The sequence below is a fragment of the Oncorhynchus gorbuscha genome, linkage group LG09, assembly GCF_021184085.1.
Source record: "Oncorhynchus gorbuscha isolate QuinsamMale2020 ecotype Even-year linkage group LG09, OgorEven_v1.0, whole genome shotgun sequence".
Taxonomy (NCBI): Eukaryota; Metazoa; Chordata; class Actinopteri; order Salmoniformes; family Salmonidae; genus Oncorhynchus; species Oncorhynchus gorbuscha.
In genome coordinates, this window is record NC_060181.1 from 39,014,086 (window position 1) to 39,217,214 (window position 203,129).

The window sequence follows — 203,129 nt, forward strand, 5'->3', positions numbered from 1 at the left end:
CCTAAACAGAGAGTACACCGCAGCAGAATACCTGACCACTGTGACTGACCCCAAATTAAGAAAATCCTTGACTATATACAGACTCAGTGAGCTAAGCCTTGCTGTTGAGAGAGGCAGCCATTGGCAGACCTGGCTGTCAAGAGAAGACAGGCTATGTGCCCACTGCCCACAAAATTAGGTGGAAACAGAGCTGCACCTCCTAACCTTCTGCCAACTGTATGACCATATCAGAGACACACATTTCCCTCAGATTACACAGACCCACAAAGAATTTGAAAACAAATCCAATCTTGATAAACTCCCATATCTATTAGGTGAAATACCACAGTGTGCCACCACATCAGCAAGATTAGAATGGCTTGAACCCTGACTATATCAGTCATTAATAAAACCATAACCCCTTTAATTCATAATACATTTCTGGATGGATTTCTGTAAGGGTCTATCATTTCACCGTGCTAAATGTGGGGTTTCACACAAACACTGCATTTGCCACAGTACAACACAAATGATCCCTAACTGGTAGATACATTGTGCCTTTTTTGCCAGTACTGAAAAATTCTGATTGCATCACTTATGAGATAATTGCGTAAGCCTACATTTAATATCCACATTGTACATTATCAATGCTTTGGCTTAGCTTCATATGCAGTACTTTTGCACTCTAATATCCAGTCAGGATATAGCATATCGGAATCATGTTAGGATTCAAACCATTTTCTCACCATTGAGTGCAATACAGTATTGGCCTATCACAAGGTCTCCTTTGCAGACCCTGGGTCTCAGCTATTGGTTATGCTGTATAAGCTAAATCTGACTAGTCACTAGGATGATACAGAGGCCTAAATGAGACATGGCTTTGAATAAGGCCTCATTAGTCTGTGTCTATGATGCATGGTGACTTTTGAACCTATAACCATGGTCTCCCTGAGTTAATGGTACTTCTGTTTTGTCTTTGTGTCTGCTTTGACTGGAAACAACATTTTTATTTGAGTCATGGTCGTTTGGTTGTGTGTAAGACAAATCATGGAGGGTTGAGCAAATCATTGGACTCAAATCAATGGTTTTCAAACGGGCCTGCCCAAGTTCATAGTAGTGTTTACCTGAGTGTGCCCTGTGATGAACCTCCATGAGGAATGTATGGTTTATAAGTATTCATAAGGCTTCTATATATAATATGCGTGTGCAATGTTTTGTGTCAGTCCATGATGAAATATACTCTTAGGCTGTACAGTACAGTGTCTCAACATACATGTAGATTGTGAGACTGAAGTTAAATGCAGTCATGTGGTGCACAGTTGCCATGTGACGTATTTTTTTCATCCCTCTCTTTTTGGAGTTATGCTTATTGTGGGATGTCAGTGACTGTGCTCATTATTATTATGGGATGTTGGGTAGGATGTGGGGGGGGTGAGTGTTTCCATAGTAACGTTGGTTGCTAGGGGGGAATGGAGGAATGGGGAAGAGACTGCATGTGAGGGAGGAGGGGGGTGGATTATTATGGTCTGTACATTGCAAGGTAACTATGCAGAGTGGGGGAGGGGTGAACGTGTGTGGGGTTATTATGGGATGTCTGCCCCCTGATCTCTTTGTGTGTGTGCGTGCGCGGGTGTTTAGTGCGAGAGAGGGAGACGTCGTGTGCAACATAAGAAAAAATACTGCATTTTAATTATTGGAACTAGCTAGTTATTGTAACCTAAAAAGAAAAACATACCGTTTCGTTGTTTCTGGTTTCAAACAGTGGAATCATTCAACTTGTGAGTAACGTTACTGTACTTTGTTGCATTGTTTCTAAATGTATTTGTGACAGACCTTTTATTATCGAAATTAAACAAATTGAAGTTAGTCATTTATTGATAGTTATATGTTGGGATGATTAGGTGAATCGTGCTTCTGAACCTAGCCGGTGTGCGCTAACTAACCAAGTGTGGGACGGAAAACTAGTAGCAAGCTAGCCGCACGATGATGGCATGTCAAATGGCTAGCTAGCTATATGTAGCTAGCGAGACTACGCATAGATTGAAATGCTGATAATCTTGAGTAGCCTAGTGCTGTTTGAAACAATTGGCACCAGAAATTGTATTTTACCTACTGAGGCATTCCATGTATTTGCATTGCTCAATAAACGGAACCAGTCAAGAATATTCACTTCTGTTTTCTTTTTGTCTCTTATTTCCACCTCCTTGCCGACCTGTCCTCCTTGACTCCATGCTCGACCTGGACGGACTGAAGACTCGGACAGGACTCGGGAGGCAAAACGGATTTAAAAACTTTTTATTTAGCTAGTTAGCTAACTGCATGTAAAGTTAGCTAACAGTATGTCTGGAAGCGAAGAAGATAGGGATGATTTTGGAGCCCCAGAGGATCGGTCTCTAATGCATGGTAGTACCACTTCTACAAATTAACGTTACATATTCATTACAACGAAATTGATTTATCAACGTTTGCTGTACTTTATGTAAATAATACAGGTAAATCGTATAACTAGGCCAAATATACAATTTGTGTACTGTCAAAACTAACATTTTATGAATAGCTATTGTATCTAACTGGTAACGTTAAGCTAGTTGATGCTGGTTATGGTTCGCTAACTTGGCTGGTTATTATGGTTCGCTAACTTGGCTCTAGTTAGCTAGCAGCAGATTTCACACAATTTCTCACAATTTCTTATGTAGCTGGCCAACTAGTTATGGAAAAGTGTTTTAGCCAATTAAAGTAAGTTTCTGAAACTATGGACATCAGTCTAAGCTAAATGTTAGCTGGTTAACTGAGTGACTGTCTGGTTAACTAACTAGTTGGCCTGGCAAGCTATCTGGCCGAAGCTAACTTAGCCTAGCTTGCGTGTGCTAACAATGCTAACGTTTGGTTTCAGTTGTTGGATTGCTTGCCTTTTTAAATTTAATTCAGCAAAACTGCCATACCTGGGCAACTGGCACAACTTAAACTTTGAGGTACTAAAATCATGCCGACCCACCGGCATATTCTTGCGGCCTAGCAAATATTACCGGTATTTTTACGTGCGGATGACAAGATGGAGCCAGCCAGTTAGCTTGAAAGATGGCAGATGACGACGGTGGTTTTCTCCTCCTCTATCGAGTGGTTGGTAGCGCCGCTTTGCGTGGTAGAAATAAATGCTGTCTATACAGTTCTGGAAAAATGTTAACGGAATTTCACATATAGCTAGCTAACTATCATACAATAGTTGGGGGAGTACAATAAAACTTTGTTTACACAACAACAACGGATTCGGATATGAAGGCAATGCATATTCCATTAGAATATGTGAGGGGGAAGTTAAGGCGATGGAATTTTCTGATTCTTAAACACAACATGCGTCGCCAGGCTACCTTTTTGAATAGTAGCTAACTAATATAATTATTAAACCACTCGCATTCATTTACAGAAATAATCACATTCAAATGCATGGATGGTTTATTTTGGTAAATTATATTAGCATAGCTAGTGATTTTTATTTTCTTTGCTTTCAAACCTCTCACATGTGGAAATCATTGACCATTACACGGTCAATAACATAACCCCACTCAAATAAAAAATAATTACTTGGAAGATGCATCTTTTCCTATTTGTTTGTGGGAAATCACATTATGGATTTGGGCTAACTGGAATTGAACTTAATCAAGATAATAATGACATGGCATATAATTGGTCATCCTGCCCCCTTCATTTTGACCTACAGACAGCTTATCACATGTCAGACCGTTGCCACTTTGTCTTGATTTCAATGCCAACGGCCATTTGCTTCAATGTACCCTGAGTAATTACATAATAGGCTTTGAACTCCATTCCATAGGAATTTGCAGCTACCAGGATTGCAAGGAATAGGGGATACCTAGGATATTGAATTGACAAGGGGGGTAGGTAGTAGTACAGTTATGGGAGAGTAGGTAGTAGTTGCAGCCTATTTGAAATCTAGCCAGCCAAGTGACATGGTGGCGGTTCCATGGCGGCTCGGCCTCTGTTCTCCGAAACCATAATAGTACATTTTGTTCAATGGTATAATATCAGTAAGATAACATGACCTTTATGAATTATGAAGCATTTGTGTTTTTGTTTTTTTTTATGACATAAAAGCTCATGAAGAATCTCATAGAACAAAACATATAAGATCTCCTAAGCCTGTGTTTAACACAGACCTTGTTTTTGGTGTTTATCCAAAAACCCGTCAAAAATATAATTCATTCCCCCACAGGCTTTGTCCGACGAACCATGGCGAAGTTGGTGCCTACAAAAAGACACCATTGCGATTTCTTTCTTGCATTAGGGAAAGGGGGATACCTACTCAGTTGTGCAACTGAAATGTGTCTTCCACATTTAACCCAACTCCTCTGAATCAGAGGTGCAGAGGACTGCCTTAATCGACATCCATGTCTTCAGCCCCCAGGGAACAGTGGGTTAACTGTATCCCTCAGGGGCAGAATGACAGATTTTTACCCCGTAAGCTCGGGGATTCGATCCAGCAACCTTTCGGTAACTGGCCCAATGCTCCTACCTGCCGCCCCCATTAATGCACATGTTTATGGGTTAATTTGCAGTTATGTTTTCACTTTGCAAAGATGCAATCCAAAAGAAACTGCTCTTTTGTCATTTGAGTTTTAGGCAGTATAATGGGAAGAAAAAAAACAATCAATGTTTTTGTCTTTGAATTTGAGAGAAAAGAAACAGACATACACACGTCTATATCCAGGGTCATGTGGTTAAGCTGTGTCTCTGACCTCCATTGCAGATGAGGAAGAGATGTCAGAGAATGAGGCCCCGAAGGTGAAGAAAAAGAAGAAGGCCAAAAAGAGCCGGGAGAACAAAAGCAGCAAGAGGCGAACCTCTCGCAGAGAGGTAGGCTACTGTGACATGACCATGTCTCTGTCATATGTGTATGTTGTTAGGATGCACCATGTCCTGTTTGTTGTTGGTCAATTGGCCCAAAATTTCAAACTTTAGCTTATAGACTAAGGTGGCAGGTAAAATACTATACTGTATATTTTTACATCCTTTCCAGAGGAATTGTTCAGGGACCCCCATTGTCTCCGATCAGATAGTGCAGCATTAGTCTTTCAGTGGATGGACACACGACCTGTCAGAAGACAGCTTACTCCTAACCCCCCTGTGTCCCCTCCAGGATGTGCCAATGAGCTCCCCCGAGCCCATGGAGACCCCCGAGGTAGACCGAGACGAAGAGCGAGCGGTTCCCCACTCGGACAGTGAGGGCAGCGACTACAACCCTGGGAAGAAGAAGAAGAAAAACAGGGGGGGCACTTCCAAGGAGAAGAAGAGGAGCAGCACCAGCGCTGACAGAAACGGCGGAGGAAAGGACAAGAGGAAGGACCCTGAACCTGAGGAAGAAGAGGATGAGGACGATGATGACGATAGCTCGGTAAGATTTAGTTTGAGGATGGAGAGCGTTTGAGGGGGTACGGTATTAAAGTTAACCAAACAATATTTCATGGTGTTAATTTAATTGTAATTATGCAACTTAAACCCATTAATAGCTCTATAGAAAGTGATTGAATAAGCTACCTGTAGCTCTAGCTGTAAATAAGAGTTGACAATACTACTATGTTGAGAGTAGACTACCATTAGGGTGCCTGGTAGAGGTAATTGCACTTATGTAATGACATACTATCACTGTGGCAGCATAGAACTACCTGCCATTGATCCTTTGTCAAGACAAACACTTTGCACATGGTATAACTGTATGTGGCATCAAATAACCGTTAGTCGCCAATGCTGGCAGGAAAGTGTTTTGTCCAAAGCGGTGCGAGAGTAAACTTCTATATTTTTATTATACCTCAAATCAAATTTTATTTGTCACATACACATGGTTAGCAGATGTTAATGCGAGTGTAGCGAAATGCTTGTGCTTCTAGTTCCGACAATGCAGTGATAACCAACAAGTAATCTAACAATTCCAAAACTACTGTCTTATACACAGTGTAAGGGGATAAGGAATATGTACATAAGGATATATGAATGAGTGATGGTACAGAGCAGCATACAGTAGATGGTATCGAGTACAGTATATACATATGAGATGAGTGTGTAGACAAAGTAAACAAAGTGGCATAGTTAAAGTGGCTAGTGATACATGTATTACATAAGGATGCAGTCGATGATGTAGAGTACAGTATATACATATGCATATGAGATGAATAATGTAGGGTAAGTAACATTATACAAGGTAGCATTGTTTAAAGTGGCTAGTGATATATTTACATCATTTCCCATCAATTCCCATTATTAAAATGGCTGGAGTTGGGTCAGTGTCAATGACAGTGTGTTGGCAGCAGCCACTCAATGTTAGTGGTGGCTGTTTAACAGTCTGATGGCCTTGAGATAGAAGCTGTTTTTCAGTCTCTCGGTCCCAGCTTTGATGCACCTGTACTGACCTCGCCTTCTGGATGATAGCGGGGTGAACAGGCAGTGGTTCGGGTGGTTGATGTCCTTGATGATCTTTATGGCCTTCCTGTAACATCGGGTGGTGGTACCTAGTAGCTATTGAAAACAATGCCACCACTCAGAGGGCAATAAATATTCCCACCACAGTAGTCCAGGCAGTATGGAAAAAAACTGGAAAATAACCACTTTTACGCAAACGTTCATATTGAATTTTTCCCATCTAGGAGCCTAAGACATCGTCCCAGCTCCTGGATGACTGGGGAATGGAGGACATTGACCACGTCTTCAGCGAAGAGGACTACCGCTCCCTCACCAACTACAAGGCCTTCAGCCAATATGTCCGGTAACAAGATTGTCCTTATCGACGCTTGCGGCTTGAATAGTATATTAAGCTTTCTCTTTCTTACCCCCTTTAAACTTTTGCTCACTCAAACATTTCTCCTTTCTTCCCCTGATCTTGTCTTTTTTTGTCCTCATTACTCACCATCCTCCCCAGACCCCTCATTGCGGCCAAGAACCCCAAGATCGCAGTGTCCAAGATGATGATGGTACTGGGCGCCAAGTGGCGTGAGTTCAGCACCAACAACCCCCTGAGAGGCTCCGCCGCGGCCAACGCCGCCCTGGCTGCCGCCAACGTGTCTGCTGCCGTTGACAGCATGGTGGCGGAGGTCGCACCCCCTCCCACACCCGCCCCGGTCGCCGAGCCTCAGCTACTGCCCGCCCCGCCTCTGAAAAAGGCCAAGACCAAAGAGGGCAAAGGTCCAAATGCTCGTAAGAAGTCCAAGCCGACCCCCAAGCCCGTAGAGAAGAAGAAGGTGGCTACAAAGAAGGTGGCTCCGCTCAAGATCAAGCTAGGAGGCTTCAACAGCAAGAGGAAACGCTCCTCAGTAAGTGCTTTCACTTTCTTTTTCTCTTCCTTCTCCTTTCTCAATCTCCCTCTACATGTCCCCCATTTGCTACCATTTCTTCCTCATTCTCTCTCCTTGGACCTGCTTAGTAGTGATGGAGGGGGAAAAATCGGAAGCCAAGTTCATTATTTTTGACGATGTATCGTTTTGACAATATCGCAATACTATTTTTGAGCTCGTTGGCTTTACCTGCACCAAAACAGCAGTATTTTTCCTTTATAGCCTTTTCTCTGTCTTCTCTTCAAATAGAGACAATTTTTCAGTACTTTTATATCCATGACTGACCATAACTTATCTTTGCATGGCCCTCTTGTCCCTCTGCTGCAGACAATATGCAGCAATATGTTTGGAACATCGAATAACAATAAAATCACAGTATCGAGTCTCAATACATAGAATCATGATAATCACAATACTTCGCTGCCGATGTGATATGTATCGTGATACTATTGTATTGTGAGGTCCCTGGCAATTCCCAGCATTACTGTTTCGTCACCTCTTTCTCGCTCATTTTGAGTCATCTTAGGTTTGCATAGAGGCCTTCAACCTATAGAATAATTTCTCCTGAACAAGATGTTTCTAACCCTTCTCTCTCACTCCCTCTGTGTTCCTATTAGAGTGAGGAAGACGAGCCCGACGTGGAGAGTGACTTTGACGATGCCAGCATGAACAGCGTGTCCGTGTCGGACGGCTCCAACAGCCGCAGCAGCCGCACGAAGAAGCCCAAGAGCAAGCCCAAGAAGAAGAAGGGTCAGTACTCTGCAGGTGTGTGTGTCTCTCTTCCATGGCTGTGATACAGTGTGTCTCAAGCCCAATGAAAAAAGTGGCGTCGAGTTTCTAGACTCCATAGCTGTAGTTTGTGCATGTCCAATTGGCCATGACTCAGTCAGTACCGCTCAGTCTTACTGAGTCACTAGAAGATTGTTTTCGGGAGGGCAGTATCCAGCATCATCTTCCTTTTAAATAGTTTGACACCCGCTGACACATTCAGTAGACAAGATCTTCCATCAGAGCATTGATACACATCGGCTATGAGATTGAGATGCTTCCTAATTTCAATTGCGTATGAAGTACTAATGTTTAATTCTACAGCGCTTAATAAAATTATTCGTTTTTGTCATACATTCTGATTCAAATATGCGTTCCTGCTGTACATTCCTTATAATATGTAACAGCTAAAGCGGTAGTGTTCCTGGTATTTCTGTAAGGGTGATCGTCAAACAACAACAAATGTTGAAGAGGAATTCCTCTTTTGGGATGTAAAAATAGCTTCTCTATCAAATTCTGTGCTCAAATTTGTTTACAGCCCTGTTAGTGAGCATTTCTCCTTTACCAAGACAATCCATTCACCTGACAGGTGTAGCATATCAAGAAACTGATTAAACAGTGTTATCATTACACAGGTGCACCTTGTGCTGGGAACAATTAAAGGCCACTCTAAAATGTGTAGTTTTGTCACACAACACAATGCCACAGATGTCTCAAGTTTTGAGGGGGAGCGTGCAATTGACATGTTTACTACAGGAATGTTCATCAGAGCTGTTGCCAGAGAATTTAATGTTCATTTCTCTACCATAAGCCGCCTCCAACGTCGTTTTTAGATAATTTGGCAGTACATTCAACCGGCCTCACAACCGCAGAGCATGTGTAACCACGTCAGCCCAGAACCTCCACATCCGGCTTCTTCAACTGTCGGATCGTCTGAGACCAGCCACCCGGACAGCTGATGAAACTGGCTTTTCACAACCTAAGAGTTTATGCACAAACAGTCTCAGGGAAGCTCGTCTGCGTGCTCGTTGTATTCACCAGTGTCTTGACCTGACTGCAGTTTGGCGTAGTAACCAACTTCAGTGGGTAAATGCTCGCCTTTAAAGGCTGCTGGCACGCTGGAGAAGTATGCTCATCACGGCTGAATCCTGGTTTCAACTGTACCAGGCAGATGGTATACAGAGTGTATGGCGTTGTGTGGGCGAGCGGGTTGCTGATGTCAACTTTGTGATCAGAGAACCCCACCGGCACCATAGGGTAATGGTATGGGCAGGCATAAGCTACGGGAATGCACAGAGCTACTGTGACGATCCTGAGGCCCATTGTTGTATGATCATGCACGGTCCCATGTCGCAATGGAACTGTACACAATTACAGGAAGCTGAAAATATCCCAATTCTTTCATGGCCTGCATACTCAGACGTGTCCCATTGAGCATGTTTGGGATGCTCTGGATTTACGTGTACGACAGCGTGTTCCAGTTCCCGCCAATATCCAGCAACTTCGCACAGCCATTGACGAGTGGGATAGCATTGCACAGGCCACAATCAACAGCCTGATCAACTCTATGAGAATGAGATGTCGCACTGCATGAGGCAAATGGTGGTTACACCAGATACTAACTGGTTGTCTGTGACCAACAGATGCATATCTGTATTCCCAGTCATGTGAAATCCATAGATTAGGGCCTAATGAATGTATTTCAATTGACTGATTTCTTTATATGAACTGTAAGTCAGTAAAATCTTTGACATGGTTGCGTTTTCATATTTTTGTTTAGTTTGAATTGCTCTCACGCACTTTTCTCCTCTTATTCCCTCTCTCCAGTCGAGGAGGATGGTGACGGCTATGAGACGGACCACCAGGACTACTGTGAGGTGTGCCAGCAGGGAGGGGAGATCATTCTGTGCGACACCTGTCCCAGGGCCTACCACATGGTGTGTCTGGACCCCGACATGGAGAACGCCCCAGAGGGCACCTGGAGCTGCCCACACTGTGTGAGTGACACCTTCCTAAGCTCTGTGGAGTAAGTGACCAGGGAAAGTGGTACTGGTTAGTCAACGAGAATGTCTGGCCAATTGGAGTGCTGAAAAAAATCGGAGGAAATTGCAGAGTGTAGCGATGAACTATTCATATTGACCAGCATTGGTCAATGATCATAAACTACTAGCTAGTAGTAATATGGTATGTGCTGGTAGTATTTGAACTCAAATTTCTCCAGTGAATAATTGTCTTTGCTCCCCTACCATTCAACCAGTTAACCTTTTCCCTTTTCACTACTACCATTCACGTGAACCCCTTTCCTCCCCCATCCACAGGAGAAGGAGGGCAAACAGTGGGAGGCACGGGAGGATGGCTCAGAAGAAGAAGAGGAGGAGGTGGAACCCGAGCCGGAGGAGGACGACCACCACATGGAGTTCTGCAGGGTGTGTAAGGACGGTGGCGAGCTGCTCTGCTGCGACTCCTGTCCCTCCTCCTACCACATCCACTGTCTCAATCCGCCCCTTCCTGAGATCCCCAACGGAGAATGGATCTGCCCCCGCTGCACTGTGAGTGAACCAATAGGGTGGGACCCAGAGGGTGATTGACATGGGGCACAGACAGTTAGAAGGTGAAGTGAATTTGTGACCCACAGTCTCTTTTCAGTCTTGTGTACCAGAATTCGAAATGGAGTACAGACACTGAGCTTCAAAATGGCATTTCATACACTGTAGTTAGAGGAAACATGGGGAAGTAATGCTGCTTATAGTCCCATTTTGGAGAAAAGGGCAGCAAACATTTTGCCATTTTGCTGTGATTTTCACACTTGCTCTACATTAGTCTTTTGTGAACATATTTAGAAAAGGAATACTTCAATCAAGTTGCCAAAATCAACTCTCTGAACATTATCTCACCAAACTGCCCCATTTAGGAAACCATTTACATTATTAAATTGCCTATTGTTGTATAATAAAAAATCATTAAAAAAGGGTATCTTCAAGGTAACCTTTCACATTGAACAGCTACAGTGCTGTTCTTTGTCTACACCCATGTAGCATCGTTCACACCCTCTAAAGCCTCAGGTCGACCTATCCATCTCTTGACATGTTCACATTGGAACACGCGAATGTGGCCATGTGCTAAAGCAGTGACTTAGTGCTACTTTAAGTGGTAAAGGTAGTAGCCTACAATTTAGGTAACACATAAGGCTTAGGTGAAAACTATCTAGACCTAGGCCTATATAATCAGATCCTTTGAGTAACTTTGGTTCGGGTAATGTTATGATGTGAACAAAGGAATCTAGCCTGAGAGCATATTTCTGTCCTGCCTTTTGGAACAGGATATGTAATGTCCATGGCCTTTTCATTGCAAAAGTCCTGATGTTCTCAAAAATATGTTTGCTGGTTTGTGTCCAGTCTGGGGGGATGCTTTCACATTTCTGGGAGGAAGGACGTCAACATTGCACAGCAGCTGAAACCTGGTTCCATCTGAGTGGAACCTCCTTGGCTGCAACACCAGCTTCCAGACAATTCAAACTGTAAAGGAGGAAAGCAGAGAAAAATAGACATTAAAACCTTGCGTACTAACATCCATTGACCCCCAAGTCCAAGCAATAAGCTCAAAGTACAAAGACAAAATACCTGAAGTGTTGCTTTGTCACCCTCAATCATCTCCTCGTACTGGTGGTGGAGAGGGAGCAGGTTTATGCTGCAAGTCAAATTCCAGAAAAACAAGTTAAAATGTGAATGAATGTCCTATAGCTTGTTGTTGACTGCTACAACTGTACTACAATGCCCAGTACAAGCGTAACCTGCTTCCAGCCAACAATAGTAATTAGCTTGATTAGTTAGCACAATTAACCAGTTGGCTAGATATAAATGGTATTCGTTAAGCAAGCCAGTTATTTGAACATGCAAAAAAATTCCTCAATCTATAATCCAATAGCTAGCTAGTTATTTAGCTATCGTTTCATCCAATTTACCATTTGTCCCTATAAAGTAACTTGGGGTTTGATTAGCATTCGCACCACAGTGGCTATTTTTGGTAGCTGGTTAAACATTAAACACGAAAAAGATTATCGTCATACATGCCTTAACACATCAGCAATCAACATTACTGTAAGCGCAGAAAGCAACTGCTGAGCTAACTGTCTTAATGTTGCTTCGTCCCGCAATGAGCCATCTGTAAACAATGGCTCGTTGCAGAACGAAGAAAGCCATAACGGCGCATGTATGCAACTGTTTAGCTAGCTAATACAAAAGCTGGCAATGAGCAACTTTTTGATACAGTTGAGACAGTAACGCATGTAGCTATATTTTGGCATTTTAACTGCAGACTCTTAACTGGTGTATGGAGAATGATTCACGGCAGACTGAATCACAGAATACAGAGCTGTGTGAATACCAGCAGCTCTATTCAGGACAAGACTGGTATTTAATGTTGCAGCTACACTTTGCATGTAGTCCATGAGCAAATCCAATGGATATTTCAAATATCCGCGGTAGCAGAGAGCAGGATGTGCCATTTTGAGTGACAAAAATGTTTTTCTCGTGAATGTCCCAGCCCCTTGTTATATCAACCAATCATGGATAGGCAAAATTCTGCATTTTTTTGTTGTCTCAACAGCTTTGTGATTTCATATTTGTTTTATTTTTACAGATTACCTACTGGTTTGTTATTAAGGCATTATGAAAGTGCACATGTTCAAGAAGGCATTTCTGCAGAAGATCTATGCATTTTGATGAAAATGTTTTTTACATTCAAATGCCACTCCTGTGAAGTGCGACATACGGGTCACATTTGACTTCCCAAATTGAAACCTAGCCCCTACGGTCTTAGATAGTGAATGGGAAAACACAATGACTAAATGGTTGAATGCCATGTAACAATACCGATCTGTAGGCAAGGAGTTTTCACCATGTCGTTATGATCCGTTGGTCATGAAAAGTGAATGTTTTAAATTCTTTTGACCTATTCATTGGATTTCCCCTCTTCTCCTCAGTGTCCACCAATGAAAGGCAAGGTGCAGAAGATTCTGACGTGGCGCTGGGGCGACCCCCCCTCCACCCACGACTATCCCCCGCCCCCCCAGACCTCCCGGCTGACCAGCCAGACCCCGCCCCTCTGGCCGGGCGCCCTGAGAGGGAGTTTTTCGCCAAGTGGAGCAACATGTCCTACTGGCACTGCTCCTGGGTGTCTGAGCTGCAGGTATGTACGCACATACACACAGGCATGAAAAAATACTTTCGCTACGCTGCTACTTTACAGGCAATTGTGCTCATACACAGCTACCCTCAGTTGTCTTGTTGCACATCTTCTTTTTCGTTTCTCAGTCGCATACTGAAACCAAAGCGTTCAAACAAAGACACTCTTCTTTCTCGCTCAAATTGATTAGAGAAGAGCTTTAATGTCACAACCACGTTTGGGAACACACACACACACACACTTCTCCCTTTCACCCACTCTTTCCCATCTCCCCAGTTGGAGCTGCACTGTCAGGTGATGTTCAGGAACTACCAGAGGAAGAACGACATGGACGAGCCTCCTTCAATCGACTTTGGCGAGGGCGATGAGGAAAAGAGCACAAAGAGGAAGGCCAAGGACCCGCTCTACGCCAAGATGGAGGAGAAGTACTACCGCTTCGGCATCAAGATTGCTTGGATGATGATTCACCGCATCCTTAACCACAGGTCAGAACAGACTCAAAGACTGGCTCCTAAATGTGATTGAAATGTGTTTTAGTTTCATTGAGAGTTAACATTTCCAAAATGGCAGCAGATTTTTAGTTGCAAGGCCAGGCCGATATAGTCGTGCACTTTGTAAATACTGTCTAGTCGGGAGTTTCCCTTCAGTGGAATGTGTTTGTCAGGTGAAAGGTTTCTCCTCATGGTGCAAATCTGACATTGGTCAAAGCGATAATTTAAACCAATCCGTTGCGAATACCCACCAGATGTCATTTTCAATGTTGCTAAACAAGTTTTGCCTGTTTGTGCGCTGCAGTCAGGACAAGAAGAACAACATCCACTACCTCATCAAGTGGAAAGACCTCCCCTACGACCAGGCCACCTGGGAGGCCGAGGACATGGACATCCCCGAGTTCGACATCTTCAGACAGCAGTACTGGAACCACAGGTCACTAATGCATTATTGTACACCTTCTCTATATTGCGTAGATGAACTGGAGGAGTTTCTACTTTCACCCTTTGTCTGTTTCCGAGGCTAACAATATTCTCTATCTGTTTGTTTCAGGGAGCTAATGATGGGCGATGAGGGTAAACCAGGGAAGAAGATGAAGGTGAAAGGCAAGACGAAACGGTTGGACCGGCCTCCTGAGAACCCTGTCGTTGACGTAAGTGGAGTTGTAACTGTTATTGGAGTCTTATGTCTTTTTTTAATGAGAGATGGTTTCTCTTGATTTAAAAGATATTCCTGATCATAAATTGTTTCAGTATATTACTGTGAAAATAGCCTTTTAGCCTCTTCTGCAGCTCTAAATTGTGCCGATCACATAAATCCCGTATGGTGCTTATTTACTGTATAGTGTGTCTTGGCTTCAACAGTAATTAACTTTTCACCCCCCCCTTCAGCCAACCATCAAGTTTGAGCGGCAGCCTGATTACCTGGACAGTACGGGGGGCAACCTGCACCCCTACCAGCTGGAGGGTCTCAACTGGCTGCGTTTCTCCTGGGCACAGGGCACAGACACTATCCTGGCTGACGAGATGGGTCTGGGCAAGACTGTGCAGACTGCCGTGTTCCTCTACTCACTCTACAAAGAGGTATGGGGTGAATGTGCATGTATTAGAGATAATAACTTTCAGTTTGAATTTTCAAATGTTAACTATAGCTTCTAACCTTTTATTTATTGATTAATGTCATTGTTTTAAAAAAAAAATGAAAATCAAGGCCAAAATGCGAAGTGGTAGCCATTAGCGTCTGCTAAATGACTTAAATGTAAATGTAAATGTTAAAGAGAAACTGATTAGAAATGCCAACTTTGGCATATAGTTCCCTTGGCAGCCTTATAGACAAATACCAGCCCAGCCATTTTGTATAAATCAGGTGAAATCTGACGACATTAAGCTTGAGCTTTGTGTCAACCCTCTTGGGGGGTGATCACATGGAGACTACTGCCACCTATTGGTCGGAGTGTATAATGCAACCCCTTTGACAACACCATGTATTTACATTAGAATTATAGATGCATGAATGTTACATGAAAAATATTTCTTTATTAAATTACATTACATTTACATTTAAGTCATTTAGCAGACGCTCTTATCCAGAGCGACTTACAAATTAGCTGTGTATCAGTTGGTGATGCATGGCCTTTTTAACACCAAGGGTAGTGTGTTAGATTCCCGCTGGGGCCACACATTAAAAAGATAATTTGTATGGAACTTTTTTTCTTTCCCCCTCACAGGGTCACTCCAAGGGCCCGTTCCTGGTGAGCGCCCCCCTATCCACCATCATTAACTGGGAGCGAGAGTTTGAGATGTGGGCCCCAGACATGTACGTGGTGACCTACGTAGGAGACAAGGACAGCAGAGCCGTCATTAGAGAGAATGAGTTCTCCTTCGAGAACAACGCCATCCGCGGAGGCAAGAGAGCTTCTAAGATGAAGGTGAGAATGATAACTGATCAAATATACTTGTTGAAGTAAGGAAGTACTTGCTTTGTCAATCTGCCACGACAAGCACACTCCTTCAATGATATGCTGGTGTGTGTCACGTTTTTTAACTAACCCCGTGGCCTTGTAGAAAGACTCATCGGTGAAGTTCCATGTGCTGCTGACGTCGTATGAGTTGATCACCATCGACATGGCCATCCTAGGTTCCATAGATTGGGCCTGTCTGGTGGTCGATGAAGCACACAGGCTCAAAAACAACCAGTCCAAGGTGAGAGATTAGAGTTGACGACTCCTATAACATGTCTATGGTGAGGGTTTAAAGAGCTTGTGATAGGGAGGTAGTTTACCTGTTATGTGCAACATATTCCCTTACTCAAGAAAAATATCAATTTGGAAGTATAAGGGTATTGAGGCATCCCAAATAACATTTATCGTCATTTGGATATCCTGATTTTGTATTAAGTACAATGAAACTCCACCTATACTGGTATGGCTGATGGTACCATTGAGAAATTCAAGTGTGCCTTTTTTTGTTGTTAAGTAACAGTTCTCTCTCTCCCGTCCAGTTCTTTAGGGTGCTGAACAACTATCCTCTCCAGCACAAGCTGCTACTGACCGGTACACCTCTACAGAACAACCTGGAAGAGTTGTTCCACCTCCTCAACTTCCTCACGCCAGAGAGATTCAGGTGTGTGTACACATTCTGACCACCCTCCAAACATTACTCCCCATACTTTCCCACTCAATCCCAACGACCACTTCACGTCACCTGTATCACACCCCGCACGGACCAGCTATTATAGAATTAAGCCTTTACTTACTTCCCTGCATCTTCCTCTCTCTGTGTAGTAACCTGGAGGGCTTCCTGGAAGAGTTTGCTGACATCGCCAAAGAGGACCAGATCAAGAAGCTGCACGACATGCTGGGACCCCACATGCTCAGGAGGCTGAAGGCGGACGTCTTCAAACACATGCCCTCCAAGACGGAGCTCATCGTCAGGGTGGAGCTCAGCCCCATGCAGAAGTGAGTGAACGTGGGAAAGGAGGGATAGGATGTAGTGAAGAGGGTAAATTGAATGGTGGTAACCCACATTTATTGGCTAAAAGGTGATGTGATCAAATATATAGTTAGAATGATTAGTTATCTTCCCAAGACTACTTAAACACAATCTTCCCTCTGGATACTCAACTCACGAGAACCTTACAATATAATTGGACCGGGAAGGGGTATTAAGTGTTTCTTATTGTCTCATCTTTTTAGGAAGTACTACAAATTCATCCTCACCCGTAACTTTGAGGCCCTGAACACACGAAGTGGTGGGAACCAAGTATCCCTTCTCAATGTGGTGATGGACCTCAAGAAGTGCTGCAATCACCCCTACCTCTTCCCTGTGGCAGCCATGGTATGACCCACATACCAATGTTATTGACTGAGAATGGACCATGCTATTGTGATGTATAAGTGTGTGTGTGTGTGGGGGTGGGTTGTATTTGCAGTTTTAGATATAATATGCATTATGAAGCTCTTTTTAACTGAGGCTCTGACTCTTGATTGGTTCCCCCAAACAGGAAGCCCCAAAGATGCCCAATGGGATGTACGACGGCAGCGCCCTCACTAAGTCTGCCGGGAAACTGACTCTATTGCAGAAGATGATGAGGAAGCTGAAAGACGGAGGGCACAGAGTACTCATCTTCTCTCAAGTTAGTTACCCAACACTCACATTTTAGATACTTTATTTGAATCCACAAATCGCATTACATCTTGAAGGATTCAACCATTTCAAAGATCTTGGAGACAGACACTTAAAGATACAAAAAGCACACAGACTTACACACGGACACTGCTTACCCTTGTAGATGATTTTAGATTGACATTTATTTTGCCTCTCGTGCATCAACTTCATTTGTTTACTCACCGCCCATTCACTCCCTCTGTATTAGATGACCAAGATGCTTGACCTGCTGGAGGACTTCCTGGAGAACGAGGGCTACAAGTACGAGCGTATCGACGGCAGCATCACCGGGGGCATGAGACAGGAGGCCATCGACAGATTCAACGGTGAGGCTCACCCCACTCGACTATATCACTGTGTATACTGCAGTTTCAGAGTGAATATTATATAGTTGAGTCTGTAGGAGTATATATCCTATCGTTGTTTGATATTGAAAGTGATTGATATAGATAATAGCTGATGTAAAAAAAAGCCGGGTTTTTTCTGCATCAAAAGGGGGTTTAGGTGGTGGTCGGTGCGGCTGAATTTGTTCCGGTCTCTGGGCAAGAAACAACCCCGTCTTGGTGGTGCAGATACATTTTTGTTGTTGTTTCCATTACTGCAATTCTCCATGTTTCTCCATGAAGCTGACCTAATTGATGTAATAAATGTATCACTAGCAACTTTAAACAATGCCACTTTATATAATGTTTGCATACCCTACATTACTCCTCTCATATGTATATACTGTACTCTATACCATCTACTGCATCTTGCTTATGCCGTTCGCCCATCGCTCATTCATATATTTTTATGTACATATTTTTATTAATTCCTTTAAACTTGTGTGTGTATAAGGTGGTAGTTGTGAAATTGTTAGGTTAGATTACTTGTTAGATATTACTGCATGGTTGGAACTTGAAGCACAAGCATTTCGCTACACTCGCATTAACATCTGCTAACCATCTGTATGTGACAAATTCAAATTTTATTAGATTTTTTTTGTTGCAGTTTTAAAGCAAATTTCCTGCAATTCTATGCATCCTGAATTCATTGGGCCTATTGCAACCATGGACAGCCACTAGATTATCGCCATGGCCCGACGAACAGTTCTTGTGCTGACGTTGCTTCCAGAGGCAGTTTGGGACTCGGTAGTGAGTGTTGCAACCTAGAACAGACGACTTTTACGTGCTTTTGTTCTGTGAGCTTGTGTGGGCTACCATTTCACGGCTGAGCCGTTGTTGCTCCTAGATATTTCCACTTCACAGTAACACAGGCCTGTGCAACTCCAGTCCCCGGGAGCCTGATTGTTGTCACACTTTCCACCCATCCCTTGCAAACACACCGGATTTTAAACTAATAGCATTTTTAACTGAAGATCATGATTAGTTCGAGTCGGGTGTGTTAGCTGGGGCAAACGTGTGACACCAATCAAATCAAATTTATTTTATATAGCCCTTCGTACATCAGCTGATATCTCAAAGTGCTGTGCAGAAACCCAGCCTAAAACCCCAAACAGCAAGCAATGCAGGTGTAGAAGCACACCAATCAGGCCCCCGAGGACTGGAGTTGACCAGGCCTGTGAATAAAGCACTTACAGTTGACTGGGGCAGTTCTAGCAGGGCAGAGATTTGACAAACTGACTTGCTGGAAAAGTGACCTCCTATGACTGTGCCACGTTGAAAGTCTCTGAGCTCTTCAGCAAGGACCATTCTACTGCAAATGTTTGTCTATGGAGATTGCATGGCGCGGTGTGCTCGTTTTTGTACACCTGTCAGCAAATAGCCGAATTCCCTAATTTGAAAGGGTGTCCACATACTTTTGTATCCATGTTTGTGTATATGTTTAGTGATTTGGTCTGAGTGGTTGATCTGTTTTGTTCCTTAGCCCCGGGAGCGGTCCAGTTTGCCTTCCTGCTGTCGACGAGAGCTGGAGGTCTGGGTATCAACCTGGCCACCGCCGACACCGTCATCATCTACGATTCCGACTGGAACCCCCACAACGACATCCAGGTATCACACATGGAACCATCACACACAGGCCAATTCAAGTCCTATGGACTTAGAGAATTTGATTTGTTTAAGCAATATGGTGAAACTTCCACCTAGCCGATCAGGGCAAGTGGAGCTATTACATATTGCTTACGCCTATCCAATCAGATCTCCACACGTGTTTAGCGGTCGATTTGGGATTGAGCCATTTACCGTTGTCCTTGTCCTCCTCCATATCAACTTTATTAAGGTGGTTGCAAGGATGGAAGGTTCATACAGTTTCTCTGTCTCTTCTTCATCTCAGGCGTTCAGCAGAGCTCACCGTATCGGACAGAACAAGAAGGTGATGATCTACCGCTTCGTCACGAAGGCCTCTGTGGAGGAGAGGATCACTCAGGTAAACAGGCTGTCCCCTCTCCTGCAACATCACAATGACCTATTCACAACGTAACACAACATCTGTATCATAGAAATGATACTTTCTTGATGGATCCAATGAATGTTGTGTGTGAAACAGAGCCTTGTCTGTCAGCACTACTCATTTAATTTCTATGGGCTGAAAGAAAGTGCAGGCATTGAAACATCCCATGTTCCCTCCCTCACCAGGTTGCCAAGAAGAAGATGATGTTGACCCACCTGGTGGTGCGTCCTGGTCTGGGCTCCAAGACGGGCTCCATGTCCAAACAGGAGCTGGACGACATCCTCAAGTTCGGCACGGAGGAGCTGTTCAAGGACGAGCTTGGAAAGGGGGACAAAGAAGGTAAACATGGAGGGATGATGGTTGGAGTGGATAGTTGTTCATCTGTCAAATCACCAGTCAGTTGGCTTGCAAGTGAGCAAACAAAATGTTGTTTTTTTACCTGCCCACAGCAGGTTACTGGAAGCGTGTTGCAGGTGAACAGAAAACGAGCAAAGGCCAGCAGATACGAACAGTCAAATAAGATGATAGTTTGTTGTTTATTACTTATTAGTGCTTATTAGGTGAAATGTTCAACATTACTATCATGTCCCCCCTCCCCACCCCCCATAGAAATGGATAGAGCATCTAACCAAATTACACATGGTTTTAGTTCTGGGTAAACCGGGATGAAAAACATCATAATGATGTATATAACGGATTTGGTTCAAGATTAAGGTTATGACAATGTTTATAACGTGTTCAGTGTAACTGGGTGGTTTGAACCCTGAATGCTGATTGGCTGACAGCCGTGGTATATCAGACCACGTACCACAGTTATGTATGACAAAACATTTATTTTTACTGCTCTAATTATGTTGGTAACCAGTTTAAAATAACAATAAGGCACCTTGGGGGTTTGTGATATATGGCCAATATACCACGGCTAAGGACTGTGTCCAGGTACTCTGCGTTGCGTCATGCATAAGAACAGCCCTTAGCCGTGGTATATTGACCATATATCACACCTCCTCAGGCTTTTGCTTAATTATACCATGGCATTGTTAAATACTTGTTTCTGATTGGCTTGAAGGGCATTCTTGAGCACGGTAGAATTCAATGGCTATAGTTAACTCTGACATGTTTTGAGCTGCTTTTGAAAGTAAAAGTTGAATTGAAAACATTCGCATTGTTGAATTCGATTTTCATAATGTCAAGCTAGGACTGATGGTTTGGTTAGCTAAACTAGCAAGTCTGTTTGGTAACCACGGCAACTACAGTAGCTATCTAGTAAACTTGCTAGCTACTTCAGTGGATGTTGAACACATTTCTACCTGCAAATGTGTTCAATTATAGCCATGGTATAAAAGGGATCTTCAACCCGGGGCTCTATGCGTCATTCATAATTTTCCCTAGAACGCATAGCCCCTCGTTGATTATCCCTCACATCGGGGTTTTCCCAAACTCTGTCCTGGGGCTCCCCACTGGGGGCACGTTTTGAGTTTTTGTGCCATTACTCCACAGCTGTTTCGAATGATCAAAGCTCAATGAGTTGTTTATTTGAATCAGCTGTGTATTTGCTAGGGCTAAAACCAAAACTTGCACGGGGGGGGGGCAGGATCGAGTTTGGGGAAACCCTGCCTTACATGATAATGTTTAGAATGTGTGCTGATGTTTTTAGATGGAGCTTGTCCATAATGTAATTGTTTTGTCCCCCAGGTGAGAACAAGGAGGAGGACAGCCAGGTGATCCACTACGATGACATGGCGGTGGACAGACTGCTGGACAGGAACCAGGAGTCCGAAACCCCGGAGGAAACGGAGATCGGGAGCATGAATGAGTACCTTGGCTCCTTCAAGGTGGCCCAGTACGTGGTCAAGGACGAGGAGGAGGCGGTAAGCGTGTTTGTTGGACATATATGCCACTTAGCAGGCTATTTAGGTCCAATTTTACATTTTTAGAAGGTTGACTCCTATGTGGCTTTGTTGGAGCCCAGGTGTGTGTGTGTGTGATTTGACACAGTCACCCAAGTCATAGACTAATCTCTGCTACCGCGCGGCAAGCCGGTACCGGAACACCAAGTCAACGTTTAAAATAAAAGGGCTCCTTAACAGCTTCTACCCCCAAGCCATAAGACTGCTGAACAATTCATCAAATGGCCACCCGGACTATTTACATTGACCCCACCCTTTGTTTTAACACTGCTGCTACTCTCTGTTTATTATCTATGCATAGTCGCTTTACCGCGACCAACATGTACAAATTACCTTGACTAACCTGTACTGACCCGGTACCCCCCTGTAATAGCCTCGTTATTGTTACTTTTATGAAATGTTTTACGTTAGTTTATTTGGTAAATATTTTCTGAAATCTTCTTGAACTCCATTGTTATGGGCTTGTAAGTAAGCATTTCACAGTCGGGTCCACACCTATCGTATTCGGTGCGTGTGACAAATATAATTTGATCAATGAATCACCTTTTGTCTCACTCACTCCTATTCCTTCGCTATTGGCCCCCCTCAGGAGGAGGAAGTACAGAGGGAGATCATCAAACAGGAGGAGAGTGTCGACCCAGACTACTGGGAGAAGCTGCTCAGGCACCACTATGAGCAGCAGCAGGAGGACCTGGCCCGCAACCTGGGCAAGGGCAAGCGCATCCGCAAGCAGGTGAACTACAACGACGGCTCCCAGGAGGACCGAGGTAGTAGACGGGGTAACAACAACAAGCGCCGACGCCATTATTTACTTACTTACATGTTTGTGTGTGTGTGTCCTTTTGTGGATGTGTGCAAGGGGAGGCATGCAGTGTGTAGGAGCATGGGAGGTATGTACCTGTGTGAGCGTCTCTGGTGAAGCCTTAGTAACAGAGTGGTGTCCGGGGCTGGTTTGAATATTCTTTACCTCCTGCATGAGACATGCCTCTCTGTCACAGTCGTGTTGGAAATTTTGAATTTTCATCCAATTTGCATTACCTCACCACTCCAGCCAGGCTCCGTGTCAAACCTTAGAAGGCCTGGTAAATCTTCACATACGTTAGTGATCTTCTATCCCCAACAACAATCCAAACTATTCGGGATTACATATGATGAGCAGATATGTTCAAGTCCTTTTATGTGTGTTTGACCGCCTTCCTTAATTAACTTTTGACACCTGAATACAATGCATTGCAATGGTGTGGACTACTCTACCCACCATGCAATGCAAGGGCACCATGATCTCAGGCTCCTCACCAAGAGAAAGAAAATGCCGGCACCCGCCCCACAAACTGTACTCTTTTATTCTAGTCCCCTAAGAGATAGAAGTTGGCGTGTGTGACTGAATTGGGGTTGTGTGTGTGTGTGTGTTGTGCTTACTTGGTTTGTGTTCATTGTACCCCTTCCCACTTTTGAGTTGGGAACCGGTGCCTTTTTCCTTGCCTGCTAACTATAGACATACTAGCTTAACCAAAGTCCCACATGTGGTTTGTCAGCTACTCCTACTTTGGCACTGCGTGTATTGTGTGTAGGCAAGTTGAGACATCACCCCATATCTGTGACAGTGGTGTCCTGCTGGATCTCTGTACTTGGTCTGTTTGTCAACCTTTCACTCGGTCCATTTCCTTGTAGAATCTTCTCCCCCTCTTTAAATGTTCATATATTTTTTAAAGAAGTTCAAAGACGTTTCTGGACTGTGTACTGAAATTGCTCCCCGTGTCTTTCTGTCTCCAAGCAGATTGGCAGGATGACCAATCGGACAACAACTCTGACTACTCTGTGGCCTCCGAGGAGGGTGACGAGGACTTTGATGAGCGGGCAGAAGGTAAGAGAGAGTTGTGTGGACAGAGATGGTGTCCCTGTCAGTGGGGTTTACAAGAGCGCTTGTGTGTGGTTTGTGAAGCTTAAGAGAATAACTTTTCATGTTTTGCTTTTTTCTGGCGGTGCAGCCAACAATCGCAGACCCAACAGGAAAGGCATGCGGGGCGACAGGGACAAGCCACTGCCCCCCTTGCTGGCCAGAGTGGGAGGCAACATTGAGGTCAGCTGTCAATGTCCATCAATCACTGCACTCTGAACCAATGCTCTGCGTGATTCTGAATGTGTTTGCAATTTAGGTTATCTACAGATGGGCCTACCCACCTCGTGCCTCTGACATTCAATTGGCTTGGATAGAAATAGTTAGAGGTTGGGGGTCGATCTGTAAGACTACCTGTTAACTCGACACTAACCCTGCCTCTCTGGTGTTCAGGTGTTGGGCTTCAACGTTCGCCAGAGGAAGGCCTTCCTGAATGCAGTGATGCGTTATGGGATGCCTCCCCAGGATGCATTCACCACCCAGTGGCTGGTCAGAGACCTGCGCGGGAAAGCTGAGAAAGAGTTCAAGTAAGTAACTAACATGTTATAGTGTAAATAAAAATGGTAATGCCCTGATGCCCTTTGTTGAAATTGTCCTCTTATTTTGTATTTTTACATCTGATCCACTCATCTCTCTTCTTTCTTGGTCTCTCTCAGGGCGTATGTCTCGCTCTTCATGAGGCATCTGTGCGAACCCGGCGCAGACGGAGCCGAGACCTTCGCCGACGGCGTCCCACGCGAAGGGTTGTCGCGGCAACACGTCCTCACCCGCATCGGCGTGATGTCACTGATCCGTAAGAAGGTAAAGCCCAGTTCCTGTTTGGGATAACTGTCATACTTTTTAAGTCAAAGTCTTAATGGTATCCTGGTCTCATGATCGTATACGGCTCTGTGTTTCATTATCTGTCCTGGCCGTGTTCTGACCATGTTTTGGACCAGGTCCAGGAGTTTGAGCACGTCAACGGCCAGTGGTCCATGCCCTGGATGATGGAGCTGGAGGAGAGTAAAAAAGGCTGCGGCAGCTGCAGCTGGAGCCCACCCCGACTCACCAGGGAAGACCCCCTCCACGGGCACGCCTGCAGACACACAGCCCAACACACCCGCCACAGGTACAGACCGCTACGCCCTCTTCCACAACCCTCTCCCTGATCCCTGTTCTTCCTGCATTCCTTATGGACAATCCGTCTTTCTCGGCTGTGTTGACCTATGGCCTGCAACCCCCCCCCCACTTCCACAAGTACACCCTCCTGCAATAATGCTTTTAACCCCTGTTCTCCTCTGTGTGCTCGCCCTCCCCAGCCCCCAAAACTCCCTCCACAGGCACACCCGCAGACACGCAACCCAACACGCCCGCCCCAGGTAAACCAACTGCCCCCACCTCCACACTCACTCACTGTTCCAGGACTCTGACCCATGCGCTGCTGCAATGCTGGTTTTTAGTGAAACCACCCTAGAATAAGAGTGCTTGGTGTGTAAAATGTGTAACTGTCAATCAATGTTTAGAGATGTGTATTAAAGAGGATGATCTGTTGGTTTAGCAGACGATCCTTCAAGGACTGAGGACGCCGTGAAGGATGGCGAGAAAGAAGAGAAGAAAGACCGTGAGGGGGAGAAGGAGTCCGGAAAGACGGAAAACCCAGAGGTAAAGAATTTGATCTACATTGGTCAATAGACTGGGTGGCTTTGGTTGTCATCCATTGCCCTATTCTAATGTATCATACTTGTACATGGGGGATTGATACTACAGTATATCATTGTTGTGAAGTTGGAGATGGAACTCCTTTTCCAGAATGGTTGTGGTTATACTTAGTTCTCTGTGCTTCAGGCTCTAATAAATCCAGCTCTTTCCTCTCTTTCAGATAATTGCGATCCCTGATGAGGATGAGAAGGCCCCTTCCCCTGAACAGAAAGAAAAGGAGAAAGAGGAAGAGGAGCCCATGGAAACAGACGAGCCTACCAACGGAGAGGTGGAAAAGAAGGATGGAGAGACTGCGGAGAAGAGTGCTGAGGGAGGAGAGGGGACCAAGTCTCCAGCAGCGGAGGAAACGACGGACGTGTCGGAGGTCAAATCTGAAGATTCTGAGGCCAAAGGTGAACTTTTCTGTCAATGTCATAATATAATATGGCTCAGTACTAGTTTTCCCATAGTACCATTTCTATTACACTTGTTTGCTAATGTCTCCCCCTCTTTCTCTTCATGGATTTGCAGCAGAAGATAAGAAAGAAGAGAAGACCGAAGAGATGGACACCACTCCTGCCTCGGAGGAAAAGAAAGGTAGCTCGTCCATCTGCTCTTGTTTTGTCCCTTGTCGATCAACAAACTGCAGTAAGAACATACTGTGGGTTCGGTTCCTTGGTTGATGTTTGTCAACGTTTCTGCTTCACGCCATTCTCTCTTTGGCCCCATTTTTATTTGTTCTATCTCGTTCTGTCTGCAGAGCAAAAGGAGGAGAAGGATGGAGTGAAGGTGGAGGAGCCGGCCAAGCTGCAGAACGGGGACAGTGTGAAGGAGGGAGCGGCGGCCGGAGTCAGTGAGGAGAAGAAGAAAGCGAAGACGAGATTCATGTTTAACATCGCCGACGGAGGATTCACAGGTAAGAGGACCGGAGAGTGTCGAGGGACACGCACACCCAGATCTCAACTCCATCTCAACTGAGTTTTGGTTTGTTTCAAACATGGTTAAGCGCTACTCGTGGACTAAACTGCATTTTCAATAGTCTCAATTGTTACAGGGAGGCACTAAAGATCTCCTCTCTCCTACAGAGCTACACTCCTTGTGGCAGAACGAGGAGAGGGCCGCCACTGTCACTAAGAAGACCAATGAGATCTGGCACCGTCGCCATGACTACTGGCTGCTTGCTGGCATAATACAGTATCCTTTTATACCAGTGTTGACTTACTAGGCTGCTCACTGTGGCTCTTTGCAAACAAACATTAGGACGGCGCATTCCAACGGACAGAACTCAATGATTTACTGTCAATTCTTTCTCTTAAACATTTGACCGGTACAACCCCATCATTGGATTATTGCCTCCAGGGTGGACTGCCTGTAGCATGATCGGAACATATCTATGAACTATGACCAGCTTCAAGTATTAGTGAAAGGTCACATACATTAGGCCAGTATTGGTCATAACACAAACAGTGGGGCTTGTTTTGTTTTTCCCCTTGACTCTGGCGCCCCCTAGACATGGCTACGCGCGCTGGCAGGACATCCAGAACGATGTGAAGTACGCCATCCTCAACGAGCCCTTCAAGGCTGAGATGAACCGAGGCAACTTCCTGGAGATCAAAAACAAGTTTCTGGCCAGGAGGTTTAAGGTATAAAGTCCCTTATTAGCCATTTATACTTTTTATGAGTGTAATTTCTAAGCCAACTCTTCTAGTACAGTTTTGTCAGCAGTTCTCATTTTGACTCTTATAATATACAGGTTTGTTGTGCTCTGTGTACTTTCCTTCCCCATCTCTCCTCCTTCCCTCCCACTAGCTGCTGGAGCAGGCCTTGGTGATCGAGGAGCAGCTGCGCCGGGCGGCCTACCTCAACATGTCGGAGGACCCTTCCCATCCCTCCATGGCCCTCAACACGCGCTTCAGCGAGGTGGAGTGTCTGGCCGAGTCTCACCAACACCTCAGCAAGGAGTCCATGTCGGGGAACAAGCCCGCCAACGCCGTCCTGCACAAAGGTAGCTAGCCAGCTTGCACTCGCCTTGTACGTCTGGGTCGAGTTCATTAGGATGGTACCTTCCCATTTTTCATTTAGTTTCTGACAGTTTTTTCCCCCCCAGCCGTTTTGTGCCTACTGAACGTGACCCTGTGCAAAGGAATGGGAAGGATGGTCTCTGCTGACAACAGACCATAATACGTTATCAACCTAAAGTACCTTGAGGCTTAGTTGAAGATTTAAGTTGGCAAGCACTTCCAGGTTCTCACTCTTTTCCCTCTCAGTGCTAAAACAGCTGGAGGAGCTTCTCAGTGACATGAAGGCAGATGTCACCCGTCTCCCGGCAACCATCGCCCGGATACCCCCCGTCGCAGTGAGACTCCAGATGTCCGAGAGGAACATCCTGAGCCGCCTGGCCAGCAGAGGCCCCGAACCACAACCTCAACAACAGCAGGTAAGCGCTCAGCCCAAAGAGAGGTATGTGTGTGTGTTCTGTTCACAAGTCTTGTCACGCTTTGTAATGTGGTTGTTCCTTTCTCCTTCTTCAGATGTCGCAGCAGTAGCCTGGCTTAGGCCCCCTGAACCCCATCACCTCTACATTCCTGATTGGCACAGCAGAAGATGACGCGCCCAAGCTTGAAACCACGGCTCTTTACATATATATACATACATACATATATATATATATATGGACTTGCAGCGTTTCTACAGGCTGACTCCTGGACACTGTGGAAATGATAGCTATTTTATTTTTTTTGTTTTTTGACTTAATATTATTATGTTTTTTTGGGACCTAAATAAAAATGTAATAAAGGATTGTTTATTTTTATCATTTTATCAAATTGTATTTGTCACATGTGCCCCTACTACAACAGGTGTGGTAGACCTTACTGTGAAATGCTTACTTAAAAGCACTTAACTAAAAATGACGTTTTATATATGCGCAGGGTTTTTATTTTTTACTATTTTCTACATTGTAGAATAATAGTGAATACATCACAACTATGAAATAACACATGGAATCATGTAGTAACCAAAAAAGGTGTTAACCACTATAGTATTGGGCTCAGGACGGTTGCGCTAACGTATGCTAATGCAATTAGCAAGAGGTTGTAAGTAACAAGGACATAGACATATCTGATATTGTCAGAAAGGTTAAATTCTTGTTAATCTAACTGCACTGTCCAATTTACAGTAGCTGAAATAATACCATGCTATTGTTTGAGGAGAGTGCACAGTTATGAACTTAAGTTATTAATAAACCAATTAGGCACATTTAGGTAGTGTTACAACATTTTGAACAGAAATGCAATGGTTCACTGAATCAGTCTAAACCTTTACACATACTGCTGCCATATAGTGGCCAAAATATGGCCGTTCTCTTGCATTTCATAGATGATGGTACAAAAAAAATTAACATGTTTTTTTTTACCAGATCTGTGTTATAATTCTCCTACATTCATTTCATATTTCCACAAACTTCAAAGTGTTTCCTTTCAAATGGTATCAAGAATATGCATATCCTTGCTTCAGGTCGTGAGCTACAGGCAGTTAGATTTGGGTATGTCATTTTAGGTGAAAATGGACAAAGGGTACAATCCTTAAGAGGTTTAAACAAATAGAAATATATTTTAGATTCTTCAAAGTAGCCACCCTTTGCCTTGATGACAGCTCTGCACACTCTTGGCATTACTTGGAATACTTTTCAAACAGTCTTAAAGGAGTTCCCACATATGCTGAGGACTTGTTGGCTGCTTTTCCTTCACTCTGTGGTCCCAACTCATCCCAAACCATCTCAAATAGGGTGAGGCCATCTGATTCAGCACTCCATCACTCTCCTTGGTCACATAGCCCTAACGACAGCCTGGAGGTGTGTTGGATCATTGTCCTGTTGAAAATAATGGGCCCACTAAGCACAAACCAGATGGCATGGCGTATCGCTGCAGAATGCTGTGGTAGCCATGCTGGTTAAGTGTGTATTAAATTCAAAATAAATCAGTGTCACCAGCAAAGCACCATCACACCTCTGTGCTTCACGGTTGGAACCACACATGCGGAGATCATCCTTTCACCTTCTCTGCGTCTCACAAAGACAGTGGTTAGAACCAAACATCTCAAATTTGGACTCGTCAGACCAAAGGATGAATTTCCACCGGTCTAATGTTTGTTTGTGTTTCTTGGCCCAAGCAAGTCTTCTTTTTTTATACATGTATTTTTTTAATTGAACCTTTAACTTGGCAAGTCAGTTAAGAACAAATTCTTATTGACAATGACTGCATAACCCGGACGACGCTGGGCCAATTGTGTGCCGCCCTATGGGACTCCCAATCATGGCCGAATGTGATACAGCCTGGAATCGAACCGGGGACTGTAATGACACCTCTTGCACTGAGATGCAGTGGTTTAGACCGCTGTGCCACTCAGGAGTCAATTGGTGTCCTTTAGTATTGGTTTCTTTATGGAATTTGACCATGGTGGCCTGATTCACAGTCTCCTCTGAACAGTTGATGTTGAGATGTGTCTGTTACTTGAACTTCAAAGCATTTATTTGGGCTGCAATCTGAGGTGCAGTTAACTAATGAATGTATCCTCTGCAGCAGAGGTAACTCTGGGTCTTCCTCTCCTCGCGAGACCCAGTTTCATCATAGCGATTGATGGTTTTGATGGCTGCATTTAAATAAACTTCTTGAAAATGTACAGATTGACTGTTAATCTGGTAATTGCAATGCATTCCAGGTGACTACCTCATGAAGCTGGTTGAGAGAATGTCAAGAGTGTGCAAAGCTGTTTTCAAGGCAAAGGGAGTTTGAAGAATCTCAAATATAAAATATATTTTGATTTGTTTAACACTTTTTGGGTTACTACATGTGTTATTTCATAGTTTTGATGTTTTCACTATTATTCTACAATGTATAAAAGAGTACAAATAAAGAAAAAATGAGCTTTTGACTGCTACTGTAGGTCCTGGATGGCAGGAAGCTTGGCCCCAGTGATGTACTTGGCCGTATGCACTACTCTTTAGCGCCTTACGGTCGGATGCCGAGCAGTTGCCATACCAGGCCAGGATGCTCTCGATGGTGCAGCTGTAAAACTTTTTGAGGATCTGGGAACCCATGCAAAAGGTTTTCAGTCTCTTGATGGGGAAAAGGCGTTTGTTGTGCTCTCCACGACTTTCTTGGTGTGTTTGGACCATGATAGTGTGTTGGTGATTCCACAATGTAGTACAAAACAGTTTTTTTAACATAAGTGTTCAACATCTCAAGAATCACATTAAAGGCCATGACACACTTTGCGCCAACCTGGTGTCAGGGCCTTTTGTATAATTATTTACGTCAATCCATCCGAGACGCTCCATTTAATATGATATGTTATGTTTCGTATGTTATGTATTAATTTGTGGATGTCCTTCACCCATTTTGTATGTTATGTTACAAATTAAAATGTGTATTATATGTTACCAATTGTAGCTAGCTGGCTAACGTTAGCTAGGCTACGTTTAAGTTTAGGAGTTAGGTTAAAGCGTTAGGGGAAGGGTTAGCTAACGTGCTAAGTAGTTGCAAAGTATCTGAAAAGTAGTGAGTATTTGAAAAGTTGCGAAAAAGCTAAGATTGTCCATGATGAGATTTGAACTAGCAACCTTTCGGTTGCTCGACAGAGTTATACATCCACCGAAACCCATCTTTGCTAGACCTTCTCATTCTCGTTGTATATCACTTTGGATTATTAAATCTCAAATGGCATACATAATTACCAGGTAAAATCCAATTCAAATTCGCATGAACCCGGCGGAGGCACACTGAATATATTCTAAATGTGTAGCACAGACGTACTTCGTACACACTCGATTTATATTCAGGTGCGCGGCACAACTGCAAAGAAGACAACCTGGATTGCGAACATAAGGAAGTACGACCAATTTAACTTTTGAAACTTGTTGCAACTGGCAACAGCAAAGATTTTTATAACTAACCCAACATAGACCACAGGTGCGCTTGTGCAGTAACTCAATGCGCCCTTGCACTCTTTCTAAATAATTATTTATTTCTTGTTTTAATTTGAGAAAGGATAAAGTAAAAATAAAACTTTGTCTACTCTGTTTGTAAACTATTTTCAATACAGAAAACTGATTGCGCAAATGTCACCATTCCAAATTTTTGTGCGGGTGTACCATGCGGCCCCAGCAAGATGTTGCCTTGGCGGCTGCCCATATCGCCTGTACCTAAATCTGCCACTGGGTCTGGGACATGAACCTCTTAATAACCTCAATTTCTTATGGCTGGGGGCAGTATTGAGTAGCTTGGATGAATAAAGTGCCCAGAGTAAACTGCCTGCTACTCAGGTCCAGTTGCTAATATATGCATATTATTAGTATATTGGAAAGAAAACACTCTGAAGTTTCAAAAGCCTCCAGTGATGATCCATGGCACAAAGCCTCCAGCGACGGCTTCCAGTCCGGAGCCCCCATCGACGGTCCCCAGTCCAGGGTCGGCTATGAGGGTCCCCGCACCAGAGGCGCCAGCTAAGTAGGGTGAGAAAGAGGGGGAGCGGGGTCTACATCCCGCACCACAGCCGCCACCGCGGATAGATGCCCACCCGGACCCTCCCCTATAGGTTCAGGTTTTGCGGCCTGAGTCCGCACTTTTGGGGGGTACTGTCACGCCCTGACCTGAGACAGCCTTTTTTGTTTTTTGTTAGCTCTGCGTAGCCTACGCAACGTGACGTTCGTTGTTCTTTTGTTTTGTTTGGTGTTCGGTTTTAATAACGAATCATGAACACGTACCACGCTGCACCTTGGTCCACTTCTTCCGACGAGCGTTACACCCGAAGCAAGGATATGCATTTTCTTGATAACATTTGAAAGGAAACACTTTGACGTTTGTGGAAATATGAAATTAATGTATCTGAATATAACAGATTTGATCTGGTAAAATGTAATACAAACCAAAACACTGTTTTTTGGTTTGTTTTTGTTCCATCATCTTTGAAATGCACGAGAAAGGCACTACTGTTGCTGCAGGCGATTCCCTGATCCATCTCTTCGCAGACGACACCATTCTGTATGCTGTACATCTGGCCGTTCTTTGGACAATGTGTTAACTAACCTCCAAACGAGCTTCAATGCCATATAACACTCCTTCCGTGGCCTCCAACTGCTCTTAAATGCTAGTAAAACCAAATGCATGCTTTTCAACCGTTCGCTGCCCGCATCTGCCCGCCTGACTAGCATCACTACCTGGACGGTTCTGACTTAGAATATGTGGACAACTAAAAAAACCTAGGTGTCTGGCAAGACAGTAAACTCTCCTTCCAGACTCATATTAAACATCTCTGATCCAAAATTAAATCTAGAATCAGCTTCCTATATCGCAACAAAGCCTCCTTCACTCACGCTGCCAAACATACCCTCGTAAAACTATCCTACCGATCCTCGAATTCGTCGATGTCATTTACAAAATAGCTTCCAATACTCTATTCAGCAAACTGGATGCAGTCTATCACAGTGCCATCCGTTTTTCACCAAAGCCCCTTATACCACCCATCACTGTGACCTGTATGCTCTAGTCGGCTGGCCCTCGCTACATATTCATCGCCAGACCCACTGGCTCCAGGTCATCGATAAATATATGCTAGGTAAAGCTCCGCCTTATCTCAGCTTACTGGTCACGATAACAACACCCACCCGTGGCACGCGCTCCAGCAGGTATATCTCACGGGTCATCCCCAAAGCCAACACCTCTTTTGGCCTCTTTTCCTTCCAGTTGTCTGCTGCCAATGACTGGAACAAATTGCAAAAATCGTTGAAGTTGGAGACTTATATTTGCCTCACTAACTTTAAACATCAGCTATCTGAGCAGCTAACCAATCGCTGCAGCTGTACATAGCCCATCTGTAAACAGCCCAACCAATCTACCTACCTCATCCCCATATTGTTTTTATTAACTTTTCTGCTCTATTGCACACCAGTATTTCTACTTGCACATCTTTGTCTGCTCATCTATCACTCCAGTGTTAATTATCTAAATTGTAATTACTCCACGACTATGGCCTATTTACCTCCTCACACCATTTGCACAAACTGTATATAGACTTTCTTTTTTTCTATTGTATTATTGACTGTACGCTTGTTTTTTCCATGTGTAACTCTGTTGTTTGTGTTGCACTGCTTTGCTTTATATTGGCCAGGTCGCAGTTGTAAATGAGAACTTGTTCTCAACTAGCCTACCTGGTTAAATAAAGGTGAAATAAAAAATAAATAAATAAAATGGATTATTTAAGTTTAGGCGCAATTTAGATTTTGGCCACTAGATGGCAGCAGTGTGTGCATAAAGGTCCAGATTGATCCAGTGAAGCATGGCAATACTGGACAATATTTTGTATCAAGTTTGCCCAAATGTGCCGAATTGGTCAATTGATACATGTTCAAGTACATAACTATAGAGATCATACAACAATTGTATGGTAATACAAAATGTAAGTTTACACACTCCCAGGAATGTCATAAATGATGGATCATTAGCTTATACACTAACTTTCACCCATCTGGATGGCTGGACAGGGTGGGTGTGGAACCAAAGACAGTGCAAGACCGGGGTGAGTACGACGAGCACCCAGATGGGCTTCCCTGCTACGGTTTCTTAGTTTGTGCAGAAATTCTTCAGTTGTGCAATCCCACAGTTTCACCAGCTATCCGGGTGTCTGATCTCAGACGATCCCGCAGGTGAAGAAGCCGGATGTGGAGGTCCTGGGCTGTCATGGTTACACATGGTCTGCGGTTGTGAGGCCGGTTGGACGTACTGCCAAATTCTCTAAAACAACATTGGTAGAGAAATTAACAATCAGTTCTCCGGCAACAGCTCTGGTGGACATTCCAGCAGTCAGCATGCCAACTGTATGCTCCATCAAAACTTGAGAAAAAACTGCCATTGTGTTGTGTGACAACATTTTAAGAGTGGCCTGTTATTGTTCCCAGCACAAGGTGCACTTGGGTAATGATCATGCTGTTTAATCAGTTTATTGATATGCCACACCTATCAGGTGGATGGATTATCTTGGCAAAGAAGAAATTCTAACTAACAAGGATTTAAACAAATTATGCACAACATTTGAGAGAAATAAGCTTTCTGTGCATGTGAAACATTTCTAGAATTTTTCGGTTTGAGCTGATGACACATGGGACCAACACTTCATGTTGCGTTTATATATTTTTTCAGTATAATATATTGATTTTGAGTATGAGAATGGTATATGAATAACACACATTACCTCTTTCATAAAGAAGGCTCTTCACATTTGACTGAAACCATACTTCGCTCTTGATTAAACTATTCAAATCTACAGTATTTCAGATAATTACATCACCCTTTGTTATATATTCTATGTATCCAATCAAAAATCTCTTCCCAACTATTTTGCAATCTGTATGGCACAGTTGTCAACATCTTGGTCCTCAAATTAAATTGGTATACCTTCCTATTTATGCTATTTTTATTCCTCAGCCAGTTTGATCCTTTATATTGGGCAGACAGACCGGTTCCCTACCTCCTTCCACTGCCACCTGCCTCCTCCATTTTTGGGGTAATGCTGTAATCAATTGGTTGTACTCTTGGATTGAGCAGACCTTCCCATACAATTCTGATAACTCCACGAAGGACATAACTCTACCATTCCAATTTACAGTATAATTTAAGAACAAAATACCCTTTTCAAACTTTCGCATAAATACAGGTATTTTACCAAACAGCACATTTGAGTTCAGCCATAATATTTGTTCTATTTTTTAAGGGGGATGAAATTGAAATTGTAGCCAGCTCTGCAATGCTTGTTTGAGAAAGAGAGACTTTTTAAAAAGTATCATTTTCAATTCATGGAAAATGAGACCTGGCAATCTGCACAAAGGCAAAAAGGCCATTTTTTGAAACAATGGATGAGCTGTTCTTAGTAATCTACTTGAGAACCATTTAGGGTTCAAATAAAACGTTATAATAAGTGAAGCTTTTAGAGAGGTTTAGTGCTTTTATATTTACATGTTACTTAATTGTTGGCTATTAGACAATTGAAGTTAATTGTATCTGCATTATTTTATTTATATTTCTTGTAAACGAAATACGACAAATGTCTAACTTTTCTTTTCAACTCCTCCTGGATATTTCCTTTTTGAGTCAAAAATCCCCCAATCAGTCAGAGTGACTAAGGAAATTTGAAACAGGACAATGTAGAAAATAGTCACATCATTTGTCAAAGACTGTGGCTTGAGTATTGGCAAACTCGCCAGAATGTTTGGCAAAACAGCGCAACAAAATATATGTCAAAGGACCTCGGACGGAATCAGTTTCAAACTTCACATTTGACTGAAACCATTCTTCCCTCTTGATTAAACTATTCAAATATACAGTATTTCAGATAATTACATCACCCTTTGTCATATATTATACGAATCCAATCAAAGCTGTAAAGTACTGTGACACAAGTACAATGCTAAATTTCTACCCTTTTGATGACTGTTGTCTTGTTGAACCAAGAATTTCTCATTGTCTCTTTTAGATGTACTATGCATGGTTAAATTAAAACACTAAATATATGGACCATAAATGTGTACATTTCTTTAATTATACTTTGAACCAGTACACGTTAGTAGCAATAGTAATTTTTCTATGTACAGAGGAACCAATACATATGAATGTGTCATTGTCAACATATTTCTGGAGGACTGTGTACTGCTATATTTGTAATAAAATAAGTAGAATATATATTGTAGAGGTTGATTTGATGCAGAAGTGAGAGGAAATGCCAGTGAACACAGACCTCCAGAAACTGATTGACACTCCTATCCTAAACAGTGTCACCACTCTTCAGCTACATAGCATTCCAGTATATTGAAAATACATTTGAAAATACTTGTTTTTGTCTGGTATCAGTATAGAAGGAATGGTGTTTAACTTGCATTTGGAAGCAACACATTTTCTGCTAGAATTACAAGGCATACATATTCTCTCACACACAAAACATATTCACTGCTTTCCATCAGAATGGATCAAATAGGCAGAGGAATGATTTCATATATATTGCTACATTTCTTGGAAATGGTCAAATGCAAAATACAACTGTTACAACGTGGACCAGGTGACTATCCACGGTGATTTTGGCACCGTTTCAACCAGGGCCTTTTACAGGCAGAACAAGACTCAGTCTTGGGCAAATAACAAATCCTTTCCACTATGACACCATTCTCAAAGAAAGCAGAAATGATTTGCGCAAGAGTGTATGGGAGGAGGTATAGAAAAGAGTTGTGGGTTAAAGTAAGACTGCGGTACACAAATGAGAAAAAGTTGCAAAAACAGTAACACCCTGATACTTTTAGACGTGTAACAGTCTAGATGTTACTGAATCAGGTATTAATGAAGGAAGCAGCATGGGGAAAAGGGATGTAGGTAGAGTGGGCTCATATAATTAAGATGGGTGCTTCAAAAGAGTCTGAAGTTGAGGGGTGGTTGGACATATAAGATGGGGTGCTGGTGTGCTTCTGCCCCCCTTTTTAGGTCATTGTCACAAATATCCCCCACCCATGTCCAGGGGTCTCAGTATTTTGTCTCTTGACGCCATTAAGTTCCAGTTGCAGCGCTCTAATCATGGTCATCGTGTGTCTGTGAATCACAACATGAAAGGCGATGAGTGACAACATATCCACATATTGAGTCATACAAAATACAACTTTAGCAGAGGGAAAGAGTTCGCTTCTAACATGTAAACTGTGAGTCTGAATGGTGAGAGCATCTTAACCCAGCTGTTGGTCCATTGTGTGTGTTGGTCTTTTAAGCCTCAACATCATCCAGCTCTGGGGGCATTGGGGATTTGGGATGTTTGCTCTCAAAGTGCTGCATGAATGACTAAGGAATGGAGGACATCAACAATTGTTGGCTGAGACTGACTGGTGACACATGATAACAAAGCAATAAGATGCATCGAACTACTCCACACAACAGGCCAGTACAATGGACTAGACACAAAGAGAAATCTAAAAGGTTGGGGTGTCAAACGTTCAGGCTGCTGTACAGACGATGGAGGCTCTAGTCTAGAGCACCTGGGTTAAATTGTGGTTGAGAGCATTAATTTACTCTCTAAATGGTTAAATGAGTGAGAAAAAGATGTCATTGTTGCAATTGTTTGTGAGTGGGCAACATACTGTATACTATCATCTTATAAATTGACATGTTAAATTATTTTGCCATAGTAAATTATATATTACACTTATTTCCCACAAGCCTGCATTTTCACCCCATCAAATGTAGTGGAATTACACATCCATTTTTACCTCAGATTGGTGATATTAGTATAAAAGTGTATAGTTTTCAAGATGACATATGATTGACTGCTTAAAACAGATCAATATCTGTGGTTTTGTACCAATGATTTTGTCACACACACTGGGTTATGCAGGATTTAGAAATGACACATAAATTAATGAAATGCCAAAGAAAATTAAACGCGTTCTCTCTATAAAAGTCTATGGTCACACACCAATACATGGATTTGACAGTCAAACTGTCACTTAAATAGCAGCCAATCGTTGTCACTGTGGATATCCTAAGTGATTCGTTTGAAGTTCACTAACAAAAAAGTGGTCTTTTTCCTACCGAAATCAACACCTGACATTCCAAGATAAAAATGTAATTCCTCTACAAGTTCATCTAACCAACCGTGTATAGGTTATTCCAAGAGTGAATAGTGTTACTTCAAACAGCGCTACACCACCAACATTTAACCCCCATTCTATTGATTTCACCGTGAAGGCGGCTGATGTAAAAGGGCTTAAAAATACATTTGATTGATTGAAGTTTTTAACAAAAAAAGTGTTGCATTACACTTACCGCGTGGCGACCCACTTAAAACAAAAGGCAACAATTCAAAACGTAGGCCTAACTAGCTGTCGTCCACAAATTGTCCTCGAAAAAGTGATGTACACATTATTATACCCTCTGGGGTCCTGCATGAACTTCACCAACCACGCTAGTGGTCAGTATGCACTACTACACCCTCTCTCATATGAACGTCACCAACCACGCTGATCCAACTAGTGGTCAGTATGCACTACTACACCCTCTCTCACATGAACGCCACCAACCGCGCTATGATCCAACTAGTGGTCAGTATGCACTACTACACCCTCTCTCACATGAACTTCACCAACCACGCTATGATCCAACTAGTGGTCAGTATGCACTACTACACCCTCTCTCACATGAACGCCACCAACCACGCTAATGATCCAACTAGTGGTCAGTATGCACTACTACACCCTCTCTCACATGAACGCCACCAACCACGCTATGATCCAACTAGTGGTCAGTATGCACTACTACACCCTCTCTCACATGAACGCCACCAACCACACTTTGATCCAACGAGTGGTTGGATCAATTCAATCATATATAGGGATTCAATCAATCCCTATACCAGTCTGCTGTTCCCACATGCTTCAAGAGGGCCACCATTGTTCCTGTTCCCAAGAAAGCTAAGGTAACTGAGCTTAACGACTACCGCCCCGTAGCACTCACTTCCGTCATCATGGAGTGCTTTGAGAGACTAGTCAAGGACCATATCACCTCCACCCTACCTGACACCCTAGACCCACTCCAATTTGCTTACCGCCCAAATAGGTCCACAGACGATGCAATCTCAACCACACTGCACACTGCCCTAACCCATCTGGACAAGAGGAATACCTATGTGAGAATGCTGATCATCGACTACAGCTCGGCATTTAACACCATAGTGCCCTCCAAGCTAGTCATCAAGCTCGAGACCCTGGGTCTCGACCCCGCCCTGTGCAACTGAGTACTGGACTTCCTGACGGGCCGCCCCCAGGTGGTGAGGGTAGGCAACAACATCTCCACCCCGCTGATCCTCAACACTGGGGCCCCACAAGGGTGCGTTCTGAGCCCTCTCCTGTACTCCTTGTTCACCCACGACTGCGTGGCCACGCACGCCTCCAACTCAATCATCGAGTTTGCAGACGACACAACAGTGGTAGGCTTGATTACCAACAACGACGAGACGGCCTACAGGGAGGAGGTGAGGGCCCTCAGAGTGTGGTGTCAGGAAAATAACCTCACACTCAACGTCAACAAAACTAAGGAGATGATTGTGGAATTCAGGAAACAGCAGAGGGAACACCCCCCTATCCACATCGATGGAACAGTAGTGGAGAGGGTAGTAAGTTTTAAGTTCCTCGGCATACACATCACAGACAAACTGAATTGGTCCACTCACACAGACAGCATCGTGAAGAAGGCGCAGCAGTCTCAGGAGGCTGAAGAAATTTGACTTGTCACCAAAAGCACTCACAAACTTCTACAGATGCACAATCGAGAGCATCCTGGCGGGCTGTATCCCCGCCTGGTACGGCAACTGCTCCGCCCACAACCGTAAGGCTTTCCAGAGGGTAGTGAGGTCTGCACAACGCATCACCGGGGGCAAACTACCTGCCCTCCAGGACACCTACACCACCCGATGTTACAGGAACGCCATAAAGATCATCAAGGACAACAACCACCCGAGCCACTGCCTGTTCACCCCTCTATCATCCAGAAAGCGAGGTCAGTACAGGTGCATCAAAGCTGGGACCGAGAGACTGAAAAACAGCTTATATCTCAAGGCCATCAGACTGTTAAACAGCCAACACTAACATTGAGTGGCTGCTGCCAACACACTGACACTGATTCAACTCCAGCCACTTTAATAATGGGAATTAATGGGAAATGATGTAAAATATATCACTAGCCACTTTAAACAATGCTACCTAATATTATGTTTACATACCCTACATTATTCATCTCATATCCATACGTATATACTGTACTCTATATCATCTACTGCATCCTTATGTAATACATGTATCACTAGCCACTTTAAACTATGCCACTTTGTTTACATAGTCATCTCATATGTATATACTGTACTCTATATCATCTACTGCATCTTTATGTAATACATGTATCACTAGCCACTTTAACTATGCCACTTTGTTTACATACTCATCTCATAAGTATATACTGTCCTCTATATCATCTACTGCATCCTTATGTAATACATGTATCACTAACCACTTTAACTATGCCACTTTGTTTACATACTCATCTCATATGTATATACTGTACTCGATACCATCTACTGTAGAGCCTATGCTGCTCTGTACCATCACTCATTCATATATCTTTATGTACATATTCTTTATCCCCTTACACTGTGTATAAGACAGTAGTTTTGGAATTGTTAGTTAGATTACTTGTTGGTTATTACTGCATTGTCGGAACTGGAAGCACAAGCATTTCGCTACACTCGCATTAACATCTGCTAACCATGTGTATGTGACAAATAAAAATTGATTTGGTTTGATTTGGTTTGATTTGGTCAGTATGCATGACTACACCCTCTCACAGGAATGCCACAAACCACACTTTGATCCAACTAGTGGTCAGTATGCACTACTACACCCTCTCTCACATGAACTTCACCAACCACACTATGATCCAACTAGTGGTCAGTATACACTACTACACCCTCTCACAGGAACGCCACAAACCACACTTTGATCCAACTAGTGGTCAGTATGCATGACTACACCCTCTCTCACATGAACTTCACCAACCACACTATGATCCAACTAGTGGTCAGTATACACTACTACACCCTCTCACAGGAACGCCACAAACCACACTTTGATCCAACTAGTGGTCAGTATGCATGACTACACCCTCTCACATGAACGATAACATTGGTTTCAGTGGGAAAGAAGGTAATTGGCTCAGACATTAATGGCAAACATGGCAAATTGAAAGTAAAATACCTATATTAACTGAGTCTACAATGGCAGACTCTGTGGTTGACTTTATACTATATGCCTGCTCTTTAAATGACAGACTGACCAGGTAAAACTATGATCCCTTATTGATGTCACTTGTTAAACCAACTTCAATTAGTGTAGATGAAGGAGACAGGTTAAAGAATGATGCTTCAGCATTGAGAAAATTGAGACATGGATTGTGTATGTGTGCCATTCAGAGGGTGATTGGGCAAGACTAAATATATAAGTGCCTTGGAACGGGGTATGGTAGTAGGTGTGTCAAGAATGGTCCACCACCCAAAGGACATTATACAAATTTGACACAACTGTGGGAAGGAGTCAACATGGGCCAGCATCCCTGTGAAACTCTTTTGACAGCTTGTAGAGTCAGTACAGTATCACACATCACAATACAATGCCATAAAGTGTGGGCCTGTAAATCAACTAAACGTTGTTTATTTCCAAATGCAAAGAATAAAGCATAATTGTTCATGTAATATTAGCCTCATAACTCCAGGAAGAGGAAGTAGTGATGAAATGATCAAGTCAATGAAAAAACAGAGACAAATGCAATTGAAATACTAGTTATTTTATTTAAAAATGTAAAATTCAGTGCAAAGTAATGTAGTGCATTAGTGTCTAGATCCCTGTCAGGTGGAAAAGTGTCACAAGAATCCTGTGGGGAGATAAAACAAGAGAATACATTAATTGAATGGGGTGTTAAGTAATCAAGGTTCAACGAAGCACTTCAAGTCCTCAAATCCTGAGAGAGAGAGAGAGAGAGAGAGAGAGAGAGAGAGAGAGAGAGAGAGAGAGAGAGAGAGAGAGAGAGAGAGAGATGGACGGACAGAGAGAGATGGACGGAGAGAGAGAGTGTGGCCTTTCAGATCTCTGCAGTAGGACTACATGCTGGCCATGAGGTTCTCCAGGTGGTACTCCAGGAGGCTGGAGAGCTCAGTGACCAAAGATTCTGGGTTAAAGTACCAGGCCAGCTGCTGCCCAAACATGTCATCTAGCAGAGCCATCAGCCCACCCTGAAGAGAACACCACACAACACATAGATAATGGCTCTGAGTTACTAGCTTACCAAGAGGAAAGAGACAAGGAGAGTTACTCCCTGTAAAATGTCATTGAAACCCTGTTATTCAGGTCAACTAGGAATAAGGAAGTAAACTATTGGCTCTTACATTGAGCAGCAGCAGGTATCTCTCAGCCTTTGGCTCAATGCTGGCAGCAGCGGGCAGGAAGGAGTACAGGAGAGTGTACAGACGCTCCATGAACCCACCAGGGTGCTAAAGGAAAAAGGAAGAGAGAAGAAAAATTGAAGTGAATTTACTAATAGAGAGACATCGAAAACATGTACCAGTGAGATGCTACTTACCACCATCAGGGACTTCTGAGCTGTCATCAACCCAAACAGCACCAGTTCAAAGAGGACATCTATCAGGTTAACATGATGGATCTAGGACAAGAAAATAGGAATGATTTCAAACAGATCAGATACTGTGATGTATAAAAGACATGCATGTGGAAGAACTGAAAGTGAGACATGAAAGAGTTAATGAACTCACCTTTGCCTCAGCCAGCTCCCTCTCAATGTCAATCTTCTTGGAGGGGTCACTCATGTAGTCCACAAAGTCATTATAGGCACAGATGAATTCGGCCTCGTCCTATCACAAAGCAAAGAGCATTGATGTTAGTGAACAGAACACATTTCCCACTGAGGACGCCCTCTTTCCCTTGAATGAATAATGAGTTAGTGAGCTACCATGTGGTGGGCCTGAACCAGTGTGCCCATTAGGACCTTTCCTGCCACAAACAGATGGTTCCTACCCAGGGTGGAACCAAGCAGTGTCTAGAGAAGAGGGAAGAGTTAGGGTGAGACACCCATCTTCCTCTAGGAGACAGACAGAACAAGAAGATACAGAGAGAAAAAATAAAAGTGGGTCCACTCACAGTGAAGGCCTGGCGCAGGGAGACGAGCCTCAGGGCGATGTCCTCCACTCTCTTGGTGGTAAGGTAGAGGCTGTGGGTGGGAGGGAATGGAGCATGTCAATCATTAGAGTCAATGGGGATACAGCATGGTGATAACTATCCTTCTGCATCTGACAAGCCCAGACTACACAGACATTTAGAGGAACTCACTTTAGCAGAGGAACCTCCCTCTCCTCAGGCAACAGGTCCTCCTCCCAGCCCTACAACAACAGAACAAACATTCAACATCAGTGACCAATGCAATGACATGACAAACAATGGGTCAATGGAAGAATCTTAATGCTACTAGTCAATAGAATGTGTAGCTGTGTGTCTAACATCTGACCTCATAGCAGTTGTGGCCCTCAGGCTCTGGCTCAGTGAACTGCTGATTGGTGGGCGTAGAGACGGAGGCAGCCTCCGACCCCCCCCGAGGAGGAGAGCAGCCCATCCAGCCCCATGTGGAGAGTGGCGTACACCACCGAGACATCAGTCTGCTGCTCCAAAAACACACACAACACACCTGTTTACCACACACACGTTATTAGAAAACAGAGCAGATCTAATAGAAAAATGGCCAGTAATTGGTATTGTATATACATAGGAAAACGTTTATTTACCTGGTAGCAGCCAAACGTCACGTCCACAGACGTCTCATGGCGGAGGTGAGACGCATACTGGGTCACCCTGCCAGCCACATACTGACAAAGAGAGACGATATGTTAAGGCCAAATGGAATAAGTGAAGAAAAGCCCAATCTAATACTATTTCAGTAGTATTTACATCTTACCTGGATCCAAGTGACGGACTGCACCATGGTGGCACAGTAGGGGATGCCCTCTGGACTAAGCCTGGCTGTCTCCTTGGAGATGGCCCACACCAGTTGAGTCTCCAGGCCTCGAACCCTACTCACATGGTGCATCCTCACCACCACCTGCTGTGGAGAGAAACGACAAGTAACATCAACAAAACAACATCAGCCATCGCTGCAACATATTTCCATCTTGATCACATGACTCTGACAATGTAGATTAGGACTAGATAGTTACAAAGACACATACCTGGGATCCCCCACGCATGTAGGTGATAATGGGGCTGATGAACTGGAAAGTTCTCCAGGCTTTAGCCACCGGACCGGCATTGTTCTGCACAAGAGGGGGGTGACATTACAGTACATTCAGGTTAGAAACAGCAAACATTGTAACGGTGATGTGACTGTGTGTGGTTCTCTTACCCTGATCACAACAGGCCCACAGTACAGGGGGCTGAACCTAATCGGTATCAGCTGCCAATTACCAGTGGCCTCCTAAAGCAGACAACAAAGATTTTCAGAATGAATATGTGGGATACTTTATAAACATAAAACCCAAAACGTTCAGAAAATTATACCTCAAGGATAGTCAGCACATCTGGCACATTCTTGAGGATGATAGCAGCATCCTGGACATGAAGGATAACTGGCAGCAGTGGCACATCCAACTGGACCTCATCCAGTACAGTTGATTCTAAAAGTAGGAACAGGAAAACAAACAATTATTAGGACATAAAATGTCACTCCTAATAAAAGTCCAAATGTGCATCGCTTAGCAACAATTATTAAAGTTAACGTTAGCTTGCAAGTCTTTATTACAGACATACACAACATTTCACAAATTACATTGTCAATGTTGAATGTGGTAAAATAAGAAGTTTGAAACTCCACGTACCCTCTTCGAAGTCGCTGTCCACCTCCCGACGATCGCGAACCCTGCAAAACGGAAAAAGACAACAAAAACAACCCATAAATGAATTTGAACAACCTGTCGACGCAGAAGGCTGCCGACGTCCTCGCACTCTCTCCGTCAATCTTGAAAAGCACCCAGGCATTTTCCAGTCGATGTTTCAATCTCAGGTCTCAAAAATCAGTCAAGTTTGTTGTTGTTGAACAGCAAATTGAAGTTGTTCTTGTTTTCGAACAGAAAACGTTCAATAGAACGCCGATATGTTCTAACGGTTAGATGTCTCATGGCAACACATATATTTGAAAATTGTTGTTTACTAAAGTGACAGCTGTGTTGCCATAGAAATGAGTTTGGAACTCCATGGTTACCATTAGAATCCTATACCATTCCTGGTCATCGTTCTAATTCCATTGATCCTATTTTGTCACCAGAGGCTTTCCTATGTTGTGTGTGTATAATATAAAACAAAAAGACCAAATGTTTTTAAGTCACTAGCTAGGTCAATGGCCCATTGAAATGTTTTGGCTTGTTTCATGGAGGTTGTTATTGTTGAACTTCTGAAAGTCTAGGCCAGTGGTTCTTAACCTGGGTTCGATCGAACACCAGGGGTTCGGTGAGTCAGTCTCAGGGGTTCGATGGAGGTCAAGACACACATCCGACTCATATGATTTGTGATGACACGCCCTGCTTGGCCATCATTGGCTGCAGGTGATCACGCTACAACGCTTGGCCTATCTGTGCTGCAGGGAATTTGGTGTGCCCAGTAGTCTACTTGTGACTGTCGTGATGGTATGTCTTGTGATTTCTTTCTTAATATTTGAATCCCTTCATACTTACTATGTCGAGCAAAAAAAGAAAGTGGTCGGACGAATATGTACAATATGGATTCACATGTATAACGGAACGTGATGGGAGTCAGCGTCCTAACTGCATGATTTGCAATGCCAAGTTGAGTAATTCTAGTCTAGGACCAGCAAAACTAAGAACACTTCCTTAAGCTGCATGGAGATGGAAAATACAAGAACACAACGCTCGCTGAATTCAAGGTGAAGAGAGCCAGATTCGATGTAAAAGCTACTCTGCCTGTTCTCGGCTTTGTACCCATCAACAAACTGACAGCATCGTACGAAGTTGCTTACCTGATCGCAAAGCAGGGCAAACCACACACCATTGGTGAAACACTCATAAAACCAGCTGTGTTGAAAATGGTGAATATATCATGCTGAGCAAAGAGGCTGAAGTTAAGTTATCCCAAATTCCTCTTTCAAATGACACCATCAGCGACAGAATAGAAGACATGAGCAAAGACATCTTGGCTCAAGTAGTTGCAGATCTGATTTCAAGCCCGGCAAAATTCTGCCTTCAACTCGACGAGACCACAGACGTTTCCAATCTAAGCCAGCTTGCTCTATTCGTGCACTATGTGAAAGACGACGTGATAAAGGAAGATTTTGTTTATTTTGCCTCTTACAACAACAACTAAGGCAGCCGATGTGAAGAAACTTGTGGATGACTTCTTCAAAGACAACAATCTTTCGTGGGTTTCTGCAGTTTGTTTGGACGGAGCTCCAATAATGCTGGAAAGAAAGTCTGGTTTTGGTGCGCTAGTGAAAGCCGATGCACCACACATCATTGTTACGCATTGGATTCAGCACAGGCATGCGTTGGCAACAAAAACCTTGCCTCCAAAACTAGCAGAAGTATTAAATATTGTAGTGGAATGTGTGAACTATGTGCCAACTAGTGCTCTGAGGCACCGCATCTTCAGTGAGCTGTGTAAAGAAATGGGCTCTGAATTCGAGGTACTTCTGTACCATTGTAATGTTCGGTGGTGTTCCGGGGACAGGTGCTGAATCGTGTTTTTGCCGTGCGTGTGGAATTAGCCCTGTTTTTGCAAAAGCACCAACATTGTCATGCAGATTGCTACAAAAATGAGTTCATTCTCATTTTAGCGTACATGGCTGATATCTTCGCAGCTCTCAATCATCTCAATCAAAAGATGCAGGGCGGTGGAGTCAACATCATCGAAGTGGAGGAAAACCTGAAGGCTTTTCAAAAAAGCTACCGTTATGGAAACGACGAACAGAGAACGATAACTTCGCAAACTTTCCCCTGCTGGACGACTGTGTAAGTAAGATCGAAGATGTATCTGGAATCGGAGACATTTCTGCACCTGCGGAACTGAAGCAAGCAATGGTCACACACTTAGATGAGCTTCCAAAGTCTCTCGACGGATACTTCCCTACAAGAGAGTCATATCCAGCATGGGTGAGACAGCCGTTCACGTTTAGTGTTGAGACAACAGATGTCAATGATGAATACCTCGATGAAATCATTGAAATTCAGCAGAGCCAGGTTCAACAGCAACTCTTTAGAACAACAACGCTTTCAACATTTTGGTGTCAACAAATGGTAACGTACCCTGTTATTGCTAAGAAAGCTCCTGAGATTTTCATACAACATATCTTTGCGAGCAATCCTTTGAGGATGCTGGACATAAACGAAGAAAAGGAACAGACTTTGTTGCGAAAAGGACATGAGAGTGGCACTTGCCAAGGTGAAGCCGTGCATTTCTGAACTGGTCTCTGAAAGGCAACAGCAGAAGTCACACTGGTTTGCAGTAAATATTCATTATTATGTTTTTGTTTTTGTGTGAAAATCATGTTTTGATGATTTTGTTCTTTGAACACAGTGATGTTGACGCACGGTTCATTTTGTGCACCAGTAAAATATATACCTATGTTTTGAATTTGAAAAAAAATCATAATTTATTTTTCCAATTAAGGGTTCGGTGAATGCGCATATGAAACTGGTGGGGTTCAGTACCTCCAAGGTTAAGAACCACTGGTCTAGGCTTTGGCTCAGTGGGCTATAAAGTCTTGTGGAGCACAGACAACCCGTGATAAAACATATTGACCACATTCAGACAAGGGGGGCGAAGCCACATCCCACTGAGGTAGGAGAGCACTGAAGCATCTGCATAATAATAATCCATACCTCTTTTATGAACAGGATATTATCATTGATAATATCAAAGTGTATGTATGAATAAGTCTGATTGACCTTTTTTCATGGCAGGTTCACCTTTTGAAGCCGGATGAGGTTCCCAAAGCGTGCTGCGCACCCACCAAGCTCAGTCCCATCTCTGTACTCTTCTACGACCACAACAACAATGTGATTAAATAAATAACAATATGATGCTAAAGAAGCATAGCAACATGGTGGTCAAGACCTGTGGATGCCTGTAACATCTGTGGTGGCCCATCTATTCTACATCATTTTAATAAACTTCACTTACCATTGTTCCAAAAGATACAAACAGGGTTGATAGCAATAATCTGGCAATATGCGGAAAAATAGTATGTATCTACACTGAACAAAAACATAAACGCAACATGCAACAATTTCAACGATTTTACTGAGTTATAGTTCCTATAAGGAAATTGGTTCATTAAAATACATTCTTTATGCCATAATCTATGGATTTCACATGACTGGGAATACAGATATGCATCTGTTGATCACAGATACCTTTTTAAATAAAGATAGGGTTTGTGGATCAGAAAACCAGTCAATATCTGGTGTGACCACCATTTGCCTCATACAGAGGGACACATCACCTTAGCATAGAGTTGATCAGGTTGTTGATTGAGGCCTGTGGAATGTTGTCCCGCTCCTCTTCGATGGTTTTGCGAAGTTGTTGGATATTGGCTGGAACTCATACCCAGTGTTGTGCACGTCGATCCCGAGCATCCCAATCATGCTCAATGGGTGAGATGTCTTGTGAGTCTTTGATGTGCACTACTTCTTCTCCAAGCTACAGATCACCACCACTACCATCCTCTACTTGACCATGATCATGGTGTTCATATTCTTCCTCAATGACAGTGGCACACTACGCAACGACAGTGGCATACTACGCAAGGCTAGACGGTAACAGGTTTTTTCAGAGGAACTCAAAACAGATACGGTGTATCCTGATTTTTACTTTACCAAACAGTACTGGAGCTTTTTGCAGACTTTGGCAGATTCATCGGCTGTTTCCGACCACCCCTCCCCATAGGAATTGAATCAGCCTTTTAATAAATGGAATTTGGTGGTGCTATAATACCGAGCCGAGCTTGTTGAAAATATTGATGATGCCAGGGATATTTTTGGTCTGTGTGCTCCTGAAGTGTTCTCTTTCATTTGTTTTGTTTTTAATGTATTTCTGGTACCCTCCTACCTGAGTGGAATGAGGCATGTGTGACATTTCACTGTTAAAATCATCCCAGTGGGGAGATGAAACACCTGTGTGTTGAAAAGTCACATGCTCTAAGTCAGGGGTATTCAATTCTTACTCTACGAGGTCCGGAGCCTGCTGGTTTTCTGTTCTACCTGATAATGAATTGGACACACTTGGTGTCCCAGGTCTAAATCAATCCCTGATTAGAGGGGAGCAATGGAAAAAATGCAGTCGAACTGGCTTCGAGGTCCAGAGTTCATTTTGAAGGATCTAAGTCATCTCTGCTCTACCAATGTGTTTTAATGGGCTGATGTGGGTAATACTAATACAGAGAACCCAACCCACTCAAGTGACGTACCCCTCCTAGGGATGGCATGGAAGAGCACTAGTAAGCCAGTGACTCAACCCCCAGAATCCCAGTGGAGAGGGGGCAGTTTGTCGCTCCAGTGCCTTGCCATTCACCTTCGCACCCCTGGGCCAGACTACACTCAATCATAGGACCTACTGAAGAGATGAGTTTTCAGTCGAGACTGAGTGTGCCTCTCTCACATGGATAGATCATTCCATAAAAAGATCTTTCCATAAAAAAATAGCTCTTTAGGAGAAAGCCCTGCCTCCAGCTGTTTGCTTAGAAATTCTAGGGACAATAAGGAGGCCTGCATCTTGTAACCATTAGTGTACATGTGGGTATGTACGGCAGGATCAAATCGGAGAGATAAGTAGGAGCAAGCCCATGTAATGCTTTGTAGGTTAGCAGTAAAATTATCCCAAGCCTTAACAGGAAGCCAATGTAGAGAGGCATAATTGTTCATGTAATATTAGCCTCATAACTCCAGGAAGAGGAAGTAGTGATGAAATGATCAAGTAAATGAAAAGACAGAGACAAATGCAATTGAAATACTAGTTATTTTATTTAAAAATGTAAAATTCAGTGCAAAGTAATGTAGTGCATTAGTGTCTAGATCCCTGTTAGGTGGCAAAGTGTCACAAGAATCCTGTGGGGAGAGAAAACAAGAGAATACATTAATTGAATGGGGTGTTAACTAATCAAGGTTCAACGAAGCACTTCAAGTCCTCAAATCCTGAGAGAGAGAGAGAGAGAGAGAGATATGGACAGAAAGAGAGAGAGAGAGAGATGGACGGACGGACTGAGAGGGAGAGAGAGAGATGGACGGACTGAGAGAGAGAGAGAGAGAGAGAGAGAGAGAGAGAGAGAGAGAGAGAGAGAGAGAGAGAGAGAGAGAGAGATGGACGGAGAGAGAGAGAGTGTGGCCTTTCAGATCTCTGCAGTAGGACTACATGCTGGCCATGAGGTTCTCCAGGTGGTACTCCAGGAGGCTGGAGAGCTCAGTGACCAGAGATTCTGGGTTAAAGTACCAGGCCAGCTGCTGCCCAAACATGTCATCAAGCAGAGCCATCAGCCCACCCTGAAGAGAACACCACACAACAGGTAGATAATGGCTCTGAGTTACAATCTTACCAAGAGGAAAGAGACAATGAGAGTTAATCCCTGTAAAATGTCATTGAAACCCTGTTATTCAGGAAAAAGTCAACTAGGAATAAGGAAGTCAACTCTTGACTCTTACATTGAGCAGCAGCAGGTATCTCTCAGCCTTTGGCTCAATGCTGGCAGCAGCGGGCAGGAAGGAGTACAGGAGAGTGTACAGACGCTCCATGAACCCACCAGGGTGCTAAAGGAAAAAGGAAGAGAGAAGAAAAATTGAAGTGAATTTGCTAATAGAGAAACATCGAAAACATGTACCAGTGAGATGCTACTTACCACCATCAGGGACTTCTGAGCTGTCATCAACCCAAACAGCACCAGTTCAAAGAGGACATCTATCAGGTTAACATGATGGATCTAGGACAAGAAAATAGGAATGATTTCAAACAGATCAGATACTGTGATGTATAAAAGACATGCATGTGGTAGAACTCAAAGTGAGACATGAAAGAGTTAATGAACTCACCTTTGCCTCAGCCAGCTCCCTCTCAATGTCAATCTTCTTGGAGGGGTCACTCAGGTAGTCCACAAAGTCATTATAGGCACAGATGAATTCGGCCTCGTCCTATCACAAAGCAAAGAGCATTGATGTTAGTGAACAGAACACATTTCCCACTGAGGACGCCCTCTTTCCCTTGAATGAGTAATGAGTTAGTGAGCTACCATGTGGTGGGCCTGAACCAGTGCGCCCATTAGGACCTTTCCTGCCACAAACAGATGGCTCCTGCCCAGGGTGGAACCAAGCAGTGTCTAGAGAAGAGGGAAGAGTTAGGGTGAGACACCCATCTTCCTCTAGGAGACAGACAGAACAAGAAGATACAGAGAGAAAAAATAAAAGTAGTTCCACTCACAGTGAAGGCCTGGCGCAGGGAGACGAGCCTCAGGGCGATGTCCTCCACTCTCTTGGTGGTAAGGTAGAGGCTGTGGGTGGGAGGGAATGGAGCATGTCAACCATTAGAGTCAATGGGGATACAGCATGGTGATGACTATCCTTCAGCATCTGACAAGCCCAGACTACACAGACATTTAGAGGAACTCACTTTAGCAGAGGAACCTCCCTCTCCTCAGGCAGCAGGTCCTCCCAGCCCTACAACAACAGAACAAACATTCAACATCAGTGACCAATGCAATGACATGACAAACAATGGGTCAATGGATGGATCTTAATGCTACTAGTCAATAGAATGTGTAGCTGCGTGTCTAACATCTGACCTCATAGCAGTTGTGGCCCTCAGGCTCTGGCTCAGTGAACTGCTGATTGGTGGGCGTAGAGACGGAGGCAGCCTCCGACCCCCCTGAGGAGGAGAGCAGCCCATCCAGCCCCATGTGGAGAGTGGCGTACACCACCGAGACATCAGTCTGCTGCTCCAAAAACACACACAACACACCTGTTTACCACACACACGTTATTAGAAAACAGAGCAGATCTAATAGAAAAATGCCCAGTAATTGGTATTGTATATACATAGGAAAAAGTTTTATTTACCTGGTAGCAGCCAAACGTCACATCCACAGACGTCTCGTGGCGGAGGTGAGACGCATACTGGTTCACCCTGCCAGCCACATACTGACAGAGAGAGACGACATGTTAAGGCCAAATGGAATAAGTGAAGAAAAGCCCAATCTAATACTATTTCAGTAGTATTTACATCTTACCTGGATCCAAGTGACGGACTGCACCTTGGTGGCACAGTAGGGGATGCCCTCTGGACTAAGCCTGGCTGTCTCCTTGGAGATGGCCCACACCAGTTGAGTCTCCAGGCCTCGAACCCTACTCACATGGTGCATCCTCACCACCACCTGCTGTGGAGAGAAACGACAAGTAACATCAACAAAACAACATCAGCCATCGCTGCAACATATTTCCATCTTGATCACATGACTTTGACAATGTAGATTAGGACTAGATAGTTACAAAGACACATACCTGGGATCCCCCACGCATGTAGGTGATAATGGGGCTGATGAACTGGAAAGTTCTCCAGGCTTTAGCCACCGGACCGGCATTGTTCTGCACAAGAGGGGGGTGACATTACAGTACATTCAGGTTAGAAACAGCAAACATTGTAACGGTGATGTGACTGTGTGTGGTTCTCTTACCCTGATCACAACAGGCCCACAGTACAGGGGGCTGAACCTAATCGGTATCAGCTGCCAATTACCAGTGGCCTCCTAAAGCAGACAACAAATATTTTCAGAATGAATATGTGGGATACTTTATAAACATAAAACCCAAAACGTTCAGAAAATTATACCTCAAGGATAGTCAGCACATCTGGCACATTCTTGAGGATGATAGCAGCATCCTGGACATGAAGGATAACTGGCAGCAGTGGCACATCCAACTGGACCTCATCCAGTACAGTTGATTCTAAAAGTAGGAAAAGGAAAACAAACAATTATTAGGACATAAAATGTCACTCCTAATAAAAGTCCAAATGTGCATCGCTTAGCAACAATTATTAAAGTTAACGTTAGCTTGCAAGTCTTTATTACAGACATACACACCATTTCACAAATTACATTGTCAATGTTGAATGTGGTAAAATAAGAAGTTTAAAACTCCACGTACCCTCTTCGAAGTCGCTGTCCACCTCCCGACGATCGCGAACCCTGCAAAACGGAAAAAGACAACAAAAACAACCCATAAATGAATTTGAACAACCTGTCGACGCAGAAGGCTGCCGACGTCCTCGCACTCTCTCCGTCAATCTTGAAAAGCACCCAGGCATTTTCCAGTCGATGTTTCAATCTCAGGTCTCAAAAATCAGTCAAGTTTGTTGTTGTTGAACAGCAAATTGAAGTTGTTCTTGTTTTCGAACAGAAAACGTTCAATAGAACGCCGATATGTTCTAACGGTTAGATGTCTCATGGCAACACATATATTTGAAAATTGTTGTTTACTAAACTGACAGCTGTGTTGCCATAGAAATGAGTTTGGAACTCCATGGTTACCATTAGAATCCTATACAATTCCTGGTCATCGTTCTAATTCCATTGATCCTATTTTGTCACCAGAGGCTTTCCTATGTTGTGTGTGCATAATATAAAACAAAAAGACCAAATGTTTTTAAGTCACTAGCTAGGTCAATGGCCCATTGAAATGTTTTAGCTTGTTTCATGGAGGTTATTATTGTTATTGTTCTGATGACCAGGTGGCGAATCGCATCTCTGCATGTCTGGCAGACATATCAGTGTGGATGACGGATCACCACCTCAAGCTGAACTTCGGCAAGACGGAGCTGCTCTTCCTCCCGGGGAAGGACTGCCCGTTCCATGATCTCGCCATCACGGTTGACAACTCCATTGTGTCCTCCTCCCAGAGCGCTAAGAACCTTGGCGTGATCCTGGACAACAAACTGTCGTTCTCAACTAACATCAAGGCGGTGGCCCGTTCCTGTAGGTTCATGCTCTACAACATCCGCAGAGTACGACCCTGCCTCACACAGGAAGCGGCGCAGGTCCTAATCCAGGCACTTGTCATCTCCCGTCTGGATTACTGCAACTCGCTGTTGGCTGGGCTCCCTGCCTGTGCCATTAAACCCCTACAACTCATCCAGAACGCCGCAGCCCGTCTAGTGTTCAACCTTCCCAAGTTCTCTCACGTCACCCCGCTCCTCCGCTCTCTCCACTGGCTTCCAGTTGAAGCTCGCATCCGCTACAAGACCATGGTGCTTGCCTACGGAGCTGTGAGGGGAACGGCACCTCAGTACCTCCAGGCTCTGATCAGGCCCTACACCCAAATAAGGGCACTGCGTTCATCCACCTCTGGCCTGCTCGCCTCCCTACCACTGAGGAAGTACAGTTCCCGCTCAGCTCAGTCAAAACTGTTCGCTGCTCTGGCTCCCCAATGGTGGAACAAACTCCCTCACGACGCCAGGACAGCGGAGTCAATCACCACCTTCCGGAGACACCTGAAACCCCACCTCTTTAAGGAATACCTAGGATAGGATAAAGTAATCCTTCTCACCCCCCCCCCCCCCTTAAAATATTTAGATGCACTATTGTAAAGTGGTTGTTCCACTGGATGTCATAAGGTGAATGCACCAATTTGTAAGTCGCTCTGGATAAGAGCGTCTGCTAAATGACTTAAATGTAAATGTAAATGTAAATTGTTGAACTTCTGAAAGTATAGGCTTTGGCTCAGTGGGCTATAAAGTCTTGTGGAGCACAGACAACCCGTGATAAAACATATTGACCACATTCAGACAAGGGGGGGCGAAGCCACATCCCACTGAGGTAGGAGAGCACTGAAGCATCTGCATAATAATAATCCATACCTCTTTTATAAACAGGATATTATCATTGATTATATCAAAGTGTATGTATGAATAAGTCTGATTGACCTTTTTTCATGGCAGGTTCACCTTTTGAAGCCGGATGAGGTTCCCAAAGCGTGCTGCGCACCCACCAAGCTCAGTCCCATCTCTGTACTCTTCTACGACCACAACAACAATGTGATTAAATAAATAACAATATGATGCTAAAGAAGCATAGCAACATGGTGGTCAAGACCTGTGGATGCCTGTAACATCTGTGGTGGCCCATCTATTGTACATCATTTTAATAAACTTCACTACCATTGTTTCAAAAGATAAACACAGGGTTGTTAGCAATAATCTGGCAATATGCGGATAAATAGTATGTATCTACACTGAACAAAAACATAAACGCAACATGCAACAATTTCAACAATTTTACTGAGTTATAGTTCATATAAGGAAATTGGTTCATTAAAATACATTCTTTATGCCATAATCTATGGATTTCACATGACTGGGAATACAGATATGCATCTGTTGATCACAGATACCTTTTCAAATAAAGATAGGGTTGTGGATCAGAAAACCAGTCAGTATCTAGTGTGACCACCATTTGCCTCATACAGAGGGACACATCACCTTAGCATAGAGTTGATCAGGTTGTTGATTGAGGCCTGTGGAATGTTGTCCGGCTCCTCTTTGATGGTTTTGCGAAGTTGTTGGATATTGGCGGGATCTCATACCCACTGTTGTGCACGTCGATCCCGAGTATCCCAATCATGCTCAATGGGTGAGATGTCTTGTGAGTCTTCGATGTGCACTACTTCTTCTCCAAGCTACAGATCACCACCACTACCATCCTCTACTTGACCATGATCATGGTGTTCATATTCTTCCTCAACGACAGTGGCACACTACGCAACGACAGTGGCACACTACGCAAGGCTAGACGGTAACAGGTTTTTTCAGAGGAACTCAAAACAGATTCGGTGTATCCTGATTTTTACTTTACCAAACAGTACTGGAGCTTTTTGCAGACTTTGGCAGATTCATCGGCTGTTTCCGACCACCCCTCCCCATAGGAATTGAATCAGCCTTTTAATAAATGGAATTTGGTGGTGCTATAATACCGAGCCGAGCTCATTGAAAATATTGATGCCAGGGATATTTTTGGTCTGTGTGCTCCTGAAGTGTTCTCTTTCATTTGTTTTGTTTTTAATGTATTTCTGGTACCCTCCTACCTGAGTGGAATGAGGCATGTGTGGCATTTCACTGTTAAAATCATCCCAGTGGGGAGATGAAACACCTGTGTGTTGAAAAGTCACATGCTCTAAGTCAGGGGTATTCAATTCTTACTCTACGAGGTCCGGAGCCTGCTGGTGTTCTGTTCTGCCTGATAATGAATTGCACACACTTGGTGTCCCAGGTCTAAATCAATCCCTGATTAGAGGGGAGCAATGGAAAAAATGCAGTCGAACTGGCTTCGAGGTCCAGAGTTCATTTTGAAGGCTCTAAGTCATCTCTGCTCTACCAATGTGTTTTAATGGGCTGATGTGGGTAATACTAATACAGAGAACCCAACCCACTCAAGTGACGTACCCCTCCTAGGGATGGCATGGAAGAGCACTAGTAAGCCAGTGACTCAACCCCCAGAATCCCAGTGGAGAGGGGGCAGTTTGTCGCTCCAGTGCCTTGCCGTTCACCTTCGCACCCCTGGGCCAGACTACACTCAATCATAGGACCTACTGAAGAGATGAGTTTTCAGTCGAGACTGAGTGTGCTTCCCTCACATGGATAGATCATTCCATAAAAAGATCTTTCCATAAAAAATAGCTCTTTAGGATAAAGCCCTGCCTCCAGCTGTTTGCTTAGAAATTCTAGGGACAATAAGGAGGCCTGCGTCTTGTAACCGTAGTGTACATGTAGGTATGTACGGCAGGATCAAATCGGAGAGATAGGTAGGAGCAAGCCCATGTAATGCTTTGTAGGTTAGCAGTAAAATTATCCCTAGCCTTAACAGGAAGCCAATGTAGAGAGGCTTATACTCGAGTAATATGATCAAATTGTTGAGTTCTAGTCAGGATTTTAGCAGCCGTGTTTAGCATAAACTAAAGTTGATTTAGTTCTTCGCCGGGTTACCGGAGAGCAGAGCATTGTAATATGACTAAAGCATGAATGAGCTTTTTGTAACAGCTGTTGGAATGAGAGGACCAAGGGGCAGCGTGGTATGTGTGTCACGAATCCCACTTCCTGAGTCTGTTTGCCTGTGTTTCTGTCCTGGAGTGTGTTTCCGGTGTCCTGGAACGCACCCTGTCTGGTTGCCGAGCGAATTAGCTTGTTGGGAGATCGATGTTCACCCGTACCTTTATCCCATCAGTAATCTGCACACCTGTCCTGATCATCACCTCTCCCCTTCAAAAGCTCTGACCTGACATCCATTCCCTGCCGGATCGTTAGCCATGAACAGTATGTTGTGCCAGAGTATCAGCCTCAAGTTGGATAGAATTTGTTTTGTTGTTTTTTACGTATTGCTTGCCTTAAACTTAACTCCGTTTGTTCTGTCTTCAGTTACTCACCCGGATCATTTACCCCATTCCCGCCTGGTCGTCGGAGGATTCCGCTACCCCATTGGATCCACCTATTTACTCCCATCAACTCAACACCGCTGCCCGCTACACCACCTGGATATATCTACCCATTCACATTCACTTGTAAATAAATACTCACCTTCTTCCTACTCTCCTTATCCTGGTCTGCTTCTGGGTTCGATTTTGAAAGAACGTGACAATGTGTCCATATTTATTTAATGAACACAGAAATAACATAAATAACACTGTGAACGAACGAAACAGTTCTGTCTGGTGCAAACACACAACAGAAAACAATCACCCACAACTCAAAATAGGAAAACAGGCTACCTAAGTATGGTTCTCAATCAGAGACAACGATTGCCAGCTGCCTCTGATTGACCATTGTATTTCTTAGTGTTCAGTTTATGTTTTATAATAAACGATATGGACACTTACCACGCTGCGTTTTGGTCCGATCCCTGCTGCACCACCTTCAGACGAAGAGGAGAAAATCTCCTGTTACACAAATGATCAATTAGCCTTTTAAAACGATAAACGTGGATTAGCTAACACAACGTGCCATTGGAACACAGGGGTGATGGTTGCTGATAATGGGCCTCTGTACGCCTATGTAGATATTCCATTTAAAAAATCAGCCGTTTCCAGCTACAATAGTAATTTAAAACGTTAACAATGTCTACACTGTTTTTCTGATCAGTTTTATGCAGTGTATGTAAATAAGATATCTGTTTTTATAGATTTGCTAAAATGTAAAAAAATAAAAGTTTTCACATTGTCATTGTGGGGTATTGTGTGTGAATTGCTGATTCATTTTTTAAAATACTTTCCGAAGGCACTGTACCTAGGGGCGTGGCTCAGAAAACCAGTCAGCATCTGGTGTGAACACTATTTGCCTTATGCAGCGCAACATCTCCTTTGCATAGAGTTGATCAGGCTGTTGATTGTGGTTTGTGGAATATTGTTCCACACCTCTTCAATGGCTGTGCAAAGTTGCTGGATATTGGCCGGAACTGGAACACGCTGTCGTACACATCAATCCAGAGCATCCCAAACATGCTCAATTGGTGACATGTCTGGTGAGTATGCAGGACATGGAAGAACTGGGACATTTTCAGCTTCCAGGAATTGTATACAGATCCTTGCGACATCGGGCTGTGCATTATCATGTTGAAACATGAGGTGATGGCGGCAGATGAATGGCACGACAATGGATCTCATCACGGTATCAAATTGCCATTGATAAAATGCAATTGTGTTCATTGTCCGTAGCTTATGCCTGCCCATACCATAACCCCCCACCATTTTGTGACACTCTGTTCACAACGTTGACATCAGCAAACCGCTCGCCTATACGACACCATATACGTGGTCTGCGGTGGTGAGGCCAGTTGGGCGTACTGCCAAATTCTCCAAAACGACGTTGGAGGCGGCTTATGGTAGAAAAAGTAACATTCAATTCTCTGGCAACCTCTCTGGTGGACAATCCTGCAGTCAGCAAGCTAATTACAGACTCGCTCAAAATGGTTGACATCTGTGGCATTGTGTTGTGTGACTAAAACTGCACATTTTAGAGTGACCTTTTATTGTCCCCAGCACAACCACGTCTGTGAGATGGATGGATTGTAATGGCAAATGGGAAATGCTCACTAACAGGGATGTAAACAAATGTGTACACAGAAATAAGCTTTTAAACCGTTGGAACCGTTCTGGGATCTTTCATTTCAGCACATGGGACCAACATCCTACATGTTGTGTTTATATTTTTGTTCAGTTAGATGAATCACTGTACCGAGTGTTGAAAGGGTTTCCTGACTGTGACTGAAATGGACCTGTTCCTTTAAGCATCACTCTAAGATGTGCATACCATCAATCAATAATACGAAGCTAAGAAAAAGCATTTGTATACAACGTGATAGCAAAAACATTAACATCGGGAGCAATAGCCAGAACCAGATTCAGAAATCATAAACCACGGGGCTTTGTTTAAAAAAAAAAGTTAATAAACAAAAACCAGGACGTGTTATGTATGTGACTGTTATTAAATTGTATTTTAAAGGCATGGACATAGCTGGTGTAGCATCTTTTAATGTTAGTTGGGTCATTCCTACTATGCGTAGCCTTTTGGACCTCACAATTGTTTGAAAAAGTTATATCTTCAAAAAAAATAAAGTATTCTAATTTTTATTTATTTTTAAAGGACATGTTTGACTTTCAGAAATACATATGGGTCAAGCTCAGGCACTTAAATGTTTAAATTGGGTCATTACCACCACAACAACAAATTACATGATAATAACATTGTTTCAAAAGTTTGTTTTCTTGGTTACCATGGATGTGAATAGTGACAGTGGAGCACATGGATGTCATAAATCAACCAAGAAGAAGACAATGACATATATTTGTATATATAGTGTATGTGGACACCCCTTCAAATTAGTGGATTTGGCTATTTCAGCCACAGCCATTGCTGAAAGGTGTATGAAATTGAGCACAAAGCCATGCAATCTCCATTGACAAACATTGGCTGTAGAATGGCCGGTACTGAAGAGCTCAGTGACTTTCAACGTGGCACCGTCATAGGATGCCAACTTTCCAACAAGTCAGTTCATCAAATTTCTCCCCTGCTAGAGCTCCCCCGGGTCAACTGTACGTGCTGTTATTGTGAAGAGGAAACATCTTAGAGCAACAACGATTCAGCCGTGAAGTGATAGGCCACACAAGCTCACAGAACGGGACCGCCGAGTGCTGAAGCACGTAGTGTGTAAAAATGGTCTGTCCTCGGTTGCAACAAACTACCTAGTTCCAAACTGCCTCTGGAAGCAATGTCAGCACAAGAACTGTTCATCTGGAGCTTCAGGAAATGGGTTTCCATGCCCGAGCAGCTGCACACAAGCCTAATAAAATCACCATGCGCAATGCCAAGCGTCTACTGAAGTGATGTAAAGCTAGCCGCCATTGGACTCTGGAGCAGTGCAAACGTGTTCTCTGGAGTGTTGAATCACGCTTCACCATTTGTCAGTTCAACTGACAAATCTGGCTTTGGTCGGATGCCAGGTGAACGCTACCTGCCCCAATGCATAATTCCAACTGATAAGTTTGGTGGAGAAGGAATAATGGTCTGGAACTGTTTTTCATGGTTCGGGCTAGGCCCCTTAATTCCAGTAAAAATACATTTTAACACTACAGCATACAATGACATTCTAGACGATTCTGTGCTTCCAACTTTGTGTCTCAGCATGACAATGCCCCCGTGCACAAAGCGAGGTCCATGCAGAAATGGTTTGTCTATATCGGTGTGGAAGAACTTGACTGGCCTGCACAGAGCCCTGACCTCAACCACATCGAACACCTTTGGGATGAATTGGAACAATGACTGCGAGTCAGGCCTAATCGCCCAACATCAGTGCCTGACCTCACTAATGCTCTTGTGGCTGAATGGAAGCAATTCCCAACAGCAATGTTCCAACATCTAGCGGAAAGCCTTCCCAGAAAAGTGGAGGCTGTTATAGCCGCAGGGTGGACCAACTCCATAATAATGCCCATGATTTTGAAATGAGATGTTTGACGAGCAGGTGTCCACATGCTTTTGGTCAGGTAGTGTATATAAAACGAAATCAGACAAGATCCTATAAGATACCAGGAGTATCTTAGGAAACAAAGATACCTCAAAACAAAATAAAGTGGTGAACTGAAACCCTTCTCACAACTTTCCCAGTGAGGGAAAAAAGGGGGGGAAAGGAAGCAACGGAAAATAAACCAATGTAACAGAAGATCAACTATCCAGAAAAGAGTGGTTATGGAGTCATCCCTGTCAAGGAACACACCACCAAAATCACCTGAAGTCTTACAGCTACACAATGATGACCTATCTGCCCCTCAAATGACTCCAAATCGATGTAATTGTTTTGGCCCACAGACTGTGATAATTCAACAGAGGCAGAAAAGCACAACCTTCCACTTCAACCTGCACAGCATCACAGCCATATCCTAGAGCACATCATCCCATTTCAGACATATATGAGGGACTGATTGGAAAGTGGTGTGTTGTGAAATAGGATGAAGATCCTTACCCTGGTATTATACAAGATGTTGATGCAGAGAGCTGTGCTCTAGTCAAAAGAGGAGCCAACCGATTATTTTGGCCAATGAGAGAGGACATTGTACAGTATGATACTAACCAGGGAATGTGCTTGGGCTTGTCCCTGAGCCTCATCCAGTGACAAAATGGCATGTGATGCTTGATGGTGCAGTCTGTGAGGAAATTTGGTCTCGTTAAGCAATAGAGTGCATTAAGGGCAAAACCTAATCTTGCATGAGCACACACCTGTCTCATGAGTCTGAATCAATAGACTGCAGCCAGTGAACAATCACGTGTTTAATGTCAACCAGTGTTTCCAACCTTGTATGTGTATTTATGCCTAATGCATTGAATCCCAAATTGTTCTAAAATATGCTGTTTTTTGAGGTTTTGAATGGTCTGTTCTATATCTTCAATAAAATGAAACATGTACAACTATGACAATGTTTAATGGAATTTTCTATCTGTTGTTTTATATGAAATGTCATTTCCACCACACTAAGTCAGGAAATGGTGTATTAAATTACAATTGATTTTGATGATTTTTCCCATATGTGAACCTTATATGACAGTGGGGCAAAAAAAGTATTTAGTCAGCCACCAATTGTGCAAGTTCTCCCACTTAAAAAGATGAGAGAGGCCTGTAATTTTCATCATAGGGGTACTTCAACTATGACAGACAAAATGAGAAAACAAATCCAGAAACTCACATTGTAGGATTTTTAATTAATCTATTTGCAAATTATGGTGGAAAATAAGTATTTGGTCAATAACAAAAGTTTATCTCAATACTTTGTTTTATATACCCTTTGTTGGCAATGACAGAGGTCAAACGTTTTCTGTAAGTCTTCACAAGGTTTTCACACACTGCTGCTGGTATTTTGGCTCATTCCTCCATGCAGATCTCCTCTAGAGCAGTGATGTTTTGGGGCTGTTGCTGGGCAACACAGACTTTCAACTCCCTTCACAGATTTTCTATGGGGTTAAGATCTGGAGACGGGTTAGGCCACTCCAGGACCTTGAAATAGTTCTTACGAAGCCACTCCTTCGTTGCCCGGGCGGTGTGTTTGGGATCATTGTCATGCTGAAAGACCCAGCCACGTTTCGTCTTCAATGCCCTTGCTGATGGAAGGAGGTTTTCACTCAAAATGTCACGTTACATGGCCCCATTCATTCTTTCCTTAACATGGATCAGTCGTCCTGGTCCCTTTACAGAAAAACAGCCCCAAAGCATGATGTATCCACCACCATGCTTTACAGTATGTATGGTGTTCTTTGGATGCAACTCAGCATTCTTTGTCCTCCAAACACGACGAGTTGAGTTTTTACCAAAAAGTTATATTTTGGTTTCATCTGACCATATGACATTCTCCCAATCTTCTTCTGGATCAGTCAAATGCTCTCTAGCAAACTTCAGACGGGCCTGGACATGTACTGGCTTAAGCAGGGGGACACGTCTGGCACTGCAGGATTTGAGTCCCTGGCGGCGTAGTGTGTTACTGATAGTAGGCTTTTTCCATGTCCTAATAATTGCCCCCATAGTTGATTTCTTCAAACCAAGCTGCTTACTTATTGCAGATTCAGTCTTCCCAGCCTGGTGCAGGTCTACAATTTAGTTTCTGGTGTCATTTGACAGCTATTTGGTCTTGGCCATAGTGGAGTTTGGAGTGTGACTGTTTGAGGTTGTGGACAGGTGTCTTTTATACTGATAACAAGTTCAAACAGGTGCCATTAATACAGGTAACGAGTGGAAGACAGAGGAGCCTCTTAGAGAAGAAGTTACAGGTCTGTGAGAGCCAGAAATCTTGCTTGTTTGTAGGTGACCAAATACTTATTTTCCACCATAATTTGCAAATAAATTCATAAAAAATCATACAATGTGATTTTCTGAATTTCTTTTCTTCTCATTTTGTCTGTCATAGTTGAAGTGTACCTATGATGAAAATTACAGGCCTCTCTCATCTTTTTAAGTGGGAGAACTTGCACAATTGGTGGCTGACTAAATACTTTTTTGCCCCACTGTATATCTTGACAGTAAAATAAGAAAGGAGATAGACCAGATGCTTTTCAACTTTCTCTGGAGAAACCGTACCCATTACATTAGGAAAACTGTTGTAATGAACACTTATGAGAAGGGTGGACTGAATTTTCTGGACTTTAGTACTTTAAATAATACTTTTAAGATCAATTGGATAAAACACTTCCTAAGAAGACCCACTTCTATCCGGAATTCTATTTCTCATCATGTCTTCTCTACTTTTGGTGGCCTTAACTTCATGGTGTTTTGCAATTATAATATTGACAAAAAAACAGTGAAACTTTCTGCTTTTCATCAGCAGGTTTTCTTGTCATGGTCCTTAATTTATAAACACAAATTTTCTCTACGCAGATATTATATATGGAATAATCTGGATATTTTGTATAAAAATACTTCTTTGTTTTTAGAATATTGGTTCCGAAATAATATCCTATTGGTGAGCCAACTGGTAAATGCAGAGGGTCTTTTACTCAGTTATAAGGAATTCTTATCACTTTACAAGGTCCCTATTAACTTAAAGATTTTGCAATTGTTTAAGACGCCATTCCCTCGGGTGTTGCTCTGTTATTCAGGAACGTGTCAAGACCTGACTCTCAGAGCCTACCTTCTATTGACCCTGTTGACTCATCAGTAGGAAATATTTGTTTCTATTTTGGTCCATTCAACAACAGAGCGATATCATGCCTTATTGGAATGGATTTATTGATAATATCTGTTGGAAAAAATGTTGGATGTTGCCACACACATACCTACTTGTTAACAAAATTAATCCAGGACAGCGGAGTCAATCACCACCTTCCGGAGACACCTGAAACCCCACCTCTTTAAGGAATACCTAGGATAGGATAAGTAATCCCTCTCACCCCCCCCTTTAAGATTTAGATGCACTATTGTAAAGTGACTGTTCCACTGGATGTCATAAGGTGAATGCACCAATTTGTAAGTCGCTCTGGATAAGAGCGTCTGCTAAATGACTTAAATGTAAAATGTAAATGTAAGGAAGTTTCCTTTAAAATTATTCATAAATATTATTCTGCCAACCACTATATGAAGTTTAAAGAAAACATCAACTCAAATTGCTCCTCTTGTAATGACCACCCAGAAACAGCGTTGCATCTTTTTTGGCATTGTATTCATGTAAGAAAACTGTGGCAAGACATCAGTAGATTTATAATTGAACACATTTATGAAGATTTTACACTATTGTGGAGAGATGTACTGCTTGGATTCTTTACATACCATAGAAATAAGCTGAAACATTTTTATGTAATTAATTTCATTATTCTTTTGGCCAAATTTCATATACACAAATGTAAATTTACAAAAAAAAACCACATTTTCTTACCCTACAAAAATAAATTGAACTGTATTTTAAGACAGTTAAATACTCAACTAACAAAAAAGCTGTTGAATTGTAAGTGTATGTATGTCCCTTGAGTAATTGTAATGTGATATTGTACCCCTAGCTCGAGTGTCCATTATTTATAATCTATATATACAGTTCCCTCATGTACTTTCTGTATTGATTTGTTGTTAATAAAAAACATTTGGGGAAACCAATACAAATCTTTATATTTTTCAAAGTATGGTCTCAGCCACTATTCTATCTTGTCAACAGACAGAGTGAAGAAAATATTCAGATAGATAAAAAGCAGTTTCAACGTTTCATTTTCTAAAGCATTCAATATCCAAAAAGTGCATAGTTGCAAATCAACTATGTATCTGTCACTATGAGGACAACGTCGTAGATGTACTTATTAATAAAGCTGTTGACTGAAGTGCTTAACTCTTCAACGCCATCATGAATCCCGGAACATATTCCAGTCTGTGTATGCGAAACAGTCATCTAATTTAGCTTTTTTGTTGCATCAGACCACTTCCGTATTGAGGTCGTAACTGGTACTTCCTGTTGAAGTTTTTGCTTGTAAGCGTTAATCAAATTTGCCAGATGGAGGACGAGCTATGTATTCTTCTCTCTATGTGGAGTAAAATTGATTTAGTTTTTTTCCGCTTATGATAACATTTAACTCAGTGTGCAGACATTGATGCCATGTTCTGGACTGTTTTACTGATACATTTTAATCAAACGTACTTCGGCAAGTTAGTTCGTATTACTTTCTATTTATAACATATTTGGCAATATTCAGATTCACAGCACGACTGCAAAGAAGCCCATCTGGGAACGACCATATTTTCTTGTAGATGACGTCATGACGTCACGTCGAAGTAGCCAGCCAAAGAGGGAGTAGTCCACCACTTTGTTTTGTCGACCAAAGCTTTTGGACTTAGCTACTAACACTAATATTAACCTTGTATTATCTAGTTTACTAGTTGCTGTAGACTACTATCAAAAAACTAGATCGACAATGTCATTGGCAGACGATGTCGGATGGACATGGTCCGCGGATGAGACAAAGGCGCTGATCTCGGTATGGTCAGACGAGCAGATTCTTCTGAAGATGGAGCAAACGTACAGAAACAAACATGTTTACAGCGAAATTTCGGAGCGGCTAAAAGACCTTGGTGTCAAACGGACGTGGAAGCAGTGCCAAAACAAGATTAAGGCTTTGAAGTGGAGATACAGAGAAACACTGAGAAACCCAAGCAGTAGCCGACCGTGTCCGTTCTTTTCTGAACTGCACGAATTTCTCGCCGCCATGCCTGACATGCCTGAGTCCAAAGAAACTGACGAGGAGGAAGATAATGGTAAGAAAATCAGGTTACATTAATAGTTTTCAGTGTCAGACTTAACAATAGTTTTTTAAAACTAAATGGATATCCAATTATTTAAAAAGAAATGTGGCGCGATATTAATTTCTAGAATTCGCAGCCCAATTCTGATATTTCTTTCAATGGACCAATCATAACAAGCTCATATATATATATATATATATATATATATATTGATGTGTCAAGATCTGATGTTAATGGTCAAAAGACCAATAATTAGTGGAAAATATATATAAAAATTGGGCTGCCTGTGTAAACCCTGTCATACAGCTCAGCATGATAATCTTCAAGAGTTTAAGGCTATGTTTAGACAGGTAGCAGTTATATTTTTCCCACTTTGGTGTTGACCAATCACTTCAGATCTTTTTAAGAGCTGATCTGATTAGCTAATTTTAACCAATTAGTTAAAAAAAAACATCTGTATTGGGCTGTTTGTAAAGAATGTAACCTACTCCCAGGCTTAATTGGTATCACATATAGGTTCGATATGGCAAGATGGCGCCGACAGACATGGCAGCTCTGCTTCTAGCTCCTAAGCAACTTTGCAGATTTGATTTGTTGAGAGGCTGGTGGGCAAGATTAGTTAGTATGGAAATTATTCCTCTGTCTTTCCCAAAACCCAGACACACACACATTGAGAGGCACAGTGTGCATGCAGCAACCCTGGGTGGATTAAGTGCCTTGCTCAAAAACACAACAGCAGGGCCCGGTTGGAAAACGTACCTCAATGCAGGGATGGGATGTACTCCAAATTTGACCTAGATCCAAACTGATACGTTGAAGATTTAAATACTGCTAGTTTTTATGAAACACTGCCCTTTTCGTCCTCATGCTAGCTAGCAGTAGTCACTGAAACCATTTTTGAATGGCATTGTCAGCCAATCAGCTCCTTTGTTGATCAACATGACGTGCCATTCCTAAATGGCTGGTGTGGCTACTGCTAGCTAGCATTACGGCGAAAAGGTATGTTTTCTGGAAAAACTAGCAGTATTTCAACCCTCTCGATGTATCAGTTTGGATATAGATAAAATTGTTATGGCACATCCCATCCCTGCATTGAGGTACATTTTCCGACCCATATCTCACGCCGGTTCCGCAATGTTTTAATCTAACCATGACTGTGTTCTGACCCCAGTGCAGTAGTGTAAACAAGTGTAACAAGGGTCAGAATTTGCAGGCTAACAAACAGCTGACTGAATTTTTTATTTTATTTTTTTACATTTATTTAACTAGGCAAGTCAGTTAAGAACAAATTCTTATTTTCAATGACGGCCTAGGAACAGTGGGTTAACGGCCTGTTCAGGGGAAGAACGACAGATTTGTAACTTGTCAGCTCGGGGATATGAACATGCAACCTTTCGGTTACTAGTACAACACTCTAACCACTAGGCTACCCTGACCTAAATGCAGCAGCACACAGGAATTTAACCTCTAACCCTGGCAATTTGACTGGTAAACAAATGGGTACACTCGCAATGTTTTAGGGTGAGTTCATAAATCCAGATTCAGAGCGTTTCGCTGAAGCACCAAAGCTACCTGGCTAAAGTTGGCTAGCTTACTACTTTCAGACATGAGAGAACACCTCACTCTGACCATTTTACTTGCTCTAGCAGAGCTGGTTGAGCTGTTTTCATGTTATCTAGAGCATTGGTGACTGTAACTGTGCTGCTGGCAACAATTTAATTGTTTTTTTGCAGACGTTTACCGACACCGGTCATGTTCAACGGTTGTTGCACGTTTGTAAATTAATCCGTTATTCTGCACACTGAAATCGAAGTAGATGGCCAAAGTGATTTCACCAACGCACACTTAAAATCACATGCATAATTGCAGTGAAAAATGCCTTTCTTGTATGCTCTAACCTCAACAATGCAGTAATCATAACAATGTAATACAAAAAAAGCAAGCTCGAACAAAACACGTGAGATATAGAAATAAGAACATGATAAAGTAAGCATACTATATACAGGGTCAGTTCCAGTACCATATTTACAATGTGAAGGGATACTGCATCGATAGAGGTAGATAGAGGGGTACGGTGGGCATCAGGATATATGATTAACATAGTAGTAGCAGCTTATATGATGATAGTCAGTATAAATGTGTGTGTGTGTGCAAGTGATCGAGTGTTTGTATGTAGAATGTTCATTCAAATTATGTTAACTAATGTGGCTCATGCAATGGACTGTATTTAATTTTTTTGTAATGTCAGTTGAGTTGAATCCAAAAATCACAGCACATATTTTACTTCCTGCTTTGCAATGGCCGCCAGTTCACCATCGTTGAATTGAATGGAGACGTCCATTGTATTTCTATGGCAGCACATGCAGTCAGGAGCGGAGACGAGGACAAAATATGGGTCAACGTTTTTTGAACCATTATCATGGTGACCTCGATCATTTGGCTGTCCAATTACAGTCATCCAAAATTCCGTGAGAGTCACAGCCCTAATTGGATTAAATTTTGGGTATTTCAAAACTGAAAAATAAGATTCTCATCCTCTGAATACGGATTTGATAATCCAGTCTGACCTTTAATCAGGATTAGGTTAGGTTGGTTTTAATGCAGGAAATCCATATAATCTTGATCTCACTAGAAGGGTGGATTCAGGATGGATTCAGGATGGATTTAGAAAGTAGAAAGGCACTACTGTGATATTTCTTGGTAATTAAGGTGGGGAGGCTTAAAACACTTTCTTACATCTGAAAACCAAAGCTTCATTATGTTCAATTTATTGCAGTATAGGTCAGTTGTTATATTGAGAAGTGTCAAATAAATGCATGTAGGCTACTTATAAGTGAAATGCAGGCTTTATTATTTATAATGTCGTTAACTCATTTCTGTTTCATTATGCCAGTGTAGACGTAGGAACATAACCTGTCGAGTAGATGGCTAGCCACTAGGCTACTGCCACCCACATTCAGCTACGCAGCAACAAAACCACTCCATGACGTGTAAAATCTGATCATCTGTATGTGGCAATCGCAATAAAAGATGGCCTGGAACGTCACCAAATGTTTTCTTTCCAACCAGGTCTTCCTCTTCCTCTGTCGTCTCTGCGCCTCTTGGTTCCTCCACTGCGGCTGGTGTCGGCAGCTCTATGGCAAGTTGTTCAGCGGAGAGACACAATGGACTACGGGTTGGTGGAGGAGTTTGCCACCACTGTGTTGGAGATGATCCCTGATCTGATGAGCTACAGAGAGAAAGTCCAACTCATCATGGGGCTGCGAGCGCAGGTGAGAGATGGAGGGGTGTGACTGAAGTAGAACGTAGGGTGACATTTGTGTGCATGCAGGGCTCCCTTGAGAAAGAGACCTTTGGCTCAATGGGACCCCTGGTTAACATAAAGGTAAAATAAAAAGCATCCGGTGACACTTTACTATAAGGTTCCACTTGTAAAGGGGTTATAATTATGTTATTAACATTTCATCATTTGTAAATGCATTATAAATCATGAACAAATAGTTATACCGCATTGGTCAAAATAGTGCATTAACTGGTCTGTGTTTGCCAAATAGTGAGCCAATATTTAAATCCAGTTATTAACCATGTTTAAATGCACTTAAAACATGCCTTTAAGATGAATTCTTATGTACCATCATACAACCTTCTATTCAATAGTTGCACAGTTGAACAGTTAGTTATTTGCATTTGGTGCTCTGTCCCAGGAACAGAAGAGGTTGTTTTTCAATATGTCTTGACCCACATTTGAAACCGTGGCCAAATTTACATTCAGGACCTTATTCAATCATCATTCCCAACATATTACCACTTACCAGATTATATTAATACACTTACCACTTCTCTGTGATAGTCCAAGTATGGGGAATGCTCTGGTGGGAAATGGTAACCGTAATACTTTTGTTTGGTGAAACAGTGGAGGTATCTTCACACAATGCTTAATGTTTTGATCTTCATACCCACCATTCATTGACTGAACAAGTTTAGTGTCATCTTCTGTCATGTACGGTACCAGTAAAACGTTTGGACACATCTACTCATTCCAGGGTTTTTCTTTATTTTTTTCTATTTTCTACTTTGTAGAATAAGACATGAAAGACATGAAAACTATGAAATAACACATATGGAATCATGTAGTAACTGCAAAAGTGTTAAACAAATCAAAATATCTCTTGCCTTTCTCTCAACCAGCTTCATGGAAATGCATTTCAATTAACAGGTGTGCCTTGTTCATTTGTGGAATTTCTTTCCTAAGTAACAACAGGATTTCTGTATCCAAAAGTGAAACAAACTGTAGAGAACTTACACTTTTTTTTCTTCTTCTTGTGAACGTTTCTTTCACGCAATCTCTTCTTTCTGGCCTTTGCACGCTTTTCATAGCCATGTCCATCCTGATTCTTCATGACACACTATGGGTCGCATTATGGGTGCGTTCGTAAATTCACTCTGGAGTGCCAGGGAGAGCTCAGAGTGCTCTCTGGGCGTTTGTAAATTGCCCGTTTTATAAATTTGGAGCGTTTTGCTCTCAGAGCGTTTAGAACACACACTGGTCGCTCTGGCCTAGGAGTAGGGTTGATCCAAGAGTTGTGACCTCACAAAGGCAGTCGTTAGCTAGCTTGCTAGCTACTTCCAGACATAAATGAGAGAACACCTCACTGGCCATTTTACTTGCCCTAGCAGAGCTGGTTAAGCTGTTTTCATGTTATCCAGAGCATTGGTAACTGTGCTGCTGGCAACAATTTAATCAAGCTTTTTCCCCCGATGTTTACTGACACCGGCCATATTCAACAGGTGTCGAGCGTTTGGTAAATTCATCAGTTATTCTGCCCTCTGGCACACAGACGAGAGTGCTCTGAAATCGGGGAGATAGCCAGAGTGAATTTACAAACCTGCCCTATGTCTGTGTCAACACGTAATTCTGGGCACGTTCCAGGTCGTCTTTATTTCAAACACGTTTCACAGATGTGCACATCTCACAAAGTCTTGGGAATTTCTCCGAAACCAGCAAACCACACCAATAATATGGCTTGAGTTCTTCAGAGGAGGCGTTCACCCCTGGAATAAATAAGTGTACCAATTAATCATCAAGGTTTCAAATGTGGGGCTATTGGTCTGAAAACAAACCATATGGGTAATGTGTTAGGAATGAGGATACAGTAATGTCCTGGATGTAAATTTAACCAGGGCATCAGGGTTTCAAAGGTGGGTCAAGACGCATTATGAAAACCAACCTCTTCTGTTCCTGGGACAGAGAAACAATGCAATCACACTCCAAAAGTGAGAAAATAACTTTACCTATGCAACCATTGAAAATAAGGTTGTGCGATGATACTACGTAAAGGTTCAATATTATACGCATTTGTAAGTGCATTTACATACTGTCTAACACTTATTGTAACATTCTTCTACCATGCTCACTGCCGGATTGGTTTGCATCTAAAATGCCTCAGTGTTACCTGTTTGTTGTTGACAGCTGGTTCTCGAGTTGTGTCGCTCTGATTGTTCAGCCGACCCGGAGACCATCCAGCCACACCTGAGCAGGATGAGGACCTGCATCATCACTCATAGAGAAAAGGAGGTGAGTGCCACTCAAGTGATCAAGCCTTGTGGCTCTGTTGGCTAGGTTAATTTACTAACTGTGTTGTGTACACTTGCTGTAGATAGATACAGAGGTGGAGGCATCGGAATCAAACTTCTTGGAACTCGTCCAAACTCTTCTAGATGACCCAATTGAGAGGGAACACTTCTTCCAGGTTGGTGTGAGAATAATGTTTATGCTAAACATACATTTAAATCAGAGGTAAACTGTACATCAGTGTGTTCAGTCTGTTCCACATCTTATTCCATCGAAGTCCTCGTTACTGGCTTACTCAGTAATGCTGAACCCCAACCTGCATTAGCTAATATTGAGTAGACTTGAGTAGACTTTTATAGCCATTAATGATGTCAATAGGATGCCTCACACTCAATTAAGGCATTCGTTTAACCTGTTATACACCACTCAGATGCACTTTAATGTTTCTTCTAGGATGTTTTTCCAGAAGAATTTGGGTCCAGTTATGACGCAGCACTGCAGACTCTGATGTGGGAGTTCCTCATCAGGCTGGAGAAATTGCTTCCAACGCCAACCTTTCAACAGGTAGATGCAATTTGGGAAGAGCCAATTGTGGCCGATTTTGAGTTGTTATATTGCGGAGTCTACCATACCTTACTTTTGTCATTTGGTCAATTTTAATTTGTTGCTCATTTTAAGCCACCTCCCCTTCACAGACTGTATCATGGCTCAGACCTGCCCCCTCTGTGCTGAAGGAGTGTGCACATTCTGTGACTCAACCTCAGCCTTTGAAGACTCTTCTCCAGCACAACAGATGCCATGGCCATTTGTTCACTAATGGTAGGCTTTTTCCCAGCTCTGTTTTCATACAGTGGCAAATAAGTTTTTCATTACGTTTTTTAAATGTAACGAGACTAACGGGCTGCAACACTGGACGTGTAACCGCTGTAGAGACGCTCCCATTTGTTTTGAAAGGAATCGTGGGCGTAAGCAGCGAGGGTTCTGGGGGGAATTTATGCTTTGTTTCTATTTTCAAGATATTGATTTGGTAAACATCTGAGGGATGGAGTTGGAAAAATGTAATCGCTCTCATACTCAGACAAAGCTATGGACCGTCCATACCAAAGTTTTAACCATGATTTGAGGCTATAAAGTGAGGCTATAAAATTGAGTAAAACAAACCTACATTTTCATTTTGATGGGCTACGACAGTTGAACTAAGCTCATGAGGCATTTATAAGTTATATTCTTCAAGAACCATATATCATCACCACATATGTCATTCAAATCCAAAAATGTATGTAGCAATCACAGGCAGACTAAATATTTATATTTTTTCCCCAATGTTTCAGCTCCGTCATCTGGTGCCGACGATCGTATCCTCTCTTCACTGTCTCACTCGCTCTCAGAGAGGATAGAAATGGACATTGATGAAGCACGCTCGCAGAGCCAGTCTTTATCCACGTGTGCATCCAGAAAGGAAAGGGACACTTTGATAGAGCACGATAATGTGGAGAAGGAGCTGGGGATGAGTTTGGACACGGTTAAGAAGGCAGTGCAAATGGTGGATGGAAGAACGGAGGAATGGGGAGAGAACGACTATGAGGAGAGACAGCGACATGACTTGGCTTATGATGTTTTAAAGGTAGAGATTGTAGACGGAGAAGACATGTCCTCAACATCATCGATGACCGCAGACGACGTTGGATGGACCTGCTGGACACCCGAGGAGACAAAGTCACTTATCTCTATATGGTCGGACGAACAGATTCTTCATAAGATGGAGCAAAGCTATAGAAAAAAACATGTTTACAGTGAAATTTCGGAGTGTCTAAAGGAGCTTGGTATCAAAAAGACAACCAAGCAGTGCCACAATAAGATAAAAGCCTTGAAGTGGCGCTACAGAGAAACACTGAGGAACCCAAGTAGCCGACCGTGTCCGTTCTTTTCTAAACTGCACAATTTTCTTGCCACGGTGCCTGATATGCCGGAGTCCAAGGAAACTGGCAAGGTTTCAGATGGAGGATTCATGTCTTTGGATCGGGATAAAGGGCCTTCTGTGGCTGTCGAGTTGGCGCCTCAACGTGAGAAAATGGTTTCCAGAAAAGTGAAATGCAAGTCACTCCCCGGAGAGCAAGCCAACGAGAAAAAAGAGGATGAAACATTTTGCATCCGTCAAAGTGACAGCAAGATGAAAAGCCCCCCCAAAAAACATTGTCGCAAACAGATGGTTGAAGACGTGTCTTCGACAACCTCGGCAGACAATGACACACGGACCTGGACCCTGGAGGGGACGAAAGCACTGATCTCTGTGTGGTCAAACAAACAGGTTCTTCAGATGATGGAGCAAAGTTACCGGAAAAAACATGCGTACAGTGAAGTTTCCGAGCGGCTAAAGGTCATTGGCATCAAAAGGACGTGGAAGCAGTGCCAATCAAAGATGAAGCACATGAAGCACAGCTACAGACAAGCACTGAGGAACCCAAGCAGTAGTGGCCGGGCGACCTGTCCGTTCTTTTCTGAACTGCACACGTTTCTCGCCAACATGCCTGATATGCCTGATTCCAAGGTAACTGGCAAGGTTTCAGATGGCGAAGTCCTATCTTCGGATCAGGATGAAGGGCCTTCTGTGGAGTTGGAGCATCTACATGAGAAAGGGGCTTCTAGAAAAGTCAAGGCACTCCCCGGAGAGCAAACAGAAGAGAGAAATAGGGATGAATGTGACGGCAGAATTAATATTGGAAGGAAACAACAGGTGGTTGAAGACGTGTCTGATTTAGAACTCCAGCCCGTAGTGCTGATGACCCAACTTGATGACAACAGTCTCATGACAGGTGAGTAAAACAGCATTTAACAAATATATATATATCCAAGGCTCAAGTTAGAGGTGAGAGTGACATCTGTAACCTTCTAACAATGGTACTTCTCTCTTCCAACACCAGCCGGTGCTCCAGGTCCTGTCTCCCATACCACAGAGCAGTCTCCTAAAAGAAGCAAGCGTGCCAAAATTTGCTCCTTATGTGGGAAGAGTTTTGTTGAAGCGAAGGATTTGACAACACACATGCGAACTCACACCGAGCAGAGCCCTCACCAGTGCACCCAGTGTGGGGAAGGCTTTGACCACCAGGACGACCTCCAAAAACATGAGCAGAATGAGTGTGAGGAGATGACGAAACGACAGGAGGTCAATGAGCGCCAGCATGGAAAGAATGACAGGATATCGGGACAGTCCAGTAATGCAAGTAGTGATCCCAAAACGTGTCACCTATGCCGTAAGACTTTTGAGTTTCAATATATGTTGAGAAGCCATCTTATTATATTTCACAAAGGCAAAAGACTTTTTAAGTGTCCTCTTTGTCTGAAGGGTTTTTCCTTCCTCCGTGATTTGAAGAAACACCAGAGTAACAAAAGAGGTTGTCCTACAAGTGAGTCCGTCAAAAAAAGGAAGGAGCTGAGATCAAAAAGCCCTCCTGCTCGCATCATTCCAGAACTTTCCTCAAACGCAAATTATTCCAAAACGTGCCCTGTATGCCATGCAACGTTTTCACAAACGTCTAGTTTGAAAAGCCACTTTCTTCACCATCACACCCCAGACAAAAGCCGCTTTAAGTATCCCAGTGCTTCGATGGCTTTTGTATCCCACAGTCAAAGGAAGAGACACCAGCAGAGCAAAAGAGGTTGTCGGTTAGAGAGAGTTTACAAACATGCGACTAAGCCAGCATGGTCACTGGCTCCAAGGGAAAATAAAAATGACATTCCTCAGCCTTCCAGTACAGCAACCCAGGAACCACCAATCTCTCAATCCCCCACCACTACAGCACAGTCCTCTAATAAAAAGACAATTCCTAAAGCATGTCCTCTATGCCATAAGACTTTTAAATTTGAAGCTACAATGGTAAGGCACATTGCTTCACACCAAAAGGAAAGTCTCAACAAGTGCCCTGACATCTTGAAGTGCACCTTTTGTGACGAGATCTTTTCTCAGGGCATGGACCTGAAGAGCCACTACAGTCGTACTCATCAATTTACGGGACCGTTCCCCTGTCCTTCTTGTCAGAAGACTTTTGTTTCGTTAACTGAGCTGCGCTTACATCAGAGAAATGAGTCCACTCCTTACCAGTGCTCAGTGTGCCAGCGATTATTCCGAACACAGTATACCCTGACTATTCACGAGCGAATTCACACAGGGGAGAAACCATTCCTCTGCGCTGAGTGTGGAAAGGGCTTCCGGAGTGAAAAACTACTGCAATCACACTCTAAGAGTCATGTCGAGGGAAAACCCCACGCTTGCTCCACTTGTGGGAAAAGGTTCCAGAGAAAAGAGCTATTGAAACAACACATGTTGCATCACACAGATGCTGCTTTCATCTGCCCAGACTGTGGGAAGAAGTTTTTTCAGTTGGTATGGTTAAGAAGGCATATGTTAATGCACACTGGCGAGAGACCGTTCCTCTGTGACCTCTGTGGAAAGGGTTTCAAATCTACGGCTGAATTGAGGATTCACACCCGGACACACACTGGAGAACGGCCATTCAAGTGTCCAGAATGTGGCAAAGGTTGTAGGCAGAAGAGTGAGCTGCAGGAGCATCTGCGGAGGCACACAGGGGAGCGGCCGTATCCGTGCACAGTGTGCGATAAACGCTTTTATGTCAGCAAAGATAGAAAACGACATATGCTCATCCATACTGGAGAGAAGCCGTTCAAATGTCAAGCATGTGGCATGGCTTTCAACCGTAAAGCACTTTTGAGGGTACACCAAAAAAACAAGTCGTGTTTATATAGCCACACAAGTCCCCTACATTACACTCCCCTACATTACACGTCATTGTAATGTTGGGGATTTGTGTGGCGTGATCAGTGTTGGGATTCATTACTTAGAAAAGTAATCTGTTGTTAGGTTTAAGAAAATTCATCTTGTCAAGTTACAATATGGTTGCATGGAAAGTAGTATATTACATATCACTTGTTGCAATTGTGTTGTTTTTTTCTTCTTCTCCGCTGGTCATTCAGCACCATGGAGGTCCACTATAGGCCTACCTGTATCAGATGAGCAAAGCCACCCCTAAGGCGCTGTCCTAGGTGCTGAATCCTTCATTCACAATTACAATTGATAGCCTGATATTGTCACCCATCGGACTTGTGAATTTAATCTGATCTTTAGACTGCATCTATTGTTGTTGTTGTTATTATTATTATATGTGTGAAATTATTTTAAATGTAGTTTCGATTGGCCGTTAGTCAACTGTCGGGTGACGGAAAGGCAGCGTGGGAAAAAAGAAATACATGTCCTCCTAAAAGTGCTTAGAACACACTTTTGATTGTTATATCGAGAATTCTAACGTCAGTCAGTGTGTTAAATAGACTTATTCAGGAAAAGTCGAGGACAGAGGAGGTATGACTTTATTACAGTGCATTTTGTGTAGGGTTCATATGACACGGTTTGCATTCACGTTCAGCAGGTTAATGCACCAGGTATTTGAAGTCATCCTTGTTGTCACTTGACAGCCTTTATTTAGTGGCTTTAATGTACATTTTCGTTTCGTAAAGCTGCCTAAATGTTTATGGCCAATAGGCCTATTCCTTTGTATATTAAAATAGAATGTTTTGTTGTGATCAAACATTGGATTTATCAGACATTTTGATTGTTTACATGGACATTTTGTAAGAGCACTTGGAAATATTGTTTGGGCATGTGCATCTTTTGTTTATTATCATAATGCCTATAGATTTCTCCTCTTTCACGCATTTCTGGAACTTAGGCTTCCAGCTTTTGTGCCTTTCTGCATGACCTCCAAATACTATTTCAGATTTGATGTGGTGTTTCTGGATGAAGAGATCAATGCTTGCTGCCTGTGCAGAGTTTGCATTTGACAAAAACTTTGTCCTCTTTCTCTTCGATTAAGTAAAAGTAATGGGAGTATTTCCACAAGGAAAAGGATAAGTAGGGTAACAACACAGCTGCTATCTATATATAATCTCAGCAAAAAAATAAACATCCTCACTATCAACTGGGTTTATTTTCAGCAAATTAACATGTGTAAATATTTGTATGAACATAACAAGATTCAACAACTGAGACATAAACGGAATAAGTTCCACAGACATGTGACTAACAGAAATTGAATAATGTGTCCCTGAACAAAGGCGGTCAAATCAAAAGCAACAGTCAGTATCTGGTGTGGCAACCAGCTGCATTAAGTACTGCAGTGCATCTCCTCATTGACTGCACCAGATTTGCGAGTTCTTGCTGTGAGATGTTACCCCATTCTTCCACCAAAGCACCTGCAAGTTCTCGGACATTTCTGGGGGGGGGGAAATGGCCCTAGCCCTCACCCTCCAATCATACAGGTCCCAGACGTGCTCAATGGGATTGAGATCCAGGCTCTTCGCTGGCCATGGCAGGACACTGGCATTCCTGTCTTGCAGGAAATCATGCACAGAACGAGCAGTATTGCTGGTGGCATTACCAAACCTGGCACCTACTGCCATACCGCAGGTTTTCAAGTCCGGAGACTGAGATGACCATGCAAAATGGCTTTCAAAGGCACTTCAATCTTTTGTCTTACCCATTCACCCTCTGAATGGCACACATACACAATCCATGCCTCAATTGTCTCGAGGCTTTAAAATCCTTCTTTAACCTGTCTCCTCCCCTTCATCTACACTGATTTGAAGTGGATTTAACAGGTGACATCAATAAGGGATCATAGCATTCACCTGGTCAGTCTATTTCATGGGAAGAACATGTTTTGTACACTCAATGTATAACACGCTGAGAGATATAATGATGATGAAAGTAAAGGACTCGTTACTTGAAAAAAGCAACTATTACAATATTTGAAGAGAACTCGTTATATTACTCCGTTACTCACAAAAGTAATATATATATATTACTGTAACGCGTTACCTCCAACACTGGCCTCGATGAGCATTAGTTTGATGTTTTTATAGCATTAATGTCTTTGTTGAAGGTAAATCACTGTGCCAGGTGTTGAAAGGGTTTCCTGTCTGTGACTGTACTGGGCCTGCATTTCTTTTTTGGGTACCTAAATAAAAATGTAACAAAGGATTCTTCTTCTTGTTATTGGGAGGTGGGGAATATGATTAAATGGTTTATAAGCATAGCCTATATCCTGTAAGCGTAGGGCGAACAGCTAGTATAATCGAGGCTCAGGAGAAATGCAAACTACACTGGGGTCTGAAATTGACGCCTTTTGATAAAGATGAGCAATAACGACTGTTTAAAATTAATAATTTAAATACTGAGCTATAGCGTGCACATTTTCTTGTTGCAAAATTATATTTTATACAAATACAATTGCTCGGGTAAAGACGTTTTGTATAACAAGTAATATTTTTTTATTCTCAAAGGGAGTGGTCAAAATGATTAACACCCCTGTTTTCAATTCCTTTTCAATAGAAAACGACACTGAACATTTTTCTAAAAAATGTTATGAGTTGGAGAACACAGATTGGGGGGGGCAAAGGTGATTCGGAATTATGCAGTCAATTAAATTGATGGAATTAGAATGGAATGAATCTTATGGTGGTCCGAAGGTCAGCCATGTTGGTCAACCATGGTTTGCCAGTGCTGTGATAATTATATTGTGTAACACAATGTATGTGAAGAATTGATCTGCTCTGTATTATGTGTTAGCCAGACAGTTTTAGAGGAATGATTCTGTTAATTTATTTAACTGCCAATATGCCAAAATTATATTCAAACTATTCAGTCAATCCACAGACATACACTGGATGAAATCAGTTGATGATAGTACTTAAACAAGTTGTACTTTAACCAGTACTAATATTGTATTATAGCTTTCCAAGAAAATGATCAGCTTTCCAAGAAAACGGAATCTGATACATCTATGGTCTGTTTTCATAATTTCGTTGGCTATTTATACAGAAAATGTGTATAAAAGCCGTATAAACTGTATTTATAATCATGACAATATTTTAGGTTGTAACGCCAGGGTAGTGGGTTCGATTCCCGGGACCACCCATACGTAGAATGTATGCACACATGACTGTAAGTCGCTTTGGATAAAAGCGTCTGCTAAATGGCATACATTACATTACATTACAATTCTGTTAAATCCACCTTCTTATACATGACATGCCTTTTATTTTCCTGCATAAGTACAAGCAGGAAATGCATCACCTATGCCTCTACTGCAGCGGTTCCTAAACTCGGTCCTCTGGACCCTAAGGGGGGCACATTTTTGTTTTTGCCTTAACACTTCAGAGCTGATTCAAATGATCAAAGCTTGATGATTAGTTGACTATTTGAATCAGCTGTGTTGTGTTAAGGCAAAAACAAAAATGTGTCCCCCTTAGGGTCCAGAGGACTGAGTTTGGGGAAATCCTGCTCTACCGCCATTCATTCTATTTAGACTGGTGTTGGATTTCTCCCTGACCAAGATGACTTCCATTTTGGCCCCATTGTGGAACTTTGATGGATTATGCCAGTTCGCTGGGAATATATGATTTCTATGGATAGATTGTGGGTTCTATCTGATCTGCTTCTTTGTGGATTTTGATGTGTGCTTGGGGTTATTGTCTTGCTGGAAGATCCACTTGTGGCCAAGTTTCAGCATCCTGGTAGAGGCTAAAATGACCTGTTACTGGGTGAGTTCATGATGCCGTTGAAGTTTTATCAAAACGATGGATTTCAGCACACGAAATAAAGCTTGCCAATACACAGGACAAACATTGGTATGAGGTAAGCATTAAGAAATGGATGTATTGTTTAGTGTTGTGGCTTTGTTGGCATTCATCCCACTTTATTTTGTCCCACTAAGATTGACATGCTAAAATCACCACTGCATCGACTAGTTGATATTTACAAGTATCAACTAGTCGATGCAGTGGTGATTTTAGCGTGTCAATCTTGGTGGGATGAATGCCAGCAAAGCTACAACGCTAAACAAACTTAATTGCACTATAGCGGTGACAAACGGTACCCACAAAATATTTAGGGCCTACATAAAGCTGTCCCAACAACTTACCACTGCTACACCTGGCTATCAGCGGAGCCTTGTCTGGCAGCGAAACAGTTCATTCTGCCTCATTTACTGCCTTTAAAAAATACATAGCTGATATGGCTGACTTGCTTAAACAAATGTGGTTTATGCTGACAATTGAGATGTACAAACTGGCATAAGGGGACAACAAACAGGTAAGCGGCAATCCATAATTTCGGTTAAGACATTAATGAGCAAGCTAGGACGGAAGTAGTCAATATAACTATTTGTTCAGCACTTTTGAAATGTACAGCGACAGAATTCAGAACATGGGCCGTTCTTAGTGTTCTCCCTGTCAGAACCATAATATAAATAAAGGGGGCATATAAGCTGGCGATGAAAGCTCTTACAAAATGTGATGATTACCTTTCTCAAAAACAGGTTATAGGCTACATGTGCACCACCAAGTCAGAACAGTAGGTGAAATTAAGAGGTGAAACTAGACCAAATTATTATGGTGAGGCACATGGGTTACTAACAGCTTACTACACAACATTCACTTAGTATTACTTTCTTAGCTACAGTATACATTCTTAGCTACAGTATACATATCTCGCTGGCATATTACATAATTGATGCAGCATCAGACATTTTTGGATTCACCTTGTGCTGTACTCACTTGAATAGGAAGGTGGCGGCGCTGTGGTCCTTCATGGGCAAATTTTGTCAACAAAGTCTGGCGTTCTCTGGACTTATGGTGCGTTCAAGACAACTGGAAACTCGAGAGAAAAATTAAGGCTGAATCATGATGTCAGTCGTAGCTCAAGAAAAAGGCCCGAGTTCTGAATTTACAATTCCGAGTTGGATGAACGTTCAAAACGTATTTTCCTAGTTGTAGCTCGTTTATCCTGAGTTCCCAGTTGTCTTGAACTCACTAAAGTCAGATTTTGCAGTTCTGAGTTAAGTTGTTTTGCACGCAGTAGAAATAATGCTTCATTGACAGCATAGCCAATGTTTATAATGTTTAACTAAGAAAAGAGACCCTTAATCTTAGATTTGGGACCACACAGCCACTCCACTGAATAGCAGGCTAATTGCTTTGCAATGCTTGCTGTTAGCCACTGATTCCTTCCTAACCTCATTGTTGAATTTGAGATTTCCAACTTGTTGTGTGATGTTTATGTCCAATGGCCGATGAGCACCGATACGTTTTATGTATAATTTATTTTCATTATTTCTCTTCATATGGCAAGGATTAAAAATTATTTGCCAGTAGATTGTCGATTTGACTTCATGATGATGACTGCTAGCTAAGATTTTGAAAGTATGACGTTAGCATGATCAGTCCAATCAAAGCTACTGTAGATATGTAATTTGATGTCATTTTATCTGTGGCCAATGACCTTGAGCCTTCTTGGATGGACACTTCTAATGTAACACTATGGCAGCACCCAAGGGGCTTGAATTTTCTAGCTCTACCCTTGGCGGTGACATCGTATCCCCATGAGTGACAGAAAACTGAGCCAATCACGGCGCAACACTCCATATTTTCAACTGGCTTGCCACACCACCACAGAAAGCACTGAGCTAGACTGAAACACCTGCATTTTGGAGCTGCCTTACTCAAGAAATCAAAAAAGAAACCATGTTTGTATGCAGCTTAATTAACTCAATGAAATATATATATTTTTTTACATTGTTTGCAAACTGATATGTGACACGTATTAATGCCAAAATAACATGCAAAACATGAAATGTGGGGCTCGGGAAATGTGCAAAAAATGTGGGGCTCAAAACCCCCACCTGCCTTGAACGACGGGTCGCCAACGATGCAGGAACACTCATGTAGCCGCATCACTTTTAGAACCCTATATAAAAATATAAAGTAAGTGATGCCTGGCTTGCTAGCAGAAAAAATGTTGCAAACGATTACAGCGTGGCTGTTGGTAGAATATAGTCAGTTTATGATTCTGTAACCTTTTTCGTCCGATTCCAACTAGGAATTGTCTAGACACAAAAATCAATTTCCCAAACTGTAAGCATGATGCATGGACATGATGTAGTTAGTCAGTGTGGCGTTCTCCCAGGTAGGGGCCTGCGCCCGCCATTCAAATAGATCAGTCCTGGGAGAGATCCTTTGGTGCCACCTAGTGGCGTAATGGCGAATGCCTATCAAGCAAAGTTGGCTAGGCGATTAAAAAGCTTTGCAATTGATTTAGGCAGGCTACCAAATGTGACACTGCTGCGCCACTTATTTCTCTCTGGAGTTGTTCCTTTGCTCTCTATAATAGCCGAAACTAACTGGCTGGCTAACACATAATAAAGAGCAGATCAATTATTCACATTCATTGTTTTACACAATATCTTATTACAGCACTAGCAAACCATGGTTGACCAACTCCCTAACCAACATGGCTGACCTTTGGACCATCAGAAATAAGATTCATGACCATTCTAATATTCGTATTCCATCAATTTAATTGTTGCATTATTTCTAATCCTCCTTATTTGGAACTCAATCATTTCTCATATCCTGTTGTCTTTCTTTACTATTATTTTTGCCTTTTTATAGTGAGATTAGATTGGGGGGAGGTATACAGGTCTTAACAGAGAGAAAAAGACAAGGGACATGTGGATATCTAAAAACACTATAATACCAAACAAATTGGTTAACATGACAAAAAAATACCTGTCATATTCATTTGAAAAATATAGAACTTTTGGGGGGGATTTATTCAACATGGGCCAATCTAGGAGTTCTCATTGGTAACAATGTTCATTTACCCATTTGTTCCAGCTCTATTCCTTTCTCCATGTGGTAGCGCCCTCTGCCTCTTTGTTTCTCCTTAGCCCCCCCCCTTCCCCCTCAATATACACTACTGGTGAAGACTTTATTCAAGGGTTTTTCTTTATTTTTACTATTTTCTACATTGTAGAATAAAAGTGAAGACATCAAAACTACGAAATAACACATTTGGAATCATGTACTGTAGTAACCAACAAAGGGTTAAACAAATCAAAAGATGTTTTATATTTGAGATACTTCAAAATAGCAGCCCTTTGCCTTGATGACAGCTTTGCATTCTCTCAACCAGCTTCAAGGTAGTCACCTGGACTGCATTTCAATTTAACAGGTGTGCCTTCTTGGCAAGAATAGTTCAAATAAGCAAAGAGAAATGACAGTTCATCATTACTTTAAGACATGAAGAACAGTGAATACGGAAAATTTCAGGAACTTTGAAAGTTCGGGGCGGCAGCGTAGCCTAGTGGTTAGAGAGTTGGACTAGTAACCGGAAGGTTGCAAGTTCAAATCCCCGAGCTGACAAGGTACAAATCTGTCGTTCTGCCCCTGAACAGGCAGTTAACCCACTGTTCCTAGGCCGTCATTGAAAATAAGAATTTGTTCTTAACTTGCCTAGTTAAATAAATAAGGTAAAATAAAATAAAAACGTTTCTTCAAGTGCAGTCGCAAAAACCATCAAGCGCTATGATGAAACTGGCTCTCATGAAGACCTCCACAGGAATGGACAACCCAGAGTTACCTCTACTGCAGAGAATAAGTTTATTAGAGTTAACTCAGCACCTCAGAAATTGCAGCCCACATAAATACTTCACAGAGCTCAAGTAACAGACACATCTCAACATCAACTGTTCAGAGGAGACTGTGAATCAGGCCTTCATGGTCAAATTGCTGCAAAGAAACCACTACTAAAGGACACCAATAATAAGAAGAGACTCGCTTGGGCCAAGAAACACGTGCAAAGGTGGAAGTTTTGTGATTTTTGGTTCCAACCGCCATGGCTTTGTGAGACGCGGTGTGGGTGAACGGATGATCTCTGCATGTGTATTTCCCACCGTAAAGCATGGAGGAAGAGGTGTGATGGTGTGGGGGTGCTTTGCTGGTGATTTATTTAGAATTTAAGACACACTTAACCAGCATTACCACACAGCATTCTGCAGCGATATTGTCATGCAGGTGAAAGAGGACCCAAACGCGACTTAACAGAAACAGAGTTTATTAAAGTCCAAAACGGAATAACAGAAATCCTCTAGACTTGTAGAGGGGAAACAGCATGGCTACCACACAGCATTCTGCAGCGATATGACATCCCATCCGGTTTGGGCTTAGTGGGACTATGACCCAACACACCTCCAGGCTGTGTAAGGGCTATTTTACCAATAAGGAGAGTGACCTGGCCTCCACAACCCCTCAAACTCAACCAAATGGTTGGTTTGGGTTGAGTGGACCCCAGAGTGAAAGAAAAGCAGCCAACAAGTGCTCAGCATATGTGGAAACTCCTTCAAGACTATTGGAAAAGGATTCCAGGTGAAGCTGGTTGAGAGAATGCCAAGAGTGTGCAAAGCTGTCATCAAGGCAAAGGGTGGCTATATTTACTTTTTTTGGTTACTACATGATTTAATATGTGTTATTTCATAGTTTTGACATCTTCACTATTAATCTACAATGTAGAAAATATTAAAAATAAAGAAAAACGCTTGAATGATTAGGTGTTCTAAAACTTTTGACCGGTAGTGTATTAGAGACATCCATACAGTCCATAAATGTGATAAAACCTCTGGGATAGCACATACATTGGACTTTGAAGGGAAAACACACTTAGAAATGGGGGATGAAGAGAGACAAAAAAAAGAGAGTTGGAGAAAGCGGCAACAACAGAATAGAATAGATACTTTATTGTCCATTTTACAACAGACGTCTATCGATTTGCTGTGACAATACCAACACACACCCACAATGTCCGGAGCAGCACAGCGTCAGCCACAGAGCATTTGTAGGGGTTAAGTACCTTGCTCAAGGGCACAACGGCAGAGAGCGACTGTGAAGAAAGAAGAGGGTGAGGCACTGCGCCAACGTCTATAGGAGCATGGTGGTGTTGGATGGAAGGCATCGGTTAAGAAGAGATGGATGAAGGAGAGGGAATTGAGGGTGGATTTGGCTTCATTCTGGTATCTCGTCTTGCACTTGTTGTCCGTCCCTGAAGAGACCAGCTCAATAATAGAAATACACTGCAGGGGGAGAAGATGAGAAAGAGACCATGTAAATATCACAGAGTAAACAGTTGTTTCCTACTTTGGACATCAGACTACTAGGCTACAGCAACACAAAATTACATGGGCATGTGTTTCGCAATTTCAGAAAACTGTCTAATCATTTTTCCCATGTGTTGTTTGTGTGAGAATCGAGTGAAGCAGACTTCATCTGTAAGTGAAAATGTAGATATATATGGTACTTACAGAACACAACTCCAACACATATGACTCCTATGATTGCCATTATAATCATCATCTGAAAAAAACAATATAAAGCCTTCAAATATACTGAAGTATCAACCTTCAAATATATAAAACCACTTCCATATTCTCTCTAACACATTTCAATATTAAACACATTTAATAGCAAATTCTTAATCTATTATTGTTTTTAATCTGGAGAGAGCTGAATCTAAAATCCAGTCAACATTACTCTCTCATCATGATGGCTGTAACCTTGCTCTTTACATGTACACTACCGTTCAAACGTTTGGGGTCACTTAGAAATCTCCTTGTTTTTGAAAGAAAATCACATTTTTTTTGTCCTTTAAAATAACATAAAATTGATCTGAAATACAGTTTAAACATTGTTATTGTTGCTGGAGACGGCTGATTTTTTAAATGGAATATCTATATAGGCGAACAGAGGCCCATTATCAAATCAAATTGATTTATATAGCCCTTCCTACATCAGCTGATATCTCAAAGTGCTGTACAGAAACCCAGCCTAAAACCCCAAAACAGCAAGCAATGCAGGTGTAGAAGCACGGTGGCTAGGAAAAACTCCCTAGAAAGGCCAAAACCTAGGAAGAAACCTAGAGAGGAACTAGGCTATGAGGGGTGGCCAGTCCTCTTCAATCAGCAACCATCACCCAGCGCTGGTCTCGGTAACAGCCGTTGATGGATATCAGTTGAAATGTCCCACGCCTGGAGCTGAGTGACTGATTTCCTTATATGAGCTGTAACTAAGTAAAATCTTTGAGATTGTTGCATGTTGCATTTATATTTTTGTTCAGTGTATATTGCTCTCAGTTGCTTCTCTCCCATCGTTATTTACAATGTACAGTAGATGCAAAAAGGGCTTTATAAATACATTTCATTGTTTGAATGATAGATACCGATCATTAACAGATTAAACTGTCGTTGGTCACATCGGCTGGGATTCAAGCCAAGGCGCGCGTTATAAAACAGCGCACTGGAAATGTCACGGATCCCTCTGGAACTTTCATTGTGCACACCTGGCCCCTATTCCCACTGATTGTATTTGTATATATGTGCCCTTTGTTCACCATGGTCTTGTCCATTATTGTTACTATGTCCGTTGGTGCGTGTGAGTACCTGTGCTGTGTTTTTGGACTTTCGTGCCCTTGTGGATTGCACAGATGATTACGGGTCCCGTTTGTTAATCATTGTGCACTTGTGTTATTTATTCGAGGTATTTCACGCTCTTTTCTTTGAGTTTCAACCTGTGTGTACTTGTTTGTTTGGTCCTTATCCCCATGCCTTTACATGGCATGCTGTAATTTGGGTAAAAAAAAATATTAACAAATATTACGCATTCCTGCGCCTGTCTGCCGAATCATTCATACCAACGTGACAGGAAAGCCAACAATGCACCTTTTTTTAAAGGCAATTTCCCGAATATTCGCACCCGGTAAACAGATGCACATGTCGGTTCAAGAGTAAATTACCTTCAAAATACTGATCTATAACTCCCTTCTGAAATCCCAGCCATAGTATAAACAAATAACACTAATGTGATACTGCTGCAGTACTTCACATGGATTATGTGCCAAGAGGGTGTAAGCATTACTATGACACTACTGCAAGCCAATGACCTAAACAGACACGCCTGGGTGATGTAGTTTATGCCTGTATGGCAAAGAATGATTCGATTTCAGAGTGTGAGGTTAGCCGTGATGAATATTATATTAGAGGCGGCTCTGTAGAGCATAAGAGAGGAAATAAATACAAATCAACTACGAGGCTGCAGATCAGATGACTGAGATGAGGAGAGAAACAAGTGGAGCGAGAGAGAGATATGGAGGGAGTGAGGGAGGAAGGGAGGGAGGAATAGAGGAAGTATTAGAGTGAGAGGAAGAGAGGGATGAGCTGAAGGGGTTACATCACGAGTTGAGCCACAGCTGGGTTTTGGGTTTAATCTTGCATCACACTGTAATCCAGATTGGGCTTTCTAACCCCTCCCCCTCCTCAACAGACACACATGATTGGACTGGCAACGGGACAGCCATCTGTGCTCAAAAGCAGAGGGGAGGGGGGGTTTGGGGGTTGGTTAAGGGTTTATAAATTCATGCTGTGAGAAAGATGGATTGAAGGATCTAAATTTTTTTTATATAGCAAGGGCTCTATTCAATCCATATCGCGGAAGTTCAGCGTGATTGAAATGTAAAGGCAATGTTCCTGCGTTAGCGGCTGCATTCGCGATGAAAAATGTTGCAATTGTCGGCTCAATCGGAAATTACCTTCACATTTCTGTTGCGCAATCTGTAAAGCTTCAGCGATCCAGATTGAATAGAGCCTTAAGTGAGGTCACAGGAGAGCAGAGCAAACAAAGGGCTAAAATGGTAGTTGTAAGTACGAAGAGTCACAGACTGGCAGTTATTCCTCCATGTACAGGGACATCATTGGTATAAGTTGTCTGAGCACTGTGGAAATACCCCAACGCCTTGTCGTAATATACAGCTAGTGTGTGACTGCCATGGTGTGGCGGCCTGCACTATAGAAGCCTAAGCATAAAACAGCAAACTCACTTTAATTATAAAGAGTGACCCGTGTGAAGGTTGTATTACAAATTATTCCTGCTTGTGTGAAGAGTTGCCTGAGACCTGAAGACTTGTGTTAGCCCCGTGAGCTAAAGCCTAGGCTTTTACTAAGAGGGTTAGTGTAGAATCTCCCACTAAGACGTGGTGTGTAGGAGAACCTGATTTGAACCCAGTCGGTTACATATACAGACAGACAGACAGACAGACAGACAGACAGACAGACAGACAGACAGACAGACAGACAGACAGACAGACAGACAGACAGACAGACAGACAGACAGACAGACAGACACGCAAACCTTGAGGTTTTTCCACCAGTACTTGTTCTTAAGCTTGGCAGCGCTGCTCTCAAACTGTGAGGCCCCGGCCTGCAAAGCATCGGCCCTGTCGTCCAGCTCCGACAGTCTCTGATCCCTCTCCAACACCTTGTCCACGTTCACACGCATGATGTCCACTACCTGTAGGGGACAGGAGTGGAATGGAGAGGACAGTCAACATTGTATTCTTGTTCATGAAGAGGTAATTGCCAAAATAAAGGAAGGACCAACATAAAGTGTCTTAATAGGGCGTTGGGCCACCATGAGAAAGAAACGGCTTCAATGCACCTTGGAATAGATTCTACAAGTATCTGGAACTCTATTTGAAGGATGAGACACCATTTTCCCACGAGGAATTCCATCATTTGGTGTTTTGTTGATGGAAAACACTGTCTCAGGCGCCGCACTGTCTCAGGCGCCGAACCAGAGAATATTCTGTGATCAATGTTTATGCCCTTGTAAACTCTCACTGACTCATCCCTCTTTTCTTCGACCATTCTTCCTTTTACGGACCACTGCCTCCCATCCCCTTGCCCATCTCCTCCACTTAGGACCCCGTCCTCCCATCGTTCTTGAATTTGATTCTCTCAGGAACAATTTTCATCTTTCGTCACACAACAATAAAGAAAAGGCAGTATCCTTCATACTTTCATCTCTTCTTTCCCCTGCCTTTATCCTTTCATCCTCCCTTCTATTCAATCCCATCATTATCCTTTCATCCCACCTTCCACACGGTCTTTATAATTGTTCACTTCACATATAAGTATTCTGTACATTTTTGACAAATAAAGGTTGTTTACAGGGCTGCCTAAATGAGTAATCGCACTGGCATATCAAAAGATCAACACTTCAAAAATGGTACTCTTCTTTGAGTCTTACCTCGTCCACCTGTGCCTGCGTCTGCTGCAGTCGTCGGTTACTGGTGAGGTTGGGGGCTGGGGCTGGGGGGCCCCCTTCTCCCTCAGGGGCCCCCGGGGTTCCTGCGTCTGTGGTCGACCTGTGTAGAGAGAGGCATTAACTTACTAACAACAACTGCCAAAACCGCACCAAAACTGGTAAGGAAAATGAATGATAAAAGTATGTATTATGTATTATTTGTGTACCTGTTTGAAATGTTATTGCATTGTCAGGAGCTAGTAATATAAGCATTTCCCTGCACCCGCATAGACTTTGATTTGATTTTGATTTGATCTTGCTAAGCCATACAGCATAGTAAGTAGGCAATACTAGTAATGGTGTCTAAGTGAAGAATAACTTGAACTGCTGAAATAGCTCTCTTCAAACACTAAGGACTAATAAGCACAAAGACAGAATGAATGCGAAATATATCGGCTATGGTAGAAAATAATACATGTGATGTTTAAACTAGAAAAGCCAATCATAGAGGCCTGTTCTCTCATCATGTCTGAGCCACATCCTGAGAAAACAACCACTCTGATTTGATTTGGTACAGAGTCTGTATTAGACAGGCTTGATTTCCACTAGCAAAATGGAGAGAGATTAGAGGGGGGAAAAACGTGAAGGCTGCTCTTTTCAAAAATGGATGAATTTTCCTCCAGATTAACAAACCAGGCAAGGTGCTGTACACTAATTATTGAGTAGATAACAACAACAAAAACAACTAAAAATCATATATATATATATATATTTTAAATATTACAACAACTAGCTTCATAAAGAAGATGGATGATGAATATTGACTGAGTCATTGTGAAGGAGTCATTCTACTATTGATATTGTGAGACTGAGAGACATGTAGCCTAATATTCATTTGCAATAGGCCTACTTTCTGTGATATATTTTACGTTTGGGTAAACGATTCAAATCATAAAATGAATATATAATAGCAATGAACTATTTCAACAGATTTTTTACATTTACATTTAAGTCATTTAGCAGACGCTCTTATCCAGAGCGACTTACAAATTGGTGCATTCATGTTTAGTCTTAGCAGTAAAACAATCCATAATTGCAATTAGTTGACACAACAATACAATTACTCTAACATCCTTAAATAAGTATTCAAAATCACACATAACGTATACATTTAGCTGAACTAAAAAACACATTTACTCACATGTCGATGGTAGCTGCTTTATAATAATCCGCGGTCAAGGGGGAGTAGGGAGTGGGGGCACGAAAAAGACAGAGAGAGGTACACTATAGCTACAGTATATTTGAGAAAGTAGTACTATCCACAGGCACGGGAACGATTGTTTCAATACTCCGAAGAAATCCAGCCGGTTTCTGTCACTTTTGTCCAATTTCTAACAAACTCTGCGAGCCGACGCCTGTGGAAAATGTCTACACGTCTTTGACGCACAAACTCGCAGTCTGTACACAGCGGTAGATATAACGGTCCCAAATCGATGGTTGTAAAAAAATATTCTGTATATTTTTATATATATTATTTTTTACAACCATATGCAGTACCAGTCAAACGTTTGGACACACCTACTCATTCAAGGGTTTTTCTTTATTTTTACTATTTTCTACATTATAGAATAGTAGTGACCACATCACAATAATGAAATAACACATATGGAATCATGTACTAACCAAAAAAACGTTAAACAAAATATATTTTAGATTCTTCAAAGTTGCCATCATTTGCCTTGGTGACAGCTTTGCACACTCTTGAAATTCTCTCAACCAGCTTCATGAGGTAGTCACCTGGAATGCTTTACCAACAGACTTGAAGGAGTTCCCACATATGCTGAGCACTTGTTGGCTGCTTTTCCCTCACTTTGCAGTCCAACTCATCCCAAACCATCTCAATTGGGTTGAGGTTGGGTGATTGTGGAGGCCAGGTTAGCTGATGCAGCACTCCATCACTCCCCTTCTTGGTCAAATAGCCCTTACACAGCCCACAGGTGTGTTTTGGGTCACCATCAAAGCACCCCCACACCATCCTACCTCCTCCTCCATGCTTCACGGTGGGAACCACACATGCAGAGATCATCCGTTCACCTACTCTGCGTCTCACAAAGACACGGCAGTTGGAACGAAGAATCTCAAATTTGGACTCGTCAGACAAAAGGACAGATTTTCAACGGTATAATGTCCATTGCTAGTGTTTCTTGGCCCAAGCAAGTCTCTTCCTATTATTAGTGTCCTTTAGTAGTGGTTTCTTTGCAGCAATTTGACCATGAAGGTCAGATTCAAGCAGTCTCCTCTGAACAGTTGATGTTGAGATGTGTCTGTTACTTGAACTCTGTGAAGCATTTATTTGGGAGGTACAATTAATTGACGATTTCTGAGGATGGTAACGCTAATGAACTTATCCTCTGCAGTAGAGGTAACTCTGGGTCTTCCTTTCCTGTGGCGGTCCTCATGAGAGACAGTTTCATCATAGTGCTTGATTTTTTGCGACTGCACTTGAAGAAACTTTCAAAGTTCTTGAAACTTTCCGTATTGACTGACCTTCATGTCTTAAAGTAATGATGGACTGTCATTTCTCTTTGCTTATTTGAGCTGTCCTTGCCATATTATGGACTTGGTCTTTTACCAAATAGGGCTGTCTTCTGTATACCAACCCTACCTTGTCACAACACAACTGATTGGCTCAAACGCATTAAGAAGGAAAGAAATTCCACAAATGAACTTTTAAGAAGGCACCTCATGAAGCTGGTTGAGAAAATGCCAAGAGTGTACAAAGCTGTCATCAAGGGAAAGGGTATCTATTTGAAGAATCTCAAATATAAAATACATTTAGATTTGTTTAACACTTTATTGATTACTACATGATTCCATATGTGTTATTTCATAGTTTTGATGTCTTCACACTATTATTCTACAATGTAGAAAATAGTTTTAAAAAACAACAAAACACTTGAATGAGTAGGTGTCCAAACTATTGACTTTTGACTAATGTATCTATTTTACAACCATATATTTGTATATATTTTTTTAAAGTCAAAGTTTAGAGTCTATATTGTCGAGTATTGCAAAAATATAGTGAACGGAAATGGAAGCGATCACTTGCGGAAACGTGCGGTCTCGCTCAGAATTGATCATTCCATTTTTTTTAAACGACAGTTGCTCTGACTTGCCTTTGTGAACCTCTAGGGGTAGCCTACTGCTTTGTTTTGTTTTTCTTAGATCAACAACGCTTGAAAGTACGCCATGTCAGTGTCTAAGTAAATCCACTGCTAAACAGAAATGGAGCTCAACATAAAGTGTTTGTTGGTGTCTGTGTTCGTGTGTCTACTGGCCGCTTTAAGCTCAACGCAGAAGCAAGAAATACAGTGTAGGCAGCAGATTGTGATGAAAGTTGAGCTCAGCTGCTGCGGTGGCCACGTAGCAGACGTGCTTTCGAGCAATGTCTCCTCGGAGTCCACAATGACTTCAAAGTTCACAATGCGACAGTTTTCCTTTCAGCCAGAGGGCACAAAGGATTACTGGTACAGTGTTTAAATGCGCTGAACTGGTAAATGAATGTTTTTGCAATGGGCTCAGTTCTCTGTTTTTAGGGTTGTTTTAGTGCTCACTCGTTGATTTGCTTTGGTGCTTCCTCCTTTTTACATCATTTCATTCTTTTAGGAAAGTCCAAATGGAAAGCGAATGATAAAATCATTAGGGGGTATGCCTAAGGAAAACAAACTACAGCCATGGAAATGAATGGAAACAAATACAACTCCAGGGACCACCGTCTCCTTCAATATATTTTATTTTGTTCACCACTTCCATTAATACATTGATTGTTTTCCTATTGTTTCCAGAAACCTGGAGGTTGTGATGTTACACAGATGCATTGTATACACAGTCCCAGATCATTTATATTGGTCTCAACGGAGTACAAGTCTTCTTTTTGCAACCACGTAATCGTTATAACGTCTCCATACAATGCTGCTGTTTGACACATTCATATTTGTAAGTCACCTGCATTTCAATCATGTTGACCGATATACACTGAGTGTACAATACATGAAGAACACCTGCTCTTTCCATTACATAGGCTGACCAGTCAGGGGTGGGCAACTCCAGTCCTCGAGGGCCTGATTGGTGTCACAGTTTTGCCCCTGCTAACACACCTGACTCAAATAATCACCTAATCATGATCTTCAATTTAGAATACAATTTGATTAATCAGCTGTGTTTGCTAGGGATGGAGAAAAAGTGTGACACATATCAGGCCCCCGAGGACTGGAGTTGCCCACCCCTGCGTGAACGCTATGATCCCTTATTGATGTCACTTGTTAAATCCACTTCAAATCAGTGTAGATGAAGGGGAGGTTACAAGTTAAGGAATGTTTTTTAAGCCTTGAGACAAGGATTGTGTATGTGTGTGTGCCATTCAGAGGGTGAATTGGCAAGACAAAAGATTTAAGTGCCGGTTGGTGTCAAGAACTGCAACGCTGCTGGGTTTTTCACGCTCAACAGTTTCCCGTCAAGAATGGTCCACCACCCAAAGGACATCCAGCCAACCTGACACGACTGTCGGAAGCATTGGAGTCAACATGGGCCAGAATCCCTGTGGAACGCCTTCGACACCTTGTAGAGTCCATTCCCCGATGAATTGGGGCTGTTTCAATATTAGGAAGTTGTTCCCAATGTTTGGTATACTCCGTGTATATCATTTGAGACTGTAAATGTAATTGTTCAACTCTTTCACCACATATAATCGTCATTCTCACACAGCTGTTGCTAATATTCATATTTCAACATTGATGTTTTCAAAAGTTTACTTGCTGAGCTTCTGTACACAGTTGCATGACGAGGTATGGCAGTCTATTGATGGCTATGGCGATGCAAGTTTTAACACGGCTTTTGCTCTTGTTGTTTTCTTCCGTGTTTACTCTTTTGCGGTAAAGATGAGAGGATTTACTAGGCAGACATTCAAGTTTTATAATATGAAAGATATGTTTTGATTCCCCAAAGAGGCGAACAAGTAAACTCTGAAACATTCTTGCAATACAAGACAGACAGCACTAGACAGAGGTACATGCACACCAACGAAGCCAGTCTCAGAACACGCAAAGACACTCCCTATACAATGGCCACCTTTTCACTCATACGAAATCTCTTCCATGCATTCCTGGCTTCTCTTACATGGATTTGTCTTCTCAGTGTACATTGATGTTATTTACATTCAGTAATAGCTAGTACAGGTGTTATATGTTTTCAGTTTTTATACAGTGTTTATCATTACTGTTGAATATAGATCCATTTGTGCAACCTATATATGGAGATTTACAAACTGTACAATATAGGGGGGGGGTATTTACAATAGGCTTTCAGACATCAATAAACAGAGGAGCGGCTCGATTCAATCCGGAGCGCGGACAACCTGTGTTGTAGTGTGATTGAAATGTAAAGGTCGTTTCTGATTGAGCCGACACATGCAGCGTTCACCTTGAACGGAGTCTCCGCAAACGCGGAGTCTTGCTTTTAAATGTCAATCGCGCTGTAACGCTGATCTTCCGCGCGACTGATTTGAATCGAGCCCTAGATATGTTTGTTGTTTTACGTTTTCTCCAACTGTAAACACTGAGCATGTTCAAGTGCAATGAAACTGTGCCACATCCAGAGACAAAACCGCAGATCTCACAAAGCAGATGGTTAAACACACTGCCCGTGTTCAGATAATGAAGGTCTCATGTGTTACTACATAAAACATGTCACAGTTTGAGTGCCCTTGAACGATCTCCCAAAGAAGTTATTTCGCCTGCTAGCAGTATGTTAGATTGTCCTGAACAGGACCAACATCTACTCTAGCCTACTTCTCCCTTTGTCCACGTCCTTTAAACTCATACCGCTTGGCTGTCCATTTTAAAAGTGCACCAAAATAGCAGTCTGATTCCCCCGTTGATTGATCAGAGAGCTTTTTTGAGTTCAAGATAAAGTCACTGCTGGCTGGGGATTGATACGCTAGCATTAAGTGTGTGCTTTTGTAGGACTTATTTATGTGGGTTGTGATATCAACACTATCCATGGGTCTAATGCAGTATGCTTCTATGTTTGCTTATAGCTTGGAATCCCAGCAATGTGCATAACAGTGCAAAGCTAACGGTACCAATGTTTTACTTTTGACTCTAAACTTTATAGCAATGGCTTTTGTGAATTATCTTTGCAAAACTACATAATATTATCCTCTGCATTTCATGTTAAAAAAAAAATCTATCAACTATCATACTTTCTTTTTAGTTATTTGAATATAAAAAAAGACATAGCGATCTGAATTTCAATGATGACTGAAAAAGTGCTGAAATAAATGAATCAAGTATGTATGAATATGTAATCAAATAAAGTAAAGGATAATCAATTCCACATAAATACAAATGTTGTGAACTTCTGTTAATAACATGTTGTGTATATACGAATGTTGAAGGATGTAAAGCCTTTTTAAGCAATCTTTCTACAGGTTTCCTAGAAGTGGTATACATTCTTTAAAACAAAGGCAAAATAGATCATGAGAAGGACATTAATTATAAAGAAAATACATTTTCATAGATGACTATCAACAGCTAGGTCCTTTCCTTTTAGCAAATTGCAAATGCTCATTTTGTTTGTCTGCAACAGACTACTAGATAATTACTTATCCTGTGCAAATAGTTTGCCATTTTTTTTTGTTTGCCATCAAAAATGCAGCTGTGGTTTCAAATCTGTAACTGCAATGTAACATAAGGCATTTATTCCACAAAAACTGTGTGCAAATAGTTTTTGGGTGGACCTTGCTACAAACAGCAAGGTCAATGTGCAAACTTAACAAAAATGTATATATTTTGATCGTTCATATCATATAAGAAGAGATATAAATAGCACAATGTTAAGAAATTCATTGAAATGTTTTTAAGTGCCATTTAGTCCTATCCTCAGATTAGGTGTTGTAATAACCTGAACCACAAGAGGGCAGTGATGATATATGGCCCTGGAAAGAGTCTGCTAGTTTTACATAATTGATGGCAACAAATGTAAACAGCAGCACTATCCAGACTATGGTACATTTACAGGGCATCATCAGTAAGGATTAGGACTTCCTCCATGGTAAGTGAGGGACCGTACCACTATTAACCTGTGTTTCACAGTAGGGTTCATCACTTTCAGAGTCTGTGGGTGGGGACCCCTTTTTCCACTCCTTCTCTCCGTCATCAGAGTCTTCCATTGCCGCAGTAATGAGAGGGGGAGATTTCCTGAAAGGGAGTCAGAGAGGTGGAGTCAAGACAACAGGCAATAAATGTTCTCGAGATAAGATGACTCAATGGTCCGTAATTCCTAGCCTGGTCCCAAATCTGTTGAGACGTCTTGCCAACTCCTATGGTCATTGGAGTAATAATGACCATAGGAGATGGCAAAACAGCACAAACTGATCTGGGACCAGGCTACCACACTCACAGACGGGTCAATGTAACGATAGTACAGTGAGGTACAGTGTGGCTAACGACAGGACCTGTATTCTCCATTGCGTATACCTGTCTACAATGTTGTGTGTTTATCGCTGCCATTGTATGATATGTTGTACTTATCCCTCTGGCATCGTGGAGTAGAATATTGTTCTTCTGTCACTAGCATTTCCGTCTGTCTAGTTTTGCATTTAATATACTGTATGAAATCTATCAGTACAGTTGGGAGAATTAAAGAGTTAACCTGAGTGCCAAATCTAGGTCCAAAAGGCTCATTAGCTTCTACCCCCAAGCCATAAGACTGCTGAACAATGAATCAAGTGGCTACCCGGACTATTTGTATTGACCCCCCCCCTCCCTGTTTATTATCCCTTTACCCCTACCTACATGTACATATTACCTCAATTACTACGACTAACCTGTACCCCCGACTCGGTACCGTGCCAATGTGACCACAGACAGTGTGGTGAAGAAGGCACAACAGCATCTCTTCAACCTCAGGAGGCTGAAGAAATTTGGCTTGTTACCTAAAACCCTCACAAACTTTTACAGGATACCTATGGCACCCATCCTGCCGGGCTGCATCATCGCCTGGTACGGCAACTGCACCACCCATAACCGCAGGGCTCTCCAGAGGGTAGTGAGGTCTGCATAACGTATCACCGGGGACAAACTACCTGCCCTCCTGGACACCTACGGCACCCAATGTCACAGGAGGCCAAAAAGATCATCAAGGACAACAACCACCCGAGCCACTGCTTGTTCACCCCGCTACCATCCAGAAGACGAGGTCAGTACAGGTGCATCAAAGCTGGGGCCGAGAGACTGAAAAATAGCTTTTTTTCCTCAAGGCCATCAGACTGTTAAACAGCCATCACTAACACAGCGAAGCTGCTGCCTACATACAGACTTGAAATCATTGGCCACTTTAATAAATGGAACACTAGTCACTTTAATAATGCCACTTTAATGTTTACATATCGTGCATTACTCATCGCATATGTATATACTGTATTGTATACCGTCTATTGCATCTTGCCTATGCCGCTTGGTCATTGCTCATCCAAATATGTATATGTATATATTCTTATTCCATCCCTTTACTTAGATCTGTGTGTATTAGGTAGTTGTTGTGGAATTGTTAGATAACTTGTTAGATATTGCTGCACTGTCGGAACTAGAAGCACAAGCATTTCGCTGCACTCGCAATAACATCGGCTAACCATGCGTATGTGACCAATAAAATTAGATTTGATTTGATACCGGTACCCCCTGTATATAGCTTCGTTATTGTTATTTTATTGTGTTACTTTTTTAAACTTTAGTTTATTTAGTAAATCTTTTATTTTCTTAAAACGGCATCGTTGGTTAAGGGCTTGTAAGTAAACATTTCATGGTAAAGCCTACACCTGTTGTATTCGGCACATGGGACAAATGAACATTTGATTTGATTTTGATTTGACATCTTGCTATCTTTGACCTCTTTCTGGTATCTAATACCAGGGTATCTCTAGGTATCCCTAGGGTATCTCGTTGACCGATTGCATATCTCATACAGGTATCTCATACCTAGGGTATCTTTCTGAGCGTCTAGGGTGAGCGTTCAGCACCATGTGGAGGTGTCTGATACCTGTCCCCACTCTGGGTGATGAGTCTCCTGCACGTCTCCATCTGCACGTCCAGGCCTCGCTTCATGGAACACATCTCCATGTACTCGTGCAGGTGTCGGTTCATGTCACTCTTAGCCGTGGCCAGCTCCAACTGTGGAGACGTAACGTGAGACAATCCATACTGTAAGTCTGCTGTCTGGTGTTGAAGTGTCACCACAAACATGTTGGAGTGATGAGGGGCAGGATCTTTGCAAGCGCAAAACCAAACAGGCTGCAGTCGTTTGCATAAATATCTTTTTTTTTTCTAGTTTGTAGTCTTCTTTTAGGTCGATTGTATTTGTACTTCCTATCGTTGCCACGGGGAACAGAGAAACTAGCAAATGAGCAAGCAAGAGGAGAGCTTCTGGAAAGACTACACTGCCTTCAATTGGTTACTTCAATGTATCTTATCATCTACATAGGAACTCATTTCAGCGGTGATTCATGTAAGCACATGGAATGGCTGACTTGTTCATTTCCATCATTTAATAATCCCAGAGAAACGTCTATGTATTTACATCTCTGCAGGCTTATAAATAAGCCTTATCCTGCAGCAAAGTCCTCATATTGTACAATCTGCAGGGGGACAACTGTGGTACTTGGAGAAGGGCTTTTGTATGTTTGGGTGTGTCTCACCTCGATCTGGTCGATTGTCTCCTGATACTCCTTCTCTCTAGTCTGGAAGAGGGACTCTGTGTCCTTTATCACCTTCTCTATGGACTCCTCCTGCTGCTGCGTGGTGCGTGTGTGTGTGTGTGTGCGTGCGTGTGAGAGAGAGAGAGAAACACATTGTTTTGTGCTTATTTGCCTAATATACATGAGATAAAAGGAATGTCAATCAGTATATGGAAATGTAATATACTGCCAATCCATTGCGTAAGTACAGCTCAATTCCAAAGTGTCTCTATTGCCCTGCCTCTGTCTGTGTGTGTGTGTGTGTGTGTGTGTGTGTGTGTGTGTGTGTGTGTGTGTGTGTCTGTGTGTGTGTGTGTGTGTGTGTGTGTGTGTGTGTGTGTGCTTGCTACCAGCTTATCTAATTTACACTGTGATCCACGGATCAGGACATATCAATGTCAAAGTCATACATGCAATGTTTAAAGTAGGACAGAGACACATAGACAAGGTAGCCCAACCATAAGAATAATTAATAAGCAGGAAGTACAGTGAAACACGCCCTTTAACACAGTTCTGGGATCAGCTTACCTAGCCAGCTCCTAACATTAACCATTACAGTGGTAAATACAAAACTTAAATCAGCCAGTGGCAGGTATAGTGGCCTACCTCTCCCTGGGTCTCCACTGCTCCCAGAGTGTATCCTGGAAAATCCTCCCACAGCAGCAGAGTCTCCTCAGTCTCCTCCCAGGCCAGGCTGTCACAGTCGTCCTCAAACTCACACTCCCTCCTGCAATAGTATGGCTTACTAGTTGTACATATATTTATATACTGAACAAAAATATAAACGCAACATGTAAAGTGTTGGTCCCATGTTTCACGGGCTGAAATAAAAGATCCCAGAAATGTTCCATATGCACAAAAATGCTTATTTCTCTGATTTTTCCTGCTAGTGAGAATTTCTCCTTTGTCAAGATAATCCATCCACCTGACAGGTGTGGCGTATCAAGAAGCTGATCAAACAGCAGGATCATTACACAGGTGCACCTTGTGCTGGGGACATTAAAAGGCCAGTCTAAAATGTGCAGTTCTGTCAAACAACACAATGCCACAGATGTCTCAAGTATTGAGGGAGCGTGCAATTGGCATGCTGACTGCAGGAACATCCACCAGAGCTGTTGCCAGAGAATTGAATGTTAATTTCTCTACCGTACGCCCCCTGCAACATCGTTTTCGAGAACTTGGCATTACATCCATCCGGCCTCACAACCGCAGACCACGTGTAACCACGCCAGCCAAGGCCCTCCACATCCGGCTTCTTCACCTGTGGGATGGTCTGAGATGAGCCACCCAAATGGCTGATGAAACTGGGGGTTTTCACAACCAAAGAATTTCTACACAAACTATCAGAAACTGCCTCAGGGAAGCTCATCTGTGTGCTCGTCATCAGGGTCTTAACCTGACTGCAGTTCGGCGTTGAAACCAACTTCAGTGGGCAAATGCTCACCTTCGATGGCAATTGGCAGGCTGGAGAAGTGTGCCCTTCATGGATGAATCCCGGTTTCAACTGTACTGGGCAGATGGCAGACAGCGTGAATGGCGCTGTGTGGGCGAGCAGTTTGATGATGCGACAGTTTTCAACAGAGTGCCCCATGGTGGCAGTGGGGTTATGGTATGGACAGGCATAAGCTAAGGACAACGAATGCAATTGTATTTTATCGCTGGCAATTTGAATGCACAGAGATACCGTGACGAGATCCTCAGGCCCGTTGTCGTGCCATTCATCCGCCGCCATCACCTCATATTCTGTACATAATTCCTGGAAGCTGAAAATGTCCCAGTTTTTCCATGTCCTGCATACTCACCAGATGTCACCCATTGAGCATGTTTGGGATGCTCTGGATCGACGTGTACGACAGCATCTTCCAGTTCCACCAATATCCAGCAACTTCACACAGCCATTGAAGAGGAGTGGGACAACATGCCACAGGCCACAATCAACAGCCTGATCAACTTAATGCGAATGACATGTGTTGGGCTGCATGAGGTAAATGGTGGTCACACCAGATACTGACTGGTTTTCTGATCCACACCCCTACCTATTTTTTTAAGGTATCTGTGACCAACAGATGCATGTCTGTATTCCCAGTCATGTGAAATCCATAGATTAGGGCCTAATTCATTTATTTCAATTGACTGATTTCCTTATATGAACTGTAACTCACTAAAATCTTTGAAATTGTTCCGTGTTGCGTTTATTTTTTTGTTCAGTGTAGTTTACTGGCCGACTCTGGTCCGCTCATTGCTTACAAGTGACAGACTCGTCCTGGTGATGAGCAGTGTGCAAGCTTTTAATCCAGACCAACTCTAACAGTCCTGATTCAAATAATCATGGTCTGAAATGTAGAGTGTCTCCCCAGTTGTGGTGATTGAGACTTTATCAGACCTCGATTGCTGACCATTTCCACATAGTTAGGACTCACAGCTGGTTCAGCATCCTCTGCATCTCCTCGTTGATCTGATTGGCTGACGTGCTACATGACTCCTCATCATTGCCCCTCTCGCTCTCAGAGATGCTAGTTGGTTCATCCCCATCACCACCTTTAACCGACTGGGCCGCCTGCTTTCGGGGCCGGCGATTCAGAGTGGAAGGAGGTGTGGCCATCTGCTAGATAAAGGTGGAATAACAGTGTAATAGCAGTGTGATAAAGGTGTAATTAACATGAATTGACCTAGAAGATATGAGTGGACTTGCTTCCACAGAATGGGTCATGCTGTAATTATACCAATCGACGATTGCTCCAAAAGATCTAGAATCAGCTTATCTTGGGAAAATCCTACACTTAACCATTATGGTGGTAAACGCTAAACGGATCTCATATCAGTGTCTAGGGGCTACCTAACATATAGTATAGTTAGTTGTATAGTGGCCTATAAGCAGTCCTGACCTGGAAGATCTGGATCATGTCTTCACAGTTCCTCTGCTGGGCCACATCACACAGGCGAGCCGTGATGTCGATGCGTCTACAGATGTCCATGTCCACCTTCATGGCCTTCTCCTGGATCTTACTGTCCAGATCTGACAGGTTCTGATAGAGAGAGAGAGAGAGAGAGAGAGGAGAGGAGAGTGAGTGACCATCGCAATAGGAAATATGTGTTCACGAATCTTATTTGTATTTTCAAATACATTTTTGAAGTAAACCGCACCAATGTGTTACCAATTAGAGATGTTCTATGATTTTATAACTCAAAAGTGAGTAGGGCAAAAGTCCTATTCTAAGCCTTCTCTCATGGGACTACTTTTGAGGTATACAAATCTCAACAACTTGAGTGAGCTATTCCAACGTCACTATGAGGGACTCACGTTGCTCATTAGGCCTTTGAAGAGGACCAGCTCAGCTTTCAGCTGTTTCACCCTGAGAGCCAGTTCATCCTGACACACCTCACTCTCCTGGAGATCCTGTACGCACACACACACGCACACACACACACACACACACACACACACACACACACACACACACACACACACACACACACACACACACACACACACACACACACACACACACACACACACACACACACACACACACACACACACACACACACACACACACACACACACACACACACACACACACCTTATTTGCATTGCAAGTATGACATAAACATAACTGATTATAAGTATGCATAATAACTAGAATGGGTGGTGTATTGCATAGTTAATTTGTATTTCTTTCCAGCTCAAGTTACACAATACACTATCTCTCTACTACTGCTTTCCAATCAACCCAGCTGATCTGAGGTGGAATCATAATGTTAGTGTGATGGGAAATTTTAAAAGGGGTAACCTGCAGTTCAAACGATAACAAAGCAGTCGCCCTCCAGCTTTTTAGGTACACAGCTTAGGGATGGGGGGGTTCGGAGAAATGCAACCACTATCAAATTCATAGACGGTGCAATGGACACAAGGACTCACCATCCATGAGTTCAAAATGATAGATTTACCATGTTTTAAAGCTACACTATACAGTGTTTGTTTACAATTACATTGTTTACCAACAATGGAGTAAAACCCACTTCTATTTTGGGTTCTGAGGGGGTTTGACTGTTGAACTAAGCTCACGAGGCATTTACATATGTTTTGTTTTTCAATAATCAATGGCTATATGTAATTTATTAAAACATGTATGCGCAACCGATACAGCTAGTTAGCGGTGGTGCGCGCTAATAGCGTTTCAAACGGTGACATCACTCGCGGCTTTTGTGGCGCGATGGGTAACGATGCTTCGTGGGTGACTGTTGTCGGTGTGCAGAGGATCCCTGGTTCGAGCCCGGGCGAGGGGACGGAAAAAAGTTAAACTGTTACATTGATGCTGTTGACCCGGATCGCTGGTTGCTGTGGAAAAGGAGGAGATCAAAAGAGGGGTGAGTGTAATCGATGTGAAATGGCTAGCTAGTTAGCGGTGGTGCGCGCTAATAGCGTTTCAATCGGTGACATCACTCGCTCTGATGGGTAACGATGCTTCGTGGGTGACTGTTGTCGGTGTATGCAGAGGGTCCCTGGTTCGGGGACGGACGACAGTTAAACTGTTACATATGTTGCCCTTTATCATTGACACAGCTAAGGGCTTACCTCCTCCAGCTCAGCCACTTTCTCCTGGAGGTCCACTCTGAATGTATATTCTTCCTCCCATCTGTTGAAACACACAGGCACACACGCACACAGTGATCATGGAGATGGATGAGGAAGTCATCACCACAACATCGCACTATCATCACTGTCTCTTCTGGGAAGACAACTTCCAATTACACCCCCAATTTTAGCAGTTCAATCCCACAATCACCATTATTGTCTATTTAGGCTATTCTAGTACCTCAATTTTCCCGACCATCTGTGACTGAGTGTAGATAACGTTGTCAAAGGCAACAATGTCTCACAAATAGTATGATAGTAACACTGGATCAAATCCCCAAGCTGACAAGGTACAAATATGTCATTCTGCCCCTGAACAAGGCAGTTAACCCACTGTTCCCCGGTGGGCCGTCATTGTAAATAAGAATTTGTTCTTAACTGACTTGCCTAGTTAAATAAAGGTTAAATAAAAAATGTATGTAAAATAGTTCCAAATAACAGATAGAAACCAGGTAGATAGCCTAATACCATCTCCTATAGGCTACAATGTTGTGCTCATGCGGTTCAATTAACCAATAAGGCCCAAGGGTGTGTGGTATATGGCCAATATACCACGGCTAAGGGCTGTTCTTCTGCACGATGCATCGCAGAGTGCCTGGATACACCCATTAGCCGTGGTATATTGGCCATATATCACAAACCCCAGAGGTGACTTATTGCTATTATAAACTAGTCACCAACCGTGGAGGCTACTGAGGGAAGGACGGCTCATAATAAGGGCTGGAACAACGCAAATGGAATGGCATCAAACACCATGGAAACCATGTGTTTGGTGTATATGATACCGTTCCACTGATTCCGCTCCAGTCATTACCACGAGCCCGTTCTCCCCAAATAAGCTGCCACCAACCTCCTGTATTACCAAAATAACTAGACCAGTAAAAATAAATGTTTCGTCATACCCTTGGTATACGGTCTGATATACCACAGCTGTGAGCCAATCAGCATGCAGGGCTCGAACCACCCAGTTCATTCTAAAGTTTGATGGAGTCTGTATATCCACGTTGTGTGTCTAATCTCCCTTACTCAGCTGTGGACACCAAGTAGTATGCATATAGAGCACCCTGCTGCAACACTTACTGAAGGTGAAGTGGCCTAACCCAGGAGGGTGCATGTGCCATAGTCCACGTTGCCTATACACACTGTTATCAGTCTGCTCAAGTGGGGATGCAGTAGCCTGTTGTTAACAGTATACGTGGGTGGCCTATGCTGTAAATTCAACCTGGTCTCATAGCATTTTGTATTATTCCGTACGTAAATCCGAGACACTCCATTTAGTATGATATGTTATGTTTCGTATGGTATGTATTAAATTGTGGATGTCCATCACCCATTTCATATAATATGTTACGAATTACAAAACGCACTATATGCTACGAATTTGCAAAACGAATGATATGTTAACCTTTGGGGAGACGATCGCATTGTATGCCCACCCAACCACCCAGACCAACCAGTCTTTTATCCCACAGGCTATAAACTTTCTGAATCTGCACATAAAATGAAATAATATATTTTTATTGCTGCATTTGTACACAATTAATTTAATCCTAGTAAAAATTCCCTGTCAGTTAGGATCACCACTTTATTTTAAGAATGTGAAATGTCAAAATAATAGTAGAGAGAATTATTTATTTCAGCTTTTATTTCTTTCATCACATTCCCGGCGGGTCAGAAGTTTACATACACTCAATTAGTATTTGGAAGCAATGCCTTTAAATTGTTTAACTTGGGTCAAACATTTTGGGTAGCCTTTCAAATCAAATAAAATCAAATCAAATAGCCTTTCACAAGCTTCCCACAATAAGTTGGGTGAATTTTGGCCCATTCCTCCTGGCAGAGCTGGTGTAACTGAGTCAGGTTAGTAGGCCTCCTTGCTCGCATACGCTTTTTCAATTCTGCCCACTAATCTTCTATAGGATTGAGGTCACTCCAATACCTTGACTTTGTTGTCCTCAAGTAATTTTGCCACAACTTTGGAAGTATGCTTTGGGTCATTGTCTATTTGGAAGACCAATTTGCAACTAAGCTCTAACTTCCTGACTAATGTCTTGAGATGTTGCTTCAATATATCCACATAATTTTCCTACCTCATGATAACATCTATTTTGTGAAGTGCACCAGCCCCCCCTGCAGCAAAGCACCCCCACAACATGATGCTGCCACTCCCATACTCCATGGTTGGGATGGTGTTCTTCGTCTTGCAAGCATCTCCCCCTTTTTCCTTCAAACATAACGATGGTCATTATGGCCAAACAGTTCTATTTTTTGTTTCATCAGACCAGAGGACATTGCTCCAAAAAGTACGATCTTTGTCCCCAAGTGCAGTTGCAAACCGTAGTCTGGCTTTTTTTATTGCGGTTTTGGAGCAGTGGCTTCTTCCTTGCTGAGCTGCCTTTCAGGTTATGTCAATATAGGATCATTTTACTGTGGATATAGATACTTTTGTACCTGTTTCCTCCAGCATCTTCACAAGGTCTTTTGCTGTTGTTCTGGGATTGATTTGCACTTTTTGCACTAAAGTACGTTCATCTCTAGGAGACAGAACACTTCTCCTTCCTGAGCTGTATGATGGCTGCATGGTCCCTTGGTGTTTATACTTGCGTACTATTGTTTGTAAAGATGAATGTGGTACCTTCAGGCATTTGGAAATTGCTCCCAAGGACAAACCAGACTTGTGGAGGTCTACAATGTTTTTTTCTGAGGTCTTGGCTGATTTCTTTGGATTTTCCCACGATGTCAAGCAAAGAGGCACTGAGTTTTGAAGGTAGGCCTTGAATTACATCCACAGGTACACCTCCAATTGACTCCAATGTTGTCAATTAGCCTATCAGAAGCTTCTAAAACCATGACATAATTTTCTGTCATTTTCCAAGATGTTTAAAGGCACAGTCAATTTAGTGAACGTAATCTTCCGACCCACTGGAATTGTGATAGAGTGAATTATAAGCGAAATAATCTGTCTGTAAACAATTTTTGGAAAAATGACTTGTGTCATGCACTATAGTTTGTTTACAAGAAATTTGTGGAGTGGTTGAAAAACGAGTTTTAATGACTCCAACCTAGGTGTATGTAAACTTCCGACTTCACCTGTATATGGTTGTCACCGTTTTTAATGTTGTTGTTTTATATTGTTGAACCCTGACTTGCACAACAAATTTCCCAATTGGCACAAGAAAGATAACTTGAACTTGAACCCTACTTTCGGTTTTGCCTTAGGTATACACTGTATAAGCTGAATGGAAAATGAAGTTCCATTCTATTCTAGCTTCACACAGCCCCCTGGAGACTTATTACACAAAAACTAATTGTATGTTACTGTATTGTTATGAGACAGTCGTTTTTGTCATGCGATCTAAGGCAGATGATTGGAAATGTTCCCATGTTGAACAATTTGACCTTCTCAATAAAAGAGAATTAGAGGAAGGTGTTTCAGCTGGCACGGCATAGAGGCTGGTGAACAGAGAGTTGACGTTGCCCTGTCGCCATTAACATTCAGACAGTGGATTATAGGCTGTAGTGAAGGTTACGGGTGTCATTTAGTGATGTCGGCATCTTCTCACAGATGCTGCAGAAGGCGAGTGCGATGGGTAAGAGGGGGTGAGAGAGAGAGAGAAAGAGAGGAACAGGGAGTTTGTGTGTGGAAGAGAGAAATCGAGTGGGAGAGGGTTCAAGTGAGAAAAAGAGGGGCAAGAGAGGGAGTGATAGAGAGAGTGTGAGAGAGGAAGAGAAAGTGGGAACAAGAAGAAGAGAGAATAATGTGAACAGCCGCTAGCGGCCCCACTAGCGGTCACAGGTTTCAGTACAGTGCTGCATTGCAGGTGGTGAGACGAAACGCAGATGGGCGGAGGAGGGAGAGGGAGCGTGAGAGAGAGAGAGGCCACGTGAGAGAGAGAAAACATTGTACTGCTGACTTCTCCCCAGCCAATTCAGCCCTCTCTAGACAATCTCCCATTGGATAAGAGATTGGCCAGTGCTGTTCTTTTAAACGCTGTGATTAACCATGTTTGAACTATGATCCCCAACCAGCCTATAGTGAAGCCTTGTAATGGCATATCACTTGGGAAGTACAGGGGCAATTTGAAGAGAAAAAGTAGAGTGGCTAAAACCAGAAGGCATCTTATGGGGGATGATGATGATGATGCCTCTTCATTTCAACTTAGTTCTAAGAAAGCAAAAACACACTATGGTTCATTAGGCTCAAATCAGGTTACTGTTAGACAAGACTTTGGCAGAAGGACACAGATGTTATGGTATCTGTAACTATAAAAAGGATCACTGATTAGTAGAATCGGGTGTGTAATTTGAGCAGGGCTGGACAACCCCTACACTCTCCAGGAGGAGGGTTGGCCAATCCTGGGGTATAGACAATAAATGACATCACACATCAGGCCTACAGTTGACAATAACATAGGCTTAAAGCCCCAGGCCTTTAACTATAATGGTTAGACCGCTTCATCCATACCTGCGTTTATACTCATCCCTCTCTCGTTTCACCTTGCCCAACACGTTGTACAGGGCCCGTATCTCAGGGGTGATGGTGTCGATTTGTACACCTACTCCGTCCGTTTGGGCACAAGGCACACCCGTGCCTGTTATGCGCGAATCCCTCCCCGCGCCAAATCTGCGGTCGTGGTTGTAGGACCAAACTGCGCCGGGAATGAACCGGGGAGGAGGGTTAGTAGACATACCAGTCCCAAAACGGAAATATTTCTCGTTAATGTTGGATATCGTCTCGCAAGGATCGGTAGGGGTTAATAAAGGACTGATGGAAATATGTGGAGTGAGTTGGTTGGAATTGAGGTTGCAATTCAAGTCAGTCAGAGTCGAGTTCCTAAATACTGATTTGTTGGACTCAAAGACGGGAGTTGTAGGCCTGTTGAGTGATGGAGAGAGAAGGCCTCCGGGAAGGTATGCAGAATTATTGACGTTCTGGAGGGGGATATGTCCGGGCCTAACTGCGATGGACCCTACGAAACCAGTCTGGACTCCCATTTCCTTAGTAAATGGCTTTTTCCTGTGTCCTTCTCCTGAATTGTCCTCATTATTTTCCAAAGCCTGCTGAAGCTGCTTCTCTAAAGCTTTATTCCGACGCTCCAGCTCATGAACTTTAGCCAAAAAGCAGCGGAAGCGCAAATTCAAGGTCTTGAGAACACTGATGTTGGAGCCCAAGTCATTACGCAGGGCCATCGCTGCGGGGGGCGGCGGCGCACGGTGCATGTTGTTCAGGTGCAGATACCCGAGTCCCGAAGGTGGCAGCGCACTAAATTCCAGGCCAGATAGCCCATCTTGTCCAAAGCCAGTGTGCTCACCCAAGATGAAGCCTGAGTCAGGTGCACCGTATGAGTCTAGGCCTGTCATAGAAGAATCCGAATTGCTGCCCATCTGGTTATGCTGCTGTTGCTGAACCAGGTACGCGTTCTCCCCCAATAACGGATTCATGCTTGCGTATGAAAATCTGAAATGTTCGAAATCCGGCATGAAAACAGACTTCTTAATTTAGCTTGAAAGCTAACTAACTCCTGCTGCAAATAATGGCCTTACTTGCTCTATCCCAAATAGCCTTGCCCTGTGAAGAGTTAGCATATGCGTCCTACCAGGACAGAATAAGATAACTGAACAAAATCAAATAATTTATAGGCTATAGGTAAAAAGGTGCTATTGAACAAGTAGAATATTCCACGTCTTAAAATTACACCAGTCAGTGACTAAAAAATCCGCAGCAATCAAGCGGCGAAGGCTACCTGGCTGGCCGCAGCGCAACTACTAACTTTGGCGTAGGGATGGATGTCTGCCGAAGTACAGTACAGTCAAGACCATGGCCAGGCAGAAATAAACAAGCTACTGCGGGTTTTAACTACCGCCATGACTAGAGTAAACGCGCAATCACCTACTGCTTGGCTTGACTAAATTCTCGACACGTTTCATTAATGTCACATTGTGTGTTTATTTGACCCTACACGTGAGTAATATCAATGCCATTATTGTCTGTAAGTCTAACTTTGTCACCATTATTTCAATCAAATATGGCTCACGATTTAGGAGTTTTACGGCACCCTCAGCATCCCCTGGGGACGTCAGAGAGAGCCCATAATAACGTTGCCTGTAAGGTTCTCTGCTCATATTGTATAAAAGCTATGGGCTACTGGCTTACTGAAACGTTTGGACTGTGCTTTGGGCAAAAGTAGGCCTAAACCTAGTTGAAACATATGCTACACATCCTCCATTACACAATTTCCTGTTGTTTGATCGAGGAGGGCTGAAATATGGTAAAATACATTTGATTTCATTTGACACATACATAAAAACAATAGAGAACATACAAAAAAAAAGTTGAATGTTGTCAATTGGATCAGTGGAGAGAAGAGTGTGACTTGCTGACAGGCCACGCCCTCTTAGTGTGGATAGATGTTGCTGTTGGTCATGAATTCCTGACGCTTCTTGTGTAGATCTCCACCCCCCCCCAGCACTTGATCTATGTCAATCTCTGGCCTGCCGTTCACTGAAATGGCGGAGGGAATGACATATTTACTAACATCACAAGATCCTCTTCCAATAGCATTTTGAACATGTACCGTGTGTCCCCCACAGGAATCTATCTACCCATTAAAATCAGACTGATGTGTCGTAGTGCAACTGGAAGTGGCATTCCCAGTTGCAATGGAGGATGTTGCTCTTTTCTCAATGGGGGTTTTCACAGTACTGGTAGAATGGTCGGGTGTATATACTGACTTGTAATTGAGGAGAATAGTGTTATCTCAAAAGTTCTGGTGGTCTTCGTTGTGGTAGAATTGTCAGGGCTAAACAGACTTGAATTTATGGATGTTGGTATCATCTCAGTGGTTGTATTCTGTGTTCTGGTAGCATAGGGAAGGGCATAAATCAAAGATGTAGTTGGTCTCTTCTCAATAGTTGCTATGTGAACCATGGTCCTGTCCTGAGCGAGTGAAAGGAAGTACAGTTCCCGCTCAGCCCAGTCAAAACTGTTCGCTGCTCTGGCTCCCCAATGGTGGAACAAACTCCCTCACGACGCCAGGACAGCGGAGTCAATCACCACCTTCCGGAGACACCTGAAACCCCACCTCTTTAAGGAATACCTAGGATAGGATAAAGTAATCCTTCTCACCCCCCCTTAAAAGATTTAGATGCACTATTGTAAAGTGGCTGTTCCACTGGATGTCATAAGGTGAATGCACCAATTTGTAAGTCGCTCTGGATAAGAGCGTCTGCTAAATGACTTAAATGTAATGTAAATGTAAATGTAAAGGACAGAAACAATCAACTTAAAGAGATTGTTTTCTACAGAAAGATCTGTGAAGTAAACAATGCATAGAAAGCGTTTGCCACGCTTCTCTAAAAACATCCCAAAAATGCCTTGTCGATACTTAAATCAGACTTCTATTGCCACAATATCACTCCAGAAGATCTGTGTTCATCTACGTTTATGGAACATAACTTTTCCCAAAGATTTTTAGTATATGTCTTTACTCCCAAGCCATACATAGTTTACTTCATTAGGGCCTTCTGTAGAGCCTGTATTTTAAACAAATCGTCTGTATTTTAAATAAGTTAGAACACAAACCAATTAGGATTGCAGTAAAAACCCAGAAAGCTATCCCTTTAAGTAGTAGTTAAAGGGAGCATCCAGCACAGCGGCTCTACGCACTGTATCGCCAGTACGCCTTCACAGCCCAGTGCGTTCTGTGCCAGCGCCCCGCACTTGTCGGGCTAAAGTGTGCAAGCTCTACGCTCCAGACCTCCAATGTGCCTCCACAGTCCAGTACCTCTTGTGCCTGCTCCCCGCACTCGTCCTGAGATGTGTTCACCAGCCCGGTACTACCAATGCTGGCACCACGCATCAGGCCTCCAGTGCGCCTCCACAGTCCAGAGCTTCCGGCGACAGTTCCCGGTCCAGAGCTTCCGGCGACAGTTTCCAGCCCAGAGCCTCCAACGACGGTCCACAGTCCGGAATCTCCAACGGCGGTCCACAGTCCCGAGCCTCCAACGACGGTCCACGGTCCGGAACCTCCAACGACGGTCTATGGTCCGGAACCTCCTGAGACGGTCTGTGGTCCGGAACCTCATGAGACCCTCCCCTATTGAGTCAGGTTTTGCGGTCGGAGTCCGCACCTTTGGGGGGGGGGTGGGACTGTCACGCCCCGACCATAGTAAGCTGTTTATTCTCTGTGTTGGTTGGGGCGTGATAGAGACTAGGGTGGGTCATCTAGGTTTTTTGTATGTCTATGTTGGCCTGATATGGTTCCCAATCAGAGACAGCTGTTTATCGTTGTCTCTGACTGGGGATCATATTTAGATAGCCATTTCCTCATTTGTGTTTGTGGGATCTTGTGTATATTTAGTTGCCTGAGTACACAACAGTAGCTTCACGTTTCGGTTGGTTGGTTGGTTGTTTTGTTCAGTGAGTTTCGGTTTATTAAAATTATGTGGAACTCTACGCACGCTGCGCCTTCGTCTACTCATTACGACGAGCGTGACAACATGTGACTATATTTAGTATAGTTTGATCTAAAAATGTGAACTTTAAACATTTTACCATTTTAATTTTGGAGAAATTCACTGAGGATGGGCCCCCCTTCCTCCCCTGAGGAGCCTTCACTGCTAGCTGTTGAAAATACATAGTTGAACCATTATCTTGTCATGATAATTAAAGGAGTTGACTATAGGTGGAAGAAGGTTCATATTGTCAGACTTGAGCAAATGACTGGCAGATGTTGGCATGCCATTCATGGTCCAAATGTTTTGTTTCACAGCCTCTGTGCAGCTTTAATGAAATGTACCATGACAAGCCTGCTAGAATGTACCATGAGAACACTTCAACAACAGAAGACGACAAACACTTCACAAACAGAATACTTCTATTGTGTGACCGAGTGAATTCAGGCACGGTGCGGTGCGGTGGACAGAAATATTTTGCAGGCAAAAACAAGACTCCATCCTCTGCACAGAAATGTCACTTATTCTAAACCTGTTGCTATGTACTTTGCTACCGGTTCTTTCTCTGGCGGTGGACTGGTGGGATGTCCATTCAGGAGAAGGAAGATGTCATGGGATGTATATTGTGTATATGGGATGTATATTGTATATATATTGTGTGTGTGTGTAGGTCTGGATACATACCATGAGCCCAGCTTGACAAAGTGGTCATTGAGTGCAATGTCTACGCCGGCGTCGAAGATTGAGGAACGTTTGTCACCATTGAAGTCAGTGGAAACCACCTGAGGGGAGAGCAACAGGCTCATTACGTGAAAAACAGAAATGTTTTAGTTCATATGACCTTTAGGTTCAGTTCATGAGAGCAAGGAAAGCCCTGTTCATGTGGTCTTAAAATGCATCCTTCCTTATTTCCTTCATTGTGGTACTCACTGACATGATTAGGGACTGCAACACAGACCCTTGCTCACACCTATCAAATCATGTTCGAACAGTGATTTCTATAAGCATGGAAGGAATGATTCATTTGATAGTATTCAAGCAGGGTCTTGGAATGGGAAAATATTTACCTGGTCCTCTGTGTATCCCATAATTCCTTTCATGGGTCCTGTGGAGGTCTCCTTGATGACTCTCTTGATCTCTTCATAAGGGGCCTGAGGCAGACAGGAGAAAACATTATTCATGTAGAACAAGAATGTACCTAAAGGGAAACAAATTACTATGTATTAAGTCCCTGTTGTGTGTTACATTTACAGTAACTACAGGAAAGGTGCAAAAACAAGGGTAGCTTGTAGTTGGGTTGGGAGGGTGGTCAAGGGGAATTAAGTAGAGCTACTCTGAATTCCTGTTTTTTTTACCCCTTTTTCATGATATCAAATTGGTAGTTACAGTCTTGTCCCATCGCTGCAACTCCCCTACAGACTCGGGAGAGGCGGAGGTCAAGAGCCACACGACCCTGCCAAGCCGCACTGTTTCTTGACACAGCCTGATCAAAGAGTAGCTCTACTTGTGTAGAACATCTTGTATTTCAATAAAATACCCCAAAAAGTGTAGAGAGGTGACAAGACTTACGGCCTTCTCAAGACGGACAGTCAGGTCAACCACGGGCATGTTGGGGTGGGGACACGGAAGGCCATGCCCGTCAGCTTCGTGTGGGTCAGAAGGTTCAGTTAAATCTACATTCTGGGTTAATAAAACAATGACAGCCCTGCCACTTGTTTTGATATACAGCTGAGGGATGGGGCTATAATATTTTTTTTCATGCTTTCGAATTGAGACTCGCCCTTAGTGAAAAGGACTATACAAATCCCGTCCATTATCACTATGGTCATAAAACCTCCATTACGAAACCAATGGTCCTGGATTGGTTCTTACCCATTCAGCTCAGGGATAACCTTGCTCACCGCCTTAGCGGCGCCGATGGAGGCAGGGATAATGTTCTGGCTGGCACCACGTCCATCTCTCCACAGCTTACCGGAGGGCCCGTCAACAGTCTCTTCTGAGTGGCTGTGATGGAGTGAACTGTGTTCTGGGGGAGGAAACAAGTGATATGGATGCTAGTCTATGCAGGGTTTTGTTCATTAGGCACCAAAAAGAAGAAAACAGGAAGTTACTATCTGAAATTAACCATATTTTCTTTTTCTGTTGTGTGCTCCGATAAACATGACTCAGAACTTGTGCAGAGCAGAAACATGAGCGTTGTTAGCATGTACATTAATCGAGATCTCAATGTCAGCATCAGTGCTGACCCACTTTTATCAACTACATTCCAGTCCGTGTGATAATTGTGCTTTTTAACACAATTATCATCCATTCTTACCATGAGATCCTCAATGATGCCAAAGTTGTCGTTGATAACCTTGGCGATGGGAGCCAGACAGTTAGTTGTGCAGGAGGCGTTGCTGTGAGGACGTGACATCATTATCAACATAATCTATTTCCTCCCACTAGGAAAAACCCAACATCATTTCAACTGTATCGTCAGCAGCACCAAGTCACTCCTTCACCCACCTTTGACCCACAATAAATCCTGCCTTTCCGAAGTAAAATAGTTTCCCATGTTACCTAATCTGAATTGTTTTCTTACCTCAAGGAGTTATGCAACTTCCATAGAATTTGAAGATAAGGCTTATGGAAAGCAATGGAAATTAAAAAGTGCTTAGAATGAGAGTACATTTTTCGTTACAAAACCATTGTTGAAAACAGTTATTTTCCAAAATCTGTCAAACACAGGACCTTGTTTAGTGATATTGTCCCAAAGTTGAATTGAAGTGTGTGAGCAATTGTAGGATGTGTTTAGGGCATGTTTCATACTCGCATTCTCTGTAAGACTTGTAAGACTGAGGGATGATTTTTGTCCTGCTGGAACTGAGTGTGCGTGTCTGTCTGTTTCAGCAATTGTTTGTACATGTGACATGTCACCCTGTGGCAGGAATGTTTGTACATGTCACACTGCTCCTTTAAAATAATGTCATGGGTGGAGGGGGGAGGGGCTTACCTGACAACCTTCAGAGAGTTATCGTAATGATGGTGGTTGACGCCCATCACGAACATGGGGGCATCGGCGCTGGGGGCGGAGATGATGACTCTCTTGGCACCTCCTTGCAGGTGAGCCTGTGGGGGTGATGGGTGGGGTGAGAGGTCAACGGGTATGTTTGTGTAACAACAAATACACAGCATCAAGGCTGCCTTGCATGGTTCAGTCGCATGCAGCTGATGCAAAATCGTCAGTCTGTAGGGAAAAAATGAAGGTATCAATGTAAACCATTTACAGCATAAAAACACAATGCTCACTTGCTGCTCACCCACAACCTTATAGCCATGAAGACTTATATATATATATAAATATATATCCACCAAATTCAAGTGTAGACCATTGTCAATATGACCTACTGCTAGCGAAGAGGTACTTACAGAGGCCTTGACGATGGTGGTGAACACACCGGTAGATTCCACAACATTGTCAGCTCCAGCCTCGCCCCACTTGATCTGGGAAGGGTCCCTCCTGAAGATGGCAAAGAGATAGAAGTTGGGATTATACCATAAGACGAGTGTTAGAATTACAGAGAAAAGGGGAAAAGGAACAAGACTTACTCATGGAAAACTGGGATGTGGAGGTTGCCAATGATCAGCGTGTCATTCTCTTGCCTCACTTCACTGTGTTTCCAAACACCGTGGGTGGAGTGATATGTGAACATGTCGACCTATGGAACAGTGGTAGAGAGCTGGTGATATTGCATACAATCTTTAGGGAGGTGTTGAATATGTGTACAGTAAACTTGTGCACCTGAGATATTTCTTGTTAAACCGAAACAGACCTGACCCACTCAAGGTCTGACTTCAGTAAAACAGGTTAATATTTCTCAATTTATTTCAATTTCCATACCTTTTCAATTGTATATTTGTCAGTATATAAAGCAGTAGCCTATATAAAGTTCTCACCATGTTGTCCAAGTCGATGAAGGGGTCTTAGATGGCAACGATATTGACCTCTCCGCACTTGGCGGTGGCACGGGTCACCAGGCGTCCAATATGCCCAAATCTGTGAAGCGAAATCAGATAGTTTTACGATTAATCCCCATGTATCCATATGACCATACCAGCAGGTGGCAGCAGTCTTATACTGACAACTCTACAAGGCCTGCCAACCTTGACTGATAACAATTACTTGACATTTGCAGCCCAGAGCCTTTGTTTATGCCTAATATGGTTGGGTTTGTGCAGCACGCTGACCCATAGAACAGACAAGTGCGGGTTGAGGACACAAATTGTAGAAGCAGGGAAGGGACAAGGCTGGTCAGTGTAACATTTGTCGTTTACCTATCCAGTAGTCTGATGTCAAGATTAATCCACGCTCCCCACTATCAGTTGTGCATATCTAGCTCCCTCAACCCCAAAATAATGGAAAAGAGGAGTACCGCAAATGACATGGTGCGCATCTTGGGTAACACGGACTTCAACAGAAAACCACTTGTGTATGAAAATATTTCAGGAACGTGGAGTGTAATTCCCCTTTAAATGCCCAGTTGCAGCATAACTTGGGGGATAAAGTTCAGCAGAATACATACTGTATGTACGGTATGCACCGTTCCCTTTACTGTTGAACTCGAGCAGACTACTGATAGGCATACATTAGTCAAATACTGTCAACACTGGAGACTTAAGTTGTCACCACTCACAAACGGTTGAGACACGTCTAGCCTATTCGCCATACTGCAGGCTCTTGCAGACAGTTAGTGAAACGATATAGAGAGAGCTAGATAGACCAATCAAGTCCACCGACAGTGGAAGATCAAATCTTTGTGATTGAGGAGTCGGTGTGACGATCGTTGTTCGAAACAGAACATATTGGAACGTTGCCCAGTGACACCAAGCAGACAAACCCCCACCTAAAATGAGCCCTGCACACAAGGGTCAATGTATGGCCCAGCAAAATAGTCAAAGTACGTCAGAAAGGAGTCAGTGTACAGTGTGTCAGAAACAGTGGAGGCTGCCGAGGGGAGGACGGCTCATCATGGCTGGAACGGAGACGAATGGAATAAAAGGAGGACGGCTCATCATGGCTGGAACGGAGACGAATGGAATAAAAGGAGGACGGCTCATCATGGCTGGAACGGAGACGAATGGAATAAAAGGAGGACGGCTCATCATGGCTGGAACGGAGACGAATGGAATAAAAGGAGGACGGCTCATCATGGCTGGAACGGAGACAAGTGGAATAAAACTGTGAAACCAGGTGTTTGATACAATTCCAACTCTTCCGTCCCAGCCATTACCACGAGTCCGCTCTCCACAATTAAGGTGCCACCAAAAACAAGTGTTTGGTAACAGTTTTGTCAAAGTCATTTTGTTCTGCGCCCACTTTCCCAAAAGCTTTAAGATTCTAAGTTCATTGTTAGAACCATAGAACCATACGATCCTATGGTTCTTATGATCCTACGATCCTACGATCCTATATCCTATATCCTACGATCCTACGATCCTATGATTAACTTAGCCTTAAGATGCTTTTACTATACTCCACAAACCATTTTTCAATGGGTCAACAAGATTGGCTTTGCCGGAACTGTGAACAGTCAGCATGATCAATTAGTCAGTCATTACGAGACACATCATTTAGTTGTCATGCTAAGGTTGATAGCAGGAGTGAAATATCAAACTGCAAGGCACAGCGTTTGGTCTTTCAAGTAGGTACAGTTAAACATTCGGGTTGATTTGGGGAAAAGGCCTATCAACGCAAACTTGAATCTTCCTGTGGCTCTGTAGTGACAGCTGCAGATTGGTCAAATAAAGGTTAGAGGGATATGATTGGTCTAACAGCTCCTCTAAACAAGTCTCAGTGTGACCTCTGAACTTTAGCTGAGAAGCTTAGCAGGATATTATTAGATGGATAGAATAAAGGAATGTGACAGCTGAGGAGAGATACAAGAGTGTTGCAGAGAGGCGTTTGGAAAGAAGTAGAGAATGGTATTGGCCAGACCAGGGTCTTATTCATTAGGGCACAAGGTGACAAAAAAAATGCAATGGAAAATGAAAAGCAGCATCTTATTGGACAAGTTCAGGTAATCCCTTCTCATTTCGTCCTGATTCTAGTGAAAACTGTACAACCCAGGCTTGTGAACTTAAGAGCAAGCACCTACGGTTTGTACAGTACAGAAGTGCAATGCAACCCAGGATCTGTCCTGTGACCCGATCCTGTCAATAGCCATTCCTTATGTTCTCTTTAAGATGTGCAATTTTAAATATGCAATTTTAAATGTGCCATATAAAAATAAAAATGCCCCTTGACAGAAGCAGACACACCTCCAACTAAAAAAGGAATCCTACACACAAGGGTCAATGGTACGGCCCAGCAGTTTGGTCAGACTTATGAACTTGATAGCAAGCACCTATGGAACGTACAGCACAGAAGTGCAATGCAACCCAGGGTATTATCTTGTCACTCGATCCTGTCAAGTCTGTCCTTCTGTTCTTTTGAAAATATATCATTTACAGGTTAATTTGCACAAAAAAAAGCAACTTCACAATTTTTCCTGATATGGTCTAAGACCTCTGAAAGTAAAAAAATAATATACTTAATACCTTGTTTTACTTTAACTGTACTTGGTTATATTATGTATGAGGCAACATTTTAATAAGTAACTAAAATCCTCTAGGTACCTCACTACATTAAGCATCACTGATTAACAGTCACTATAGAAAGAAACTAGCTGTGATAGATGCTGATCTATTTTGTGACATCTATAGAATCCCCAATAATTGTACAGTACAGATATTACAATCATTTCAATCATTTCAAAGAGCCCATTTAAAATGTTTTGCTCCCCTAAAATATTCAACTATGCATGCCAGGTAATTTATTCTCTCATCTACAGCAATTGTAGCCTACATCTATACAAATTGCAGTCATACAAGACAGCTATTCAAAATGCCAGATAGGACTTCACCTGCCAAAGTGCAAATTGCCACATGTAATCAACGCATAATTGTATAATTAAATGTCAAGTTGGCTACGAAGGCATAAAGAGCTAAAGAAAAATATACTAATTGTAAAAACATTTTTTTGTTTTACAATTGTGCGTTGCTCTGTCCACAATGTTGGCAAGGTGTGCTCGCAATTTATGTTCCTATAGCGTACCTGGACACGCCCCCGCGTGAACACAAACTCAAGTGCGCACGCCCCTTCAGAATGTCAAGTCCCAGATGGACAGCAGAGCCAATTGGTCATTGTCCCAATCGACTTCGATTTGAATGACAGAACAGGACAATCATTTGGATGACACTGCCCCACTACTGATGTGATCATCATGGCAACATTGCGTATGTAATGAACTCGATGCATCTTTGCAAAAAATAGGAAGATGGGAAATTTGTATTCAGATTGATTTGATAGTTGGATAATAATTGGATTAACCAATTGTTTAACTTGAACTTTATTTAAAGGCTATAATCTTTGGGGAAAAAAACATTTATAATCTTTGGGGAAAAAACATGTAATAATATTTTTTCCATTTCACTGGGTGTGCTTGGCTGCAATATAGTATGTTGCAATGAAAGGCAGTTGAAAGAACATGGGATAAAGCCCAATGATAACAGTGTGTCCATCAGTTAGAATTTTGCAAAGGTAAGACCACCAGTACACTAGGACTAGTTTACAGTCAAGGGCGCTCATCTCAAATTCAGAGTATGACACTTTGAGCAGTGCTTGACTTGGGCAGGAGCTCACTGGAGCTGAGTACCGGTACCTCAAATCAAATCAAATTTATTTAAATAGCCCTTCTTAACTCCCTAGAAAGGCCAAAACCTAGGAAGAAACCAAGAGAGGAACCAGGCTATGTGGGGTGGCCAGTCCTCTTCTGGCTGTGCCGGGTGGAAATTATAACAGAACATGGCCAAGATGTTCAAATGTTCATAAATGAACAGCATGGTCAAATAATAATAATAAAGGCAGATCAGTTGAAACTGGAGCAGCAGCACGGCCAGGTGGACTGGGGACAACAAGGAGTCATCATGCCAGGTAGTCCTGAGGCATGATCCAAGGGCTCAGGTCCTCCGAGAGAGAGAAAGAAAGAGAGAATTAGAGAGAATTAGAGAGAGCATACTTAAATTCACACAGGACACCCGATAGGACAGGAGAAGTACTCCAGATATAACAAACTGACCCTAGCCCCCCGACACATGAACTACTGCAGCATAAATATTGGAGGCTGAGACAGGAGGGGTGAGGAGACACTGTGGCCCCATCCTGATACCCCCGGAGACAGGCCCAAACAGTCAGGATATAACCCCACCCACTTTGCCAAAGCACAGCCCCCACACCACTAGAGGGATATCTTCAACCACCAACTTACCGTCCTGAGACAAGGCCGAGTACAGCCCACAAAGATCTCCGCCACGGCACAACCCAAGGGGGGCAAATGTTCTACTGCTTGAGCTCCGGTTTTTCTTATAGAATATTAGCTCAAAAGTATTGTGGAGCTCCTGTACCTAAATATAAACAGTACCAGCACCAACTCAAGCACTGACTTTGAGAAATGAAGGGTCATGTGATGATCTGGTGCCATTTTCTATGTGATATCCTGCACAAGGTTTAGGATGCCTAATGCAGCAAGATAAATTAACGCTATCCTACAAGTGTTGGGGGTTCTATATTACTTATGAACCTAGGCATCAATGTTCTCGGGACCAAAATAAATCTGGAGAGAGAGAGAGAGATAGAAAGAGAGACATATAGAGAGCGAGAAAGCAGGAAGTGTGTGAGTCCATGTAGGAAAAAAAGAGGAGTCCCTGGTGGTTGACATTTACAAGACCCTCTAAACCACATATGTCAGAGTCAAGGCCCGCGGGCCACATCCGGCCCGCGAGAAGGTTTTTTACGGCCCCTGGGATGATCTTGATTTGTTATTAGAACCGGCCCGCAGACCGCAGCAAGCCGGCAGCCCGCAGATCTTTTACACGCACCAATACTACATTTCCCACAATGCAACGGTGACGCACCGAGCAGTAGGCTGCTTCATTTCAATATTTATTGGCACAGCAGTTGTCAGCATCACAGTAAAATTAACTTTCAGATACCCATCAAAAATGGCAAAACGGAAGGTGGACACTGAGAACCGGGGTTTCAAACAAGGTGGGAGTCGGAGTATTTGTTCACGGAGGTAGCTGGAAAACCTGTGTGTCTTCTGTGTGGAGAAAGTGTGGCGGTACTGAAAGAGTATAATCTGAGACGACATTATGAAACGAAACACGCGGACAAAAACAAGAATATGGACATGGAACAAAGGCTACAAAAGGCAGAGGAATTAAAACGAGGCCTCAAATCTCGACAGGCTCTGTTCAAAAAGCCAAATCACAAGGCCAGGCTGCTGTCAAGGCCAGTTTTATTTTGGCAGAAGAGATCGCTAAATCAGCCCGGCCATTTACGGAGGGGGATTTCATCAAAAACTGCATGATTAAAGTTTGTGACGAAGTTTGCCCAGAAAAAAGGCAACTCTTTTTAAATGTGAGTCTGAGCAGAAACACCATTGCCGAGAGAGTAGACCAGTTGTCCATCAATCTAAAAGAGCAGCTTGTGAAAAAGGGAAAAGATTTCATTGCATATTCCTTGGCTGTGGATGAGAGCACCGACATTTCTGACATTGCCCAGTTGTCAATTTTCATCCGCGGAGTGGACTCCAGCCTAAGCGTGACAGAGGAGTTTTTGGCTTTACGTCCTATGCATGGCACAACTACGGGGCATGATTTGTATGAAGAGGTGTCAAGATGTGTAAATGAGATGGAGCTGCCTTGGGAAAAACTCGTGGGTTTGACAACCGAGGAAGCGTTGTGCGGTAAAGCCTTGAAAATGGAGCATGTAATGAGCATCATCACGCGCACAGTTAACTTTATCAGAGCCAAAGGTTTGAATCACCGCCAGTTCAAGGCATTTCTGACGGAGTTAGAAACGGATCATGGTGATTTGCCTTATCACACAGAGGTGCGATGGCTAAGCCAGGGAAAGGTGCTTCAAAGATGTTTCGAGCTTCGTGAGGAGATTTGTCTGTTCTTGGACAGCAAAGGGAAAGACACAACACAACTCCGAGACGAAATGTTTCTGTGTGAAATGGCTTTTCTGTGTGACATTACGAGTCATCTGAATGCAATGAACTTGCAGCTGCAGGGTCGGGATCGTGTCATCTCTGATATGTACAGTACAGTGAAGGCATTTAAAACCAAACTGACTCTGTGGGAGACGCAGATGCGGAAAGAAAATTTGAGCCACTTTCCCAGCTGCCAGACCATGAAAGAGAAGCTCTCTACCAGTGCGTTCCCGCGCACAGTTGGCTGATAAAATAGGTATGCTTGCCGCTGACTTTCGACGCCGATTTGCTGACTTTGAAGCACAAAAAAGCAGGTTGGAACTGCTCGGTAACCCATTTGCTGTTGACGTGGAAAGCTCACCACCAAACCTCCAAATGGAGTTGATTGACCTCCAATGCAATGATGCACTGAGGGCAAAATATGCGGCAGTGGGTGCTGCGGAGTTCGCCCGTTTCCTCCCCGACACAATGCCCCAGCTGCGCATCCAGGCTGCTCAAACGTTGTCTATGTTTGGCAGCACATACCTGTGTGAACAACTGTTTTCTTTGATGAACTTGAACAAAACATCACACAGAAGTCGACTTACTGCTGAACACCTCCACTCAATTCTGAGGATTTCCTCAGCTCAGAGCCTTACCCCGAACATTGATGAACTTGTGGAAAAGATGGGACACCACCAAGTATCACCCTCAACCTCAAACAAGTGAACATTACTGTGCAATCACATATTTAGAGTTTTTACTCAGTTCAAGTTTAAAAGTTAAAGTTTAATATTTGTTTTCACTGCATGTTACTTCTCCTTAAACAAAGTGTTGTTTTTGATTAATAGATTTTTGCACTTTATTTTATTGTATTTCAATCCAATTATATTTTAAAAATATTTCAGTTGAGTGGATGATAGAAAATTGCTATTATTGTTTTTTTCTTTGAAGTAAATTTAGCCCACTTTTGCTAAAATAGAAAATATAGGCTACTGATGGTGCCTTGAATACCGGTTTCTTTCATTTAATGTTCATGTTATGGGGATTTTTATATAAAGGAAATTTGTCTTTTGTGTCTGTTGAAAATTAAAGATTACTGACAGAGCCATAAGAAAATATTGCTTTATTTATCTGATCATATTGGAATATATTTGTTAGGTTTTCAGTAGGTTCAATTAGGTTCACTAGACTATATGCGTCATTTAAAAATTTTTCAATGAACATTCGAACAGTCCGGCCCTCGGCTTGTAGCTAAATTTTTTATTTGGCCCTCCGTCCATTTGACTTTGACACCCCTGCCTTAAAGTGTCTGTTTCTCTATTGTGCTATCAATAGTTTATTATTCAATTTCATCTGCACTTCCATTTCATGCTTATTCTTCATGTTGTGATCGTTACATTCATGCATACAATCCTACTTCTGAGTCAGGAGGATGATTTCTTATCGCAGGGTTATCACCCAGCAGAGGAATCTACGGTGGATCCAGAATTGCTGCTGGAGGTTGGACTAGGGCCAGGCTAAGATCCGGGGAGGGCTTTGGCAACCACTGCTGGTGCCGGACAAGACTCCACAGTAGGAATCTTCTAAGGTTTCCATCCAAGTCATAATATGTCTCAATTAAAGCCAAAGGCAAATGTTTACATAGTGATTTGGATAGGGGCTATTTGGTTGAAATACCTCTGGCATCCTTTACAGTAAAAGCCTTTCAACTCCATTCCTTCAGGGTCAGATGTTGGCAATTGCTCCAGCACCACTCTTCATACCATCACTCATGACGCATTTGACAATTGAGTTATTTAGCAGATGCTCTTCTGCAGAGCGACTTGCAACCACATAGCTTAGTCATTGCATGTAGACCCTTCTTCAAAAGGTTTGATTCGTTCAATAAAACCCACATTTCCGTTTAACGATACACCACTTTTAGGATGTTATTTGAGCTTTCAACATGAACATGTCTCGACTAGACTAAACTTGGGAGAGTTTGGGGTTATTAAATTGGATAAATTGATGAGTAACAATACGACATTTGCTGCATAATCAGTGTCCCTGCGGATATTATCACTCACTGAATGGAGATGAGTGATTAGACTGTAGCTTGCTCAACTTGCACCCTACAGTGAGCTTCAGAAGTATTGGGACAGTGACATATTTTTTGCTGTTTTGGCTCTGTACTCCAGCACTTTGGATTTGAAATGATTCAATGACTAGGAGGTTAAAGTGCAGACTGCTACCTCTATGGATAACCCTGAATGAATCGTGAATAATGATGAGTGAGAAGGTTACATGCGCACAAATATCATACCCCCCCCCCCCCCCCCAAAAAAAAAAAATGCTAACCTCCCCTGTTATTGGAATGGTGAGATGTTAGCATGTCTTGGGGGGGATGATATTTGTGAGTCTCTTAACTTTCTCGCTCATCATTACTCATGAATAATTCTGGAATATCTGTATTCATGGTAGCATCCACATGAATGTAGAAGTGTTTAGAAACATTCTATTTTTTATGTACGATAATAGTGTCTCCAAAATGACACAATACATGATTTACCATTCATTTCTATTGGGCACAGAATAATCTGAAACACAACCAAAGCAAACTGCAAATGCATCCAACAGGTTTGTAGTCACAAGCTTGATGTAAACATTGCGTGCTAGGAATATGGGACCAAATATTAAACGTTTGACTACTTTAATACATATACCGTATAAGTGAATTTGTCCCAATACTTGTGGTCCCCTAAAATGTGGAGACTAGGTACAAAAAGGGTTGTCATTTCTAAATGGTTCACCCGATATGGACATTCTGCACTTTAACCTCATAGTTGTTGTATCATTTGAAATCCAAAGTGCTGAGTAGAGCCAAACTAAAAGTTATAACCAATAGGGCCATGGTCTGCCCTTTTCATGGACTACAGGTTATAACCAATAGGGTCATGGTCTGCCCTTTTCATGGACTACAGGTTATAACCAATAGGGTCATGGTCTGCCCTTTTCATGGACTACAGGTTATAACCAATAGGGCCATGGTCTGCCCTTTTCATGGACTACAGGTTATAACCAATAGGGTCATGGTCTGCCCTTTTCATGGACTACAGGTTATAACCAATAGGGTCATGGTCTGCCCTTTTCATGGACTACAAGTTATAACCAATAGGATAACCAATAGGGCCATGGTCTGCCATTTTCATGGACTACAGGTTATAACCAATAGGGCCATGGTCTGCCCTTTTCATGGACTACAGGTTATAGCCAATAGGATAACCAATAGGGCCATGGTCTGCCATTTTCATGGACTACAGGTTATAACCAATAGGGCCATGGTCTGCCCTTTTCATGGACTACAGGTTATAACCAATAGGATAACCAATAGGGCCATGGTCTGCCATTTTCATGGACTACAGGTTATAACCAATAGGGCCATGGTCTGCCCTTTTCATGGACTACAAGTTATAACCAATAGGGCCATGGTCTGCCATCTTCATTTTATAACATGGACTGCCCTCTTCATGGACTACAAGTTATAACCAATAGGGCCATGGTCTGCCCTTTTCATGGACTACAGGTTATAACCAATTGGGCCATGGTCTGCCCTCTTCATGGACTACAAGTTATAACCAATAGGGCCATGGTCTGCCATCTTCATGGACTACAACTTATAACCAATAGGGTCATGGTCTGCCCTTTTCATGGACTACAGGTTATAACCAATAGGGCCATGGTCTGCCCTTTTCATGGACTACAGGTTATAACCAATAGGGCCATGGTCTGCCCTTTTCATGGACTACAGGTTATAACCAATAGGGCCATGGTCTGCCCTCTTCATGGACTACAAGTTATAACCAATAGGGCCATGGTCTGCCCTTTTCATGGACTATAACCAAAAGGGCCATTTTCAGCCCTCTTCATGGACTTTAACTTATAAACAATAGGGCCATGGTCTGCCCCTTTCGTGGACTACAAGTTATAACCAATAGGAAGGTGGTTTGTTGGAGGGAAAAGGATGCTCAGTTCATAGTTGAGGGATAGCTACATTTTTAAATTCAGTTTAACCAACACAGGGTTAGCTTTGAGTTAAGGGAATATTTAAGTGAAAAGTACCGCAATTTTTTTTCGACGTTTTTGACAATTTAACTTCACATTTCAACGTTGGTTTGGCGTTTGTAGCTAAAATGATTCAAGAGCCGTGGTGAATCCAAAATGGATTATTAAAGCCTACGGAGCTTTTATGCAAGTGTAAATAGTTATAAATGGAATGTTTTAAGTTGGTTTGGTGATTGTGACTTAAACACTTGAAGACTAGTTACAGCACATTTGACCTTGTTCGCTTACTCTTACATGAAAACCTTCAGACAGGTTATAGGTTATGGATGAGCATACAGTGCCTTCAGAAAGTATTCACACCCCTCAACTTTCTGGCACCTATGTGCAGTGTGGGCATGGGAGAATGGTGGGTTTCGATGGTTTTGGGCCTTCATTCGGGCCTTCTTCTGCAGCATGGTGGAGAGCTTCTTCGTACCGGGCTACTCCCTCGTGGACAGTTTTCCTCCACGTCAACCTCTTTTCCAGTGTCCTCCCAGCTGTTCAATATTACTGAGCACTGAAGCTGACATGTCATGCATCAGTCTCAGTATTCTGGTGAATTTGTCAGGGCAGACAATTTGACAATCAGCCAGAGGGCAAAGGCTTAAGGTTGCTTTTGTTCCTGGCAATTTTCTTGCAGTTGTGCTGTGAAGCTCATGTCTGGTGCCAATTGTGGTTTTGCAAGGAGTAAGTTCCTGCATACACACCAAGAGCCCCTTGACATAGTTCAAAAGTGATAGAGTCGTGGATTGAGCAGCAGACTGAAGTCTGGACACTACCTGAGGGATAAAGGTTTGAAAAAAAAAAAAAACTCCCGTGTCTGAACTTAGATTTGACCATTTATGACCGAGGCACAGGACATAAGGAAAGCTTGGGCCCTTTAATACTCCTAAGGCGTTCTTAGCCCCCTTTCTTGAATCCAACATGAAGGCAAAGGAAAGCTTGCACACCAATCCAGGTCAGTGATTTCCTTCCCGAAATTACCAGGAAGTGGTTTAACTTAGTGCACAGTCATCAAGCACCGCTTTTTAGCCGCAACAAGTTGTGCAAAGACAACTGGTGGGAAAATGCCAATTTTATTAATGTGGGAATCTGTAGCCAAGGCGACAGAAACATAGCTTTCGAGAAGTATTGAATGTGGAATTTCAGGTGATTTAGTGAATTGCACCAACCCTGGCCCTCATTTACACTAAACATGTAGGAAATATTGAGACTTGTTTGGCACCCCGACTCCTTGTGCCAACCAAACACTGCCACGCCCACAGACATTACATTTACTACAATGAGTCTGGATCCAAGTACCTCCTTGAGCTGTCCGATTTCATTCTGCTTCTGTTCTGGATTAGTAAGGCTAGACTTACAAGACTGTTGTCAGGTCACAGACAAGGGGGTACACGGAAGGCCATGCTGGCCGGCTTACAGGGCAAAGTTTAATTTAGAACACTAAACAGAAGGTCCTAAATTTAAACAAAGAATCAGTTCAATACTGTAGTTCATCTTAAGTTAAACCCTTTATTACAAGTCACAGCAGTTGGGTACGTCAACTACTTTAGACCAGCTGCATTGAGATGCCTCTCCATATGACGGCTTTAGAATTGAGATTTCAGCCGAGTGAAAAGCAATACACCAATCCTATCCATCACAGGTGATAACCTATTAGGGACAGTGGTCCTGGATTGGACAGCCTTAGTGACACAAGTGATGTTCTATCTGGTGCCTCTCCAGCTTACTGAAGTGCCCATCTGTTCTATGGCGATGTGAACTATGGGCTAGGGACGTTAGTCCATGCAGGGTAGTTTATTAGGCACCAACTGGAATAAAACAGATTTATTTTCTGTTGCACAAAGTAATCAGAATGCTGTTGCACGCCATAATGAAAATGTGCTTTGGAAGAACATGGACAGTTTTCACAAACGGGACCTTTATTGTCGGAGTGCAAATTTAGCCATAGTGCAGTAAAAAGATACTCTTCAAGCAAAAATCATATTCAGTCCTCACACTAGAGGTGACGTTGAATGAAAATGTTGCCTTTGAGTTCTCTACAGGCTCTTTTTCTCTGGTGGGATGTCCGTTCAGAAGGATGTGGGGGTTTGGAGTTGTGTTCACTCCTTGGAGGCCATGTGCAGACACAGGTCAACGACACGGTTGCTGTAGCCAAACTCGTTGTCGTACCTGTGGAAAAGAGAAGTCAAACACATTACAGAAAAGACTACCAATTCAATGACTGTCGTAATTCACGATTGTATCTGGGTGAGTGACACCAATGAACTGAATTCAACAATGTGGTCCAACAGAAGTCATTCATCTTCAAGTTGCCGCCCCCCCCACACACACACCTGTGTTGCATTTCACCATCCCACAATAACAGGACACTATTTAATAAGCTATTGTGGTTACAATTTTTTTGGCCTGGTTTAGATCCTGACAAGGTATCAATTTGTTGATTGAAAATCAAATTAAAAGGGATGTTGCTCAAGGCTGTGCATTATATATAAATATCTACACTGACCGTGGCAAGGTTATAACAGCACATTCACTGCAATGCGAATAATACACCGCTGTACATCAATGAAACATTGAGTCGGTGGACACCTGGTGAGAGATTGCAAGGGTTTTGTCGGTTCCTGCATACATACCACGAGACCAGCTTGACAAAGTGGTCGTTGAGTGCAATTCCTGCACCGGCGTCAAAGATTGAGGACCGGCAGTCACTGTTGAAGTCTGTGGACACCACCTGCAGGGGGGAGCACTTGGAGCTTAGACATTTCAGCCCGACTTGAGGCCCCGGGCATTAGAGTAAGGAAATGTTGCCTGTTCTTAGTGCGCACTACAGCCACATAGTCGATACATTCCAGAAATAGCACAGTAGTCAAACTGTCAACTAATAATCCCTCATTCAAATCAGATGTACTAGTTCTGGAATACATCATATAGAATGTCTTAGGAATGAAGTTCAAGAAAACTGATCTAGACAAGGGTTTCTCCAAACTGCAAGTTTTGGTTTTTGCCCGAGGACTAGACAGCTGACTCAGATAATCTAAACATGATAATAAATTCATTTTTGGAGTCAGCTGTGTAGTGCAATGCAAAAACATGCATTGGGGGAGGCGTCAGGTCAGTTTGGTAGACGGATCTAGACTAATCTAATTGTTTTAATCATAATGAAGAGTATACAAGTGGACACTAAGAGATTGGGATAGAGTTACTAGGGAAATTTACCTGGTCCTCTGTGTATCCCAGAATTCCTTTCATGGGTCCTTCAGCAGCAGCCTTGATTACCTTCTTGATCTCGTCATAAGGTGCCTAAAGCAGACGAAAATGTTTAAAAATGGTAGACCATACATACATGAAGTTCCTGTTGCTGTAATGCCAGTAACGTATCCCAAACGCCCAGTTTAACCCTAGTAGACAAGCAAACGTATTAAAAAGTGGTTGGAGACTTACAGCCTTCTCAAGACGGACAGTCAGGTCAACCACGGACACGTTGGGAGTGGGGACACGGAAGGCCATGCCCGTCAGCTTGCTGTGGGTTAGAAAGAGCAACAAGGTTCAGGAGCCACACCATTGCACAATTCAAGTATATACATTTTTTTCCAAAACTTGTCACTAGTAAAAAGCACTAGGGCCATATAAATCCCAGCCTTTATCACGTGTCAAAACATTTAAAGTGATCCCGATTAGTTCATACCCGTTCAGCTCGGGGATAACCTTTCCCACAGCTTTGGCGGCGCCGGTGGAGGCAGGGATAATGTTCTGGCTAGCACCACGTCCATCTCTCCACAGCTTACCGGAGGGCCCGTCAACAGTCTTCTGTGTAGCTGTGACGGCATGAACTGTGCTCTGGGGGAACCAGTGGTAGGGATGTTAGTGTAGGCATGGTTTATGGAGGGCACCAAAATTAAATGGATATGACAGTCCAGAATCTAGGTTTTGGAAATGTAAATCTCAATAGACTACATTTGAGTTACGCCCATGAGTCGTCGCAGACTGATATAACAAACATTGCAGAAAAATGTATAATTCATTGATATACTAATAAATGAACCAGGAGAGTTTGGATAGATTGATACACTAATTTGACTTGGCTGTAATGACCTTATATGTTAACACTGATAATGTTAATGCGAAGTACACACTTTACTACTGAACTCAAAATGTCCCTTTTTCAGGACCCTGTCTTTCAAAGATAATTTGTAGAAATCCAACTTCAGATCTTCATTGTAAAAGGATTCACTGTTTCCCATGCTTGTTCAATGAACCATGAACAATTAAATATGCACCTTTGGAACGGTCATTAAAACAACAGCTTACAGACTGCAGGCAATTAAGTTCAGTTATGAAAACTCAGGACACTAAAGATGCCTTTCTATTGACAAAAAAGCTCATGATGCCCAGGGTCCCTGCTCATCTGTGTGAACGTGCCTTATAGGCATGCTGCAAGGCGGTACGAGTACTACAGATGTGGCCAGGGCAATCAATTGCAATGTCCGTACTGTGAGATGCCTAAGACAGCGCTACATGGAGACAGGACGGACAGCTGATCGTCCTCGCAGTGGCAGACCACGTGTAACACCTGCACAGGATCAGTACAGCTGAACATCACACCTGCGGGACAGGTATAGGATGGCAACAACTGCCAGAGTTACACCAGGAATGCACAATCCCTCCATCAGTGCTCAGACTGTCCACAATAGGCTGGACTTAGGGCTTGTAGAACTGTTGTAAGGCAGGTCCTCACCACACATTACCAGCAACAACGTAACCTATGGGCACAAACCCACCGTCGCTGGACCAGACAGGACTGGCAAAAAGTGCTCTTCACTGACGAGTTACAATGTTGTCTACATGGGGTGATGGTCGGATTTGCGTTTATCATCGAAGGAATGAGCGTTACACCGAGGCCTGTACTCTGGAGCGTGATCGATTTGTTGGAGGGTCCGTCATGGTCTGGGGCGGTGTGTCACAGCATCAGACTGAGCTTGTCGTCCTTGCAAGCAATCTCAACGCTGTGCATTACAAGGACGACATCCTCCTCCCCCATGTGGTACCCTTCCTGCAGGCTCATCCTGACATGACCCTCCAGCATGACAATGCCACCAGCCATACTGCACATTCTGTGTGTGATTTCCAGCAAGACAGAAATGTCAAAGTTCAGCCATGGCCAGCGAAGAGCCCAGATCTCAATCCCATTGAGCACGCCTGCGACCTGTTGGGTCGGAGGGTGAGGGCTATTCCCCTGCAGAAATGTCAGGGAACTTAGAGGTGCCTTTGAGGAAGAGTGGGGTAACATCTCACTGCACAAACTGGCAAATCAGGTGCAGTCCATGACATGCAGCACTTAATGCAGCTGGTGGCCACACCAGATACTGACTTACTTTTGACCCTCCCTTTGTTCAGGGACACATTATTCAATTTCTGTTAGTCACATGTCTGGAACTTGTTCAGTTTATGTCAGTTGTTAAATCTTGTTATGTTCATACAAATATTTACACGTCAAGTTTCCTGAAAGTAAACGCAGTTAGTGTGAAGACGTTTCTTTTTTTGCCGGGTTTACATTCCAGTAAGTACTGCACTTCGACAAAGTCAAACACTGAAGGAAACTGTTCTTACCATGAGACCCTCCACAATGCCAAAGTTGTCGTTGATAACCTTGGCGATGGGAGCCAGGCAGTTAGTTGTGCAGGAGGCATTGCTGTGAGGATATTACATAATTACTATCATACCAGGGCAAACGTTACCCAAATAAACATTATGCAACAAATGCATTGCAGACTCAGCTTAAATGGCCTATTTATTTAAATAGTATTACCTCAGGGCTGAGGGGTAGGAGTCTAAATAAAGCACAGAGATAGAATGGCTGAAACTATGTACACATTATCTTTTGGCCACAGGGAATTACCACTGCTCTTTTAAGATGCAACGAGGGGGGGGGGACTTACCTGACGACCTTCAGGGAGTTGTCGTACTTCTCGTGGTTGACGCCCATCACAAACATGGGGGCATCTGCACTGGGGGCGGAGATGATGACCCTCTTGGCACCTCCCTGCAGGTGAGCCTGTTGTGGCAGTTGGGATTAGAGGGAAAATGACATTTGGAATAGCAAAGCCAGTGGATTAACCAAGCCAGACAACATGTAGGCACAGAGTTTAAAAACCCCAAGTTATGTTAGAAAGCAGTAGTTTAGAAGTTTAAAAAAAGTTACTGTAAAGTGGGGTCATGGCACAACATGTCTACTAAAATTATAATGACTGCTCGCCAATATCCCAAACTAAATAAAAATGTGACGATGGCCTTCCTACAGCTAGCGAAGAGGTACTTACAGAAGCCTTGTCGATGGTGGTGAACACACCGGTAGACTCCACAACATAGTCAGCGCCGGCCTCGCCCCATTTGATGGCAGTGGGGTCCCTCCTGAAGATAGAAGTTGGGATTAAGAGCCACAAACCTTGCAGTCAATTACAGATATTGAATGGTTCCAAAAGATGTGAAACCCATAGGCACCATAACATAAGTGGACTGATCAAGCACGCCCAAGAATCAAATGGGGCAGTTTCGCAGAACCAGGGAGACATTTCCATTGAAAGTGCTTTTCAGTCAACTTTTAAGCTTAATATGGGTGGAGGAAAGCATCCAAATGTGTCATTTGAACCAATGTACTTAAAGAATAAGGAAAACACACTCATGGAAAACTGTGATGTGGAGGTTCCCAATGATAAGCTTTCCACCCTCCTGCTTCACTTCACTGTGCTTCCAAACACCGTGGGTGGAGTCATACTTGAACATGTAGACCTATGGAAACAGGGGCAAGTACAGTAAAAACCTGAGAAAGTTTAGTTTACATTTTTTAAGTGTACTGCACTTAATGTAGTATAAAGTTCTCACCATGTAGTCTAGGTCAATGAAGGGGTCATTTATGGCGACAACCTCAACTTTTCCACTCTTGGCGGCAGCACGGGTCACCAGGCGCCCGATACGCCCAAATCTGAGAAGCGAAATCAGATCATTTTACGATTAATCCCCATGTATCCCTATGTATCCATATGACCATACTAGCAGGTGGCAGCAGGCCTACAAAGGCCTGCCAACCTTGACTGATAACAATACTTGACATTTGCAGCACAGAGCCTTTGCTCATGCCTAATATGGTTGGGTTGGTGCAGCGTGACCAGAAGTGACGAGAAAGTGCAGGTAGGGACAAATTGGAAAATCGGGTTAGAGAAAACAGATATGTAAACTTGGTTGGCCTGTGCAGTTAGTGACATTACCCACCAAAAGCAAATAAATGTTTTCGTAGTGTTTAAAACTAGATTAAGCCACATTGCCATCAGTTGTGTAGGGCTCGTTTCAGCATGATGTCAGTGAAGTGTTTAGCACAATCCACATAGGTGAAATACATTCAGTCTGATGGTTACTGTAACTCAAGCAGATTACTGACAGGACCACAGTCAAATGCTGAATGCAGAAGACTTCAGTTTTGGTAGTTGAGAAATGTTTATGGTCAATAATAAGGCATATGAATCTAGAGGACACTGAAGGCACACTGGATTGTAGTCTAGACTTGTTTTCAGTCTGAATTTAATAAGTCAGTTCTGGGCAGCTGAAGTATTAACTTCCTTGTAGATGCTGTCAGCAGTCAATTAGTGCAGAGCTGTCTTGGAGTGTATATCTATCTAGAACAATCAAGTTCACAGAGTGGATACTAAAACTGAGGATTCACTGTCATAATTGTGATTATGGTTATTTTTAAACACATTTGAACTTTGTCCAGTTACGCAAGCCGGCACCCCCAACTACAAGGGTGTCCTGTTAACAAGGGTCAATGTATTGACCAAGAGAAGGACTCAGTGCATCAGAACAGAGTATAAACTAAGTGAAAAACAAGTAGCCCATTTGGTAACATTAGGACGTAAACAGTTGGTGTTCCGAAGCAAAACCCTTGTTATCCAATCCCATTAACAAGTCTTGTTCTAGTCAATTAAGTTGTCACTCAACTCGTCCATGACATGGGTTGAGGGAACTGAACAGTCAGGAGGATTTATTGCACTCAGTGATAAGAACATTTAGCTTCCACACTGTATAAAGGTCAATCAGAACAATGACATGTCATCGTTTCCGGTTTAACATGGGCAATGTTATAGGTGGTCTTGGATTTCATGTTTATTTGAGAAAGGGCCTTTCATATCCAACTTTAATCTTTGTGCTGCTCAATTATTCAGTCATTGGTCTCCCAAGTGGCACAGCCATTTAAGACACTCTGCAAGAGGCATCACTTCAGTCCCGGGTTCAAATCCAGGCTGTATCACATCCGGACGTGATCGGGAGTCCCATAGGGCGGCGCTCAATTGGCCGTCATTCTAAATAATAATTTGTTCAACTGACTTGCCTAGTTAAATAAAAAGTTACATTTAAAAATATATGAACTTACAGCCATCTATTGGCCAAATACAGGTTAAAAGGATAGGATTGTTTGGAGGAGCTCTTAGACAATCTGAGCTCTGAACTTTAACAGGGTATTATTAGATAGAATAAAGACATGACAGCTGAGAGGATTTCTACGTGAGTGCTGCAGAGGCAATGTGACACCCAAACTATAAATACTTAGAGAATGGACAGGGGAAGTGTCCAGACTTGGCCTATGAACTAGTAGCTACAGTATGGCTGTCCACCTTTGTTCCTAAGTACACAAACTGTATCATGGGATTTGTGCAATGCAAGCCAAGGTCTCTTGTGACCTTTTAAACGTATTCTTTAGCTTTAATACAAGTCAAAATTGTGTTAAACAGTGCTAAAATATTTAGGAGTATTTAAGCAAAATAAACTTACCCATTGATCCCAATCTTCACCATTTCGCCTGATATGGTCTAGTCCTTTGTAAGTAAAAAGTAGTTAACTTTGTATCACAAGTAATATGATCATAATGTAAAATTTGAATGTCAGTGTTACTTAAACTAGTTGTCTTTCACCCTAGCAGTAGACAGCTGATTCAAATGATCAAGTAGCCTAATCAACTCGAGTTGATTAGGCTATTTGGATTAGCTGTGTCGTGAAAGCAACAAAAAAGTCCACTAATTGGGGTCCCCAGGACTGAGTTTGGGAGACGATGTTCGTCAATCAAGTCAAGGAAAGAAAATATTAAAATAGCCATGAGAATCTAGTCTGTGGCAGTGAGTCATTTATTAATGTACACAGTTGACCAAACAGTTTTGGAAAACGTTGAAAGAAAAATGAAGCGACTAAATATGCATGCCAAAGAAAACATTTAAAAACACGACCCGCAGTCATAAAAAAAACTATTAAACGCCAGATAAGCGTAGGCCTACAATGAGTAGTGCGTAAATCACATACATTAAACTGAATTACAATTCGTTTTGAAGGCATAACAAACAAAATGTTAAAGTACCGTTCTTGTATAGCCTCTGTCTGTCCACTTGTTTGCAAGGGGAAGCGTGGACGAGCAAAGGTGCGCTCGCATTTTATCTTCCCATTGAGTCCTTGGACACGCCCTCCGCGCCCGCACGCCCTGTCAGAATGTCAAGGTCGTTGTCGCTTATCAATCGACAAGGAAGTACAGAACTAAAAACCTACACCATTATTTTGGACGGTGGCTGCATCTTGGCAAAATCATGTTTTAAATCATTTTCAGTCTAATTTTATATTTCATTCATATACTAATCAATTAAAATGGTGGTTTGGATGGATTGATTAACTAATTTGTCAATTTTTAATACACATGGACTAAAAGCCAATTTATTATTGATCTGGCAATACATTTCTAGAGGGTGTGACACAATAGAGGTGGAGGTATCATAATACCCATAAAACCTAGCATTCAAACAGGGAAATGGTTCCAATTGTTTTCCCACCATTCATTTTTCCCATAGGGAATATTAGAAACACTTAAAATAAGGGCTGTGTTTCGTGTAGGCTTGCCCTGGCGTAACATTTTTATAACCATGTAAATCTCTCTCGGACAAAGCGACTTTTGTAAAAATTACATTAAATGACGTGGTCAATATAACAATTTGTTCAGCACTTTTGAAATGTACAGCGACATAATTCAGTACATTGGCCGTTCTTACAGTATTCTCCCTGTACACCAAGTCTGTACCGTAAAATAAATAAAGGGAACATATAGGCAGACAAAGGAAGCTCTTACAATATTTCTCAAAAACATGCTATAGGCACCACCAAGTCAGAACAGTAGGCTGAATTATGAGGGGAAAATGGACCAAATTATTAGGGTGAAGCACATGGGCTACTAACAGCTTACTACACAACATACACTTAGTATTACTTTCTTGGCTACAGTATACATATCTCCCTGGAATATTGCATAATTTATGCAGCAGCATACAATACCTTTTTGGACTCACCTTGTTGTGCTGTGCTCACTTGAACAGGAAGGTGGCACGACGGTTTTTTGTGGAAGAATTCTGTCATCAAACTTTGTCATCAAAGTCTAGGCATTTGATGACATAAGACGGTTCTGACTTAGAATATGTGGACAACTACAAATACCTAGGTGTCTGGCTAGACTGTAAACTCCTTCCAGACTCATATTAAGCATCCCCAATCCAAAATCGGCTTCCTATTTCACAACAAAGCATCCTTCAGCCATGCTGCTAAGCCATACCCTAGTAAAACTGACTATCCTACCGATCCTTGACTTCGGCGATGTCATTTACAAAATAGCCTCCAACACTCTACTCAGCAAACTGGATGCAGTCTGTCACAGTGCCATCCGTTTTGTCACCAAAACCCCATATACCACCCACCACTGCGACCTGTGTGCTCTCGTCAACTGGCCCTAGCTACATATTTGTGCCAGACCCATTGACACCAGGTCATATATAAGTCTTTGCTAGGTAAAACTCAGCCTTATCTCAGCTCACTTGTCACCATAACAACACCCACCCTTAGCACGTGCTCCAGCAGGTATATCTCACTGGTCATCCCCAAAGCCAACATCTCCTTTGGCCGCCTTTCCTTCCAGTTCTCTGCTGCCAATGATTGGAACGAATTGCAAAAATCGCTGAAGTTGGAGACATATCTCCCTCACTAACTTTAAGCATCAGCTATCGATCACTCCTGCGTTAATTTGCTAAATTGTCATTACTTCACTACTATGGCCTATTTATTGCCTTACATCCTTACTCCATTTGCCCACACTGTATATATATTTTTCTATTCAATTGTGTTATTGACTGTACTTCTGTTTATCCCATGTGTAACTCTGTGTTGTTGTTTTTTGTTGCACTGCTTTGCTTTAGTTTGGCCAGGTCGCAGTTGTAAATGAGAACTTGTTCTCAACGGGCCTACCTGGTTAAATAAAGGTGAAATAAAATAAATAAATAAAAATGTTCATATCAGCTTACCACATCATACGTTATAGCAATCTGTCAGTCGATGACTCAGTTCGCTCTCACACGGAGTGTCTGTGTTCGCTTTACGCTATCACAGCGTGGTAGCCATGGGACATTAAACAGCGGAGAAGTTGAGCCTCGCGGGATTTGACCCACTATGCTGTTTTATTTCTGCATCTACGTCATATCGCTCTACCTTTAAATTGGCACCCTGCCAAGGTAAGACTCAAATTCTGTTGTACTAGGCTACTTGTTTAGAGTCAAGGGGTCTCTTCTCAAATTCAGAATATGATGCTTTGAGACTTGGGGCATGTGACTATGTGGTGCAAGTTGCTAGTGTACATCTTGCATATGTACAGTGTAGACTAGGCACACCATTGAGGAATGTTTTCAGAAACAACATTGCATGGGCCTATATGATTTTTGATCATATGCTTTCTCAACATTGACACATCCAACAGTCATCCTCTAGGATGTGTTGACTTTTCATATACCTAATTTGACAATACTTGTAGGCTTATAGTCAAGCACAATGTATTGTAATGAAACGGAAGGGAGCAGGTCTCGAACCCTCGACCTTCGAGCCCGAGGTACGCGTGCTAATGCGGCAGAGTCGATTTCCGCGCTTATAAACCCAGGGTCGTTACAGTATTATTACCTGAATATCCTTGCCCATATTCTGTATGAGTTGAGCATTCTCTGGGATAATTTACTGCAATCTGAATCAAATGAACTAAATAATAAATACCACAGTTAATGAGGCTCACAGTTGATTAATGTGAACTTCTTGTGACCAATCATAAAGAGACCTGCAGAGGGGAAACAAGTGGGTGAGAGAGAAAGAAATTGGTTTCCACTGGTGGTTGACGTTTTACAAGACTCTCTGCCCCACTCTCATGATGTCTGAATACTGAGGAGATCTGTGAGTGCACAGCCCAGAGCATGGCCACTGGCAAAGGTACCGCCAGTGTGCCCTCTAGTGGTGTGGGGGCTGTGCTTTGGCAAAGTGGGTGGGGTTATATCCTTCCTGTTTGGCCCTGTCCGGGGGTGTCCTCGGATGGGGCCACAGTGTCTCCTGACCCCTCCTGTCTCAGCCTCCAGTATTTATGCTGCAGTAGTTTGTGTCGGGGGGCTAGGGTCAGTTTGTTATATCTGGAGTACTTCTCCTGTCCTATTCGGTGTCCTGTGTGAATCTAAGTGTGCGTTATCTAATTCTCTCCTTCTCTCTTTCTTTCTCTCTCTCTCGGAGGACCTGAGCCCTAGGACCATGCCCCAGGACTACCTGACATGATGACTCCTTGCTGTCCCCAGTCCACCTGGCCATGCTGCTGCTCCAGTTTCAACTGTTCTGCCTTACTATTATTCAACCATGCTGGTCATTTATGAACATTTGAACATCTTGGCCACGTTCTGTTATAATCTCCACCCAGCACAGCCAGAAGAGGACTGGCCACCCCACATATGCTCTCTCTAATTCTCTCTTTCTTTCTCTCTCTCGGAGGACCTGAGCCCTAGGACCGTGCCCCAGGACTACCTGACATGATGGCTCCTTGCTGTCCCCAGTCCACCTGACAGTGCTGCTGCTCCAGTTTCAACTGTTCTGCCTTATTATTATTAGACCATGCTGGTCATTTATGAACATTTGAACATCTTGGTCATGTTCTGTTATAATCTCTACCCGGCACAGCCAGAAGAGGACTGGCCACCCCACATAGCCTGGTTCCTCTCTAGGTTTCTTCCTAGGTTTTGGCCTTTCTAGGAAGTTTTTCCTAGCCACCGTGCTTTTACACCTGCATTGTTTGCTGTTTGGGGTTTTAGGCTGGGTTTCTGTACAGCACTTTGAGATATCAGCTGATGTACGAAGGGCTATATAAATAAAATTTGATTTGATTTGATTTGGAGTCAGATTTGTCAGCTGTTTGGCATCTGCAGTATCTGCTTGCACAGTTTGGATGTCAAACCCAAAGTCACCAAAAAGCTCATTTAATTCAGTCAGAGTAGTCAATTGCTCTGCATATCTGCATATCTGCATAGACTTCCAGTCATTGTGATAATGCTAGTTAGCATTTGCTCACAAAACTACATCTGACATAAATTAGTCAACTGTCACTACATTAACCCATTCTTCCCCACATTTTTCTATATCAAGTCCCTCTTGATTACACTCGGCAAATGTCGGTAGCCTTCCACAAGCTTCCCACAGTAAGTTGGGCGAATTTGGGCCCATTCCTCCTGACAGAGCTGGTGTAACTGAGTCAGGCTGGTAGGCCTCCTTGCTCGCACACGCTTTCAGTTCTGCCGACAAGTTTTCTATAGGATTGAGTTCAGGGCTTTGTGACGGTCATTCCAATACCTTGACTTTGTTGTCCTTAAGCCATTTTGCCACAACTTTGGAAGTATGCTTGGGGTCATTGTCCATTTGGAAGACCAATTTGTGACCAAGCTTTAACTTCCTGACTGATGTCTTGAGATGCACATTCAATATATCCACATAATTTTCCTCTCTCATGATGCTATCTAGTTTGTGAAGTGCACCAGTCCCTCCTGCAGCAAAGCAACCCCACAACATGATGCTGCTACCCCGTGCTTCACGGTTGGGATGGTGTTCTTCGGCTTGCAAGCCTCCCTCTTTTTCCTCCACACAAAACAATGGTCATTATGACCAAACAGTTCTATTTTTGTTTAATCAAACCAGAGGACATTTCTCAAACAAGTACAATCTTTGTCTCCATGTGCAGTTGTAAACCGTAGTGTGGCTTTTTTATGGTGGTTTTGGAGCAGTGGCTTCTTTCTTGCTGAGCGGCCTTTCAGGTTATGTCAATATACTGTGGATATATATAATTTTGTACCTGTTTCCTCCAGCATCTTCACAAGGTGCTTTGCTGTTCTGGGATTGATTTGCACTTTTCGCACCAAAGTACGTTCATCTCTAGGCGACAGAACGCATCTACTTCCTGAGTGGTATGACGGCTGTGTGATCCCATGGTGTTTATACTTGCGTACTATTGTTTGTACAGATGAACGTGTACCTTCAGACATTTGGAAATTGCTCCCAAGGATGAACCAGACTTGTGAAGGTCTACAATTTTCTTTCTGAGGTCTTGTCCGATTTCCCCATGATGTCAAGCAAAGAGGCACTGAGTTTGAAGGTAGGCCTTGAAATAGATCCACAGGTACACCTCCAATTGACCCCCAATTATGTCAATTAGCCTATCAGAAGCTTCTAAAGCCATGACATAATTTTCTGGAATTTTCCAAGCTGTTTAAAGGCACAGTCAACTTAGTGTATGTAAACTTCTGACCTACTGGAATTGTGATACAGTGAATTATAAGTGAAATAATCTGTCTGTAAACAATTGTTGGGAAAATTACTTGTGTCATGCACAAAGTAGATGTCCTAACTGACTTGCCAAAACTATAGTTTCTTAACAAGAAATTTGTGGAATGGTTGAAAAACGAGTCTTAATGACTCCAATCTAACTGTATGTAAACTTCCGACTTCAACTGAATGGTCACTGAATCACTGAATGGAGATGAGTTGAAATGACAACACATAGGCCTAGAGTAGCTCTCCAGCACCCCGCATTTGAACCCTTGCAGTAGTTAAGTCACATAGGTGAAGTAAACGTCAACCTAAAAATATGGCCAATAATCTTCTCATGGTCTTCCAAGCTACTGAATACACTGCACTCTGGGATGACATATCCTACCAGTCAAAAGTTTGGACACACCTACTCATTCAAGGCTTTTTCTTTACTTTGACTATTTTCTACATAGTAGAATTATAGTAAAGACATCAAAACTATGAAATAACACATGGAATTAGTAACCAAAAAAAGTGTTAAATCAAAATATAGTTTATGTTTGAGATTCTTCAAAGTAGCCACCCTTTGACGTGATGACAGCTTTGCAAACTCTTGGCATTCTCTCAACCAGCTTCATGAGGTAGTTACCTGGAATGCATTTCAATTAACAGGTGTGCCTTCTTAAAAGTTAATTTGTGGAATTTCTTTCCTTCTTATTGAGTTTGAGCCAATCAGTTGTTTTGGGACAAGGTAGGGGTAGTATACAGAAGATAGCCTTTGGTAAAAGTCAATATTATGGCAAGAACAGCTCAAATAAGCAAAGAGAAACAACAGTCCATCATTACTTTAAGACATGAAGGTCAGTCAATGCAGAACATTTCAATAACTTTTAACGTTTCTTCAAGTGCAGTCGCAAAAACCATCAAGCGCTATAATGAAACTGGTTCTCATGAGGACCACCACAGGAAAGGAAGACCCAGAGTTACCTCTGCTGCAGAGGATAAGTTCATTAGAGTAACCAGCCTCAGAAATTGCAGCCAAGATAAATGCTTCACAGAGTTCAAGTAACAGACACATCTCAACATCAATTGTTCAGAGGAGACTGCTTGAATGAGACCTCCATGGTTGAATTGCTGCAAAGAAACCACTACTAAAGGACACCAATAATAAGAAGAGACTTGCTTGGGCCAAGAAACACGTGCAAAGGACATTAGACCGGTGGAAATCTGTCCTTTGGTCTGATGAGTCCAAATTTGAGATTGTTCCATCCGCTGTGTCTTTGTGAGACGCAGAGTAGGTGAACAGATGATCTCCGCATGTGTAGTTCCCACTGTGAAGCATGGAGGTGGAGGTGTGGGGGTGCTTTGCTGGTGACACTTTCTGTGATTTATTTAGAATTCAAAGCACACTTAACCAGCATGGCTACCACAGCAATATACCATCCCATCTGGTTTGCGCTTAGTGGGACTATCATTTGTTTTTCAACAGGACAATGACCCAACACCCCACCAGGCTGTGTAAGGGCTATTTCACCAAGAAGGAGAGTGATGGAGTGCTGCATCCGATGACTTGGCCTCTGCAATTACCCGACCTCGACCCAATTGAGACGGTTTGGGATGAGTTGGACCGCAGAGTGAAGGAAAAGCAGCCAAAAAGTGCTCAGCATTTGTGTGTACTCCTTCAAGACTGTTGGAAAGCCATTCCAGGTGAAGCTGGTTGAGAGAATGTCAAGTGTGTGCAAATATGTCATCAAGGCAAAGGGTGGCTACTTTGAATAATCTAAAATATATCTTTTTTATTTGTTTAACACTCTGTTGTTTACTACATGATTCCATATGTGTTATTTCATAGTTTTGATATCTTCACTATTATGCTACAATGTAGAAAATAGTAAAAATAAAGAAAACCCCTTGAATAAGTAGGTGTCCAAAATTTTGAATGGTACCGTATATATAATAAACAAAACAATTCCTAATAATCTCCACCCATAAACACCTTCCACATGCAGGTAACTGCCAAAATAAAACTAACACCAATATTTGTATTATTTAACTAGGCAAGTCAGTTAAGAACAAATTCTTATTTACAATGACGGCCTAAGAACAGTGGGTTAAATGCCTTGTTCAGGAGCAGAACGACAGATTTTTACCTTGTCACCTCGGGGATTCGATCTAGAAACTTTTCAGTTACTGGCCCAACGCTCTAATCACTAGGCTACCTCCCGCCCCAGTCTTAATAGGGCATTCTGCCATCATGAGCCAGAAAAGCTTCAATGTACCATCGCATTAGTATCTGGAACTCTGGTGTCGCATCCTTCCAGGAGAAATGTAATAATAATTTTGTTGATGGCGTGGAAAACGTATCAGGCACTGCTCCAGAATGTCCTATAAAAGTGTTCAATTGGGTTGAGATGTCGTGACAGAGACAGCTTATGGTTTACATTGTTTCTATGCTCATCAAACTATTCAGTGACCACTCGTGCCCAGTGATGGGGGTATAGCCATTGTGGCCAAAATAATGGGCAACTGGGTCTGCCCAGCATTTTTATACATGACCCTAAGCACCATGGAATGTTCCTTGCTTAGGAATTTCTCAGGAACACCACCTGTGTGGAAGCACCTGCTTTCAATATACTTTGTATTCCTCATTCACACAAGTGTTTCCTTTACTTTGGCAGTTGCCTCTATATGCACATTTATTTTACATGATTCACTAGTGTCATATGAAAAAGGGAAGACTGACACCTTCTGGAATTTTGGAAAGCACAGGACATGCTATGGTCTGTGATAGAGCAGTGATGAGACTTTTAGTCAGATTGAACACTGCACTGGGGGTGATGGGGTTTGAAATAGTACAGGGATTTAACACTTAGGGAATGGGCCAGCTGTGTACAATGTTGGACTTATGAAGTTATTTGATGTCTACCAAAATAACAGTGGGGTCGAAGGAAAGAACATCTTAGAGTGATAAACTATTGGATGACGTCAGATTGATATTGTCAATACTATCCATGCAAAGATGTGTCCATCTTTCTTAGACATCTCGCACATTGGGACAAAAAATATTACATGCAGGAAATACAGCAGGAATACACATGTTAAGCTAATGAGAATATAGCAACTTCTAGAAACAAATTTCATTTTACTATTTTTTTTAAAGCTTTATTGCTTAATGGAAAAACACCAAAAACAGCATCCAATGTTTCAGTACAGTATTCAATTACACTTTGAATACAAAAAGTAAATGGCAACAAAATAAATGTTCATTAGTTGAACTTGAAATAATATTCTTGAGGCACCAGTCAAAACCTACTGGGCAAAGTATCAGGTAACTGATACTTATAAGCACATTTAAATTGTTATTCTTACAGTAATGATCAATAAGGCTCTTCATAAACACAGCCAGTCAAAGATATGCCTCTCCATAATAGAAATATACAGGACATTGTTGAATGATGCAAGTTGGGGCCTATCAAAATATCCATATATATTTGAAAGTGTTAGCATCTACATTCCTTTAAGCAATTCCATTTCCAGCGCACTAATTTTGTGCAAACAACCTGCAATTCAGGTCATCGCTGTTTAAGCGAATGTGCGAGAGAAATTCTGTCCAGTTTGCTTCCGACTGCATTCTGAACTAGGACATCTAGATCTGTATATTCTCATTGAGTCAAATCTATCAACTAAATCAATGACTCTGCTTAATCAATAAATGTTCTGTCCCCCAAAAGTCTGATATGGAAATAACCAGGGGTGAATTAAGATAACAGTTGGAAAATAAGAGTTAACACATGAGATCTGCGTGTATCAGGGCTGAATTAGTGTTCAGTATAAAAGCATCCAGTAGGAGTCGCTGTTAGTCTGCCATGAAGCAACCGAGTGGCTGAGAGCCATATAGAACCATCGGCTGTAAAATAAGGGTATTACGTCCCTGTATTACTCTGCATATAAAGGCATTAAAGCAACCGTCAAAAAAAGTTCGAAAATAAAATGCAACATAATAGTCATGATTGGGGGGCGTCTAACTTCGCCTCTGTCAAATGTTCATCATAGCTTCTTTCTGTTTAACAAAGAGAATTATACAGGATGGCAGACCAGCAGGACCCTAATACTGTGTGTGTGTGTGTGTTCATTAGACACTGAACTGAAGAATATGGACGACATGGATATGGATACAGGGAAGGGGCTACTCTGGACTTGCCCAATAGGAAATGCTCATTTCGGTTTTGACAATTTGCGACGGTGTGAACTATTAAACATGACCCTGCGGGGTCAATGTTAGTGTTTATGGAGGGTTTCCCCATGTTGAAATACAAACACTGAACCCTCCTTTGTAAACTCTAGCTTCATGATTGTTGGTTATGATGGTCTCTGGGTTCATTTTTTCTTCCTCTCCTGAGTACACCTTGGACAGTACCTGGGCGTAAGAAATGATAGAGGAAAAGATCAAAGAAAGGGTGAGAGATAAATGGTGGTACGTTCAGGGTCTTGATCTCTTCCATGTTATAGGTGAAAAATCCATATTTTCCAATCCTAAATTGCTGATTTCCATCTCTTTCTTGACTTACCATTTTCCTCTGGGTTTTGTTGTTAGCCCCACGCAGGCGAAGTGGAACCACTCAATGGAGCACTGCAATGAGTCCAACACAATACATTCTAAATGGCATTTAATATTAATATTAATAATAGTATTCCATTAGTGCCGGGAGACTTTTATAATGCTTTACTGCCCTCTAGTGGGCCAAAAGGAACTAGCCTTTATTTAGGTTTTACTTATTTCATCTTTGATTTAAGTGCCAAAAATTCCAAAGCCATCGCTCATTTCTAAACACTATTTTATAAATCTAACTTTTAGGTAAATGTCAATGTGGTATTTTTTGTAAGAACATTCTAGTGCCCAGATATCAGGTTAGGATTTGGATCATAGTGAATAGTTGACCCAATCAGGGTTGGGGTTCATTTCAATTCCGTCATCTCAGGACGTGATGTCATTGCTTCTCTCTATGAGAAAAAAAGGGAATTGGAATGTCAGTTTCCTTCCTGAATTGAAAGAACTGACCTCAACTCTGGACCTAGTGCTCATGTACCACTAGATCGTCATTGGCAGAAAGCTGTGGACTCACGTCTGTGTTGTCACAGCCAATCATCTCTCCGTAGGACACTTGGTGACACAGGCAGTAGGTGGGCTCGTTGGGGTCCACGGGCATGTCCAGCACGTCCGAGGGGTGGACGTTCCCAAAGTTCACTGTAGGGGCTGTGAACTCAGGCCTAAGGACAACAAGGGAGGACAATGGGGATGAATACTGAGAGGATGAGATGTAATGCATCAGAAGCTGCTGCAAGATACGTAGTGAGAGAAGACCAGAACATTTTTGTTTAGGTTCACGGGAGTTATTTGAGTGGAGATGAAAATGAGCTGTCTTGCTTATATCTGGTACAAAGTAGTGATGCACTGATATGACATTTTTGGCCCGATACTGATAACCGATACTTAAAAGTTTTAGCTGCCTTTAAAGCATTCTAGTACAGCGTTGTCCATGCAGTCATTGTAAATAAGAATTTGTTCTTAACTGACTTGCCCAGGTAAATAAAAGGTTACACACACACACACACACACACAAAAACACACACACACACACACAAAAAATTATTGTTGGGATTTACGTATGTAAATGTAAAACATAATCAAAACCTATTTATTTTTTACATCTATTTTTCCTGTATTTAACCAGGCAAGTCAGTTAAGAACAAATTCTTATTTTCAATGACGGCCTAAGAACAGTTAGTCAACTGACTTGTTCAGGGGCACAAGGACAGATTTTTACCTTGTCAGCTCGGGGATTCGGTTACAAGTCCAACGCTCTAACCACTAGGCTACCTGCCACCCATGGTTTGTTGTTCATTTGTTCAGTCCTTTCATTCTCTACCAGGATTTCTATGGAACGCTGTTTGGGTCTTTGCATGTCAAAAAAGATATATGTCAAGTGTCAAATAACACGACAGAATCTGTTTCAGTAGCTATAGTTAGCTAGCTAACTATATAGCTAGGTGTCATCATCTAAAATAACCCTAATTTATAAGACCGTTCTTAATTGATTAAAGGTGGTCAGACCCATCTATGTAAAGCTAGCCACAATAAGGATTAGCCACAAGAGTAGACTTTGCGTTTAGCCTTCAAAAATAAAAGTATGGCATAATTTTACTATTTGTATTCATTTGCATCACTGTCAACGACATACTTTTATTTTGAAGGCAAACCACAAATTCCACTATTGTGCCTAATCCTTATTATGGCTAGCTTCATAACACATAACCCGGTCTGGTCGAGCCTCACTAGCCAGATGAACCTAGCTGGCTGCTTATAATGTAAGCTTTGGGCAACAGGGTTAAGTAGCTAGCTAGCGATTTATTTTCAAGGATCTGAAGTTCAATTTCAATAGGCAAACAACAATACTTAGTCACAAGGATTCATAAATCATTGCGAAGAATAATGAAAATGACTGCAGTTTCTACTGGTCATTGTTTTCAGGCTGGTTGTATTGGTGCTAGCTAGGTACCAAGCTAAAGTGAGCTACCCCAGAAGTTGCGGTCGATCAAATAATGCTTTATTGCCAACGCGGTATTGTAAACACATCGTTTGTGGCCGGTGTTTGCAGACTTTTTTGTCCAGCTTTGACAGTGCTACTGTATCTTTTATGACACGCAAAGACCCAAACGGCGTTCCATAGTATGTCGTGAAGCTAATAGCAGTGACGCCATTACCGTGCAACTCCGGTAGGGCAACATCTGAAAAATAGCACACTTGGTATTGTGTACCGGTGCTCGACCAGTCGGCGAAAGTCAACATCAACCACGACAGAGAACGGTTGATTGTCAAGGGCAATGAATTCCATTATCTTGGCTTTAATGGAATTTGCCTTTGAGTTGTCTCGCTGAAATTTTGTTACTCTTTCAAATGACAGCTCGATCCACACAGCAGACATTGTGTGGGCTAGGTTAGGAATGCTGTGTTGCACGTGTAGCGCTACATTTTACGTGGCGTTATTACATCATGTCCTTACGTTATATAGGTATGCACGGTAGCTTTGACATCGGTTATTAACATTGGGCTGATACCGATGTTGGCATTTTTTAGCTAATATCGTCCGATTCCGATATGTTCACCGATATATCGTGCATCCCTCGTACAAAGCATCAGCCTATGAAACATATGTTTTAAGTGTACATACGCTTGTGTTAGTTTGACTTTCTTCTGTCCGCTTTTGGGGCTGCAGTCGTCGTCTGACTTCACCTTTAACCTTGTGCGAGCCACCTTCTCTTTTGGCCCCCTGAGCTCACCTGAAAAAAGACAAAACTTTTTGGGCTATGTACACATTTGGAGCTTATCTGGGTTGTTTATTAAGCACCAAACAGAAGAAAATAGACAAATAAAATAAATAGGGGGAAATAGAAATAGAATAAATAGAGGGACTCCCTGGACGTGTCCAATAAGAATAAGCAAATGTTTGTTTTTGCTAAATGTTTTCCATTGCATGCCATAATGAACATGGCCCAATTCACAGCTATCTATACGGTTGTACGTCAATGAGACAACACTAAAAAGTCACATTTGGGTTGAAGGGACAAAATTGAATTAAAATTAGCACAAAGTGCCCGAACAAAACTTACTCTTGATTCCCTTACTGGAGGTAGAGTCATAGTCTGTGCTCTCAATCTTTTTCTCCTTCAGGTCTGCCTCGAAGCGGGCCAGGTCTGTGTCCAGCCTGCGAATGTGTTTGTCCACCTGAGGGGTCACAATGAATAACAGGACTCTGACTGAGACATTACATGTAGAAATGACAGACATCTCAACTTGCCTAGGCTAACTAATCAGAGTCGAAGCAGAAAGTAGTCAACATTTCCATTTCCAGCTGCATCAAACATGCTAATTGAGAATATAACATACATTTCACTATGTAAAGCTTACCTGCAACCTGAGGTAAACCTCTCTCCAAGGAGCACCTTTCCTTTCCTCATTACTAGTATGGACCCCAAGCAGCGCTTCTATTCCCAGTCTACTGTATCCATCTTAAGGTCCTACTCACCATCTCATAGGTCTGCATGGCCAGTTGGACCTTATCATCTCCAAACTCTTTACACTTGCCATATGACTGCTGGATCTGCCGGAGCAGGGAGAGCTTCTGCTCAGAGGAGAGGGTGTGTGTGTTTGACGTGTACTCACGAGCCAACGAGTCTATCTGCCCTTTCAGATCTGAGAGAAAGAGATTAATTAATTTATAGTCAATTGTGGACACAACCATCACATGGGCTACATGCACACTGACTTCTGACTTTAGCCTAGACACTCTGGATAAGTGTTTTCCATTTACCTGTTATGATAGCAGCAACAATCATAATATCAGATCTGTGAGTCTCTCACCCTCTGTCCGTGTGTCCAGGTCTCTCATAAGAGTGAAATTCCTCTGTAGCTCAAACGGCAGATTTTCTATACCTAGAAAAACAAGGTTGTACAGTATATCACGTTATATACCGGGTTCCAAATACACCAGTATGTATCATCAGCGTCAGTGGGCTGCAACATTGGTGGCTTATTGTGTGTGTTAGGTAACGTTACTAAAATTGTCAATGCTGGTCTATAAATATGTATAACTGTTATTACGTAAACGTGGGGATACCACTGAATAGAACCCTACGATACAACAAAGTCATTTAGAGTCGACCAAGAACGGTATAATTATGCACCGCTTTGTTAGCTGGCCATCTAGCTAACTTGGGTTGCAGGCGCGCTAACTTAGCTAACGTAAGTTAGCTTTCTCGCGTGCTCTTTGTCCCTTGCCCTGGGCTTTTTTTATGTAGTAACGTTAACGTTAGCTGAACCAGTAACTGGGCTTCTTGTCTCCTCAAGCCCCGGTACTGGTTCTGGGAGTAGCTATGCGTGCAAGTAAAACAAAAACACACAAACAAATTCCATTACACAATATTTCAGTAGGATTCTACAGTATTTCACGAATAAAACATGAAAAAAGGAAACTATCTTACTGTCAAGGTAATGTTCTAAATACATTCCCGCCGCCATCTTGAAAATAATAAACAAAGGTTTTTCCGAGGTTTTTATGAGGTTTAACTGCGGTTGGCATCCAATTTGTTGCATTACCGCCACCTACGAGACTGGAGTACAACTCCCTTATAATTTGCTTGGAAAATAAAAATGTACTAAATAAATACCCTACCATTTAACACTACACTCACTAATTTCAAAATTATATAAAATAAAATGAACACCACCTTACTCTACTAATTAAATGTATTTATTCCTACCTCATGCCATCACACCCTGTAACTCTTCTGATGTCAAGTCTCACACACCCAAATACCTCTCTGCAGGTGCCACCACAACCTCAATTTTCTGCGACTTCCATTCCATCCCTGCAGTACAGTTGATAACCATTGCTATAAATGCTAAATATCCAATCTTACTGAAACTTATATCACTTTTTGGCCTCTCCCTCTGTACTGGTATATCTCTACTACTCTCACCACTCCTACCCCTTAACCCATCTTCCTCTACTTTCTTCACTGCCTCTGCATATGACAATGTATGCTCTACGCTAACCCTGGAAACCTCAACCTGCCTCTCTCGCATGGGACATTTCTGATCCCCAGCTCCATGGTCACCCCTACAATGAACACATTCCACTACTTTCCCCAATGCTACACATTCCTTTGTCTCATGACCTTCTGCACATTTCTCACAGCTTGGACCCTCGCTCTTACACACTGCTGCCACATGTCCATAAGCTTGACACCTGTAACATCTTAATGAATTCGGCACATACGGTCGTACAGGATAACTTGTATATCCAAACTTCACTTTGTCAAGCAGAGACTCAACTTCAAAACTCAAAAGAACAGACAATGTTCTGTTCCCCACTCTCGCCACCTTGTCTGTGTCTCATCAAATGACGAGAATCACATACACCGGGAATCTTTCCCCTCAGCTGGTCAAATTTTTTATTTTACTGCTACTCCTTTCATTGGTGCCCATTTCTTGAGAACAAAACAATTCACTTTTCTTGCTCACATTAATTTTATTCCGAGCTCATTCTCCCTCTGACCAACAGAAACGCAAACAATTATCACTAGACCACTTCTGGTTACCCTCACCGATTCCACATTACCCAACAATTCTTTTCACCCACCGTGAAACCACAAATGGATCAGCCAAAAGGCAAGAGTCCACGTTTTCCATAACCTTCACTCCTACTGTCACAGACTCATCTTTCTCCTGATCCTCGGTGCATACCTCGGTCTCATATAACTTCACTGCACCTACCACCTCCGATACTTCACCCTCATTCACTTCCATTTCTCCTCCTGTCTTCAGCTCCCTCTGCTCACACTGTTTAACTTTCTTCTTTAACAAACCATCTCCCTTTTTTCCACCATTTTTATCTGACTCAAGCTCACCCTCTTCTTCCCTCTCTCTCTTAGACCTCCTCTCCCTCTCTTTTTCCCTCCATTCCTCCTCCGTTTTCCAAGTATACGTCTCCTTATGATAATACTGCACTACCCCTGACAACCATCTTGTTCTTACTTTCTCTAAGGACTCCATTTCCATTGAGGTGTTTGCCTTGTTCTTCCGGGTCAGACATGAAATCAAATTCTTCTTCTCATTATCCTTCTTCTGGGTTTAAGGCGGACTACATCCTACAACTACAACTGTGCGGAATGAAAATAAAAGATTTAAAAAACTAATAAATATGGATAAAAATACTAATTAACTACCCAAACTCACTCCTCAAAACGCTCCCTACTTCATCTGTTAAAAACAATAAGCATGTATAGTCCCTCCACAAAATCAGGAGCCTGGGAAGGCATCATCTTCCGACGCCAAAAACCCTTGTAAATCTTCCACTGTGAAGTCTGCTGAAGCCACAATGTCCAATTTCTTTGGTTTCCTTGCTACTTGAGCCACAGTTGCAATGAACGCCATTAAATCCACTTCCTTTACCTACAGTATGTCCAGTTCTCTTGGTTGACAAATAGGCCTATTCACTATGGGCTGTGGTCCATTCACTACCATTTCTTCAACATCACTTGTTCTCTCAATTCTTTTGATCGCTTCCGCCTAGGAGATCTGATGGAGCGCCTAAATCAAATCAAATTTATTTATATAGCCCTTCGTACATCAGCTGATATCTCAAAGTGCTGTACAGAAACCCAGCCTAAAACCCCAAACAGCAAACAATGCAGGTGTAAAAGCACGGTGGCTAGGAAAAACTCCCTAAATGCCACCTCAACCTCCTTCACCCTTACAGGACATGCCATGACCTCTGGGTCATGATCAGTGATGTAAAGTACTAAAGTAAAAATACTTTAAAAGTACTACTTAAGTCGTTTTTTGGGGGTATCTGCGCTTTACTTTTTAGATTTTTGACAACTTTTACTTTTACTTCACTACATTTCTAAAGAGAATGATATACTTTTAACTCCATACATTTTCCCTGACACCCAAAAGTACTTGTTACATTTTGAATGCTTAGCAGGACAGACAATGGTCCAATTCACACACTTCTCAAGAGAACATCCCTGGTCATCCCTATCTCCTCTGGTCTGGCGGACTCACTAAATACAAATGCTTTGTTTGTAAATTATGAGTGTTGGAATGTGACCCTGGCTATCTGTAAATACAATTTTAAAATTGTGCCATCTGGTTTGCTTAATATAATGAATTTTAAATAGTTTGTACTTTTACTGTTGATACTTAAGTATATTTAAGCAAGTACATTTACTTTTGATACTTAAGTCCAGGATCCAGTTGCAGGGGGGGGGTTGCTGAGGAGTATTTATGTCTGTAATAAAGCCCATTTGTGGGGAAAAACTCAGTGGGTGGGCCTGGCTGCCAAGACCCTCCCAGGCCCATCCATGGTTACACCCCTGCCCAGTCATGTGAAATCCATAGATTAGGGCCTAATTAATTTCTTTCAATTGACTGATTTGACTTTTGATACTTAAGTATATTTTAGCAACTTCATTTACTTTTGATACTTAAGTATATTTAAAAGAAAATAACCTTTAGACTTTTGCTCAAGTAGTATTTCACTGGGTGACTTACACATTTCCTTGAGTTCTTTTCTATTAAAGAGGAAAACCTTGTGACGTGAATCCCTGCATGGTGGATGGAAGAAAGGAAGAAGGTTTGTTGGTTCTATTGTTTTTTTATTTTTATGGTGAGCAACTCCCTATGCATGTAGTAACGCTCGCTGGGGTATATGAGGTATGCAGAAAGATATTTTGTCTCTACACCACGACAGTGTAAAATAACATAACAATTTGGCCACGTTTCAAGTGTGTGCAGACGGGTGGAGTATACAGAAGATCGGAGTGAAGAACATTCTTGCTACAATTATGGTGGGGCTCATGACCAGTGGGGGGAAAAAGTACCTTGTTTGTGAGCATTTCTCTTTTGCCAAGATAATCCTTCCACCTGGCAGGTGTGGCATACCAAGAAGCTGATTAAACAGTATGATCAATACAACAAGCCCTTAACCAACAATGCAATTAAAGAAATATAGTTAAGAAAATATTTACTAAATTAACAAAAGTAATTAAAAAAGAAAGTAACAATAAATAACAGTAAAGAGGCTATATACAGGGGCTACTGGTACCAAGTCAATGTGCGGGGGTACAGGTTAGTCGAGGTTATTTGTAGATGTAGGGGTGAATGTACATAGTCCGGGTGGCAATTTGATCAATTGTTCAGCAGTCTTCTGACTTGGGGGTAGAAGCTGTGAAGGAGCCTTTTGGACCTAGACTTGGCGCTCCGGTACCGCTTGCAGTGCGGTAGCAGAGAGAACAGCCTATGACTTGGGTGACTGGAGTCTTTGACAATGTTTTGGGCCTTCCTCTGACACCGCCTAGTATATAGGTCCTGGAAGGCAGGAAGCTTGGCCCCAGTGATGTACTGGGTCATACGCACAACCCTCTGTAGCGCCTTATGGTTGAGCAGTTGCCATACCAGGCGGTGATGCAACCGGTCAGGATGCTCTCGATGGTGCAGCTGCAGAACCTTTTGAGGATCTGGGGACCCATTTTCAGTCTCCTGAGGGGGAAAAGGTGTTGTCGTTGCCTCTTCACTACTGTCTTGGTGTGTTTGGGCAATGATAGTTTGTTGATGATGTGGACACCAAGGAACTTGACATTTTCGACCCGCTCCACTACAGCCCCGTTGATGTTAATGGGGGCCTGTTCCGCCCTCATTTACCTGTAGTCCACGATCAGCTCCTTTGTCTTGCACACATTGAGGGAGAGGTTGAAGTCCTGGCACCACACTGCCAGGTCTCTGACTTCCTCCCTATTGGCTGTCTCATCGTTGTCGGTGATCAGGCCTACCACTGTTGTGTCGTCAGCAAACTTAATGATGTTGTTGGAGTTGTGCTTGCCCACGCAGTCGTGGGTGAATAGGGAGTACAGGAGGGGACTAAGCACGCACCCTTGAGGTGCCCCAGTGTTGACGATCAGCATGACAGATGTGTTGTTGCCTACCCTTACCACCTGGGGGCAGCCCGTCTGGAAGTCCAGAATCCAGTTGCAGGTGGGAGGCTGAGGAGTATTTCTGTCTGAAATAAAGAAAAACTCACTGGGTGGGCCTGGCTGCCAAATGGGAGGGTCTATGCCCTCCCAGGCCCACTCATGGTTACTCCCCTGCCCAGTCATGTGAAATCCATAGATTAGGGCTTAATTCATTTCTTTCAATTGACTGGTTTCCTTATATATGAACTGTAACTCAGTAAATCTTTGAAATTGTTGCATGTTGCATTTATATTTTTGTTCAGTGTATATATATATAAAAATAAAATACAAACACAAAATTAAACACATAAAACATTAAAAATTTAAATTAAACATTAAAAATAAAATAAATCAAACTTCCCTGGTAAAAAAGAAACAGATCTGATCCCTACACAGGCTCAAGGGGAGCCTGGAGGGCGGGGCGTCTTCCTGCACTAGTACCCCTTGCAAGTCTTCTGATGTCCTTAAGTCTCAAAAACTTTTATTCCGCAGCCACAATAATGTCCAGTTCCGTAGACTTCATTTGAGACTTGAACCTTACAGATTATAACTGTGGAAATGCTGAAATCTTCTTCTTCTTCTTCTTTGGTATTATGGCGGTCCGCAAACAAATGTTATAGGTGCAAGCCGCCACCTTCTTTATTGGCGGCCTACTATTCTGTAGTATGAATTCATTACACTTAGTCCCTAAAAGGTTATTCTGTGGATTTTATATGGAGATTGGCAACCAACTTTAAAGGGGCAATCAGCATGCATGCCTCAGGAGCTTAATTCAACTGTCGTACATCATCAGAACCTAAAATGTAAGCTTTTTTACTCCATAGTTAGTTAAAAAAAGTTAATATAGGCTCAAAACATGGTAAACTACAATTTTGATATCATCAGTCCTTGCATCCATAGCTCTGTCTATGAATTTGAGAGTGGTTACATTCCTCTAGCCCTATCCCTCAGCTTTTTACTGAAACAGGGGTGGGGAGTTTGCTTTGCTTTTGTTTCAATTGCTGATTGCCACTTTAAGGTGCAGTATGGCCAGGAACTCCATGATGTATAAAGATAAATGATCCGTTGCTGTTTTTGTCAGTGCCACCTTAAACTCAGGAACACTAAAAGCGGCACCTGTCTTCCTTGTTTTAGGGTCCTTAGATCCATTAGTGAATATATTCAAGAAATCATAGTACTGTGTTCTTAAATGTTCACTTACAACTGAATCTACTCCTTCTTCAACATCTCTTACCCTCTCAGGCAACCCTAGTTATATCATTGGCTGGGGGAGCAACCAAGGTGGAATAGCAGGAAGAGGCTGAACTCCTTCCCAAACAATCCCATTCCCATCTCTTACCTAATCCAGCCAGAACTTCTATTCAGATCTCGTTCATGCTCCCAGCACTCTAGGAGCCCCTTATGTGTAGGACGTGTAAACTTATATCCTTGAAGATTTACCCAACATATCATGGTTAGTTGTTGTCGTCTCAACTTCAACGGTATCTCTCCCAACTCTACCTGCAGCGCTGCCAACGGGGAGGTCCTGACTGCTCCACAACATATCACAACAAAACATATCTAGGTCTTGTGCCTGGTTTACATCAAGCTTTTTTAAAGATGTCTGAGCTGCTGATCCATACACTACATTACCATAGTTCAGTGTTCAGACAGGAAATGAAGTTCGGGGGAACCCAGTAGGGTACACCCCTTTTCATTTTTTTGCCTCCAAAATAAGGTTTTCATACATTTAATACAAAATAAAGATTCTCTATTGCATTTAAAAAATCAAAAAAGTGAAACTATTTTACGTGGGCCTATTTTTCCCCTTCAGTAAGCTATGTTACAAACGAGATGCAATATGCATTAGTCTAAGGAGAAAAATAATATAAATATTATCTGAAATACATACCTTTTGTTATAGAACAGAAATATTTATATGGAATTGGCAAAAATATAAATAAATAGTAGTTCTATCTAAACCTCAGATGAAGAGGCTATTCCTCTTCATCTGAGGGATCCTGATTGATGCATATAGACCTCCTTTCTACCACTTAACTCTGGCAAACTGTCATTTCTCCTTGTGCTGTCCTCTATGCTAGAATGGGATTCTAATCTACTCAGCGGAGCCATTCAACAGCTGGTAGGAAACCAGACAGAGTGAATGGAATAATTTGGTCAGAGGATGCAGAGGAGACAACACTTGGTTTGTCAATTCGTTCATTTGTACATTCATTCATTCGTTCATTCATTCGTGCAATATCCATTTATTTATTATATGGGACACTTCAAAATTACAAAGGATTCTGTTTGTCACCAATAGGTGGCAGTGTGCTATATTCTATCACCATCACAATTCACTGTCAGTTAAAGAACCTGATGAAATGGAAGTAGTTTCCCCTACCACTGATCCAGAATCAGATATTTGTCAGTCTCCTAATGACTCTGAAAATGACAAGCACTGAGTAAGTAGCAACAAAGGTGAGATGCAAGGAATGATCAACCTATCGGGGCAAAAGTACTCAACCAACTAGAGACGCATCACTAAGAGAGACAAACGCGAACATGAAGAGGAGTCGACAGACTAACAGGCGGAGGAGGGAGGAACACAGACGTGTGCACCGCACGACATGCAGACGAGTGTGAAAAGCTCTGAATTATAGAGAACACACACACACACACACACACACACACACACACACACACACACACACACACACACACACACACACACACACACACACACACACACACACACACACACACACACACACACACACACACACACACACACACACACACACACACACACACACACACACACACACACACACACACACACTGCTACTCTTTATCCTCATCAGTTGTGCCCCACTATGTCAAGCAGGCCACGCACTTTTGTGGGGAGGTTAAACTAGAATAGCTCTTTATTTCACTTCCTCTCTCTGGACTGTCTTATGTCTCACTGTCTAAGATGGTTCCAAAATATGCTGTTATTTTGTCAATCTGAAACGCTTTCATGTAGAAAAACATGACTGTTGCTAAAGCCACAACCCTGAGTCTGTGTGTCAGCAAACGGCACCCCTTGACACTTGATTTTCTAAGCTGAGGAAAAGGGCTAGAGAAATGTAAGCACTCTCACATTTCTAGATAAATCTATGGATGCAAGACCTGACAGCAACTTGAAGCTATGGCCTACATTGTTTGTTGACAAGGACTCAAATTACAACAAAACCTAAACAATGATGTAAACCATCCTTATATTTTGGGTTATGATGGTACTGGAACTGACCCTGTATATGCTTACTTACAGTAGTTTATCGTGTTTTTCTTATTTCTTATTTTTTATATATTTTGTTCTACCTTACATTATTATTGACTACTGAATTATTGGGGGTAATGCTTGCAAAGAAAGCTTGAAACTTGAAATGACTATTGAACAGCAGTAAATATGGCAGATTTTTACCTTAAGTCAAAGATGTAAAACATACTATCTAAGTGTGCTTTGTTAGTGTCAAATAGCCCTGTACCAACACTTGGCACAGAAATGATGAGAAGAACACAGCTGCAGAGTTGATATGACCACTTGGTTACGTGGCAATAGCCCCTTATCTGGCAGTTGTCACGCCTTTGCAGCATAGGTTATTCACTCAAGCCCTTAGTGAGGGAATTGAGAAATAACTTTCTTATCATTTTTAATTTCCTTAAATATGTTGTTTTCTTTTTTAACTTTTTGAGTTAGTTTTTTTTTGTTAGGATCTGGAGTGAAATCTAAAAAGTAAACAGTTTAGTAAAGGCAGAGGTTAAAATTCACTCCAAGACAGAAAATGTGCACGTATATGGAACGGTGGGGTGATCCACCAATGATGTCAAGCCTACCGGCCTCCCTGCCCTCTCTGAATGAGATAAAAGGACAGGGCCCACTGCTGCACAGCTCACCTATAGTGCCTGCCTACCGGCCCAACACTCTGCAACATGTTCGTGTTCCTCTGTGTCGCCTTTCTACACAGCCTTGCTTTGGGTGCTCCTGTGCTTTACCAGGGGGAAGAGCTATCCCAAAACTCCTGCCCAATGGGCTGGTACGATTTTAACGGACGCTGCTATAAGTATGTCGCTACACCACTGAACTGGCCTGATGCTGAGTCCTACTGTTTGACTCAGGGAGCAAACCTGGTCTCTGTGCACAGTGAGGCAGAACACCAGTTCATCAAAATCCTGATCCAGAGATTCGACCCTGCGGAGAGAGCAACCTGGATGGGTCTGTCTGACATCCACGTGGAGGGGAGGTGGATGTGGTCTGATGGGTCCAAAGTGGACTTCATACCCTGGCATCCATCCCAGCCTGATGGCGGACGGAATCAAAACTGTGTAATAACTAACCATTTTGATCCAAGGTGGAATGATCAAGATTGCAATTATAGTCACGCCTTTGTCTGCGCCGAACGTCTCTGCTAGCCAGTCATCCGTCAAGATGGAAGGGCTTCCGTCCCGAGAAGAAAGCTGGTTTTCAATAAGAAATCAACACATTTGATTGAAAATACTGTTTTTTATGGATTTCTTATGAATTTTAAATAGAACTAGTGTAATTGCTTTAGCTGTCTTCTCATCGTATCAAGAGGCCTTGTATTAAACAATTATGACACGAATGAAGCAATACCCACTTTTCTGGAATGGCTGTAATTCTGTCGTTGGAGCACAGACACCGTGAGTGAAGTGAGAAATGATCTTTCACAAACTTTAATGTTTTTGGTTGAAAGCCATACACGTAACATTTCCATCTGCAAATAGTGATAAATGTCAATAGAATATAAGTGCTAGTGAAGGAATTAAAATGAACTAGATGTGTGTAGAACTTCCTGTTCTGCAAAAACCCCAAAACGGTCCAGTTGTGCTGCTGATGATGATGAATTGAACCTTTATTTAACTTGGCAAGTCAGTGAAGAACAAATTCTTATTTACAATGACGGCCTACACCGACCAAACCCAGACGACGCTGGGCCAATTGTGCGACGCCCTATCACGGCCGGTTGGAATACAGCCTGCAATCAAACCAGAGTGTCTGTAGTGATGCCTCTAGCACTAAGATGCAGTGCCTTAAACCGCTGCGCCACTCGGGAGCACAACATTTACACAATGTTTGTATCAAACATTCACCTGATGTTGCAAGAATGTTTCCCAGAACAAATGTCGTTATTACATTACCAGGGAACCTAATAATTACCTTAGGGGAACGTTCTGTGGTGGTTGTTATAGATGGTGTGTTTCACAACATTTTTGTGAATTTTAGGAGAAGATTCCAAGGATTCCAAGATTTAAAAAAATCTTAACAAAAATAAAACATTTGGATGTTATCATCCTAATACTCAGCTTCACATTATAAATTAGAACACGCAAAGCCCCTCATTTGACGGGGCGCGTCCCGGTTCATCTCATAGCCCGCCATTCAAAGTTGGCTTATTTCCATGGTCCCTTTGAAGCGTTCCAATAACGCAAAAATGCCCAGAAGCTGTTGTGTCGCAGGGTCTACCTCTAATAAGAGGAAAAACCCAGACGTTTTCGCTGCACCAAATCCCCAAAAAGAGCCTCTCAGACGACTGCTGTGGCTCCAGTCCATCAGACGTGAGGATGCCTGAGGGCCCTGGCTTCGTCACACACCTACGTGTGTGGTAAACCCTTCATTACAGGTTACAAAAGTCATTATTGTTTACATTAGACAGCGTGTAAATGTGTGTTATACTGTTCATTTGTGTTTTTGTGTACAAGAAGGAGAGCTATACAGCTTTTTTTCCATATGCTTTCAGTCAACTGGAAGTAATGCTATCTGTGGTACCGTCATGACCTGTACAGGTCTCCCGAGCGAAGGAGCTTACTAACGTTAGCTATCTCAAGTTCAACAATGTAATTGGTTATAAACAAGTAGGGTAGAGTGAAAGCCATCCTGAAAAGTCCATTAGCCAGCTTACATTACCTGTCTTAAGAGATAGTGAATTGTGTTGTGTTCGCCTGTTGTGTACACAGGATGAAAAGCTGGCCATGGATTGGGCAGGAGCCGAGCTCCCCCACCTTGGCTTGGGTCTAAATGAGTGAGAGCGTGCGGTGTAACAAGCCCTAGGCTATTCGTTACAAAATAACATGACAGCCATTGATTTTTAGAAGAACACGACTTGCCAGATGCCCTCTCTTGTTTTGTAGCCAGTCGTCCAAAGTGCTGTTGTCCTGCCCCCAATTGAAAGACACTTGTCCTCCAGGACTCCACTGCCACAATACTGGATGCATCCATCACATGAGACTCCAATGTAATGATTCTCCTGACAGATTCTGAAGCTGGCTCTCGCCACTTTCAACTTGCTGTGGTTTCTTTGCTCCACGATTCTATTCTTTGAACATTACTAATGTTTTCTTCGCCGTTTGAAAGGAATGTTTTCTTAAAGTTCTGAGAACATGACTTTAAGGAAACCTGCAGACAAATGTTATGCTGATGTACTGAGATTCCCACCGAAGAACGTTGTTTCTTAATGTTCCCTGAACGTTGTGAGAACATGAATTCAAATAGGACCATGAGGAAAAATGTAGAAAGCATTATGCTGATGCAGTGAAATTCCTACCTAAGAAACATGGTTCTCAAAATGTTATGTGCTAGCTGGGTATCCTGCACCATTCCCAGAATGTTGTGGGAAGGTTATATGCAAAATAACCATAGGACAACCATGCTCTCACCAAGCCCTAAGAAACATATGGTTCTCAGAACATTATTTGCTAGCTGGGAAATGCCTTTGGAATGTGGTTTTCCTACCACAGTAACTTGACCTAAACCCAAACCAGACTATCAAATATAAACAAACTTATGCACTTATAGGGGCGTTGTTGCAGTTTCACACGTTACACAGTAGCAATCTTTTACTTCATTACTGGGAAGAGAGAGAAAGGTTTTACTTTTATAATTAGGAGCATTATTTAGAATCAATAGCAGCGAAGAGATACAATTTACTAATTAAAATGTCACAACAGTTAGAAAACAAATACATGTTTTCTTATAAACCATCCTAATGCTGAAGATAAGGTAAAAGCTGGCAGTGGGGATATGATACAGTCAGAAAACAGTCACAATAGTCAGGCTAAAGTGGCAGTGCACATTGCTCACTGGCTGCAAAATGTTGCAAACGGAAGAAAACCTGTTCAAACCAGAAGGTTGCTGTCTCCATAGAGATCCTATTCAATTAGAGGGGGGGGCTATGTCATAAACCCTCAAAGTTCCAGAAGGGTGTGAAAATGGCAGCCATATTGTTCAGGGAGAAACTGAACCCAGTCTAACTGGAATGAATGGCAGTCGAGACATAATCCTTTTACTTATGCAGGAAATGAAAGGTAAAGGCATGTGATGTATCAGAAATGGTGTAATAGAATTATTGTCCACCTAAAATATTTTCATATAATTATAAGTACAGTTTATACAAATTTTATACACATTTTCCGTATAAACAGACTCTAAAATATAAATGTCTACATTTTTGTTTTCTTTGAAAGCTGTGTGCTTGTATATGATACAATATCAGTGCTTGTTGCATTTACAACTTGTGAAATCATCAACTGATTTGAGATTGATTAACTGTATTGTTTGAATGGAATGTGGGCATATTGGCAGTTTGTTTGACAAATTAATTGAATCATTCCTCTAAATCTGTCTGGGTAGCTAGCTAACAAACATACAGTGCAGATCAAATCTTCAAATTCATTATTTTAAACACTATCTTATCACAGCACCGGCAAACCAAAATGGCTGACCTTTATCCCATCATAAGAAGGTTCATGCCCATTCTAGTATTCTAACTATATGGCTGACTCCATCTCAGCACAGCGAAATACTCTACATCCCCATGAGACTCCTAATGAAACCAGAGTCGTCTACATCAGTCGCCATGGGTGATGGCGTCTGCCGAACCAATAAGCTGGCAAGTAAATAAAATCCTGCTTGATTGCTCCTATTCCACCCAAAGAATTGATTGTCGCCAAGGGCAACCAATCGGTACAGGTGGGGGCCCCAAGTAGCGGCTCTCTGTCTGGATTAGTGGGCTGTCAACAGCGGCAAGGCCACCACATTCATTCTGGCTGGGCACTGTTCCACCGGGCCTGCATTCAACACAACACCTAAAGTGTCACTGTGGCTGTTACAGTGTGTGTTTTGAGTGGCAGATGTGAATGTTGTGTGATTGGCTCTTTATAGCTATGGCAGTCAGTCTTGTAGTGAAATGTATAGTACCATATGCTTTGAGCGATCATGCATACGGTTGGTTTCTGATGAGCTGATGTTATGTGGAAAGGCTATTTACTTCTGTTGATGCTTCAGGGCAGCTCGAGCAACCAGATGGTAAAACAAGGGTAAGAAAAATGTATTTGGAGGAAGAAGCTGTCATGTTTGTCATTTATTGTCATGTCTTGTCCCTGTGCTCCCCATGCTATTCGTTTCCCTCTGCTGGTCTTGTTTGGTTCTATCCCTCTCTCTCCCCCTCCCCCTTTCACTCTCTCGCTCTCTCTTCTCTCTGTCGTTCCGTTCCTGCTCCCAGCTGTTCCTATTCCCCTAATCATCATTTAGTCTTCCCACACCTGTTCCCGATCCTTTCCCCTGATTAGACTCCCTATTTATTCCTTTGTGATCCGTTCCTGTTCCATCGGTTCCTTGTTTTGTATTCCATGCTGTAATTGCGTTTCGCCCTGTCCTGTCGTGTTTTTTGCCGTGATTGTGTATCACCCTGTCCTGTCGTGTTTTGTGCCTTCTTCAGACGCTGCGTGTGAGCAGGTGTCTCAGTTGACTACGGCCTGCGCCTACCCAAGCGACCTGCAGTCTGTGGCCGCTTCTCCAGTTGTTTTCCCTCTACTATCTAGAGGATTTCAGTTATTCGGTTTTGAGCATTAATAAACTCTGTTTCTGTTAAGTCGCGTTTGGGTCCTCCTTCACCTGCATAACAGAAGGAACCGATCAAAGAATGGACCCAGCGACTTCTGACGCTCGTTACACTGCCGTCGAGATCCAAGGAGCCATGCTCGGCAGACACGAGCAGGAATTGTCCGCTGCTCGCCAGGCCGTGGAAAACCTGGCTGCTCAGGTTTCCGACCTCTCTGGACAGTTCCAGAGTCTACGTCTCGTGCCACCTGTTACTTCCTGGCCTGCCGAGCCTCCAGAACCTAGGGTTAATAACCCACCTTGCTACTCCGGGCAGCCCACTGAGTGCCGCTCCTTTCTCACGCAGTGTGAGATTGTGTTCTCTCTCCAACCCAACACATACTCTAGAGAGAGCTCGGGTTGCTTACGTCATCTCACTCCTCACTGGCCGGGCTCGAGAATGGGGCACAGCTATCTGGGAGGCAAGGGCTGTTTGCTCTAACGATTTCCAGAACTTTAAAGAGGAGATGATTCGGGTTTTTGACCGTTCAGTTTTTGGTGGGGAGGCTTCTAGGGCCCTGGCTTCCTTATGCCAAGGTGAACGGTCCATAACGGATTATTCCATTGAGTTTCGCACTCTTGCTGCCTCTAGTGAGTGGAACGAGCCGGCGCTGCTCGCTCGTTTTCTGGAGGGACTCCACGCTGTGGTTAAGGATGAGATTCTCTCCCGGGAGGTTCCTTCAGATGTGGACTCTTTGATTGCTCTCGCCATCCGCATAGAACGACGGGTAGATCTTCGTCACCGGGCTCGTGGAAGAGAGCTCGCATCAACGGTGTTTCCCTGCTCCGCATCGCAGCCATCTCCCCCTCTGGCTTTGAGACTGAGCCCATGCAGCTGGGAGGGATTCGCATCTCGAATAAGGAGAGGGAACGGAGGATTACCAACCGCCTGTGCCTCTATTGTGGAGTTGCTGGACATTTCGTTAATTCATGTCCAGTAAAGCCAGAGCTCATCTGTAAGCGGAGGGCTACAGGTGAGCGCAACTACTCAAGTCTCTCCATCAAAGTCCTGTACTACTTTGTCGGTCCACCTACGCTGGACCGGTTCGGGCGCTACATGTAGTGCCTTGATAGACTCTGGGGCTGAGGGTTGTTTCATGGACGAAGCATGGGTTCGGAAACATGACATTCCTTTCAGAGAGTTAGATAAGCCTACGCCCATGTTCGCCTTAGATGGTAGTCATCTTCCCAGTATCAGATTTGAGACACTACCTTTAACCCTCACAGTATCTGGTAACCACAGTGAGACTATTTCTTTTTTGATTTTCCGTTCACCGTTTACACCTGTTGTTTTGGGTCATCCCTGGCTAGTATGTCATAATCCTTCTATTAATTGGTCTAGTAATTCTATCCTATCCTGGAACGTTTCTTGTCATGTGAAGTGTTTAATGTCTGCCATCCCTCCCGTTTCTTCTGTCCCTACTTCTCAGGAGGAACCTGGCGATTTGACAGGAGTGCCGGAGGAATATCATGATCTGCGCACGGTCTTCAGTCGGTCCCGAGCCAACTCCCTTCCTCCTCACCGGTCGTATGATTGTAGTATTGATCTCCTTCCGGGGACCACTCCTCCTCGAGGTAGACTATACTCTCTGTCGGCTCCCGAACGTAAGGCTCTCGAGGATTATTTGTCTGTGTCTCTTGACGCCGGTACCATAGTGCCTTCTTCCTCTCCGGCCGGGCGGGGTTCTTTTTGTTAAGAAGAAGGACGGTACTCTGCGCCCCTGCGTGGATTATCGAGGCTGAATGACATAACGGTTAAGAATCGTTATCCGCTTCCCCTTATGTCATCAGCCTTCGAGATTCTGCAGGGAGCCAGGTGCTTTACTAAGTTGGACCTTCGTAACGCTTACCATCTCGTGCGCATCAGAGAGGGGACGAGTGGAAAACGGCGTTTAATACTCCGTTAGGGCATTTTGAGTACCGGGTTCTGCCGTTCGGTCTCGCCAATGCGCCAGCTGTTTTTCAGGCATTAGTTAATGATGTTCTGAGAGACATGCTGAACATTTTCGTTTTTGTCTATCTTGACGATATCCTGATTTTTTTCTCCGTCACTCGAGATTCATGTTCAGCACGTTCGACGTGTTCTACAGCGCCTTTTAGAGAATTGTCTCTATGTAAAGGCTGAGAAGTGCTCTTTTCATGTCTCCTCCGTTACTTTTCTCGGTTCCGTTATTTCCGCTGAAGGCATTCAGATGGATTCCGCTAAGGTCCAAGCTGTCAGTGATTGGCCCGTTCCAAGGTCACGTGTCGAGTTGCAGCGCTTTTTAGGTTTCGCTAATTTCTATCGGCGTTTCATTCGTAATTTCGGTCAAGTTGCTGCCCCTCTCACAGCTCTTACTTCTGTCAAGACGTGTTTTAAGTGGTCCGGTTCCGCCCAGGAGCTTTTGATCTTCTAAAAGAACGTTTTACGTCCGCTCCTATCCTCGTTACTCCTGACGTCACTAGACAATTCATTGTCGAGGTTGACGCTTCAGAGGTAGGCGTGGGAGCCATTCTATCCCAGCGCTTCCAGTCTGACGATAAGGTTCATCCTTGCGCTTATTTTTCTCATCGCCTGTCGCCATCTGAGCGCAACTATGATGTGGGTAACCGTGAACTGCTCGCCATCCGCTTAGCCCTAGGCGAATGGCGACAGTGGTTGGAGGGGGCGACCGTTCCTTTTGTCGTTTGGACAGACCATAAGAACCTTGAGTACATCCGTTCTGCCAAACGACTTAATGCCCGTCAAGCTCGTTGGGCGTTGTTTTTCGCTCGTTTCGAGTTTGTGATTTCTTACCGTCCGGGTAGCAAGAACACCAAGCCTGATGCCTTATCCCGTCTGTTTAGTTCTTCTGTGGCTTCTACTGATCCCGAGGGATTCTTCCTTATGGGCGTGTTGTCGGGTTAACAGTCTGGGGAATTGAAAGACAGGTTAAGCAAGCACTCACGCACACTGCGTCGCCGCGCGCTTGTCCTAGTAACCTCCTTTTCGTTCCTGTTTCCACTCGTCTGGCTGTTCTTCAGTGGGCTCACTCTGCCAAGTTAGCGGGTCATCCCGGTGTTCGAGGCACTCTTGCGTCTATTCGCCAGCGCTTTTGGTGGCCGACTCAGGAGCGTGACACGCGCCGTTTCGTGGCTGCCTGTTCGGACTGCGCGCAGACTAAGTCGGGTAACTCTCCTCCTGCCGGTCGTCTCAGACCGCTCCCATTCCTTCTCGACCATGGTCTCACATTGCCTTAGACTTCATTACCGGTCTGCCTTTGTCTGCGGGGAAGACTGTGATTCTGACGGTTGTCGATAGGTTCTCTAAGGCGGCACATTTCATTCCCTCGCTAAACTTCCTTCCGCTAAGGAGACGGCACAAATCATTATTGAGAATGTATTCAGAATTCATGGCCTCCCGTTAGACGCCGTTTCAGACAGAGGTCCGCAATTCACGTCACAGTTTTGGAGGGAGTTCTGTCGTTTGATTGGTGCGTCCGTCAGTCTCTCTTCCGGGTTTCATCCCCAGTCTAACGGTCAAGCAGAGAGGGCCAATCAGACGATTGGTCGCATACTACGCAGCCTTTCTTTCAGGAACCCTGCGTCTTGGGCAGAACAGCTCCCTGGGCAGAATACGCTCACAATTCGCTTCCTTCGTCTGCTACCGGGTTATCTCCGTTTCAGAGTAGTCTGGGTTACCAGCCTCCTCTGTTCTCATCCCAGCTTGCCGAGTCCAGCGTTCCCTCCGCTCAAGCGTTTGTCCAACGTTGTGAGCGCACCTGGAGGAGGGTGAGGTCTGCACTTTGCCGTTACAGGGCACAGACGGTGAGAGCCGCCAATAAACGCAGGATTAAGAGTCCAAGGTATTGTTGCGGCCAGAGAGTGTGGCTTTCCACTGCAACCTTCCTCTTACGACAGCTTCTCGTAAGTTGACTCCGCGGTTCATTGGTCCGTTCCGTGTCTCCCAGGTCGTCAATCCTGTCGCTGTGCGACTGCTTCTTCCGCGACATCTTCGTCGCGTCCATCCTGTCTTCCATGTCTCCTGTGTTAAGCCCTTTCTTCGCACCCCCGTTCGTCTTCCCTCCCCCCCTCCCGTCCTTGTCGAGAGCGCACCTATTTACAAGGTACATAAAATTATGGACATGCGTTCTCGGGGGCGGGGTCACCAATACCTAGTGGATTGGGAGGGTTACGGTCCTGAGGAGAGGAGTTGGGTTCCGTCTCGGGACGTGCTGGACCGTTCGCTCATCGATGATTTCCTCCGTTGCCGCCAGGATTCCTCCTCGAGTGCGCCAGGAGGCGCTCGGTGAGTGGGGGGGTACTGTCATGTTTGTCATTTATTGTCATGTCTTGTCCCTGTGCTCCCCATGCTATTCGTTTCCCTCTGCTGGTCTTGTTTGGTTCTATCCCTCTCTCTCCCCCTCCCCCTTTCACTCTCTCGCTCTCTCTTCTCTCTGTCGTTCCGTTCCTGCTCCCAGCTGTTCCTATTCCCCTAATCATCATTTAGTCTTCCCACACCTGTTCCCGATCCTTTCCCCTGATTAGACTCCCTATTTATTCCTTTGTGATCCGTTCCTGTTCCATCGGTTCCTTGTTTTGTATTCCATGCTGTAATTGCGTTTCGCCCTGTCCTGTCGTGTTTTTTGCCGTGATTGTGTATCACCCTGTCCTGTCGTGTTTTGTGCCTTCTTCAGACGCTGCGTGTGAGCAGGTGTCTCAGTTGACTACGGCCTGCGCCTACCCGAAGCGACCTGCAGTCTGTGGCCGCTTCTCCAGTTGTTTTCCCCTCTACTATCTAGAGGATTTCAGTTATTCGGTTTTGAGCATTAATAAACTCTGTTTCTGTTAAGTCGCGTTTGGGTCCTCCTTCACCTGCATAACAGAAGCAGACCTGGGCTCAAATACTACTTGAAATCATTTTAAACACTTTTGCTGTGATTGATTGAGCTTGCCAGCAACCAAGGAACCAATAGTAAAGTCCCAAAAGTGTAAACCCCGCCCATATGGCATTCCAGGCAGGCAAAGCAAACATTCAAAGTATTTGAAAGATTTCAAATAGTATCTGAACCTAGGTCTGGGAAGAACATGACTCTGTGTGAGAGAAATAACAGATAATGTAAATAAGCCTGAAAACATGAACATATGGCCATTGAGGGAAATGGAAGAATCCTAATTAGGCTACCACCATTTAACAATGACAGATTCTTCAAATTAGTTTTGGACCTCGGACAGGCTTGGAAGGCCATGAGCACAGTCGAGTTTCCCCTTAACTTTTTAAACCGAACCAAATTTCTTAATCAAACTTTACCCAGGTTGGGCCCGAGGAAGAGCAGCTTTGGGGATGGGGATCCTAATAAAATACTAAATACTAAACCCATACTTAACCCTAATCTCAACCAATTGAAATTCCTTGCCTAAACTTAACCAATCACATTACTTGCCTAAACTTAACCAATCACATTACTTGCCTAAACTTAACCTATCACATTCCTTGCCTAAACTTAACCAATCACATTACTTGCCTAAACTTAACCAATCACAGATTTTTTTTTGTTGCCATTGACGCAGAGCTGCCCTTATAACAAGACTGAATCTGGAAAACTCCAATCTAGGATATGGATTGGATAATGCTGAGAGACGTGGTTTTTAACAAGGGAGCAGAGTGGGAGGATTAAGAAAGTGTTCCTTAGAGCGACTTGTCTCAGGAGTCCCAAATGGCATCCTATTCCCTATGGGCACTGGTCAAAAGTAAAGCACTATGTAGAGAACAGGCTGCCATTTGAGACACAGCCTCAGAGTCCTCTTCCCTGCGAGAGAGCAGCAGAGATCAGATGCTTTACCTTCAGCTGTTTGAAGGCGAAGTGAACCTATTGATTAAGCTGCAGTCGCGAGTGTGGGAGGGATCGTTATTTGTCTTTGCTGTAAGCTTTTGAACCTGACAAGCCTTTTGTGGGATTTATATCAGTATGTGCGTGTGCCTGGAATGATGATAATGCCACAAGACTGTGGCCACATATTACAGTGAAGCCAAATATTTTTTAAATACGAAAGTCACCACAGACAAAGACAAATTCACTCAAGGTTGATAATGAAGTAGTCATGTCTGTCTGTCTGTCTGTCTGTCTGTCTGTCTGTCTGTCTGTCTGTCTGTCTGTCTGTCTGTCTGTCTGTCTGTCTGTCTGTCTGTCTGTCTGTCTGTCTGTCTGTCTGTCTGTCTGTCTGTCTGTCTGTCTGTCTGTCTGTCTGTCTGTCTGTCTGTCTGTCTGTCTGTCTGTCTGTCTGTCTGTCTGTCTGTCTGTCTGTCTGTGCCTCTCTCTCTCTCTCTCTCTCTCTCTCTCTCTCTCTCTCTCTCTCTGTCAAAGGGAATATCTAAGTAGTGTCCTTCCATGAGACTCAGCATGTGATAGATCAACTCATTGCCAAGAATAGGATTACCCATCAGCCCCTTCTCTTGGCATGTCTCTTTGTGATCACCTCTCTATGACCAATGTCGTGGGAATTTCCTCTATTTACCAAATCATGGGAGCAAACCACACACACACGTCAGAGTTAGTTATAAAAGTCCATCTTTAATTATATGAGCTCTATCACAATCCTGTGACTCTCAGATAAATTCAGTGTCTCCCAGTGGATTCTCTGAGAGCCCCCTTACAATTCAACGGAGTTCCTTTAATAGCAAAGACACACATAGTCAGACAGCATAGACATAATTCATCGTTCAGCTTTGTCTCCTTTCCCAAACCCCAGAACCATAAACCAAATCCTCCATATCAACAGGCATATATCAAATTGTCATTTAGATACAACCAACTCAAAATACAACCTCCTGGACAAACTCACGGAGAGGAGGGTGAGGCTATAGGTTAAGATAAAAGCAACATTAGAGGGAGCATAGAATGATTCCAGACACTGCAACCCTTCTTTCCCCACTAGAAAAGGTAGGGAGTAAAAGATATGTTTACACATGATGACACTTTGACCTCTCCCCTCTCTGTGGCCCATGCAACTTAGTTTTGACATAGAACAGATAACTGCAACCTTGCCACAGTATTATACAAAAATACCATTCTGATGAGAAGTAACTTACACACATTTGATGAATATTAAACATCTTACAAATGTTACCAACAAATTCTGATCCTTCCACGACACCCACAACTCTCTTCATTGAGGAAGTGATGAATACACACACGTGTGACGCATGCATGTGCAAAGATAAATATGCAGACATGATGTGCATAGATAAATATGCAGACATGATGTGCATAGATAAATATGCAGACATGATGTGAATAGATAAATATGCAGACATGATGTGAATAGATAAATATGCAGACATGATGTGCAAAGATAAATATGCAGACATGATGTGCATAGATAAATATGCAGACATGATGTGCAAAGATAAATATGCAGACATGATGTGCATAGATAAATATGCAGACATGATGTGCATAGATAAATATGCAGACATGATGTGAATAGATAAATATGCAGACATGATGTGAATAGATAAATATGCAGACATGATGTGCATAGATAAATATGCAGACATGATGTGAATAGATAAATATGCAGACATGATGTGCATAGATAAATATGCAGACATGATGTGCAAAGATAAATATGCAGACATGATGTGCATAGATAAATATGCAGACATGATGTGCATAGATAAATATGCAGACATGATGTGAATAGATAAATATGCAGACATGATGTGAATAGATAAATATGCAGACATGATGTGCAAAGATAAATATGCAGACATATACAGACACACAAGTACAGTACATAACAAATACACGGAAAGACCCATAGTCAACCAGCCAGCCAGCTAGTCAACCAGCCAGCCAGCTAGACAACCAGCCAGCCAACTAGCCAACCAGCCAGCCAGCTAGACAACCAGCCAGCCAACTAGTCAACCAGCCAGCCAGCTAGTTAACCAGCCAGCCAGCTAGTTAACCAGCCAGCCAGCTAGACAACCAGCCAGCCAACTAGCGAGCCAGCGAGCCAACCAGCCAGCCGACTGACTGGCTAGCCGGCCAGCCAGCCAGCCAGGTAGCCAACCAGCCAGACAATCAGCCAGCCCGCTAGCCAACCAGCCAGCCAGCCACACAAACGCATGTGCACATAGGCACACATACACGTACACACACAGTGTTATCCCGGAAGGTCTACCCCGGGGGTTGTTGATTGAGGGGAGGTACGTTCCGTGACGCTGGGTCACTCTGCTGGGAGTACACGGGCTGGGCACCCCGACGCTGTTGGCCCCAAGTAGAGGTAATTAGGGGAGAGTGCCAACCAGCCGTGCAAGCCACATAAAAGTAGCACCGCGGCACACCGTGAGGAAGACAAAGAGAGAGGCATGGAGTGAGCCTATCGAGGGAAACGAAGCCCCCTGAGGCACGAAGCCAAATATGAGAAGAAGGACTGAGCCAACCCTATGTTATTTTGTTGTTATGTTATTTTTTGTTGCATAGTAAAGTTGTGTTTTCTGACTAGATCTCGGTCTCTGTGTCCATCTCTCCACACTCAACCCAACACCCCACGGTTTACCACAACAGGTAACAAACACACATACACACATACCACACACACACACACACACACACACACACACACACACACACACACACACACACACACACACACACACACACACACACACACACACACACACACACACACACACACACACACACACACACACACACACACACACACACACACACACACAGCTATAAATAGAAACATGGCTGTATGTTTATTTCTGTATGCAACCCACGAGCATCCATCCCTGCCTCTGTCTCCCTTTCACCTCTCCTCCTCTGTCACCTTTCCTCATCCCTCCCCCTATCTCCTACAATACTAATTTGTGCATCTCAGTATCACCACTCCTTAAAGCGCCACTGAACACGCCGATTGGCAAGAGTGCTTTTCTGTTGCTCATTACAAAAACTAGATTTCAGTATTGAAGGAGTGTTTCCTGACCGATTATGCCTATTTCAATTCCTCATAATCCCCAGAATGAATCTAAAGTAACTCTAGTAATCTGTCATAAATGTTTTATGATTTTTCCAATGATGTTTTAGTTGCACAATTTTACATCTAAGGTGTTTGGTGCAGTATTTCTGAAGTTAAAAATATGCTATTTTAATTTTTTAATTTTTTAAATTTTACCTTTATTTAACCAGGCAAGTCAGTTAAGAACAAATTCTTATTTTCAATGACGGCCTAGGAACAGCGGGTTAACTGCCTGTTCAGGGGCAAATGTACATTGTCAAATCAGAACCCAACCTTCATTTTACCTGTTGTGATGCACGGATTTTCCTAACTTTGTTTTAGAGGAGACTGACTTCCTGTTTACACTTTGTAATCAATTTTGACACAAGAATAACTCTTTCTAACACATATCGATGCCACGCAGGCCATTTTCAAAGGGATTCGTAGCTTTTTAAAGGCCGTCGCTCTTTAACACGACTCACAGCGCCCATCCTCCATCCTCCTCAGCTCCCCCTCTCTTCCTCTCCATCCGTCTCTCTCTCTTGGTGTTAGATGAATACTTACCCATAAGTTATTATTTGAGCTATTCTATTCGATGTTAACCAATAGGATGTTTGCGTATTTTAAAAATATGTTTAATCAGTTTGAACACATTTGACATTTTTGGACAGCCAATGGTGTCAAAGCATTGAGCTCCTTAGGGGAAACGCCAGTATTCAATGTGTGAGATTGGACTCTGAGCATAAAATCAGAAGCAGAGGGAGTAGGAGAGAGTCAGCGAGCTTAAGGACTCTTCCATTGTCCCCCTGCCTCGCCTCCTCACGATTGAATCCCATTCTGTGTTTATATGCATATTGTGTGAGTGAGATGAAGAGAGAGACAGAAAGAGGGAGGGGCAGAAGGAGAGGGAAAACAGCTGGGCTGCATTGTTAGAGCGAGAGAGAAAGAGAGGTGAGGGAAAAGATATGTACTGGACACTCATTCTTCACACCGTCAGAAGATACAGAGGACATTTCCATTTCATAGAATATGTCAATATCTCTGCTACATTTGTGATGCTTAAATCATTTAGAGAGTTGGGATATTAATGGCATTGAAGTAGCTAGTACTTGCTTGTCATCTTTCCCTGCCTCCCTCCCTCCATCCTCCCCTGCTCTCAGACACATTGACTTGCTGACTGACTAACTGGGATGCTCCAGCATCGCAAAGCTGGACTTTGTGTGTCCCCGTGTGTGTGCCAGTGTGCTTGACGGAGGTAATGAGAGAGAGAGGGAGCGCGCGAGAGAAAAGCAGAGCAAGAGGAGGAGAGAGAGAGAGCGAGTGAGAGACGTGCATAAACGCACACACACATACGGAGCGAGACGGGAGGAGAGAAGAGGAGTGGAGAGAATGCCTGGTGAAAGGGTGGCGCTTCCTCGCTTGCTGCTTCCAAGGCCTCTGTGAGAGAGAGACACCATGGGCTGCATCGGCTCCCGGACCATCAGTAAGCAGACCCCCATCTTTTCCCCCTTCTGCTTTTCCCCCAGTGACGAGAGAAATGGAAGAGGGTGGGAGTGGGGGAGGTAAGGAGGGCTCTCAATTTCTCCTCTGAAACTGTATGTACGTTTCTATGGAGACGTTTTGGGTTAACCTGGCTCAGCAGCGTCCGACCGAGGCTAGACATACAGGAGAGTTTTTTTGTTTGATCATGGTGAATGCTGAATGTGTGTGTGGACTAGGGAGAGATGGAAAGGCACCAGCATGACAGTGGAAGTGAAGGCAGGACGTGAGACAATTTGTAGTGGACTGGAATAAGGGGCGACTCGGGTTGACATTTCAGCTTTATATGCTTGATGGGCTGTACGACCATGTGCGGATGGCGATTGGTGTGTGTGTGTATGTGTGTGTGAGAGAGAGAGAGAGAGAGAGAGAGAGAGAGAGAGAGAGAGAGAGAGAGAGAGAGAGAGAGAGAGAGAGCAGAAGGTTCTGAGGAGACAGAGAGACTGAACGATGACGTTAGAGGCTGTTTACAATGATCTCAGGGGGGACAGGTGAAAGGAGAGAGCGAGAGAGAGGAGAGAGAAAGCGAGCGAGAAGGAGAGAGGGAGGGAGGGAGAGAGAGAAAAGAATGATGAGAAATCCTGCTAGCAGTGTCTGCATGGTGTACTGTTGCATGTATAAATAGTGATGGAGAGAAAGAAAAAGGAAAGAGTGAAGCAGAGAGAAAGAGAGCAGACCTCTGAATTTCATTATGAAGAAGGACTGTTAGTTTGACTGTGTGTTTGTGTGTGTGTGTGTGTGTGTGTGTGTGTGTGTGTGTGTGTGTGTGTGTGTGTGTGTGTGTGTGTGTGTGTGTGTGTGTGTGTGTGTGTGCGCGCACTCCCTCTTGTTTAGCTGCCCTCTTGCCTTGACATAGAGCTAAGGTAACCATTCCCTGTGTCTGAGAACATCGTAAATGCTCCTCTCCTCTGTCTCAGTGCGTCATGCCAGCGGGTAATAAATTGAAGCATGCGTGCGGCAGCGCATTTCAGGTTAAAAGGTACTGTATCAAATTGATACACACAAACACACACACACACTCACTTGGCTGGACTATGACCTGCATTGGATGAGTCATGACCGGTCAAACCCAGGTGTGAGCCCGGGTGCGCTGCACATGTAGGTTCATTGAGGAAAGTTAATGGTGCCAGGTGTTAATACAGCCAGTGTAGCTACATTGAGGTGTATGGAGAGTTTTAGTGCTAAAACTAGTTTCATGGAGCATACTGTTGACGGAATGGAATTACATGGTCTGTGGAAGTCCTTACCGTCCGTCCGGCTGTGACATAGGCAGCAGTTGATTTCACTGAGCTCGATCTCTCTCCGATTGGATAAGATATTATCGCGAGTGTGTTGTACTGTAGATAGTATAACAGATGAATTAAAGAGTGGTGTGTCGTTGTTTGGGGGGATACATAAGAGAGAGAGGGGGGGGGGTTGCCCTCTTTTAAACACTTGCCAGTTCTTTTATGAAAACAAATGGAGGCTCGCCGTCAGAGATGACCTTTGATTGTCATTGAGTCTGTGGGGGATGTGTAGCTTGTGTATTGAGCGTGGAAATGAAAGCCAGCCTGGCGTTTTAGAGACAAAGGAGTGTGTGAAATGTGCGTGTGAAAACAAACTAGGGAAGGTGTCAGTGGATGTGGACTTTGTAGCAGGAAAACGACACTAGGGTTTTCCCTGTTTGCTGTAAGGGAGTTTTCCCTCTGACTGGGTTTCTCATTTCTGTCCTCATCTCTCTCTCCGTCATGGTTTGCGTCCGTAGTATTTAACACATGGGGTTTTTAGAAAGATGCTGTAACTTGTATAAAATACCACTATGTTACTCCTACCAATACTTACTGCCAAACAAACAAACAAACAAACGGTTTGCTTCGTCTACTAAATAGACATGCCCATGTGAGTGTGTCTTATCACGTGCCATGGGCCGTTTGATATCACATATGAACTGAGGGTGATGTCTTGTGATAAACAACAACAGCCCATTGCCCCGAGCGCTATTGTTATAATAAGCATAACTTGCTATATATAGCATCGGGTATGGAGTGACGTCGGTGGATGCGGAATGGAGGGGAGATACTTACAGTAAATATGGGTCAACAGCGCACCCCCCCACACCGTGTTGAGATCCTCTGGGAAACGTTCAGAGGAACCGTGCCATGTCAACAAGAGAGCATGATCTGATTCTACTGTGTCCTACTGTTATTCCGGTGAATTGCGTAGCCTGCCGAACCTAGTTCTTACAGTGTATTCCATTATGTTCTTAGCGGATGTCGTTCACGATGAATGGTTGGCAGCTGTGTTTATTCCTAGACTCTGGGAGACAACAGGGCTCTTTAATAACCGTGCTCACTCAGTATTGTCTTTGTTTGTTCTGTGGTTATATATCAAGGAAGATTAGCATAGCAATGTCAATCTCAGCAGTTTAGCGTGCTTACTGTAGTGGTTCGCCACAGGGTTTATGAGGCGGATTATGGCAAGAGGTTATTCGATTTCAAATGGGCACGTCAAATTTGATTGGCGTCGTACACATACACTGAGTGTACGAAACATTAGGAACACCGTCCTGATATTGAGTTGCATCCAATTCTGCCCTCAGATCAGACTCAATTCACCGGGTATGGACTCTACAAGGTGTCGAAAGCGTTCCACAGAGATGCTGGCCAATGTTGACTCCAATGCTTCCCACAGTTGTGTTGAATTGGCTGGATGTCCTTTGAGTGGTGGACCATTCTTGATACACACGGGAAGCTGTTGAGCACGTGAAACCCAGCAGCATTGCAGTTCTTGACACGCTCAAACCGGTGCGCCTGGTACCTACTACCATACGCCGTTCAAAGGCACTTAAATATTTAGTCTTGCCCATTCACCCTCTGAATGGCACGCATACACAATCCATGTCTCAAATGTTTCAAGGCTTAAAAAACCTTCATTAACTTGTCTCCTCCCTTTCATCTACAATAAATGAAGTGGATTTAGCAAGTGACATCAATAAGGAATTATAGTTTTCACCTGGTCAGTCTATGTCATGGAAAGAACAGTGTCACGGATCCCTCCGGAACGTTCATAATGCACACCTGTCCCTCGTTCCCACTGATTAGTATTTGGTTTCCATGGTCTTGTCGATTATTGTTACAATGTCTGTTGGTGCGTGTGAGTACCTGCGCTGTGCGTTTTGGGTTTTCGTGCCCTTGTGGATTGCGCAGATGATTACGGTTTTCGTCCCATTGGTTTCCATGGTCTTGTCGATTATTGTTACAATGTCTGTTGGTGCGTGTGAGTACCTGCGCTGTGCGTTTTGGGTTTTCGTGCCCTTGTGGATTGCGCAGATGATTACGGTTTTCGTCCCATTGGTTTCCATGGTCTTGTCGATTATTGTTACAATGTCTGTTGGTGCGTGTGAGTACCTGCACTGTGCGTTTTGGGTTTTCGTGCCCTTGTGGATTGCGCAGATGATTACGGTTTTCGTCCCATGTGTTAATTATTGTGCGCTTGTGTTATTTATTCAAGGTACTCTTCGCTCTTTTGTTTGGGTCTCAACCCTGTGTGTTGTAGACATGTTTATTTGGTTTTCGTCCCCGTGCCTTTACATGGAACGCTGTAATTTGGGTAAATAAAAACCCCTATTAGGTGCATTACTGCACCTCTGCACCTGTCTCCCGATCCTTTATACCAGCTCGACAAACAGGTGCTCTTAATGTTTATATACTCAAGAGTATTTTGCAGATGTTATAGGCCTTCATCAATCAATCACATATCTGTCATTGACTTAATTTCTTGTCTTTCATGGGTGGTGAGACATTTAGCAAAGTACAGTGGCTTGTGAAAGTATTCACCCCCCCCTTGGCATTTTTCCTATTTTGTTGCCTTATCATTTGATTTACACAACATGCCTACCACTTTGAAGATGCTAAATATTTTTTTATTGTGAAACAAACAAGAAATAAGACTAAAAAACAGAACTTGAGCGTGCATAACTATTCGCCTCTCTGATCAATGCCCTCCTTGCCTGGTTTGTGAGTTCTGGTGGGCGGCCCTCTCTTGGCAGGTTTGTTGTGGTGCCATATTCTTTCAAATGTTTTTAATAATGGATTTAATGGTGCTCCGTGGGATGTTCAAAGTTTCTGATTTTTTTTTTTATAACCCAATCCTGATCTGTACTTCTCCACAACTCTGTCCTTGACCTGTTTGGAAAGCTCATTGGTCTTCATCGTCCACAACTCTGTCCCTGACCTGTTTGGAGAGCTCATTGGTCTTCATCGTCCACAACTCTGTCCCTGACCTGTTTGGAGAGCTCATTGGTCTTCATCGTCCACAACTCTGTCCCTGACCTGTTTGGAGAGCTCATTGGTCTTCATCGTCCACAACTCTGTCCCTGACCTGTTTGGAGAGCTCATTGGTCTTCATGGTCCACAACTCTGTCCCTGACCTGTTTGGAGAGCTCATTGGTCTTCATGGTCCACAACTCTGTCCCTGACCTGTTTGGAGAGCTCATTGGTCTTCATGGTCCACAACTCTGTCCCTGACCTGTTTGGAGAGCTCATTGGTCTTCATCGTCCACAATTCTGTCCCTGACCTGTTTGGAGAGCTCATTGGTCTTCATCGTCCACAACTCTGTCCCTGACCTGTTTGTAAAGCTCATTGGTCTTCATGGTCCCGCATGCATGGTGGTACTCCCCGTTTCGTGGTGTTGCAGACTCTGGGTCCTTTCAGAACAGGTGTATGTATATACAGTCGTGGCCAAAAGTTTTCAGAATGACACAAATATTAATTTCTGTTTGCTGCTTCAGTGTCTTTAGATATTTTTGTTATGGAATACTGGAGTATAATTACAAGCTTTTAATAAGTGTCAAAGGCTTTTATTGACAATTACATGAAGTTGATGCAGTGTTGACCCTTCTTTTTCAAGACCTCTGCAATCCACCCTGGCATGCTGTCAATTAACTTCTGGGACACATCCTGACTGATGGCAACCCATCCTTGCATAATCAATGCTTGGAGTTTGTCAGAATTTGTGGGTTTTTTTTGTCCACCCGCTTCTTGAGGACTGACCACAAGTTCTCAATGGGATTAAGGTCTCGGGAGATTCTTGGCCATGGACCCAAAATATCGATGTTTTGTTCCCCGAGCCACTTAGTTATCACTTTTGCCTTATGGCAAGGTGCTCCATCATGCTGGAAAAGGAATTTCTCGTCACCAAACTGTTCCTGGATGTTTGGGAGAAGTTGCCCTCCGAGGATGTGTTTGTACCATTCTTTATTCATGGCTGTGTTCTTAGGCAAAATTGTGAGTGAGCCCACTCCCTTGGCTGAGAAGCAACCCCACACATGAATGGTCTCAGGATGCTTTACTGTTGGCATGACACAGGACTGATGGTAGCGCTCACCTGGTCTTCTCCGGACAAGCTTTTTTTCCTGGAGATAAGTAGCTTCTTTGCTGCCCTTCTTGACACCAGGCCATCCTCCAAAAGTATTTACCTCACTGTGCGTGCAGATGCACTCACACCTGCCTGCTGCTATTCCTGAGCAAGCTCTGTCGTGGTGGGGCCCTGATCCTGCAGCTGAATCAACTTTAAGAGATGATCCTGGTGCTTGCTGGACTTTCTTGGGCGCCCTGAAGCCTTCTTCACAACAATTGAACCCCTCTCCTTGAAGTTCTTCATGATCCGATAAATGGTTGATTTAGGTGCAATCTTACTGGCAGCAATATCCTTGCCTGTGAATCAATTTTTGTGCAAAGCAATGATGACGGCCATGTGTTTCCATGCAGATAACCATGGTTGACAGAGGAAGACAATGATTCCAAGCACCACCCTCCTTTTGAACCTTCCAGTCTGTTATTTCAAACTCAATCAGCATGACCGAGTGATCTCCAGCCTTGTCCTCGTCAACACTCACACCTGTGTTAATGAGAGAATCAATGACATGATGTCAGCTGGTCCTTTTGTGGCAGGGCTGAAATGCAGTGGAATTTTTTTTTATTCAGTTAATTTGCATGGCAAAGAGGGACTTTGCAATTAATAGCAATTCATTTGTGAAAATTTATATTTGTGCCATTCTCAAACTTTTGGCCACGACTGTACACTGAGATCATGTGACATTGAGATTGCACACAGGTGGACTTTATTGAACTAATTATGTGACTTCTGAAGGTAATTGGTTGCACCAGATCTTATTTAGGGGCTTCATAGCGAAGGGGGTGAATAGGTATGCACGCACCACTTTTTCCATTTTTGTTTTCTTCTTCTTCTTTTTTTCATTTCACTTCGCCAATTTGGACTATTTTGTGCACGTCCATTACATGAAATCCAAAATAAAAATCCATTGAAATTACAGGTCGTAATGCAACAAAATAGAAGGAAAAAAAACGCCAAGGGGGATGAATACTTTTGCAAGGCACTCTAGGCCTTCCTCAATTTCCCATGTGAAAACGCACTGCTAAACAATCTGTTGAAGGCTTGACCTGGCCAGAGACCTGCTGCAGCTTGTTGTGTCCTGTTTTGCACCGCTCATCTTGTTTGTTATTCCGTTCTATTGAGTGTCTTTGAGATATTGCATTACACAGGAATCCCCCCCCCCCAATATTGATTTCATTAAAAGTGCTGACAGACTGACTGACGGATGCTCGGTATTGAGTGGAGCATGCTCACTGCGTCACATACACCGTACGGCTGATGACGCGAGTTGACGGACAACTCGCAAGGTGACGGATGTGGGGCCAAGGTGACTAGTCGATGGAGTTTACTTGACGGGTGGTCATGGTTGAGCTGCTACCGACCGTTAGAGTGGAAGACTGCTAGTGGTCATGGGAGAAGAGGGGAGAGAGAGAGAGAGAGAGGCTCAGGGAGAGGGAGGAGGATGGGAGGAAGGAAGGAATTTGGAAGGGTGAGAGTAAAGGAGGAATGGAGAAAAGAAGAAGCATGGGTTGTGTTAGGATGGCTAAGTGTTAACTTAAACTCTGAGACATATCATTTGAATTAGTAGCATGATGTTTTGGTGATTTGTCTGCCAATAGTAGTTTGGAACAGCTATCCAACTCTTTTTTTAAATTTATTTAAAAAAAAAATTTTTACACAGTAGTTACCCACTGGGAACACACTGGTTGAATAAACGTTTTTCCCATTTTATTTCAATGAAATTGCATTGAACCAATGTGGAATAGGCATTGAATTGATGTCTGTGCCCAGTGGGTATGTATTTCTGGTCCAATGCTTTTGTATATTAGGTTGACAGTATGTGGTAGCTCCAACAGTTTTTTTTATCACAAATAAAGTCCCCTCATATAGGCTACGGAAATCCATGCTGAAATGTCGAGGTGCCATTTCCCCAGGTTGTCACTTTGGTTTCAAGCCCTGCTCTTACCGTGGCCATTCCTTACCATGATAGTCGCTGCATATGTGCTCAGAATAAAAAAAAAATCAGTACTATGTCCTGCTAGAACTCCATTCGGCACTGGTACTGGAGCTGAAATGAGTCAGACTTTGGCCTTCACCCGGAATCAGCGTCAGGGCGCACGTCACCCACCGTGTGACAGCCAAGACGCCCTACTCGGCCCCAAGTGATCGCAAAAGACAGATGATGGTGGTGCCCAACATTCCGAACCACGAGATCTGTCAGGAGCGATTGCGGCAAGTGGCCGACGAGTCTCCCTCCCCCCTGCCGTTTGCTTTGATGACCCGCGCGGCTTCTGGCTTCCGCTCGGTTGGTCACAGCAGGCTAATGCACCCGTAAGGAATTCGCTCAGTTCAGCGTGAGTGGCGAGCCCCTGCTATTTCGGCCACTGTGTGAACCTAGTCCTACCCTTCCCCAGCTCACACAATTGCTCGGAACAAAGCTTTCCTTCGTAATTGTACAGTTGTATCATAAGACTGCTGTGACGGTTGAGACCTTACCTCTCCTCTCAAACGGTTCATTATCTGACTCAGATGTTTTGAATCATCAATGAATGAGTGAAAGAAGAAAATTCTCTACCACGAGGCAAATTCTACAGCAAAGTGGAGGAGGCTTTAGTTCTCTATGAGAGCAAGAGGTCTGCCTGTCTAGTTTATTTACAAGCTGTTAGATGACAGTGATGCCTATGAAGATTGAAAACCTCTTGACAGGCCAGGGTGACAAGTGTGGGAAAAGATGAGTGTGTTTGGGCCTGCTCTTCTTGTGCATGTTTTACAGATGGGTGGACCTCACACACACGAGGTGGTGATCAACTGTGGACACAATTCACTGAAATATTGTGACGATTGTTTTAACACCAACAACAAAACATATTCACCACCTTCACATTCCATTGGTTAGGATGCAGGCTTGATAACACACCATGGACACCAATTGATACCATTAAAATATTGGCCTACTGGAACGCTCCCCCTCCTCCTCCTCCTCCTCCTCCTCCTCGTAGTTTTATCCTGTTTTCTCTGCCCCATCTTGGTAAACCCTTGGTTGTCTTGTCCACATTTCCACACCCTCCCTGCCCTCCTTTCTCTTTTTTTTTCATTGAGTGCTACTACCTCTTACTCGCCCTCTTTCTCCTCGGTTATCTTGGAGCTCCATCAGCTTTAGAGGTCTCTGGTGTGTGAGTGTCTGATGGAGGAAAATGGCCTCCAGCTTCCCCTGTGTGTCAACTCAGCTGTAGTTAAAGTGTTTCAAATCAGATTTTAGAACTCAATTTGACTTTCTTTTATGTTGGATCTATCTTCTATTTCTATCTATATCTATGTTTTGCCTGTTTAAAGGACACGTTCAAGTGTTAAATATGTTCAGATTTAGATGGGGGCCCTTAGATAGTCATGAAGATGTGTTTCAAGTAAGAACTTTGTTCGACTCCCCTTTTAACTGTATACGTGTTCTAGTGAGATGTTAGGATATAAAACAATACAGACAAGTGTTTTAAAGATTTTGAATTCAATGAATGACTTTTTTCAGCTTATATCTGTGTGGAGAAGAGGGCACGCAATGCAGTGTCCATTTACAGTATGTGACAATATAATATTACTTTACCATATTTTCTGTATTTTGGGTATAATAATACAATATGCCTTACTAACAGTTGAATAATAATGAAAACATAACAGATTAGCATTTAATATGTATTTTGAATGCATGATTTACTAGGCCTACTGTCAAATGCATCCTAATGATCACGCAGTTGAAATAGAACATACTGAACTGTAATTCGAGGCCTTTTTAAACATAATCAAGTATAGGAATCTAAAGATCTTGGCCCATTATGACACATACTAGTTTTTCCTAATGTGCTAACAGTCGGTGAAAATAATAATCACATTTTAGTGCTTTGTGTGAATGTTAGCATAAATGTTGGAGAGTGCTGTCAGCTCTACTCAGTAAAGGTTGCATAAGGCTGGCTTCATCTTCTTCTATCTGCTTTCTCTATCTTTTTTTTTTCTAGCAGCGGACGCTGTTCCTGTACGGAAAGATGGGGAGCAGGTATGAAGGACATTTCGATATATACAGTACATTTTATCCCCCCTGAAGTGAAATATCATTTGTCTGGATTTTATACCACTCCGGCTCTACTCTCGAGTGTATTTCATATTTATGTCAAATGGATCCTTGAGCCAAGATGGCCATCGAGGAAAAGGGTCATTTCATGGTTTCTCATATCTAGTAGTGAAACTGAGCTTGACTCGTTCACGCTGCTTCCTATACCGAGAGTGCCATGACATAATGTTGCTCAGAGATGGTTTGTATTGAATTTCTCACAGAGGTCACCGGAGCTGGTCTCGAGAGCCAAAACCATTACGGTGCTATATATAATCTCCCACTCCAGGGACATAGCATACGATCCATCTCACTCCTTTACCACTGTTGCTGTCTTTGTCTCTGGAAAGAGGCTACAAGGCTGAATGTGGGGTCTATTTAAACAGAAAAAACCCACTCCGCAATGACAACCAACAAGACCACCTCAGGTGTTTTAAATACAAAGAAAGCATATTCATCTACACTTAATATGGTATTTGATATTTTACGGGACCCCCCCCCCCCCTTCCCCCATCCGACAAGTAACAAAACACAGTTCAATTTAGACGTTGTGATAAATAAATCAAATGTTACCCCATATATTTCTGGATATGGTGGATGAACTCAGTCCACATTTGGATGAATGAGTTTGTAATTCCAAGATGCCACAGTATGATGTCAACACAGCAGTGGCAGCTGAGCTGAAGGTGGATGCAGCCAGCAGCCTCGTAACACACAAGGTTAGAAAGACTGTATGCGCTCCTCTGGACTGGCCAGAGTTTGATGGCAACAACATGGCCACTGATGTCTGATTGGCCGATTGACACACAAGTGCTTCACCGGGGGAAACCTGTTCCCAGAAATCACTGGGCCTGTTGCTAGGAAGACGTTCCAAGGACGCTGATGCCCTGCTGCTCCTTGCTCTCCCTTTCTGTTAATGCACATTTGAACCATGATAAATCCTTTCTAGTGACACCCCACACCGCAAGCCCTCATAAATAAAGAGTAAGCACGGACCCCGGTCACTTTTGTCAGTGAATAATTCAGCATTTTGTGGCATTCGTTTATCACCAACCCAACTAAAGCAGAAATCCTCTGGGCGGCTAGCTTGGACTTCACAGGGATTGCTAAATCACTCTGACAACTCATGAGGTGTTTTATAAGAAGGTATTACAAGGTGAAAAAAAGATTAACTTGCAGTTGCAATACATACTCCTATAGAAACAACAAGAAATGGCAATACAGTCGAGAATGTTTAATTTGGACATTTTCAGGCCTTTCTCAAGACCAGTCTCCATAATACATATTCCTAGCAATAATTTACACCAGGCCCCTGAGTATGTGGGAATGGAATCTAAAATGTATCTGTGAATCTCAAATCTAGTCTGTTCAACTAGGTTGGACTGAGCAATACTCATTATATCCAACCAACTTCCAACACCTCTCTAAGGCCAGCCTAATTCTTTATGACAAAATACAATGGCCAATGGGCATACTCCAATAGGGCCACTTAACTGCCTGCAGAAGTTGCTGTTGGCCCTGGAAACTAGGTTAGATTTGACCTCAAGCCTTTCCTTGTTATCATAACATTGGAGTATGATAGGCCTGATGATGAGTCAGATTCCACAATTCTATGACAAGTGTATACTCTCAGTCGGTATTAGATAGAATGTCGCGACCCGGGCCGCCTTGGGGGAAAACAATACATTTTTACCTTGTTGATCCTATTGGCTCACAGAAAACACTTGACCTTTTTCAAACGCAATTTTCTTGCAGTATTCTTGTTTTAGCCAATTACAAATCTACATTTAAGAAAAGTACTTTTCGACATTGCCTGCTCCTGAGAGTTCTCACTACTTAGAAAAACATCATATTGTAAGGGCTTCCCTCATGCCTCTTTTTATGGTGGCGCTAGCAGCCGCGTGAGTTCCAGCTAGCTACCGACCAGAACATGAAACTAACCAAGAGCAACAGCACAAACATACAGACTATACTAAACAAGTTAAACGTCTTACCTGGGAGGAAATGTTTTCCACACACATAGCATACTTGGACTCTGGGTCCCCACAATTTCCCACTCTCCCATACCGTATAGCCTGCAGCCACAGGGCTGTTCTCACAGGCTCTATTTCCCACTCTCCCATACCGTATAGCCTGCAGCCACAGGGCTGTTCTCACAGGCTCTATTTCCCACTCTCCCATACCGTATAGCCTGCAGCCACAGGACTGTTCTCGCAGGCTCTATTTCCCACTCTCCCATACCGTATAGCCTGCAGCCACAGGGCTGTTCTCGCAGGCTCTATTTCCCACTCTCCCATACCGTATAGCCTGCAGCCACAGGGCTGTTCTCACAGGCTCTAGTATAGCTCTATTTCCCTCTACTCTCCCATACCGTATAGCCTGCAGCCACAGGGCTGTTCTCTATTTCCCACTCTCCCATACCGTATAGCCTGCAGCCACAGGGCTGTTCTAGCAGGGCTCTATTTCCCTACGCGGGAGCATTCTGGACTGCATGTCGGGATGTTTGACCTGGTTACATTTACACTGAACAACACACTAGCTTTTGGCATGTTTTTGTTATTTCTGTATAACTACAAATGTATGATGAAGTTGGCTTTTTTTTTTACAATGGGGTCAATGGAAAATAATGTTTGTTGTTCCTAATTTGTGGGTGTGGTTGAGGGGAATTACTTATGACGTGAATATCGACTTGGAGTATAGTAGGAGAATGACATCACACGGGGCACCATTTTACGTATGGGTTTTCCTCACAAGGGGCACAGTTTCGTCATATTTCTAAGTGCAGTATGTGTTGTGATAATATAAGATATCATTCAATTATGAATAATTAGTTCTATCCTATTATTGGGAGGGAAGCACGACAAACACCAACACTGACTTCATTTCCAATACAACCATTTTTTGTTTTGTTTTCCGATTTCCAAAGCAGATGGTCAAGCTGATATGAGAGAATCTATTCCTTCACAGACAGTGAATTCTCATATCTAATGTATCCAAAATGTATCAATGTTTAAACCCCCCCCCACCGCCTGCTTCATCCAAATCTCTCTTCCTCTTTTGATATTCCATCACTCACATTCTTTCTCTTCCTCCCTCCCTCCACCCAAATCTTTAGTACTTTACTACCACTGGTTTCGTCCTGCGAATCCTTTGCACACCTTATTTGTCTTTTTTGTTGTTTCTGTCATTGTCATTGTAGCTGATCTTCTTTTTTAATTCTCCTCTCTGTTGGGTTCCCTTTCCCGCCTCCTCTACACACATACCTACTGTATCTCTCTCCCGGCTTTCTTCCTCCACCTCCCTCTCTCTCTCTCTCTCAGCATGGGCGTGCCGAGTTTTCCTGCGAGGGAATCCATGTAAATCCTTTGCTAATCTCACCCTCTTCCTCCTCCGTCCCGCCACGTGGTTCGGCTCACTCTGTCTGTAGAGCGTTGCTGCTAATCTACTGTGCTGCCTGTGTTACATAGTATCTCCCCGGCTGGGGGATACGAAGCTGTAACAACCTTACCGTAATCTACGGTATAGCTAATAACGCTAGCTGCTAGCGTGATGCTCCTTTATTTATCAAGCATATGAATCACAGGCCCTACAGGTACAGTCCAGTGTCTGCACATTGAACTACTACACCACTGTGCTGACTATTGCTGGTTTGACCAAAGTGCCGATATGATTTGGGATGTGTTGGATAATGTAATGTCAATTTTGCTTAATATGATGGTAGTTGTTTTTGATTGTTAAGTAGAATTTCCCCCTATTTTCTCAATTAAATTGTATTGCATATCTAATCCTCAGCCAATAATATTGTTTTGCCCCCCCCCATCTCAACGATCGGCCATTCCTCTCCCCTTTCTCCTCCACAATTCTTTCTTTCTTTCCTCGTCTCATCCCTTTCTACAGCTCTCGATGGAGGACACCACTTCCATCCTGCCTCGTCTGAAGAGGAACTCCAGCGCCTACGGGATCGGTGCTCTGGCTAAGTCCTCACTGACAGGTGTGTCAGGTGTGTGTCTGTCCTGGTAGACGGTAAACCAACGCCATGTTGGCTCCAGACAGGAGGGGGAGATGGAGCCAACATGGGTGCCCTTCCTGTTTCACTCCCTTCCTCCCCATTGATATCTAATGCACACGTCAATTTAGCGTTTATGGGCAATTGATGGAATCCAATCAGATTATTATTATTATTTTTTTATCGAAATAAAAATCTCCACAGGTGTGTTGGGAAATGTAGCGTGGTGTTTGTGGTGGTGGTGTGTTTTTATTGTGTTGGCAAGGCAGTTTTATGGCTCTGTGCTTTTAGTGTATTGTTAGTGTTGTGGTCGTGTCTGTTGCGGTTGAAGTACATTTGATTTGATATCGTGTGTATTTAACAGTCAGACTATATCGACCTTGGAATGATAAAGACCTCAAAAGCACTACTTTCCTTACTCCCAAAATAACTTTGCATAACACTGAATATAAATCGACAATGGATAATATTTTATGAAGGAAATTAGCATTTTTATGAGAACAACATTTGTCAAATCAACAAAGCTTCATATCTGCTTTAGCCCAAAGTATTCAGTTCACACTCAGTTGATTTAATTCGATTTGTATTGTTCCCCCCCAAACACTCACACCGAAGGAATAGTACATCCCTCGTTATCGTCAGATATTTGCACTTTAATTAAGGATTTGCAGTGGTGCTTTTTCAGAATGATGTTTACAGCGAAGGTAACTTTTTCCCACATTTGAATTACAAACAAATGCTTCAAGTCTAATGAATCTCGTCTTCTTGATGAATTTCAAAAGACTGAATATTAATATGGGTCATAGAGTTATCTAGTTCACCCTGATTGCTCACGACAGGTGACTGAGAGATCGATCAAGTCAACAAGCCATGAGGAATAAACAGACAGCTTTTAATAATGCAGCAAGCCCCATCTACATCAACTTCAATCTCCAACCACCCATAATTGCTGAGAGACATCCATGAAAGAGGAAGAAGCCATTTTGTACTGAATTCTATGCCTTCCAGAAAGAACGCATAACCCATTAAGCATTTTCCACGCTTCCGAGCCCATTTCACTTCCTGAGCCCAAAGCCGTCGTGGGAGGTGCCATATTCAGAAATTGAATGTGTTGTGAAGCAATATCCCCCCCTCTATTCTTTATTTAGGCGTGTCCCGTTCCATGAAGGATAAAGTGACAAAGCCCACTGCCATGGCCTCGGGCAAGGTGGCTCACATGATCGAATGGCAGAGCTGGAACACACCATCCACTGGGACTGAAGGGACTGTGGTCGCCAAAATCCCAACCTCGCAACGCGAAAAGGATCGGAGGAGGGAGAGTGAAATGTACAGTGAACTCAGTGAAGGAGAAAAGGAAGCCCGCTTCACCGCAGGTAAGAGCGAACATAAGAACCAGTGAAAATTAAACAAATCAATATGTACAGTGCATTCGGAAAGTATTCAGCGATCTTGACTTTTTCCACATTTTGTTACATTACAGCCTTATTCTAAAATGGATTAGACAAAAAAAATGTCCTCATCAATCTACACACACCTCATAATGACAAAGCAAAAATATTTATGACAAATAAAAAACTGAAATATAACATTTACATAAGTATTCAGACCCTTTACCAGTACTTTGTTGAAGCACCTTTGGCAGCGATTACAGTCTTGAGTCTTGGGTATGAATCTTGGGTATGACGCCTCAAGCTTGGCACGCCTATATTTGGGAAGTTTTTCCCATTATTAGCCATTATTAGCCAGTAGCATACCACTCTGCATCCCACTGCTGGCTTGTTTCTGAAGCTAAGCAGGGTTGGTCCTCGTCAGTCCCTAGATGAGAGACCAGATACTGCTGCAAGTGGTGTTGGAGGGCCAGTAGGAGGCACTCTTTCATCTGGCCTAAAAAAATATATCCCAATACCCCAAGGCAGTGATTGGGGACATTGCCCTGTGTCGGGTGCCATCTTTCAGATGGGACTTTAAACGGGTGTCCTGATTCTCTGTGGTCACAAAAAATCTTGTGGCACCTATCGTAAGAGTAGGGGTGTTAACCCCGGTGTCCTGGCTAATTTCCCAATCTGGCCCTCAAAACATCACGGTCACCTAATCATTCCCAGTTTACAATTGGCTCATTCATCCCCCCTCCTCTCGCCTGTAACTATTCCCCAGGTTGTTGCTGTAAATGAGAATGTGTTCTCAGTCAACTTACCTGGTAAAAATAATTCTCTGCAGATTCTCTCAAGCTCTGTCAGGTTGGATGGGGAGCGTCGCTGCACAGCTATTTTCAGTTCTGGGCTCTGGCTGGGCCACTCAAGGACATTCAGAGACGTGTCCCAAAGCCACTCCTGAGTTGTCTTGGCTGTGTGCTTAGGGTTGTTGTCCTGTTGGAAGGAGAACCTTTTCCACAGTCTGAGGTCCTGAGTGCTCTGGAGCAGGCTTTCATCAAGGATCTCCCTGCACTTTGCTTTCCCTCAATCCTGACTAGTCTCCCAGTCCCTGAAAAGGGTGGCAGGGATGGTGCCAGGTTTCCACCAGACATGACGCTTGGCATCCAAAAAGTTAAATCTCGGATTCATCAGACCAGTGAATCTTGTTTCTCATGGTCCCAGAGTCCTTTGAGTACCTTTTGGCAAATGCCAAGCGGTCTGGCCACTCTACCATAATGGCCTAATTAGTGGAGTGCTGCAGAGATGGTTGTCCTTCTGGAAGGTTCTTACATCTCCACAGAGGAACTCCAGAGCTCTGTCAGAGTGACCATCAAGTTGTTGGTCACCTCCCTGACCAAGACCCTTCTCCCTTGATTTCTCAGTTTAGCTGGGTGGCCAGCTCATTTAAGAATGATGGTGGCCACTGTGTTCTTGGGGACCTTCAATGCTGCAGACATATTTTGGTACCCTTCCCCAGATCTGTGCCTTGAAACGACCCTGTCTCGGAGCTCTACGGACAATTCCTTCGACCTCATGGCTTGGTTTTTGTTCTGACATGCACTGTCAACTGTGGGACCTTATATAAACCGGTGTGTGCCTTTCCAAATCATGTCCAATCAATTGAATTTACCACAGGTGGACTCCAATCAAGTTGTAGAAACATCTTGAGGATGATCAATGGAAACAGGACACACCTGAGATCAATTTCGAGTCTCAGATTAAAGGGTCTGAATACTTATATGAATCAGGTATTTCTGTTTTTATGTTTTATACATTTTCTAAAATGTCTAAAAACCAGTTCTGGCTTTGTCATTGTGGGTTATTGTGTGTAGATTGCTGAGGGGAAAACATATTTAATCCATTTTGGATTAAGGCTGTAATGTAACAAAATGTTGAAAAAGTCAAGGGATCTGAATTACTTTCCAAATGCACTGTAAATAAATGCGATTTGGAACCATGTATTTTTACATTGTTTACAAAGTCTATCCCCTTGTTTCATCCAGGATTAATGGCACAATTTGCCTTATCGGAGGCTACTCTGCTGGGCTGGAGATCGATGGAGGAAGACAGCCTTTGTGCTGACTCCAACCAAGGCAGTGTGGCACACCTCAGTGAGACCAACCAGGAGAGCATCACCAGCAGAGGTAAAGGACTAGAAACATGGCCACCACACACTAGAATTAGGGCAGCCATTTTATTATAACTTTTGTTTTTAATGGACAAACTACATTTCAATGAACAGCACTCACTGAATCTGTTCATCCAATGCCAGCCACAGTGCTATATTGTGAAATTGAGAAGGATGTACAAATAACATTTGATCGCATATAGCATTTAAAGCTGAGATTCGCGATAGACGCAACAGCGCCACTGGTCGCCCCAGGGAGAAAATGAGCATCCAGCATCGTGGTCAAAAGAAATCTCCTTTGTTGTTGTGATATCGCAAACGGACGTGGCAGTTTCAGCTTTAATGAATGAATTCCAGATTCAGCCAATGAATGCAACATGTTTATTTATACTAAATGAATCATTTACTTTTCCACAACAATATTAGTGCCAAATGCAAAAACACATCATCGTTGAGTTAATATATATGTCGTTCTGAAGAGAGATCATAATTGACTTGTGAGCTCCACGTCCACTCTGTATTGGATTGTCCTGTTCCACATTTGACTGTAGAAGGCTTCCTGCCACTGGGATTGACGTTGTTTACTCCGGTTTGATTGATGCCATTTCCACTCCATTTGACAGGTCGGCTAGAGGTGCATGAAGAAATGTTGTGGAGAAACTCAAAATGGTAGCTGTGGCCCTGGGGTGTTTGGTTGGGTAGTGTTGTGTTGTAGCAGAAAACCCCGGGGGAGCTTGTAGGTTAACACAAGGACTTAGCCTGACTCTCATTAACAGCACCATAAGGGCCTATTCTCTGCTATTATCAACCCAGAGACCAATTAAAATCAGATTATTATAGGCATTATAATAACTAAGGCACGGTTTGCACATCGTCAAGTGAGCTTTCATTTTCTCCTTAGATATGTTTCCAGTGTATTTATTGTCAAAATGGTGACGCTGCTGTAAATATCTTCTGTTATCTGGTGATACTGTTTCTTCAAGGCCCTTTGAACCCAACTAATGTAAACCACTGTTATGGAAACTGAAGGCCACTTTTACTTATATCCACTGCCTTCTGTGACACATCAAAAATCTTTGCTTTGTGCTCTTGAGATTACAGTTTATTACTTGTGTCTAATAAAACATGTACTTCTCCCTTCATCCCTCCCTAACACAACAGATCAGGCGACGTATCACTCCTCGGCCGACGTGTGGCCCAACACCTACGTCGCCCAGGGCCTCTATTGCCTCTCCTCCTCCGACGCCTGGGAGCCAATCAGCAATGATCCATCGGGCGTGGCCTCGCCGGCCGCCTACATCATGGCGGGTGGGGGCGGAGGGACGCCCGGTGAGGGCTACGGCGAGGTGGACAGCGTGGGGGGCTACATCCAGCAGCAGTCCCAACAGCTCACCCTGCAGCAGCAGAGCCAGCTGCAGCTCCAGCAGCTGCAGCAGATCCAGCTGTACCAGCACCAGCAGCTAATGCTCTACCAACAGCAACAGGTGAGACAGACTGGATTGCCTCATAGAGTACTGTCACCAGGTGGACTTAGTGTTTCAATAAAACATGGAAGTGTCTAAATGACAACCATTGTAAGACAGCAGTATACTAGCAGTTTGCTAGTGTTATTAGCAGAAAATGCATCCAATTTTTTAAATCCTTCTTACTGTTAATGTAATGCTACCAACGCTTTAGTGTTAATAACAACACATGAGACCTACTAATTACATACAGAAATACTTGTTGCCAAGAGCAACAGATGACTCATTTCCTCCCACTAGCCATGAGCTATCGACTCACGGGGATGTCTCTTGATAATGCAATTATTTTGTGTCATGAGAACATTTTAAGGAACTGTGTTGCCTTATCTACAGACAATGGAACACAGACTACACAGTGCAAACCACTCCCTCCAAGCCACGCCCAACAGCACCATCCACAGTCTGGGCCTGCCCACTCACCCTCGCCTGGCTGACCTATGGGGATCCGCACAGGTGGAGATTGTCGGACAGATGAGCGGGCCAATGGGTGACATGGTTGGGGGTGTGGTTGAGACCTTGGGGGAGGAGCCAGAGGAGGAGAGTGAATGCATCTCAGAGCAACAGGAAGAGGAGGAGACTAAGGTGAGCCATGTGATTGAAGAAAACGTGTTGATTTTCAGACGATCAATCAATCAATCAAATGTATTTATAAAGCCTTTCTTACATCAGCTTATGTCACAAAGTGCTGTACAGAAACCAGCCTAAAACCCCAAACAGCAAGCAATGCAGGTGTAGAAGCATGGTGGCTAGGAAAAACTCCAAGGCCAGAACCTAGGAAGAAACCTAGAGAGGAACCAGGCTATGAGGGGTGGCTAGTCCTCTTCTGGCTGTGCCGGGTGGAGATTATAACAGAACATGGCCAAGATGTTAAAATGTTCTTAGATGACCAGCAGGATGAAATAAGAATAATCATAGTGGTTGTAGAGGGTGGAACAGGTCAGCACCTCAAGAGTAAATGTCAGTTGGCTTTTCATAGCCGATCATTCAGAGTATCTCTACTGCTCCTGCTGTCTCCAGAGAGTTGAAAACAGCGGGTCTGGGACAGGTAGCACGTCCGGTGAACAGGTCAGTGTTCAATAGCTGCAGGCAGAACAGTTGAAACTGGAGCAGCATCACGACCAGGTGGACTGGGGACAGCAAGGAGTCATCAGGCCAGGTAGTCCTGAGGCATGATCATAGGGCTCAGGTCCCTCGAGAGAGAGTAGGAAAGAAAGAAAGAGAAAGAGATAATTAGAGAGAGAATACTTAAAATTCACACAGGACACCGGATAAGACAGGAGAAATACTCCAGATATAACAGACGGACCTTAGCCCCCCAACACATAAACGATTGCAGCATAAAAACTGGAGGCTGAGACAGGAGGGGTGGGAGTGGCCAACGATACCCCCGGACAGGGCGAAACAGTCAGGATATAACCCCACCCACCTTGCCAAAGCACAGTCCCCACACCACTAGAGGGATATCTCCAACCACCAATTTACCATCCTGAGACAAGGCCGAGTATAGCCCACGAAGATCTCCCCCACGGCACAACCCAAGGAGGGGTGCCAACCCAGACAGGAAGACCACGTCAGTGACTCAACCCACTCAAGTGACACACCCCTCCTAGGGATGGCATGGAAGAGCACGAGTAAGCCAGTGACTAATAGGGTTTGAGGCAGAGAATCCCAGTGGAGAGAAGGGAACCGGCCAGGCAGAGACAGCAAGGGTGGTTCGTTGCTCCAGTGCCTTTCCGTTCACCTTCACACTACTGGGCCAGACTACACTCAATCATAGGACCTACTAAAGAGATGAGTCTTCAATGAAGACTTAAAGGTTGAGACAGAGTCTGCGTCTCTCACATGGATAGGCAGACCATTCCATAAAAATGGAGCTCTATAGGAGACAGCCCTGCCTCCAGCTGTTTGCTTAGAAATTCTAGGGAAAATAAGGAGGCCTGTGTCTTGTGACTGTAGCATTCATGTAGGTATGTACGGCAGGACCAAATCGGAAAGATAGGTAGGAGCATGCCTATGTAATGCTTTGTAGGTTACCAGTAAACCCTTAAAATCAGCCAGTTTTTGTATTGCTTTAGCTATAATCCATATTATCACACACATTGTTGCCTAAACAGATTGAGCCAAACTGATATTGCCACTATTAACAGCAGGCCCAACAAGAAGCCAAGTTAAACGTTCAGCCTGCTGCACAGACCCTATGGACGCACTAGTCTAGAGCTCCTGGTTAAATTGTGTTCAGGAGTATTTTTAAACTCTCTCCGTAGTTAAAGTAGGAAGAAATATATGTCACTGTTGTAAGAATTTGTCAGTCTAATACATTTACTATCGTAATATGTTCAGATATTGAATTACTTTGACACATTTAATTACGTTATGTTACGCAAAATTCTGTATGGTGGACAGAACGTGTTTCTACATTACACAGACTAACATTTTCACCACACAATAATTACAGGAAATACACAGTCTTTTACCTCAGATTGGTGATGTTAGTATTAAAGTTTATAGTCTTTGGTTAAGTACCAGTGTTTTTGCCATATGCGCCAGTCCATAGTGGGACTTAGAATGCAGCTGTCATTTTCAGACCACGGTGGCTAGAAAGAAATTGGCGCTCTTCCCATAAACGTCTCTTGCCTCACATGAATGCATGGATTTGAGGGTTAACCTAGCATTCAAATGAAAGCCAACCCCTGTCGATATTTAGAAACTGGTGTGAGGTGGGGATTCGTTGAAATTATCCAGACATAAAAAGTGTTGTGTTTCTTTTTCCATGTTGGCCATCTACCGAAATAATTTTCTCACAGAGATATAAATTGATAATGGGCTACGACAGGTTGTCATCTATCAACAGATATATGTAGTGTACCCAATTTCATTGAGGTTTATCTGTTAGAAGAGCACAAATAGTACATGTAGCTGTGGTTATTGTCCCAGTTCCATTGATTGAAATACAATATCAATGTGAGTGATTAATTTGCACGTGTTATTGATACAAGCTAATCAATTCCAGTCTTGAGTGACCGCTTGGTAAGTATTGGTGCGTGTGCAGTTTGAGGTACTAATTGAAGTAATCTGAGCACAAGTGTGAAATGTGTAAGGAGTAACTTATGTATGTATTGGTCTTCAAAATATCACAACTTATTTAAGCATATTGATCTAAAACCGGTGTTTTCACACTTGGCCAATGTATGTTTTAGCCATATAAGTGGTACTTTTAACATTATTTCTCAACATGATTTTACTTTATTAGGTAAAAACTACTGAATGAGCCACAAAAAAAAGTGCTATGATTTATTGATTGTGATGATATTAGTGAAATCGAGAAAATATGTTTGTCCTGCCTACTACAAGTGTTTTACGTCAAAGTCAGTCCTCCAGCCACACGATGGCGTGCAATGATAATAAATGGTTATTCTGTACCCACAGGTTGGGACTGTTGACTGATCCTCACGGTTTGGTAAGTACAGTATAGTTAGTAAACCATCCATTTACTGTTTTCACAGGAAGATGAGATTACGTTAACCTTGGAGCCAACTTTGACCCCGTCGCCGCTTAGAGAAGACGCCACCCCGATTGGAGGCACCAGTCCACAACGAGCACGCCCAGAATCAATGGGAGAGCGCATACCCTTTGTGGTCACACCCTGCATAGTCCAATCGTTGGAGGAGAAGGATGAAGAGGTGGCGGAGGGGCCTATTGTTGCCGTGGCAATCAATTGAGAAGGACAGTCAGAAAGAGAGATTGACAAACATGATACACTTATCAATAATCAACCAAGCAAGCTATTCCACACCCCTTCCAGCTATTTACCCACTCTGAGACTGAGAGAAAAACAAAGACCAAGTGCTGGAAATGACAATGATGAAAGAGCCACAGGCGACTTTAAAGACAGTTCATTGACTGCTCAAATCTGTGGGTTTGCTGAAACGTAAGGATTTGTTTTGCCGTGATATTGAACTGAGGAAGTGAAGTTGAAAGAATGGAGTTCAAGAGTAGAAAGAAAGACAAAGGACACTGCGATAAAGTTCAGTGCAATATAGAGAATCACGAGACAACCAAAAGGAAGTGCATGCTTTTGAAAGGAATCTAACGATAATAGTAAACCGTATACAAAGTAATAATATATAATAATGATTTTTATAAAAACAAAAAAGGAAATAAAGTGATATGTATCAGTGTTTGTTTGTGTGTGTATGTACAGTGTGTGTATGTACAGTGTGTGTGTATGTACAGTGTGTGTGCGTGCGCTTGCATGTATGTATGTGAGAGTGTTCAAATGTATGTATGTATGTATGTATGTATGTATGTATGTATGTATGTATGTATGTATGTATGTATGTATGTATGTATGTATGTATGTATGTATGTATGTATGTATGTATGTAAATATATATATATATATTCTCGAAAAACATTATTGTTGGTAGTGGTATTTTGTGTGGTGTTCAATAGTTTTACACACAAACTAATTTCTCGTGGACAGGCGCACATAACATAAATGGTCTTTCAACAAATTGACTAACAAGCAGCTTTATTCCAGTGCCCAGATTTTTCGTCACTGATCATATTGGACAAATCATCATTTTGCAGGTGCTCACATCTTTGGATTTTGGAAGGGGAGGGGACATTTGGCCCATTGACTTGCCCAAAGCTTTCAGAGAGAAGGGGTGGAGCTACTGCCCTGCCTCCGCTTCTCGTTCTAGAATATTTTCTAACACCTCTCGCCCAGAACTTAATTGAATATCTGACGCAATTCCGCAAGATTTCATTTCTGGGTTTCCGAGATTACACACACACACACACACACACACACACACACACACACACACACACACACACACACACACACACACACACACACACACACACACACACACACACACACACACACACACACACAAAATATGGATCATATACCATTTATAGTGCTGGTAGGCTTCTTGTTGGCCACTGTATCGCAGGGTTGAGCTCAATTCAGAATTTTACTCCTTCAACACACGAGTTGAAACTAAAATTGTATTGGCCACACCCCACAGGATGTAGAATTTGAGTTTGAGTGACAGCAAGTAGAATTGAATTCAGTGCAATTCAAAGAAACCCAATGCCACAGATGTCTCAAGGTTTGAGGGTGCAATGGGCATGCTGACTGCAGGAATGTCCACCAGAGCTGTTGCCAGACAATTTAATCCTAATGTCCCTACCATAAGCTGCCTCCAATTATGTTTTAAAGAATTTGGCAAAACGTCCAACCGGCTTTACGACCGCCGACCACGTGTATGGCGTTGTGTGGGCAAGCGGTTTGCTGATGTCAACGTTGTGAACAGAGTTCCCCATGGTGGCGGTGGAGTTATGGCACGGGCAGGCATAAGCCACGGACAACGAACACAATCGCACCCCACCGATGGAAATGTGAATGCACAGAGATACCGTGACGAGATCCTGAGGCCCAATGTCGTGCCGTTCATCCACCGCCATCACCTCATGTTTTAGCATGATAATGCACGGCCCCATGTCGAAACGATCAGTACACATTTCCTGGAAGTTGAAAATGTCCCAGTTCTTCCATGGCCTGTATACTCACCAGACGTCTCACCAATTGACCATGTTTGGGATGCTCCAGTTCCCGCCAATATCCAGAAACTTCGCACAGCCATTGAACCAGAGTGCGACAATATTCCATAGGCCACAAACAATAGACTGATCAACTCTACTCTGCATGATGCAAATAGTGGTCACACCTGATACAGACTGGTTTTCTGATCCACAACCTAACTTTTTTCTAAGGTGTCTGACCATCTGTATTCCCAGTCATGTAAAATCCATAGATCAGGGCCTAATTTATTTATTTAAAATGACTGATTTCTATGTATGAACTCTAACTCAGTAAAAATCATTATATACAGTATAATACAATTTGCATACAGGTTATGCTTTCCTTGATCATACATTTTAAGAGTTTGTCCTGAAAATCAATTGTTTCAACAATACTTTAGATACGGTACCAGTCAAACGTTTGGACACACCTACTCATTCCAGGGTTTTTCTTTATTTTTACTATTTTCTACATTGTAGAATAATAGTAACGACATCAATACTATGAAATAACACATGGAATCATGTAGTAATTATTAAAGTGTTAAACCAATCAAAATATATTTTATATTTGAGATTCTTCAAAGTAGCCACCCTTTGCCTTGATGACAGCTTTGCACACTCTCCGCATTCTCTCAACCAGCTTCATGAGGTAGTCACCTGGAATGCATTTCAATTAACAGGTGTGCCTTGTCAAAAGTTAATCTGTGGCATTTCTTTCCTTCTTAATGTGTTTGAGCCAATCAGTTGTGTTGTCACATGGTATGAGTATTATACAGAAGACAGCACTATTTGGTAAAATACCAAGTCCATATTATGGCAAGAACAGCTCAAACAAGCAAAGAGAAACGACAGTCCACGTCAGCCAATCCAGAAAATGCTAAGAACTTTGGTCGTTTCTTCAAGCGCAGTCGCAAAAACCATCAAGCGTCATGATAAAACTGGCTCTCATGAGGACTGCCACAGGAATGGAAGACCCAGAGTTACCTCTGCTGCAGAGGATAAGTTCATTAAAGTTCCCAGCCACAGACATTGCAGCCCAAATAAATGCTTCACAGGGTTCAAGTAACAGACGCATCTCAACATCAACTGTTCAGATAAGACTGTGTGAATCAGGCCTTCATGGTTGAATTGCTGCAAAGAAACCACTCCTAAAGGACACCAAATAATAAGAAGAGACTTGCTTGGGCCATGAAACTTGAGCAATGGACATTAGACCAGTGGAAGTCTGTTCTTTGGTCTGATGAGTCTCAATTTGAGATTTTTGGTTCCAACCGCCGTGTCTTTGTGAGATGCAGAGCAGGTGAATGGATGATCTCTATATGTGTGGTTCCCACTGTGAAGCATGGAGGAGGTGTGATGGTGTGTGGTGGTGCTTTGCTGGTGACACTGTCAGTGATTTATTTAGAATTCAAGGCACACTTAACCAGCATGGCTACCACAGTATACTGTAGCGATACGCCATCCCATCTGGTTTGCGCTTATTGGTACTATAATTTTTTTTTTTTTAACAGGACAATGACCCAAAACACACCTCCAGGCCGTGTAAGGGCTATTTGACCAAGAAGGAGAGTGATGGAGTGCTGCATCAGATAACCTGGCTTCCACAATCAACCGACCTCAATCAAATTGAGATGGTTTGGGATGAGTTGGACTACAGAGTGAAGGAAAAGCATCCAACAAGTGCTCAGCATATGTGGGAACTCCTTCAAGACTGTTGGAAAAGCATTCCAGGTGAAGCTAGTTGAGAGAATGCCAAGAGTGTGCAAAGCTGTCATCAAGGCAAATGGTGGCTACTTTGAAGAATCAAACATCTAAAATATATTTGATTTGTTTAACACTTTTTGGGTTACTACATGATTCCATTTGTGTTATTTCATAGTTTTGATGTCTTCACAAGTTTTTTACTATGTAGAAAATAGAAAAATAACTAAATGTACACAATGTATTTTTGGATAGACTACACCGAATATATACTAGAAGAGGCATCTTCATTTCATTTAATTTCACGCAATTCAATTACATTTCCTTGAATTCTAATTCGAATTGCAATTCTGTACCCTGTTATCTACTTCAATTCAAATGAAATTCAATTAAAATAATTTCATTGGAATTTATTAGGCATTCTCAATTAAATTCTGAATTGAGACAAAACTGCTATATGCTTGCTGGCTGGATTAGGATTCAGAGAGTAGACTGGGTCACTCACACCCATTATGAATAAAGGACAACTAAAATATTCCATTCATTCGGACACAGCTGAAAAGTATTAAAAAGACAAAACATTGATATTTTTTTGGAAGCCGTTAGTTCCTCCGACAATGCTATGAAATCTGGAGTGTTCTAGTCCTGTCAACAACACAGCTGGTCTGGTTCTGTTACTGCCGTCGTACTGTAGGCTTCACTACCCTCTGTCTGTCTCTTCATAACCGACTATTTCTTCTGTCGGAGGAGATTGTTTTACTGCCTGTAACGTTGATGACGATAGAAGTGAGAGACAGAAAGACTGAAGTGTGGGAGTGGAGCTGAGAACCACTCATTTGTTCACCAATTCGTCAATATGACAAAGATGCCTCTACTGCTTTAAACGAACAGGCATGTTGCTATGTACAAAAGTGAATTCCAAAAGGCCATGTTCATTTAATAAAGTGTAAGTAGCACCACATTCCCTAGTAATAGTTTCATAAAAGTTGCATTCGTTTTCAGTGAATCATTTTACATGATTCATTATGCTGTTCCAAATCCATATGCCTTGAATAATCACAATAATAAAGAATTTGGCAGATAAGTTATTAACATTTATTAACTACATTACACATTGTTAATACATTCAGAGACAAATCGGCTCTACGAAAAGATAAATAAATAAATACACGACTAAGGACAAAGAAACGTAAACATGTGTGCTCACACATTCTAGTGTACTGTAAATACAGTTGAAGTCGGACGTTTACATACGCCTTAGCCAAATGCATTTAAACTCCATTTTCCCACAATTGCTGACATTTAACCAGAGTAAAAAATCCCTGTCTTAGGTCAGTTAGGATCACCACTTTATTTTAAGAATGAGAAATGTCAGAATAATAGTAGAGAGAATGATTTATTTCAGCTTTTGTTTCTTTCATCGCATTCCCAGTGGGTCAGAAGTTTACATACACTCAATTAGTATTTGGTAGCATTGCCATTAAATTGTTTAACTTGGTTCAAACGTTTCAGGGTGCCTTCCACAAGCTTCCCACAATAAGTTGGGTGAATTTTGGGCCATTCCTCCTGACAGAGCTGGTGTAACTGAGTCAGGTTTGTAGGCCTCCTTGCTCGCACATGCTTTTTCAGTTCTGCCCACAATGGGATTGAGGTCAGGGTTTTGTGATGGCCACTCCAATACCTTGACTTTGTTGTCCTTAAGCCATTTTGCCACAACTTTGGAAGTATGCTTGGCGTCATTATCCATTTGGAAGACCCATTTGCGACCATGCTTTAACTTCCTTACTGATGTCTTGACATGTTGCTTCAATATATCCACATAAATTTCTTTCCTCATGATGCCATCTATTTTGTGAAGTGCACCAGTCCCTCCTGCAGCAAAGCACCCCCACAAAATGATGCTGCCACCCCCGTGATTCACGGTTGTGATGGTGTTCTTCGGCTTGCAAGCCTCCCCCGTTTTCCTCCAAACATAATGATGGTCATTATGGCCAAACAGTTCTATTTTTGTTTCATCAGACCACAGGACTTTTCTCCAAAAAGTACGATCTTTGTCCCCATGTGCAGTTGCAACCCATAGTCTGGCTTTTTCATGGCAGTTTTGGAGCAGTGGATTCTTCCTTGCTGAGTGGCCTTTCAGGTTATGTCAATATAGGACACGTTTTAAAGTGGATATAGATACTTTTGTACCTGTTTCCTCCAGCATCTTCACAAGGTCCATTGTTGTTGTTCTGGGATTGATTTGCCCTTTTCGCACCAAAGTACGTTCATCTCTAGGAGACAAAGAGGCACTGAGTCTCCTTCCTGAGCGGTGTGACGGCTGCGTGGTCCCATGGTGTTTATACTTGTGTACTATTGTTTGTACAGATAAACGTGGTACTTTCAGGCGTTTGGAAATTGCTCCCAAGGATGAACCAGGCTTGTGGAGGTCTATAATTATTTTTCTGAGGTCTTGGCTGATTTCTTTTGATTGTCCCATGATGTCAAGCAAAGAGGCACTGAGTTTGAAGGTAGGCCTTGAAATACATCCACAGGTACACCTCCAATTGACTCAAATGACATCAATTAACCTATCAGAAGCGTCTAAAGCCATGACATCATTTTCTGGAATTTTCCAAGATGTTTAAAAGCACAGTCAACTTCATGTACGTAAACTTCTGACCCACTGGAATTGTGACACAGTGAATTATAAGTGAAATAATCTGTCTGTAAACAATTGTTGCAAAAATTACTTGCACAAAGTAGATGTCCTAACCGACTTGCCAAAACTATAGTTTGTTAACAAGAAATTTGTGGAGTGTTTGAAAAACGAGTTTTAATGACTCCAACCTAAGTGTACGTAAACTTTCGACT

At 42.9% G+C, this 203,129-nt stretch overlaps 10 protein-coding genes and 1 pseudogene across 22 annotated transcripts; 4 read left to right on the forward strand and 7 right to left on the reverse strand.

The window, feature by feature from the left end:
* Positions 1-1,568: 1,568 nt before the first annotated feature.
* LOC124043563 (chromodomain-helicase-DNA-binding protein 4-like) lies at positions 1,569-28,115 on the forward strand. Its single transcript, XM_046362274.1, is given in 42 exon segments — positions 1,569-1,757; positions 2,233-2,382; positions 4,745-4,851; positions 5,135-5,389; positions 6,636-6,754; positions 6,908-7,298; positions 7,937-8,084; positions 9,915-10,084; positions 10,406-10,636; positions 13,069-13,131; positions 13,134-13,274; positions 13,548-13,756; positions 14,067-14,198; positions 14,316-14,415; positions 14,654-14,845; positions 15,490-15,690; positions 15,827-15,964; positions 16,263-16,384; positions 16,546-16,719; positions 16,957-17,098; positions 17,265-17,396; positions 17,637-17,754; positions 19,295-19,419; positions 19,703-19,795; positions 20,005-20,158; positions 21,515-21,690; positions 22,319-22,508; positions 23,504-23,593; positions 23,718-23,809; positions 24,020-24,153; positions 24,283-24,427; positions 24,565-24,633; positions 24,635-24,734; positions 25,167-25,267; positions 25,485-25,716; positions 25,835-25,900; positions 26,064-26,219; positions 26,389-26,497; positions 26,814-26,946; positions 27,113-27,308; positions 27,571-27,740; positions 27,835-28,115. Coding segments are annotated over 41 exon segments (5,895 nt in total). The 5' UTR covers positions 1,569-1,757; positions 2,233-2,318; the 3' UTR covers positions 27,850-28,115.
* Positions 28,116-41,777: 13,662 nt separating this feature from the next.
* On the reverse strand, positions 41,778-45,407 carry LOC124043564. Its single transcript, XM_046362275.1, has 14 exons — positions 44,807-45,407; positions 44,490-44,605; positions 44,335-44,406; positions 44,162-44,245; positions 43,891-44,037; positions 43,721-43,801; positions 43,447-43,623; positions 43,272-43,321; positions 43,083-43,152; positions 42,895-42,981; positions 42,698-42,796; positions 42,508-42,588; positions 42,314-42,418; positions 41,778-42,160 (listed from the first exon to the last, which is right to left on the reverse strand). The coding sequence occupies exons 1-14, from the start codon at positions 44,964-44,966 to the stop codon at positions 42,029-42,031; spliced, it is 1,461 nt and encodes a 486-aa protein (XP_046218231.1). The 5' UTR covers positions 44,967-45,407; the 3' UTR covers positions 41,778-42,028.
* A 4,865-nt stretch (positions 45,408-50,272) lies between these two features.
* LOC124043565 lies at positions 50,273-53,461 on the reverse strand. 2 transcript variants are annotated; one of them, XM_046362276.1, is made up of 14 exons: positions 53,123-53,461; positions 52,806-52,921; positions 52,651-52,722; positions 52,478-52,561; positions 52,207-52,353; positions 52,037-52,117; positions 51,763-51,912; positions 51,591-51,637; positions 51,402-51,471; positions 51,214-51,300; positions 51,017-51,115; positions 50,827-50,907; positions 50,633-50,737; positions 50,273-50,473 (listed from the first exon to the last, which is right to left on the reverse strand). In XM_046362276.1, the coding sequence occupies exons 1-14, from the start codon at positions 53,280-53,282 to the stop codon at positions 50,342-50,344; spliced, it is 1,431 nt and encodes a 476-aa protein (XP_046218232.1). In that variant the 5' UTR covers positions 53,283-53,461; the 3' UTR covers positions 50,273-50,341. The 2 variants fall into 2 exon arrangements, with proteins under 2 accessions (XP_046218232.1, XP_046218233.1); XM_046362277.1 differs by lacking the exon at positions 51,214-51,300.
* An 11,990-nt stretch (positions 53,462-65,451) lies between these two features.
* LOC124043569 lies at positions 65,452-77,864 on the forward strand. Its single transcript, XM_046362282.1, has 8 exons — positions 65,452-66,225; positions 69,283-69,485; positions 71,684-71,788; positions 71,871-71,963; positions 72,239-72,349; positions 72,481-72,604; positions 73,117-74,598; positions 74,707-77,864. Exons 1-8 carry the CDS (start codon positions 65,886-65,888, stop codon positions 76,593-76,595), a joined length of 4,347 nt encoding a protein of 1,448 aa, XP_046218238.1. The 5' UTR covers positions 65,452-65,885; the 3' UTR covers positions 76,596-77,864.
* Positions 77,865-85,211: 7,347 nt separating this feature from the next.
* LOC124043611 (vesicle-associated membrane protein 2-like) lies at positions 85,212-91,241 on the reverse strand. The gene is made up of 5 exons (XM_046362382.1): positions 90,960-91,241; positions 89,762-89,879; positions 88,865-89,023; positions 85,987-86,038; positions 85,212-85,758 (listed from the first exon to the last, which is right to left on the reverse strand). Coding segments are annotated over exons 1-5 (348 nt in total). The 5' UTR covers positions 90,962-91,241; the 3' UTR covers positions 85,212-85,741.
* Positions 91,242-94,359: 3,118 nt separating this feature from the next.
* LOC124043580 (non-homologous end joining factor IFFO1-like) lies at positions 94,360-109,998 on the reverse strand. Of its 5 annotated transcripts, none has more exons than XM_046362308.1 (9): positions 108,650-109,998; positions 104,125-104,185; positions 102,850-102,945; positions 102,434-102,574; positions 101,969-102,150; positions 100,155-100,275; positions 99,510-99,602; positions 98,855-98,985; positions 94,360-97,014 (listed from the first exon to the last, which is right to left on the reverse strand). In XM_046362308.1, exons 1-9 carry the CDS (start codon positions 109,663-109,665, stop codon positions 96,852-96,854), a joined length of 2,004 nt encoding a protein of 667 aa, XP_046218264.1. In that variant the 5' UTR covers positions 109,666-109,998; the 3' UTR covers positions 94,360-96,851. The 5 variants fall into 5 exon arrangements, with proteins under 5 accessions (XP_046218264.1, XP_046218262.1, XP_046218263.1 ...); XM_046362306.1 differs by having other exon boundaries at positions 99,510-99,605; XM_046362307.1 differs by having other exon boundaries at positions 101,969-102,153.
* Positions 109,999-113,819: 3,821 nt separating this feature from the next.
* LOC124043610 lies at positions 113,820-116,333 on the reverse strand (annotated as a pseudogene).
* A 12,342-nt stretch (positions 116,334-128,675) lies between these two features.
* LOC124043602 (glyceraldehyde-3-phosphate dehydrogenase-like) lies at positions 128,676-136,289 on the reverse strand. Its single transcript, XM_046362362.1, has 12 exons — positions 136,177-136,289; positions 135,600-135,643; positions 133,659-133,758; positions 133,456-133,565; positions 133,097-133,187; positions 132,716-132,831; positions 132,387-132,468; positions 130,465-130,616; positions 130,221-130,299; positions 129,996-130,079; positions 129,413-129,510; positions 128,676-128,948 (listed from the first exon to the last, which is right to left on the reverse strand). The coding sequence occupies exons 2-12, from the start codon at positions 135,620-135,622 to the stop codon at positions 128,879-128,881; spliced, it is 1,005 nt and encodes a 334-aa protein (XP_046218318.1). The 5' UTR covers positions 135,623-135,643; positions 136,177-136,289; the 3' UTR covers positions 128,676-128,878.
* An 8,289-nt stretch (positions 136,290-144,578) lies between these two features.
* On the reverse strand, positions 144,579-150,569 carry LOC124043606 (inhibitor of growth protein 4-like). 4 transcript variants are annotated; one of them, XR_006840352.1, is made up of 9 exons: positions 150,483-150,569; positions 149,863-149,934; positions 149,528-149,694; positions 149,112-149,226; positions 148,673-148,781; positions 146,567-146,711; positions 146,383-146,444; positions 146,012-146,073; positions 144,579-145,860 (listed from the first exon to the last, which is right to left on the reverse strand). XR_006840352.1 is itself a non-coding variant. In XM_046362373.1 (8 exons), exons 1-8 carry the CDS (start codon positions 150,517-150,519, stop codon positions 145,821-145,823), a joined length of 747 nt encoding a protein of 248 aa, XP_046218329.1. In that variant the 5' UTR covers positions 150,520-150,569; the 3' UTR covers positions 144,579-145,820. The 4 variants fall into 4 exon arrangements, 3 of the variants coding, with proteins under 3 accessions (XP_046218329.1, XP_046218332.1, XP_046218331.1); XM_046362373.1 differs by lacking the exon at positions 146,383-146,444; XM_046362376.1 differs by lacking the exons at positions 146,383-146,444; positions 150,483-150,569 and having other exon boundaries at positions 149,813-149,934.
* An 8,400-nt stretch (positions 150,570-158,969) lies between these two features.
* On the forward strand, positions 158,970-161,081 carry LOC124044374 (lactose-binding lectin l-2-like). Its single transcript, XM_046364025.1, has 2 exons — positions 158,970-159,362; positions 161,013-161,081. The coding sequence occupies exons 1-2, from the start codon at positions 158,970-158,972 to the stop codon at positions 161,079-161,081; spliced, it is 462 nt and encodes a 153-aa protein (XP_046219981.1).
* Positions 161,082-174,071: 12,990 nt separating this feature from the next.
* LOC124043590 (protein FAM131B-like) lies at positions 174,072-197,155 on the forward strand. Of its 5 annotated transcripts, none has more exons than XM_046362331.1 (9): positions 174,072-174,382; positions 183,336-183,383; positions 183,820-183,857; positions 187,809-187,902; positions 189,066-189,290; positions 191,333-191,473; positions 192,619-192,941; positions 193,314-193,562; positions 196,484-197,155. In XM_046362331.1, the coding sequence occupies exons 1-9, from the start codon at positions 174,355-174,357 to the stop codon at positions 196,697-196,699; spliced, it is 1,362 nt and encodes a 453-aa protein (XP_046218287.1). In that variant the 5' UTR covers positions 174,072-174,354; the 3' UTR covers positions 196,700-197,155. The 5 variants fall into 5 exon arrangements, with proteins under 5 accessions (XP_046218287.1, XP_046218286.1, XP_046218285.1 ...); XM_046362330.1 differs by having other exon boundaries at positions 174,073-174,382; positions 183,823-183,857; positions 187,809-187,911; XM_046362329.1 differs by having other exon boundaries at positions 174,074-174,382; positions 187,809-187,911.
* The last annotated feature ends 5,974 nt before the right edge of the window (positions 197,156-203,129 follow it).

Excerpts from the sequence above, each read along its gene's own strand:
- LOC124043569 (XM_046362282.1), top strand. The coding sequence starts at position 65,886 with ATGTCATTGGCAGACGATGTCGGATGGACATGGTCCGCGGATGAGACA. Across the intron at positions 66,226-69,282 it reads TGACGAGGAGGAAGATAATG|GTCTTCCTCTTCCTCTGTCG; the intron begins GTAAGAAAATCA and ends CTTTCCAACCAG. Across the intron at positions 71,964-72,238 it reads AGAGGGAACACTTCTTCCAG|GATGTTTTTCCAGAAGAATT; the intron begins GTTGGTGTGAGA and ends TGTTTCTTCTAG.
- LOC124043580 (XM_046362305.1), bottom strand. The coding sequence starts at position 109,665 with ATGCCGGATTTCGAACATTTCAGATTTTCATACGCAAGCATGAATCCG. Across the intron at positions 104,186-108,649 it reads AGGGATGAGTATAAACGCAG|ATGGGAGGAAGAATATACAT; the intron begins GTATGGATGAAG and ends GTGTTTCAACAG. Across the intron at positions 102,946-104,124 it reads AAGTGGCTGAGCTGGAGGAG|GATCTCCAGGAGAGTGAGGT; the intron begins GTAAGCCCTTAG and ends GTGTGCGTACAG.
- LOC124043590 (XM_046362329.1), top strand. The coding sequence starts at position 174,355 with ATGGGCTGCATCGGCTCCCGGACCATCA. Across the intron at positions 191,474-192,618 it reads GGAGAGCATCACCAGCAGAG|ATCAGGCGACGTATCACTCC; the intron begins GTAAAGGACTAG and ends CTAACACAACAG. Across the intron at positions 192,942-193,313 it reads TGCTCTACCAACAGCAACAG|ACAATGGAACACAGACTACA; the intron begins GTGAGACAGACT and ends CCTTATCTACAG.
- LOC124044374 (XM_046364025.1), top strand. The coding sequence starts at position 158,970 with ATGTTCGTGTTCCTCTGTGTCGCCTTTCTACACAGCCTTGCTTTGGGT. Across the intron at positions 159,363-161,012 it reads GCGGACGGAATCAAAACTGT|GATGAAAAGCTGGCCATGGA; the intron begins GTAATAACTAAC and ends TTGTGTACACAG.
- LOC124043611 (XM_046362382.1), bottom strand. Across the intron at positions 89,024-89,761 it reads CGCAGGCACAGGTGGACGAG|GTAGTGGACATCATGCGTGT; the intron begins GTAAGACTCAAA and ends TGTCCCCTACAG. Across the intron at positions 86,039-88,864 it reads ACTGGTGGAAAAACCTCAAG|ATGATGATTATAATGGCAAT; the intron begins GTTTGCGTGTCT and ends TGTTTTTTTCAG.
- LOC124043602 (XM_046362362.1), bottom strand. The coding sequence starts at position 135,622 with ATGGTGAAGATTGGGATCAATGG. Across the intron at positions 133,759-135,599 it reads GTGAAGATTGGGATCAATGG|ATTTGGGCGTATCGGGCGCC; the intron begins GTAAGTTTATTT and ends TTCGCTTCTCAG. Across the intron at positions 130,080-130,220 it reads CTGTCCGTCTTGAGAAGGCT|GCACCTTATGACGAGATCAA; the intron begins GTAAGTCTCCAA and ends CGTCTGCTTTAG.
- LOC124043606 (XM_046362373.1), bottom strand. The coding sequence starts at position 150,519 with ATGGCGGCGGGAATGTATTTAGAACATTACCTTGACA. Across the intron at positions 149,935-150,482 it reads TTTAGAACATTACCTTGACA|GTATAGAAAATCTGCCGTTT; the intron begins GTAAGATAGTTT and ends TTGTTTTTCTAG. Across the intron at positions 146,074-146,566 it reads TTGGCTGTGACAACACAGAC|TGCTCCATTGAGTGGTTCCA; the intron begins GTGAGTCCACAG and ends GACTCATTGCAG.
- LOC124043565 (XM_046362276.1), bottom strand. The coding sequence starts at position 53,282 with ATGCCTGGGTGCTTTTCAAGATTGACGGAGAGAGTGCGAGGACGTCGG. Across the intron at positions 52,118-52,206 it reads AGTCCGTCACTTGGATCCAG|TATGTGGCTGGCAGGGTGAA; the intron begins GTAAGATGTAAA and ends TCTCTCTGTCAG. Across the intron at positions 51,301-51,401 it reads CCCTGCGCCAGGCCTTCACT|ACACTGCTTGGTTCCACCCT; the intron begins GTGAGTGGAACT and ends CCTCTTCTCTAG.
- LOC124043564 (XM_046362275.1), bottom strand. The coding sequence starts at position 44,966 with ATGCCTGGGTGCTTTTCAAGATTGACGGAGAGAGTGCGAGGACGTCGG. Across the intron at positions 44,606-44,806 it reads GGACAGCGACTTCGAAGAGG|AATCAACTGTACTGGATGAG; the intron begins GTACGTGGAGTT and ends TCCTACTTTTAG. Across the intron at positions 43,624-43,720 it reads TGACGTTTGGCTGCTACCAG|GTGTGTTGTGTGTGTTTTTG; the intron begins GTAAATAAACGT and ends TGTGGTAAACAG.